The sequence below is a fragment of the Cervus canadensis genome, chromosome 1, assembly GCF_019320065.1.
Source record: "Cervus canadensis isolate Bull #8, Minnesota chromosome 1, ASM1932006v1, whole genome shotgun sequence".
Taxonomy (NCBI): Eukaryota; Metazoa; Chordata; class Mammalia; order Artiodactyla; family Cervidae; genus Cervus; species Cervus canadensis.
Window position 1 is genome coordinate 91,472,719 of NC_057386.1, and position 288,358 is coordinate 91,761,076.

A 288,358-nucleotide genomic window follows, 5' to 3' on the forward strand; every position below is an offset into this window, starting at 1 on the left:
TTATCATTAAAATATGATTATCTTTATCTCTAGTAATCTATTTTTGGTTTCAAATCTATTTGGTGTGATATTAATATAGCATGTCTAATATATTTTTCCATTTGTTTACTTTCAGCCTTCCTGTGTCACTGTTTCGCCATTTCTCACAAAGTACATAAATTTAAATTAAGAAAATCTCTGTGCTTTAACTGGCCATATGATTAATCAGTTTGCATCCATTGAGATGTTTTTATATACTTGAATTACTATACCATTTTGTGCTGTGTCATTTTTGTTGTTGTTTGTTCTCCTTTCCTGGCATCTAATGAATTTATTGAATTATCTTCATTCTCTCTTTACAATATTGGAAGTTCTTTTAGTGGAGACCCCGATGTTTTATTTTGTTTTTAAATTTTGGACATATGAGTTTAATTATCTTCTAGACCATTCACATGGAGGTAACTGAATGGAAACAAGGGGTCATAAACTTAGAAGAGAGGTAAGTATTTTAGAACAGCATTTTTCATTTAAGCCAATTTGGGTTTAGCTGTTTACCAAACTGGTTCACTTTTTAACATTTAAAATAAAACGTCTTTGCCAAGTTTAAAAAAAAAACAATTTATTAAAACTGGTTTACAGAAATAGTCCAAATAATGTTTTGAAGCACGATTTGAGTGTGTTTCCTCCACGCTTCTTTAAATCTCAAGTTTTCTTTGGCAAATGTATCTAAAATGCCACATTTTCATTTTAGAGATTAAAATTTACATTTATATAACAGAGTGCAATAAATTGGTGTTCATAGGATAAACTCCCTCTAAGCCCTAGCGGTTTATACTTCTCCTTTGAAGGCAGCACTAGTGGTAAAGAACCCGCCTGCCAATGCAGGAGACATAAGAGATGCGGGCTCAATGCCTGAGTCAGGAAGATCCCCTGGAGAAGGAAATGGCAACCCACTCCTTATTCTTGCCTGGAGAATCCCATGGACAGAGGAGCCTTGAGGGTTACAGTCCTTGGGGTCGCAAAAGACTTGGACACAACTGAAGTGACTTAGCAGATCGCACATTTAAAATTTATAAATATCTTTTAATTAAGTTGTCATTCTCAAGGCTGTTTGGAGAAAAATTTGTGAATTATGTATCTATAAATTCTTACTCTTTGCTCTCTTTTCCTTTTGTATCAGCTGGATACCTAATTTATAAAGTACTAGGGAAGAAGAAGCCATGCAATAGAAAGACTTCAGTCTCTGACACTGTGTAGAAGACCTTGGTCCCCAATACTAGGATCCTTGATCTGCTCTTATGTAAGCAAGAAGATAACTCCTATTGTGTTAAGTCACTGAAATTGTAAAGGCTATTTGTCACAGCAATGACCATTATCTTCCTGATACATATTTTTTTATTCACTTCAACAATTTACCTTTTTAGTTGATGTATATATGTATTTAAAGTGATTATAAATATTAATTTCTACCATGCTTATCTGTTCTAATCACTGCACTTATTTTTTTCTTCTTATTTCTTTCTTTTTGTGCCTTTCCAGTTTCAGGTGAGCACTTCATGATTCTATTTTTTTTTCTTCTTTTATCATATCAATTATACTTCTTTTAAAAATATTTTTAGTAGTTGACAGAATTCAATTGTGCATTTTAAACCAGTGTAAATCCACTTTCAAATAACTCTATACTGCTTCATGTATATGTAATAGAGCTATTCCCAATTTGTCCCTCCTGTCTCATTTTCACTTATTCATTCACTTCACTTACCCATATCCCATAATAACCTAATGCATTGTTACTATTACTGCTTTAAACAAAGTTATCTTTTAGTGCAATTAAAAATGAGAAAAGTAAAAGCCTTCATTTTACTTTGATTTATTACTTTGCCAACATGTTTCCTTTCTTCATGTAGGTCTGAATTTCTATCCTATATAAAATTTTCTTTCTCCCTGAAGAACATCTTTTCACATTACTTTCAGGGTAGTTCTGTTGGTGATAAAGTACCTCAAGTTTTCTTTGTCTGAGAAAAACAAAAAATTTTTTTCTTTGCTCTTGAAGAATGATTTTACTGGCTATGGAATTATATACTGATGATTTTCCCTCAAAACTTTAAATATTTCCCTCCACTGTCTTATTTCTGATAAGAAGGTCACTATAATTCTTTTCTTTGTTCATCTGTAAGTATGGTATATTTTTCCTTTTAGATTCAAGATTTTTCTCTGTGGCTTTGATTTCCTACAGCTTGAATATGATATGCCTAGGTGTAGTTTCTTGATTTTTTTTTTTTTTTTTTGAAGGAGGACGTGCAGTAATTCTCCTTCTTGGTATTCTCTGAACTTCCTAGATCTGTGGTTTAATGTATGATTAATTTTGGATAGTTTTCAGCCATTATGACTTCATATATTTCTTCTGTTTCTTCTTTATCTGGTATTTCAATTAAGCATATGTTACTTTTTTGCAGTTGTCTCATAGTTCTTGAATGTGCTTGAATCTTTTCTCCTTTCCCTTTCAATTTGGTATTGACATATTTATATTCTATTGACCTATTTATTCTATTGACCTATCTTTGTTCTCACTAAATCTATACTCAGGCATGTCCAATCTACTGTCGAGTGCATCAGAGACGCTCTGCCTTTCTGTCTGATTTCTAATATTTCCTTTTGATTCTTTCCTAGAATCCTCCCCTCTTCACTTTCATTACTCATCTCTTCTTATGTGTTTTCTGCTTGTTCCTTTAATCTTTAACTTATTAATCATTGTTACATTAAATCCTGGTAATTTCAGTATCTGTGTGTACCCTTTTGATTCTGATTCTTGCTTTGTTTCTTTAGACTCCATTTTTCTTGCTTTTTGGCATGCTTCATAATTTTTTTAAAGTCAGATTTTTTGTGCTAATGTTTGCTATAAATGTAGGGTCCAGAGAATTCAATTTCCTCTAGTATACTTGTTTTTATCTTCCCTATTGACTTTGGACTTCCCTAAGTACTCTTCTTCAGAGATAATCTGCATTTTACAGCTCTTTCCATTATAATCCACTAGGCTGCTACTTTGGAGCCTGGTTGGTGTGATAAAGTGTGGTAGAAGGGAGGCATTATGTAGTCTAAGCATTAAATCTCAGGTTTTAGGATGCCTGGGTCCCTGGGCTGTGACCCTCATAAGAGCATCTTCATGGTATAACTTTTTTCCCCCTTAGGTGAGACCAGAAAACTGGTTGGAGTAAGGATGCCCTTCCCTCACCTGGGATAAGGCTCTGATAAGACAGTAAAGGATCTGCCTGCAATGCAGGAGACCTGGGTTTGATCCGTGGGTCAGGAAGACCCTCTGGAGAAGGAAATGGCAGCCCACTCCAGTATTCTTGCCTGGAGAATTCCATGGACTGAGGAGCCTGGTGGGCTACAGCCCATGGGGTCGTGAAGAGTCGGATATGACTGAGCAACTAACACTTTCCTTTTTTTCACAAAGTCTTTTCCCCTCAAGCATATGTCTTTGTTATGGACAACTCTCTGGGAATATTTCACCATGATTACTCTTCCCCTTTCTGTGCCAAAGCCACAAGAGGATTTTCTTGGATCTTCACTGTGAGACAAGCTGGGTTTCAGGAACTTAAAGCTCACTGAAGACCCATAAAGCTGTGGTTCCACACGTTTCTCCCTCTCATCCTGGTTCATATTCGGTCTCCAGTTTTTCCTCAAAATCACCCTTTAAGTGTCCCTATTGGATTACGGCACCAGCAGCTTCCGCTTCAGTTCATGAATAAATCTCAGCTGTGACTCTGTATTTGCCTGCCTCACCAACATTCAGAGTGGGAGTTTGCCCTGCAGTCTCTGTTCTCTGATGGGTCCATGGAAAATCATCAATTTTAAGTGCATTTATCTTCATCAATATAAAGACAGGAATGACCTCCAAGTCCTTTATATATTGGAAATGAAATCAACAGTCCTATTTTAATTTTCTATCCTATAGGTAATTCTTCCCATCACATGAACTAACTGCTCTTATCCATACCTATTGTGTCAGCCTCACATGTTTGCAACGTGCCATGGAGTAAGAATACATGTCAGTCCTTCTCTCCTAATGTGGAACAAAATCACCCACAGAAGTCAAGCCCTTGGAGATTTTCTGAAAAACAAACAAATGCTGTGTCTAGAAAGCAGGGGTGACCATGAATAGAGGACTTGGTCCTGCGAACCAAAGAAAGAGGAACATTGTCTTCTTTTTTTTTTTTTTTTTTTATTTTTCTTTTTCTTCCAGTGGGTTTTGTCATACATTGATATGAATCAGCCATGGATTTACATGTATTCCCAATCCCGATCCCCCCTCCCACCTCCCTCTCCACCCGATTCCTCTGGGTCTTCCCAGTGCACCAGGCCGGAGCACTTGTCTCATGCATCCCACCTGGGCTGGTGATCTGTTTCACCATAGATAGTATACATGCTGTTCTTTTGAAATATCCCACCCTCACCTTCTCCCACAGAGTTCAAAAGTCTGTTCTGTATTTCTGTGTCTCTTTTTCTGTTTTGCATATAGGGTTATCGTTACCATCTTTCTAAATTCCATATATATGTGTTAGTATGCTGTAATGTTCTTTATCTTTCTGGCTTACTTCACTCTGTATAATGGGCTCCAGTTTCATCCATCTCATTTAGGACTGATTCAAATGAATTCTTTTTAATGGCTGAATAATATTCCATGTGTATATGTACCACAGCTTCCTTATCCATTCATCTGCTGATGGGCATCTAGGTTGCTTCCATGTCTGGCTATTATAAACAGTGCTGCGATGAACATTGGGGTGCACGTGTCTCTTTCAGATCTGGTTTCCTCAGTGTGTATGCCCAGAAGTGGGATTGCTGGGTCATATGGCAGTTCTATTTCCAGTTTTTAAGAAATCTCCACACTGTTTTCCATAGTGGCTGTACTAGTTTGCATTCCCACCAACAGTGGAAGAGGGTTCCCTTTTCTCCACACCCTCTCCAGCATTTATTGCTTGTAGACTTTTGGATAGCAGCCATCCTGACTGGCGTGTAATGGTACCTCATTGTGGTTTTGATTTGCATTTCTCTGATAATGAGTGATGTTGAGCATCTTTTCATGTGTTTGTTAGCCATCTGTATGTCTTCTTTGGAGAAATGTCTGTTTAGTTCTTTGGCCCATTTTTTGATTGGGTCATTTATTTTTCTGGAATTGAGCTGCAGGAGTTGCTTGTATATTTTTGAGATTAATCCTTTGTCTGTTGCTTCATTTGCTATTATTTTCTCCCAATCTGAGGGCTGTCTTTTCACCTTACTTATAGTTTCCTTTGTAGTGCAAAAGCTTTTAAGTTTCATTAGGTCCCATTTGTTTAGTTTTGCTTTTATTTCCAATATTCTGGGAGGTGGTCATAGAGGATCTTGCTGTGATTTATGTCGGAGAGTGTTTTGCCTATGTTCTCCTCTAGGAGTTTTATAGTTTCTGGTCTTACATTTAGATCTTTAATCCATTTTGAGTTTATTTTTGTGTATGGTGTTAGAAAGTGTTCTAGTTTCATTCTTTTACAAGTGGTTGACCAGTTTTCCCAGCACCACTTGTTAAAGAGGTTGTCTTTTTTCCATTGTATATCCTTGCCTCCTTTGTCAAAGATAAGGTGTCCATAGGTTCGTGGATTTATCTCTGGGCTTTCTATTCTGTTCCATTGATCTATATTTCTGTCTTTGTGCCAGTACCATACTGTCTTGATGACTGTGGCTTTGTAGTAGAGTCTGAAGTCAGGCAGGTTGATTCCTCCAGTTCCATTCTTCTTTCTCAAGATTATTTTGGCTATTCGAGGTTTTTTGTATTTCCATACAAATTGTGAAATTCTTTGGTCTAGTTCTGTGAAAAAATACCGTTGGTAGCTTGATAGGGATTGCATTGAATCTATAGACTGCTTTGGGTAGAATAGCCATTTTGACAATATTGATTCTTCCAATCCATGAACACGGTATGTTTCTCCATCTGTTTGTGTCCTCTTTGATTTCTTTCATCAGTGTTTTATAGTTTTCTATGTATAGGTCTTTTGTTTCTTTAGGTAGATATACTCCTAAGTATTTTATTCTTTTTGTTGCAATGGTGAATGGTATTGTTTCCTTAATTTCTCTTTCTGTTTTTTCATTGTTAGTATATAGGAATGCAAGGGATTTCTGTGTGTTAATTTTATATCCTGCAACTTTACTATATTCATTGATTAGCTCTAGTAATTTTCTGGTAGAGTCTTTAGGGTTTTCTATGTAGAGGATCATGTCATCTGCAAACAGTGAGAGTTTCACTTCTTCTTTTCCTATCTGGATTCCTTTTACTTCTTTTCTGCTCTGATTGCTGGGCCAGAACTTCCAACACTATGTTGAATAGTAGTGGTGAGAGTGGGCACCCTTGTCTTGTTCCTGATTTCAGGGGAAATGCCTTCAATTTTTCACCATTGAGGGTGATGTTGCTGTGGGTTTGTCATATATAGCTTTTTATGTTGAGGTATGTTCCTTCTATTCCTGCTTTTGGAGAGTTTTAATCATAAATGAGTGTTGAATTTTGTCAAAGGCTTTCTCTGCATCTATTGAGATAATCATATGGTTTTTATCTTTCAATTTGTTAATGTGGTGTATTACATTGATTGATTTGCGGATATTAAAGAATCCTTGCATTCCTGGGATAAAGCCCACTTGGTCATGGTGTATGATTTTTTTAATATGTTGTTGGATTCTGTTTGCTAGAATTTTGTTAAGGATTTTTGCATCTATGTTCATCAGTGATATTGGCCTGTAGTTTTCTTTTTTTGTGGCATCTTTGTCTGGTTTTGGAATTAGGGTGATGGTGGCCTCATAGAATGAGTTTGGAAGCTTACCTTCATCTGCAATTTTCTGGAAGAGTTTGAGTAAGATAGGTGTTAGCTCCTCTCTAAATTTTTGGTAGAATTCAGCTGTGAAGCCATCTGGTCCTGGGCTTTTGTTTGCTGGAAGATTTTTGATGACAGTTTTGATTTCCTTGCTTGTGATGGGTCTGTTAAGATCTTCTATTGGAACATTGTCTTCTTAAAATTTTTTTTTTCTAACTGAGCTTAAGATATTCACCTCGACTGATTTATGAGAGTGTAGGTGGAAGCAAGGGCAGGGGTTGGATTTCCTCAAGCATGTTCTCATGCCCGTATATGTTGCTCTTACTGCACTGATTTGGAGCTAAGGGTGTGTCTTACAAATGCTTAGGGCATGTTCCTGTAATATTTCATTATGTGCCAATGCAGTCATCATCTCCTGCAAAGTAGCAGTGTCTAGAAACAAGTTATCATTAGGAAATAATAAAGGCTATTCATTTTATTGACATCTAAAATGCATGAGAACATTTATGACCAAACTCATATATTTTTCTCATCATGAATATGTGGCATTAATTATCAAGCCTGCTCCAGGGATAGACATATTTATAACATTGTGAAACAGATCTTTCTTCTAAGTTAAGGATGTTGCATTTGGAAGGAAATTACTGTGCTGGTTAATTTGGCCCAGTCTCTGATGACATCTTTCTGCAACCATCAATATTTTTCTCCATGGGTAGCATTTAAAAAATACTTGATATTACATTCTAAACAATGCTGGTAGGAAACTGTGTTTAATATTGTAAATTATTACAATTGAGGCATTACTTAACTAGAAAAAGCTATCTGAGTTATATTTCATTTGAAAAACAATATGACATGTAGTAAAGGAAAAAAATAGTTTATAATAGTTACTACTACCTCATTTAAGATATAATAACCAAGTTACTGCATCAGCTAGCATGCCTAAAAAGACAATATAATATTATATTTCTATACCATTAATATTAATGATAATAAATTGATATTTTTAGCACTACACTGAGAAGAAAGACCTTTGAATCCTCTTATTTTCACAATAGTTTAATTTATTTATTTTTTAATTGAAGGATAATTGCTTTACAGAATTTTGTTGTTTTCTGTCAAACCTCAACATGAATCAGCCATAGGTATACATATGTCCCCTACATCTTGAAACCCTCTCCAACCTCCCTCCCCATTCCACCCCTCTAGGTTAATACAGAGCTTCTATCTGAGTTCACTGAGACATACAGGACATTCCTGTTGCCTATCTATTTTACATTTGGTAATGAAAGTTTCCATGTTACCCTCTCCATACATCTCAAGCTCTCCTCCCCTCTCCCCATGTCCATAAGTCTGTTCTCTATATCTGTTTCTCCATTGCTGCCCTACAAATAAATTATTTGGTGCCATCTTTCTAGATTCTGTATATATGTGTTAATATAGGATATTTGTCTTTCTCGTTCTGACTTACTTCACTCTGTATAATAGGTTCTGGGTTCATACACCTCATTAGAACTGACTCAAAGGCATTCCTTTTTATGACTGAGTAATATTCCATTGTGTATATGTACCACTACTTCTTAATCCATTCATCTGTCGATGGACATCTAGGTTGCTTCTATATTCTAGCTATTGTAAATAGGGCTGCAAAGAACAATGGGATACATGTGTCTTTTTCAGTTTTGTTTTCTTCAGGGTATATGTCTAGGAGTGGGATTGCTGGGTCATATGGTGGTTTTATTCCTAGGTTTTGAAGGAATCTCCATACCATCTTCCATAGTGGTTGTATCAATTTACATTCCCACGAACAGGGCAAGAGCATTCCCTTTTCTCCACACCCTCTCCAGCACTTATTGTTTGTAGACTTTTTTTTTTTTCATTTATTTTTATTAGTTGGAGGCTAATTACTTTACAATATTGTAGTGTTTTTTGCCATACATTGACATGAATCAGCCATGGATTTACATATGTTCCCCATCCCGATCCCCCCTCCCGCCTCCCTCCCCATCCCATCCCTCTGGGTCTTCCCAGTGCACCAGCCCTGAGCACTTGTCTCATGCATCCAACCTGGGCTGGTGGTCTGTTTCACCCTTGATAGTATACTTGTTTCAATGCTATTCTCTCAGAACATCCTACCCTCGCCTTCTCCCACAGAGTCCCAAAGTCTGTTCTGTACATCTGTGTCTCGTTTTCTGTTTTGCATATTGGGTTATCGTTACCATCTTTTTAAAATTCCATATATCACTCATTATTAGAGAAATGCAAATCGAAACTACAATGAGATATCACCTCACACTGGTCAGAATGGCCATCATCAAAAAGTCGTAGAGGTGTGAGGTGATATCTCATTGTAGTTTTGATTTGCATTTCTCTAATAATGAGTGATGTTGAGCATCTTTTCATGTGTTTGTTAGCCATCTGTATGTCATCATTGGAGAAATGTCTGTTTAGGTCTTTTCCCCACTTTTTGACTGGGTTGTTTATTTTTCTGGCATTGAGTTATATGAGCTGCTTGTATATTTTGGAAATTAACCCTATGTCAGTTTTCATTTGCTATTATTTTCCCCCATTCTGAGGGTTGCCTTTTCTCCTTGCTTATAGTTTCCTTTGCTGTGTAAAAGCTTTTAATTTTAATCAGGTCCCACTTGTTTACTTTGGTTTTTATTTCCATTACTCTAGGAGGTGGGTCATAGAGCATCCTGCTTTGATTTATATCATCCAGTGTTCTGCCTATGTTTTCCTCTAAGAGTTTTGTAGTTTCTGGTTTTATATTTAAGTCTTTAATCCATTTTGAATTTATCTTTGTTTATGGTGTTAGGAAGTATTCTAATTTCATTCTTTTACATGTAGCTGTCCAGTTTTCCCAGCACCATTTACTGAAGAGACTGTCTTTGTCCCATTGTATATTCTTGCCTCCTTTGTCAAAAATACAGTACCCATAGGTGCATGGGTTTATTTGTGGGCTCTCTGTCTTGTTCCATTGGACTATATTTCTGTTTTTGTGCCAGTATCATACTGTCTTGATGACTGTAGCTTTGTTGGATAATCTAAAGTCAGGAAGGTTGATTCCTCCAGGTCCATTCTTCTTTCTCAAGACTGCTTTGGCTATTCAGGGTCTTTTGTGTTTATATATGAATTGTGAAGTTTTTTGTTCTGGTTCTGTGAAAAATGCCATTGGTAATTTGATAGGGACTGCATTGAATCTGTAGATTGCGTTTGGTAGTATAGTTGTTTTCACAATATTGATTCTTCCTACCTAGGAACATGGAATATCTCTCCATCTGTTTATATCATCTTTGATTTCTTTCATCAGTGTCTTATAGTTTTCTGTATACAGTTCTTTTGTCTCTTTAGGTAGAGACATCCCTAGATATTTTAAATATTTTATTTATTATATTATATTTCCTATATATTTTATTCTTTTTGTTGTAGTGGTGAATTGGGTTGATTCCTTAATTTCTCTTTCTGATTTTTCATTGTTAATATATAGGAATGCAAGTGATTTCTGTGTATTGATTTTCACAACAGTTTTTAATTGGATATTTTGTGAGAAGCAGAGAAGGCCTATGGCCTTAAAGAATGCATTGATTCCTAGAGTCCTTTCCAGGCTAAAAAGGCAATGGCCCTATATTTTTAGATCAGGTGAGTAAAGAACCCGCTATGTGATCATACATCATAAAATTCTCAAACCATACAGTAGAATCAATGACTGAAACAGAAAATTTCAGCACCAGTCAGAGCTCGGAAAGTTTAAAATAAAAAAGAGGTATGGGACTTCCCTGTGGCTCAGTGGTAAAGAATCTACCTGCCAATACAGGAGACATGGTTTCAATACCTGGTCCAGGAAGATCCCACATGCTGCAGAGCAACTAAGCCCATGCACTAGAACTATTGAACCTGTGTTCTAGAGCCTGGGAACCACAACCACTCAGCCCCCCAGCCACAACTACTCAAGTCTCTTTACCCTAGAGCTCATGCTCCACAACAAGAGAAGCCACTACAATGAGAAATACACACACTGCAAAGAAGAATAGCCCACACTCTCCACAACTAGAGAAAAATCCAAGCAGCAATGAAGACCCACCACAGCCAAAAATAAAAATAAATTAACATTTTAAAAATAAAATTATTTTTAAAAAACTCAAAACTCAATTATCAAAAAAAAAAGAAAAGAGGTTTGAAAGCATTACTTTACATCATTAGAATCAGGCCAGTAGGAAATGGATATTAAGATGTTAGAATCTGCTAAGAAAATGAATGTTTCCTATCACACATTTTTGTGTTCTTATTCCAATGCTTCCACTTACTAATTATGTATCCTAGACCAAGTGTCTGAATTCTCTGAGCCTCATCAGAATAGAACTCTTTATGTCTTTATCTCCAAAATGAATTTAACAGTTTCTCTCCCACACAAACAATGATGAAGATTATATGAGGTAATGTGTAAAAAAAAAAATTCAGTATAATGTTCAGCAAATCTTCAAGACCTATCTAAATGCTCAGACTTATCTCCTTCTTCCTCTCCTGCCTTGTAATCCAAGTAGAAATATTTTCAATTTACTGCTTAAGAAAATCGGTATAAAATTCCCCTTGGTACTATGGTTATTTAGAAATGTTCAGCTATATAACTATTTTGTTTAGTGTTTCAGGGAACACCGTAAAGATTAAACTTGGTCACAGCTACATGATTGTGATTTAATAAGGAAAATGGCACAGACACATATTCTACCTATAAAAAGCGGAGCTGCAGTGATTACAAAAGTGATGAGTAGTTGAGAGGATCCAGAATTATGTTGGTGGTTTGGAGGCCACTGGATTTTACAGAAATTGTCCTGGAAGAAGTGCATCTTAAACTATAATCTGAAAGAGAGAAAGGAAGTGATGAAGCAGAGGAAAGAGTTATCCTGAGCAAATATTTGGATTTACAAGGAGTATCAAGGTCAAGTGAAATATGGCTCTTAACATGGGCAAACACCCACCCAGGCAGGTGCTCAGGACTTTCATTCTTCCTAATAATTACCCATAACTCTCAGTTAGGCTTCCCTGGTGGCTCAGATGGTAAAGAAACTGCCTTCAATGCAGGATACCAGGGTTCAATCCCTGGAGAATTCCATGGAAAAAAGGAGCCTGGTGGCCTACAGTCTATGGGGTCGCAAAGACTCAATACCTGAATCAGCCCTAAGCTGGAGGTCATCTATACTCTAGGCTTTTTCCCCCCATTTCTCTCCATTCCATCAAAGTAGACCTGTCCTACTTTGCAATACTTTTCAGTATTGCATTACCCTCCTCTTTGTTTTTCAAGTAGACTAAGCTCATCTGAACCCACTCCAGTATTCTTGCCTGGAGAATTTCATGGACATAGTAGCCTGGTGGGCTACAGTCCATGGGGTCACAAAGAGTAGGACATGACTGAAGCATCTAACACACACACAAGCTCATCTGACATAATAATATTTACTCATATGAGTGTAGGTATAAAGTACAAAATCCACACTATCCCACAAAAGTACTAATCAAATTTGAATATTTTTCTAGAACTATCCCAGAATCCACTAATCAAAATAAACAGAACCTGTAAACAAAAAATAAAAATTGAAAGCAACAGTTGCCCATTCCAAAGAATGAGCTAACCCATACTTGGGATATATGGTAAATATGGTAAAATAATTTTAAACATTATAAATTGAGTTACAGCATTAGCTAAAGTTATATAAATATTTACTTAATGACAAAATATTTAGCTGTAAAATAATCTTACCTTTGGAGATATTTTATAATTTACAATATGAATGATTTTAATCACAGATGGTATAAAACAAATGCAAGAATATTTTCCCTTGAGTGCTTAGACTGTTTCAAAAACAAAGATAGTTAATTTCTATGCAGAAACATCATGTTTGACACTACAAACATTATCACAAAACACCATTATCTCAAAGCAACATGCATTTAATGAGCTCAGTTATTTCTTATCCAAGAAAACCAAGGATTTTGTAGTCTATTAGGCACCAAAATGTAAAAGATTATCATTGCAAAAAATAAATGTGTGGGGTTTTTTTTTCTCTTTGAAAATGTTCATCTATTAAGAAGTATAATCTTACTTTTAAACTATGAGTGCAAATCTCACTGAATTTAATAGTTTCATTAAACACATCTAGCAGGTTTTAGTAAACCAAGTTTTAAAAATGACTGCTACATATTCTCATGTCAATAAGCAACCACAGGGACTTCCCTAGTGGTCCAGTGGTTAGGACTTTACCTTCCAATGCATGAGGTGCAGGTTCTACCACCCCTGGTTGGGAAGCTAAGATCCCACACGCCTTGCAGTGGAAAATCCAAAACATAAAACAGAACCAACATTACAACAAATTCAATAAAGACTTTTAAAATGGTCCAAATAAAAAGTTCTAAGTAAGAGAATCACAGTGTCCTCTAGGTAGTTACAGTGTTTGCTTTATAGTTAACATCTGAACACTCCCACGTCTCATAGAACCATACATTTAGTTTACATTCCAGATGTACCAAGTGTGAGTCAGAAGACTCTGATAAAGAGGTATGAAGACGTGACAGAAGCCATCTCCTGATGCCATTGCTAAATTTGGAATCATCATCTTCTTGCCTTTGAAAGACAGAGATGAGGAGACCCTTATCTTGAATAATTATCATCAGTCTCTGATTGATATCACCTATTTAATGTATTTCAGGAAATGATAACCCTGCTGCATGAATATTAAGCCAGTGTGACCCAACATATCCCACTGGAAAGGGTTGTTTTGGTTTTTTTTTAAATAAACTTATTTACCCTAGCCAGATTTTAAAGTCCTGCAGCTCTGAATACAAACTGCAAATTTCAGCATCGAAACATGTATATTATCTATAGTGAAACAGATCACCAGCCCAGGTTGGATGCATGAGACAAGTGCTCGGGCCTGGTGCACTGGGAAGACCCAGAGGAATCGGGTGGAGAGGGAGGTGGGAGGAGGGATCGGGATGGGGAATACATGTAACTTCATGGCTGATTCATGTCAATGTATGACAAAACCCACTTGAATATTGTAAAGTAATTAGCCTCCAACTAATAAAAATAAATGAAAAAAAAATTTTTGAAATCAGGAATAAAAAGTGTTGGTGATGGACTCACTGTGTATCAAAAGTCTAGCATGTATGTGTATTCTCTGATCCAGGAAAACTACTTCTGAAAATATAAGGGAAATAATTATGTATAAATGTGCAATTTATGGATCTTCATTACAGAATATTTACAACAACAAAAATGTCCTCAAAGTGTTCAAAAATTGACAATAAGTAAGATGTCCACAATATAAAATGAATGAAACAGACTATTTTGTCATTCCAACAAAAGTGTTATTCTGAACATACTTACTCACATAAAAAATGCTCATGTAATAGTTACATGAAAAAATGAAGTATAAAATAGTAGGTTAAATATGATCCCATTTTTATTGCAAAGAAAAATATATATAAATATATATATTTAGTGGTTTTCTCTAGGAGATTGGGCCTAGTTTTATCATTGAATTTAGTTTTCTCATTTTCCTTATCTTCTAGTTTTATTCAATTACTGGGTATTACTTATATAATGAAAAGTTTCAAATTAGTACTAACAAAAAATGAAAAATTGAAGTGCAAAATAGAGAAGTTTTTCTCTTATTCTCTCTCCTGCAGCTAAAAATATACAACACAGAGAAAACCAGATTAAACACATTAGGATTAAAACAATCAACAATAAGTACTAAACTAAAACAAGTAAAATTCAACTGCATTTGATCTGCTTAAAACAGTATAAATATACATGTCATATCATGAAAAAAAATTACCAGATTTAAAGGAAGGACAAGTATGTTTATATTTGACTTTTCCCCAATGTCTGAGTGATCTTGGGCAAGTCACACTTACAGTTATCATACCCATAGAATAAGATGGGAGGAGTAGATGATTTCTCAAAGAGCTTCAGATCTAATATTCTATCAACCACTAGAAAGTCCTCTTATCCTTGAATATGCCCTTGATGTTCTTCAGTCATAGAAGGTCCCACACCAGTTTTAACAACTGTGCACAAGATCCTTTGAGCAAGGAGTGTGTCCTGCATAAATATTTACACTTTAAATAAGTCTCCTTCACATAATAACAGTTCAACAAATATTTGATAATAAATCATTCTTCTTGGTATAGTCACATGTTCATGACCTCAGGAAACCTGTCCCAAGATACTTACAAAAAAATTGATTGACCTCTCTGCACAAATAGCAATGGCTAATCTGGTCTAAAATCCAATAATAGTGTAAAAGCTAATTATAATAAGATATAGTACACAGGGTCTGAGTAAGCTGTTTTAATCCAGTTCTCATCATGAGAGAAAACATGGCCCCCCAAAGTCACTGAATACCATTGTTCTTATGCTCTGTTAAAGCTCTGAGACATCTTGCACAGTGGCTGCGTTATGATCCATCTTTCTGGTTTTTCCTTCCCTTTGCTCTTCAGAGGAGCATGAAATTGTTTTGGTAATTTCATCAGCTTCAGAAGAAGCCAGCCTAAGTATGCTGGTTAAAATGTTCAGTGAGCACGTCTGTCAGCGTGTTCAATGTGAGAAACAAAAGACTAAGGCTGCAACCGTAGCTTTAGGAACCAGCAAACAGAATGGGTAGCTAGAGCAACCCACAGGCTGGAAACCAACCAACATAGGGCATGGATTCTAAGGACACGGATGCTAAGAGCCTCACAGCCTCTTCAGCTGGGCAGGGATAGGGCAAAGTCAGAATGGAGGGGAAGAGTAGAAAATGAAGTGCTGTCACTGCAGTAAACTGAGGCAAATCATATCCCTGTCATTCTTGCTTCAAAAAATCATATTTGTTTTTTGTTGTTTTTTTAATGGGTAAATGGAAAATATGATATATGGTTTAATAAAATTAATCAAAACTTTCAAGACATCATGTGGTCATCATTTTGCAATATATACAGATATTATTTTTGTATACAACTGATACTGACATAGTTATATGCAAATTAGACCTCAATAAAAAAAAAAAGAGCTTTCAAGTTTCTAGTTACCATGGCACATTCAATGCACTGTAAAATATTTAGCAAAACTAAAGATACTTAAATTACCAGCATTATATGTACTTTTGTAAATAAGGATCAGGAAAGAGATCAACTATTAAAATAAATGCAGTAAATTATTTTAAGTGAAAGATACACTCACAAGGGGAAAAAAAAGTCTTTGGAGGCAACTGTTTTCTGGGACTTTTAATGTAAAAGCCATAGGTTCAGTTCTGGGGTCCCTTCAGTACTCCCTACTATATCATAATGGACTTTGGTTTGCAAACCTTTTGTGTTTCAACCATTCTGTAATCAGTTACATGAGTCAAATCCACAATGTCCATAAAGGGCCTGTTTAATTCTTAACTATATACAGAGACTCTAAATATTTCACATGTGTATGTGTAAGATACAATTTTTTCTCTTAGGAATATATTATCATTCATAAATTGAAGTAAATGCTTATAATTGTGAGTATCAAACAAATACAAAGCAATACCTGCAACAAAAACCTCTTTTTGAGAAATAAACTATTTTGATTGCACTAGGTTGCATATAGATGTGTCTATTAAACAGCACACATGAAAATATAAAATGTCATGAAGTAAAACAGACCTTAAGTAATCAATCAACTTTAAAAATGTGTTTCAGCCAAGATGCATGAAATTTGGAGAATACCACTGAGCCGTGATAATCTACTTAAGATGTTGCCTCTTACATCAACATCCCATTCACTCCCAGAAAGTGATTTTTTTTTCCCTCCTCTAAGCTCCTTCAAATTTTTATCTTCATCTTCACTCTTCATGTTCTAACTATTGTCACTGTTACGTACTGTGGGATGAATTTTTCAGCTAGAGTGTAAACTCCTTGAGGAAAAGGTGTGCCTTTAAAAATATCTGTAAACTCCAGCCACATTGCTTACCATACTGGAAACAGTACATGATATTTTGGAGATGAATTCATACCTTCTTTTCTCCTAGACAGCTCTGGAGCCAGAAGTATGATAACCTTTAAAGCTTTTATTTGTTTTGATTTTCTCCCCAAATGAAATATATTGGCAATCTCAAAAGCCAGGGATGGACTCCAAACAGAGCTGATAAAAGGTGCACAACTTCTCACTTAATGATCAGGAGAGGACCTGCTTTCCTGACCCCTTGTAATCCTCAGCCATCTCTAGACATATCTTGTGACTAAAGTACACTTTATCATTCAAATAAATTCTATCACTGTGAGAAACATGGATGACAACAGTGACCAATCAACCAGAGGTGATGAGAAGTTTGGAGTAAAACACAATGATGAAACAGGACCTGAGTTTTCATCTGGAATGAGGCTTGACCCACTGAAAGGCAAGAGCCATGTTGGTTCCTGAATTAGAAGTCAGTGGGCCACAGAAGAAGGAATGCTGCACTGGGTGTCAAAGGCCTTGATGCCAGATCTTATCTGCCACTGGGTAATTCTTAACTGGTGGAATACCACTTAATATTCCTGGCCTCAGGACATTTTAAGCTCTCTTATAAATTGAAGAGGTTAAACTCAATATACTCTGATGTTTCTATAAACTATTAAATTCTATGATTACAAATCAAATATATCTTAAGCCTCTCAGTAACTGCGCAAACCTGAACAGTATTTTCAGAAGTTTTGAAAAGCATAGTGTCTGAAACAGATGATAATAATAGTGATGATAATAATAACTAATTTATTCAACACATTTGTGAGATGGTATGGGCTGCTGTCCTAGACCATGAGGATACAGAGAACAAAACATACATGGTTCCACGGAGCTTATGTTCTAGTTCAGGGAGCCAATATTTCATAATCCAGTGCATTTGATTGCAGTGAGAACCTTGGAGAAAAACAATGCAAAGATGGTGATAGAATGTGCCAAAAGGCATTTACTGCATACAACTGAATATTTACCACACATTTTACATGTATCCTCTCATTACATCTTAACAACAATCCTACAAGACAACTGCTATTTCCCTGTGCCCTGTTGCACAGATGTGGGGAGAAAAGGGTACAGAGACATCAATCATATTTCCCAAGGTCACAGAAAAAGTAAGTAATGCTAGTCCAGAGCTTGTGTTCTAACCATTATATAGTTCTGTCCTCTGCCAGATGATATCATAGTACAAATCTTTTAAAAGTTCATTAACCAAACTAAGCTTTCATGGTGGCTCAGTGGTAAAGAATCCACCTGCCAATGCACAAGACATGGGTTCTGTCACTGGATTTGGGAAGATTCCCTGGAAGAGGAAATGACAACCCACTCCAGTATCCTTGCCTGGGAAATCCCATGGACAGAGGAGCCTGATGGGCTACAGTCCATGGGGTCTCAAAGAGTCAGACACAACTGAGAGACTAAACAACAGTAATAACAAACCAAATTAAGCACACATTTTGTGCATTTAGAAAACTCTCTTTTTTCAGCTATGCTTATCACCTAAAAACTATGAAAGGGTGTCAAAATTTTTAAAAGAAGGCATCCTGACATGGGGTTGGGCTAAAGTCAGTGCATCTTGGGCAATAAGTTTCAAAAGCAGCATGCAACAATCATAATTAAAAGATCAAAATTGAAAAAATCACGACCGAGTCTTCACACCGTGGTCCTCATCCTTCCACCTGCTATGCTCGTGAAGCATCCTAAATGAATAGGCATGAGAATGCCAATATTATCTTTGTCCCTCAAGCTTGTTCAAGAAGGAACAAGGAGTCACATTTCTGTGGAACATAACACCAGAGGCTGCAACGGAATCAGATTTCCCATAAAGCAAACACACATGAGGGTCATACAGAGGAGTGGTTAAGTGCGTGGGTTCTGTACTCAAACAGACCTGGCTTCACACTCACTCTCAGCAGCTCTATTTTCTTAGGCAAGCCTACTAACATTCATGAACCCTAGTTTCCTTATCTTTAGAAGAGGAATAATAATATCAACACAATATGCTTTTGTGAGAATTAAAAGAGTTAACATACGTTACAGACTGAACCCAATACTGGCATGTAGGAAATCTGCAGTAATAACCTACTGTTATTATTATGAATAAATGTATCAACTTGGGCAAAGGGATCTACATTTCTGGAAGAGTAAAAGGTTTGACATCTAACAGGATATTTAAGGTCATTTTTCAAAGAACTCTGCACATGAATGTTGAAGGAACTTCCCACTCTCCCTTCCCAAATCTCTGCCTCAGGAATATATTTAGGCACTAATAGCTAACGGGGCTTCCCTCATAGCTCAGTTGGTAAAGAATCTGCCTGCAATGTAGGAGACCCCAGTTCAATTCCTGGCTTGGGAAGGTCCGCTGGAGAAGGGATAGGCTACCCACTCCAGTATTCTTGGGCTTCCCTTGTGGCTCAGCTGGTAAAGAATCTGCCTGCAATGTGGGAGACCTAGGTTCAATCGCTGGGTTGGAAAGATCTCCTGGAGAGTGGAAAGGCTGCCCACTCCAGTATTTTGGGCTGGAGAATTCCATGGACTATGGAGTCCATGGGGTCACGAAGAGTCAGACGCGACTGAGCAACTTTCACTTTCACTTTCAATAGTTAACAGTGGGCTTGGCTTCCCTGGTGGCTCAGAGAGTAAAGATTCTGCCTTCAATGCGGGAGACCTGGGTTCGATTCTTGGGTTGGGAAGATCCCCTGGAGGAAGGCATGGCAACCTACTCCAGTATTCTTCCCTGGAGAATCCCCATGGACAGAGGAGCCTGGTGGGCTATGGTCCATGGGGTCACAAAGAGTCGGACACGACTGAGCGACTAAGCACAGCACACAGATAACAGTGGCAGCATTTCCAAATAGAAAAGGGCAATGACATAACTCTGACATTTCTGTACATTTATATAAATAACTAGTTAGTGGCTCACAAGAAGGAAGAATGAAGATGACTCCAGCCGTGTGTAAAAATAGCCAGAGACAGTCAGCCCCCTCAGTCAACGCACAATAGCCACCGATGATCTGCTCATTTCCTCTGTGTTTGGATGACCTGAAGGCACTTCCCAGCAAGTAAATTCATGACACTAAAGCAACGTTCATTCCCAGTTTACACAGATTTCATCCCACCATATCAACAGCCCACATAGCCAAAGAAAGGGCTTTCAAACACGTTGTTTCCATGGTGTTTATGTGTTTCTACCCTAAACAGACAGATGCAGATGAAGCAATGCATGTCAATCCCATTATGAGGCTGTGAAATGGGCAGAAGTTTTGCTCCACACTCATGCAATCACACACTCTGTGAACATCCTGTTTATTTGGCTCGCCTTCTGATGATTGGCCGTGGTGTATCAGCACATTACCGACAGCTGGGAATTTCTCCAGTGGAACATGCCTTTCCTATGACAAACATCCAAATAGCAATGGGAACACGTGTCTGCCCACTGTGTCCATACGAAGCAGCACGGTTTCCCCAAAAGTAGAGCACATTGGGTTTCTGCATTTGGTTGGAACAGCACCGAGGGGGCCCCCGGTGACCCTTACAGGCCGTATGAGATAATACATTCTTGGACCCCTATTTCCGGACTGCTCTGGGCAAGGTCAGGATGGCCAAGATCCCACTTCCACAATATCAGATGTTACGGTAATTCCTTGGAGCTAATGTGTAAGGGCAAAGGAATGCCTTCAAACCTCATCTAGGCCCTGTGGAATCTGTTGAAAATGCATGACAGCTGTGGGCTTTGGCGAGGCTGTCTGTGAATGTATGAGATTTGGAAACAATTCAAAGCTAGAAATAACTGCACAACTCCTAACCCGGTACTGCGCCTTGCTCTCTCCCTCTCTCTTCCCATCACTCATTTCACACACGCTGTAGCTGGGTCACCATCTCGTCCTCATGACTTTTAGGCATTCTCCACGGCTGGGAACAGTGGGTCACATCCTCCCCACACAAACACAGATGCGAAAAGAAGAAAGAAACAAGGGGTGGGGGTCAGAGCACCAGAATGATTTTAATAAGGCACAAGAACAGGATATTGAGAAAGAGCCTTTTTTTAAAGTATCCAATTGGGAGTTGAGAAGCAACAGCAAACTTGCACACTTGTTTAAAAGCCCATCTGCAGTGCGAATCATCATCGAGTTTTCCAGTGATTTATAGAGGCACTCATTTTCCTAAACCTGCATTATTTTTCCAGGCTGTGACTATTTACACTTGGCTCTTCCAAGTCTTCTATATATTCTGTGCCCTTCACCATTTGCTCTCTCACAGCAAGAGTTTGCGTGTAATACAGTTGAAAAGGACCTAAGAGAAACTGGTTCTGCTCAAAGGCTCTCTTTTCTTAAATCAAATGTTCAGTTCAGTCACTCAGTGGTGTCCGACTCTTTGCGAACCCATGGACTGCAGCATGCCAGGCTTCCCTATCCATCACCAACTCCCGGAGTTTACTCAAACTAAATCAAAAGACTGTAATCCAACTGCCTTACTGATTTCGACCTCAAAATTCCTACCCTTGTCATTTGGACTTGTGTCATCTCAAGATGCAAAGACCATCTACAACCTGACTCATAAACAGTATAACATCCTAGGAAACGCTGGCTCTCCTCCTATATCTTCAGCTACTGCTACGTACAGTCCAGTTCCCCCTCAGTATCTGTGTGTGTATGTGTGTGTGTGTGTCTGTGTGTTGGGGTGGGGAGGAGGGCGGGGATTGGTTCCAGGACTTCCATGGATTAAAAATAAAAGAAGATCAAGGATGCTCAAGCCCTTTACATAAAATGGTCTAGTAGAGCGGATATCTGAATCCGCAGGCTCTGGTCGGTTGACTTTGCAGATGCGGAAATTGCGGTTCCAGAGGGCTGACTGTATGTTTAAAATATGACCTCTTGGCACAATCAGGTTATTCTCACACAGCTTTTCCTCTCTAGTTAACTCCCGGCTTTGACACACATGGTCACTGTGTGTCAGTCATTAACAACACAGACTCTTAACTCTTAGCCCAAAACAAACCACACATTACCATTATCCAAAGTTCGGCCAAGGTAACTGGCCAAGATGGAGGCTTTAAAAGTAAGGAATTATTTCTCCAGTGAATATCATCCCGTCGATATCCTAAAATGAAACAAAACCACATATATCATATTTAAAAATAACTTAGGGTCTGGAAAACAATGTAAAGGGGGGAAAAAAAAACACTCCTCCTGAGAACTTGCTGGATGCTGCCAACCACCTCCTTGGCCAGCTGGATCTCTGTGAGTGTTCAGAAGCAGAGAAAAAATTACTCTGGCCGACCACGCACTAAAACTGATTACACCTAACTTGAAGAATAGAGTCCCAAAGAAACTCACTCGGGGGCACAGATGCTTGCTTGGGGGCATTTACTCTTACATTAGGATCAACTCTAACAAGCTGTGTTACTTGGATTCCCAGGCCACAATGGATTAGAAACAGTACATTAAAGAAAGGCAGAGTGCTGGTAAAGGAAAGTGTGTTGGCAACTACCAGCAGCACAGCTGCCTGGCTCTATAGCAAGAGAAGAGAGCCCCACTTCAGCAGTGTGACTGTCCAGGCATTCAGGTGAAAAAGCCCTGGAACATCACACTACAGCACAGAGCAATAACGGACATGCGTAACAGCGACCCGAGTCATCAAGGAAAAGATACAGGCTATACAAGAATTCATGGAAGTGCATATATTAATACATTCACAGCGTAGTCACATCCAGCTTCAGTGTTCTGTGATGACCTAGAGGAGCAGGGTGGGGAGTGATGGGAGGTCCAAGAGGGAGTGGATACATGCATACATATAACTGATACATGTCATTATACAGTAGAAACTAACACAACATTGTAAAGCATCTATACTCCTATTTAAAAATACACACACACGCAAATAAAAAAAAAAAAGAAGAAATAGTGGTCCTTCCAAAGAGCTGACTTCTTTTATGTCCAAAATAAATAAATGTGGAATATTTCCCCAAATAACAGATTTTTTAACTACAGGATTTAAAAACAGAAGACTTCTAAGGATTTAATATCAGTGTCTCTTATTTTTCTTATGCTCATACCCCACAAGATATATGTTACATGCCATCAGCTTCATTTCAGCACTTCTTAAATAACTTCAGGAGTATGCTACCAGAAAAGAGAACCAAAGAGAGAGAGATATTCTGCTTCTGTCACGTAATATCTACAAATGGAAAGCTATGAACCCATCACTCTATACACATACCCAGAGATACACAGCACTCCACACTAATGACAGGAAGGACTAAAAGGAGGAGGGTGCCTTCCATGTTGGTTTCACAGAGAGACACTGATACAGTGGATTAGGCAAGTGAGTGACCCAGGCAAGAGTAAGGACAGGGCCATTTCTAACACATAGCATTTATGGACAGACAGCAAAAGGTAGATCTGCTTAAGGATTAGTGGTTTGGATGGAAGAGTGTGTGTCCTCCTGTCTCATCATCTCTGCCCTCTTGTCTGGATTTCACACGACCTCTTCCCAGCATTGACATAAACAATCATCAACCTGGCTCTCATCCTATATCTGTGACTTGACTTGCTTGTAACTCCTTTTATAAATCCCTCAATGGACAATGGCTCCACACCCCCTTCTTCTGATAACTACCCTTTATACCATTGTATTTATTCCCCAGGGCTGCCATAACAACCACAAACTGGATGGCTTAATACAACAGAAATTTGTTCTTTCATAATTCTAGAAACTAGAGATCACAAGTGAAGGTGTGAGCAGGGCTGTGCACTCTCTGAAGACTCTAGGGGAGAAGGCTACCTTGGCTCTTTCAGCCTCTGGTGACCCCAGGTGTTCACAGCTTGTGAGAGCATAACTCCAGTCTGCCTCCATCTTCACACAGCCTTCTTCTCTGCGTGACCCTGCATCTCTCCTCCACCCACCCTAAATCCATTACGATGCATCCCAAAGTCCTTAACTAATGACATTTGCAGAGAGTCTGCATCCAAATAAGATGACATTTTGAGATTCTAGGTGGACAAATTCTGGAGGCAAACTTTCATCCCACTACCCCAATTCACAGAATTACTATTAAAAACAGTCATGTTTTATAGAATGACTCTATAGCTCTGGACATGCAGAAACATCCCAATAATAGACATTCATGGAAACAAATCAATTCTCATTTAACAGCCAGTCTTCTCCCTATCTTCCCTACTCTTAGATACCCATCTCCAAAGTTAGCTGCTGCAAGTTTCAGACACTCACTTCCCCAAGCTCCTTGTAGCCAGGAGAGATCACATGACTCAATTCAGCCATGGAGACAACAGAGGAAATGCAACAGAGACGATTTACTTGGAAGCTAGACAAACTTCAGCTTAGGGTCTCATACTCTCAATGACCCCAGTCAAGACCTTCTGCCCAATTTTTTATTTTTAATATTGATCTGTTTGAAAGAAGATCTCCAGAATTATGTCCATTCAGGCCTCACTAATGGCTTCGCAGGTGGTGCAGGAGACGTAAGAGACACAGGTTCAATTCTTGGGTCAGGAAGATCCCCTGGAGAAGAGCATGGCAACCCACTTCAATATTCTTGCCTGGAGAATCCCATGGATAGAGGAGCCTGGCGGGCTACTGTCTATAGTGTTGCAAAGAGTCGGACATGACTGAAGAGACTTAGCATGCACACACGCAGGCCCCACCAAAGCTAAATGCAGTAATTTCTCTCCTAACAGAAAGAATGTTTTACAGAGAATCTTCTTTTGTGCCCCCTTTCTTCTGCTTCAGAGGCTGCCATGAGGATATGATTATCATAGTAACAGCAGCCATCTTTCTACCATGAGTGGAATGCTGAAAGAATCCTAGATATTCTAACCCTTGACACCACTTACTGCTGAACCATCCCTAGAGCCAACTCCCTCCAGATCTCTTGTTCCATGAAAAAAATATATACAATAAAGGGGTTTTTAAAGTCATACAGAAAGCAGAGACATCACTTTGCCGACAAAACTTCATATAGTCAAAGTTATAGTTTTTCCAGTAGTTGTGTACAGGTGTACGAGTTGGACCATAAAGAGGGCTGAGCACAGAAGAATTGGTGATTTCAAACTGTGGCACTGGAGAAGCCTCTTGAGAGTCCCTTGGACAGCAAGAAGATCAAACCAGTCAATCCTAAAGGAAATCAGTCCTGAATATTCATTGGAAGGACTGATGCTGAAACTGAAACTCCAATACTTTGGCAATGTGATGCAAAGAGCCAACTCATTAGAAAATACTCTGATGCTGGGGAAGATTGAAGGCCAAAGGAGAAGGGAGCAGCAGAGGATGAAATGGTTAGGTAGCATTACTGACTCAATGAACATGAATTTGAGCAAAACTCTGAGAGATAGTGGAGGACAGAGGAGCCTTGCATGCTGTAGCTCATTGGGTTGCAAAGAGTCAGACACAACTCAGTGACTGAACAGCAACAACAAAGGTTTTCTCAGTCATAGAGCACAAATTTCCTAACTGATATAGCACTTGACCTAGGTTGGGCCAATCAGAGCCTTGCCCTGAATATCTGGACTTCAGTCCCAGAGAACCTTGTCATTGTCCCTCTCTTGGCTAAAATCACAAGCTATGAAATTCTGCGATATACGGCTACCTGAATTCTTACCACATGAATAAAGCCATACAGAAAGAGAGATGAATGAACTTGACACAGAGAAGCACAGCTAAGAGAAAAATAAAGAAGCCTAATGCTCTCGTCCCTGATTCCCAATGTTATGAGAGCTTGTGGCCTTTCTCCAGTCATGCTTGTCCAAATGTTTCACAGCTTATCTTCCCATTAAAATCCTCTCTTTTGTTTAAACCAACTCAGGGGTGATTTCTTTCACTAGTAAGTTAAATAGGCTAATTAGTAAAGCTCCCTTTCCTTCTGCCAGATGTTACCATTCCCTGTGTCATTTTCTTCTCATATTTCTCTTTACCTTCTGCCAAAGAACTGGAATCCAATTCCATGGCTTCAAATGCCCTTGGTGATAAACAGCAAGCTATGACGTCAGAAATACCTGGGTTGACTTCCTCACTCTGTTACTTGCCAGCAGTGAAATGTTGGCAAGTAACCATCTCAAAGCCTCTTTTATATTCTTTCAAAAAAAAGGATCATGGTAATATTAATCTCATTTGGCCTTAAGAAATAAATAAGCTGGTATGCATAGAGCATTAAACAAAACTACTTTACACACAGTAAACACTAAAATATACTGATTATTATTAAAAAGGCAACTATTAGCATTATAATTTCTGAATCACAAGACAAAAATCTTTCACTAACCTCAATCTCTGGCTTACATTTTAGTCCTATATCTCTTATTCCCTTGTGAGCCTTTCATTAATATTTACCAATTTCACCTTCAACTAAACTGATTCCCACTCTTCTTTCCATCTCTCATCTCCCACCCACACTGTAATCAATAGTCACGGTTCAGTTTGTGACACTATTATTACTGTCTCAATGATTCAGCCTCAGACCTCAATTGGTCTAGTGTTGGTTTTGTTAATTACCCCATTACACGCATGTGTAATGCATTCCTAACTAAAAAGCAAAAACAAAAAAATCACAAGGGTTACAGTTTGTTACATTGTTATACAGTGAATTACAGTTTGTTGTATTTTCCTTTATTTACTTAGTTTAGCTATTCAAAATTTTTTAAAGTAAATTTGAGACTCTACAATCTTGACTCTTCATTGATTGATGGCACGAAAGCCTTTGACTACTTGGCTCACAACGAACTGTGGAAAATACTTAAAGAGATGGGAATACCAGACTGCTTTATTTGTCTCCTGAGAAACCTGTATGCAGGTCAAGAAGCAACAGTTAGAACCAGACATGGAACAACAGACTGGTTCAAAATTAGAAAGGAGTACGTCAAGGCTGTATATTGTCACCCTGCTCATTTAACTTATATGCAGGGTATATCATGTGAAATGCCAGGCTGGGTAGTTTTGCACAAGCTGGAATCAAGATTGCTGGGAGAAATATCAATAATCTCAGATATGTAGATGATACCAACCTAATGGCAGAAAGGGAAGAACTAAAGAACCTCTTGATAAAGGTGAAAGAGGAGAGTAAAAAGGCTGGCTTAAAACTCAACTTTCAAAAAACTAAGATCACGGCATCCAGTCCCATCATTTCATGGCAAATAGATGGGGAAACAATGGAAATAGTGACAGACTATTTTCTTGGGCTCCAAAATCACTGCAGATGGTGACTGCAGCCATGAAATTAAAAGATGCTTGCTCCTTGGAAGAAAAGCTATGTCAAACCTAGACAGCATGTTAAAAAGCAGAGACATTACTTTACCAACAAAGGTACCTATAGTCAAAGCTATGGTTTTTCCAGTAGTCATGTATGGATGTGAGAATTAGACCATAAGGAAGACAGCATCAAAGAACTGATACTTTCAAACTGTGGTGCTGGAGAAGACTCCTAAGAGTCCCTTGGACAGCAATGAAATCAAACCAGACAATCCTAAAGGAAATAGGCTCAAGCTCCAATACTTTGGCCACCTGATGTGAAGAGCCAACTCATTTGAAAAGACCCCGATGTTGGGCAAGACTGAGGGCAGGAGGAGAAGAGGGTAACACAGAATGAGATGGTTGGATGGCATTACCGAATCAATGGACACAAGTTTGGGCAAACTCTGGGAGATAGTGAAGGACAGGGAAGTCTGGCGTGCTACCGTCCGTGGGGTGGCAAAGAGTCAGACACACCTGAGCAGCTGAACAAGAACCATCTTGAATCTACTGTACGAGGCACAGGTGGTGATTTAAAAAACAAAGAAGATATCTCTCATTGGCCATAAAGAACCTGTTTTCTCTATGAGGAGATACAACATGTGGACAAATTATTACATCTTTCCAAGCACGAGGAGGAAAAAATACAGTGTTTAGAGATTTCAGAATGATAGATCACTCCTAGACTGAGTACACTTTTCTTTTAGAAACTTTTCCACTTGGGTAAGAAGAATACCTTTCTTTGGGTTCCACTCTTTAGGGAGATCTGCTCAGTATAAACATAGAAACTGAATTTATAAAAGAATACCTGGATACCCTGTCAATTGAATCCAGCAGGCAGAGCTGATCCACCCCAACATGTGATTTTAAATGATGGCTCTTACATCAAACTTCTCTCAGTTCCCAAATGATCATTCCTTTAACTCTCTTGCTGTCTATTCCCAAACAAAAGATGAATGCATCTGCTTGCTACGTTGGACTTCAGAGATGATACTGCTTCATTATATAGGGGATATTTGAGGAGCAGACTCAGTTAAATAAGAGAAAGTACAGAAATGCAGTAACTGGTCCCATCCTTCTTCTCAGTGCAGATGCAATAGATTCGTGCAAAAGAGGGATCTTTCCCCAGTTGTTGATGAGCACCCATTTTTTCTCCCTATGTTCCAGGTGTGGCATCCTGACATAGTCCTCAGTTCAGCTCAGTTCAGTCACTCAGTCATGTCCGCTCTTTGCGACCCCATGAATTGCAGCACGCCAGGCCTCCCTGTCCATCACCAACTCCCGGAGTTTACTCAAACTCACGTCCATTGAGTCGGTGATGCCATCCAACCATCTCATTTTCTGTTGTTCCCTTCTCCTCCTGCCTTCAATCTTTCCTAGCATCAGGGTCTTTTCAAATGAGTCAGCTCTTCGTATCCTACTTTACATAGTCCTACTTTAGCAAATTAGTATATTGGCAATAGGTCTGCATGGAAGCTGAAGAACAATTTGCAATATTAAACATTTCAAATTTTTCTTAAATTTTAGTACATGTAAATGTAGAAGTAGCATATAAATACATTACCTGGTACACTGATTGTTTATATTACCATATGAATTTTGATATTGTTTTAAAAGGTGATCAAAGAAATACATTATTGCTAACACTTTATTCAAGAAAGTTAAAATACCCATAAAATATTTACTGTGATGATGTTGTTTTGTCATGTCTTCTTACTAATATGGTTAAGCATGATATATAATATTTATGGTGATTTAGAATCAAATATTGTTTTAAAAATTCTATTGACAGTTCCAGTTATGCTAGGTTTATTATAATTCTCCAAATTGGAAATTAAAAATACAAAAGTCTAAGAACAATGGTGATTCAATAAATGCTTACTAAATTGGCATCACTGCCAACATAACATAATTATATAAAAAAAAATCATGATCATAACAGCACTACTGATTTTGCTGAAATTAAGGCAAGAAAAATTGCATGAAATAAATGTGTAGTAATTTATTAATTATGTTTATATTTTACTCCTCATCCAAAAAATGTCAGTTGATCAACACAGGATTCCCAGACATTCACAGTAATTGTGAATTTCATAATCTTGGATATTAGCAACACTGTAGCCTTACACATTTTTCAATTTTGACATTATCTGGCAAGCAAGTGTTTCAGGTAAATTTATCTTTTATACTTTCAGACAAATGGTATGTGGCTCTCATTCATACTTCAGTCCTAGGTTTGCAAATATTAACAGCAAGTCTAGTTTTAAAGGCACTTTATAGGTTAAGGACAATCTGAATTTGGCTTTGAAATCCATGTACCAGCTGAAAAAATCCTGAACAAAGTAGAATTTGGACAAACTTGTAAGGAGCACATGAAAAATGAGCAAATGGACAAAGTGGGGGATACCCGGAGATGTTAGAATACAAGGTCCATGAGAGCACAGAGTGCGTCTGTTTTGTTTATTGATATGTCTTTGGAGCCTAGAACATAAATATTTGATGAATGAAGGAATGAATGAATGATAACTAAGAGTCTGATTTAACTAGACTGTAGAGCGTATAAAATACCAATGCAACAGTGAGGGAAAAGGCTTAAAGGAACAAGATAATGGGAGACAGAAAATACTTCAAATGATGTTTTATCTAACTCATCAGAAAACAGGGCATTGTTGGACTTCCCTGGCAGTCCAGTGGTTAGGACTCCACCCTTCCACTGTAGGGGGTACAAGTTTGATCGCCAGTTGGGAAAGATTCCTCATGGTGTGCCATGTGGCAAAAAAAAGAAAATAGGACACTGTTTTATAGTAGATAGTGAGGGACATCACTCCTCTATCCTTTCTTCAAGATGAGGATAATATTGCCCTAGAACATGGAAATCTTCATTGTTAGGATCAAAGAGATTATTGTTGAAAAAGTAAAGAGTAGTCCTTGTTGGTTATCATATAGCATGGGGCACCCTGCTCAATGTTAGTGGCAGCCTAGACGGGAGGGGAGTTTGGGGGAGAATGGATACATGTATGTGTATGGTTGAGTCCCTTCCCGGTTCACATGAAACTATCACAGCATTGTTAATCACCTATACCCCAAAACAAATCAAAAAGTTAAAGAAAAGAGAAGAAAGAAGAGAGAAAAGAAAAGAAAGAAAAAGGGAGAAGGAAAGCTCTCCATGAAGGATGTTTAGGAGGCTTTGGGGATAAGTCTAGGCAGATTTTGGAGGTTTTACTTCTATAAGAGTTCTATACATTCCTGGGAAGAATAGTGAGAAAGTGCCTTGGAAATGATTGTGAGCTTCAAGAGTGAGATATCTAGAAACAGGAGAGGGACAGAGGCCACCTCCTCACTTCTTGGGACCTGCTGCCATTGAACATAAGAAGCTCATGCTTTAGTAGGGACATGTCACCAGGCTGCATCCTGTTCAACGATAGTGATTCCAAATGTTCAAGAGGAAGAAACGATCAGAGTGCACTGTCGCTGGATCCATTCACTGTGTCCTATGAGTCAGTCCACAAACAAATTCTTCTAAGTTCTCTTATGAAAGAAGAGCCTTAAAAAAAGAAAAAAGAAAGAAAGAAAGAGTGATTCAAATTAAAGGTAAAGAAATAAATTAAGAGAAGTTCATCTACAGAACCTATAAAAACAAACAAACAACAATGTAGCACTGCAATGAAGAACTTGTGCAGAATTCTACAGCTAGAACTACATGGGAAAAAAGAGAAAAAAATAAGAGAAACTTTATGAGATGTTCACTTCTCACCCATATTCTAAGTTGGTTGTTTACAATTTAAAGTTTACTATTCAGTCACCAAGTTTCTGTAGAAGTCTCATATTATTCTTTTAGTTCATAAATATTGCATTGCTAAAACTGAGGCTTCACTCTACGCCTCTTGAATCTGGGTTCACATTTTATAGTTGAAAAAAAATAGAAAATCTAAAAAATAACCAAATTGGTTGAATTTTAAGTTCTTTCAGCCTAAAATAAATAAATGCCTAAGTTTGCCTAAAATGTGGCCCTAATTCTCCACTATATATGGGGCCAAATTTTTCAGCTAATCTGGCACAAATATAAGAGTTTTTAGTGATACCTGAGACCAGGTGAATTTGATTTTAATGCTAAAATTTCACAAAACTACAGGAAACAAAAATTTTCCATTGCCAAAATATTTACTTGGTGATTTTTAAAGACAGAAAATAAAGTTTCTTTGAGTAAGTTGTCTATAGTACAATTCTTTTGTATTTTAAACTAGTCGTTTCCCCAAGTAGGCATAAAATAATTTCATGCTCCCATGTGACTGAGGTCTCAGTTAAGACTTTGAAACATGGAATAGAAGTTCAACTAGTTCTTTCTTGTTTAGTGATTTCTTCCATCCAAGCTTCATAAGCCAAGGTCAATAAGAATAAAATGTATGAGTGAATGGAGATTTTGAAGCAATGAATTATTTATACTATGATTGTTATTAAGACATAAGGTGGGGAAGTAAAAGGAAATTCTATAAACTGACTGCATGAAGACTTAACAGTTTAAAAAAAAAAAAAAAACAGAAACTAGAAATTCCAATGGGAACATAATTTATCTTAGTTCTAAAACATTAGTAAATTGCTGAGAAGTACAGTCACATACCTAACCAGGGAAAAATTGTTAAAGATAAGTTTAAGCCAGGCTAGCTTCCTCCCAGGGCTTCCCTGGTGGCTCAGATGGTAAAGAATCTGCTTGCTAATGCAGGAGATATAGGTTTGATCCACGGCTCAGAAAGAGCCCCTGGAGAAGGAAACAGCAACCCACTTCAGTATTCTTGCCTGGAGAAATCCATAGACAGTGGAACCTGACAGGCTAAAGTCCATTGGGTCGCAAAGAACAGGACATGACTGAGTGACTAAACAAAACAACATCTTCCTGCCAAGATACATTTATATTCTAGATATGTGTATATATATATATATATATATATATATATATATATATTCTAGTTTCCACTGAAGATTAAGTGAACAAGTCTTTAGCAAGCTATTTCCATATTACCCATACATATACTACACAAGACAGGAATTCTGTCCTTCAAATTATTTGAGTTAGGTGGACCTAGCAAGCATAGGCAGGATCAATGAAGAGCTTCCAGAAGACTAAATCATCTATAATCCAACTGCTAGACTGTACAGAACAGAACAGAGCTTCAGACAATATTTTTAAAGTTGTTAGCTAAATTTAAAGAACAAATAGGTCTTGAGTTGGATACTCACTGACTGCTAGTCCACCCTTCAGTTCAGTTCAGTTCAGTTCCGTTGCTCAGTCGTGTCCGACTCCTTGTGACCCTATGAGCTGAAGCACACCAGGTCTCCCTGTCCATCGCCAACTCCTGGAGTTCACTCAAACTCATGTCCATTGAGTCAGTGATGCCATCCAACCATCTCATCCTCTGTCATCCCCTTCTCCTCCTGCCTTCAATCTTTCCCAGCATCAGGGTCTTTTCCAATGAGTCAGTTCTTCACATCAGGTGGCCAAAGTATTGGAGTTTCAGCGTCAAACATCAATCCTTCCAGATGAACACCCAGGATTGACTCCTTTAGGATGGACTGGTTGGATCTCCTTGCCAGTCCCAAGCGGCACTCTCCAAGAGTCTTCTCCAACACCACAGTTCAAAAGCATTAATTCTTTGGTGCTCAGCTTTCTTTATAGTCCAATTACCACATCCATACATGACAGAAAAACCATAGCCTTGACTAGACAAACCTTTGTTGGCAAAGTGATGTCTCTGCTTTTTAATATGCTGTCTATGTTGGTCATAACTTTTCTTCCCAGGAGCAAGCATCTTTTCATTTCATGTCTGCAGTCACCATCTGTGGTGATTTTGAAGCCCCCCAAAATAAAGTTTGTCAATGTCACTGTTTCTCATCAGTTCTCAAGAATTGATGGGACCAGATGCCATGACCTTAGTTTTCTGAATGTTGAGTTTCAAGCCAACTTTTTCACTCTCTTTCACTTTCATCAAGAGGCTCTTTAGTTCTTCTTCACTTTCTTTCATAAGGGTGGTGTCATCCACATATCTGAGGTTACTGATATTTCTCCCAGCAATCTCGATTCCAGCTTGTGCTTCCTCCAGCCCAGCGTTTCTCATTATGTACTCTGCATATAAGTTAAATAAGTAGGGTGACAATATACAGCCTTGATGTACTCCTTTCCCGATTTGGAACCAGTCTGTAGTTCCATGTCCAGTTCTAATTATTGCCTCCTGACCTGCATACAGATTTCTCAAGAGGCAGGTCAGGTGTTCTGATATTCCCATCTCTTTCAGAATTTTCCAGAGTTTGTTGTGGTCCACACTATCAAAGGCTCTGGCATAGTCAATAAAGCAGAAGTAGACATTTTTCTGGAACAATTTTGCTTTTTTGATGATCCAGTGGATGTTGGCAATTTGATCTCTGGTTCCTCTGCCTTTTCTAAGTCCAGCTTGAACTTCTGGAAGTTTATGGTTCACGTACTGTTTAAGCCTGGCTTGGAGAATTTTGAGCTTTACTTTACTAGCGTGTGAGATGAGTGAAATTGTGTAGTAGTTTTAGCATTCTTTGGCATTGCCTTTCTTTGGGATTGGAATGAAAACTGACCTTTTCCAGGCCTGTGAATTTTCCACTGCTGAGTTTCCAAATTTGCTGACATATTGAGTGCAGCACTTTCACAGCATCATCTTTCAGGATTTGAAATAGCTCAACTGGAATTCCATCATCTGCACTAGCTTTGTTCATAGTGATGCTTCCTAAGGCCCACTTGACTTTGCATTCCAGGATGTCTGGCTCTAGGTGAGTGATCACACCATCATGATTATCTGGGTCATGAAGATCTTTTTTGTACATGTACACCCATGGCTGATTCATGTCAATGTATGGCAAAAACCACTACAATATTGTAAAATAATTATCCTCCAATTAAAATAAACAAATTAATTTTTTTAAAAGATCTTTTTTGTATAGTTCTTCTGTGTATTCTTGCCACCTCTTCTTAATGTCTTCTGCTTCTGTTAGGTCCATACTAGTTTTGTCCTTTATTGAGCCCATCTTTGCAGGAAATGTTCTTTTGGTATCTCTAATTTTCTTGAAGAGATCTCTAGGCTTTCCCATTCTATTGTTTTCCTCTATTTCTTTGCATTGATCACTGAGGAAGGCTTTCTTATCTCTCCTTGCTATTCTTTGGAACTCTGCATTCAAATGGGTATATCTTTCCTTTCTCCTTTGCCTCTCACTTCTATTCTATTCACAGCTATTTGTAAGGCCTCCTCAGACAACTATTTGGCCTTTTTGCATTTCTTTTTCTAGGGATGATCTTGATCCTTGCCTCCTGTACAATGTCATGAACCTCTGTCCATAGTTCATCAGGCATTCTGCCTATCAGATCTAGTCCCTTAAATCTATTTCTCACTTCCACTGTAAAATTATAAGGGATTTGATTTAGGTCATACCTGAATGGTCTAGCTGTTTTCCCTACTTTCTTCAGTTTAAGTCTGAATTTGGCAGTAAGGAGTTCACAATCTGAGCCACAGTCAGCTCCTGGTCTTGTTTTTGCTGACTGTATAGAGCTTCTCCATCTGTGGCTGCAAAGAATATAATCAATCTGATTTCGGTGTTGACCATCTGGTGATCCCCTGGAGAAGTCCACCCTTAGTGCTAGCTGTTATTGATGTGAACTTGTGGAAAGTCAAAGATGACAGAGTCGATACATTTTACAAAAAAAAAAAAAAAAAATCTGTAGGGGACACAAACATATACAGAGGGACAAAAGGCACTAAAATCCAGTAAGCAATAGATACATATTTACGGTACAATGTGAACACAGAAGGAAGACAGCAGACTCAGTCAGGAATGGGGGTGGGTGGGAAGTTGGCTGGAAGGAAGCTTGCAAAGCAGTCATGTAAAAAAGAAAGGGAAGGCTTCCCTGGTGGCTCAGTGGTAAAGAATCTGCCTGCCAATGCAGGAGGCATGGGTTTGATCCCTAATCCAGGAAGATCCTACCTGCCAAGGAACAACTAAGCCCGGGTACACAACTACTGAAGCCTGTGCTCTGGAATCCAGGAGCCACAACTACTGAAGCCCACATGCCCTAGAGCCTGTGCTCCCACAACAAGAGAAGCCACAGCAACGAGAGGCTGGTGAACCACAACTAAAGAGTAGCCCCCACTCCTCACAACTAGAGAAAAGCCCAGCAGCAAGGAAGACCCAGCCCTGTAAGAAATTAAATAAGTAAATAAATAAATGATTTTTAAAAAAAAAGAAAGAAAGAAAAGGGAGGACATGCTAGGTAGAGAAGCCAAAGAAACAACAAAAACAATGAGTTGCAATGAGCAGAGTTCATGGGCTAGGGGAAGTGGGAGGAATCAAGAAATAGAAATACCGTTGAGAAGCACTGGCAGGTAAGGATGGATAGCTGAGCTGGGGCTGGATACAGATTGTATAAATGGGGTGAATGGCACCCTCCAAAAGATATGTCTATATAGTAAGTCCCAAAACTTGTGAAGGTAACCTGTTGGGTGGGGGCAGGGGGGGGAATCTTGGCAAATGTAATTAAGTTAAGGACCTTGAGATAAGATCATACTGGATGATCTGGGTGAGCCTTACACCCACTGACAAATATCTTTCTAAGGGTGAAGTAGAAAGATATCTGACATAGAGGAGCAGGCTCAGAGAAGAGGCACTAGCAAGACTGATGTGAAAACTGAAATCTTGAATGAGAAACCAAGAAATGCCACCATCTACTAGAAGCTAGATGGGACAACAAACAGATTCTCCACTAAAACTCAAAGAGGGAGCTTGGCTTTACTGACACCTTGATTTTAGACTCCTGTCCTCCAGAACTGTGAAGGAATAAACTTCTGTTGTCTTAATCCACCCAGTTGGTGGTAGTTTGCTGTGACAGCCTTATTAAAGTAACAAAAAGGACCTTGAGGGCCACACTGAGTCTGGGCATGCTCTGATGGCAAGTGATTTTATTTTGTTGTAGAGGTGGCTTAAAAGTGAAATGCAAGATTGATAGGGAGTTACAGCAATGATTACAGGGAAGGAAAACTTTTGGTAATCAATTACAATAACTCACAAAAGAGGTAAGAAGATTGTTGCCAAAGGTATAATCTTCAAAATCTTAAGACAATATAATTCTCATACAGATTCACAAAGTTTTGCTGAACTTATTAATAAGGAAATAGAAGTGAAGTGAAAGTGAAAGTCGCTCAGTGTCTGACTCTTTGCAACCCCATGGACTATGGTCCATGGGATTCTCCAGGCCAGAATATTAGAGTGGGTAGCCTTTCTGTTCTCCAGGGGATCTTCCCAACCCAGGGATTGAACCTAGGTCTCCCGCCTTGTATGTGGATTCTTTACCAGCTGAGCTACAAGGGAAGCCCAAGAATACTGGAGTGGGTAGCCTATCCCTTCTCCAGCAGATCTTCCTGATGCAGGAATCCAACCAGGGTCTCCTGCATCACAGGCAGATTCTTTACCAATTGAGCTGTGAGGGAAGCCCAATAAGGAAATAAGCAGGATACAAAAGGCAGTCTACCTTTCTGGTTCATTATCCTAACACATACTAACAAATGTATGTAGAATTGTAAAGAAAAATCTTGTAAAAGAAAAATCTTGTAAAAGAAAAATCTCTGGAATGAGATTGCTAAATTACAGCAACAACAACAAAATAATTTATTTTGCTTAAAAGCCGGACATCATATACATTGGATTATCTTCTTTCCAGGGCTAAAACTATTGCATTACTATGGGAAAAAAATAAGCGTCCATCTTCTTTATTCTCTACAAGCTAATATTTATGCTTATACCTGTAAAACATTCTCACAGATACAGGTAAACATCAAGTCAAGGAAAATTACATTCTTACAATAGATAACTTTTGGGTGAGTTTGTGAGGCCATGCCATAGCTTAATAATAAAAGTCATGTCGTTATCTTTTTGGCTTACTTTCAATTTTTCTTAATATTTAGAATAAAGTTGAGTTCAAAGTAGAGTGGGAAACATGTATTTTAGAGACCTTGTAAAGAAAATCTTACAAGACTAATACCTACCTCTCTGTTATGAGAATTAAGTAAATTAATACATGAAGAGCCCCTGGAGGAGCACCCCCTCCAATATTCTGTCATAATTTCACATTATCCTGATGTAATTTGTTTAGAAAGTCTTCTAAGAGGATATATTTTTAATAAAATGCACTTGTATTCCTGTACTCAATAATATCGGAGCAGCTACTGTGCATACAAAGTTATATGATACTTTCCTTCAAGGACTTTATCATACTGGTATGGTTTGAAAGTGTTAAAAGTTTTAGCATAAGAAATAATAAAAGCAATAGAAATAGTGTAGTGTTAGTTGTTCAGTCATGCCCAACTCTTTGCCATCCTGTGAACTGTAGCCTGCCAGCCTCCTCAGTCCATGGGATTCTCCAGGCAAGAATACTGGAGTGGGTTGTCATTCCCTCCTCCAGAGGATCTTCCTGACCCAGGGATCAAACCCAGGACTCCTGCATTGCAGGCAGATCCTTTACTGTTTGAGCTACAGGGAAGACCCCACCAATATAAATATCATATGATAAAATGTTAACCATATTTAATCAAATATTAAAATATATGACTCCCTTCTTATTTTGGTCTTAATGTAGAGTTTCGTGGAGAATTTGTGTGTGATGGGGGAAGTTAATGAGACAAGATTAGAAAGCCAACAAGATCCTGAATTTCACTGATGACTAGAAAAGGGAATCCAGATATTGCTTGAATAGAATGTAGAAGGGACAAAATGAGGGCTTAATGAATTCCATTCACATAATTTGTCCTCAAAACAGATTTAGAAACAAGACGAACTTCCTTGGAAACATGATACAAACAGAAGTCTTTGCTGGCAGCTGATAAAAATATATATATAATCATAGTTTTTTGTTAAATAAGACAGTTTGATGATTTTAAAAAGGGCTGCAAGAGTACTAGCAACTTCTGTTTTAGCGGCTACACAGAGGAGAACTTCATGTCAACTTACATGAATAAATTTTGATATTAACTTTGGAATTTGTCTAGTACTGTACATACGATATGACACAGATTTGTTTTCAGGATGCCGTTTCTGATCCATGATTTCAATGAAAATGCTTAAATTTAATTCCCACAGTTCACAGCTGGTTCACAACTACTGCAGCATATATGATACTGTATTATAATTTTTCCTACTGTACCTACAATGGAATGAAGGTCCTCAAAGACAGGAACCATGCTATTTTTCTCACAATATTCATAGCACAGTGCCTGACACACGCTAGATTCTCAATAAATGCTAAATTGTAAAAGAATGTATCCATAAATAAACAAAAGATTTGGGGGTATTCTGCCACAAAACAAGCTTTTAGGGTAAGTTTGCTAAATTATATTATATATAGTTACACCTCTAAAAGTGTTTGACTTCACTTTGTCAGCTTTTTGTATATGATGTACAAAAGTTCTCTCAAAAGGTAATATTATTAGAAGTTTCTAATTCAAAGCATTAAATGATTTACACAGATATAGAGAGATATATTAATATCTTGAGGAAAACCAGGACATGTCACACCAAAAAATGCCACTTTGATACCATTTTTCTTATTCTGAACAAAAAGACACTTAAGAAACAGCAGGTGCAAAGATACTCTGACCCTCGTCTGTTCCTACTGTGTTCATGCCTATTCTCCCTACAGATGATGTACATCAAGTGATCACTCTGGTTCCAAGGCACCGGAGACTGCAATGGTCACCCTCTACCCGAAGAATAGCCGCACAGTGATGGTTGATTAGGGCTCAGATCAAGTTATGTAACCAATAGCCAATAATCAGGGTGAATAAAGTCAAATTTTAGGACCTATGGAAATCAACAAAAAGTAAGAAACTGGAAGAGTCTTGATTAATCAGGCAGATATTAGAGGTCAAATGTGTGTGCTAAGTTGCCTCAGTCCTGTTCAACTCTTTGCAACTCTATGGACTGTAGCCCGCCAGGCTCCACTGTCCATGGGATTCTCCAGGCAAGTATACTGGAGTGGTTTGCCCTTTTCTTCCCCGGGGTATCTTTCTGACCCAGGGATTGAACTCGCGTCTCCTGCTGCTCCTGCATTGCAGGTAGATCCTTTACCGCTGGACCACCAGGGAAACACACTAAAGGTCAAAGCAGAAATATAAATCCTCTGGGATATGCAGGAAGGCCAGAAACAGGAAATATGGCTATCTCGCCATTTTACAAGGAGGCTGTCCTTTTCAATGAAGCTTTCTTAGAATTTGGGGAATCCTGGGAAGCTCAGCTTCCATTCTCCTCAAACAGAAAAAAGGGCAGTGCTTTTGATAATGCATGTCTACACAGGTATACAGGGTTCAGTAAGTGAAACGAAATGAAGTTTACAATTGAAGGTGAAAGCTAAATGCTATTTTTGATTCAAGAATGCCAAGGCAGAGCTCTAAAAACTTAGAATGAATTTTTAAAGCAATTCTTTTGATGAGCTATATATGTCAAAGTCCCAGAAGTATCTGTTAAAAGACACTAGACAAAGAATACAGAGCTAAAGTTTCAACCACACTTAGATTCACCTGAGCTAGATAAATTGGCTTTCCAGGTAGAGGTAAAGAATCTGCCTGCCTCTATAGGAGAGGCAAGAGACGTGGGTTTGATCCCTGGGTGGGGAAGATCCCCTGGAGAAAGAAATGGCACCCCACTCCAGTATTCTTGCCTGGAAGTGTCCATGGACAGAGGAGCCTGGTGGGCTACAGTCCATGGGGCAGCAAAGATTCAGACACGACTGAGCACACACCACTAGATTGTCTAATATGTAAGCTTATGTTGATTTCTCCATTTCATTTTACAAATCAATTCACTCAGTTCTGAAATTCAAGATGGTATAAAGCAGTACAAAATGTTATTCAATCAGAAAAGATCCAGATCTCTTATCTGATCCCTTATCTGATCCCTTGATCAGCATATAGCAGAAACTCTCAAGTGAGGGACTCCTTACAATAAGGTGAAGGTTCTAATGAGATGGATGAAACTGGAGCCCATTATACAGAGTGAAGTAAGCCAGAAAGATAAAGAACATTACAGCATACTAACACATATATATGGAATTTAGAAAGATGGTAATGATAACCCTATATGCAAAACAGAAAAAGAGACACAGAAGTACAGAACAGACTTTTGAACTCTGTGGGTGAAGGTGAGGGTGGGATGTTGCGAAAGAACAGCATGTATATTATCTATGGTGAAACAGGTCACCAGCCCAGGTGGGATGCATGAGACAAGTGCTCGGGCCTGGTGCACTGGGAAGACCCAGAGGAATCGGGTGGAGAGGGAGGTGGGAGGGGGGATCGGGATGGGGAATACGTGTAAATCTATTGCTGATTCATGTCAATGTATGACAAAACCCACTGAAAAAATAAATTAATTAATTAATTAAAAAAAAAACAATAAGGTGAAGGGAAACAGGCAACACAAACTAAAAGGGTTTCAAGGAGTCAGCACAAATTTAAGGAAATTCAATTCTGTTGACTACACGGCAAATATAAAATACTTTGAACGCAGTATTCCCTCCACAAAGGATGTAGCTCTTGACACAGATTTCAGGTCAAGTGCTTTTTTGAGAAGCCTTATCTCTTCTCAAGTAGGTTTCCTTATTTTCCATTCACATACAGCCTTGCTCTTCCCTTTATATCACATTCTTCAATTTTTAAATATAAAATCCCCTATATAATTATTCATTAATTTCTCTATTTTGAAGATAAAGACATAGTCATAGCAGAGACTACATGTATTTTTGTTCACCGTTTTAACTGTGCCACCTAGAATACAGCTTTCCATGTGCTAAGAGTTCAAAAGTGTTTCAAAGTATTTCTTGAGTACATGAATGAATGAATACATAAATGAATATTATCGCTAACAAAAGTCACTACTATAATTTTAACTCCAACCAAAACAAGTAGGGGGCTTCCCAGGTGGCACTAGTAGTAAAGAATCTGCCTTTCAATGAAGGTGGTGTAAGAGATGTCAGTTCGATCCCTGGGTTGGGAAAATCCCCTGGAGGAGGGGGCATGGCACTCACTCCAGTATTCTTGCCTGGAGAATCCCATGGACAGAGGAGTCTGATGGGCTACAGTCCACAGGGTGGCAAAGAGTTGGACATGACTGCAGTAACTTAGCATGCACACAAGTCCACAAAACAAGTAGAATACCATAATTTTGACCATAAGACTGGACAACTAGAAAAATACAAGCTCCCCTTTGCCCAGGCAATGCCTCCCCTAAACCCAGTTACTGAAAGTAGACCATATAAGAAACAAAGGAAGACAATAGAGTGATTTAGCCTTGCCAATGGTGAATGCTTTAAAAGTGGTTTTAGTCATGTTCCCATTACACCCACCGGAGGAGTCTCCCTCTGGAGCTTCCAGTCATAATTGTGATGAGGAAAGTTGGAGGAAAAACTCTGAAAATGATTAAAGAGCCAAAAAAACAGATACCATGATGAAAGCCTAAAGGAATCAGGATTATTTCACCCACAGAAAAAGTTGGCAGATTAAATATTGGAATGTTCTGGATGGTAAGCAGCTGTTGTACATTCCCAGGAGCATAGGTAAGGGAGGAAGGCTTCAAGTTCAGTCTAAGGAAGGACTCATTCTCCCTCCCACTCCAGTTCCCTATATTGATGCACGGCCACAGGTTTCAGCAGGCTTCACACCTCTCAGGACTGACCCTTTTCTATCTCTTTACTCATAGCTCCCCTTAAAAGTCCTTCTTATAAAAAAATCCCTCTGACTACAGAAGTTTCATGAAGACTCTCCCATGCTGCAGCCCTCACCCTCTGGAGCAACTATTTGAATCTATTGTTTCTGAAATCTTTTCAAAGCATGTGCTTAAAACTGGAAGCCTTAAAGGATCTCAGTTTTCCCTAATGTCTTAAGTCAAAAGCAAAAAGGTTTGGTGTAGATAACATGTATTTTTCATAATATTGAGGATATACACTCAGAAGACAACATTTTTAAGGGCACAGATGCCAGCTTGTGTTGTCCCCTGTTGGCTTAAATCTAAATTCCTTTTCCTGTCTTTTTAAGGTCGTCAGCAGTTGCAGTTCTGCTTAAAGGCGGGTGAGCGAAGATGGAGAGAAGGAGATTGCAACATCTCTCAGACTTAGACTAATATATCCTTGAAACAACATAGACTCATTGGTGTTCACTGAACCGCACATGATAATCAACTTACTGCATGAACTTTCTCACCGAACCACAAGCTCTTTTCCCTTTGATGATACTGGAAAGTAAGGAAGCAACTACAGAAAAGCTCAAACAGAATGAAGATGAGTGGCAATTACAGCATCTTATCTGATCTCAGTATTTGTAATCACTGATAAACTTAAATAATATTTTCAAGCAGAACGATTATTTTCCTTTGCTAATTCATCATCTCAAAATTTCCTTAAGGACCAGTGATTTGGGGCTTTATTCACATAGTGTACAAAAGAGTGTTTAGTAAACTTCACAAAGCTCAGGATCTGGCATGAGCTCTTTTTCCTATTAAATAATACTATCAATCTGGTACTCAGTCAAATACAGAATTGCTGTTAAGATTCATTCGAAATCTAAAAGCATGGTGCAACAGTCCATACAAAGCTCAGCAACTTATATTACAAGAACTCAAGTAAATTTATTTTAACATCAATAAATAAACAACATATCAAACTAGCAGAGAATCAAAACTCTCAACTAGGGAATTTCTGGCGGTCCAGTGGTCAGGATTCTGTGCTGTCGCTGCCAAGGGCCCAGATTCAAGCCGAGCAGCCAAAAAAATAAAAGAGAGAGAGAGAGAGAGAAACAGATAAACACCTCTCAACAATACTTTTATCTAGGAAACTTTAAAATGAAACCCTTAGCAGAGTCACAATTCTTTATGAAGACAAGACAGAGTCATTCCATGTCCGAAAAATTCTAAGAATGAGTTATGTTTTGAATTTTAATTGTGTGTGCTTATGTATGTATGTGCATGTGTATTTTAAGTGAAGAGAATAGGTTTTATTCATTTCCATATAAGTCAAATAAATTTTGGAAAATATATAAGAAGATCTATCTTTGCCCTAAAAAATTAGAACCCAAAGTGAAAAATATGAAAAAAAAATCAATTAAGAAGGAATTATAAGACCTGATTTACAATCTTAAATGTACTGTTCAAATATTCTAATAAGCCACATAGATACCGTGTGCAAGTTCATTTTCATCACACCAAAGAGAACAAAAAGTTATGAATAACAAAAGCATTTACCATCAGTCAATTAAAAATAGACACACAGTAAAAAAAACAATTCAAGCAACTTTGGGGCTCAGTGCTAACAAACAATTTTATTTCATGTGACCAAATCTGTAGCATTTTTTTCTAGAACCAATGAATTCAAGCCTGCCACAGTATTTCATCTTTGGTCTGCATTTATAGAACATATTCAGGGGGGAAAAAAATGCCTCTGTCAGAGTCCAATTCTAAAGAATTTGTGCAATGCTTCCAAGTTTCTAATTGTATAAATATTCATGCTTCCAAACTGCACATAATAATTAAAGTAGTGTGTTCTACTTCAAGAAAACCCATATTTCATATTGGACGTTACCCATGGTAACATGGACAGAAGTGCATTTATGTGCTCTGTTACACATGCTTTTCATTTAGTATCTAAAAATGATACAGCCATGTGATAGGCAACCAAAAAACAGCAAGTTGATGGGAAAAGGCCTTGGAAGTATAATATCTTTTTTAATAAATAGTTTTCTATAAAAATAGATTAAACTTTAAATTTAACCAGGTCAGGGCTCCCTCCTCCAAGCAGCATAAGAAAGTTTCACCTAAGCTTATGCTAAAGTGACCCCTTATCCATGCAATAGAGTAATACATGCACAGGAAACATAATTGCCTGTTAAGGCTGAACTAAATGTACTTTCTTAGTGTGAAGAGTCTTAAAAGAATCTGAATTACAAATAAATGGCTATTAATTGGCCACTATCTCACTGGACTTCCATGTTTTTCCTCATCCTTATTATTCTCTTCCCACTCTGCTCCTTCTACACCCACAGTCAAATAAGGTAAATGGGAGATCAAGATCAAAAGGAACTAAAACTGCAAGATTAGAGAATTGAAATGGGAGAAATGGGACTTTTTGCATAACAACTACTGATTACTAGGCTTCCAGCAAATGCCCCAATGGCCCTGGACATATCATGCATTGTCACAAATCCTTCTTGTCACTAACAAGCTTGTGATAGACACAGCAGTGACTTCAAAGCCCATGTTTTTCCCTCCATGCCAAATTTTCTTCCTTTAGGGCACTCTGTCGGAGCTCCAAAAAGATATAGTGTTCCAGCAGAATTAAATGAGCGAGCAAAACAAGTTTGCACAGTCAACAGAACCAAAATCAGAAGACAAGTTCTTGCCTATTTGGTTGCCTATCTCTTAAAGGTCAGTCGTACTCAACACAAGGATGAGCCAATGATTGTACGAAATAGGAGCCCATCCACACAGGTGATAGAAGCTAATTGATTTAAAGGATCATATGGAAAGAGATTGCCTGTGGTTGCAATTATGTACCAAATAGAGAAGCAGAAGCCTAGTCTCAGGATGTATCTGTGTGGAAAGGACACAGAGGGTGCACACACAGCCCCAGAAGTCTTTGCCTGAATCATGTATCCCCATTGGCCAGCCTATGATGAAGGAAGTACATGGGTTACCGTTCTGGGGGATGAAGAATGTCAAAGATGTGAAAGAATGAATGTGAAAGTTGCTGATGTTATGCCATTCCACCTCACAATCAGGTGTGTTTTCAAGGTCAGAGCCACCTTTCCTTTATCATAAACCAAAGGTAGCTCTTTTTAGGGCTCTGTCCCTCCCAGAGAACCAAGATTTCTCCCTGTGCTCCCAGGTGGACAAACTGACCATTTACCTAGCTCAGCAGACCAAGTAAATGACTCTAGTGTTTCAGAAAGTTCTACTCATATACAAAAGGAGAGTTTTCTTATTTCTTACTGAGCAGAACTCAGTTGTATTTTTTATCCCCTTAACACAAGACCATTAGTACAATTTTTGCTAAAACAAATAAAAGAGATGAATGTGAAAAAGAACTCATCAGTTTGATTTATAAGACAGTCTAAGAAAATGAGTAGACTTAATACCACTCTAACCACATGGATTTGTGAATTACAGCAAATTGACCTGGTAGAATTATTGAAGCCTGTTAATGAAATTCCCGAAAAAGGAAGTCTTGTTGTTGTTTAGTCACTAAGTTCTGTCTGACTCTTTGCAACCCCATGGGCTGTAGCCCGCCAGGCTCCTCTGTCCATGGGATTTCCCAGACAAGAATACTACAGTAGGTTGTCATTTCCTTCTCCAGGTGATCTTCCCAACCTAGGGATCTAACCCGTGTCTCCTGCATTGGCAGGCAGATTCTTTACCACTGAGCCACCTGGGAAGCCCTTTGGTATTATGTAATAACACATAAAATAATCTGAAAATAAGGTTATTCTTGATTTATTCCATTGTACATTTTCAAATCATTTACAGTGTTTATTATCAACATGAATACATCCTGAGGACATTCCAGATAAATATACTCATTATTATCAGATAAACATACATTGAGAAAGATTTGGAGCTGACATTCATGTAATGCTGTCACAGCAGACAAAAATCTGTTGTCAATTTTGTATAAGTGACGATAAAAACAATAGTTTATCCATGACTTTGTTCTAGCCACATGTAGTATTGACATCATGAGTAGAAAAAAATCCCTACAAGAGTAAACCAGACAGTAATATATTTAAAACTCTAATATAACACAGGAATATTTTTCTTGGACATTGACTATTACATAAATATTTTCAAACATTTACATTAGGTATATTTCTATTATGCATATTGTTTGAAAGAAATGCTATCTTAAACTCTCTGAGAAAAATTTAAAAGTTCTCAAGTGACTATGAAAACTAATATAACTTCTGCCGTCTCCAACTTCTACAGCCAGATTCACTGGCTTCATCTGATTTTCAACAACCGATTTCCTGGGTTTAAAAAAATAGCTCTTATAATAGCTAAGGTTTCCAATAAGCTGTTCTTTAGAGGTCTGGCTTGATAATTACTCCAAGCTCCACAGGAAATGCAGTATTTTCAACACATTCAGAACAGCACACCTGTGTCCCCCAAGCAGCCAGTCCTCCTGTAACCTCCATGGCGAGTGTTTCTAACGCCTTGTGTCTTTTGGGTCTCCTCCATTCAGACAGGGACACAAATGGGAACGTTTTGATGTATGTTAATTGATGTTTGTCCAAGCATTATGAAGTAATAATCCACAGGAGCCACAGAAACTTTTACAAGGCAAAGTCAAGGGAACAATCAAAGTTTTGAGTGGATTATTGCAAGTCCACACCCAGGCAAAGCTGACTTACAGCTTTTCATCCTTCCACAATGATACTATAAATAAAGCAAAGAAATTTTTGTTCTCGTCTAATCCCCCCTATTATGTGGTCTTGTAGGCCGTCTCACGCGATTGGTGCAGTCTACACCGCGAGCTCGCGGTGTGGCGGGGTGAGGTCACAGAGCCTGTCTGCCGGTCTCTCACCGTAACTCAATGGGACTGTGAGGGACCGGCATGTTCCTGTGAGTGGAATCTCCGAAGGACAGGAAAAGAACTCATAAATCCCAAAAAGAAAATGGTTTGGAAAGTTGAGGTTAAAATGCCCCAAATGCAATCTCAGAGAAAACAAACAAAAAAAAGCCAGAAGCAACTAACCCTGAGCTATTGCTCGGTGGAACACTCCATCACTTGCTTCCATTTAGCAAAGATAAAAATCACTCCTCTGTGTCATAGGTGCCCTTATGCTTCGCCTTCAGTGCTACAAAGAACAAGCAGTAGCTGCCATAATTAAGGAAGGAGCAGACGCCCCCATGGGAACAACTGGTGTAAATTGCTAGATAATCATTTCAGCTGCAGTGATTGGTATATTTGAACACCAAGAAAAGACTGAATTGACTCCCTCCTATGTGATTCCTTGTTTACATAACAGCCCTCAAGGTATTAACAAGTTTGTGGTTCACTTAATTTCTTGGAATTACATAAATATATAGACATTGTAAGAAAAATAAATTAAGCAATACCTCCAAGCTGTGCTTATTTCAACTCCTGTAGTCATTATTATTTTGTCCTTTTAAAAAATCAGACTGTATAGTAAGTATCCAGGCAAGCATGTGTGTGTGTGTGTGTGTGTGTGTGTGTGTGTGTGTGTGTGTGTGTGTGTGTTACATATACCCCTTCCACCTGGCAGAAAGCCCATTATACCATTTATTTGGTCATAATGCAAAGCTAATAATCATGCCTGATTTAAGGCAGACAATACAGAGTCATCATATTAAAAACATGGTGAATATAAATTGATATGGTAAGTGTTTAATCTGTTCTTATGCTACCACCCTGAAAAAAAATGGGTATAGACATCGTATCAAAGTTATTTAGAAATTCTCCACACCATGCTTTAGAGGATTAGGGTTTGTGACAATGAACTCAGTACTATACACACTGGAAATAAAAAACAACCGCTAAATTAATGAATAGACATCAGAAAAACACAGTGGGTGCATGTGTGTGTTCTCAGTTGTCTAAAAGGGCTAGGATAGAGGAAATCTAAGAAAGATTATTCCGACATAAGAGTGGGTGGGAAAAATCAACATCTGCATTACTGTCTACAGATTCAAGTTCTCTTAATTTAAAAAAAAAAATCTAAATAAAAGAGATGTTTGCTTTATCACTGAAGAGCAAAGGAATTGGTTGTCCTTGGGTCAAATGTTCATGCAATAACTGGGAACTCAGTGAAGGTCACAGGGTCCTGTTGCTTTCCCAGGACTATGGTATGACAAGTTTTCCTAAAAAAGGATGTGAGCAAGACAGGCAATAAAATGAATTTATAAAGACACTCTCAAGATAAAATTTGGGAAAAAAAATCACAGAAATGTTTATTCATTCATTCGAAAAGACAATGATCAACCTTTCCAGAAAATGTACCTAAGTTCTGAGCAGGAGCAGTGTTACACTCAGACACTTAATGATTTGGGGAAGCCCAAGGATCATAGTAATGTTTCAAATGCACATGAAACAAACTGCTTTCAAAGGTCACCTAGAGAGGCTCACTTAGAAAAAGGCTTTAGTGAAAAAAAAAAAAATATATATAACTCTCATCTTCACCAAACCAGTATTCCATGTATAGAAGTCATACTGGTTCTGAAAACTGCAGTGTAATTGGTAGAGAAACCGGTCTGGCCTGACAAATGTTACCACAATCACTCCTGGCTTTCTTGGTAGAGGCTGGGAATTTTTCTAATATTGAAAAGTAAGGAAATTCCTGTTTTTTCTTTCCTTGAAATCTGAAACTGCTTTGGCTACTAAGTTGCCCAGCTTTACCACTGAGCAAAAATTAAGGGAAGATCTTGGAGCAGTCAAGGTTATTCGTACAAAGACTGAACCTGGAATAGGGGGTTTCCATGGCCTATAATCTTAAGCCCCGACTCTTTAGCATGGCATTTAAGGCCGATCTATGATCCCTTCTTTCTGTTCTTTTCCATACATTGTGTTTAATGACTTTTAGAAATCAATTTATCTATTTACATTCCCACCAACAGAGCTAAAGGGACTCCTTTTTTCCACACCCTCTCTAGCATTTATCATTTGTAGATTTTTTGATGAAGGTCATTCTGACCTGTGTGAGGTGATACCTCATTGTAGTTCTGACTTGCATTTCTCTAATAATTAGTGATGTTGAGCATCTTTTCACTGTGCCTCTTGGCCATCCCTCTCAGGCTTCCCTGGTGGCTCAGATGGCAAAGAATCTGCCCACGATGCAGGAAACCTGGGTTCGATCCCTGGATTGGGAAGACCCCCTGGAGAAGGAAACAGCTACCCACACCAGTATTCTTGCCTGGAGAATTCCATGGAGAGAGGAGTCTGGAGGGCTACAGTCCATGAGATGGCAAAGAGTAGGACATAACTGAGCGACTAACACTTTCACTTTCACTTGGCCATCTGTATGTCTTATTTGGAGAGATGTCTGTTTAGGTCTTCTGCCCATTTTTTGGTTGTGTTCTTTGTTTTTTTGATATTGAGCACCAAGAAAAGTGGTACAGATGAACCTGTTTCCAGAGCAAGAACAGAGACACAGATGTAGAGAATGGACATTTGGACGCAGCAGGGGAAGGGGAGGGTGGGAAGAACTGGGAGAGCAGCATTGATATACACACACTATCACGTATACAACAGATAGCTAACAGGAGGCTCGGCTCGGTGCTCTGTGATAATCTTGATGAGAGGGACAGGAAAGATGGGTTGGAGGCCCAAGAAAAAGGGGATATATGTACACATATAGCTGATTCACTTCAATGTACAGTAAAAACTACCACAACATTGTAAAGCAATTATACTCTAATTTTTGTAAAAAAAACAGTCAATTTATTCCTCCAATGCACCATGTATGTTTCACAACCCCATGTATCTGCATGTACAGCTCACTTTGCCTAGTTAGCCCTTGGTTCTCTTTTCCAACTAGTGAATTCCTTCTCACTTCCCAAATCCCCAGATTGAATGCTATGCCCTTTATCTAGCTCTTCCTTATTCCCCAGGTACTTTTAACATTCTTTTAGCATTGCATTTTTCACACTGCATCAGTTATTTATTTGTATGCATCTATCTTCTGAGACATTGAACTCACAGAGATCAGGACATTTTCTTATTTATCTTGATGTTGCTAGCATAGTGCCCAGCATCCAGTAGGAGATCAATAGATTTTTTTATAAGGAAAAAGGAAGCTGCAATTTAAAGAATTAGGAAGATACTCATAATAAAAGGCATTAATGGAGAGAAGATTTTGGATAATTTTGAATGTCTACCAAAGCCTTCCACTTCCCAGTAAGGCGTGTCTAAGTTTCTCAACAGAAGAAAAAGGAATATTTATTTTAAAACTCTGTAATAACCTGTGTGTGGTTTAAAAAAGGAAAAGGAAAGGTAAATATCTTAACACTACAGGGGATGACACTGCTTCACACACGTCAGAGTGCTGACCGAAGACAGGAGCCATGAAGACAGGCTTTGTCACTGAATTAAGGGCATCAGGTTAAACAGCATAAAAGAAGAAGTCTCCAGATGAAGATGGGAGTGATAGCAGAAACAGCCTCATACGATTTCCAAGAAGCAGAGAAAATAACAGCAGCAGCAACAGGAAATGACAAAGCGACCAAATCAAGACAGACCCGAGAATGACAGTGTGTTTTTCGTGGCCGCTACATGGACAGGAAACACTGGGAGCGGCGTTCCCATGGCTTCACCACTCTTTCATCAGTAAACAAAATTAAGAGTCAAGAATAGGGAGAAAACTGGGGCTTTGAAACAAAGTAGACTTGGAGTGAAAACCTGGCTCTACCAGTTACTATGTGTAAGAATGAGGAACTTTCCTGGTGGTCCAGTGGCTAAGACTCCACACTGTCAATGCAGGGGCCCTGAGTTCAAACCTTGGTCAGGGAACTAGATCCTACATGCTGCAACTAAGAGTTCGCATGCCACAACTAAAGATTCCGCGTGCTGCAATGAAGATCCAAGAGCCCCAGCACTGCCAAATAAATAAATAAATATTAAAAAAAAATAATGAACCCCGGGAACATCTATAGTCTGGGCCTTCTAAGAGATGCCATTTCTGAGAAATTGACCTTTTAGTCATTGGTTCCACAGCAAGCACTAAATGTGGAGGCGTTATTTTGTACCAGTGACTTGCAGATGGTCAGATGGATTTACAAAAAAAGCAAAGCTTATCTGGCAAAACCATCACACTGCGGAGCACGTACTGGCTGCACCTGTACCTCCATCTGGGAGGGCAGTGTGTTGCCTCCTGCTTTGTGTAATTGGTACCATAAGCTTCCACATCCTTTGTGATGAAAGGAACTTCACATCCTTTCACTTATGTTTGGTGTCTCTCCATCAATCATTTCAGTACACTGTGATTGCACTATTGTGACAACCACATATTATCTATATGACCCTTGACAAATTACTTAAATTTCTAAGTCCCAGTCCCTCATCTGTAGTACCTGTCATGTAGTAGAACTTTGACAAATGATTGCAATGAAATAGCAAAGAGATTTTTTTTTATAATTTCCCAGCTTCAACATCTTTTACCTTTGTTTCATTCCTTCTTACTTCTTGTATTTAATCAGTCACCAAGACACATCAATTTATCTTTCAAGATATTTATTATATGAGCCTTCCATAGGTTTATAAAACACTATGTACAACATCCCTTACTCTCTTGGAAATTTACAATACATATTACTATATAAAGACTAATAATTCCTAAAGAAAAAAACTTTACTCAATATTTGTCCAATGAAATTACCTCTGGAACTGTTTTTGTTTTTTGAATTGAATTATTTTGAAACCCCAAGCTCTTCTGTTACCAACCAAGATGAAACCATAAACCATGAAAAGTTTTGACCTTGGAAAAGATTCAGGATGAATGAAGGTGGTTTTCTACTTTACTTTAAAATGATAAATAAGGATACCAACATTGATGTTGGTGGGGTAGTAACAATATATTCCTAAATGATTTTGTTTCTTGAAATTTGATTAGTTTTATCCTGATTTAAATTATAAAAACATAGTCAAAGTTTATACTTTTATTTACTCTATTTTGTTTTAAAAATCTGTCTTTGTACAATAGAATTATCTCTTACTACCAGAGTCATTCTTGCTTTTCTTACCAAACAAAGCTAAATTCCAGAATTTTAGATCTAGGAAGGAATTCCAACTAAAGATCTTAACCCAAGCCATTTGGTTGCCAAGACAGATACAGTTCTGTGCCTTCATGTTTACTTTCTCACTCCACTGTGTGTGGAAAATCAATACAAGCCTAGGGAAAGCCAAGATAGGATATTGTCTTTATGTGGCTGCATGTTAAAAATAGAGCAGTTCTAGAAGTAGATACTACATGTAGTAAAGTAGACATTATGTGTAGAAAAGGCTAACAAGCCCACAACAGAAATGAAGGTTGTTAACTATTCAGAGATTTGGGAGAAAAGTCCAAGGTGAAAGAGAGAGTAAAGTGGCAGCTAACTATAGATTAAGGGTAAGTATATTTACAGGAAAAGTTAAATAGTCATAGTTTTATATGAAATTAAGAATTGGTTTTTGCTTTGGTTCTGATCAACATTAGCTTATAATTAGGAAGTTTTAGCTGTTATTTTAGCTAAGTTGGTCTTTCCAAATGTGTTACCTCAATTGTATAACTATTTTAAATGTCTCACTAAAAAAAGACAATACAACAGAAGTAAAGAAGCAAAATTCATTCAGTTGGCACTAACAAAGAACGACTGGATATGATTTTTCTTCCAGAAGAACAAAGGTTGAATATTGACCCCAATGAAGCAGAGTACACAAATCTACATGTAGTACTTACATATTTCACACAGTGATTTTCATCTCATACATTTTTGGGTGATTCACTCATATAACAAATTTTTATTGATATATTCTTTATGAGATATACTATTTGGGGGGAATACATGTTCTTAATAAACATGTGGAGAACCTCAGTTTAACAGTAACTTTGGCCAACAGAAAAAGTTGGTTAAAGCAGGGAATCATAAAAAAAAAAAGCATACATACCTTAAATATTTTGTTCTAACTCAAAACATATAAATGAATATTCATTTGCCAATCTATTGATGTTGGGCCAAGATTTTTTTTAGTACAAATCCATTCTTTTTTTCCCCGAATGAATCATAGTCAAAATGCATCATCTAAGATTTCCATTTGCGCTTTTTAAAATGAAAACTCAAATATATTTGAGAAACAATATAAGTACATAACTTTCCTAAGTGTATACATCTTCCAATATTTTATAGCTGTCTCGGTTACAATTATTTTGGCAGCAACTTTTTAGCATCAGTTTTTATAGATTCTTTCAAAACAACAGTTGTTTGTTTCACCTTCCTATGCCATTAGTTCCTTTAATCTCAAATTAAATGTTATAATTCCAAAAGAAAATAAAGCTGAGAAAGGCTGATCTTCAAAGATACTGTCCAAGTTGACTTGTAGACTGGCATTATAGAGCAGACACCAGATCCTGTCCAGTGTCTACAAACCTTTTATGGAAATAGGACAACCATCTCATGCTTTATGTTTTTTTTCCTTCTAACTGTAAAATTTCTGATACACTGGTGAGCATTTAGTAAATAACTGTTGACTGAATGAGGGCACACAAGTAATTATCCAATCTTTACTGTACATGCCTGAAGCTGTGTGTCTGCAGCTAATCCTTTTAGGAGGCAAGATGATTTGTGGCTCAGCTGATAAAGAATCGCCTGCAATGAGGGAGACCTGGGTTCGATCCCTGGGTTGGGAAGATCCCCTGGAGGAGGGCATGGCAACCCACTCCAGTATTCTGGCTTGGAGAATTCCATGGACTGTACAGTCCATGGAGTCACAAAGAGCCAGACACAGCTGAGCAACTTCCATTTTCATTTTTCATGATACACTGAAAAGAGTATGAATAATGTGGTTAAACAGAACAACATGTGGATGCCAAGCATGTGTGACTTCTGGTGAGCTATTTCACCTAGGTCTCACCTTTATAAGAGAGCTAAAAAACCACCCTTGGGGAGTTATTATGAAGATTGACCAACAGAGCATATTGAAAGCGTGTCACAGGTCAATTGTCCCAGAGGCAGACTCTGAGATGGAGTTAGACTCTAGAACATATATTAGAGAGTGCTTTTAGGATCAGCACCTGAAGAGGGAGGATAAAAAAGGAATGGGCAAAGGGAAGTTTGAGCTTTAATGCAGACCTGACAACAGCTCCAGCTGACCCCACAGGGAGCTTTAGAGCGAAAGTGAGCCATTGGAATTTACCCAGGTAAGGCGGAAATGGCTGGATTTTATACCTGATGCTTGATCGCGAGGGTGACCTTCAGGTGACTCTGTGCAGCTGAGGAAACCCTGGAGGGCTGCATGTGAGCAGCTCTCCCAGGGGATGGGCAACAGACTCTCATTTGAAGCTGATCTAGGCATCCATTCTCCATATTCATCACAAAAGGCCTGACCAATGATATTAGCAAACAAAAGGTAGCTCCTTTCCTTCCCGTCAGCAGTCCCCTTTCAGTTTAGACAGAGTCCTCATTCTCTCCAAGTCACAATCCAAGCCAACACGCCCTGGGCTATCAGAGCTGACTCACTTCTCCACATCTTAGCATTGGAAGCACACCCTTCCTCATAGTTCACTACTTTCCCTTCCTCTGCTAAATAAGCACTTTCTTCCTCTGCGCTCACCAACATATTGAAAGCACTCATATCTTTTCTTGGTTACAAGATCAACTACAATTATACCAATGTATGTAGTCTATATTTTTACTCATCTGAATGGTCTGAATCTCTATTTGTGTTATCTGTACAGATCTTAAAGAGCAATATTGCACCTAACACTTGAAAATATTTTAAAATTTTAACGTATGCACCAAGAAGCAGGCATCATTAGTCAGCCCTTATCAAACATCTGGTATCTGCTCCCTGAAGATCTGAAAGCTATCCACTATTGGAGCAACAACTTCTAACCAGAGTTCAGGCCACAATCAATGATGGATATTGGAGAATAAGTTGAGTTCTTCTGAACTAAAACTTTTTTCTAGTAAGTAAATGTCAGAGTTTTATGAGTTCAGAATACATCAGGGATTTTAAAAGCCCTGCAGAAGTTAAGGCTGTGTAGTCCTTAAAGTGTCTTCAGATGTGGGTCAGCTGGTCACCCCGTAATGAGACCCCTTTCACTGAGCTCTCTTCCCCTCTATAAATGGGGTGAAAGTGAAAAGGTAATTCTCCTCTAACTGACCTTGTCCTAACCCTGTAATCTCTTTTATGGTTTAGTTTTGGAGGTTGGGAGGGAGGGATATTTGTTTTGTAATCAAAAATTAACTTAAAAATGAAATGAGGATCATGGAAGTCTTAAGAATAATCAGAGGATAAGAATATTTGCCAACAAAGGTCCGTCTAGTCAAGGCTATGGTTTTTCCAGTGGTCATGTATGGATGTGAGAGTTGGACTGTGAAGAAAGCTGAGCACCGAAGAATTGATGCTTTTGGACTGTGGTGTTGAAGAAGACTCTTGAGAGCCCCTTGGACTGCAAGGAGATCCAACCAGTCCATCCTAAAGGAGATCAGTCCTAGGTGTTCATTGGAAGGACTGACGCTGAAGCTGAAACTCCAGTACTTTGGCCACCTCATGCAAAGCGTTGACTCATTGGAAAAGACCCTGATGCTGGAAGGGATTGAGGGCAGGAGGAGAAGGGGACGACAGAGGATGAGATGGCTGGATGGCATCACCGACTCGATGGACATGAGTTTGAGTAAACTCCAGGAGTTGGTGATGGACAGGGAGGCCTGGCGTGCTGCGATTCATGGGGTCGCAAGGAGTCGGACACGATTGAGAGACTGAACTGAACTGAAGAATATTTCAGGAAACTTGCCTCATTCCCCTAAGATTGAGATTAGGATGCCCTTAGCTATGTGGGAAAATAAAAATAAAAACTTGATCAAGGTTATCAACTACTGTACTGTTTCTGAAAATAGTCCAGCAAGTGGCCATAGAAGGGGTGGTGTGGTAGTAATGACATGACATCCTCTTCCTCTGTTTTTTAACCGTTTTTTAAATTGAAGTATAATTTACAATGCTATGTTAGCTTCAGGTATACAGCAAAGTGATTAAGTTATATATCCTTATATATACATATAAGCTGATATATATATATAATATGTATATAAAGTTACATATCTATAAGCCATATATATATATGGCTTCCCAGGTATTTCAGCTGGTAAAGAATTCACCTCCAATGCAAGAGACCCCAGTTTGATTCCTGGGTTGGGAAGTTCCCTGGAGAAGGAAACGGCTACCCACTCCAACATTCTTGCCTGGAGAATCCCCATGGACAGAGGAGCCTGGTGGGCTACAGTCCATGGGGTTGCAAAGAGTCAGACATAACTGAGTGATATATATATATATATATACACACACATATATATATATATATATATTTTTTTTTTTCCCTTTAGACATCTTCCTCTTTTGAATGACCACTTTGCTTAGAGGGAAGGAGAGTTCTGTTTACTTTTGTGTATCTTACAGTCAGTGGACTGCTCCAGGGCCAAGTTTGCTTCTTATGCAGCATTAGGCAGCTTTTATAGAAAAAGAAAGGTCTGGGATTCTCAACAATGCAATTCAACACTGAGGTTTGATCCTAGTTCCTTTGTACATGTGAACATTCCCCATTGTACCTGTTCTTAAGAAGTCTGAAATCCTTGGGGAGAGAAATGGGAGTAAGAGAGGAGGAGCCCATGGAGGAGGAGAGAATAAAACTGTTGGGAAGGAGAAAGGAGGGGGAAGAGGAAGAAGGAAAAAGGAGAAAAAGAAGTTATTGGCAACGGAGGAGGAAGGAAGTCAGGGGAGGAGGTGAACGAATATGGTCTTAGAGAGGATCAGAAGTGGAATGGAAACTCCATGTGTGGCCAGAGGTTGGGGACACTGGCTATCTGTGCACACACATGTGTTCATGTGCATAGGGAGCCCTTTTGTTCCTCAGTTACACTAGAGAAAGCTTGGAGCGAGTAGGGTGGGTGAACATGTAATCAATTCTCATGGGGTCTTATGTGCTGACTGTGGCACTTAACTCTCACAAGCCCACAAAACGATCCTATAAAATAGACATTATTTTTATCTCCAATTTATATAGCAAGGAATCTGAAGTACAGAGGGATAAGCCACTTGCCCAAGGTCCTAGAGAGAGCAAATGGTAGAGCCAGGATAAAAGTCCAGTTCTTACTGACTCAGAAGCCTTTGTTCACAATTGAAGAATGATCAATGTTAGTTACAGATATCATAACTGCTCTTGTCAGTCATTCTAGTTTATATTTTTTGTATGAATATAAAATTCTACATCATATGAAATAGAGTATGTGACAGTAAAGATTTGATATGTATGGCTGTCATTGGGTGAGTTCCTAACATAGTAGCAGCTGCATCCAGGGCTGCCTGGCTGGAGAACGCCCCCTTCCCCTGTTAACTAGTGATAGTGTTATGGGCGGTTATGTCTGAGTCTTCCTACCTTTGTGTGTCTAGGCACAACTCTCCACAATGTGGAAAGAGATGTCTCTCCCACAGACAAACACCAGTGCTTGGTCTCTCTATACCTGTCACCTGGTATCTTCCATAAAGGCTCCCTCTGGAGTGAGAGATCACCTAGGGGGTGTGCTTTGAAGACCTCAAAATCTCCTCACCAAAATAAATATCTAACTCATCGGTTTGTTAAAATGTGAAGTTCCATAATTATCATCTTGAGCCAAGCAGGAAACACATTTTTTTTTTTGTACGAGAACAAAGTAAAATTGTGAACTCAGTTTACATAGTTCCAAAATCTCCTAACCCCTCAGCATGTACCAGGGATGCAGATGCTGGGAGCACATTACCTAAACCCAGCAATATTGTCAGTTACTAGGGATCACACTGACTAGGGTTCTTCCTCTGCAAGCCATGCTTTCACACATTTATAATATTTTCTAAAATTTTCTCCATATGCAACCCATATCTTTTTATCTGTTACCTGTGTTCAATTCTTTAATATATTTTCTGAGATGTTGGACTATCACACAAAAGAAAACTAGAGTAAGAAATGCCAAGATGTTGCAAATGTTTAACTGACATAATCCAAAGGTAGGGGGAAAAGCTTCATGAGTATTTTCTGTAAAACTATCATTAGATCCATGTAAGCTACTCCTGTATTTAATGAGTGTCCTTGGTGAATATTCTCTCATAATACATGACAGAAAAAATGTGAAATAAAATTCCAAGGATGTTAAAATGTTGTGTTGTGTTCAAAACATATAAGAAAATTTCTTATTTTGAAGGTAGAGAAAAGGCATACAGGGGCTTTCCTGGTGGTTCAATGGTAAAGAATCTACCTACCAATTCAGGAGACATGGATTTCAACCCTGGTCCAGGAAGATTCCACATGAGGCAGAGCAACTAAACCTGTGTGCCACAACTATTGAAACTGTGCTCTAGAGCCGGGGAACTGCAACTACTGAGCCCGAGCGCTGCAGCTACTGAAGCCTACGCATCATAGAGCCCATGCTCTGCAACAAGAGAGGCCACTGCAGTGAGATGCCCAAGTGCTGCAACTAGAGAGTAGACCCCGCTCTCTGCGAGGAAAAGAAACTAGAGAAGCATACAGCAATGAGGACCTAGCACAGTCAAAAAGAAATAAGTAAATAAAAGTACAAAAAGAAGAAAGAAAAGGCATATAATTTAGAGGCTGGAATTTTTTTAATGTTTTATTTTGGAATAATTATAGATGTGCAGATAAATTACAAAGAGAGTAGAGAGAATTCCTTTATAACCTCATCCAGTTTAGCAGAATGTTAACATTGGCAGAACCGTGTTACATTTGTCAGTACTGAAGATGGACATATGTACAATACTATTAACCAAACCACAGACTTTATTCAAATCACCAGTTTCTCCACTAATGCCTGTTTACTATTCCAAGATCTCTAGGATGCCACATAGCATTTCGTATGATTTTTATTAAAGCATAATCTGGTTCTTTTCAACCCGTGAAATAAATGAATGATGGACAGATAGTTGGTTTAAATGGCACCAGATCATAAGCCTACCAGGGTGCTTGCAATTCTTGGTATTATCCTAATGAAAGAAAAATGGTAGGAAAAAAATTGGAAGAGAAGGTTCAGGCATCTCATGAGGACAGAGGTAGCCCATAAGCAATGCCACCCTGCCATTTATGTGTAGAAGGTTAACTCATAAATGGCATAGAAAGTTGAACAGAGTGATTTAATTAAAAAAAATAAAACAAAAAAACCTTTACTCTGGGGGATCCTATCATAAACTGATAATGGGATGGGATACACAGGAGGTAATAAAAAGTATAACTTAGAGTTAAAAAAAAAAAAAAAAGCCAATACGGGTAAAATGCTACTAGAAAACCATCATCTGGTTTAATATATTTTAAAAAATCATTTTAATAAATGAGCAGATGGCCCTAAGGAATTGCTTTGCCAATATGATTACAGGTAATTTTATTAAATTTTCAATAACATATCTACCAGGCCTCCTTATGTGAAACATTCTTCCATTTATCATCTAAATGGTAACCGCATTTGCCTTCAATATTAGGAGAGTTCTTAAAAGCTGGCCAAAGTCAGCATCAAGATAAGCCAACTACCAGAAGATCTAAACCAACATGGCTTAAATTTAAAAAGACAAGATGAAAGAAAAAAGGTATTACAATAGAGAGGGAAACTTAAGTCCATAGGCAGAGCAGACACAGAGAAAATATGGAAGGAAATCCAAACACCTGGTTTGTGGATGAAAATCTTCAGTCCAGCAGCTCCACACGGACACCCCTGTCTCACTCTTCACAGTTGGAATTGGAAAGGAAAAAATGCTCTCTCCACTTTCTCTCCACCCGAGATGCAAAGTTCTGATTCACAGTCAGTATTCTCTATGGGCTTCCCAGATGGCACAGGACTAAAAAAATCCTCCTGCCAATGCAGGAGACACGGGTTCAAACCCTGGATTGGCAAGATAACCTAGAGTAAAAAATGGCAACCCACACCAGTGTTCTTGCCTGGAGAATCCCATGGACAGAGAAGTCTGGCAGACTACAGCCCATGGGGTTGCAAAGAGTCAAACACGACTGAGCACATGCACACACACACTCACATATACACAATCATCTATGAAATCTCAGCAAAATTTTGAATCAGGAAATTAGAATTATCTCATGAAATACTGACTAGATTAATGAAAATACGTAGAGAAAGTGTCATAAAACACTACATACATGTAGGCTATAACCAACGGCCATCATTATCATCATTTTACCAGGAAAAGGTAATCAACAAAGTCTAAATGAGCTAAGATTGTAATGTAGTAATGTACCTAGAGGAGTGCTAACCCTATAGTTTATCTTCAATAAACAGTACCTGTTACTTTGAAATCACTATTTATTAAAACACAGCTACTAAGGATTATCTCTTTGCCTTTTCATACCATCCATGGGGTTCTCAAGGCAAGAATACTGAAGTGGTTTGCCATTCCCTTCTCCAGTGGACCGCATTTTGTCAGAACTCTCCACCATGACCCGTCCGTGTTGGGTGGCCCTACATGGCATGGCTCATAGTTTCATTGAGTTAAACAAGGCTGTGGTCCGTGTGATCAGTTTGGCTAGTTTTCTGTGATTATGGTTTTCATTCTGTGAGCCTTCTGATGGATAAGGATAAGAGGTTTATGGAAGCTTCCTGATGGGAGAGACTGACTGTAGGGGAAACTGGGTCTTGTTCTGATGGGCGGGGCCATGCTCAGTAAATCTTTAATCAAATTTCCTGTTGATGTGTGGGACTGTGTTCCCTCCCTATTGTTTAGCCTGAGGTCACACTGTCGACATACCCCTCCACTGGAGACTCCTGGACACTCACAGGCACCTGACTCAGTCTCTTGTGGGGACACTGCTCCTTTCTTCTGTCTTCTGGTGCACACAAGGTTTTGTTTGTGCCCTCCCAAGAGTCTGTTTCCCCAGACCTGTGGAAGTTCTGTAAACAAATCCCAGTGGCCTCCAAAGTCAAATTCCCTCAGGGTTCTCAGTCCCTTTGCTGGGTCCCCAGGTTGGGAGTTGGCATCACCAACTCCATGGACATGAGTTTGAGCAAGTTCCAGGAGTTAGTGATGGACAGGGAAGCCTGGTGTGCTGCAGTCCATGGGGTTGCAAAGAGTCAGACATGACTGAGCAACTGAACTGAGCTAAGGATTATGGATCATGTTCACCAAGCATTAATTTTTTTTTTAAGCATTAATGTCTTATGACACAGTTGATGTAATTAAATTGTAGAAATTCAAATCCTGTACAGTAAGACCCCTACATACAAACCTTCAAGTTTTAAACTTTCAAAGATGCAAATATGCATTTGCATGTCCAATCACATAAGTCAGTTCATGTATCTGGCATACATTGTCACGTGTGTGCATTCTCTGCAGGTGGCTGTGGTTTTGTGAACTTCACTGTATAGAACTGCAGAGTATAGTACTGTATCCTTATTTCAAGCCCAGGATGTTCAGAGGCGAGCATATAAGCCGTGGTAACGTAGCTGGTATTGCTACTGGCCCCTGTATGCCAGCTATTGTACTGTACTACGGCACTTTTCATGGTACTGCACTGTAATATTTTAAATGTTTGTGTTTCCTTGTTTTTTATGTATCATTTGTGTGAAAAGTATTATCAATCTATTACAGCACAGTACTATATAGCTGATTGTGTTAGTTGGGTACCTAGGCTTACTTTGTTGGGCTTACGAACGCACGCTCAGAAGGGAACTCATTCATGTGTGGGGGACTTACTGTAGTCATCAGGGCCCTGATTTCCTAAATCTTATTCCATTAGATTGCCTAATCTTTGACCCTAAGGGAGTTATGCACTAATGTAATTATAATTATTAAACATAAGTTAAGAGACTCATAGCACCTGTCATTTCCCTACTGTCCCTCCCAAGATTCTCATTCTCACAATTTGTTGTTTAAAGGAAAAAATCAACTTAATCTGAAGTGGAAGATTATGATGCAATTGGAATAATTCCATGCCCACTAAGTACACCAGAGCCACTGAGGCTAAAAATCCCAACCATACAATGGTCAAAATATTTTTAAGTGTTTTTCTTTCAAAAGTTTCTAGAGAACAGCATTCTTTTCAAGCATTCCAGTCACACTGGTACTATTGATATAAAACCAGTATAAATGCACAAATCTGATAACTGACCTTTTGAAATTTGAAAAGAGAATGCTTCACCCCAGAACTGGAAAGAAAACTGGCCTGGACACTGTGAGATTTCTGGAATATCCTGATTTCCTAGCAGGTATAAACTCTGTAAGAAATCTTTTCTTTGTAGCCAAACCTGGAGAAATACATCTGGAAGAAAACAAAACAAAAACAAAAACAAGGTGGAGAATGTTTCCTTCAGAGTTTCTGTTTTGTTTTTTAACCTAGACTGATGCTGGGAAGACTGAAGGCAGGAGGAGAAGAGGATGACACAGGACGAGATGGTTGGATGGCATTACTGACTCAATGGATGTAAGTTTGTGCAAGCTCCAGGAGATGGTGAGGGACAGACAAGTCTGGCATTGCAGTCTGGGGGGTTGCAAAGAGTTGGACACAACTGAGCAACTGAACAACAACAAAGGGGGAAAAAAATACCCAAAATTTGGTGACCGTAAGTATCAGAAGTAAAGTGAAGTCTGGTAGTAAGGTGAAAGTAAAGGAAACAAGGAAACACGGGCTTCCCAGGTGGCACTAGTGGTAAAGACCCCGCCACCAATGCAGGAGACATTAGAGATGTGGGTTCAATCCCTGGGTTGGGAAGATCCCCTGATGAGGAATTTCAACCCACTCCAGTATTCTTGCCTGGAGAATCCCATGGACAGAAGAGCCTGAGAGGCTGCAATCCATAGAGCCACACAGAATCGGACATGAATGAAGCATCGTAGCATCGCCCAGCACTAAGGAAACACACAAGAGTGTTAAAGACCGTACGAATCTTTAAACTTCCATTCTCATCCCAGGTTTCCCTCAGTGACCCATCTCTCCCATCAGCAATTTCCAGCTGGAAATAAACCAGCTAGTGAAACTGATTCATACTGAGATCTAACATTTTAAAGGCACTATTTGTTAACACAAATGACCCTCTAACAAGGAGAGCTTAAGCAATTAGGGGGGAACGGGGGTATGAGGGCTCCCCCAGTATCCTGAGACCATTCCATACACCCTCCAGCCCTAGGTCTGTCATTCTTCAGTCAACACTCAGTTCTCTTCCTGACCAACAGCAAATATTTAAAAGGAGGTTAACTAAGGCCCAGAGTGCAGTCCAATTCATGGATTAGAGATAAATTAACCTGTTGGTATTGCTATCAGACCTGACATCTAGGCCACTTTAGCCTCATGGCCTAGGGCCTTGGTACCCAAGTGTGGTCCACAGACCAGCAGAATTAGCATCTCCTGGGATCTTATTAAATATGAGAAATAGCTGGCACCATTTTAGACCCACAGAATCCCCAAGGATATGCAGACACGTAAAGTCTGAGGAACTGCTGTAATCTAAGAGCTGAACATGGCCAGCAAGTCTTGAACAAGTGATGTGTGGTCACCTATGGTGTGTAAGCAGGACTCCCGCTCTTCTGATTAGCAGGACTCCTGAGGGTATCTGCAGAACACCTTGTTTCCTATCTGGTCCCTGTGAAGTAACGAGACAAGAATGTACTGACAGAAACAGTCAAGGCTGGAAGTAAGTTTTGTTCTGTTACCTTCATCTGTTCTCTGCTGCTTTCAGACTTCGAAACTGAACTTTCTGGTTTCCACATTCACCCCATGGTATAGTCATTATAGCAGAATGAGACCTAGACTCCACATAGCTGCCGTATTGACACCTTGGCTATGCATTTCATTACAAAGCCAAAACTAAAGCAAGGGCCATTCAACATAATCGCTCCAAATGACAAAAAAACACCAAGCCTAATTCTTTAGCAGGCCTTCCCATGGCAAAGATACACAGAGAGAATCTTGTTATCTATAGCCACTAACATATCATTTTATTATGTTCCTTTTATACTTAGGCAGGTAGGAAAATGAGGATGAGAGGTGAAAATGAATGTATTGGCACTACATATAAGTCACCACATCACCTAGAATGAAAAAAATTATCAAGTTATTCCAAAGTAAGGAATAGAACTCAGTCTTGTTTGATTCATGGGACTACAGAAACACATTTCTTTCATTTGTAGGGACTATTTTGGCCATGAAAGCTAGTCATGTGCCAACAGTCAGGGTTCTAGCCTTCAGGCTCACAGAGGGGGCAAAGAAAAAGAATTCCTGTGATCACAACTGCTAAGCCTGGTTGAAGAATTGCATGTCTTCTCCCTGAAATTCTGCAAGCTAGCCTAGAATGAATGCAGAATAGCAGGTAGTGTATAATTCTACATAAGCTTTCAATGAACAAAAAAGGGGCCATAATGGAGAGTGTTTAAGAGAGATCAAGAGATAATTTTTAAAAAGTAAAGCACATTCTATCCCAGCAGAAATAGCAACCTGGTCAAAACCACATCCTGGTAAAATATTTTGCCAGCATCCTGTGTATCAAGTACCTTTGTTCCCTTTGGGTTTTCTCATCTGAAATGCAAATATTATGTGTGGGTTCTCCCCACACACACAACAAAATTTCCTCATTGGCCTTTTCCCACTAACTTTGATGTCCTCATGAAATTAAGAAAAAACAACTGTGGGAAAGGAGTAAGTGCGTATGTCAACTCATGCCTGCAATCCTAAGGTTTACAAAAATATCAGGAAAGGTTTATAGAAAAACACAGGTATTGGAACCCATGAAAAATTGATCTATATAATGTTTGATTCTCATACAACTTGTCTTTGTAATTTCCCTAACTCTAGCTCTACTACAAGTACTCCTCCTCCACATCCTATTCAAGTGTTATGTGTAAGAACACTCAGTGGGCATTCACTGGGCAAGGATAATGTCTTTTAAACTCTTCCTAATATTTATATGGGACTTACCTGGCAGTTCATACACTAAAGAATCTGCCTGTAATGCGGGAGACCAGGTTCAATCCCTGGGTCAGGAAGATCACCTGGAGAAGGGAAAGGCAACCCATTCCAGTATTCTTGCCTGAAGAATTCCATGGACAGAGGAGCCTAGCAGGCTACAGTCCATGGGGCCACAAAGAGTCGGACACAACTGAGTGACTAATACTTTTACTGTCACTCTGCCTTTATCTCACATGCTAGCAATGTAATGATCAAACTTCTCCAAGCCAGGCTTCAACAGTACATAAACCGTGAACTTCCAGATGTTCAAGCTGGATTTAGAAAAGGCAGAGGAACCAGTGATCAAATTGCCAACATCTGCTGGATCATCAAAAAAGCAAGAGAATTCCAGAAAAACATATACTTCTGCCTTATTGATTACATCAAAGCCTTTGTATGTGTAGATCACAACAAATTGTGGAAAATTCTTAGAGATGGGAATACAAGACCACCTTACCTGCCTCCTGAGAAATCTGTATGTAGGTCAAGAAGCAACAGTTAGAACCAGACATGGAACAGACTGGTTCAAAATTGGGAAAGGAGTATGTCAATGTTGTATATTGTCACCCTGCTTATTTAACTTTTATGCAGAGTACATCATTCTAGATGCCAGACTGGATGAAGCACAAGCTGGAATCAAGATTGCCAGGAGAAATATCAATAACCTGAGATATGCAGATGACACCACCCTTATGGCAGAAAGTAATGAGGAACTCAAGAGCCTCTTGATGCAGTTGAAAGAAGAGAGTGAAAAAGCTGGCTTAAAACTCAACATTTAAAAAACGAAGATCATGGCATTTGGTCCCATCACTTCATGGCAAATAGTTGAGGAAACAATGGAAACAGTGACAGACTTTATTTTAGGGGCTCCAAAATCACTGCAGATGGTGACTGCAGCCATGAAATTGAAAGACGCTTGCTCTTTGGAATAAAAGCTATGACCAACTTAGACTGCATATTGAAAAGCAGAGACATTATTGTGCCGACAAAGGTCTGTCTAGTCAAAACTGTGGTTTTTCCAATAGTCATGTATGGATGTGAGAGTTGGACCATAAAGAAAGCTGAGCACTGAAGAATTGATGTTTTTAAACTGTGGTGGTAGAGAATACTCATGAGAGTCCCTTGGACTGCAAGGAGATCCAACCAGTCCATCCTAAAGGCAATCAGTCCTGAATATTCATTGAAAGGACTGATGCTGAAGCTGAAACACCAATGCTTTAGACACCTGATGCAAAGAACTGACTTCTTGGAAAAGACCCTGATGTTGCAAAAGATTGAAGGCAGGAGGAGAAAGGGACGACAGAGGATGAGATGGTTGGATGGCATCACCAACTCAACAGACATGAGTTTGAGCAAGTTCTGGGAGTAGGTGATGGACAGGGAAGACTGGCGTGCTGCAGTCCATGGGGGTTGCAAAAAGTTGGACACGACTGAGCCACTGAACTGAACTAAACTGAAAGTGTATATATATGTGTGTACTTTGCTATACATCTGAAACTAACAAAGCATTGTAAATCAACTATACTTCAATTAAAAAAACAAGAAATAAACTCTTCCTATTGCCACAGCTTCAAGTTTGGTACAATGTACAAAAAAGCACTCAGTTAGTACTCATTTATTAAAATGCATGAAACCCTCCAATCATTTGTAGCAGGAACTGAAAAGGAAGGTTAAACTGTTCTTTGGGTGGAGATGGAGGATAAAGTACGGTGAAGCATAAAAATACTGCTGACAGTGGACAGCAGGGGCCAGCCCACATCATCTAACTACATGCATATGCATGAGCGACACAGACAGGAAATTCTGGGCTGAGCTACCTGAGGCCCTCAACCCTCCAGGCAACCCTTAATAGAGGAGTGGTAGCCTTGGCTGTTACCTCTGTTGGCTTCAACCTAAACGGGAAAGAGGCTGAAAGCTGTACTTGGGTTGGCATCCCTTTCCTTAGACCCCCAGAACCACAGAGCAAGTTTCAGCTCATGTGCATTGTACTCATTTGCCAATAGCCCTGAAAATATGGACAAACACATGCATGGAACAAAAGAAAGCGGCTGGCCTCCATCCCTCCAATGCACACAAATAGCGCAGCCCAGATCTCCCCATTTGGTGTGAGATTTCGCTGACACTGCACCATCTTCATTAATGCCACCAAGAAATTTCAACCTTAAACAGCCTTTATCTTCATGGCTTTTTTTTCTTAACTACAATATCCTGTTACTTTCTTATTTCACATACCAATTCTGTAAGATTTATTCAGTTGTCTCAGGAAAATGCTATGTTACCATACCACAGAAGACATTAAACTTCATGGAAAGTCCTCCAACATTTAGGTCCTTCATTTTTACCATGAAACTTTCTTATTCAACCCTCCCGGAAGCAATGAATAGGGTAACAATTTAACTATTTCTTTGAATTTGTAAAATGATTTTCAATTGTCCCCTGCTTATATTGAGAAAGGATTTTTGTTTCCAAAGTAACTTCACTTGGCAGGGAACTTTCAAAATAAGTGATGGTCACAAAGCCATGACTAACTTCAGATACATGTGTGTTAGTGATTCCCATAAGGTTGACTACCTCTGGCATTGCTAAATCAGGAGGGGTCAGCCCACGAGTCTCCCTTTGGCAACAAGCGCCCACATGTAGTCAGAAGTACATAAAAGGAAAAAGTGAAAGAGCCTCTGCTTTGCCAAAAGTCTGTCTCAGCATTTCCTGTGTGCTGTACCCCCAACACCTCCTAAAGCCTGGACACCATCTATTTTGATATCTCAGGAATGAAAAATTCTTGCTATTGATACTTTTTCTCTGGGTTTGACCTCTGCTCATTCTAATCTATGATATCCAGGAGTATCTTACTCTATGAGTCCCAACTCCTTCCGTATCTGTCTAAAACTCAACCAAGCCCTCCCACCAATTCATGACTCTTCGTCCTGTTCCTCTTCCTACTTGCTGACCTACTGCTGCCTGGAGTGACAATTTGCCACAAATTTGCACACTCTGAGGACCAGCACTCCCTAAACAAGACATGCTTTTCAGAATTCATCACACACAAATTATTTAAAGAGTCCCTATAAATACACACTTAGATTTTAAAGAAAATGCAGTGCCACTGCTAAGATTTCTCCAAAGAAGAATTCATGGTGAAAAAAAGCCTGAAAAGATGGGAATGAAAAGGGCACGGCCTTTCATTCTACAAGGCCTGTGACTTGACCCCACAGAGGTGGACAGTCAGCTGTGACAGCAGCCTTCAGGGTAGCAAAGGCCCCACTTTCTGTTCAGCTCCATATCTGTGACCACCAATGACCAGTGTTATTCCCGCAGAAGGTTGACCCCCACCACCAGCTGAGGCTGGCACAGAGCCCGCCGTCTGGTCTGCTTGCAAATGCCTCCTTAAACCACCTTCTATGAACAGCTCGGTTCTCAGGCTACCCCAGCACAGCTGTGGCCAGCTGCGCTCAGCCTCTGGCCCAGCCACGGATTATGTACCAGATGATTCTTGTCCACAGAAAATACTAGAAACAACCAGGAATACCTTGTATGGCTGAGAAATCAGATCCACCGAGAGAGACCAAAGGAAAGCTATGACATTTGAGGAACAGGCAAATATTTCCCCTGCAAGTGTTCCCTGAGACAGGTATATTATGAGGAAATGTATCCTTTGGATTCCCAGACACCCATTTGTTTTCTGATTCCTTTTTTTTTTTTTTTTTTTCATTTTGTTTCTTTCTGGTGGGAGGAAATGTAGGAGAAGAAGAATTCTCCCATACTTTACCCAATACGTTTTCTTTTCTCCTCGGTCAAAGACCGTAAAAACAACTTTTGCTGGAATGTTGTCACAGTTCTGAATTTGGAAACCGATATAACTCTGGCTGGAAAGGATGAAAAACACAGGCTCCACATGGTATAATGAGCAACACTTTTTAGAGCTCAGAAAACTGACCAACATCCACGAATGAACTTGGTCCATCCAAATATTTCTATGTATTACGAGTAGACAATTAAACTCTGAATCGCCACTTTCAGATAGATAATTTAAACTCCACAGAGTAGTTGGATGACTTCAAGATAAAAGTGTTATTGACATCTAAGCACTATTAACATTTTCAAAATGTCTCTTGGCAGAACTTCCTGATGGCCTTCACTGAGTTTCTATCATGTTTTCCCTCCTTCTGCTCTGTGCTGTCCTGCACTCAATGAGTGGAAGGTTTGGATCATTTTTTAAATAGATGAGGGAAGAGACTGAGAAAGAAAATAATTGAAGAACAGGTTTCCTCTCTAATGGTAACAAATATCTAACTTGAAAGAGGCCTAAGAATAAATCTCCTCTATGCAGATAGCCACATATAAAAATCTTTGAAAAAAATAATCCCAGTATTTAACTCTGCAAACATGAATGCAATTCCATTTGACTCACTTTTTCCTAATGTACCTTAAGTTTACTCGACTTTTCCCTTTCAAAGAGCTAAGTGAACTCCTCTTGTCTCCCTACTCATTAATTATTTAAAGAGAGGATTCAGCGCCGTGTTTGAAAATGTAAGAAGCTTTATTAGTAAGTGTCAATATCCAGAGCATGGCAAAATAGTTTACTTCATGATACTTCTTAAAATTCTTTTCCCACTGACAAATTTGGCCCTTTCACAGAGGCAGGATCAGTGAGCTTCTGGAAGGAGAAAACCTCGAGTTTGCCAAGAGTCTCCCCTGCTGGGCTGATGACACCTATTAAAACTCCAAAAAGGACAATCCTCCAGAGGTCAGGCAGCAGGAGTTTCGGTCCCAGGTCCCCACTGTTTCTCAACCTGAACTGAGTCTGGCAACGGCACACCAGGGTTCCAGGTGCCTGAGGAACATGAATTATTTTGCAACTTTAAAGGCATCCTACTGAAAAAAGGGGTCATGCAGAGATGATGCTACTGTTTCTGAGAAATTTTAGTGGGACCCACCTCATATGTGCTCAGTTATGTCCAACTCTTTGCGACCCCATGAATGATAGCTTGCCAGGCTCCACTCTCCATGGAATTCTCCAGGCAAGAATACTGTAGTGGGTTGCCATTTTCTACTCCAAGAGATCTTCCCAACCCAGGAATTGAACCCATGTCTCCTGCATTGGCAGGCAGATTCTTTACCACTGAGCTACCTGGGAAGCCCAAGTGGAGTCCAGAGCCTGCTGCAAATCCATTTGGCATTCCTTTTCTCCTAATACCAGCCACAGCCCACACTGTATCTCAGGGCATTAAAAGGTGTTTTTCACATGTCAGACTTCCCTAGTGGCTCAGACAGTAAAGCATCTGCCTGCAATGCAGGAGACCTGGGTTCGATCCCTGGGTTGGGAAGAGCCCCTGGAGAAAGAAATGGCAACCCAACTCCACTACTCTTGCCTGGAAAATCCCATGCACAGAGGAGCCTGGTAGGCTACAGTCCATGGGGTCTCAAAGAGTCAGACACGACTGAACGACTTCACTTTTACATTTCAGAAGCAATTGGGAAAGAACAGATTTCATTGAAAACGTGCTCATTGTGAATTTAAAATTATAGCTATGTGGAACCTGGTGCAGAGAAAAGAGAAAAGAGCAAGAGTCATCTTGTGACAGAAATGGGTATAGTTATCCCTTGCTAACCTTTTGTTTTCTGTAGTCATAGAATTCCTGAGCTAGTTGGGCATTTGGCCACCTAGAATAAAGACTCTTTTTCCCAGCCATTTTGCATTTAGGTATAGCCATTTGTTTAAATTCTTGCCTGAGGGATCTTAATAGAAGTAATGTGTGGATCTTATAATAAATATCCCTAAAGGGAGAGGGTGCACTTCCCTTTCTTCTCCTTGTACCTGCTACCTGAAGAGTGGCAAGATGGCTGGAGCTTAAGCAGCATTCTTAGACCATGGGGTGACCTTATGAAGAGAGGTCACAGGTGATGAAACATTAAGCTAGGAGGCAGCTAGATCCCTGAAGGCTTCAGGGAGCACAGCCTTGCTAATAGCATTGAACTTCTTTTCTCCAGACATACAACAGAGACATAAACTATCTCATTTTGAGTTTTAGTGTTACTTTAAACCAACTCTCCTCCCAATATATCATCCAACACATTTTTTACAGTGCCTCAGCTAGAAATGTTTCCAGATGCAGTTTGTTTTTGTTTTTTAAGTATCTCCATAGCTTAAAAAAAAAAAAGCAAAAAAGGGAATCAAAGGCTGCCATTGACATAACAGTTTCCCGCATATTTATTTCCAAGCAGAAGAAAAACTAGGGACTTTTTTTCTTCTCCTTGTCTTGCCAGTTTCTCTCATACCACATCCTATTTCACTTTTCTCACCCAGTCTATACTGTGGAGTTTTTAACCATCCATAAGATGGGTTTTTTTCAGCAAATAATTACAACACACACAAAAACTGAAGTGTTCACAGAGCTTCAGAGAACTTTGAAAACACTTTTTTGAGAACAGCCATTTCTGTACTGCAAGGCCACTGATCAACTATGAGTTCAGAGATCAGCATTGATATCTTCTAGAATCAAATGCTCAGCCTTGGAACTTAGCATTAGAAACTTATTGGAAAAAAAAATGTTCTAAATACACCTAAATATTAATCAGTAATCCCCAAACATGTTCACTCATATCAGCTACTACTTTGAAAAGTGTAAGCTTTATGAGGCTAGAAAGAGGAAGACTATCTGGCACATATATTTACTCAATAACTATTTATAGAATGAATCAGCCAACATTATCTGGTCTGCTTATTTTTATTCATCTGCTTATCTCTTCCATCTCCTCCTAAACCTGGCTTCACAGCAGGGAAGAGAATGAGAAAGACTCTGAGGACAGGCATCAGGGAAGGCACTTAATCAAGCAGGAAATTGTTTCCATTTTCTACTCAAAGGAACGCCAGCAGACATGAATATAGTGTCTTCCCCTCCAGAATCTCACACCCAGTTTAGATTTTTTTTCCACCAAAATTTCTGCATTGATCTTGTCACTCACTTGCTTTAAACCTTCCATACATGGCAACTGGTTTACCATAGCACCATGATTTAATGGTGAAGTGGCTGAAAAGAGACTGGGTCTTGAAGTCAGGGAGACAAGGGTACCAAGCTCTTTCATCGCTCAGTTGAGGAAATGAATTCACCCTCTAACTCTCCTTTTTCTCTCTCTCTTTTCCTATTTAACTGAGATGATAGTATTAAGGACTTTGTTGGATTATTACAAGCATCAAATAAGACACTAGCATGTTGTCTGGTGGGCTTCCCATGTGGCACTAGTGGTAAAGAACCTACCTGTCAATGCATAAGATGTCAGAGACATGGGTTCAATCCCTGGTTGGGGAAAATTCCCTGGAGGAGGGCATGGCACCCCACTCCAGTATTCTTGCCTGGAAAAATCCCATGGACAGAGAAGCTTGCAGAGGGCTACATTCCATGGGGTTGCAGAGTTGGACACAACTGATATGACTGAATCACACATATAGTTACGGCAACATGACAACACCCAGTGCAGAGATTACAGTAGTCGTGGTTATGAGTTCTGGTGATGAGCTGTAACAGGGCTGCTCTGGGACACAAGTAGCTGATGTCCCTGGAAAGATGAGTAGGTCAACTCTCTAGTTCTGATTTTCTCATCTGAAAATGAAAGACTTAAACCAAAGAATTTCTAGAAACTGTCTGTCCAACTTGTCCAACTCATATTCAGTTAGCATGGCATTATGACCCTTTGTTAAAACATTTGCAAAAAAGGGTAAACATGTTTCTTTTTTTCTTAATCAGCATTTAGGGGAAATCATATATTTGTATTGGATATTTCTCACTTGTGACTCACTTGTTGGATGACTTTTGTCAAGTCTCAATATACTCAACTTCATGTTCCACAAACATCAAATAATTGGGAATCTCATGATTCATATAACCAGCGGGAGTATTGAGAAAACCATTTAACAAGTGCAGAAGGAATTCATGCCAAAAAATTGTTGCCTTAATGGTATGATTCTCTGAAACAGTTTTATAAAATAAGCATAAATGCAATTCTCTTTTGTGAAAATTATTTTTAGCTTACCATGTCACTATGTCAAACATTTGAACCCATGAGCTGTATTGAATGTGTGAGATAATAGAAAATATATATAATGGTCTATGTCCCTGGTTCCTGGCACTCAGCTCCTAAAATTTTTGTAATTTCTTAAGTGATAAAGAGGCTGGGAGCACCTTTTGTTCTAATATTTGATCTTTGACCTTGGTTCCTTACAGGGTTCCTGAATTTGCTGGGGGAAGTGTCTTCTGTTTAATGAGGCAACTCTGGGTGGGAGGGGATCTACTGGCCGGCTCCTGGAGGGGGTGGTGCTCACAGAAAGACTAAGCCACGATCAGAAGCTTAGAATTCTCAGCCCTGCCCTCATTCTCTTGAGAAGAGAGAAGGACTGAAAATAGAGTTAATACTCAATCATGCCTTTGTGAAGCATCCAGAAAATTCCAAATACACAGAGTTCAGAGAGTTTCCAGGTCGGTCTACACATCACCCTGGAAGGGCAATGTACCCTAACTCCACAGGGGCAGAAGTGCCTATGCTCAGGACCCTCTGGGACTGCACCCTGTATATCTCTTCATCTGGCTGTTTCTCTGTATCTCTTATCATATCTTTTAATAAACTGGTACGCATGTTTCCCTGAGTTCTGTGAGCCACTCTAGCAAATTCGTCCAACCCAAGGAAGGGGTCATTGGAACCTCCCATCTATAGTGAATTGGTCAGAAGAACAGATGACAACTTGAGTTTGTGACTGGCATCTGATGGAGGGAAGGAGGAAGCAGATCTTGTGGGACTGAGCCCTTGGCTTGCAGAATCTGACAGTCTCCAGATAGATTATATTAGAATCTATTTAAGTTCTAAGACACCCAGCTGGTGTCACAATTGCTCGCTGTGGGGAAAAAACCTCCACACAGTTGGTGAACAGAGGCGTCAGGAGTGAAGTGTTTTGTGAGTGAAAAAAGAGACACACCAGGAATAAGAACATAGGAGGGAAAACAGGGTTTTTCCCTACAGCAGAAGGGAAAAATTGGATCGTTTTTCCATTTCCATAAATTTATAACCTGAGATTTTAATCCCATTTTTCTCTTTGGGAAAACATCGAATATGCTAAAGACTTTCACATTAGAGACAAGATGATTTTTGGAAGCATAGACAATGAACAAGAAGCATTTTGCTTCAACTATAGCATACAGGAGTCTGAGCAACTTTTCTTTCATCAGTGTTAGAAAGTCATCAATGTGGCTCCCCTAAGAATAGGATTGTTGCTGTTGTTTAGTCACTTCATATTTGATCCACGGACTGTAGCCCACCAGGCTCCTCTGTCCATGGGATTTCCAAGGCAAGAATACTGGAGTAGGTTGCCATTTCCTTCTCCAGGGGATCTTCCCAGACCAGGGATCAAACTGAAGTCTTCAGCTTTGCAGGTGGGTTCTTTACCACTGAGCCACCTGCAAAGCTCAAGAGTAGGATACTTTATCCTTTTAAACATCTGGCATCCAACTTGCCACCACTGAAAATGGCTAAAATAGCATGTCATGTTTCTTAACTATAAAACTCATGAGTCAAACCCAGATCCCTGGGGAGCCTGTTGTTCCTGAACTACATGAGGGACTGAATGCTCAGAGTGAGGGCAAAAAAAAGTTCTGAAACTTTTGGACAAATAAGGAGAATCACTCTGAACAGAGACTAAATTGGATTGGAACATATGTTTGGTTTATGCAGCCAAAGTACATAATCAAGTATAACAAAACAAAAGCTTGATACCAAACTTGCCAGGGAAACTTGTTTTGTCATTCTGAAATCTGTTCCACTTTAAGCAAATCCTCCCCAAATCAGAAACAAATCACACACTATGTTATTGGTCTGGGTTCACTGCACTGATTGTAAAGGTAAGAAATCAGTCCATTATTTAGAGAAAATCCTGGTTATTTAAATTTAGTTTTCCAGTTGAGAAGTCACTTTGAATGTATCTTAGCTAAGTACACACCTACTGTGCCCTGTAAGATATACTCACCAAATTGCTATAAATCAATCAAAAGGTCACTTTTCCTATGTGCTTACCACTGAGGCAGCCACACTGAAAGACATAAAAGTCAAACCTCCTGTTTTCATGATTGCTGCCTAATTGGGCAATTATTAATATTTGCAAACCCCAACTCTAAAAGTTTAGTAAGAATGAAATAATTCAGGGACTTCCCTGAAGATCCCATGGTTAAGACTCTGACCTTCCAAGGCAGGGGGAGCAAGTTCAATCCCTGGCTGGGGAACTAAGATCCCACATGCCGTGTAGTATGGCCAAAATAAAATTTTGAATACCATTGATTATCAATTCCAGTTCTCAAGCTCAATTGATTAAAAAAATAGGATTCTAAAATTACTGTATATGCTTATATTGATATACCTTACTGTTACTACTCAAAATTTCTACCTACATGTGGAACCATTTTTTCTGTTCCTAGAACCACTTCTTCCTGAAAGTGGTTCCATTTCCAGTTTAATGCTGGATCTTTATCTTCTGCCCATCTTTTCCAATTCCCCTCTAAATCTAACTTGCTTTTCCTACTTTCCCCACCTTCTAGTCCATTCTTTCAGTCCTTCACCTCTCTCCCCAAAAGGTCAGAAACTACTGTCAAGACCACATTTCTAGTATCTTTCACAGTACTCACCAACATTACAAAGTTTATACACGAATATACCTTATTAAAAATCTATAAAATTCCACATATACTTCTTTTAAGTACACATGCATAAGTCTTCTTTCAAAATGCCAGTCTTAAGAAAATTATCTTTTATATTCATATTGAGAAGAAAAACAGTGAGATGTATGGTATTGTTCTCTCAGCTGGAAAACATTCTAAAGGAACTTTTAGATGTTTCTTTTTTTTTTTTTTTTTAGATGTTTCTTTTTAAAAAAATATCGCTTAGTATTTGTCTACAGGACAGAACATGAAATATATGACTTTCAATGTTCTGGCCCCAACCTGTCTCTCCAGACTTTCTTCTTCACCAACTATGCCCATGTCCACTGTCCGAACCCAAACCTTATAAACTGCTTAAAAAATAAATAGATGTGTTTCAAAGCCAAGCTCAAGGATCACATTTTCATGGATCATAGATAAAAGCTGACTGACTCCCCTGAGTAGAATAAGCCCCATTTTATGTCCTCACTGATATCTGATCAGATTTCTATAACAGCACTTATAATAACCAGGATACATACGGTTTGGCATTCTGGAGCTAACTCTTCTTCCACAATTGTCCTCTCCATCTTAATCCATGTATCTATTTCCAGAGCTGCCACATTTTTACCTGACTCTGTCCCAAAGGCCACACTTGACTGATCTAGAATTGGGCCCATGGTCTAAGTCAGGATGATCAGAGAACTTCTCAATAATTTTTTTTTTGCACCAAAGCTTTGAACTCATTGGAAAAGACCCTGATGCTGGGAAAGATTGCAGGCAGGAGGAGAAGGTGACAACAGAGGATGAGATGGTTGGATGGCATCACCAACTCGGTGGACATGAGTTTGAGCAAGCTCTGGGAGTGGGTGATGGACAGGGAAGCCTGGCGTGCTTTAGTCCATGGGATCACAAAGAGTCAGACACGACTGAGCAACTGAACTGAACTGAAGCTGTGAAAGTTAATTGATCTGTCTTCTTGGAGGAAAGCAGAGAGTGGATGGCCAAGAGTTGCAGAAGTGAGATACCACCATAGGGAATGAATCTGGCCTGCAATGAGGGACAATGAGGGTGTCACTGTGAAGAAAAAGACAGGTAGAAGAGAGAAATCCAGTGCTTGGAGAAGTTACCACTGCCAGTCATCCCCAAAGTCTGGCTGCATCCCTGTCTTTCATGCTTTGTTCAGAACTTCACTGGACTCTGTAGGCCAATGTATAGCCATTTTTATTAAACTAACAAGGTGGGTCTCTGTCACATGTCACCCAGAGAGTTCTAACTCAATAATTGTCATTTTTTTTTCATATGTCTGTTTCCTTGAACAGACTGCAAACTTCTGGAATGCATGGGATATGTGTTGTTTATCCCCAGTGCAAAGCAAGATTCCTGGCACAGAGTAGCCTTTAAATGAATAAATAAATGAGGAAATGAATGAGCTAAGTGAATATAACATGAACCAATTAATCTACACTAATAACTACTTATTCTATTCAGTGGCATCCTATATTTTTACTCTGGCCATTGGTCAACTGTTTTAGGTTCTAAGATAACTAATTTAAGCATATCCAATCAATCTAAAAAGAGAAATGGAATAGAAAACATATGCAAAGATAAACACATAAACATAATTAGCTGTGGAAATAGCTACTTATCTTGTTTATTACTGGTTAAATAACAATTTATATTAGGTAAAAGAAAAATCAACATTCTTCCTAAGCTGACTGTAATTTTAAACTTGGGGACCATCATGATACCAAAACACACATTAAGTTAAAGTTTCTCTTCTTTTCTTGTTTTGACTTTAATAACCTTTATGTCAATCCATTTTGCACACAGATCTTTATAGACACAATAATCATAATACCAATGAAAGCTTTAAAATATGATGTCAATGTCATTGTAAAGATAATTTATGAAATCCTTCCTTTAAAAAAGTAACAAAATGTTTCCTCCATAAGGATACATTTTTAAGAGAAATAAACAGAAGATTGGGTGAAGATAGTGTGGTTGGTTTATATTCTTTTCCCACCAAAAAAAAACATAATTGGCGGTGGGAGTGGCCTGGGTCTCACAGCACTGCAAGATGACTAATAATATATAAACCACACAAACCACCCACAATGAGCTGTCATCCATTCAGCTCCATTTGGGGGGGGGGGCGGGAATGAGGGTTTTAGGCTTCCAAACTTCACGAGGACTTATAGTACTCTGAGATTTCCACTTAGCTCCTACTTTTGTCCAAATTATCTTACATTCCAGAATTCTAGACTCAGCCAACACCAGATGGATGCTTCAAGTTTATAGAGATCTGAACCTGAAGCCCATAGGAAGCACTGTGAGCAGGCTCAGGGCCTGAGATGCTGAGAGGGCTCTCAGGGGGATAACAAATCATTGCTTTGCATCTAGTCAGCTCGACAAAGCTGACAAGAGTCTCACCCTGCAGCTGCAGGGAGGTACATACGAGTCCTCTGGCTACTGGAACCCTCGGCCAACTCTTCTCAGAAATGATTCAATCACAATCACCAATGTTTCTTCCTCAAGGTCTTATTTCAAAACCATTTAACATCAAATTTCTGAGACTTCTAAGAAGAGATATCACTGCAACTTCTCTAACCTGTTGGAACATTTAATCACAATGTCACATCACTGTGATTTCTAAATTAAATTCCTCAGGTTGCAACCAAAGTCCTTTTGCATGTTCTCTCCTCGGGGAGAGAGCATACAAATAATCCCTCTTCTGAATAACAGCACTCCTCCTATTTAAGATAGCTGTCCCACTTAATATTTTCAAGGTCTTATTTTATGACCAAATAACCATCTGTGTGCCTCTCCTCAGAACCATTCCCAAGTTTTTTTTATAAACAGTGAGGTCCTAAGCTGGATATAACATTGACAGGAGCACTTCATAATCTCCTTCTACCCCAGTTTTTGAGACTTATGAGTTATGAGTGTGTGCTCAGTCGTGTCTGGCTCTTTGTGACCCTATGAACTGCAGGAGGCTGCCAGGCTCCTCTGTCCATGGGATTTCCCAGGCAAGAATACTGGAGTGAGTTGCCATTTCCTTCTCCAGGGGATCTTCCTGACCCAGGGATCTAACCCATATCTCCTGCACTGGTAGGTGGATCCTTCACCACTGAGCCATATGGGAAACCCCTACAAAATTTAGCTGTAAAACCTTCAAGAGGTACTCTGCTCACAACATACATATTCTAATACTACATACCCATAGTTCCTATGATCTCGCAAAGGAGTGTCCAGAAAAAGCCATCTATACTCATCATTTCCTTGCCCTACATGCCACCTCAACCCAGGATAATCTGGCTTTTGTTCACACCATTAGAACTGTTCTTGCCATAACCTGAGTTGACAAATCTAATGAACAGTTTTTGGTTCATATCTCAGCAAACTTCTTGGCCTTGTTCAACTACCATGCTTTCTTCTATCTGGTTAACATTACTTATTCTTCCACTTCTCAGGAAGCACCTTCCAGATTTCCTTCAAGGCATCTCCTTGCCTGCCTTTTAAATGTTCATGATCCCCAAGATTCCTGTCCAGGCAGCCCTCTCTTCTCTTCATCCCAGCTCCCTGCCCTCCCTCAGCCAGCCCTCTTCCTCCCATATTATTCAGTTCAGTTCAGTCACCCAGTCGTGTCCGACTCTTTGCAACCCAATGGACTGCAGCACACCAGGCCTCCCTGTTCATCACCAACTCCCGGAGCTTACTCAAACTCATGTCCATCGAGTTGGTGATACCATCCAACCGTCTCATTCTCTGTTGCCCCCTTCTCCTCCTGCCTTCAATCTTTCCCAGCATCAGGGTCTTTTCCAAGGAGTCAGTCCTTCACATCAGGTGGCCAAAGTATTGGAGCTTTAGCTTCAGCATCAGTCCTTCCAATGAATATTCAGGACTGATTTCCTTTAGGATTGACTGGATTTCCTTTAGGATTTCCTTTAGGATTTCCTTTAGGATTGATCTCCTTGTAATCCAAGGGACTCTCAAGAGTTTTCTCCAACACTACAGTTCAAAAGCATCAATTCTTCAGCTTGTACTATTAGCCATGCTCATATCCCAATGGGTATTAGACCAATGTCTTTGGCTTAGCTCTTCCCCATAACTTTCAGTTCCTCTTTTACAATGCCTGCCAGAAGTTGCATCCACTATTAAAACTCAACATGTTCAGAACTTCGTGTCTCATAAGGTTATAAGGCATCCTTTGTAGCAAATGGCCCAGCATTTATCCAGATTCTCAAGCTAGAAATCTGAGAATGCTTGCCTCTTCTTTTATTCATACATTCACTCACTCAAAAACTCTATATTTGCATCTCCCCTATTTTAACACAATGCAACATACTCGGCTAGGATAGTGAGCAAAATGAATAAACTCCTACCACAGTGACAAAACAGAGGTTAAATAAATTCCCACACAAATGTGTTCATGTTATAGATTGTTCTAAATTTACTGAGGTAGAAGTATGCTATGAAGTAAGGAAAACTACCTCAGGCTTTGAAGTCACATTAAGCTAAGTCTGAGGGTGAGTCTTCTTGGTTCTGCTCATCTCCTTCCTCTCCTCTGTAACACACGTGTGTTCCCTTGAAGTCTCATAATTTCACGGTAGCTAAGCAATAGCATAAATATTTATTTCTCACCAATTCCACCATCCAGTCTCCTAAAATGTAAATTGGATTCCGGTCACTCCCACACTAAATATCCCTCACAATCTTCCCTTTGGTCTTCCCCGTCGGCTCGGTGGTGAAGAATCTGTCTTCAATGCAGGAGATGTGGGTTTGATCCCTGGGTCGGGAAGATGCCCTGGAGAGGTAAATGGCAACCCACTCCAGTATTCTTGCCTGCAAAATCCCATGGACAGAGGAGCCTGCTGGGCTAGGTTGATGGAGTTGCAAAAGAGTTGACCTAGACCTAGCAACTAAAGAACAACAACAAAAATCTTCCCTTCACTGTGAGGTCAAATCTAAGCCCATTCAATACCACACATGGGAACCTTCATGCACTGATTAGAGCTTTCTTTGATTCATGGAAACGTGTGCAGTTGCTCATGTAGAATGTCCTTCCCTCCACGCAGTCCCTTACCTGATGATTTTCTATTCATTTTTTAATACTCATTTGGTACCTGTTCTAGATGACTGACAGTCCAGGCCCTCTGATTACCCAACTCCAGAAAGCACCATTCACATGGGCTCTGGGGAGGTGCCACTGGTGGGGAATTCTAGGTCACCAGCGGATGTCCAGAGCTGCACGGGGACTGAGCCCAGCGCCATGGTGTGGACTACCTACAGCAGTGCTTCCACAGGGCCTGGACACGGCTATCAGGGTACTGTCCACACTACATTGTCCTGGCTTGTTTCCCATGACCTCCCCGACTGAACCCCCTTGCAGCCAGGGGGTTCAATGTGTTTGCTTCCACATACAAGCACATGGCAACATGCCTGGCCTTCGGTACATGCTCAAAGACTGTTTTGGGAAATTTGAAATGAAGCGTAATATTGTCAAACAAAAAGGAGAGAAAATAAAATAATGGACAATTTATTTTGCTATTCTTATGCAAGTTTGTATGAGAGATTGTGTCTTTGATGGGTGGTCATTTTCCAAAGAGTGCCTTAGGGTGTCTTCTTTTCATGCTTTTGCCCTGAAGAACCTATCTGGTTAATATATTTGCTTCCAGTGCTACATGGCCCTACCACTCCAGGGAGAGCTCCTTCCAAGACAGTCTTATAATGTAATCAAGCTAAAATATCCCTTTTTTTCATCTAACTTGAAAAGTTGTGTTTCCATGGACATAAAGGGAAGATGTACAATGCAGGAAACACTATTACCACTGAAGTACATCTCCCTTCTCTCTCTATGCATTCTAGGAACCTATCTGCAAATTTTATCACCTCTGAGGAGATTCAATGACTTAGAATAACAAAGTAATATATTATTCATATATATATACATATATATGCAAACACCTATCTATACTATGCAGATATAAATATAAATGTATGTATAAAATCTTGAATTTCCTTCTGATTATGTTAGTTATACATGCCCATTGCAAAAATCCAAATGTTTGAATCACTGAATAAATGTATGTTTCTCCTACTTTCCCCATCCAGAATTTTCGACTTAAAATGTGAATAGTATAAATCCCCTTTATCATTTAAAATCTGCTCTCCAGAGGAAACTAATATGAACAGTGTGATATTTTCCTCCATTTCACCTATGTATATCTTTCATAATTTTACATATACACTCCCTATAGAATTCTGTTTTTAACAAAATGCAATTATGTAATACATATCAGTCTTCAGTATGGTTATTCATATAATATGTCATGAATGTATTTCCAGGTCAGTATTTATAGATTCAACTCATCCTTTTAAGACAGACTAATACATTTCTACAGTATAGATGTATCATAAATTCAAACCAGTCAATCCTAAAGGAAATCAACCCTGAATATTCCTTGGAAGGACTGATGATGAAGCTGAAGCTCCAACACTTTGGCCACCTGATGTAAAGAGCTGACTCACTGGAAAAGACTCTGATGCTGGGAAGGACTCGGGGCAGGAGGAGAAGGGGAGGACAGAGGATGAGATGGTTGGATGGCATCACCGACTTGATGGACATGAGTTTGAACAAACTCCAGGAGATAGTGAAGTAAAGGGAAACCTGGCGTGCTGCAGTCCATGAGGTCACAGAGTCAGACACAACGTACCAACTGAACAACAAATTTAAACATTTCTTACTTATGTCTTTTAGTTTATAAACAACTTTTAATGGAGCTGGAGATGGGAAAGCCAGGGGCCAAATCCTGTGCTGCCATATTACTGCACAGAACTTTAAAGATTCCAAGAATTCTAAATTTCAGTGTACTTACCCAGCCATTATGAAGGTACATTTGTCAAAGTAGGAGGATAGAACATATTTTACTTAACAATCTATTACTTTAACTTACAATTTAAAAATATTTAGACATATGATATGTGGCTCTCCATTCATACTTTCACAATGGGACCCACAAACAGTAGGGAAGTTCTGAAGTGTGAAAATTATTTGGTAATACTAAACAAGACAAAAATGAGAGATAGAAATAGAGAAAGGAGAGAGAGAACCCCATATAAACAACATTAAGAATGAAAAGTGGACAACATTATTGTGTACAGCAGAAAATACATAAAATACTAAGAAAAAAAGCCTGTTACTTAAAATAAACAAATTCACGGAAAAGCCTATTTTACCAGAATTGCTTTATGTTTAAAGAAAAAACCTAAATAGTCCTATCACATTAAATAAATTAAGCAAAAAATAAAAATTAAAAAATAATAGGTAAAAATTTTCCATGAAGGAAAAATAAAATAACTGAGATCTGAGTATTTTATGAGTAAGTTCTTTCAAAACATTCAAGAAACAAATAATTCCAACATCATACAAACTGTTTCAAAAATAATTAAGAAACAAAAATTTTCAACTCATTTTATGAAACTGTTATACTCTTGATTCCAAAATTAAAGGACATACAAAGAAGGAATGTGACATGCTAATCCCAGGTATGAATATTGATACAAAATGCTGAACCAAATATTAGCAAGCCAAATCCAGTAATGAATAAAAATGATATGCTATACTAAGTTTAGTTTACCCTAGAAGTGCTAGAATGATTTGTCATTTGAAATTCTATCAACAAAACTCATTACTTTAATAGATTTAGGGGGAGAAAAGTATGGCCATCTCAAAAAATATTGGAAAGACATTAAATGAAGTTCAAATTTGATTCATAATAGGTACTTATAATGGAAGAACATTTCCTTAAAGGGATATGAGTACCCAGTAAAAAATACAAAAAAAAAAAAATCAGCAAAAGTTATACTGAATGATGAAACATCAGAAGTATTCCCATTAAAATCAGGAACAAGTAAAGGAAAAGACATAAAAAGTTAATTTCTAGAAGTGGAATAACTGAGTGATAGGGAATGAACATTTTTAATAGACACTACAAAAATAACCTCCCAAAAAAGTTCTGCTATTACAACCCGCACCATCAATATATGAGTGACCATTTCCCCACACTTCTATCAACAATGAATGTTATTCTTTTCAATCATTGCCATCTGATTAAAAAGACAAAGTTCATTCTAGCTTTATGAAGTGCCTATTCATGTCCTTTAAGAGCCTTATTTTACTTCAAGCTGTCAGAGCACACCATTGGTACTGAACTGGGGGCTGTGGGTCTAAGAGAGGTTGCTAGGAGTCTTAACCGAGCCTAATGGTTTCAGTCAAAATGGATAAGTATCTTGATAGAAACTTGACCCAAACCTGCCCAGTATAACATTATCTGCATCAGAAATTGAGTGAGGAAATCCTTTTCTTTGTCTGATGCCCTCTTCCAGCCCTTAGAGGCTTCACGGTAGGCAACACAGAGAAACAGTTCTGGGGTTCTCAACCCTGAAACTCCCAAAAGGAATGGTCTTTAAGATCCCAAAGTGGAGATGACGCTGCCCTCAATCAAGGGTCCTCAAGTGAGTGTTCGGGCTACAACCTCAAGCCTAGAGAGGTGACCATCAACACAGGCACTCCCCTTGCTGCCAGGTCTATGAAAACGCAGCGATAAGATGAGGGAGCTAAACTCTCTTAGGTTTTTGGTTTAACTTATTTCTCCCAGCAAAGACCTTTTTTGCAGATGGATGTTTCCACAGAAACCCATTCTGTGACCACAGATTCAGCATCAGAGTTGGTAACCCAAGTGTTGGTTACTCAGTCATGTTTAACTCTTTGTGACCCCATAGACTGTAGCCTACCAGTCTCCTCTGTCCATGGGATTTTCCAGGCAAGAACACTAGAGTGGATTGCCATTTCCTTCTCTAGGGGATCTTCCCCACCCAGGGACTGAACTCAGGTCTCCCGCATTGCAGGCAGACTCTTTACCATCTGAGCCACCAGGAAAGACCAAAAGTGGAGAGAGGTAACTAACCCAAGCCTGTTGCTTAAATCACCAGGAATAGGAGGGCTGACACATTCCAGAGTTGTATGGCTTTTGAAGCCCTTCCCAACAGCCAGCTTGCTGTTATTTGTTGCTCTTCTTCAGCAACAACTGTAGTCCTTCCTTGCTTTACATACCAGGGTTAAGATTTAATATGCAAGCAAAGAAGTCTTTGGATTCACATGAAAGTGTTAGCTGCTCAATTGTGTCCAACTCGTTGCAACCCCATGGAGTGTAGCCCACCAAGTTCCTCTGTCCATGGGATTTTCCAGGCAAGAATACTGAAGTGGGTAACCATGCCCTTCTCCAAGGGATCTTCCTGACCCAGGGATTGAACCCAGGTCTCCTGCATTGTAGGCGAACTCTTTACCATCTGAGCCACCAGGGCAGCCCCTATAGAGTCACAAAAGTTTGGATTAGACACCAGCTCCTCCACAGAAAGTCTGTGTGCCTCTGATCAAGTTCCTCCATTTCCTCATCTGGCCAATGAAGGAAACAATAGAGCCCTTCACTGGGAATTGTGAGGATTCAATCATACCTGCCTCTTAATAAGTGCTCAATAAACAGTAGCTGCTATCGCTATTATTTCTCTTGAAGAATTTTCCATTCTAGGTTCCCTAATCATTCCTGTTCTTCACAGGAATGACTGGGGAATGATTGGAAGTTCCTCAAAGAGCTTCCAAATCCAGCCTTAGATTAAGAATCCCTGTCACACAGTCTGAGCACAACTCATAGCTATGTCCATGCTGCTCCCTCTAGTGGCAGTCCAGGGACTATCAGGCACTTCGGAGGTGTTTGCTTATGGCCTCCAGGGTGACCAGAGGGGTGTAAGTCCCTTTCTCACAATGCCAGGGACACACTTTCCACTCCCAATTTCACCCAGGGCTTAGATGTGGTGGTGCTCACAGGGCACTGATATGCCCTCAAGTCTAAGTGAGACTTGACTCCACAAGGTAGGAAATCACCAAACAGGACTACCAGGCAACCTTCAAGTTCCAGAAACCAGAAGACTTGACTACATCAACACAGTCGTCTTCATATGTCCACCTAGAACCACTGTGTACATAGGTGTAAATCTTATTTCGAGATAGTTCTGAGTATCTCATGTTCTGTAGCACAGATGGCAGATGACTAATAAAACCGTATTAGTCCAACCAGTCAATCCTAAAGGAAATCAGTCCTAAATATTTATTGGGAGTACTGATGATGAAACTCCAATACTTTGGTCACCTGATGTGAAGAACTGACTCATTGGAAAAGACCCTGATACTGGGGAAGATTGAAGGCAGAAGGAGAAGGGGTCCACAGAAGATGATGTCTGGATGGCATCACCGACTTGATGGACATGAGTTTAAGTAAGCACCAAGAGTTGGTATTGGACAGGGAAGCCTGGTGTGCTGCAGTCCATGCGGTTGCAAAGAGTTGGACACGACTGAGTTACTGAACTGAATTGAACTGAATTAACAGCTTGAAATGATATCTGCTCTTGGGCTTGGCTGTTTCAACGTAGTAAAACTAAAACCTTGGTGAAATCATAGAAGAGCCACAACAAATTTGTTGATACAAAATTGCAACATAGCTTTTCAGTTCAACAGGAGAAGGAGAAGCAAGAGGTAATACCTATATAGCAATATGTTTAGGTGCTATGCTAAGGGCACTGCATATATTTGCTCATGTAATCTTCAAAATAGAATGACAAGGCATTTATTTTCCCCATGTCTCAGATGAGAAAATTAAGGCACAAAAGACATTAGTAAATTGCCTGAGGTCAATAGCCACAAAATGGCAGAACTGAGTGACAAACAGTTTAAAGAATCCTGAACTACAACTTTAGAGAGCTTGTCACTGAAAGAAAACACAGACTAAGAAAAGATAGAGACTCATGACATATTCTAACACAAAGCAGACCCCCATCAATGTAACTGGATGATGACAGGAGGATGTTGAAAGGACTCAGTGTGAGGAAAGGAACTTAAAAACTGTTGAAACAATCCAATCACTTCCTTGAAATTCAGATGGTGGTCCAACCTGACTTGAAGAACCATTATGAACTCCTCTTGCTCTGGGTCACACTATCTAAACCCAAGCCACATCTCCTTCCATAACACTCTAAACCATAATTCCTACTATGAAATATAAGAAATGTAGCAGCTCTCCTAAGGGGCTTCTTCACCATAAGGAAGATGAAAACATGGACAAGTCTGTAATTGTCATGCTCTTGAGAAGTTACTATCATGATGCACTTGTTGAGACGTGAATTATACAGACTAAGACTCTAATGCTAAAATGTGTCCTTGATTAGAGCTTATTGCACTCTGCAAGCAACAGTTATCCAGTTCATGTGTCTCCATTTACTTCTTCTTGGGTTGTTATAGGCAGTCATAGTGGAAGACCTTCGGCTCAGGACTAACAGTGTGGTTTTCAGCCCGTGTCCTGAGTCAAGTCTGCATCAATGAAACTTTCCTTGACTTTTACAGCTTCTAGGAAGTGGGTCATGCCTTGACCTTTTTGGAGTATGTATTGTTGTTGTTCAGTCATGAACAACATGACTTAGTTTATGAACAGCTGTTATGTTGTTAGAATTGCTTCTCAAGCTTCCTGAATGGGAAAGAAGCAAGATGCTTGATTAGCACAAAGGACATGCTTTCTTTTGTCCAAGGTGAAGTCATGCCTGACTCTTTGTGACCCCATGAACTGAAGCACACCAGGCTTCCCTGCCCTTCATTATTTCCCTGAGTTTGCTAAAACTCATGTCTATTGAGTCAGTGATGCCATCCAACCATTTTATACTCTGTCCCCCCTTCTCCTCTTGCCTTCAATCTTTCCCAGCATCAGGGTCTTTTCCAATGAGTTGGCTCTATGAATCTGGTGGCCAAAGTATTAGAGGTTCAGTTTTAGCATCAGTCCTTCCAATGAATATTCAGGGTTGATTTCTTTTAGGATTGACTGGTTTGATCTCCTTGCTGTCCAAAGGACTCTCAAGAGTCTTCTCCAGCACCACAGTTCAAAAGCATATAGTGTGTATGATATGTATCATTCTCAGTAATCCTCTTCTCAGAAGTGGAGCTCCTCAAGCACCCCCAATACTCTTCCAGCACACTGCAGAATTCAAGGCCATCAGTGCTTGCCAGCCATTCACACCACCTCACTGTCTCTCCCCAACAGGAGATTCTGTAGCACAGACACTCTTGACCTACTTAAAGAACTCTAAGCTCCTGCAGTTAAAAAAAAAAAAAATACATGCATAAATATGGACCAGATGCACAGATCAAATTTAAGGGGAATAGATTATGGACATGGAGCTGTCAACAGGGCCCTCACAATCACATTCTTTCATCCCTCCATGTGGTATCCACCTGCAGAGCATCGTCAGTGGGTTTGCAGTGGGTTCCCACTTTCAAAGCTGGCTCTGTGCCTATGGGGTTTTTCTCCAGCTTTGTTTTTAGCAATGTGACTGACCATAGAACAAAAAGCCTTTTTTTTTTAACCATTAACAACAGAATAAAAGTATATCATGACAACTACAGGAATCCAGTATTTTACTTTTAAAACTACTCTCCCAAATGAAAATGCTTCCTAAGAAACATGTACCAAACTCCTCTGGATAGAGCCTCATTGTTTTTAACATGGAGAAAACAAAACAGAGAGGTAGAGGTATTGAACTAAATAATAAGCACCTGAGTCAAGTTCACCTTGGACAAAAGAAAGCATGTCCTTTGTGCTAATCAAGCATCTTGCCTCTTTCCCATTCAGGAAGGTTGAGAAGCAATTCTAACAACATAAGAGCTGTTCATAAAAAGAACATAGATGAGAAAGATTCAGAACATCTCTTCCAGATTTAGTGCTTCTCAAAGATGAAATATGATCTTCCATGTAGTCATACAAAGAGCTTCATGCAACAGAATCTAGGCTATCTGAAGTTCTTAAAACTGGACAATCTTCTGGCTGCAATTGACAGGAAATGGGATTATTCCCAAAGGTAGTCAAGTATGTGATAAAAATATTAGACTATCCTACCTCTTCAGTTGCACAGCTAACATTTACTAAAGGGTATGCCAAGATTCATGCTAGGCTCTTTTAGTTTCATCACTGCTTGAGGCGTAGAATGTAAATCTTATGTAACTGACCAAGAATGAAAGAACAGAAACAAAATGGTCACTCTAAACTCATCAAACAAATTGAAATATTCCTTCTGTGGTAGTAATCAGTGACTAGGCTCTCTCTGTTCTACCTAAAAAAAATCTAACATCCATTCTTTTCCCTCTATTCCCGACTACTGCAGCCCTAGTTCAGGCCTTCCTTCAGTACTTCTTATCTAGAAAATTATAGTAGCCTCGTGCTTATTTTTTCTGCCATCATACTTGACCCCTCAACTCCAACCTTCCTATAATAATCTCCACATAGCATAAACTCAATAATGTTACAAGTACTTCACTTGTTCCCATAAACCTGTCAATAACTTTCAAACATGGTATCATAATATCTAGGGACTTTATGAACCACAATGGTGACTATTTCTCCAGCCTTACCTCCTGACTCTCCCTAAGCAGACTGGCTCTTTGAGTCAGGACTTCACTGCTAGGATGGGTAGCAAGTATCAATACATGGAGCCAGAGGCCAAGTAGTAAAACAGATCCAAGAATAAAAAATGTTAAGGGCCAGATACCCCCCAAAGCACTTCAAAACAAAGGATCAATGAGATGGTTAAGGTGCCTATACATGGAACATAGAAGATACTAGGAGGAAAAGAAATGAAGTTAAAAATAGAAAGGAGATACCATGGGGTAATTGGGTGGGGAGGGATAAATTGGGAGACTGGGATTGACATATACACATTACTATATATAAAATATATAACAAATAAGGACCTACTGAATAGTACAGGGAATTCAGTAGGAGAATTCCCATGTAACGCTCTACATGGGAAAAAAAATCTTTTAAAAAAAGGATATATGTACATGTATAACTGATTTACTTTAAAGTGTACCTGAAACTAACATAACATTGTAAATCAACTATATGTCAATAAAAAAATTTTTTAAACAGATAGGAGACTCAATCATGCAGAATGAAGAAATTCTCAAAAACTGATGTACATTACCCCTGTAATTAAAAATACTCTTTTACACACTGAAACTTTTGTTGAGGATAGATCTTACATTAAATGTTCTTATCAAAAGAAAATAAAGTAAAAATAAGAAAATAAACAGAGTGGAAAGGTAGTGAATCTAAGAGACACTGGGCTTTTGACCACCCAAGGCCATGCTGGCTCTTCCAACTAAAGCACTCTGTCCTTCCTCTTTCTCCTCACCTGATTGACTTCAACACAGTGCATTTATCAAAGCCTCTGGGAAAAATTTTTCAGACTCTTAGCTGAGTTGTATCACTTGTTTGTGCTCCTTAATACTCTGCTTCTGTTTATATCAATACACCTTTCCTCCTTGCTGTAATTGTCAACATAACAATTGTCAACATAACACAGTAGGCAACCTGTAAGCATTAGTACATATCTGCATGTCATATCTCTGAGCCATGAGTGACATTAGAGAATTGAAATCAACAATACTGGAGGAAGATTTTCTTTTTCAAAATTTACACACAAACACATGAAAAGATGCTCAACATCACTCATTATCAGAGAAATGCAAATCAAAACCTCAATGACATACTGCTACATGCCAGTCAGGATGGCTGCTATCCAAAAGTCTACAAGCAATACATGCTGGAGAGGGTGTGGAGAAAAGGGAACCCTCTTACACTGTTGGTGGGAATGCAAACTAGTACAGCCACTATGGAGAACAGTGTGGAGATTTCTTAAAAAACTGGAAATAGAACTGCCATATGACCCAGCAATCCCACTCCTGGGCATACACACCGAGGAAACCAGATCTGAAAGAGACACGTGCACCCCAATGTTCATCGCAGCACTGTTTATAATAGCCAGGACATGGAAGCAACCTAGATGCCCATCAGCAGACGAATGGATAAGGAAGCTGTGGTACATATACACCATGGAATATTACTCAGCCATTAAAAAGAATACATTTGAATCATTTCTAATGAGATGGATGAAACTGGAGCCCATTATACAGAGTGAAGTAAGCCAGAAAGATAAACACCAATACAGTATACTAACACATATATATGGAATTTTTAAAAGATGGTAACGATAACCCTATATGCAGGACAGAAAAAGAGACACAGATGTACAGAACATACTTTTGGACTCTGTGGGAGAAGGCAAGTGTGGGATGATCTGAGAGAATAGCATTGAAACATGTATATTATCAAGTGTGAAACAGATCACCAGCCCAGGTTGGATGCATGAGACAAGTGCTCGGGGCTGGTGCACTGGGAAGACCCAGAGGAATGGGATGGGGAGGGAGGTGGGAGGGAGGATCAGGATGGGGAACACATGTAAATCCATGGCTGATTCATGTCAACGTATGGCAAAAACCACTACAATATTGTAAAGTAATTAGCCTCCAACTAATAAAAATAAATGAAAAAAATCATGAAAAAAAAGAAAAATTGCATGAAATAAATGTATAGTAATTTATTAATCATGTTTATATTTTACTCCTCATCCAAAAAATGTCAGTTGATCAACACACGATTCCCAGACATTCACACTAATTGTGAATTTCATAATCTTGGATATTAGCAACACTGTAGTCTTACACATTTTTCATTTTGACACTATCTGGCAGGCAAGGTTTTTAGGTAAATTTATCTTTTATATTTTCAGACAAATGGTATGTGGCTCTCATTCATACTTCAGGTTGGAACTCAAGCAAAGAGAGTTGCAAATGTCAAGGAATTGACAGCAAGAAGAGAGAAAGCTATATTATATACAACCTGAGACAATTATCTAGGAGTATACGTGTAGAAGGAAGTACAGATCAATAACTTTCTATGAATTTTTATAAACATAGTATTTACAAAATCTCCTCTTAAAATGTCTTGTCATTTTTACAGACCTAAATTCTATCCTGTTACACTTCAAGCCAATGAGAGTATACCTTACTGCTTAAATAATCTCGAGTTGCCTAGACAATATTCTATAGCCTGGGTTGTGCACTCAGGAACAGTCAACAAAAAATGCACAAAATGTAGATCTCACTCAGTGACTTGCCCTTCTTTCAGGGGATAAAATTCCCTTTGATTTCTGCTTGCATTGGGTGACTCTTTAGTGTTTTCAAATAATGAGATGTTTTTCTTTTTTCTTTTGTGTAGAGTTTATGATTGTTTTCTGTAGGATGGTAAGTCTGACACAAGCCACTTCACCATCACTGGGGTCAAAGCTCAACTCCATTCTTACCTAAAACACCAAAGAAAATAACTATCAAAGCATGTACATCACAAATAAATGGAAATTTAAAAAATGATACAAGGAAGTGAACACCTTCCCATCTGCCATCTATAAAGTGGATGAAGCAACCCAATATAATCAACATTGTAAGAGATGGGATTAACACTATAACTCAAGCTATACTATTTATTTTACTAGAAATATACATGAGAACAAGAGAAAGGGAAAGATAAAACCCCTGACATTGGAGCTAACTAAATCTCATTTGGAAATCAGCAACACCTAGTCTACCTTGACTCTCTGAATGTTTTTTTATATGCACAATTGTGTGCTTCTTACACGTAAGTGTAAGAATACATAATTCATTCTGGTGGTGAAAGGGAATCTATCCTCATTGTGACTGGAAATTACAGGTGAAAATAAGCTTTTTACATATCATTGATAAGCATTCTATATATCACTCTCCACTTTGTGGGGGCAGAAAACTGAAATATTTGAAGAAAGAAAAAAATCACCTTGGTAAATGGAGTCATTTCCAAAACTGGGTGTATTTAATGCTGAAGAGTAGCCTACTGCCAGTTTTGTTTCCATGAAGGACTTACATGAACCCATAGAAAATGTGCAAATATTCTAAACTCTTTGGACCCCCCTCTTCTACCACAATTGAAGTGAAAGTCCAAGTGTTAGTTGCTCAGTTGTGTTTGACTCTTTGTGATCCCATGGACTGTAGCCCGCCAGGCACCTCTGTCCATGGGATTCTCCAGGCCAGAATACTGAAGTGGGTTGCCATTCCCTTCTCCAGAGGATCTTCCCAAACCAGGGATCAAACCCAGGTCTTCTGCATTGCAGGCAGATTTTTTACTGTCTGAACCTCCAGGGAAACCCATCACAATTGCTTCCACCCAAAAGGGGTCAGGGATATCCACATACCCAAGACATCTGTCTGTGACAGCAACTTCTGTCACAATGACAGTTCCTGAGAGCAATGCTTTTCAAAGTATGACACATATGGGAATTACCAATATCTTCCTAAGATGCAGATTTTTGTTTTGTGAGTTTGAAATGGGGCCCCAGATTCTGTATTTCTAACAAGCTCCCAGGTGGTACTGCTGCTTCACAATCCACACTTTCAGTAGCAAAAGTCTAAGTTCAGACAGTTATTCATGATCAAGGGGCAGGTTAACATCGTCTTGCTTCCCAGGGATTTCACATCTCTAAATAGGGGAGATCATGGCAAGGGAGGTACAGACAGCACAAAATGTAGAGACGCTCAGTCTCAGGTGTTGGCCCTGCATTACCATGCCCCAGAGAAAGGATGCCTCCTTAACTTTTGTACCCTCAGCACCTCTCTAGTCTGGCTCAAGCCCTGACCCTGGGTGATAGCTGAGACAAGAATCATAATGGAATAGGGTATTGAGACTTAAGACCAAAAAAAAAAAGAAATGACAAACAGGAGAAGGGTGATTGGAAATGTGACATAACTTCCATCTAGAAATTATAATGTAATTTTTCCTTAACCTCTGCAGTGGCAGGGAGCATACGAAAGAAGGAAGTCAGTCTGTTCCCCTAGAACACTAGTAGCAGAGTGTTGCAGAAGGCACCCTGTATTTCTTTATTTTTTTTTCTATTAATGGCACAAAATTTATACTCAAGACATTAACTATTTCACATAGATTGAAGAAATTTTTCACAGGGCTTTTGAATGACAACTTCCTATTTTATAAGTAATTGGAATCAATTTATCAAAATTATCAAAATCAAACAAATCCAAGAAAATATTAAGAACCATGTTTAATTCCCTTAAGGGCAATGAGTTCTGCTACTTAAAAATTATATCTGTAAGAGTGTAATAATATGAAAAAGTGTCAGAATACAATATTAAGTGAAAATATAGATGATTTAAAATTGCTTTTGCAATATGATTGCAACTATTTTTTTTGAAAAATTTTACAAAGAATAACTAAAGTAACACTTGGATTTCAATCAATCATTTCAAGTAAAGAAATATGATTGATTCATTTTTCTTCCTTCATGCCTTTTTTAAAAAGTATATGTGACTTTTTAATTAAAAACAAGATCTGCAAGTAGCTTTCAAATCATTACTAGTATCACAAAATCTTCATTAACCCCATGCTTCTCCCCAGTGCCTATTCCTCTCCAAACTATATCACTAGTCTGACTTCTAAGACCATAGATTGGTTTTACCTATTTTCATACTTTATAAATCATTCAACTAAAATTCTTTTATGACTTCATTCAACACCATACAACTCACCTGTATAGCTGTGTATAGTGTATACCACTCATTCTACCTAGTAACCTGTGATTTGAATATAACACAAGTTACTTATTCATGTTACTGGTGATGGACATTGGATTTTTTCTTAAATTTTGCCTGTGACTAGACCGCAATCATTTTTTAGCACATATCTTTTGGTGATCATATGAATGCATTTTTGTTGGGTATATATCTAGGAGGGAATTTACCAGTTCATGAGATAGGCATAAGCTTATCTTTAGTGAACACTGCTCAGCGGTTTATACCAAATTTATTCTTCAGTTTGAAATGGATAAGATGTTGCCAGTTCCCTCATCAAGGCTGGATTTTTTCCATCATTTTCATCTAGCCACTGTAGTGGTAGCCCATCATGGTTTTACTTTAAATCTCCTTATATTTAATACAATTGAACACCTTGTCATATATTTAAGGCTTTCCTGGTGGTTCATCTTGTAAAGAACCCACCTATAATGAGGGAGACCTGGGTTCGATCCCTGGATTGGGAAGGTTCCCCTGGAGAAGGGAACGGATACCCATTCCAGTATTCTGGCCTGGAGAATTCCATGTGACCCATGGGGTCACAAAGATTTGGATACGACTGAGTGACTTTCACATTTCACACATTTTCATATGCTTAGTGTATACTTTGTAGTGCTCAAAATTCTCCAAGCCAGGCTTCAGCAATACGTGGACTGTGAACTTCCAGATGTTCAGGCTGGTTTTAAAAAAGGCAGAGAAACCAGAGATCGAACTGCCAACATCTGCTGGATCATCGAAAAAGCAAGAGAGTTCCAGAAAAACATCTATTTCTGCTTTATTGACTACTCCAAAGCCTCCGACTGTGTAGATCACAATAAACTGTGGAAAATTCTGAAAGAGATGGGAATACCAGACCATCTGACCTGCCTCTTGAGAAACCTATATGCAGGTCAGGAAGCAACAGTTAGAACTAGACATGGAACAACAGACTGGTTCCAAATAGGAAAAGGAGTACGTCAAGGCTGTATATTGTCACCCTGCTTATTTAACTTCTATGCAGAGTACATCATGAGAAACGCTGGGCTGGAGAAGCACAAGCTGGAATCAAGATTGCTGGGAGAAATATCAATAACCTCAGATATGCAGATGATACCACTCTTATGGCAGAAAGTGAGGAGGAACTAAAAAGCCTCTTGATGAAAGTGAAAGAGGAGAGTGAAAAAGTTGGCTTAAAGCTCAACATTCAGAAAACTAAGATCATGGCATCTGGTCCCATCACTTCATGGGAAATAGATGGGGAGACAGTGGAAACAGTGTCAGACTTTATTTTTGAGGACTCCAAAATCACTGCAGATGGTGATTGCAGCCAAGAAATTAAAAGACGCTTACTCCTTGGAAGGAAAGTTATGACCAACCTAGATAGCAAAGACATTACTTTGCCAACAAAGGTCTGTCTGGTCAAGGCTATGGTTTTTCCAGTGGTCATGTATGGATGTGAGAGTTGGATTGTGAGGAAAGCTGAGCACCGAAAAATTGATGCTTTTGAACTGTGGTGTTGGAGAAGACTCTTGAGAGTCCCTTGGACTGCAAGGAGATCTAACCAATCCATCATAAAGGAGATCAGTCCTGGGTGTTCACTGGAAGGACTGATGCTGAAGCTGAAGCTCCAATACTTTGGCCACCTCATGCGAAGAGTTGACTCATTGGAAAAGACCTGATGCTGGGAGGGATTAGGGGTAGGAGGAGAAGGGGACAACAGAGAATGAGATGGCTGGATGGCATCACTGACTCAATGGACATGAGTTTGAGTAAACTCCGGGAGGTGGTGATGGACAGGGAGGCCTGGCGTGCTGCAATTCATGGGGTCGCAATGAGTCGGACATGACTGAGTGACTGAACTGAACTGAACTGACTGAGTGTATGCTTCACTAGTCTTTTTTGTGATGTTTTTGCCCACACTCAAATTGAGTTTTTGAGTGAGTCTTTCTCACTGATTTATGAGATTTCCTATCATATAAGTCCTTTGTCAGATACATGTACTACAAGAACTCTTTCAATCTCTAATCATGTCTTTGAATAAATAGTTCTTATTTGTATTATACTCTCTTGTATACTATTTTCTTCCATGTTAGGGTTTTTGATTCCTGCCTTAATAATTTTGACTGCTGCAAAGTCAGAAAGATGTTCACTTTTTTTTTCTCTAATTTTTTATTATTTTATCTTTTACATTTAGATTTACAGTCCATCTGGAATCAGTTTCTGTATATATTGTGTTTGATACATTTTTGCCATATGGATATCCAATTAAGGCAGCACCATTTATTGAAAAGATCACCCTTTCCCCACTATACTCCAGTGTTACCTATGTCAAAGGCCGTTTGGTGTAGGCCTGTTTCTTCCTAACTTGATATGCAATTGGTGATACAATTAACTCATCCCAACACAGACTGGGAAAATGCTCTAGGTAAGAATGGAATGGTAAGCCATTTTTTCTGTTATTCTTGTCTTCTTATTAACCATTTTGACCATCACTTTACTCTTTCTTTGTAACTTTTTCTTTACAAAAAGACTTGGCTTAATTAATGTATATTAGCTCAGACTCCTTTAATTCTTAAACATCTAAGTAGCTTAAACCAAAAAAGGAAATTTTATTATAAGGAAAATGGTGTCTCATAAAACCATGGGAAAAATTGGGGCTGTGGCTCAGAATGCCCTCAACTCTCTGGCCATTTCCCCCTGTCTCTATAATTTGCTTTCTTCTCTCTCATACTCTACAAAATACTTTTTCTAGTTCTCTGAAGCACACAGCTGAAAATCTGGCCTCAAAACTCTTGAGCTAGAGCTTCAATCATCTGAGGAGCTTTCATTTCCTTGGTCTCCCAAATCAGAAAATATTGTAGATAATATATATTTTCATCTAGCATAGAATTTAACATATAGGTAGATATGATGATGATGATGATGACAGCAGTGATTAGCTATGCATCTACAGCTCATAATTATCTATCATCTCAAGGGTCAAATTTAATTCCTGGCACTCAGATGACCAGTATAGGACCAGATCCAACACTCTCACTGCCCCAGCCATTGATGGGAAAAGAAAATTTTTCACATGATCAAGCGGGGCCCCATTGGTTTAAGAAGGAGCATGGTAGATCCTAGATAAGGGCAGATGTCAAAATCTACACCCCTTGGTGAGTGCTATGTACTGAATTGTATCTCCCCCAAATTCATGTTAGCCCTAAAGTCCTATGTGACTATATTTGGAATAGGACCTTTAGAAGGTAATTAAGGTTAAATAAGATTATAAGGGTGTGGCCCTGATCTGATAAGATTAGCAACTTTATAAGAACAGAAAAAAAAGACCAATTCCCTCCCCGCCAATCCCTGCCCTGCACATATACTACAGAAAGAACATATGAGGGCATAGTGAGAAAGCAGCCATCTGTGAGCCGGGAAGAGAGCTCTCATTGGTAAACAAATCAACCAGAACCTTGACCTTAGACTCTTGACCTCTAGAACTGAGAAAAATAAATTTCTGTCATTGAAGTCTCACCGTCTGTGGAATTTTGTGATGGCAGCCTGAGCTGACTAAGACAGTGGGCATGAACAAAACCCAGCAAACCTTCCTTGTATTTCTGTCTAGCAGGCCTCTACTGACTAGCCCTAATCCAATTTCTAGTCATCACTACTCCCCAGCCTAAGTCTGCTGATTTCCTTAGTGACCCTATAAGAGGACCTATTATTTATTTTATAAGTAAACAATTATTATTTAATTTGAAAAACATAAGGTAAAAAGCATAGGCAATAAGTTTTACTAGTCAATAAAAAGCAGTTCTACTAATCCACTGGTAATATACTAAGCAGAGTTGGAAAGCATTTTACTGAAAGCAAAATGTTCAGAGAAAATAGAGATTTATGCAAAATTATAAAATGCTTGTAATAAGAGTAAGGAAAGCATATTGTGTATTTCATGAAAAGCACAAACATTTTAATTTATAGAGCCAATTACAGCCTTAAAAAATTTAAGTGGAAATTTAAATGTGCAAAAATGTATAAACATTCTACAAAAGATGGTTGTTCTTTTCCTGATTCAGCTGTGATTTAGCCCCCTGAAGCTTATCTTACTCCACCAGCTCATGACTCATTAGCCACTCTGAGAAAATTCATTATCTTTTCACTAACTTTTGTTAGTCATCCCCAGTGTGCTTTCCTTCCCCGAAGTCCTCCCATTTGGAGTATCATTGAATTCCTGAGGCCTCTACCTTTTCTCTAATTTACCATGCTAAGTCCCAGGCCTGCAGCCAAGCACCCACATCTGCTGAAATGCCTCTGCAAGGCCAGTGGAGTCCCAGGTGTGTTAGGGGAAACATACTGACTGAAACTGCCCACACTGGCCAGGCAGGCAGCATGGTAACCATTTGTGTAAGTTATGCTTATCGGGAGGTCCCGGTAAGTAACACGAAACTAATAAGTCACCACCAATGGGAAGAGTTAGGGAAAGGTCAAAAGGAGACACCGTGTGTCCTACCACCTCCCAGAATCCTTTTCACTGGCATCCATCTTGGCTGAGCAAAGCGTGGGCCACCAGGAAGGACCCTGAGTCAGAATGATTGGCCAGAGACAACCCAGAAACTAATCCCATCACCATAAAGCCACATGGCAGAGTAGTTCTCCTGGGTTCCTTCACCCTACTACTCTTTGCCCGGGTGCCCCTTCCCAATGAAGTGTCGGTTGCATTGTCAACACATTTGCCTCTTCAGACAATTCATTTCCGAGTGTTAGACAAAAGCTCCCTTTTGGGCCCTGGAAGGTGTCCACTTCCTGAAACAGGTGTAGACTGGGCTCTTCACAAGAATGGGTCATGAAACGTAGATGGATCACCAGTTCTGCCACCAAAAGCCAAGGGATCCAGAGAGGAGGTAGAAAATCAGTCTCCAGACAAGTCAACCATTACAGGGCCTGGAAAAAGCGAGAGATCCGGCCTGCCACCAGCAGAAGTGAGGAGTTTGTTTTTGTCCCTCTTTATGCCTACCTAAGACTCTTCAACTCCTCACTTTTCACATATCTGGAGGCTAATCCCATGTGAGAAACACTTAGAAAAACAAGTATGACAGCTCTGCTTGAGGCCCAGAGAGAAGACTCTTTCTGAAAGGGGCCCTGTAGTTGTTTTCCCAGGTAAGATGCATAAGAGTTGATCCCTTCTGCCTGAATTCCTTTCTCACCACACCCAAGGTCATTTTAATGAAAATTCCAAAGTCCAAGCCAAGAGGATAGAATTGCTCTTAATCCTTCAGCAGTGCCGTCATTCGATCCCTAGACCCGCTGGGGTGATTATTGCGTGTCTGAGGAGCACAGCTGAGCAGACAGCAGAAGGAAGTGGCCGCTAGTGCAGGAGGCTGGTATCCTGACCCTTATTTCTGCATTGATGTCCTGTTGTTCCTTCCCAAAACCCAGAGGCCTATAGCACCACCCCTACCAACTGTTCTCCCTATTGTTGCAAAATAACACTATCACAGCTTTTCTTCACCTTTCTGAGAACTCCAAGAAGTCACTGATATTTTCTTAATATTATTCATTTTATTGAGAAGGTTGAATCAAAATATAATTCATTTCCTGATTTTCTGCCTGACAAGGGAGGCTAATGTTGGTGTGGAATATGCAATTATACTTCTCGACACCCTCATATCTGTGACTGAGCATTTTATTAGAACATTGAAAGATTGTGTTGAAAAAGCAAATGGGAAATGACAGAAACAACTCAGGTCCTTGGTAAAATGTTTGATTGGTTTTTAATTTCTTTCTAACTTCCTGAGTTGATGGGGGTTTGAAGAGGCTGATGACCAAATGTCTAGGATGTTCTGGGACCTCTCTGGCTCCTGAGCCAGATAAGTGTACATTCTTCAGCACCACAAGGACTAATCAACAACCCCGGCCCTTCCTAATGACCAGACAGAGCAGCAGCCCCCAGCTTCCTGTCAGGCTGAACTCTGGAAGCCAACCTGCCGCCAGCCTCCAGCAAACCTGCCAAAGTCATCTGCTTTGGTATTTTTTTTACCTCTGAGATTAAAGGAGTAGATCCTTCTCCCTACACCCGGCTGAGCGGAAGGGAGCCAGGGGAGGCTGTGCTGTGGGGTGTAAAACAGATTCCTTTCTTTTCAAGCCCTAGAGGCAAACATGTGTAGGGAGTATCCCTCTCACAGATAAAAACAAAACAAAACAAAAAAAAACCCTTCCTTCTATTAAAACACTCAGGCTTAAAAAGACTGACTACTTTAGAAGAGTTTTGGAAACCAAAAATCTAAGATAAAATCTGAAGAATGATCATAATAAATAATGTCTTTAACTTTCTTATTTTTTTTTCCCCCACTAAATACAAAACTACTTAGGGAAGAAGAAAGTGAATCTAGTCGTTTTCTCCCTGAATGATACCATATTGGCTGATATTCCCTAACCGTCTTCTCCTTCCCCACCCCCCACCCCCAGACTTTTCCCCCAAGGGTACTGTTCAGCCAGAATGAAGGCAAGGAGAGATTAGGCAGTAGGAGGCAGTCACGGTGCCAATGGCCTGGGAGCATGCAGCATCCGTGCTTTTCATCATGACTCATTCCACCAAGTGTCCCCTGGACCTTGACCCTTTAAAAACACTGTTGGAAAAATAAATAAATAAAAATAAAAACACTGTTGGAGACTTCCCTGGCGATCCACTGGTTAAGACTATACCTATCAATGGGTTCCCTGCTGGCTCAGATGGTAAACAACATGCCTGCAATGCAGGAGACCCTGGTTCAATCCCTGGATTGCGAAGATCCCCTGGAAAAGGGAATGGCAACCCACTCCAGCATTCTTGCCTAAAGAATCCCATGGACAGAGGATTCAGGTGGGATACAGTTCATGAGGTTGCAAAGAGTTAGACACGACTGAGTGACTAACACTTTGACTTTCCAGTGTGAGGGCGAGGGTCGGGGCAGGCTGGGGATAGTTATAGGGGGTGTGGTTCAATCCCGCCTTGGGGAGCTAAGATCTCGCATCTTTCATGGCCAAAAAACCAAAACATAAAACAGAAGCAATATTGTAACAAATTCCGTAAAGACTAAAGATGTTCCGGAAAAAAAAAAAAAATAAACATAATACATGTTTATGTAGTTTCTATAGATGGTATGATTAAACTTCTTGATTTACTAAGAAGTACTCCTAACTTCCTTCTGAGAATACTTAGATTTAATTCTTGCAGAAAAAAAGAATTTATATATAAATACATATATATATATTATTTAGAAGGTCTACCAAGAAGACAAAAGATCACTATCCCAGAAGGTACCCTATAAATGTCACTGCCTGTCCCCTTGCCTCGATCCACACCTGTGTGTACACTGGGAACAGTGAAGTCATGGCTACAGTTCTCAGACTTTTTCAGGAAAGCCAAGATAATCCTCTCCATATAATTTTGGCACCATACCTAACTTCCTAAAACAAACCAATAAATGTTTTAACATTCTTTTGACAGTTTTCAAATCCTACATAAATGTATCTGGTCCTCCAACTTGACTCTGATTTACAGAGATGTAACTGAGGTTCAAGAAGGTCAGAAAAACAAGGAAATGAAGTAGGAACCAGAACCCAGGGCTTCTGGCCCTGACTCTTCAGTCAGATTGTAGTCCTGCATCTGTGACCGCTCACGTGCCATCTAGCCTTGGGTACATGGATAAGGTGTCTGAGTTTAGATTCCTTTATTGCAAAAAGGGTGAGAAGGAGAAGAAGGTTGAGGAGGGTTCAATCAGTTGATGTTTACAGCCTTAGCTTCAATAGTTCTAGAAATCCTAGAGCCTTCCCAAGATACCTAACTGGCGTGGCCTCTTCTCACGTTTCTTGAGAAGAATCAATAATGACTTTTGCCTTTTCTTTCTGTAAGCAAGAAGTCCGCATAACTTTTGAGATTTCCACCAACTGGCAAATTCACATCGAAGAGGACGGCTATTGACCTTTACATAATCTCTACAGACCTGTGTGTCTTATGCCCTATGGTTTACATCAGTGTTCTTGTTTCCATCAAAATCTCTTCTAACTGCTATTACTTCTATTTTTCCAATGAAGGCTCAGATGTCAGCCACTGTACCATCTCCATGCCTCTCCCCACCAGACACCATTCACTGAAAGTACTGGAATGTATATGTTGAAGAATTTTAATAAAGCTTAAGTTCTAACAAAGAAGGTGGCATCACAGTGCTTTAACTTAATTCCTATTATGACTTACAAGGCTCCTGGGTGGCTCAATGGTAAGGAATCCATCTACCAATGCAGGAGACCCGAGTTTGATCCCTGGATTGGGAAGATCCCCTGGAGAAGGAAATGGCAACCCATTCTAGTATTCTCGCCTGGGAAATCCCATGGACAGAGGAGCCTGGCTGGCCACAGTCCAAGGGGTCGCAAAAGAGTCAGACATGACTTAGTAACTAAACAAGGACAACATGACTTATAAGTACTCCACCACCCATCCACTCCATCCTCAGTGGCTGGCAGATCTCAGCAACCCCTTTCCAGATGCCTTATTGCCCAAACCTCCCAGCACCAGCAGCATCAGGGGAGACAGGGATGGAGGGCTGGCCATGTTCATTCAAAGGACACAACAGGACATTTTCTAGATGAAAAGTCACTGCCTCCTGTCAGTAAGTGCTTCCCTTCTTTAGGGAAGATAGAGCTGTAATCAGCTGTATTTTTAAGTAACATTCTTTTTCTCTTTGCCTCACTGATGTCAACTAACTTGGTGGGGCAGAAAGAGCACTTGGTCTGCTTCCCAGTCCTGCTTTTGCATCTGGATCTGCTTCCTAGTTGAAGAAGAAAGGGCTCAGAAAAGAATGGATTCTGAACTTAGTCATGGGGAGAAGCTTCTTATAGGCTCCCATTGGGCTTCCTTGGTGGCTTAGAGGGTAAAGCGTCCGCATGCAATGTGGGAGACCTGGGTTCAATCCCTGAGTCGGGAAGATCCCCTGGAGAAGGAAATGGCAACCCACTCCAGCACTCTTGCCTGGAAAATCCCATGGATAGAGGAGCCTGGGAGGCTACAGTCCATGGGTCACAAAGAGTCGACAGGATTGAGCGACTTCACTTTCACTTTCACTTTCAAAAGACACAGGGAAAAAAAAAAAACACCTTATGGTTACCAAAGGGGAAAGGGGAGGAGGGAAAAATGAGTTTGAGATGAACAGATACATACTACTACCTATATAATAGGAAAACAAGAAGGACCTACTGTACAGCACAGTGAACTATATTCAATATCTTGTAATAACCTTTAATGGAAAGTGAAAGAAAGTGAAGTCATTCAGTTGTGCCAGACTCTTTGCGACCCCATGGATTATAGCCTACCAGGTTCCTCTGTCCATGGGATTTTCCAGGCAAGAATACTGGAGTGGGTTGCCATTTCCTTCTATAATGAAGAATAGACAGATAATATATATATGGATGGATGAATAATTGAATTACTGTGCTCTACACCTGAAACTAGCACATTATAAATCAACTAAACTTCAATTAAAAAAAAAACAAAAAACCTCCCATCAAATTTGAGACTATTGCACAGAGAAGAGAAGGGCACAGTGCTGGACAGGGGCTGCAGGTAACATCACAGCTACTGAGAACAGGACAGGGGAGGCAGTCAGAGCCCCATCAGCTCAGTGAAAGGTGGCCAGGTACCACAGGGCTCGGGACTGAAGTCTAATAACCTTGTCCGAATCCCAGCTCTACATAACTCCTAGAATGCTGATCTTAGTCAAACTGCCTAGCTCATTTAGTTTTCATTTTACTAATCTGTATAAAAATGGGTAATTTTGGCTCCATCCATCTCACAGGTGATTGCAATGAGGTAATATATGTGAAATCATGTAAAATGGTTATACAAAATATATAACATTTATTATCAGGTGATCCCTCCTACTTTATTGGTCAGCAACATCAAGGAGACATCCAGTGTAAACAGTTCATCTAGTGTAGATTTTACTAAATGGACCACAAATCAATCATACCAGGATTGTCTAACATCAATTTTACGTCAGTTTGCTAAAGCACAAACATCTTGGAAAGTGCAGGTGATCCTATATAATGCCTGTGGATGAGATCTGATCACATTTGTCATTTTGTGTTAAAATATTGGCACAGGTAGCCCAAATCATCATTAGGCTAAATCAACATCATAAAAATTCATGAGAAATATGTTTTTTATGAAACTCACATGGAAGGGTAGAATTAGAAACATAGTAATCCTTTCTTATATTTTGTTCAAAGAACACAAAATTTGGAGTATTTTAGTAGTAGTATTATTGTTATTAATATTATTATGATATATGATATTGTTACTATTTTTATTATCATGCTGATTATTTTTATTGTGATATACAGATTATTTTCCTTTCTGGCCATTAACCTAAATGATCTAAAGCCTCATCCTTTAAGATCAAGGGAAGACTTACAAGACATCAAAATAATTGTCATAATTTATTATATTAGTTTGGGCTACCAGTTGCATCATTCAGAATGCAAATTGTGTCTGCAAATATCATGAACTTGAAAAATCAAGAAACAGTAATTATATTTGAACACAGGGATTTCAGGAGAAATAATGATGAAACTAAGGTTCAAATATGCAGAAAAATTAGGGAAAAAAATTCTCCACACAATAATTTACTTTCTTCAAGTTCAAAGGAATAGAAATATGTTAAATTACTTACAAGGAACTGCATTTTAGCATTATTTGCTTCTCTTTTTAAATACAGATTCTGTGGACTTTTTACCAGAATTATAAATTTCTACATGCTTATTTTCGCTAAGGATAAACAGAGAGAATAAAATCTACCCCTGAGAGGGAACCAGCATGTAACTCTTTGGACAGAAGGAAGGGCCCTTGACCACTTAGAAATCACAGCATTCAAAATGATCTTTTGAGGAAAATGGTTTCAGCCAATTTCATCTCATCCACATTCCTGCATTCCCCTTCAGTTTCTCTGGATTCGAGAACTTGCCTGATGGCATAGGATGGAGTCAGGCACTGCCCTAATCCTAAGGATGGAAGCTGGCCCCAGGGAGCTAACTGAAAGCACAGAGGGAGGAAGCCTGGCCCCCTCCTTCCTGGATGGACCCCCACTGAAAAAATGGGTCTCTCACTCTGACACCAAACCCACCCAGGCAGCTGCTTGCTGCATAAAATATAAATGCAGAGTGAACAAAGAGTGTAAAATCTCTCAGCCTGGAGAACTGCTGCCCCAGCCGCTCTGAGCAGTGCTCATGAAGGCTGCTCTGCATTCCAGAAAACCAAAGAGTGAGAGCCCTGATAAGATAACCAGGTAATTAATGAAGCAATTTCCCCTTCCTGCTCGCATGCTGGATTTATTTTTTAATATAAATTCTCATCATCTTAAGCAATAATACACTCTCTTCCTGTAACCTTTAAGAACTTGCCAAATGAAGCAGTACAAACATATTACTCACATTTTTGTGTGTCTATTTTTTCAGTTTTTAACCTACACACAAAAAAATCTTGTAAATACAGACAGCCTTTTAGCTTTTTCTTTTTCCTTTGTTTTGCTTCACGTTTTTTTTCTCTTTTACAGAAATAATTTTAACTTCTAGTTTTATAATAAGCTTTTTTTTCAGATTATATAAAATGGACACTTTCCATGGTATCAAATATTCATTTACTATAGCAATTTTTTAAACCATTTTGGCAGTAGGATTATTTTTTTCAACCAAAATGTATGTGGACCCTAGAATATAAAAAATTAGTAAGAGCTTGAGTGAGTGAAAGTTGCTCAGTCATGTCTGACTCTTTGCGACCCCATGGGTTATACAGTCCTTGGAATTCTCCAGGCCAGAATACTGGAGTGGGTAGCCTTTTACTTCTCCAGCGGATCTTCCCAACCCAGGGATCGAACCCAGGTCTCCTGTATTGCAGGCAGATTTGTTACCAGCTGAGCCACAAGGGAAGCCCAGTAAGAGCTTAGCCATATTCTAATAACATCATGTGTGTATTTAGTTGCTCAGTTGTCCTACACTTTGCAGCCCCATGGACTGTAGCTCACCAGGCTCCTCCGCCCATGGAATTTTCCAGGCAAGAATACTGGAGTGGGGTGCCATTTCCTACTCCAGGGGATTTTCCCAACCCAGGGATCGAACCCACGTCTCTTGCATCTTCTGCATTGGTAGGCAGATTCTTTACTAGTAGTACCACCTGGGAAGCCCCAATAACATCATGCCTATGTTTTATAATCCCATACATGGGGTCCTGCCCCATCCTTAACTCATATACTGTCCAAGAAAGACAACAGAATATAGGTTAATAAAGAAAAAAAAAACTTTCTGCTGCATCGTTTGTAACAAACATATGGCATTAAATATTGCTTACTGTTCAATTTTAAAATATTCTTGTAAAAAAATTTCTTGCACTTCTTTTTTTAACCTCTTTAGGTAAATTATTCAGATTGTCAAGAGGAAAATCATTAGGCTCAGAATTCCATAGTGAACAAAGTCATTAATGACTAAGTGGCCAGGGTCAGGCGTGATGTGAAAATAGTTGCTCTGCCAACCTGTTTCATGGGGGAGTCTGAGCAAAAATATTTTTACAATTTGAGATCCTGGACCTTGTCAGAGAATTCACATATGCCAAACTGTTATGTAATTATTAAAATAACAAGACTTTAGAAGTACTAGGAAATAATTAGAGCAATTTTTTAAGATACATTTTGAGATTTTCTTTTGTCTGATCAGGGCAATTCATGTTTTGAATTACCTGTGCGACCACCTTGCAGAGCATAATTTCCCAGTGAAATTGTAACTTGGCACATTTGCTCCAATGGCAGCCTGCCCTTCATCCTGGTCATGGTTCCATTTGAAAATAAAGAACATCGTTAAGTAACAATGGCTTTCCTATAGAACATCTTAGTTTAAAAGTCTGAGTAACTGACTAATGACCAAGTTACATCAGTACTGCAAATTGTAAACATGGTGCCATATTCTAAAGAGATTTTTCTGATAGAATATATGTACATCTCTATAAGCTAAGAATTCAGACGATTTCTGCCACAACAGAAGTCAGACTTGACACAAGTTGATGGAAAAGAACATGGAACCCTTTTGTTTTAACAGACAACTTGTGGTATGTAGAATTTGCTGGGCTTCTTTATAATATGACCAAACATGCTGCCCACCCTTTATGGAGAGAACCTCTATGATTTGTTTCCCAAGAAAAACAGGTGTGTGTGTGTGTGTGTGTGTGTGTTTACAGACAAATACTTTGAGCAATAAATGTCTTATTTCTTCATATCTTTCTTGCCCCCTTGAAGGACAAAAATTATGTCAGATTTCAGTTGATATTTACTTAAATTTCTAATCAAACAAAACACATGCACCCAGCATATTCATGTCTACATTAGGCTGTAAAAGTGAAAAAAGCTATCATCTGTACATTTGACTTTGAGTACAATATAAAGGGAAATATTTGGTGAACCATCTGTCAAATGAGAAAATCCATGACAGATCAGGGATGTGTTATGAAACAGTGAAAGGGGACTGAAGAAATCAAGGGAGTAAATTAGATAATTATTTCTAATTACTTGGAGAATTGGGGTCTGATGGAGATGGGATGTTTGAAAATAGTCACTTTGAATTTAAAGTTGGAGATTGTTGGGTTGACATTTCTGTCCTCTTTTTGGAAAGGAAAAAGAAATGAAATCAGATGAAAATTTGTAAAATAAGGACGAAATCAAAATGTCCCTTGAGCAGAAGTTTAACACATAGATAATGAGGCTGATAATGGAAAAAAATGCATAACCTTTGTCCCAATTTCTTCTTCTAAAATGCATCTGACTTATACTATAGAGTCATTCCCAGGAGTAAATGAGAAAATGCAAGTACAGTATTTAGCAAAATAAAGTGAAGTAGATGTTCAATTCAGTTCAGTTCAGTCAGTCGCTCAGTCCTGTCCAACTCTTTGCAACCCCATGGACTGCAACATGCCAGGCTTCCTTGTCCATCACCAACTCCTGAAGCTTGCTCAAACTCATGTCTATTGAGTCAGTGATGCCATCCAACCATCTCATCTTCTGTCGCCCCCTTCTCTTTCTGACTTCAATCTTTTCCCAGCATCAAGGTCTTTTCCAGTGAGTCAGTTCTTCACATCAGGTGACCAAAGTATTGGAGCCTCAGCTTCAGCATCAGTCCTTCCAATGAATATTCAGGACTGATTTCCTTTAGGATGGGCTGGTTTGATCTCCTTGCAGCCCAAAGGACTCTCAAGAGTTTTCTCCAACACCATAGTTCAAAAGCATCAATTCTTCGGCTCTCAGCTTTCATTATGGTCCATCTCTCGCATCCATAGATGAATACTGGAAAAATCATAGCTTTGACTAGACAGAACTTTGTCAGCATATTCTATTAGTATGTATTAGCTATTAGTATGTATCCCCTGGAGAAGGGAATGGCAATCCACTCCAGTATTCTTGCCTGGAGAATCCCATGGACAAAGGAGCCAGCTATAGTCCATAGAATATCAAAGAGTCAGACATGACTGAAAGGCTAACACTTCACACTAAGTAAGTGTTAGTCACTCAGTCGTGTCTGAGTCTTTGTGACCCCAAGGACTGTAGCCCACCAGGCTCCTTTAGGCCATGGAATTCTCCAGGCCAGAATACTGGAGTAGGTACCCATTCCCTTCTCCAGGAGATCTTCCCCACCCAGGGATCAAACCCAGGTCTCTTGCGTTGCAGGTGGATTCTTTACCGTCTAGGGCACCAGGGATGCCCAGCAATTAGCATGAGTTAGGGTATCATGACCATTTGTATTATTCACAGAACTTACATTACTATTTTAGCATGGTTTCATCTTCTAATAATCAATTGTTCTAGGTGTCAAATCTTGCCATTCTTCCCTTTTTTAAAAAAACGTTTAATACTGATCATAAAGTTTATAATGTAAAGAATATTAGAAAAAATTAGTAACAGTCAAATATGTTCCTAAGATATAATAATTATCTTTAGCTAACTTTAAATCAAATTTTCTCTGTATAAATAATGCTGAGGTCAATTTCCTATTTTTTAACCCCCTGCCTAAACGTGATTTGGATGTCCCAGGATTCTAAGAAAAACAACTAAGTCTTCCTCCAAAATATGTTTATACTCTACCCCAACTGACTTTCTTTCCTACTGTTTTGTTTTCAAAAGATCATTCACAAAACTAAAAATCTCACTTTGCACAAGCACTCATCTTACAAGGAGAATAATCTAATCATTCTTTCAGAGGAGTTACCATCTTTAAATTTAAATTTACATCTATATTCTAACATGATTGTTTTTATAAGTGTGAGCTCTGAGGACAGAAGCTTCAGCTTCTTTTATATACTTCTAAGTAGCTATTTCAAACTTGTCCATAGAGCAGATAATCAATACATATGAATTTGAATAATATGTTAGGAATGAGATAGGGACAAGAAGCAGAGGTTAATTGTAAAGGTCATCTGATTTTAGATTTATAACGAGAATTCATTGAGTCTTTTGGGTTTCACCTCTTTCACTATGATTGAAGTGCCAAGTACAAACTAAACAGTCTGCTAACAATCTAAAAAGAAAATATATTACCATGATTGTACAGAGAAACTGGAAGCGATTTTCTCTTGGGTTGGAGGTTTAAACAAACAGGAAGCCCTGTTTAGGATTTGTCTTCATCATCTTTCATCACAAGTCAGCCTCACTTCCTGATGAAGAAATGTGGAACTGCTTTCAGATACTCAACCGAAGGGGACAGAAATGCCAATCCAACAATCTTCAATTTTAAATTCGAAGTGGCTGTTTTCGGACACCCCATCTGTATTAGACACTAACTCTCCAAGTAAAACATCGTCTCTCTTTTTTTAAGCTTTATATTTTGTATTGGGGTGTAGATGATTAACATATTCATATTCAAACATCAAAAAGAGATGAGAAACAAACTATATACTAGAGAATAATAATAATCACAAACCTCTTAAAGTGTTTGCTTCTCAGCATTAGGACAATACGTTTTCTGTAACTACCTGGGAAAAAAAATTATTTATGAAATGAAACAGAGACTTTCTATTAAAATCTTAGTTACTTCAGGATGGAAAAATAACATTTTACAATTTGTCTCTAATCCATGTATTTAAAATTTTACATACATCTACTTTTGGAAGTTAGCACTTCTTTCTTAAACTTCAAATTTCATGAAACTATCGACTAAACTGCCATTACTAAAATAAGAGAGTCAAAACGACTGAGTGAACAACAATAACTAAAATAAAAAATATTACCAGTTTTCAGGGAAAAGTACAACTTAAGGGTTTTTAATTCAAATAATGTTTTTTACAAAAATAATTCTCTTACATGAAGAAGCTAATGTCAAAATTTTAACATGAACTTCCCAGGTATACAAACTACAAAAGAATGACTAATATTTTATCTAATATAAAGTGGAAAATACAAAATCAGGACTCTTAATACTCTAAAAATTATAATGAGTTACCAATTCACACAGTAGATTTTTATCTGCTAGGACTAGATATACCATTATTTCACTTGATGAATTGGTAAGACCTATTACCAATTAGCAATATTACCAATTAATATTAGTCTCACTAATATTTCCAAACATGATTTATTCCAAGGTTCCATTCTTATAATATCCTTGAAAATTTTAGTTTAATATAAGAAAGGAAGAACTATTGTAATACAAAGAGAAAAAAACAAGCGTATATTTATTTGATATTATTTGAACCAGACTAACAACAATAACTTTATGAAATTTAAATATATCCTGAATTAATTAAATTCTAGAAGTCACTGATTAGTGATGAAGGCCAGAAGACAATGCAGGCAACCGCCACATCCCAAACATTCCAGATGTTTCTTGAAGCCACGATTCTCTCCCCACTTATCAAGCCTGTGACAACCACCACACAGTTTTTTGTATTGCCTTTCAAATTGCATACTTCATATTTATTTTTAAAAAACAAAAGAAGCAAAGTAGAAAGACGAAAATAAATTCAAACAAAGACACACGGTATGTCTAGATGAAAGTAAAATGTGCATTTGTTGAGAAACACATGAATGAATTTCCTTACAATGATGCAACCCCTCCAAAAAAAAAATCACAGGATTCATCACCCTGGGTGGTAGGGTGCTGAGTTTCCCACAGGAAGCAGTTCAGGTAATTGCTTGTTTGTGTTTGTACTGAGAGGCATGCCATCATGTGCCTACGGGCTTCTTCTAGGAGAAATTCTACCGCGTGGCTCATTTTCTTTCAGGTATTTCATAGCCAATTGTCTCTTGTGTTTAGAAAGTCCTTCATCTTCATAAGCATCCTGGAAAAGAAATGACTAAATGGGAAATACATGTTGTCGGCAAACAAGCTATGTTACAACATAAAGAAGATAGTCTACAAATAATGTAAAGATATGAATTCGAAGTTAGGAAAATAGTCACTGCTGGAGTAACACCACAGAACAGAGAAGGATTGAGTTATCCAGCCAGTTCGGTTGTTTGGAAGGAATTCCAACGTTGAGGCCACAGTCAGGCAGCCCCATGAAAGGAAGTATGGGTTAGCACATCACTGTCTTCATCCCCCCAGACCCCAGGGAGGTCAGTGTTAAAAGGTCTACGCACATTAATAAGTCTGGCTTGGGTACACTGCACCAAACACTAAGCTACACGGTGGGGAGACAAATGAATATGCTCTGGTTCCAGCGGTCATAGACTTTAGTCCAGCAGAGGAAAGAGACCCACGAACAGATCATTCCAAAGTAAGGGAGGACATAATGGCAGTCATTTCCAGCGTGTGGGGGCATCTGTGCAAAAGGCAGGCACTTGGTCCAGTATGAAGACGGGAAAGGCTGTTCAGGGAGGCTTCCTGGAGGAGACAATCCCTAGACTGAGCTTTGAAAGATGGGCTGGAGATGTGCAGTCAGCAAGGTGAAGAAGAGCAGGGGAACATTACAAGTCACAAAGAGTGTGAAAAAAGATACATACTTTCTAAGTAGGGTGGGATATGTGGGCAACTACAAACCAGGGTACCAGGGTATAAATTTAAAATATAGCAGTATACATTTTAAAAGTTAAGGTTGCAGAGGGTGCAAGGACCCATGCCTCAGAGAACATGTGACCCACACTGAGGAGCTTTGATATTATCCAGTGGGTATTGGGAAGCTGAAGCTCTAACACTTGGGCCAGCTGATGTGGAGAGTCAACTCACTGGAAAAGACCCAGATGCTGGGAAAGATTGAAGGGAGGAGGAGAAGGGGACAACAGAGGATGAGATGATTGGATGGCATCATTGACTCAACGGACATGAGTTTGAGCAAGTTCTGGGAGATGGCGAAGGACAGAGAAGCCTGGGATGCTGCAGTCCATGGGATCGCAAAGAGTCAGACACAATTTAGCGACTGAACAACAATTGGGAAGCACCTGGAAAATAAAACTCCTCCAGTCCCTTCATTGTTTCTCCCCTGTCACCAGCACACAGGACAGTCTTCAATCCATCACCTCAGAAAGTGTGGGCAGGAGGGGAGGGGAGGAGAGGTACCAGTTTGTTCTTTCTCTTCCTGCCGCCATCTCTCAATAATGTTAACTCTCTTCCCTTTGTGCCTCACTGGATTAAAGGGTAATGGGGACACAGAATAAAAATTAATGAGCATCAAAAACAAGCAATATTAGAAGAAATATTAATTCTAATACAATACAAGGAGAAAATATATTAAGAGCTAGAAACCAGAGAAAAAAATGATTAAACAAGAATATATAGGAGCAGGCATGTGTCAAAATGTGCAGGTATGAGATGGTGAATATTCAGGAACACATAGATGAACATTGAAATTATGGTAAGAGAGTTTGTTCCACACATAAAATAAAGTTTTCATGCTTAAATAAGTGATTTATGTACATATTGTAGGAGGTGTAATTATTATGAGATCTATTCCAAAATCATCACGTGAAACCAGCCCCACTATTTTATAGGCTATGCTCTATAGCCATGTATAAAAAAATAAATTAACCAGAAAAGGACAAACAAGTGCACTTGGGAAAGTTGAGTGACAGGCTGATCTGAGAAAAAGAAAAACATAAGAAGAAGGATGACTGAACACAAGAGTAGAAACACAAACTCCAGCTACAATACTCAAGCGTCTCCAGTGAATGTTACAATGGGCTACTCAGGGTACCCTGCTAAGGGTCTTAATTGCATCTCATTAAATCTTCAAACAGCCTTACTGCTATTTGCCCCATTTTATGAATGAGGAGACTGAGGCTCAGAAAGGCTGAGTAGCAGAGTCACTAAATGAAAGTCGTTCTGGAAATAAATGGTAGGACTGAAGTTGGAAACCAGGGGTCAGAATGCAGGCCCCCTAAGTGGAAAGGGGTTGCTCTACCAAGGAGAAAAACTCCAGGTAGAAACCATAGATTCACGGAAGCAATTTGACCCCAAATAATAACCCCCAAAAGGCTTCCCTAAACATGCTATGAAAAAGAAAAATGCTAGTTTTAATTCTTTTCAGAATATCTACGATAAAAAACATTGACATCTGTGCTGTTTTCCACCGTTCCCCAAACCTACGTGCTACCATCAGCTATGAAGTGTAAATAACTTGTTACTAATAACAAACCATCTTGGTTTGTATACAAAAATTCCACAGGGGAAAAAAAATTTTGCATATCTATAAAGAAGCTATACACTTCTTTTTTCTTTATGTTCATAGACACATTCTCTCATCTGAAAAAAAAAATGGCACACATGTGAAATCTGGTACAAAAGAAAAGAATTTGCCTAAAGTTATGACAGAGCAAGTGGAAAAATCACTTTGGAGAAGATCTCTAGTCAGTAAAATAAATACCTAATTAGCTTTATCTGCAATTAGCTAAATAGAGAGAATAACCAATTACCCTGACCAGGAGTTTATTTATTCAATACTCTTCATTCAAAGCTGATAATCTCTACAGCTTCATGTTTCTGAATGTTAATCATATTTGAGCAGAGTTCATCTGGTCTGATTTCTCTATAAAAGGACAATGTCATAAATAGTGCTATATTACACCAACTATAGTTTATTTCAAATATGCAATAATGTTGACCTAAGAAAAGTTCCTAAATTATCATTTTTATACTTCTAATGTCTATAACTGAACTGAACTGAACTGAATGTCTATAACAGTTAGAACTGGACATGGAACAACAGACTGGTTCCGAGTGGGAAAACGAGTACGTCAAGGCTGTATATTGTCACCCTGCTTATTTAACTTACATGCAGAGTACATCATGAAAAATGCTGGGCTGGAGGAAGCACAAGCTGGAATCAAGATTGCCGGGAGAAATATCAATAACCTCAGATATGCAGATGACACCACCCTTATGGCAGAAAGTGAAGAAGAACTAAAGAGCCTCTTGATGAAAGTGAAGAGAAGAGTGAAAAAGTTGGCTTAAAGCTCAACATTCAGAAAACTAAGATCATAGCATCTGGTCCCATTACTTCATGGCAAATAGATGGGAAAACAGTGGAAACAGTGGCTGACTTTATTTTTGGGGGGCTCCAAAATCACTGCAGATGGTGACTGTAGCCATGAAATTAAAAGACGCTTACTCCTTGGAAGGAAAGCTATGACCAACCTAGACAGCATATTAAAAAGCAGAGATATTACTTTGCCAACAAAGGTCTGTCTAGTCAAGGCTATGGTTTTTTTCAGTAACCTTGTATGGATGTAAGAGTTGGACTATAAAGAAAGCTGAGCACCGAAAAATTGATGCTTTTGAACCATGGTGTTGGAGAAGACTCTTGAGAGTCCCTTGGACTACAAGGAGATAAAACCAGTCCATTCTAAAGGAGACCAGTCCTGGGTGTTCATTGGAAGGACTGATGTTGAAGCTGAAACTACAATACTTTGGCCACCTGATGTGAAGAGCTGACTCATTTGAAAAGACCCTGATGCTTGGAAAGATTGAGGGCAGTAGGAGAAGGGGACGACAGAAGATGAGATGGCTGGATGGCATCACTGACTCAATGGACATGGATTTGGGTGGACTCTGGGAGTTGGTGATGGACAGGGAGGGCTGGCGTGCTGAGGTTCGTGGGGTCACAAAGACCCGGACACAACTGAGCGACTGAACTGAACTGAATGTCTGTAATAGCAAGGAGATCAAACTAGTCAATCCTAAAGGAAATCAACCCTGACTATTCATTGGAAGGACTGATGCTGAAGCTGAAGCTGCAATACTTTGGCCACCTGGTGCAAAGAACCAACTCATTGGGAAGGACCCTGATGCTAGGAAAGATTGAGGGCAAGAGGAGAAGAGGGCAACAGAGGATGAGATGGTTGGATGGCATCACTGATTCAGTGGACATTAGTTTGAAGAAACTCAGGGAGATAGTGAAGGACAGGGAAGCCTGGCATGCTACAGTTCATGGGGTCACAAGGATTCAGACACAACTTAGTGATGAACAAGAACAGCAACAATGTCTGTATTAATCCTTTTAATGATAGTGATCCTTTTAATGAATAATACCTTTATTATCACTGTTAGTACTTGTTGGTGGCTGATGATATCATTAAATGATTAATGGATACTTATATTCCAAACTTCTTAAGATTCATTCAAGTCTGTCAAATACCTAATAGGTACAAGAGAGGGTGTTTTAAGTTCAGCCTCAAGTGACTGAACTGCACAGAACATCCTCCTCACCTTACATGGGTGCCAAAGAAAATTGAGTTTTTAGATGATATAATGTTTAAACAACACTACCTCCTCAAATCTTTTCAAACAAAGATATTCCTGAGCAAAGATATTCAACTGAACTGGAAATCAAGGACCTTACCATGTAGTCAGCACTTCTTTTAACCTAACAACTTCCATAATCACAGCATAAATATTTAAATAAACTTGTAGGCTAATCTTTCACAATACCTCTCCCATGGATAACCTTTGTTCTCTTTTTGGTGTATCTCAACCATATTAAGAAATCCAGCCCACATAACAAGATTTCTATTTCTAAAACAGTGGTGAATATGACACCTGATATTTTTACTTTCTATTTCTAAATGCAGCAAAGTTCTAAGTGTTCCCGTGGAGGAAGAAAACCCACGACAGAAATTATTTGCTTTTTTTAATTTCAAATTTCAAGTCATCTTTTCCACAATGAAAACAAGTCCACTTGTTGACATGCTCTATTGTCACTGAAATGACACAATCATTTCAACCCCCTGAATTTAAAACTGACATGTCTTTTTCTTCTTCCAGAAAAGAAAGAACCACCCTATGATTCAAACTTCCCACAGTTGCTTTTAAAGTGCTGGAACTTAAAAAGTCCTCCTCTATTTTTATCAGAAATCACCCTTCCTACACAAACACTGTGGCAGGCTCCGAGTGGCTGGCCAGTTGAGTTCTTTGCCTTCTGCCCACCTCTCCTCCATAGCCCTGTTCTTTCCAGGAGTACAAGTGGGCAACCACATTTGAGGATTTCCTATCTTGTTCCACTGCCCCCTCCAAACACTGGTTCCCTTCCCCTTTCCATCTGTGATTTCCCTCAAGTGGCTAAACCACACAGAAGTCTGTCCTCCTCACCTTACATGGGTGCCATAGGAAATTGAGTCTTTAGAGGATATAATGTCTAAGCAACATTACCTCCTCAAATGTTTCCAAACAAAGATGTTCCTGATTGCTTTTATTTTTTAAGATTTTTTTTTAATTTATATGGAGTATTTGTTTTTAAGGTCTTTACTGAATCTCCTGTAACACTGCTTCTGCTTTTACAGTTTGTTTTTTCAGCCACGAGGCGAGTGGGATCTTAGCTTCCCAACCAGGGATCAAACTCGCACCCCCTGCATTGGAAGGCAAAGTCTTCATCACTGGGCTGCCAGGGAAGTCACTGAATTGTTTTTGAAGTCACTAAGTGTCCACCTACAAAAACTTGATTAGGCCACTGTCATTACTCAATTATATATTTACTCAGTACTTACCGAGCATCTATATTATGCTAGTCACTTTACTAGGCCCTCTGGTAGAAAACTTATGAAATGAGAGCTTGACTGTCCTCTGGGGACTCATAGAGTCTAGAGGAGGTGGATGCAAACCTACACAGACCTACAAGACAAGGAAATACTACTGGAGCACTGACCAGAGGGAAAACAAAAGGCAGAGGGAATGGTGAAGGGGCAGGAAAAGAGTAGGAGTTGTTGACATCATCAAGGAAAGGTTTCACTGATACTTTGAGATCCAGCTAACTGAAAGATCAAAAAGTACTGAATGAAGTAAAACGAGACCACAGTTTCAAACAACTAAAATGCAAATTGGCATTCTTTTTGTTTTTTTAATAACAATACCTGAGTGTTTACAGCTCGGAGGGAAATCCCCGAGAAATAGAATAAAGACTTATATACATCAGGTTTTAAAAAATATTCATTGACAGACATCAACTATGTGTCCCCAGGGACCTGGATGAGACTGGAACTTCTTTCTAGCTTATTTCCACTCATTGTAACAATCTACATTCTCCCTTCTTTTGGCTCAAATTTAATTAAGCTATGAAGAGATCTTTAATATACTCTCTTTTTTAAAATTTTTATTGACTTATAAAAACATTGATTTACAATGATGCGCTTGTTTCAGGAGTACAGTAAAGTGGGTCAGTTATACATACACAGATATCCACTCTTTTTTCAGATTCTTTTCCCATATAGGCCATTACAGAGTATAGAGTAGAGTTCCCTGTGCCAAACAACATGTTCTTATTAGTTACCTATTTTGTATATAGTAACGTGTAATCTCCCAATTTACCCCCTTATCCCTTGGTAACCATAAGCTTGTTCTCTGTATCAATGACTTAACTTCTGTATCTATGACTTTACTTCTGTTTTGTAAATAAGTTCATTTGTAACCCCCCCTTTTTTTTAGATTTCATATAGAAGAGATATCATATGATATTTGTCTTTTTCTGTCTGACTCACTTCACTCAGTATGACAATCTCTAAATCCATCTATGCTGCTGCACGTGGCAATATTTTGTTCTTTTTATGGCTTAGTAATATTCTACTATATATATGTACCACATCTTCTTTATCCATTCCTCTGTTGATGAACATTTATGTTGCTTCCATGTCCTGGCTATTGTAAATAGTGCTGTAATGAATACTGGGGTGCATGTATCTTTTCAAATTATAGACATTTCTCCAAAGAAAACATACAGATGGCTAATAAGCACATGAAAAGATGCTCACATTACTAATCATTATTTAAATACAAATCAAGACTACAATGAGAAGTCACACCAGTCAGAAAGCCCATCATCAAAAAAATCTCCAAACAATAAACACTGAAGAGGGTACGGAGAAAAAGAAAACCTCCTACACTGGTGGTGGAAATGTAAATTAGTATAGCCACTATGCAGAATAGTATGGAGATTCTTTACAAATCTAAAAATACAGCTAGCATATGACCCAGTAATCCCTCTCCTAGGCATATACTCAGAAAAGGCCTTCACCTAATTCTTACAAAGTTCTACCACATTCAACCTTCATTCAACAAACATTTATGAGTACCCAACTCCAGTATTCTTGCCTGGAAAACTCCATGGACAGAGGAGCCTGGCAGGCTACAGTTCATTGGGGCCAAAAAGAGCTGAACACAACTGGGCAAGTGAGCGCACACACACACTATATATAGGCAAGTCTCTGGGCTAACAGAAATAGAGAGAGACAAAATACAGCCCTTCGCTTTAAGGAATGCACTTCTAACAAGTGTAACAAGTGAAACGAGAGAGGCACTGAAGTGGGGAAAGGTGCTGTGGACAAACGAGGGAGAGAGCATTTAAATGGAGGAGGGGGAGAGAGAAATAGTTCAGGGAGGCGTCACAAGAAGGTGATCTCTGAGGAGCATCTGGAAGAATGCTTGCCCTTTTCCTACGGAACAGTAACCAAATTTCTTGGAATGAAGGCAAGAGCCAGAGTTCACAGAGTCAAATTTAAAAGAGTTAAATATGTCCTATAAAGGGATTCATACTTTAACCCCTAGGCATGAGGTGGAATATTGAGCTACTGAAGAAGGTTAAACAAAATGAATCTATATACATATGTATGTTACATTTATTTGTATACATGTAGTAAACAGATGGATATTTATGTTATCTCTATTTAATATTATGTTAGTGCCATAATTAATGTTGAATTAATTACATATATACATAAGTACTCTGGCAAATCAGTGCAAGATGGATGGGAGAAATCAAGCTAAAAGCAGGAAGATGAATTAGGAGACTACTCCAGTATTTCAAGTAAGAGATGTGGGGGACTTGAACTTAGTGAAAATTGAAATTGAAAGAAACAGATTTTAAAAATGCATCAAATGTTTAACTGATAAATCTTGATTATCAATTGCATGTGTGGGCCTTCTTGCTCCCAAGAAGAACTTGGGAGGCTCTCTAGATTTCTGATTTAGAGAAGGGCATACAGAATTGCCAGTAAGGTATATATTAAGCATAATAGAGGTATTATATTTGAGGTGGAAGAAAATGAGTTGATTAAAGCTTGTTAACTATGAGGTATCCATGGGTAGTTCAGATGGATTCATTCAAAAGATACCTGAAAAATTGTATGGTGATATTCTATTTCACACACAAAAGTACATGGGGAAGTAGAGAAAAGAATCCAGATTGGTTATGGCTTATACTAAAAATTTAACAGAAACACAGCTGGAAAATCTCCAAATACTTGGAATTACACAACACACTCCTAAATAGTACAGACATCAAGGAAGAAATATCAAGAAAATTTAAAAATATTTTTAACTAAATGAAAATACAACTTATCAAAACGTGGGATACTGTTAAAACAGTACTTAGAAGGAAATTGAAGAAAAGAATAAAGATCTAAAATCAATAAACTAAGCTTCAACTTTAGGAAACAAGAAAAAGTAAAGCAAATTAAATCTATATTAAGCAGAAAAAAAAATGAAACAATAAAAATTAGAGCTGAAATGAATGAAATTGAAAATAGGAAATCAACAGAGAAAATTAGTGAAACTAAAATCTGGTTCTTTGAAAAGACAAAATTGATAAGCCTCTAATCAGAATAACCAAGAAAAAAGAGAGAAAACAAAAATTATTAATATCAAAAATGAAAGGGGGGCATCATTACAGATCCTATGGATATTAAAAGGCTAGTAAATAAATACCATGAACAACTCTATGCCTATAAATTTGGTAACATAGTTGAAGCGAATCAATTTCTTAAAAGGCACGATCTGCCATACTTACATAAGAAGAAATAGACAATCTGAATAGGTCTATAGCTATTAAATAAATTGAATCAATAATTAATAACCTTACCAAAGAGAAAGCACCAGGCCCAAATACTGTATTCCAATATCAAATGACAGATTTCAACAATGCAAAAACTCACAACATCAACAACACATCTGGTCCAGGAACTGCTATCGAATATACAGAGCAGCAGTGGTTTGAGAAGTTTTGCACGGGAGACAAGACCCTTGAAGATGAGGAGCGCAGTAGTGGGCCACTGGAAGTTGAGAACAATCAATTGAGAAGATCATTGAAGCTGATCCTCTTACAGCTACAGGAGAAGTTGCCGAGTAAAACTTAACGTTGACCATTCTATCGTCATTCGGCATTTGAAGCAAACTAGAAAGGTGAAAAAGCTTGGTAAGTCGGTGCCTCATGAGCTGACCAAAAAAAAAAAAAATCATCATTTTAAAGTGTCTTCTCTTATTCTACACAACAACAATGAACCATTTCTCAATCAGATTATGATGTGCGACAAAAAGTGGATTTTATATGACAACTGGTGACACAGCTGGACTGTGAATAAGCTACAAATCACTTCCCAACACCACACTTGCACGAAAAACAGGTTATGGTCACTGTTTGGTGGTCTGCTGCCTGTCTGATCCACTATAGCTTTCTAAATCTGAGAGAAACCATTACATCTTAGAAGTATGCTCAGCAAATCAATGAGATGCACCAAAAACTGCAATGACTGCAGCTGGCATTGGTCAACAGAAAGGGCCCAATACTTCACCAAGACAAATGTCTAACCGCACATCACACAACTAGCGTTTCAAAAGTTGAACAAATTGGACAATGGAGTTTTGCCTCATCTGCCATATTCACCTGACCTCTCACCAATGGACTACCACTTCTTCAAGCATCTTGACAACTTTTTGCACGGAAAACACTTCCATAAACAGCAAGAGGCAGAAAACGCTTTCCAAGAGATTATTGAATCCCGAAGCACAGATTTTTATGCTACAGGAATAAACAAACTTATTTCTCTTTGGCAAAAATGCATTGATTGTAATGGTTCCTATTTACTCAATAAAGATGTATTTGAGCCTAGTTACAATGATTTAAAATTCACCATCAGAAGCCACAATTACATTTGCACCAACATACCAGTACTCTCGGAGAAGGCAATGGCACCCCGCTCCAGTACTCTTGCCTGGAAAATCCCATGGATGGAGGAGCCTGGTAGGCTCCGAAGAGTCGGACACAACTGAGCGACTTCACTTTCACTTTCACACATTGGAGAAGGAAATGGCAACCCACTCCAGTGTTCTTGCCTGGAGAATCCCAGGGACAGGGGAGCCTGGTGGGCTGCCGTCTATGGGGTCACACAGAGTCGGACACAGCTGAAGTGACTTAGCAGCAGCAGCAACCAGTACTCTATAATCTCTCCCAGGAAACATAAGCAAAGGGAATAATTCCTAACTCATTTTATGAGGTCAGAATTACATTAATACCAAAAACAGACAAAGACATTGCAAGAAAACCACAGATCAATATCTCTTTTGAATATGGATGCAAAACTCCTCATCAAATACTAGCAAGTTGAATTTAATAATGTATAAAAAGAATTACACATTGTGACCAGCTGGGTTTTATCCCAGGTATGCAAAGCTGGTACAACATCCAAAAACCAGTTAATATAAGCAATCACATCAACAAGCTAAAAAAAGCAAGATCACATAATCATATTAACAGATAGTGCAGTTGACAAAATTCAACACCCATTCATGATAAAACCTTCAGTACACTATGGATAGAAGTGAATGTCCTCCAGCCTTCAGGATGGAAGAAAATAATAGCAAATGAAGCAACTGGCAAAGAATTAATCTCAAAAATATACAAGCAGCTCCTGCAGCTCAATTCCAGAAAAATAAATGACCCAATCAAAAAATGGGGCAAAGAACTAAACAGACATTTCTGCAAAGAAGACATACAGATGGCTAACAAACACATGAAAAGATGCTCAACATCACTCATTATCAGAGGAATACAAATCAAAACCACAATGAGGTACCATCTCACAACAGTCAGAACGGCTGTTATCCAAAAATCTACAAACAATAAATGCTAGAGAGGGAGAGGAGAAAAGGGAACCCTCTTACACTGTTGGTGGGAAAGCAAACTAGTACAGCCACTATGGAACAGTGTGGAGATTCCTTAAAAAACTGGACATAGAACTGCCATATGACCCAGCAATCCTACTGCTGAGCATACACACCAAGGAAACCAGAATTGAAAGAGTCACGTGTACCCCAAAGTTCATCACAGCACTGTTTACAATAGCCAGGATACGGAAGCAACCTAGATGTGCATTGGCAGATGAATGGATAAGAAAGCTGTGGTACATATACACAATGGAATATTACTCAGCCATTAAAAAGAATGCATTTGAATCAGTTCTAATGAGATGGATAAAACTGGAGCCTATTATACAGAGTGAAGTAAGTCAGAAAGAAAAGTAATACAGTATATTAACGCATATATATGGAATTTAAAAAGATGGTAACAATGACCCTATATGCAAGACAGCAAAAGAGACATGGAGATAAAGAAGAGACTTTTGGACTCTGTGGGAGAAGGCGAGGGTGAGATGATTTGAGAGAATAGTATTGAAACATGTATATTACCATAAGTGAAATAGATCACCAGTCCAGGTTCGATGCCTGAGAGAGGGTGCTCAGGGCCAGTGCACTGGGACAACCCTGAGGGGTGGGATGGGGAGGGAGGTGGAAGGGGGAAGGGGGGTAAAGGTTGGGGAACACATGTACACCCATGGCTGATTCATGTCAGTGTATGGCAAAAGCCACTACAGTGTTGTAAAGTAATTAGCCTCCAATTAAATAAATTTTTTTAAAAAGGAAAAATAAAGAAGCGAATGTCCTCAAGTTGATATAAAGAACATCTACAAAAAACCTACAGCTAGCATTAAATTTAGCAGGGAAACTGGAAGCTTCCCACTATGATCAGAAATAAGTCATGGAAGACCCTTCTTGCCACTCCTTTCATCTTTATACTGGAAGTTACAGCTAATTAAATAAGACAAGAAGAGGAAATAAAAAATTTGGAAGAAAGAAATTAATTGTCTTTGTCCTCAGATGACATGACTATTAATGCAGAAAGTCTGAAAGAATTGACAGAAAAACTCTTGGAACGAAGAAGAAACTATAGAAAGGCTGAAGGATATAAAGTTAATACACTAAAGTCAATCACTTTCTTGTATAATAGCAGTAAACAATGGGATTTCAATTTTAAAATAAAATTCCATTTACCAACCCCCCTAGAAAATGAAGTGCTTAGGTATAAACCTAACAAAATATGTACAAGATCTAAACACTTAAAGGGTAAAAAGTACTATATTGTCCTATATACAGCTTCCTTATATATGGCTTTCTGCCAAGTTGAGAATCTTTTTGGTTTTAAGAACAAAGTAGTAAAGCATCTTCTTCAGGGTTTTAGTCCATGTAATAAACCAGTTCATTCATATGTATTAATTAATCAGATTCAGTACTTATGTTTAGAAACTACTGTGCTGGAAACTGGGGACAAAAAAGACAGTAAGAGACAGTTCTGACTCATTTGATTAAAGTACCAAAGAGGGGAAGGGAGAGTGAGGTGAAGTCAAACAGCAAAAAAGTTTACAGAGTGACATTTGGGCTTATATTCCCCAGGTCTGACATGCCTTATATTTTATTTGTCTCTTGGAAATATAGAATTAGAAAAGCCACCAAAACCAGTTAACAATTATTTAGAGGTTTCCCATATGAGGCACTGTTAGCCCGATCAAACACTAGACACCCAAGCCCAAGAACCACCTCTCTAATGCAGTTTCTTCCAAAAGTTTCTACCTAAAAAGAGCAAATGTATCTATACCATAAGGTATAGGACATCAAACCAAGGATCTCTAAGACAGGAAAAGTACTTATCTTCCCAGCAGAAGCACACTTTCAAAGGATTAAGCACACACTTCAAAGAGTGTTTACTCTTCTATCTCTTGGACGCCTTGGTCTAGTAGCCAGTACTAACACTTCATTAGCACTTCATTAGCCAGGGCTCAAGAATGCTGGAAAAGAGTCCTGGACCTCGGAAGCATCCCCAGACTAAAATTAAGAGGATTCTTCCATTTTTCTTACCACTTTTATAAATGCTCCAAAGGTCATTTGTGACCCCCAAATAATACAAACCTGAGTCCCAGAGCTGGTGTCAGCTAGAAAAATATAGCAAGGTAAGACAAATTTTAATATCCAGATATCACATATCCAAATCTTAGAAAATACACGAAAATAAACATCAGGCCTAGGACCACTTTGGCTACATATGAATCCAAAATCCTTAACTAACAATGAAACTTTGCCATCCACTTAAGATTTTTACAATAACTTCTTGGTCTTTTCTTTCTACTAGAATTCCTATAGCTTGTACACCACTTAATACAACAGTTCATAGTACACCTTCAACATTGCAGGCACTGAAATTCCAGTACAACAGTTCAAAACATTCTTTCTTCATGAAAAGCAATATCATCTCCCTGAAGATGCTGTTACTAGCACCGGTCATCTGTTTCCATAGGTTTCTGGAGGAGAACCAAACCTCCTTTATAAATATTTCCTGATGCACATAGTACCTATTAGACTGAACAAACACACCAGCCTAAAATGTTAACATAAATGTATAGCTGCCAGATAACTGAGATTCTAAGAAACTTCATGTTATTGAAATGTTAAAGGAAGGTCAAGAATTCTAACTTGTTAAGGGTTAAAAAAAAAAAAAAAGAACAAGACCTCTTGATGCTGTTTTGTTCCAGAGTACAGTACAATAGTTACTTTCTTTAAGTAGTTAAAAAGAAAACTAGAAATATATGATGAAAATTGAATTCTCCATATTCCTTTAAAATAATGAAAATATCTGATAAAGCTGTTAGTGCACTTAAAATCTCATGGCCTGGTTGAAGGATCAAATTTTCCATAGAATATCAAGCAGTGATTCCACTTGGAAATTCCAACTAATAAAGAATGAAAGGAAAAACTTTACTTGATATGCTATGTTGTGAAAACACATTGGTAAAAGTAATGTCATGTTTGCAATTCTAGGCCAGTTGTATAATCTAAGAGGAGTAGCAGAAAAATTTACTGACTATGCAAATTCTAGTTTGTTGTTAAGAATAAGATGAATGATTTAATGAAAGTAATAATGTAAAAATTGTATTCAAAGGGGGATACAATGAAAACTGATAGCTTCTCCCACTCTTAATGTCACTTACCACCATCAACAATTTCTTCATCAAATGTTCCATCAAAAATCTGCACATATTTTATTCAAATGGACATATATTATTTACATTGTTCTGAATCTTCCTTTTTTATCTAATAATATATTTGAAGCTCTTTCCATATCTGCATAAAGATAGCTATACATTCCCTTTTAATGGCTACATAATATTCCAGTGGCATTTAACTTTACTTTGGGTTATTTCCAGTTTAGCAACCAAGATGTGAAATCTCTTTTTCAGGATCTTGTTTCAAAGTGTGGTAGCTTTGCAAAAATAAAACGGTAGCATTTCTCTACTCAGTTCCAAACAGTGTATAGGGAGCTTTGATATCATTTCTCAAGATCAACTGATTCTCCCAGAATGCTTTCATTGAGTTTGCCAAACTTTCACCCAACCCATGGTGGTGACTCATAAACAAGTGTGGTTCAACATGAAAGTTGGATGACATGTCCCCTTATGTTAATAATTCAAATGAAAGTGAAACAGCAAAGACGTGCATCTGGGAACTTCACTCCTTTGTCAAGGACTTGGGCAACTTATTTGTTGAATCAGGTAACAGATTCAAACACTAGAAAAATACATGCTCAATTTTTTTGTGCTAGAGACATAACACTGTTAATGTTAATCAGCATGATTAAAATGTTTTCCATCATTTTAAGACTAAATAATAAATAAGGCTATAAATCAAGGGCTGATCTATAGCATTTGCAGATTTTCATGGTATAATTACTCCCACCATGGCTAATTTCAAACCATCATACCTGTGATATCTCTGGCCACAGGGTTAGGAAGAAATACACAGTAGGACACTTATATAATCCTCTCACCAACCAGCTACAATCAATGTAAACAACCTTATGAACAAATATAATAGTAAATTATAGTAATTAAGGAGTGACAAATTTGGGGTACTTATCACTTTTTAAATCTAATGTATTGTACATTTATAATTTAATTTTTAATAGTGACTATGTATAACAATCTACTTGCAAAATTTCAAAAATTTACTAATTGGCTCTAGAGAGCAGACATGAACTGGCTCCAGCACACCATTCATGTCTTCAGCTGCCTGTAATTTCCTATAAACTTTGTTGGTCTTCTAACATCTTCCCTTTTCCTAGTGGTCAGCCTGCTTCTGATAAAACAGTTGCTGTTGTTGGTCAGTTGCTAAGTCATGTCTGATTCTTTGTGATCCCAAGGACTGTAGCCCACCAGGCTCCACTGTCCATGGGAATATCCAGGCAAAAATACTGGAGTGGGTAGCCGCTCCCTTCTCCAGGGGTTCTTCTTGACCCAGGGATCGAACCCAAGTCTCCTGCATTGGTGCATTCTTTACCTCGGAGCCACCTGGGGAGCTCCATAAAATGGCATGTCTGATAAAATGGTAAATCTGTTTAACCAGGACCCTGCTCCTCTTCAGCTGTGTAAACCTGAATTCACTGACCTTTCTGTAGCCAAACCCCCAAATTCTGGGATTTCAGGGGAAAATCCTTGGTTGGGCCTTTCAGAACTGGGCCCCCAGCTTATAAAGTGCTGTGTTTACCACCAGAGATCAGAGATGTCCATGCCAACTGACTGAAGCCATCTCAGTTCACTCCTAATTTCACTGCTGTTGGCACCTATACTTTGCCGTCTAGTTTGCCTGTGCCTGATTTCATCAAACACGGGATTTCTTATTTGTTTTGCCTTGTTGTTTCTTAATGTTTCAAGGAATAAACTGGGCTACAAACACATTTCCTCTAACATCTTTCGTCAAAAATCTGTATTTGGTCTTAAACATTTTTCCCTTGATAGCCATGTTTCTCTTGACAAACAATGCCCTTGAGACACATAATCTTAAAGAGGTACCATAAGAATATCAAGTATAAAAGTACCAAAATAAATGTCCCTCCCCAAAGAAGGTGCTGAGTATATAGAGAAAGATTACAAAAGTGAAAAAAAAAATCATCTGTGTTAGGACATTTGCTGATTGTATGCAAATGTTCAAAGAATCAGAGGTTTTTTTTAATCTTCAGCTGAAATGCATTATACACATTGTTTAACGATAAGAAAGGAAGAACTCTTTACATATGTTTCCCATATATATGGAAGAGACAACTTTCTAAGGAGGGAAAACAAGGACAGTCAAGTCATTCCAAAGTAGTGAATCCTGTGGTATTTATTCTGTGTGTGGAACATTGACAATTGGGGTGGCGGGGGAAGGGAAGGGACCCATACTATTCCCACAAAGTCTTCTATTTGCTGAAAGGAAATGTCATTCGACAGTGGAGGTATGTAATTAACATTCTCTGGGTTGTTTTTTTTTTTTTTTAATACAGATTCGTTTCAGAACACTTTGAGATCTATCCTAACATTTAACATGGAAACACTTGAACACATGCTCATTTTGGCATGTGTTCATTTCTTCAGAATTCACCTCCAAGTGTTAGAAAAAAGACAATATGACCTAGATCAAGACAGAACATTTTTGGGAGACAGACATGTAAGGATGATGCCCATCCTGACAGCAAGGCCTCATTCAAAGCTAAACTTTTTATCAGGCCAAAAGTTGACTATCTTCCCATAGGAAGTGGTAGGAGGGGAGCACTGGCAAATCTTACCTTCTAAAGGAGACAGACAGTCCCCAGAGTAACGATGACCCAATCAAGTCTGTACTGAAGAGTTTCTAGATAAATAAGGTCTTCCCACAAATAATTTGCTCTCGAAAGGCAGCCCCCAGACACAGGAAGCAGAAGGGGTGGCTGAGGGCTGTGGAATTTTTGAACATGAACAGTAAAGAATGTAAGCCTTTGTAATTGAGAAATAACATCACATTGAGAAAAAAAAAAAAATGTCTAGAACCAGGACTATTGCACAAGGTGGCACGTTTTCAGAGCCTTGGAAAGAAAAAAAAAAAAAATGCAGTCTCGAGATTAATCTTTACTTCTGTTTCCAGGGGCTTCATTCAGAAGTTGACACTTTTGTACAAAGAACACCCTGATGCTGACTGTGACAAGCAGACAGCGCTGCCAGCAAACTCATAAATCTGTGGGATGAGGTGTGCGTACCCCGCAGTCACCCCCACTAAGCCCCTGCAACCTCTCCTTGGCCCCAGAAATGTGGAGGCTTAAAGTGAGAAAATAAAAGCAATATAGAGTGTGAGAAGAAAGTGGCCTAATATGTAAAATAAAAGACAAAAGCCGACTGGATTACGCCAGCCAGCCATCTGCACAGCTGAAGGCTTCTTCAGGAAAAAAAAAAAAAGCTCTACTGTTCTTGAATCAATTGCTTCCTTTTCACAAGCCCTCTGTATAGGGCCAAATTCAAAATGGCTCTCGGGAAATTCTTGCCAATCCTGTGGTCTGATTTTAGGCTCTATTTTTCCTTTTCTTTTTAAGACCCGAGGATGTAAGTATGTATCAGTGTTGTAACCTTGCCAGAATTCGCTGGAATGAGTCAAAGGAACCTGGCATTAAATCACACGGATTTGAGTTGCTAATAAATACAGCAGGCCCCATCCATTGTTGATTAATTCTGACTGAAATCTAAACACCAAACAACAAACACTCTTCTGAACTGCTCTGGTACCCATTAGTTTGATGTGTTTATTAGACAGGGCTGTGTTCTTTCAAGTATATTAACAACAGATCAAAAAACTGCAAACAAATCTAGGTTTCTTTTTATGATTTAAAAGTACGGGTACCATTTACTAATGTTTTTAGGGTTTGACAGTAAATCCAAACAAAATGAAAACATGTCATCATGTCAAATTAGGATCTTGGTACAAAGGACGAATTCTCACTGTCAATGTGCAGCTCCCATGATTCAAACAAATAATCAAATAATCTACTTAATTTTTTAATGTTTAGAATTGTCATGTTATTTAAATCCATTATTGAACAGGGATTTAAGTGACAGTGTAGGATGAGATGTAAAGATCTTTGCAAGTCATATGATTTATTGCATGGTTTTAAAGAGGACAGAGGTTAGTAAGATATGTTCATGGTATTTGATTATATTTATCACATAGCAAGAGTTCCTGCAGGTTAATCTGGACTGGGCCAAGTAACACATGGTCATGAAAATGCCATATATTATTTATTAGCGGTGCCTGGAAGTAAAAAAAAAAAAAGTACAAGTAAACATACAGTGTACAAAGATAATCAGTGGTGGCTCGGTATCAAGGATTCAAGAGATCAAAGACCACGAGTACAAATTTTCACACTTTGGAATGTATTAATCCAATAAACTGTGGAAAATTCTGAAAGAGATGGGTACACCAGACCACGTGACCTGCCTCTTGAGAAACCTGTATGCAGGTCAGGAAGCAACAGTTAGAACTGGACATGGAACAACAGACTGGTTCCAGATAGGAAAAGGAGTATGTCAAGGCTGTATATTGTCACCCTGCTTATTTAACTTCTATGCAGAGTACATCATGAGAAACGCTGGGCTGGAAGAAGCACAAGCTGGAATCAAGATTGCGGGAGAAATATCAATAACCTCAGATATGCAGATGACACCACCCTTATGGCAGAAAGTGAAGAGGAACTAAAAAACCTCTTGATGAAAGTGAAAGAGGAGAGTGAAAAAGTTGGCTTAAAGCTCAACATTCAGAAAACTAAGATCATGGCATCTGGTCCCATCACTTCATGGCAAACGGATGGGGAAACAGTGGAAACAGTGTCAGACTTTATTTTTGGGGGCTCCAAAATCACTGCAGATGGTGATTGCAGCCATGACATTAAAAGATGCTTACTCCTCGGAAGGAAAGCTATGACCAACCTAGATAGCATATTAAAAAGCAGAGACATTACTTTGCCAACAAAGGTCTGTCTAGTCAAGGCTATGGTTTTTCCAGTGGTCATGTATGGATGTGAGAGTTGGACTGTGAAGAAAGCTGAGCGGCAAAGAATTGATGCTTTTGAACTGTGGTGTTGGAGAAGACTCTTGAGAGTCCCTTGGACTGCAAGATCTAACCAGTCCATTCTAAAGGAGATCAGTCCTGGGTGTTCACTGGAAGGACTGATGCTGAAGCTGAAGCTCCAATACTTTGGCCACCTCATGCGAAGAATTGACTCATTGGAAAAGACCCTGATGATGGGAGGGATTGGGGGCAGGAGGAGAAGGGGACGACAGAGGATGAGATGATTGGATGGCATCACCAACTCCATGGACATGAGTTTGAGTAAACTCCAGGAGTTGGTGATGGACAGGGAGGCCTGGCATGCTGCAATTCATGGGGTCGCAAAGAGCCAGACACGACTGAGCAACTGAACTGAACTGAACTGAATCCTAACTACTAACACCTGAGTGAATCCTTGAAAATTTCCAAGTTATGCAGTTTTAACAAACAGGTAGAAGACACAGAAATCTCGAAGAGTCTCAAAAAGGCCCAGTTACTGTTATTTCAAGTTCATCAGTGGAAGCAAAGACAACAGAGACATATATGCCATATTTATAGCCCCAAGAAAATGATTATAAAGGATATTTACCTTAATTCAAGCTGTCTAAAGACAGAATAGATTTTACTGGCTTAAAGACCATACATTTATATCCTGTTTATATTTTTAGCAAACCATGTAATTTTACATGACCCTTTAAATAATGTTGTGAAAGGGAACCATTTTCAAGGTTTGGTTAAACAGAAAACTTCCGGTCAAATCTAGAGCCTTGGGAGAACCATCATGTCCTAAGGTCGCATGAGGCAACATCCTGAAATGAAAAGACTTCCATAAGTGCATCTGCTATTGCAGTCACAAAGTATTCCAACCCAAATCTGTCACCGCAATGTCTGGATTTCCCCCAGAGTTCTCCAGACCACCAGAGCTCAGCTCAGCAACTCCAAAATTAAATCACTACCTCCTTTAATCCTAAATCATGTCCTCTTAATTTTTACAGCATGTAAACTACCAAGCTCTCATTCTCTACTTCTTTCACAAATGCATAAAAGCCATGATAGTGAAGGTCAGAAGACAAGTCTAATAGATTATAAAACTGATTCATCGATTGAACCCAAAGATTACTGTTACTCTTGTGGTATTGGTGATGATTATGATTATATGAGCCAAGAGTGATGTTTGATTTTCTGACATCTGTAAACAAATCTTTTTTACCAAAAGAAAGTATTATAAATATTTCCAAGACCATATGCTATGAAAATATAGCATTGTGCCAAAACTGGTAAAAATTCACACACTTCATTGAAAAAAATAATCATTGCTAGGCTCTGCCCACATGAATAACTGATTAATTGCTAATCAATTGAGCAGAAAAAAGAAAAGAAGAGTGAAAGGGAGTGTAGAGGGAGGAAAGAAAGAAAGAAGAGAGTGTATTAAAGGTTATTATTGTAAAATCAGTCAAGTAATATTTATAATCATTGATAGTTAATCAAGAAAACAGAAAGAATAAGAGAATAAATAACACTGATTGCCAACAATTAAGGGGCCTCCCGGGGACGCTAGTGGTAAAAAACTTGCCTGCCAATGTAGGATACATAATAGCCACAGGTTCAATTCCTTGGCAGCAAAGATCCCCGGAGGAGGGCATGGCAACCCACTCCAGTATTCTTGTCTGGAGAATTCTATGGACAGAGGAGCCTGGCAGGCCACAGACCATAGGATCACAAAGAGTCAGACATGACTGAAGTGAGTTAGCACAGCAGGCAGCAACAATTAACGACTAAATAGTTCACTTCTATCTATTAGAAAGTTAGTACCTCATAAAACTAAACTTCACATTGTCAATTTTTTGGTAAAATTGGTAAAATTTTGTATTGGCAAAATACATTGACATAATTATATGTCATACTCTATCTTTCAAGATAGGTGTAGAAAATGGGGAATTTCAGGGGAAATTTATCTGGTTTTCTTTGATCCTATTTGAAACAGAATTCCTCTATCTAAAAACTAAACGGTATTTTGGTTGGCATCCTAGACGCTTAATAATATAGCCCCACACAACTTTTCCAGACTTATTTCCTTTGGTTCCCTGATTTCTGATTCATGTAGTTTTGACCCTGTCCTTTGTTTTATTTAGAACATTCTTTCCTCTGTATGCATCTGTCAACATCAGACCCGTTCTCCAAAGTCTATCTCAGGGTTAATGAAAAGAATGTCAGCTGTGAGACAGATGACCAAATCTAGCTAAAGAAAGAATGAGCAATGATTATATGAACCAGAATATCTTAATGTGTACAGCTTCCTCCTAAAATTGTACCAAAATCAGGATTTTTAGAGATCCCTGGTCTTCCCATTGAAAAGTAATCTTGTAGATCCGTTAACTATTTCTTGACTACTGACCACATGCTGAGTCCTGAGCCCCTAGCCTCCAGGTGTTGTTATAGACTGACACCCTTTCCTGTTTCCCAAGTTCGTCTAAACCACCGCTTTGAACCTCAGCTTTGACACTTAACATATTCTACCTTTTCTGGTGTGATTTTTTTCCCCCTTCAATCATCGTTAATGTTTATTTCTAGCGCCCCACTATATTAAAAAGTCCTCCAAAACAAGGAATTTGTCTTTAAATCCCCCATGTTCCAGCACCTGGCACATAGTGAATGCTCAGTGACTATCACTGATTAATAGATAAATTAAGCTAAGACACAAAAGTGATTTTTAAAAGAATGATATCCAAAATACAAAATCCATTTTTAGTACCACTTGGAGATAGCTAAAGCCCAAATCACAAAACACGTGTGGTGGTGGAGCAAGAGAAGGTGAGGAGGCATGCTGAGAGGACTCTAGGGTCACAGAAAGAGCCCACTAAGTAGACTTTCCAGTGGTGAGAAGCATATTCATCCATGAAAAACCTAAATTCAGTTTTTTTGACAGGAGTTGGGAGAGTATGTTGTATCTGGTCTCTAGAATTTATCTGTGGTTTGGTTCCAAAAAGCAAAGAAGATGGGGATCAATAAGAGGCCACACAAACAGGCTATATTTGCAAAGAGCAAGAAAAGAAGGGAAACTGAACCGTAGAGGCAAACATACACACACTCCAAGGACCTCCACAAATAGCTTCCTGTCTCTCTAAGAAAAGCAAATGCTAACCACAGTTATACACAAGGACCTGAGTTATAACACAAACTCAGTTGTCCTGAAACCAGCCCTGATCACTCCTCTAGGGGAGCCTCCTATAGATAGCTGGCCCCAGGAAAACTCACTTCATTCCAAAACAGTTTATCAGAAAAAAACATGCACAGTATCGACTCAGACATACTTCACAGAAAAGGAGAAAAGAAGCAGGAAATACAAACGACAGATACAGACCAGTCTCCAGAAAAAATTGGCACTGAGGAGATAAATAGTGTGCTAAACATTTTCACCATTAATCTGGAAACCTCAAGGAGGTCATAGCATCTATGATGCTAGAATACAAAACTGTAGATACAAGATGCATGAACTCAAAAAGCAGTGAGACTGCTAGAGGAAGTGAAGCATGAGCTTAGAGGTCAAGCAAGGGATACAGGAAAAAATAAGATTATCACAAAAATGAAGGTGAAATCAGAAGATGTGCAAAGGAAAACAGACATTGCTAAAGTACACTAGGGACATAGAGGATAAAAAGAGGAAATCAACCGCCAAAAAATGGATCTAGAGAGATAAAGATGATTAGGAAAAAATGATTTAATGGCAAAAATAAATGTTTCACAACCCCAAGAAAAAAAAACTAAAATAATGGAATCACACATATATATATATATAATTCAAGAAACCTTTCTGAAATAAAAGAGAATTTGGATCAAGATGCTAAAGGGTACATACAATATGTCCCAAGAAAAACTGGTCCATTAGGAAATAGCAACTAGTAAAATTTAAAGAAAAAAATAAAAGCAGGCATTGGGAAGCCAGATAAAAATACCATGTGACTTTAAAGGAGAGAATGTCAATCTGGGTGTATTTCTCAAAAGCAAGATACAGCTAAAAGATACTCATTTATAGCTGCTGCTGCTGCTAAGTCACTTCAGTCGTGTCTGACTCTATGCGACCCCATAGACGGCAGCCCACCAGGCTCCCCCGTCCCTGGGATTCTCCAGGCAAGAACACGGAGTGGGTTGCCATTTCCTCCTCCAATGCAGGAAAGTGAAAAGTGAAAGTGAAGTCACTCAGTCGTGTCTGACTCTTAGCTACCCCATGGACTGCAGCCCACCAGGCTCCTCCATCCATGGGATTTTCCAGGCAAGAGTACTGGAGTGGGGTGCCATTGTTTTCTCCCTCATTTACAGCAGAAGATGGTAAAGATGTAGCTATTCCATATCTAGAAGGTAGCTACATCCAGAAAATCATCAAATCACCCTAAGATTTGCCACCCAGACAAACTGTCATTTGATAAAGACAACAAGCAATTTTGCACATACAAAAAAAATCAAGGAATATGCCTCAAGAATATCTGGCTCTCTTTTCGTTTGCAGAGACTCTGAATAAAGTGGTTCGGGGCAGACTATTACAAGTATGGAAATAGGTGAGGAGCTATGACCGTTGATTATGGTGAAGTACTGTTCCCCAAACCTAGGCTACTTGCGGTTATATAATTCAGATTGGACTTCACTATGCTGTTCATCTACTCCAGTACTATAGGTACCAGAATTAGTGATTGCCAAAAACCCTCCAGATCAAACCATCCCATTAGCCATTCCAACCCACACACTGCCTCATAGCCTCTAGCACAATGATTCCTTCCTTCATTCCCATTAAAGTCAAGTGAACCATTTCAATCAGTTGAACCATTTCAATGGCAGCATCTCACACCTTCCTTCCTGGACAGCAGTCACTATAAGGCTGAGGCTTCCACTGCTCCAGTTATGCGCCCTTATCACACTATTTCTCAACTATTTGGTATAGACAATGTACTCTGGGCTCTCCTAGGATATGTAGTCAGGAAGTGAATGAGTAGGTCACACATGATAAACACTCATAAATCTTTGGATTCCTTAATCAATGTTTTACCAAGGACTTTCTGGCATCATGATTTCATTGAGTTTAGGAGGACACTGAGATTTCAGGCCAAACAACTGACACAGTTAGAGCTCCAAATTCTCAAGTTTATGTTGAATTCAGATTTCTGGTAAGTGTACCCAGACAGATGAAATAAACCTGAAATTTATATTCCTTTCTTCCTGGTCAAGCATCATTTTACTGTATTCTATGCCTTTTCTTCAGACTTCTTCTTTCTTTTTTGGTCTAAGAAAAGTGGAAAAGTACAATTTCTAGTCTGCAAGAGATTTCATCCAAGAGTGATATGAGTATCTCTGCACAGATCTTTTTGCTAGTAAAAAAAAGAGAAGAAGGAGAGAAAGAAAGTAAACATGTTGGTGATAGCCTTTAACAAAATAATTTCTTAATGTAGAAGAGAGAGACCTGAATCTAATCCTCAAGAGAAAAGTGTATACATATATATAAATATATCTCAAAATTTACATCTCTAATGCATGTTACCAAGAGGAGTACAAGGTAAAAGGAAAAGTTTAAAATATTTCCCAATATTTTATTTTGTGCATAAAAAAGACTAATTTCTTAGTGGTAAGAACAATGATTTGAGATATACTGGGAACTTTAACCAGATACACTGGTTTTACCTTTTAACTCAATCAGCTAGTCAGTCAGAAGTGCAACTATCCACTTATTGGATGCCTAAAATGTGATGCCATTCAAAATAACAGAAATTCTGGAGAACAAAACCAAAGCAGCCCCTCTCTGATGTAGCCAACAAACAGTTTGAGCGGAGAGAGGTGCACATCAAAAAAACAATATCATCAATGAATATGTGATCAGTAAAACATAGACAAGAGGAAGAGAAAAGGAGGCAGGAAAGGAAGTGATGCTTAATTTGAAACTTGATATGAGGATTTACTTAGGCAAAAAAATAATTATAATAATAAAAATAGACCCTTGGCAATCCCATGGACTATCGCCTGCCTGCCCGGCTCCTCTGCCCATAAAATTCTCCAGGCAATGCTGGAGTGGATAACCATTCCCTTCTCTAGGGGATCTTCCTGACCCAGGGATCAAAACTGGGTCTCCTGCATTACAGGCAGATTCTTTACCATCTGAGCCACCAGGGAAGCCCCTAGCTGGGCAAAGAGTAAGTAAAAAAGAGAGGTGAGTAAAAATGCAGGCAGCAGGAGTTGTATGTACAAGGGTTGTGAGCTTGAAAAGAGGTATGCTTTAAGAATTCAGTGAAGGTATGTGCTATTGAGTCATGGTGAGCCAGAGAGAGGTTGATACAGAGGCATGGAAAGGCGGGGCTGGGGTCATGTGCTAAGGAGTTCAGAGGACATTCAAAGAACATGAATAACAATTGAAGGTTTTTAATGATGCAAAGACTCAGGATGCCTAATGGGCACCTCCTATCGCTCTCCTTAAAAATTCAAAGTCTCCTTAAAATCCAAACTCCTTCCTGTGACTTAGGTAGTACAGCATAATTAGAAAATACTCTAACACAAAAAAAAATGTCCTAGGACCATATGCAGTGGAAGTGAAAATAGTCCATTTTTTCCCCATAGCTGGTATCCTGCCCTTTAATGCAATGTGAGTATCCAGTAAGGGAGGGAGGATGTGCTATTAGTAAACCATCTGGTAGCTATATTCCCCATTAGAAAATGAGAAGATGAAAAACACAAACATCATAATAGAAATGAAACCAAACAAAAGGAGCAAAGAACATAAAGAAAATCCACAGAAAAGGAAATTCAAATAGCAATAAACTTATGAAAAAGGGTTCGACCTCATTAATAATCAAAGAAAAGCCAAATCGAGTGAAATGAGAGGCCTTTGGGCCTCTTAGATTGGCCATTTAGATTGGTCAAACCTTTTCAAATGTTTAAATGCTGCTATATGCGTGGTGGGGCTGGCACTCCCATGCAATGCTGACCTGGGACACAAATTAGTAAAATCTGCCTGGAATGCAAACTGACAATGTATTCATGATCCCTAAAATATTCAGTGATTTTGTTTCTAAGAGTCTATCCAAGAAAATAGTAAAGAGATATGTGACTTTTTTAAATTAAAAGTTTGAAGTAGTATAGTTTATTTTAGTGAGACACAAAGAATCTAAAATTGCAAATGTTTGACTATCAGGGAAGAGTTAATGAAATACTAAAAGGTGGGATATCACACAGACAAAAAAATATCACAAATTAATATGCTTGAATGTCATAATTGAGAAAAAATTGTTTGTAGACTTACCTGTAAAGTATACAACAATAAACAACAGCCATAACATGATATACTTAAAATAAGCAATCAGAGTGTAGAGACAGGACTATTTTTGACAGTATGAAGGGCTAAGAAGAGAGGTCCAAAAGCTTAGTGATCAGAACGTCCCTGGTGGTCCAGGGGTTAAGAATCTGCCTTACAAAATGCAGGGGATGCAAATTCGATCCCTGTTCAGGGAACTAAGGTCCTGCATGCCATGGAGCAACTAAGCCTGAGCACCACATACACTGAGGCTGTGTGCCACAACTAGAAAAGCCAAGCCCTACAACGAAAGACCCCACGTGACACAGTGAAGATGTGATGCAGCCAAATAAATAAATGAATACAATCTTCTTTTAAAAATTCTTAGCGATAAATGGGTATGGATTCCAGTGAACCTCCCTCTTGTTGATTGCACTGTTGAAGGACTACATCTTGAGAATTAGGGTGGATCAGAAGTAAACAGGGCCTCATAGAAAGTAATTTTAGACAATTTTAATTTACAAATTGAGTTGAGGTGATCCTGGAGTGCTACTGGCCACAAATGCTTAGAAGAAGAATAAACACTTTTAGGAGTAAGCTAACATTATCCTAGGCCTAGAAAAATTTAAAGCAAGCAAAGAAAAAATAAAAAACAGTACCTGCAAATAACAATTAGAATGAAAGCTGAATTCTCAACAGAAACAATAGAATAGATTCAAAATTATGAAAGAAAAGACCACCAACCCAGAATTCTGTACACAGAATTCAGAAAGAAAATGAGAAAAAGAGAGTAAAAGAGTGAGAATTATCCCACCTTTTCTCCTAAAAACTTTAATCTACCTGGAATGGATTTTTGTGATGCTGTGAGGTAATATTTCTTTTTTTTTTTTTTTTCATTTTTATAACCAACCATCACAACACAATTATGAAAAAAATAGGGGCCAATCCACTGTTAGCATAAATCAAGAATCCATAGATGTGTGTTTCTGAGCTCTCTTTCTTCCATTGATCTGTTTATTTATGTGGCCAAACTGATTTAACTACTATGGTAAGTTTGGTATATATCAAGGCAGTCACTGCACATTATTCTTCATCAAAAATATCTTGGCTATTCTAGACCTTGACACTTATACAAAAATATTAAAATCAGCCTGTCAAATTCCAAAAACAAAGAAACCTATTGGAAGCTTGATTCTTCCAATCTTGAGCATGATAAATGTCTCAATTTATTGAGAGTTTTTCTCTTATAAAATTTATAATTTTATAAAATTTCATGAAGATATTGCACAAAGACTGTACAGCTTATTTCTAAGTACTTGATACTTTCACATAATTATAAATGACATTTTAAAATTTTATTTATTAAATGCTTATCATTGATTTATTAAAAAGCAGTGTATCTTTAAATTGATTTTATATGCAGCAATCTTGAAATACTTTCATATAAACTTAAATTCAGCTGTGGATTTTTGGGAATTTTCTAAATACACAATTAAATCATTTTCAAATAATAGCAGTTTTCTATTCTCATTCCTATCATTTTAAGTGTGAGTTCATCTCTGAACTGTCTATTCTGTTTCATTGATCTATGTGTCTATTTTAGTGCCAGTATCATTCTGTTTTGATTATCGTAGCTCTGTAATATGGTTTGAAATCAGGGATTGTGATATCTCCAGCCTCATTCTTCTTTTCAAGGCTGTTTTGACTATTTGGAGTCTTTTGTGTTTCCATAGAAATTTTATAAGTCTTTGTTCTAGTTCTATGAAAAATTATCTTGGTGTATTTTGATAAGGATTGCATGGAATCTGTACATTACTATAAGTAACATAGTCATTCTAATAGTAAATTTTCTAATCCTTGAGCACAGTGTAACTTTCCATCTATTTGTGTTCTCTACAATTTCTTTCATCAGTATCTTATAGTTTTCCGAGTACAGGTCGTATATCTCCTAAGATTTATTCCTGGGTATTTTCTTCTTTCTGACATGATTCTAAGTGGGATTATTTCCCTAATTTCTTTCTGATATTTCAGTGTTGTGGATCAATTATACTTCAAAAACGAACAAACTCATTTAAAAAGAGATCAGATTTGTGGTTTCTAGAGGCAAAGGGGAATTGAATTAAAACAGTCAAAAGGCACAAACTTCCATTTATACGTAAATACTAGGGATGTAATGTACAACATGATATATATAATTAACACTGCTGTATGTCATATGTGAAAGTTGTTCAGAATGAAACATGAGTTCTCATCATAAGGAAATTTTTTTTCTATTTCTTTAATTTTGTATCTATATGACATAGACATTCACTAAACTTACTGTGATGATCGCTTCATGATGCATGTAAATCCAATCATTATTCTGTATACCTTAAAACTATAACAATGGTGCCTGTCAATTATATCTCAGTAAAACTGAAAGGAGAAAAAAAGTGTGTCCCTGAGATTCATTTGTAGAAAGATTTTTAGCTACTGGTTTATCTTTAATGGTTATGGTATTATTCCAAGTTTGGTCTCTTATTAAGTCAGTTTTTCAGTTCAGAGATGAACTTACACTTAAAATGATAAGAATGAGAATAGAAAACTGATATCAGTTTAAACAGGTACATCCACAGAACCTAAAAGATCTTGGGGATTATTTTAAAATCTAATAGTCTAAATGAAAATCCCAATAGCTATGTTAGAATATAGAATTGAGAAAATCTCTTAGAAAAACAAATTTTAAAAAATAAGCAAAAGGGGGACTTCCCTGGCAATCCAGTGATCAAGGTTCCACACTCCCAATGATGCAGGGGACAGGGATTCAACCCCTAGTCAGGGAACCCAAATGTCACACGGCGAGGCCCCCAAATTTTAAAACTAAATAAGAAGAGGGGGCAGGTGGGGAGAGAGAGACAGACAGAAATTAAAAAGAGAGATAAGAAAATCACAGGAGCAGTCCAAGAGAACCACCATTCAACTCATAGAGTTTCAGACGTAGAGAACAAAGGAAGTTAATCAAACTAGAAAGGATGTGATTCTTCAGATTGAAATAGTCTTCTGGGTGCCCGGCAAAACATACGAAACAGACACATATAAATACATATGTTATAAAATTTTAGCATACTGAGGACAAAGATTTGGCAGAAGAGAGGGCAAGACATGTCAAAAACAAAGAATTCTGGAGTTATAATAGCTTCAGAATTCTCTACTGTAACATTGGCAGCAAAAAGAAAATGGAACAATGGCATCAAATTTCTGAAACGAGGAGACCCGGGTTCAATTCTTGAGTCAGGAAGATCCCCTGGAGATGGAAATGGCCACCCACTCCAGTATTTTTGCCTGGAGAAGCCCATGAACAGAAGAGTCTGGTGGGCTATAGTTTGTAGGGTCACAAAGAGTCAGACATGACTGACGCAGCTTAGCACATAGCACATAGAGGTCTATACTAAACTCTCACGTATGATGATGGAATAAAAATGTTTTCACACATACAGGGCCTCAAAACATGTACCTTTTGGGCATCCTTTTTGAATAGGTACTGAAAAGAATTTTAACCCAAACAAGAAAGTAAACCAACAAAGAGGAAGATGAGGTTTCCAGGAAACAATAGGTCTAATGTCATAAAGAAGCAGAGAATTCACAGTAGGATGGTGTTTGCTACTAGGATAGCACTTGCTCTGTGCTAAGTCGCTCAGTTGTGTCCCTCTTTACAACCCTATAGACTGTAGCCCACCAGGCTCCTCTGTCCATGGGATTTTTCAGGCAAGAATAATTTCAGGCAAGAATGGAATGGGTTGCCATTTCTTTCTCCAGGGAATCTTGGAAACCCAGGGATCAAACCCGCATCTCCTGTGTCTCCTGCATTGTACGTGGATTCTTCACCCATGGAGCCATCCAGGAAACCCACGGTATGATGGTAAGCAAGTGCAAATAAGTGCAGTGCCATAGGTCCAGAGATGTTGGCCAAGAAGATGAACTCCACAGAATAATTCATATGTCAGATGATACAGAAAGAGGGATTAGAAAAATGTCTCGAGTTTGCAGTTGATAAGAACACAGAAAACCAATCAAGTAGTCAGAAAAACCAACACAATTGTTAACTCCAAAGAAAACAGAAAGTTGTGCAACAGAATGTAATAAAAAAAAATACTACATGACTCAGTTAGAAATAGCATTTACATATTCCTAAGAACATAAACTCCTGACATTGACCAAAGCAAAATTTTCTATAACTGTATTGAAAAAAAAAAAAAAATACAGGACCCAAGTGTGTGTGTGTCTGTGTGTCTGTGTGTGTCTGTGTGTGTGTGTGTGGTGGGGGTTTGCAAGAGAGTGCTAAAGTCTTCTTACTCTTAGACGTAAGTAATAAACAAGATCAAAACCTTCAATATTAAGAAGCAGCATTAGAAACGTATCATTTGAAGATGTGGGAAAAATACGAAGAATCAGTTTACTTTATTGAAAACAATGAACAATGACCTCTGAGGAAAGAAAAACTGGAGGAAAGTCCAGAAGCCAATGGTTTTGTGTAACAAAATTCATAGAAAAATGAACTCTTTAAGCATCATGTGTGTGTCTGGGTTGCTCAGTCATGTCAGACTCTTTGAGACCCTATGGACTGTAGCCCACCAGACTTCTCTGTCCATGGGATTTCCCAGGCAAGAATACTGAAGTGGGTTGCCATTTCCATCTCCAACATTAAACATCATAACTTTGATGAAAAAATAAAACTCAGGAAGATTTTGTCCACTATTCTATTTGGGCCTGTTATACAGGACACCCAAACACTTTAAGATTTAAGTACTTTAATTCTTCTTCTACTTTATAGAATAAAACCAATCAAAGGCAACCCCTATGCCAGGACACCTGTATCACAAGGAGCTTATCACTCTGGAAAAAAGGAGGAAAATGTGAAATGCTGCCACCTTACTCTTTGTCTGAGCAGCCCCCTCCTGCCACACTGCCGTGAAGAATAGGATAATGCATTGCTGGGGCCCTTCTCCTGACACCACAATGCTCCTGAGAAATATACATGGTTTTCCTTTCATTGTGATGTGCCAGACTCTTGCCAAGGAAAGGCACTTTTCGCCCACTTTGGGCATCATCATCTTTCTCACAGTTTATGCCTTTGTATGAAACTTCCCTTCTACCACAGAAGAGGCTATTCCTACACTATTCCTACTGTCCTGAAAATTATGTTTCTCACCCACTCCCTCATTGTGATATGACCACCACAGGGCATTAGTGAAGCTTTATGCATAGTTCAGAGTAAGGAGGGCGACAACGCTCTCTGGTTTTCACTCTCCACAAATCATTTCATATGTTTCATATTTAAGGAGGCTGGACTCAATCACTCATTCAATCTTTCTAAAGCTTTGCTATATTCTGGTGCCAGAGCCCATAATTACCATGAAACAGGTTGATTTCAGGCCGAATTGCACTGGAAAATGACATTTTGCATTTTTATTGGCACTTTGAAGAGAACATATTCTTCTCCAGTTATTGTACTTTTAACACATTAAAACACTGAGAAATCGTCTTTCCATATGTATTATAAGAAAAAATATTCAAAATTTAAGATTTATTCCCGTCTCTTATAATTTTATTAGCACTTAAGCAAGTTCAGTGCCCATCAGACCTAGGTCTAGTTATTTTTATTGATGCCATATAGACAATCCATAATCAAAACCACCAGCAAAACTGCTATGTCTCCTCTGCTTCTGCCAGAAAATTGGCAGAAAATTCTCATTTAAATCTTGCAAGAAAAACCCAGAGGAAGCTTGCAGAAATCCTTTATGCTATATTTCCCAGCAACAGAATATTTTCCTGTCTTTGAAAACTCAATTAAATTTTACTTTGCCAAAAGTGTGAAAACCAGGTGGCACTTAAGAATCCCATCCCCACTCTGGTTGATCCTTATAAAAATAACATCATGATATTTGGCAACAAATCATATAAATCCCTTTTGACCACCCTAGGAAAGCGTTATGTCAGAGACCATGAATATGGAATACTGATTTTCCCCCCAAGCATGAAAAGAAGAAACTTGCCTACAGCATAAATCTCTCTGTTCTGTGTACTTAACCAAGAAAACAGTTATTCTGCTGCCCAGTGTGGTACTATCTTTGCCTTTGTGTTTGAAGCTCTCTTCAGAGTTCTGTTCCTATAAGGGATGCCTTAGTAAGCTCAAGCCACACTTTGAATGAAAATTCCTCAAATGACCACTTAAGCTCCTAGCTGTCGCTAAACTCCACCCAATTTCTGGGCACATCTGGGAGGTACCTTATCCTTCTCTAGAGAAATCCAGTCACTGTTTCTTTTGTGGGCTTAGAAAAGAGAGCTGTTGGGATTCGTTTTTCCTTTATTCATGTTCAATTAATATGGCTTGAACTAGGCTAGCCTCTCAAGGGGCCTGAGTTGAAGAGAAACGTGTTATGAATGTTTCTGGCAGCAGCACCAGCTTTTGTAAATCTGAGAATTATCTCAGTTTTGCTTGGTTCAGCCGGAACCAAAGTTTCATCCACATTTTGTTTTATTACCATGTTGGATTGGTATATAGAACCACAAAGCATGCCAAAATACTAAGCAGGGTTCAGAATTCTTTCAGCAGGTTAGTTAGAACTATGTTTGGGGAGTCTTCTGGGTTTCTCCAGAAAGCCTGCTCAAGTTCCCTTCAAGGGTTAATGGCAGCACCAGCTGGAAAGCCCAGTTCTCTCATCTCCCTTTATCATGTTTATATTACAGTATGACACTTAGGTGCTAAATATGGCAAGTCAGAGTAGATTTCCGGTTGCAATTAGGTATAGGACAGAACTCACATGAAAGGACTGAATTAGAGGTAGAAGTTAAGAGACACACCAAATGAAGTCTGTAGCCACTGACTTCCCCAAAAGAGAAAATGTGACTAGGATATATTTATTGTGAAAAAGACTATACTTAAAATTGTAGTTTTGAGCATCTGTGAATAAATCTGAAGGCCCAAGATACATGGTGATTTCAAATTTTGCCAAGATTGGAAGATTAACTGGTCTGTGAGCCTCACCTCAAGCCTAGCATACATACCTCAGCAGAACTTTATTGTCCTACATTTCTTCTCCACCAAAAGTAAGGTGCATTTTTTTTTTTTAAGAAGAGAAAGTCAACTAAAGGTGTGAATGAGAAAACAAACCAAAAGCAAGTATATCTTTAAAAATGATGTTCCTGGGACTTCCCTGCTGGTCCAGTGGTTAAGACTCTGCACTTCCACTACAGGGGATGCAGGTTTGATCCCTGCTCAGGGAACTAAAATCCCACATGCGCATGGTACAGTCAAAAAAAAAATTATGCTCCCTAGATGAAATATGAGGTAAAGTACATATTGTTGAACTTGAAATGAACAGGCCTATAATCATTCAGTCAATTAACCAACAAAAAGTATTCTTTGAGTTCCTAATACATGACTGGACTAATAAGTCTTAGGGGTTCAGCTGTCAATACTTAAGACATAATTCAATTGTAAGTCAATGAATTACAAATAATCAATTTACCAAAAAGATGCCTTTTCAAAAAGAAGAGTACAAGGTGTCTCAGGACCATTTCACAAAGGAGCCTGCCATTGTCCTGCAGCTCAGAGCAAACCTACCTGAATGGGCGACATTGAAGCCAAGACCTGTACTCCAAATGGAAATAAGAGGCAGTCTTCAACTTGTTTCAGCAAATGCCAGGTCAGTCCCACAGTTATACTTCATGGAGAAAGTAGTGTAGTTTAGAAATCTTTGCAAATTCAAGGATTCTCAAAGTTCTAGAACTATTTATCCCTCAAAAATGTTAATGACAGGGGAATGGCTGAGGGCTGATGACTGAGACCCCTGTTAGGAGGTAAGATGATGAAGCTGATACAGAGAGACAGAAAAATGTGGCTGGAGAGATGGAGGAGGTGAACAAGAGTAAGAAATGCTTCCGGGGGGGTTAAGAAGAATAAGGAAAGAGAAAAAAGAGTGTGTTGGAGATCTTCAAGAGGGTGGAGGGGTGGTGTGATTGCAAGGGCTTATAAAGGGCTCAGGTGGACTGGAAACGGAGGGAGCCAACAAATAGCTTGACTCTTGAAGTTGTTTGCACGTGTTCACCCTGCCACACTTCAATGACCTAAAATCCTACTGTCTTCAAGAAATTATTTTTAATAGGAAGAAGACATGAGGAACACTCTTCTTTACTTTTCCTCAAACATCATCACAAACTCTCACTAAACATCAACATATTCTGAAAATTTAACATCTTGTTTACTCAATATTTATTTCACACAATCAGATGCTTTTATTTTTTGAACTTTTATTGTAGTAGAGTTGCTTTACAATGTTGGAGTAGTTTCTACTGTCCAGCAAAGTGCATCAGCTATATGTATACATACCTCCCCTCTTTTTTGGATTTCCTTCCCATTGAGCCACAGAGCACCGAGTGGAGCTCCCTGTGATATTCAGTAGGTTCCCATTAGTTATCTATTTTATACACTGTAGTGTATATATGTCAATCCCAATCTCCCAGTTCATCCACTTCTTCCCCTTCCCCCTTGGTATCCACGTTTATTCTCTGCTTTCAGTTCAGTTCAGTTGAGTCACGTACGACTCTTTGCAACCCCACGGACTGCAGCATGCCAGGCTTCCCTGTGCATCACTATCTCTGGGAGCTTGCTCAAACTCAGGTCCATCGAGTCAGTGATACCATCCAACCATCTCATCCTCTGTGCCCCACTTCTCCTCTTGCCTTCAATCTTTCCCAGCATCAGGGTCTTTTCCAATAAGTGGGCTCTTCACATCAGGTGGCCAAAGTATTGGAGCTTCAGCTTCATCATCAGTCCTTCCAATGAATATTGAGGACTGATTGCCTTTAGGATTGATTGGTTTAATCTCCTTGCAGTCCAAGGGACTCTCAAGAGTCTTCACCATCACAGTTCAAAAGCATCAATTTCTTTATGCTCCAATTCTCACATCCGTACATGCCTACTGGAAAAACCATAGCTTTGATTATACAGACCTTTATTGGTAAAGTAATGTCTCTGATTTTTAATATGCAATCTAGGTTGGTCATAGCTTTTCTTCCAAGGAACAAGCGTATTTTAATTTCATGGCTGCAGTACCGTCTGCAGTGATTTTGGAGTCCAAGAAAATAAAAAGTCTGTCGCTGTTTCCATTGTTTATCCATCTATTTGCCATGAAGTGACAGGACCAGATGGCATGATCTTAGTTTTTTAATGTTGAGTTTTCAGCCAGCTTTTTCACTCTCCTCTTTCACTTTTATCAAGATTCTCTGCATCCATGTCTCTATTTCCACTTTGTAAATAAGATTGTTTATATCAATTTTCTCAGATACGTTTAGATGGGCAGCAAACTGAGAAAATATGGTTCTGAACCATTGATGATTAAGTCAATAAAATCACTACTATTCGGATCGATCCTGGAAAACTTGGTAACATACAGCCCTAAAAGAATGTCACCTTCACAGCTGAGCCAGCTCTGCCTCTCACTGTTTGATCAAGTGGCCCCACTGTTTTTCATGTTCCATGTGCTCTTTGCTCACAGCTCTTGGTTCGGTCACTCTGCTCAAAAACATTTCAGGTTTCCTTTACCTACATGAAAAAGCAAGCATGCCTTAGCTTATCCTAAAGGGTACTCAATTTAGCCAACTTTCCAAAACTGCCTTTTAAAAATCTTCCACTTCTGTCCAATTGACCTACTCTCTATTTCTTGCACCATTCCCCCGAATAAAAGCCAGTGTCCTCTTGTATGGACATGTTTCTGTCAGATACCTCTGCCTCGTGCCTTCCATTTGACCATAACTGAGAGAATATAATTAAAGTATTTATGACAGTGTCTGGCAATAGTGGGCACTAGATACATTTTCTTGCCTTTTTTCCCTTCAGTAGGCATTTATTAATGAACTGTGAACAACTGATTGTCTAGTTTCTATTGTGTCCTGTATGGTCTTGCATGATTCTTTTTGTCTATTTATTCTTCTTCCGATTTTCTTTTTTTTTTTTTTCAGTTTAAGATTCCTAGAAGTAGAAAGTCTGTCTACTAACTCTGTAAAAGCCAGCGCTGTGAAATTATAGTCACCCCATAAATACTTCTGGATTATGATGATAGCTCATTTTCTTTGAATGAGTTAGTATATACAATGCATGAAATGAACTCAATTATGAATTTATTATCTATAATGGACTGGCAGACGGCTTAAGTCAGAAGATTAATTTTATGCTATCCATATAAATATGATTCCACAAGAAAATACACTATTTATTTATTTTTTAAAAGTCAATGCCATCTCCCAATACCTTTCATGTTTTATTCTATTTCATATAACTATGAAAATTATGCCCCGGCTTCAGAAATATTCTAAACCTTTTAAAGTCACTATTTTTAAAATCTAATATCAAATGTCAATGATTGGCATGCAAAATAGCTACCTCTCCAATAGTTTAAACAAATCCTATTTTCCACACAATAAAATATGCCTCCATACCTTAAAGAATATATATACTTACTTCACTTCATCTAGTTTTCCAATAAGTTCTATTTTCTGCAAATATTGTGGTCTTATTTGTCTAAGTGGCTACATAATAATGACATAAACTTCCTAACCCACATTTATTATGGAGAAGTACCATTTTTCACACTAAAAATAGCTGCTGGTAAATTTCTGCAAAATTCAGTGAATGCTTCCAAAACTTTTTATCAACATTTTTCAATTGCTCTGTTTCATGATCATAAAGCTCGAACCAAAGACATTTGCAAAGAAACTGAAATCATGTGAATCAAAGATGATGGGAACCAGAATAATGAAAGTTGATTGATGTGAAACCCACAAATCTCTCCTGCTGCTGCTGCTGCTGCTAAGTCGCTTCAGTCGTGTCCAACTCTGTACAACCCCATAGACGGTAGCCTACCTGGCTCCCCCATCCCTGGGATTCTCCAGGCAAGAACACTGGAGTGGGTTGCCATTTCCTTCCCCAATGCATGAAAGTGAAAAGTGAAAGTCAAGTCGCTCAGTCATGTCCGACTCTTAGCAACCCCATGGACTGCAGCCTACCAGGCTCCTCCGTTCATGGGATTTTCCAGGCAAGAGTACTGGAGTGGGGTGCCATTGCCTTCTCCAAACTCTCTCCTAGTTTTAACCAAAAAAGTCAAATTAGATGACTGTGCTCTCCTTCCCTCCAGCTCCTCCGTTCCCTGCCCACCAGCACCATGACACCCCTGCTGTTTTATGATTGCTACTAGACTAAAAATTCTTACCTCTTTCTCCCCTTTGGAGAAAATGAGGAAGCACTAACCACCTGGTCTAATAATGACCAGTTCCAAAGCATGATATCCTTTGCAGAGACCATGCAATTATTGATTAATTCTATCAATACCTACTTGATATTACTTTTTCTTGAACATTATCAAATTTTGCCTGTATCTGCACAACACCACAAACCAGTTAACAGGAAAATTCAAACACTTAAAAACGATTTCGAACTGTGGTGTTAAAGGTTCTTGAGAGTCCCTTGGACAGCAAGGGAGTCAAACCAACCAATCCTAAAGGAAATCAACCTTGAATATTCATTGGAAGGACTGATGATGAAGCTGAAGCTACAATCCTTTGGCCACCTGATGTGAAGAGCTGACTCATTGGAAAAGACCCTGATGCTGGGAAAGACTGAGGACAAGAGAAGGGGGTGACAGAGGATGAGATGATTGGATGGCATCATTGACTCAATGGACATGAGTTTGAGCAACTCTGTAGATAGTGAAGGACAGTGAAGCCTCGTGTGCTGCAGTCCACGGGGTCGAAAAGAGTCTGATACGACTGAGCGACTCAACAACAGCAACAATGTCATCCATGTAGTGGCATGCAAATGTTTTTCTGGCTTCAGAAGACAGTTCTTTTCTCTTCATTTATCTTTTCTTCATTCTCTTTTTCACTGAATTGACCCAGAATTGAGTGTTGTGAAGACACAGATTAAGACAATAAAAAGTAAGTATCTTTTTTAAAGTCACACAGATAACTGATAGAAATCATACAGCAAGGCAACAGCAAGTATAGTGGTGAGAGAGACTATTTGCCACATAGAACTATATAATAAACAAGAAATAGGAGTCAAGAATCTTATACTCAAGGAATTTAACTGGAGAGAGAGATTATATAAAACCATGATAGAGCTCAACCCTGTTATCCTTGTCTGACTTTAGTCTTGTCATGTCACCTCTGTGGCCTTCACATTTGCTTTACTTGTAAAAGTAATAGACTGAGATTTAATCAACTCCAAGTCTAGCTCAAAACAGGGACTAGGAGGTAAAATGTAAGTGAGTGCCCCAAAAATGCAATAATCAAGATAAAACAGTTTAATGTGATTTTTTTTTTAATGAACAAACTATGCCCCAGAGAATACTTGCCTATTTTTTAAATAAAGTTTTATTGGAATTGGGGCCAGGATTAGGATGAGGTGAGTGAGGCAGAATTGTTCAAATACAAGATCAAATTCTGTCTTTATTTAAAATTTCCATACAGTCTTTATCAAGGGGTTTTTTTTTTTTTTACTAATTCTGATTTTTTTTTAACATAGCATTTATCTTTTTTACTAAAGTTTTTGCAACTCCCTTAAATTCTGTGCCTGAAATGAATACCTCACTCACTTTACCTTAAATCTAGCCCTTCAAGACTCTAACAATGCCTAAAAATAACAGGAAAAATATCCAATGCATACATGATAAATTATTGAAATCACTGGCCAGCAAGTAGTTTTAATAGGTTATAGATGTACACTTTATTTTAAACAACAAATTCCACAAGCAGCCTAATACTAACAAAGCTCAAGGCAAGAAAATTATCTCTACAGGCAGGGTGGTAATACGTGAAAAAAAATTATTAATAAAATGCTGACAAATCCAGAAGCTAGGGTTTGGTTTTCTTGCCCTTGTGGTGTGACTGGACCATGTTTAGTCTGGCCATTCCATTTCATAGCCAAATCTTTGAGTGTCAGAAAATGCAGACTGAGACACCTCGGTTTCCACCTACTTCTTATAAATAAAGAGACTGTTGATATAGCTCCAGCAAGATGGGTTTATTTGGGATCAGCAGAGAATTGAAATTCAGGGCCTGCAACCATAGCAAGCCACGTGCAAGTCCCCACATGGCAAGGACAGGAGAATACTTTCATGGGGAAGAAAAGGAAGTTGGGAGGGTTATAGTAAAATCGAGTCCATGGCTTTTCATCGGCTGAGTCCTTGCCAAGAAAGAAGAGGAGTCTAGCTTCTTCTTGTTGGGCTCTGCTATCATCACAGGGTGTGAGAGTCCCTTGTTCTGATCTCTCAACTTTATTGAGTTAGGGTTCTTGTTGTTTTATAATTTTTTTCTTACAGTATGCTGAGAATAGAATGCTAAGAAAGGCACAAACTGTTTCAAGTATATCATAAGTTGAATTTCTGGCTTTTCATAAAAGGCAAACTTCCTTGACTTCCTTAGAAATACCTGGTTTCCCTGGTTTTGCTTCTGTCCAGAGCTGGCTTTCCTGCCCTCATAGGCCTATCTCACAGGCCATCCCTGGGAAACTGGGCCCCTTGAAAGCCAGTATGGCATGAACTCTAAGGCCTAACGAGGGAGGGGTCCTGTTGGCACTGGAAAGATGGGGAAGCATGGAGGTTTGTGAGACGTGAGAAATACAGCACTTGAGAACACTGAATATATATATATATGTGATGTGATGTGAATGTGAAAGTCGCTCAGTAGTGTCCGACTCTTTGCAACCCCATGGACTATACAGTCCAGGGAATTTTCTAGGCCAGAATACTGGAGTGGATAGCCTTTCCCTTCTCCAGGGGATCTTCCCAACCCAGGGACTGAGCCCAGGTCTCCCTCATTGCAGGCAGATTCTTTACCAGCTGAGCCACAAGGGAAGCCCAAGAATACTGAGTGGGTAGCCTACCCACTGGCATCTCCTGCTTTTAATTCATCTACCACAGGTGTAGAGCTTCCCTGTTGGCTCATGGCAAAGAATCTGCCTGCAATGCAGGAGACACAGGTTCAACCCCTGGGTCAGGAAGATCTCCTGGAGAAGGGAATGGCTACCCACTCCAGTATTCTTGCCTGGAAAATCTCATGGATAGAGAAGCCTGGTGGGCTACAGTCCATGGGGTCACAAAGAGTCAGACATGATGAAGCAACCAGCACTTCCACTTTCAACTTTTTTTTTCACCATAGGTACAATTGCCCTGATGTACAGTTCAAGTTAAAGAAAGCAGCTTGAATTAGTATTTACTTATTGCATAAACAAAATCAACTCCTGTTGGAATTGCAAGCAGTAAAGCATTATGATCAAAATTATAATAGCTTCTGGTGAACAAACAAGCATGTATCAGAACCTACAGAAACCTTCATCTCTAAATAGACTTGAGGGAGAGCTAAGGGGAACAGTGTTAGAGGAGATAGGATTGAAACCCCACATCTTGTCCCAGCAGAAGAGAAAAAGTGAACATGTCCTAAATAAGACACTGTATCTCTTTATTTATGGATTTATTGATGCTTATTAAGTTGCCATTTGCTTTTTACCTTCTGAGTTATCTGAGTACCTGATGAAAGAGGTAGTTGAATAACAAAGTGGCTGGAGTATATATAATTATTGTCCATAGCTATCTTCCAACCTCTTGTTCAACCACAAATCCAAAGAATGGAATAATAATTATCTGGTATTTCATTACTATAACACAAATTCCCTGCAAAGCTTATAGGTAAAGAGTGGAAGGTAAAACAAAATTTTCTTTGAAAACAATTACCGTTTCACCTCCTAAAAGATGATTCTTCTATCATGCATAGCTCTCAAGTTCAACCCTCCCTACTTTTTCAACCTTACTAAGGTCTGTCCTAAGAAGTCTGAAGATCAAAAAAATAGTCATCAGTCCCCTAAAGAAACAAGAAATTAAAACTAAAATATTTTATTTGGAGATACCTGTAACTTTCTGTAAATTTAACTTAATTTCACCCTGATATTTATCTTAGTTCACAAATATAATTTACTGATGAATGGTTGAATAATTTCATGTTACCCTTTATGAATATCTATAGAGCCTAGTGAATACTGAAAAATTACAGAGAAAGGTAATGCATTTGTTTATGGTCTTGCTGTAATTATTTTAAATGTTCTTTCTTTTTTTTAATTTTCTCTGATACCAAAACCATTTTGCATTGGGGTGTAGCTGATTAACAATATTGTGAAGTTTCAAGTGAACAGTAAAGGGACTCAGCCGTCCATATACATGTATCCATTTTCCCCCAATATTTTAAATGTTCTTAGAAAGCGTTCCACAAACTAAATGTCCATCAACAGAGAACTTACTGAACAGCTATGGACCATCGATTCAAAGAAATACTATGCAGCTACAGAAAGCAATGAAGTTTATCTCTGCATATTATTAGTCAGTGATTTCCGGAATACATTATTAAGTAAAATTTTTAAAAAAGGAGAAAAGTACATACAGTATATTATTGTTTACCTAAGAAAGGGTGGATATAAATATGTTCATATCTATGAAATAATAAGTGAATGTTTCAATTACAATTTTTAAAAAAGAAAAACTGATGCAAGAACCAGAAAGGGAATAGGGTTCAGAAGATGGGGTAAGAAGCTAGATTTTTTTGATCTACTGTGTTTTGTGGCTATGACTCTCTAGGACCACATAAATACTTTACATAATTATAAAATAAAACTATAGTTTTAAAAAAATCCCTAAAAAATAAAGGGAAATAAATAAATAGAAATCTGCATCTATTTTTTCTGGCAAAACCACACAAAGAAACTATCAATATTTCAAACAACCCTGAAACACAATAATATATCATCAATGAGGGAGACTCTAGGGATAAATAAACATGAAAAAATGAACCCAAAGATAAATATACCTTTTCACTATAATAACTTCATTGCTGGTAAGTAGGTATGTTATCCTCAAATTATTATGTGTGTATTGTGGAATAAAGGAAACTGGTAGTTATACTGGTATCATTGAGAAGAAACTAGATTTTCAACATTTCTTAAAAACAAAAAATCAGAGGCAGTATCATAGTACTGATTTTAAATGGCATGCATCACAATGAATTCACAATGTAGTTTTTTTTTTTAAGCTTGATTTCTAACTATTGTTTTTATAAAGGCTAGAAATAATGACAGACCAAATAGCAGTGATCACCCTAGTACCCAGATTATATGATTCCAAAATACCGCTGACCAGTAAATGGAACCAGAGCATCTTGGGAAATGGCAAATTTCAGATAAGAGGCGGGATATTTACACAATGATTACGAAATACCTTATCACACACCAGAAAACCAGAGAACTATCAGAGACTTGTAGAATCAGAGCAAGAGTTCTCAGGAGATAGTTTGAATAAACCCTCTCTGGCCAAGGATGGACCAATTTGAGCCTCAACAAGAATACGATAAACCAAAATGCAAATTATGACTACATGACAACAACAACAAAAAAATGAAGATGAAGATGCATACTTTTGAAGAATGCTAAGGAACTAACTTATTATTTTGATTGCTGACAAACAGAGAATAAGAATTAAGCAATTTTCTTGTCTTTTCTGTATAAACTGAACCTCACAGTAGCAACATAGTTGTTAAGAGGAAGTCTCTCTATAAAAATATTCCAACTAATAAGAAAAATATAGAGTAAGAGCATTTTGCAGCTTTTAATGAATGAATGGGTCTGTAACTATACTATCCAATATGGTAGTCACTAGACATGTGGCTATTCACATTTAAATTTCAGTAATTAAATTTTAAAAAACTAAAAATTCAGTTTCTCCATCACATTATTCATATTTAAGAGCTACACGTGGCTGATGGTTAGCATATTAAGATATAGGACAGCTATGGAACATTTAATGCAGATACAGAATATATACATACTGATACAAAACACTTCTGTCACCACAGGAATTTCTGTTGGCAAATGCTATTGTATAAAGTCTACTCTAGACAATGAACTTCAACTGCCACCAAACACTGAGGGGCGGAAGTACACAACAGCACCTTGCCAAAAAAGAATAAAATGAAACCTCTGGATCTAACTACCAATTTCCTGTATTTACAGGAAATACAAGAGACAGAGGACTATGTTACACAACACTATGGGGATCCAGTCGGCAAATTCCAGATTGTGAAACACTGCTCAGAACAAACAAAGCACTTTTCTTAACAAAAATAACACTCAAAAAACTAATGGAGGACGCAACTTAAATCTCATAAATTCCATGAAATGTAAGGAACATACCAAACAAAATTACAACTCATAGCTCATATTAAAAGCCTGATTCAAACAGGCTGTAAAATAAATAATGACAAATTTTGAAACAATTGTGGAAATTTGAACACTGCCTGGATACTTCCTGATATTAAGGAACTATTTGCTAATTTTGGCCAGGCTTAAAAATAGGGATATTTTAAGCAATCTTACCTTTTAGGTACACCCTGAAGCACTTACAGATGAAGTGATAGAGTGCTTGGACTTTGCTTCAGATGATCTGGATGTGGGACCTGGGGGAAGTGATAACTAAAACAAAATTAGCTGTGACTTTGTTGGAGCTGAACAATGGGTACATAGAAGCTCATTATGCTTTTCTCTCTACCTTTGTATGTTTGAAATTTTCAATAATTCAAATCTTAAATTTTTCATTGTGTCAGCCAATTATAATCCACTGTCATATAAAATTTGTTAATTACATATGAACTAGCAGAAATATTTAACCAATCCCCATCTGTGTTGAGACCATCTATACTCCAATTTGTACCCCAAAGCTTGGTAAAGCTCACTGCAACACAAACCAATGTAGGATGCTTAAATTCTATATAAGGTATAACATTTTTTTCCAAACAACAAATGAAAATTTTCATCTTAATTAAAATGTTTCTACGTTAAAAGAAAAAAAAAATGTAGACATCACTCTTAATATGACACCAGTAGGGGGAGATAGATGCTGTATTTCCTCTGAAATTTTTTTTCAAGAAATAATCTAAATTTAATCTACAGTCTAAATGATTTGGGCATGGCGGGGAGGACATTCTCCAGGGTTTTCAGTAAAATCTCATCTCCACCCTCAATTCTTTGGTCCTTCATTTCCAAGAAAGGAGTTGTTCACTCTGCATTGTTATAATCCATTTTCTAGCCTAAGCACATGTTCAAATTATGGTAACAACACTGTCCAAATTGTTCTTCTGTCACTTATATCTCTTTAATGGACTTTCTAATATTATTTAAGCATTTTTTTTAAGTACATCTTTTGCTCTCCCATAGATAACACATTTTACGTTTGGCTTAAGCAAGTACTCCAATAAATAAAGTCATTTGTTTATAATACAGCTAATTCTTGAATATCTACTATGTACAGGGTACTGTGGTCAGAGCCAGAGTTAGTCTGGAGAATAAGAATTAACTCATACTCTCAAGTAACTTACAGTTTATAGTAGGATACAGTAGGATAAGATACAGTATACAGTAGGATAAGATAGGGGATTACATGACAATGGAAGAGCAGTTAACCCATCTTGGAGAACTTCCCAAATGGAACATGCAACTGGATCTTCATTCACCAATTTGTTTAATTACTCAACATATACCATTTTGTCTACTCAATAAATGCATATTGAGCACATCTTATGAACAAGATATAGTGTCTTCTTGATTCAAACTTCCATAAACTCTTCTTGCTGGGGATATACCATCTTTGACAGAGTGTACCTACCTGTAACAATGAAGAGTTCTAAACAATTTTTCTACACTTTGTGAAGTTGGTGTTTTCAACGCAAGATCTTCCTTTTACTGGCAACCCCCATGGTATTCAAATATTACTTCTGGAAATTCTGACCTAATTTAAAAAAATATTTTTATGTTATATCCTTAGATTAAACTAACCAGATGCACACATTCTCTTTCTTTACTGATTACACAATTTCTTATGCTCTTTAACCAATTCATTTAAAATATTCTTGTTGTCAAGACCTGTGTGTGTATGTGTTTGTGTGCACGTATGCACATACTAAGTCACAGTCCAGCTTTTTGCGGCACCGTGGACTATAGTTCACCAAGCTCCTCTGTCCATGGAACTTTTCAGGCAAGACTACTGGAGTGGGTCACCATTTCCTCCTTCAGGGGATCTTCCTGACCCACGGATCACACCCACTTCTCTTGCATCTCCTGCATTGGCAGGTGAATTCTTTACCACTAGTGCCAACTGGGAAGCCCTCAACTCCATAGAAAAGGCTTCTCTGTTCTTCCTCTGCACTAAATCTGACTTAATTAGCATGGTCATCTCACGGTCAGTAAGGGAAAAATTTCTCTTCCAGGGATTACATCTCCAGGGTTATGGCCTTTTTTATCACTTTCTAGTATTCCTATGTATTATCCCCTCCTCCACCCTAGCCACAGTCCAATAGAGGCAGATAACTAACATGCACATAACCTTTCTATTTTATGAGGAAATCTGAGTTGAAAGATAGTCCCTAGTTGGCAACAGTCTTGAGTATTCAGAAGTTCCACAAGGGGCTCTCATGTACTATTTTATTTGATGTCCCCAACGGCTCTTCTTTGTAGACTTCTAACTTAGTCTCATTTCCCACCTTCCCTAAGTCCAAACTGATATTTCACTCTGAGATTTGACAGGTAGTGAGCCAGGGGTCTTTAGCCATTTGGCCCCAGGGCTACCACTTCACTTAAAGTCAAAACAGTGTCAGAGCAGCTCACCTCCACTGTCTCAACCAGCATCTTCCTGAGTTATCTTTTCAAGGAGGCTTTGATTAGCCTTTCATGTGCTTCTGAACACGAAGCCCTACATTCAGTTTTCCTCTCTCCAAATTCTGTTTCCTTCCCTCCAAATTCTGTTTCCCTCGTGCTCCTTTTCTTGATTTCTGTTTATAATCAACCTTCCATTAGGGATGATCCCCCATCTCTCAAGCATCTTCCTCTAGGTTTCACTGACCTGCCTTCTTGCATGCATGCGTGCTAAGCAGCTTCAGTAGTGTCTGACTCTTTGTGACCCCATGGACTATAGTCCACCAGGCTCCTACGTCCATGGGATTCTCTAAGCAAGAATACTGGAGTGGGTTGTTGCAATGCCCTTCTCCAGGAGATCTCCCCAACACAGGGATCAAACCCACATCTCTTGCATCTCCTGCATTGACAGGTGGGCTCTTTACCACTAGCACCACCTGGGAAGCCCTGACATACCCTCTTTATCTTCCCATAATTCTGTCCCCTGGGCTCTTGAACTGCCAATCTAGCCTGCAGGCAGTCTCCCCTGATAGATGGTTCTCAGATACTCCTTGTCTTGTATAAATTCCAGTCAGCCACCAAACAACATCTGTTTATGGGGGGTAGTTTTCTCCTAGGAAAAAACCATACCTTTTCCCTTTCACTTTGGCCACTCACCACAACCAGCACTTCCACTAGGATCCAGCACGCATAGCCCTTTCAAGTGTGCAACTATTTTTACTACAATAAAAAGGACTGTTAGCATACAAACTATATCCAGATGAGTGAAGTTACAAGCATAGAGTTCCGTGTGACTTGGCTTGGCAGAGACTGACAGCATTAGTCTCTTCCAAGCCCTCCTTGTGTTTCCACCATTTCTTGTCACAGGCAACTCTCCTAAGCCCTGATCCTTGGCCCTCACCATCTCCACTGGTTTCTTCTATGTTCACTCCCTGCTACAGGGCTTGCCATTCCCCTGGAATTGTTGGGTCCTTTTCTGCCTTGAGTTAAAGGTCACTTGCTGCTCAGCCTTAGGTCATAACTGTCCTTCTCAGATCATATACACTTAGGAGCATCCACATTTATTAGTTCACCCCGGCTGCCTTCTGACTTTTGTTCTTCTTTTCAAAAGAGATATATTCACTTTCCATCAGCTCATACTGGCAATTCCTCTCTCTTTCTCACTTTGATTTTTCCTTCTCCCTCAAATTTTTATTTGTCCTAAAACCTTCATGCTTATTTGCTACTCTGATGCCAGACTCCTTAACCTCTTGGGTGAAAGTCATCAGGGTCAAAACAGACACATTAGCATACAGAACTTTCAACCAATCCCACTCCTGAATTCTGAGCAGGAATCTGACTGTACTAATACTGTTTTGACCTTAATTACATGTATTCTTTATGGCTTCCCTGATGGGTCAGTGATAAAGAATCCACCTGTCAACTGCAGGAGACACGAGTTCCATCCCTGGGTGGGGAAGATCCAAGATTCCTCCTGGAGGAAGAAAAGGCAACCCACTCCAGTATTCTCACCTGAAAAATCCCATGGACAGAGGAGCCTGGCAGACTATAGTCCATAGGGGTCCTAAAGAGTCAGACACTACTGAGTGACTGAGTGTGCACACGGGCACACACACACACACACACACACACGTGTTTTTAAAGATCGTATTTCCATTTTATCTCATCTAGTTCAATAAATCCCAGTGTTTTGAAGGAAAGTATATTTGATGCAATTTTTCTTGAGAATCCCTTTGCTATACTTTAATTACTGTGATCTGGGTACTTGGTGTAAATATACTGTAGTCACACATATTTGTCAGGAATAAAGAAAAACAAACCAACCCTGGAACCCTGGACGGAGTTACCTAAAGGGTCAAAGTCTGCTGTCTGGCCTGGCTTGTGCATCAGAACCGCCTGCGGATCATTTGTAAGATGAAAAGGCTCTGCCTCTCCCTCCTCTCAGGGATTCACACTCCGGAGCACCTTGGGGAACCTGGAGCCACTGAAGAAAGTAATGCCTAAGAGAGTGGCATCAGCGGCCACAGTGAAGGTGCTCCATCTCTGTGAACTAACATCGGTGCTAAGATGCACCTCCTGTGATTGCACCTCCTGTGACTACTTTGCCCTTCTGCTGCTGCTCTTCCAAGAAATGCACTTCACATGTTTTTTTCCCACTCCTTTCAAGTCCCATCCTGACGTTCCAAAGTCATTAATGTTTTAGATGTGAGTAAATGACCTACTACCCTTTGCTAAAGGAAAAGAAAGGGTGGAGGGGGGTGTTCATGCTCCACGTTTACACTGTGCTTCGTCACCTGAGTGTATTTCCTGGGATGTGTGAGGATTTCTTTCTGCATCCAGGATGGACCTTGGACTTGTGTGTGCATGTGTTTTTAGTTGCTCAGTCGTGTCTGACTCTTTGCGATCCCATGGACTGTAGCGCGCCGGGCTCCTTTAGTCCGTGGAATTGTCCAGGCAAGAATACTGGAGTGGGTTGTCATTTCCTTCCCCAGGGGATCTTCCCGACTGAGGGATCGAACCCAGGTCTCCTGCATTGCAGGCAGATTCTTTAGTGTCTGAGCCACCAGGAAAGCCTGGACCTTGGACTTATTCCTTGGGATGGCTGAACCATGAATGCATATGTATTGGGGGGAATATGAGTATTCCTCTCTTGTCTCCAGAGAGATTGAAAGAGAAGAAAGTCGCCAAAGACCTAAAGGTCTCACACAACATGGAGCATACAACCACAAACATCAGGGAATGTCAGACACAGGGAGCCCCTGACATTTTCCACAGTCAGACTTACCAGCCCTCATTTTTAGGAACCTGGCTTTATGAGAGAGAAAGCAAAATGGAGACCTGTGTTCTTTGTTTTCATCAGGCCCAGTTTCTCATTATTCTACTCCTTATCACACCCATTTTTATCAATATCTTTCTCCACTGTAAATGTAGAAAGCAAAAGAGGGAGGGCCTTTCTCTTTTAAGAAATAACCAGGGATCTCATTAACAATGCCTGCAATGTGTCAGGTAATCTTGTTTTGTTTTGAGCTTGGCTGTTGGATGGCTGGGGAGTCTGACATTGCTAATGATTTCTAGGTAACTTACATTCCCCACAAGTTGAGCGAGTTACTCCATAAAATATATGGGGTAGGAAGGCTTAGAACAACAAATCTGGTTTAATCCTCGCCTCATCTAATCATCTATGTGACCCAAGGGAAGCCCCATGTGCTTGAGACTCAATTGACCCCTCTATAAAATGCAGGTAAAAGGACTTGCCCAGTGGTCCAGTGGTTAAGACTCTGCTTTCCGATGCAGAGGGGTGTGAGTTTGATCCCTGGCTGGGGAACTAAGATCCCAAATACTGCAGGGTGTGGCCAAAATTTTAAATAAATCAATAAAAGTGATTTTAAAAAATAATAAATTACCCAAAAAAGGGCAGATAAAGACCCACATAAAGAGTGATAAGAATTTTACACAATATCCATGAAGCACCTTAGTGTCCAACAAGTTCCTATCTCAAGGTATTTAATAGATGGCAATATTATTATTATTTTCTACAACCCTGAAGTGTCAGCAAGAGTCTTGGAGACTCCTACAGGACCAGCACCATGTGCCATTCATTATGTTGTAGGAATAAAAGAGTTTTGTGAGGAAATGGATCAATGAACACTTCAAAAATCCTTCACACAACCACATCCCTCCCTATCATGCTGTTAAAGAGCTCTTATCAAGCAAGAGGGTAAGTCATGTAAAAGACATCAGATACACTGAAGCGTCTTACAAGACTACCCTGTTTTATTTTTACACTGAACTGTTCATCAGACTGAATGCTTTGTTTTGTTTTCTGTTATTACTTGCAGCTGGTCCAGGAAAAGGAAGGAAGGAAGCCTCTTCCTTTAAAAGCTGAAACTTTAACTTGCACCTAATTTTGAACAAAAAGTGAGAAGACACCAGTTATCTTCTCAAACTCCAGGTCAGTGCACCCCATCTGAATGACCCCTTGCCACCATCATCCACAGATCATGGACCTACAGTTAGCAGAAAAGAAATCTCCCTAATAGCAGACCCGCCTGGATACGAAAGAAGGAATATTATTAATCCATTTATCTCCAAATAAATAATCCCACAGAAATTGGGAGGAAAAAAGTTAACCTACATTATTTTACTTCACAACATGGTTCCAGATATGGTCTTTGTTTTTATTTTTTTTATAAATAGAATGCTCTTAACTACATATCAGTGACAGCATTCAGCACTCATTTGTATGGTTTAAAATATTGGTGTGTAAGATAAAGTTGATATTTTTAATCATTCTTAACTATTAGTTTATTTCCCCAAGATTTCTCCTAGTTTTAAAATTCTAAACTTCGTGAAGGCCTGAGAAATGACTCTTGCTACGATTTCTCTGTATTACAGAGCATAGTACATCTTCAAAGAGGCTCTTCTGCCTATCCTGAGTGAAACTCATTGGGGTGAGGCCGCTGTGTCTTCCAAGAGGATTACCTACTGGTGTTGATCAGCATAAAAACACCAATGCAAAGGACAGCTATCTGGACCAGGCTAAGCATGTTGTATCTAGTGGTAAATTCACTCGTTCGAATACCCTGTAAAATAGGTTTTCATTTCCACAGATTACAAAAGAGACTTCAAGAGATTCATTAAGCTACTGCAGGTCACAATTTGTAAAATCTGGAACTAGTAAAATCTATACTTCCCTGGCTCCAAACCTGTGTTCTTCTCTTCCTGCCAAACTTCCTAGAATAAAAAGTAAAATGTGTAAATAGGATGCCACCTGACAGTTTTAGAACCTAAGAAGCTGAGAAATGCCAAGCCTACCCACAGTAAATCCTGGGTAAAGCCTGGGTAAAGCCTGGGGTTTGGATCCTAGCAGACCCAAACATTCGAGAGCCATGTTTTTATTGATCTTCACACTGTTTGACTTCAATTCAAATTAAAAATTGCCATCATTTAGGTCCATCCATGTCTCTACAAATAACCACATTTTGTTCCTTTTTAAGGCTGAATAACATTCCATTGCATATATGTACCACATCTTCTTTATGCATTCCTCTGCCGATGGATATTAGGTTACTTCTGTGTCTGAGCTATTGGAAATTGTGCTGCAATAAACACTGACGTGCATGAGTCTTTCTAAATTATGGTTTCTCTACTCAGCGCTCTCTGGTAACCTAAATGGGAAGGAAATCCCAAAAAGAGAGGATATATATATATGCACAGCTGATTCATTTTGCTGTACAGTAGGAACTAACATTAGATTATAAAGCAACTGTACTCCAATAAAAATTAACTTAAAATAAAACCCAAATGATAATATTACAAATAAAAGTTAGGAAAAAAAAAAAAAAAAGCCAACCTTTAAAGCTCTGCAGAATTTACACAAGATCAGGATCTGGGAACTTCCAGTGACAAGTCAGAATATCTGGCAACTCTACACATTCCCACGTGATAACTTTGGGGGCAGCTGAGCAGCGGATGCTGTTTTGAACAGACCACTCCACTCCCTTCCCCGAGACCACAGCCCACTCTTGGCTGACTTAGCTTGTGCGCCAGAGCCCTAGGGCTTTTGAGCTGGTGACACCCCCAGCCCTCCTTTTTTCCAAGGCATTCAACCCAGAGAAATCAGAGTGGTAAAAATGTTCTCAAACTTCATAAACACACAGTATGTCAAAAAACGATAAGAAAGGAGGTAACTTGCACCTTTTCCTCAATGGTTTCCTCTTGGGGATGACCCAGAGATTGTGAGGGTTTGGAGAACCGCCTAAGGCCTTCAATTAAGATAGTTCTGTCTTTGGTTACTACCGGAAAAAACCTGTAAGCAGACAGCTGCTTCATGCCAGTTGAAATTCTAGTCTTGGGTGGGATGGCAGAGGTTTATGACTTCAGATGAGAAACAGGCAGCAACAGATTATATTCTTATGCCAAGTTTCTCTCTTTATTGCCATGGAAGCAAAAAGAGAAATGCAGAAAAGGGAAAGCTCTGCAAGACCTGTGTTTCACTCAGACCTTCTGCTAGGCATCGGGAGCTGCTCAAGATTTTGCAAACACTTTTACAGGAAAATCATAGATGTAGAAAACCTCTGAAATTCAAACAGAGCTGGAAAAGAATAAAGACCATGCATTTTGTCTTTAAACTCAGAAGCAGAACCCCCGGGATTTGGTGTTCTAAAACAAGACTGGAAACATTATTAACGTTAATAAATAAACATCTGGATTGACTTGCAGCCTAAATTTAAGTGTCCTAAATATTTTGGCTCTATTATAACGATGCTGCATTTTCCTAAATTTTCCAATGTTTCTTTGGTCCGTAGCTTACACTTCATTTTCTTGTGACTCTTTTAACTCAGGTCTTGTTTTCCATGAAAATAGACCCCGTTATATAAATGTTTAAACACCAAATGTCCATAAAAAGATACGAAATTGGTTTTGATTTCATCCCTATATTTGCACAGTGTGGGTCCTTAGTATACTCATGTCCTTTTCATTGGAACCATGTCATCAGACCATCTGCTTCTCTTTCATTCTCCTAATACTTTGTGGTACATCTAATTCTAAGAGAGCCAAAATTTACCAACAAAATTTTTGTTGAGCTAAAATTAAAACTCAAGGTCATGATGAAGCTGTTAATTCCATTCTTTAATGTAACATTTAGCCAGTGTTAGCCCAGTTTTGTACAGTACTAGGGAGAAAACACATACACTATGGAGGCATAAACCAGATTAGGCCGTACTCATAGCCAAGTTTCACTTGGAGCCTCTAGAGTGCTCCAAAAAGCATGAGTGCATGCGAAAGGAAAGGTCAGCAACACACATCTCCACCAAGAAAAGTCCAATAAAACCAATGCAAAAGTAAATGAGCCAGCTACAGAGAACTCTCCTCATAACACAGTGCTTACACCTAATCCGTTCCTCACCACCTTCGATTGAGAGTGTTGGTCTCAGGTCCCTAGGCTGTTGCTGTTACTGCCTTGAGCTTTTGACTAGTCGTAAGCCAAGGGGTTGCTATGCAGAGTCCCGATGCATGGAACCAGAGTTAATCATCCACAGGCCCTTTTGCCTGAAATAAGATGCTTTTCATTTCCCCTGGCTTATGAGAATAATGAAAAAAGAAAACAAACAAAGGAGATAACTGCAATATGTTAAAAGATAATCCCTTAGCATAACTATTGTCTAGAAGCCTGAGCACCAGGGCAGGCAAAAATCCAGTCTGCATTCAGGGACTAGCTGACATTTATTTATAAGAGATTATGCCGTGACAGAGCTTCAAGGCATTTAGAATGCTCCTATTCCCCAAGGCCTTCACTATATTTATATGCAGGATCCCATATTATTTTTCCTGCTGTTATGGCAACAGAGATTTCAATGTTTACAGAGCTATCAAGTTCTGACAGGCCGAGCTGGGGACTGTGCATCACTGAAAATAAAGCAAGGGACCCGGGAAGCAGGCACAAACTCCACTGTCTGAACAACTAATACCTGAGCAGAAGGGAGGGAGCAAGCAGGCAAGCCGCAATGATCAGCTCTCAAGGCCACTTGCCCCCAGGGGAATTTGCCCTCTGGATCCTGTGATTTCCGGGATCTATTACAAAGTACGCTGAACCTAGTAAGTCTAGTTAAACCTAAAAGAAAACCAAACCCCAAATTCCTACTACAATTTTATACTCTGAATGAATTTTTTTTTTACTTATTTTTTTCATTGAAGTATAATAGCTTCCCAATGTTGTGTTGGTTTCTAACGTACATCAACGTGAATCAGCTATAAGTATACATGTATCCCCTCCCTCTTGAGCCTCCCTCCTAGCCCACCCCTCACCCCACCCCTCTAGGTCCTGACAGAGCTGGGCTGAGCTCCCTGTGTTATATAGCGGCTTTCCATTAGCTATCAATTTTATACAGGCTAGTGTATATATGGGCTTCCCTGGTAGCTCAGCTGGTAAAGAATCCACCTGCAATGCAGGAGACCCCAGTTCCATTCCTGGGTCAGGAAGATCCCCTGGAGAAGGGAAAAGCTACCCACTCCAGTATTCCGGGGCTTCCCTGGCGGCTCAGATGGTAAAGAATCCACCTGCAATGTGGGAGACCTAAGTTCGATCCCTGGATTGGGAAGATCCCCTGGAGGAGGGCACGGCAACCCACTCCAGTATTCTTGCCTAGAGAATCCCCATGGACAGAGGAGCCTGGTGGGCTACAGTCCATGGGGTCGCAGAGAGTTGGACAGGACTGAGTGACTAAGTGCAGCACAGCGGCACTGTATATATGTCAATCCCACTCTCTCCATTCATTCTCCCCTCTCCTTCCCCCGCTGCGTCCACAAGTCATTCTCTACACCTTTGTCTCTATTCCCGTCCCACAAACAGGTTCATCTGTATCATTCTTCTCAATTCCATATATATGTGCTAATACACAATAGTTGTTTGTCTCTTTCTGACTCACTTCACTCTGTGAGTGAAGACAGACTGTAGGTTCACCATCACATCACTACAAATGAAGCTCTGTTGAGCATGGGAAGATAGAGTCCATCACTAGAGCTCTGGGGTGGAGGAAGAGGAAAAGAAAACGCAGTGGGTGAAGAAAGGGCAGAGCAAGCCCTCTCTCGGTGCCCACTTTTTATTTTTAACTGTACAGTGGATACCAGTCGCACTTTCCTTTACACCAAATTTAATTATCACTTAGTAGTAAACATGGCTTAGTAATTTCTAGAATACTCCAATGCTGAAGCTAATTACTGTATAAGCTGGCTATAAAAACGTCCTAGAAATACTTGTATGTATCTCACAAACAAGATTATCTTAAGAACTTGCCTCCTCTTCCACGGAAATAACTACATATAAATGGGAGCTCATGGTTTGAGGTTCTCAGCCTTGAAGTCACTTTTTGGAGTGGACCCAAACTCCTCCATACTCTGTGACTGAGACACTGGACTAGAAATCATGAAAACATAAGTCCTTTCAAACACACCCTTTGGATATCTTGGTTCTAGAGAAAGTAGGAAATAAAAGTCACAGGCTTAGCCTCTGATGCAATTAGCCACCACTTCCCAGTTCTAGATGTGGACCAGGGAAAACAGTATCAAGTCACAGTGAAATGCAGCGAGAAGTTTTGGGCTGAATTCCTTTCTTTTTTTTCTTGTCTTTGTGTATGAGTGTTCATAAGGGTACTGATGTTTATTTGCTTACAAAAGTGTAGGGCAGACTTCACAAATGTGTCTATATCTTTTTTTAATTCGAGTTTGGTTCTGTTTAAAATTGTAAATAGCAGGAAATATGCATATTTCCTAACGCTCAAGATGAACATGCCAACAAATAACAAACTGAGATTCACCATATAATGCTGGACATGTGAAAAGATTATTTACATGATACAAACTTCAACTTCTATAAAATAAATGTTTAAGTATGCAGGAAAAGGTATTAATGATAATTACAATAAATGTCTCTGTATGTCTTTCTTGATAAGCTAGAGGTAGAAATGAGTATGGATGACATATGGTCTTCCCCTTTGGCAGAGCTACTTTCCAAGGTAGGTCAGTTGTAAAGACAAGTTGGAGAGCCTGGGAGAAGACAGCAGGGCTTTGAGCCTGGAATAGATGCCAATCCATCCAATGGTAGCAACTGTGACCACTGATTGCAATTCCTGTTCCCACTGGTGACTTGGCCTTTCTTTCTTTAAGAACTGACTTTGTGGGACTTCCCTGGTGGTCCAGTAGTTAGCACTTCACATTTCCACTGCAGGTGGCATGGGTTCAATCCCCAGTAAAGAAACAAAGATCCTGCATGCCACATGGTGTGGTCAAAAGAAAAAGAAAAAGAACTGACTTTGCACATAGTTTGCTCCCTTGAGATCCTGGCCCCCAGATAGGATTATCTGTGGCTGGTCTTCCCAGCAGTCATAGATTAAAGGATATTGTTTGAAGCTGCACTTCGCAATGTCTACCCACTGGTCAACCCACTTCAGTTACCCTACAGCAGCAGGAAAAGCATATGATGTTATCATCTCCATCATCACAACAGTCTTCATCATCAAGAAAAGAACTGGTTACAAACACAATTAATGGCCCGGATCTCTTCCTAAGGACTCTCTCAGGATAATTATTTAACCATGAGTCTTACCATGAACCCTGCAAACATAATATTCCTTCATTTAACAAATATTTCTCAGCCCCTAACTTATGTGCAGTTCTGTACGATACCCTGGAGATGCAGTGATACGCAAGGTCTTTGCCTTGACAGAGCTTAAATTCTATGGGGAGACAGTCAATAAACACAAGTAAATCAACCAGCAATACAGCTGTTAGTGTCAAATATGATAAAAAGAAAATTAAGAGGTTATTACAATAGAGATCAAGGAGTATCTTCAGATAATGGGTGTTTAAGAACCCCTCCCCTGAATAACATTTAAGAAGGGATTTGCTCGATAAGGAAACAGTTCTGAAGCTAAACAAACTGGAAGCATTCCATCGATGGTAAACCTCACGCTGTTTGGGGCTCTCAGTGACTACTTAAAAGTCAAATAAAATATTTCTGGTACATGTTAAATATCTCAGTCTTCTGGAAGACTGAATAGGGTGACTTTCGGGGAGGCTTATGTCTTAGTCCAAAGCTTGATCCTACATTGTTAACTAATTTCATCTGTTGCTTTCTCATGTGCATTTTGGCTTCCACAACAAAACCAAGATCCTTCTCTACTGAAGGAAGATATGGAAGAGGGTTTTTAGCATGACAGATAAATGAAGGATTTCCTTTAGAATTCATCCTGGAATTTATATGCAAAATAAACTATCTATGGCTCATCTATACAATTTACTAGTGTGAACATCTAGCACTTTCATCAGATTTTTAAAGGGCTCTGTGACCAAAAAAAGAACATGGCCACTCAGACAGGATGGGTCTAACGTAGTCCACTGATTTGGAATCTTTCAAAAAGCTGAGTTGTTCTACCCAGGCCTTCAGCTGATTGGAGGAGGCCCACCCATGTTATGGAAAGCAATCTGCTTTACTCAAAAAACTACCCATTTAAATTTTCATCTCATTCAAAAACATCCTCATGGAAAAATTCAGGAAAATGTTTGACTAAATATCTGGAACCATGAACTAGGCAAACTGACACATAAAATTAACCATTACAAAGTACATACTGCATCCTGAAAGGCAGAGGTTCAGACTCACAGAGTATCATTTCAAAGCTGATGCCTTAGTTGTATGTATAAGAGACGAGTCCAAAGCTTTATCATGCTACAGCTTGTGGGTGATGGATGGTGTAGTGTGTGGTAGGATGGGGCCCCATGGTCATTTATCCTTTACTACACCTCCTTTGCTGTACGGAGGGGCCCCTTGGTTCAAAGAAATGTCATGCCAGATATCATATTGATAAATCAGATACTCTGTGAGCCCTTAGACAACAGAAAAGCTAAGTAAATTGCAAACAGGAAAGAATATCATACCTGGAAATATACGCAAATCCTAATCATGACAAATCACTGCTCTCTCCATGACACTAAGTGTCCAATGTAAATAACTTGCCAGTAAGGGGTTGGTTGGTCTCCTTGAGGGATAGTATTATATTAGGGGCTCACATCATATTACATTAGAGGTTTCTCCTGCTGACAAGTTGCACATTCCTGCATACAACCAAGAACATACTAAACTCTTCACTAAAAGAAGACATGAAGTTCTTGAGTAATGTTTAGTATTTCCTTGATATCCTGTAACTGAAATGTTATGATGTAAAATGAATACTTACAAATACTGTGATATTAAATTGATACATCTCATGCTATATAATAAAGGCATAAGAGAGGAAAGAAAACAAAGCTTGCAGCTGGTATTTATAACTGCCTTCTTCCACTATCCATTCTGTATTCCTTTTGATTTCAGCAACCACCTGAGCTGATCATAGTTCTTTACCAAGTAGGGTGACTCAAGCCGTCATTCCTGAAGGATCTGGGCTATTGGTAGTCCTGCCTGGGTTGGGTTGCTATAGTTTTCCATTGATCTTGATCACTAGGCATGATGTGATTACTGAGAGAAGTCCTAAGGGACCCCCTGTATCCCAGACACACTCTTCCTCACCTTCACTGTGGAGTGGGCATCCAATTTCTTCTGGTAACCAGGATCGATACCCCCAGCCAGCACAGTAACTCCTTTCTTTGCTGGTTGATTTAGAGGCATCAGGAGCCCAGAGTGGCTGGGCAGCAGTCTTAACTTACAGTTCAGTGGAATCATTGTTGTGTCTTCTGCTAGAATCATTCCTCCCTCAGGGACTAAGCACTCTAGGCCAGCAGAGCATAAAGTTGCAGAAACAGGAAGCAAAAATCTTGCTAGTAGGTCACTAGGTATAATAGGAAGTGGTACCACCCTCATTTCCACTCGTTGATTCCTGGACCCATGAGTCTTGCTACTAGAGAAACAGTAGCATATACTGGACACTGATTCAGAGCTTTATGGCCTTCCAGGGGACCTTGCCCCAGCCCTGAAAAGTATTGTCACCTAGCTCATGCTGGAATAGAGTCTTCAAAAGGCCATTTCATCATTCTTTCAAACCAACTGCTACAAGATGGCAAGGAACATGGTAAGACCAATGAATTCCAGGAACATGGGCCCAATGCTGTAGTTTGTTTGCTGTGAAGTCAAGATCTAGCATGTCCTAGACTAGTGGAGCCTTAAGACTTTCACTGGTATAACAGGCTCCTGAATCTCTGTAGAGTTTCTCTCAGTCTCTGGAGTACATGGGTCTTACCAGGGCATTCAAAGTACTTGCCATTTCTTGCTTACACATGATTAACATGCTGTCACAAATATAGTGGACCAAAGTGATATTAATATTTTGTGGAATGATCAGAAGATCAAGGCCCCTTCAGGCTACATTATAACAGAACAGGAGAATTAACTTGGTCCCAGGGAAAGTCTCTGACTATATCCTGTTATCTACTCTGGTGAACTGCTTCTGATCTTCATTCATAGCAGGTATTGAAAAGAACACACTTGCCTGTTCAATAGCCTCATACGACAAATGAGAAGCCATGGTAATTTGTTCTAGTAAAAGTACCTCATGCAGCAGACTAGCCACATTGGGAATACCACCAAGTTACATTTCTGCTAGTCCATGGTCACCTGCCATGATTCATCTGATTTATGCAAGAAGTAAAATGATGTATTACATGGGAATATAACAGGGTTGACCATCTAGGTGGGTTTGAAGTCTTTAAGGATGGTGCTAATCACTGCCATTCACACAGGAGTTGGGGGACTGAATTATTTTTGATTTAGCATCTTGACCTGAGTGACCTCCACTTGGTCTTTCCTGTTTCAACAGCTCTTACTCCACAGGTTAGGGAGCTAATGTGAGTATTCTGCCAGACGCTAAATATGTCCACCCTGATTATTCAGTCAGGAAATTGGAAAATGACTACCAGGTGAGTTCAGAGGCCCACTGGACCCAATCTGACATGGGTCCAAGCCAGAACTTCATTGACCACCTGACCTCTATTCTCCCACACTCTAACAGAGAAACCATGAGAGTGTTCAGTTTTCCCAAGAACCATGTCATTCAGATCAGGTCCTCTAGCCATCAGCTCATTAAAATGTGTGTATTCTCCAGAACCTGAAACAAACATTCGCGAGCAAATAGCCTAGTAAGAAGGTGCCCTCAGATTCCACTCCTGGGTATGTACATATGAAAAAAACAAAAACACTAATTTAAAAACATACACACAACCCAACATTCAAAGCAGCGCTATTTACAATAGCCAAGACATGAAAACAACCAAAATGTCCATTTCACTTTTCATCTCCTTGCCACAGGCCTTCTCTTTCTTTTTTCTGCTAATGGATTAGCAGTGAAGCAATGGTCTCATCCATAAAATCAGTCCTGAGAAAAAAGAAAGAGAAGGCCTGTGGCAAGGAGATGAAAAGTGAAAATGTAAAAGACACAGAGGGCAGAAAAGAACAGGGGAAATTATGTGACTGAACGAAAAATAATTATGAAGAATAATTACTGGCAAAGTAGTTAATAAAAAGATATACAAGTCAACTGACTACTTGTAATTTGTAATCTCAGAATCAGTCTGCCAGGATGGATAAATGGACGGATGGAGAGATAGGCATAGATATTAAAGACATAACCATTGATTAATAGCTGTTGAAATGAATTATTAAGGGGGAACATATTCCAAATTTCTAAATGGTTATGCACTACAGTTCCCAGATGGAGGCTTTATTTTTCAATGTGTCTTTGTCATTTCCCTCCTCTGTATGACCACCTGGCACCCTTTTGTTCCCCAGCCTGGCCCCATAAGAATGCCAGTTGCTTGGCAACTGATCCATCCACTCGAGTGTCTCAAGGAAATAACCCCTGCTCCTAGGATGGTGCATGATCCAAGTTATTATAGTAAGCTCTAGTGTTTACACCTAAGCCTGAAGAGATAATCCTAGTTCACAGTATTCCCACTTCAGTCTATGAAAATCCATGTACAAACCAAAAAAGGTAAATGAGAGCTACATGACCTGCTCTTTCTTTCAAGAACTATTAATTTGATGATATATGAACAGGTGTTGGTGCAAGTTTATTGAATGCTGAACTACTTCTTGGTCAAATAAAACCAGGAAAATGTCTGACTGTTTATAGGCAACCAACATCACAACAGTGTTTAGGTGTTTGCAGTCTAGTCATTATGGAAACCACTTAATCCATAAAATGTGGTTGAAATGCTGTCTTTTGACTTGGACTCTTCAGTTTTTTCAACCTAAATCTTACAGACACAAACATATATACCTACCACGCTAGCTGAAGCGGCTACTTCTTACACTTTTAGAGAGAACAGCAAATCACAGAGAGGAAAGGGGTAGGTTAGCATCTGCTTCAAAAGTTTGAAAGTTTATACAGCTAGAGACAGAGGACTTCTCTTCATGAGCTACAGGCACAGAAAATGGAAATCGTCTGTTGGTTTATAAGGACACATTTATTAGCCCAAAGTACATAAATCTGCAGAGCAAGACACAAGAGGATGCCTTACAATGCCTCTGTCCCATTACAAAACAAATTATGTTTTTTTTTTACTATCCAGGAAGGAGAGCTCCCACACTCAGCACAAAGGCCAGGCTCACCTCATTATATCCATTACAATTAAAACATTGTCTATAAACTTCTTCTTTCCCTTAAGATCCATGTTACTAGGTGTAGGAACTCTTTATAAGATAATTATTCTCTTTCTCCAAAACTGAAACATTAAGGTGCTCATATACGGAGCTTTCTTACAGTAAAACACATGTATCTTTATTATTTATTAGTTTTTTTTTAAAGCATGAAGGATTAAGTGAATAAAGCTCTACAAAAGCTTTTCGAAAACTCATAGATAAACAGAAGTATAGGATCACTTGGGGGCAATCTCCAGAACTGATGTGGTAAAGTTCTATTTTGGGAGGAGTAATTGTTTTATTTTTATTATCTCTTTAACTAATATGCAATAATGAAGTCCCCCCCTTGTATTTATACTCTGTAGTGAATGATACGATCCCAGTTCACCCAGAATCTAACAACAGATTCAACAGAATTTATTCTGAATTAAGAATACCAAAAATACATCAACCAAAATGAAAATAATCAGATTCTTTTTTTTTTCAAGTAACACATTGGTAAAATTTTGAAAGGGTGCACCCAATATTGCCAAGAAACCAGAAAGATTAGCATTTCCAAATAGTATTAATTTAAGTATAATTTGATGTAAACTTTTTGAAGGAAATTTGTTAATACACATCAATTTTTTTCAATATGCACATATTTTAATTTACCAATTCTTTCTAGGAGTTTACACTTAGCTAAACTGGGTACTAAGAGAAAGCTGCAAAGATATCCACACAAAGTACAATAAAAGAGGAAAAAACTATTAAGTTCAACAATTGAAGATCCATTCAGGAATTCAGTCAACAATTTTTTTGTACATAAACTGTACTTCTGGGGATTCAGGAATAAATTTAAAAGCTATTATATGCTTCCATGGAGCTTACATACAATGAGAATTGTATGAAACAATTAAAATGATATATAATTTATAAAGAAAACTGGAACAATTGTTGTAACTGCTGTGGGGTGGAAGAGAGGAGTCGGAGGTGTGAATCTGAAGATCATAGTCTGAGTCAGTGAGTGAAGAGGACTGGTGAATCTCTAGGACAGAAAACATCGATGCTGTGTGCCCAGGAGAGGGGGGTCATGAAAACCCCAGACAAGTCTTTGGCGGGGTGCAGGGAATCTAAAAAAAGAATAAATGTGTGCCTAACTTCCCAGGGAAGCTGGGGAAACAAGCTCCATAAGGAGGGTCATAAACAAAAGTGCAAAGGAGCCTCTGAGAGGTTATCAGGTGCCGACGGAGCGCAGAAGGCGGCCTCGGATGGAAGTCGACTCCCCACTAGTGTCCTGGTGCAGCTGAGACCACACCCCCACCCCAGGTATTCAACAGGGGAATAAAGATAGAGAGGCGGATACCTTGACCATGCTTGCCCCTGGGATGCCCGAACATCACGGAGCTCATGCCCATCTGAGTCTCTGGGATTTCCCAAGGAGGTGATGTCTAGGCAGTCCTCTGCCTTGGCTATGCCCTCATGACACTCACCCACTGATCTCCTGCCCTTGCCCCATCCAATCCAGTCTAGGGGACAGGGGGCAGTTCTCAGCTGTCCGTATGCTACTGATGAGGCAATGGCTTTTATTCTGTTTGCTTTTTTTTTTTTTGGCTGCACTGCAAGGCATAAGGGATCTTTCCCCATCAGGGATTGAACCCACGCCCCCTATAGTGGAAGCAGGGCAGTCTTAACCACTGGACCACCAGGGAAGTCCCAGGCAGTGTTTTAATAGGAGGAAACTACCATGACTCAATACCTGAAAAACAAAAACACAGACTGTTTCATACGAGGAAACGGTCAACATCCTCAACACTAGCTATAAGGTGTTTCTGCTTCTAGAGGATTTTCCCAACTTCTTCAGGACCCAGAATGTCGATGGTGAGAAGGAGAACATGTAGTCTGTAATAAGGTAACTCCCTCTAAAGACACCCTAATGTTTCTGGCTCTAGCTAAATCCTCGCTTAGTATGAGGTAAGACCTTGCCCCAAGGTCAGATGTGTCTCCACTTACACATTAGAAAAGTCAGATTTTGGTGGGGTTTTTTGTTTTGTTTTGTTTTTTTTTAGTAAATCACTAGTAGAGTTAGCAACAGAGTCCCTGTTTCTGCAGAAACATCTGCAAAGATAACAGCAGAATGACCCATATCTGTCCTTAGCAGTCAGGCTTACTGGTCCTTCACAACATATCCTCAGGAGCTTTTGGGAAGGAAAGGTAAATGGAGCCTGCTGGAATGCCATCTTGAAAACAGCCTTAGAGCAATAAAAGCCTCGGAGGTTATGCCAAGAACAGGCCTAAAGACTAAACACAATTAATCACAGTTTTGAAAGTCACAGACCCCAATTCCCTCACCCAACAGTCAAAGGCTTGGCTTTCCCAACCTTCTAAAAGAAAATGTGAAATTTTCTCAAAAACTTAGTTTCATTTCTGAGTTGATTAAAATTTGATCATCAAAAATACAAAAGGATGAATGCTAGAATAGTATAAATGAGTTGTACCTCTTCCAATAGCCCAGATTCTATATTCACTCATCAGGCATTTACAACTAATAATTTTGTGGCAGGTGATGCCTTTAGAAGAAAATAGATGATTGTATAACCATGAAACCCTTTTCTTCAACCTAGGATAACATGTTCAACCACTTTAAGTTTATTTGGAGTGGGCTGGGGATATTTTCTTGGATTGATATTTGTTTCTGTGTATAGTGTTCTCTAAGCAGAACTTCCCATATATTTATTTCTGAGGTCCTGAAAAAATAGAAAATAAGATTTGAAAAGGGCGTCACAGGATACAGCTCTCAGGAATCCAAAAATCACTTTGTCCATGTGTAGCAGAATTTTTATAAGTGTTTGGTCATACAGTCTGGGTGTTATAAAATTTTGTAAACACAGTACAACCCTCTGAGAGTCATGTGCTGTTTTGTTGTCTTCATCACAGCTGTAATAAGTTACATGTAGGTATTTTTTGTTTGTTTGTTGATTTGTTCTTTTCTATCTCAGTTCTAACTCTTCATTTAGAGCCAAATAAGGACATCGAATTAAAACATGAACTGAAGGGACAGATCAGGCAGGAAATTCCAAAGTTAAGTTTCTCATTGTAATTTTAACTTTCCCATGATAGACATTTTCTGTACTTGTTCGCATCTTGCATGTATATATATACAGCTTTATATAAAGAGTCAGATTCTGACCTCAGTCACACTTGTTTTATTTTTACTGAAAATGTAAGAGGGAGCAATGAAGAATCAAAGAAGGGCCAGAGGTCAGTAGACTGGAAAACAAATGCTAAAGAAGAAGGTTATGGGAGGCAGGCAAATATGGGAGGCTGAAAAAGAAAGACAAGGCACAGATGGAATTGTGTTAGTGGATGCACAAGGGCATTTCAAGATTTCTTAATATGCATGTCTTCACATAGTTCTTTTCAAATATCTGTTAAACAACAATTTAAACCACATTAATTTTTTATTTTTTTATTTAGAGAGAGCTCGAGCGTTTGGTTCCCTTTGATTTCACTTCTTGCTTTATAAATCTTCCGACCAGTCATTAACTGCTTGTAAAGCCCTGGCACCTCATATATTGTCACTTAATTATGTTATGCTACAGTGGGCTTCCTAGGAGGCAAAAATTCTACACAAAAACACTTATAAAGAAAGCCAGGGCAGACAGCCTGACTAAGCCAGTGAGAATAAAAATTGTTGCTGACAAGGGAATAGAATCGACAACTAAAGCTTTCTGAACCAAAGGGGAAAATGAATAGCCAAGACATTTGAATTGTTGAAGGAAAGGATGCTTCAGATCTAGGCGAAGGGGAGGAACAGAGCATAAAACTGGAAATAGGAGATTAACCACTAAGCCTGCTCAGAATGAATCATAAAGAGAGAAAAGGGATTATTAGCCCAAAGGATCTAGGCAGGAAGGGCCCAGGGCAAAGTCTCCTGATGTATCTTGCTTTCAAATCTAAGATGTTAAAAACTGTACCCGGTTGGAAGAAGGGTTTCTTTGCTGTGAGCCTGACCAAGACATGAGGGAATAAGAAGGACTGGAGAAAAAAACAGATTCAAATTGCAGGGCACAATTTAAAAAAAAACAACTATAATCATTTCCATGATAATACTCAATGATGGTGAAGATGTAGTAAAACTAGCACCCACATATTACTGGGGGCAGCATCAGTTGGGACAATTCTTTTGAAAAATAGTTAAATAATATATATCAAGAATCATAAAACTATTACTAGCTTTAATATAGAATTTCCTTTCTTGGTCATGTATCTTAAAGAAATACCTTAGGATTAGAAAAATCTCTATTCATAGAGATAACACAATACTGTAAATAAAGTTCAAAATGAAAACATTAAATATACAATAATAAAAGACAACTTAAGTATAATATTATTGTATATATACTCAATGAAAAAAAAAGTGATCATAAAATCATGGTTATTAAAGTATACAGAACGATGAAGTACTTATGAAGTAAGTATAAAATACTCCTGACCCCCAACCCCAAATTGTTGAACTTTAATCAGGTTTTTAGACAAGATTTCCAATTTACAGGAAATACCCAGCTGAGAAGGCAAACTGTCCATAAGCAGGTAGTTCAAAATTATTGACAACTGACCCAGTTTCTTCAGTAATTCAGTGATCTGGGGGTAGGCAGGTGGTGGTCGTTTAGCTGCTAAGTCATGTTCAACTCTTGCAGCCCCATGCACTGTATCCCACTAGATTCCTCTGTCCACGGGACTTATATTGGGTGGGTTGCCATTTCCTTCTTCAGAGGATCTTCCTCACTCAGGGACTGAAACCGGGTCTCCTGCATTGCAGGTGGATTCTTTACTCACTGAGCTACCAGGGAAGTCTTTGGGTGTAAGCAGAGTCGAGGTTATTCTTCCAGAGCCTGCTGTCCAACAGAGCTTTCTGCAAAGATGGCAATGTTCTTATATAGTAATCACTAGATATGCGTGACTGTTGAACACTGAAAGGTAGCCAGAGGGACTTACGATCTGAATTTCTTAACATCATCTAAAAAGCCACTTGTGGTTGGTGGCTACCATGTTAGACGACACAGCTTTAGATTTGAAAATTTAAGAAACACTCAACCATATGTAATGTATGGATTTTGTTAGATCCTGAAGCCAAGAAACCAATTTAGAATGACCTGAGTATTTGGGGAAAATCTGAATATGGCCTGTATTAGATGTTAGTTTTGTTAATTTTGATGAAGTTGTTGTGGTTACATGAAAAATTGCTTATTTTAGGGACCCATGTTGAAATGTTTTTGGACAGAATGGCAAAATATCAGTGTCTGGGATTTGTTTTAAAATGCTTCCACCTGAGAGAAAGAGAAAATAGAGATGAAGCAAGTGTGACAAAAGTGGATAATTCTTTAATCTGGATGAGAGGTATGCAGGGTTCATTATACGTTCCTCTTTAGTGTGAGTGTGTGTGTGTGTATGCTTGAAACACCTTCAAAACAACAATTTCTAATATAAATAATATTGAAGTGAAAATAAATAAGTGAAAAGACAGAATACAAACTTGCCCATCTGGTTGATACTGACTAGCAAGTAATCAATTAACATGTTAAGATTTACAAATGATTTTATGTCTATTTCAGTGAAGAGGTAGAATACAGTCAACATGTTAGGAAATGCTTATAGAAATATTTTGAGCATGTTTAGGTAAAGTCCGTTAAGTATGGCAGAAAAAATTTGTTTGAGAATCACTGTTACTAACACATATGCATACCCACACACTCCCATACACACAAAGAGTCTGCATGGAAATACACCATATAGTTTATTCCATAGCAGTGGAATATTTTGTTCATGTGATTGAACTGAGTAAAGCACAGACAAATTTTTATAATGTGGTTCTGTAAATTGTAAATGAGATTAAAGCCATATTTAAAATGAACCTTTTAAAAAATGAGATCTATGATTTGCTACATGGAATTATTAATAGCCTGAAAAACTATTTCTGCCAAAAGTCAAATCCATATCTCCACACTCCACTGTCTTTTTAAGTGTTTTCAGTGGCATATAAACAGAATAAAATAAAGACATTCACAAAATTTGCAAATGTACTGTGAAGAGAAAAATTAATGTCATGTTATGAGAAAGGGGCAATTTATTCTACCTTAGAAATGAAATAAATTTCTGCCTTCTTCTGAATTCAATGGCAATATTTAGGATTATTTAATAATTAACAGTCATTTTAATATCTGAATTTATATAACACAAAATATAGTGAACATAGTCCAATACTGTTTTAAGCGCTTCACTTACAGCAAACCTCACAACAACCCTTTGCAATATGGGATTTCACTAGTCTCATTTTGAAGCCAGAGACACAAAATTTTAAAGTCACAGAGAAGTTAAGTAAATCTAAGACCATGTAGCAAGTAACTAGTAGAGCCAAGATTTAAACCCAGGAATTCTGCTGCAGGAGTCCATCCTTTTAAACACCGTGCCGTGTTAGCTCAGGTAATAGCTCTATTGCCTTTGTTCATTTACAAGGAGAATTAAATATCTTTGTCTCTCACTGCAACACACTCCACCTCACCCCTTTCCTGCAGGCCAGGGAGCTAAGGAACTTCTGGCATCTTGTGAAAAGAAAAGGTGACTGAGCCAAAGAGACATTAGCTTGCTATTATCCAGCTTCCATCTAAATCAAATTCCCACTGAGCCCTTGGAACTAAACTTCCCCTTCATGGGTGATGAATCATCCTCCTATTTTCACTCTTGATTAGCCCAAGCTGTCCTTGATGGCAGGTCAGTTCAGGTGATGCCATAGTGCAGACCAGTTTCTTGAATATGCTATTACAGTGGTTTGTTCAGAAATGAAGTGCTAATTTTAAACCTGGTCATGAAATAGTTGTTTTGCATGTGGTGATTTTATTGTTGCTATTGTCTCAATCCCTAAGTCATGTCCAACTCTTTTGTGACCTGTAGACTGTAGCCCACCAGGCCCCTCTGTCCATGGGATTTCCCAGGCAAGAATATTGGAATGGGTTGACATTTCCTTCTCCAGGGGACTCAGGGATCAAACCCACATCTTCTGCATTGGCAGGCAGATTCTTTACCAGTGAGCCACCTGGGAAACCCTGGTAATTTCTTAAGAACACCTTAATTCAACCCACTGAGAAGAAAAGGTTTTTGGCTGAGTTAATTTTCTCAACTGAAATTTGGTCCTTGAAAGAGACCCAGTTTTTTTAGGTACATTTTTCTAATGGCAGTGTTACTGCCTTTAGAACACTGCCTTATTAGACAAAGTATGTGGAATATAATGTAATCTTATCTTATTAATGATGTCACTTTTTAACAACATGTGCAGAATTGAAACTATTACCAATTATTGGATTAGAGAGACACATGGGTTATTCCAGCCCTTTCTAGCACAGTCTTGGGGAGCTATGTTTTTGAGTTCCCACACTTGTCTCTTCTGACAGTTTCCTCGTGTCCTCAACAGATTATCAGTTGACATTTCTACTGTCCTTTCTCTAGCAATCATCCCTCACCTCCTAATTTCCAGCTTCTAATTTGCTGTCATTTGGGAAACCATATAACCATGAATTTGTGAATATATGAATCTAAGAATTTATGAATGTGTATATGTATATCCCTTTCTACAAAAGATTTGTGGCTTTGCATAACTTGGGGGGTGAAAAAGATAATGACTGTTGTATGAATTTGAACAAAAGGAAAATAAGAATAGGCAAATAATAAAGCCAAGAGTCATGCACTCACAGACTGCATACTCTGCTGCCCTTTAATGGCTGGGACTAGGTAGCAAGTAGACCTCTAAGCTTCCTGGAAACCAAAGCGTGGATGGAAAGGTGATCAGTTAGTTACAGGTTCACAATGATCAGAAAGTAAAAACAAGCCAGCTATTTAAAAAAAAAAAATACTACCACTCTTGACATGAAGACCAAAGACACTTGCTTCCATGATGTTGATAATAAGGATGATGTAAGATACAACAGATAATGTCTTCAATGGTGCTCTGAAAATCACTAGTGTAATATATTTTGAATAGTGTTTCTTTTAAAAGTCCCTTGAAAGTGAAAGTCTCTTAGTCGTGTTCGATTCTTTGTGACCTCATGGACTAAACAGTCCATGGACTTCTCCAGGCCAGAATACTGGAGTGGGTAGCCTTTCCCTTCTCCAGGGGATCTTCCCAACCCAGGGATTGAACCCAGTCTCCTGCATTGCAGGCAGATTCTTTACCAGCTGAGCCACAAGGGAAGCCCCAAATTCCCTTAATATAAGCCAAAAGCAAATACCCAAGACAAAACAACATGCCAAGTAAGAGTGAAAGCAATTGGACTGACAACTGTGAGATTCTCAGTAAGGAGCATGCACACATTTGTGTATGTGGACTTTACAGTAACTCTTTTCCTTGATCCAAGGTTGCTGGTACCCACTTTTAATTGATGGCCATGCTCCAGGTACGTAGGTTTATAAACATTTATACATTTCTATGGGGAAATCTATTTCTTTTAGGTACTATCTCGTTAGAAACCATTAAAAACCCCCAGCCATTAGATTTAGTTAATTCTCAATGCCAGCCTTGCTGCTATCTTCATTCTCTGAAAAGGGACAAACAGTTCTTATTATTTGAGCTCTCTTTATAATCGTCAGCTTCCAAACCTTCAATAAAAAGATAAGATTGCCAGATTTTCAAAGAGAATTTCTAAATGTGTAAATTAGCAAGGTGAATGGAATAAAGACATACTCTCGCACACTAACTAAAAAGACAGTCTTTCATTTTGAGTCCTTCTCTGAAGTGAATTTAATCAAAGTTTATTCAGTGAATTTCAAAGCAAATCCACCAGCCCACTTTACTTTCCATTTAGGTCCCTAACAACAGGATCTGAAGACTGTTTCTTACTTTTAATTCTTTACTTGCGCGGTGCCTACTATATGTAGGGAATGTTTGCCAGTTTGGATTCTCCGAACAACACAATGAATTCCCCATACCATGCTACCACACAATTGCTCAGCTATCAAGTAAAGCTTTTTTATCCTGCTGAGTTCAAAGTTCAAAATTTATTTCTTAGCTTAATGCGAGGCTAGTGCAAGTGTGTTTAATATATTCATTCTAAATGCCATCAGAGGACGGTGGTGTCAACATTTTGGCTTTGTTTGGACAGCTTTTGTGCAAGTGCAAACACTGAGTGTATGAAATCTAATGAGATTAGGCGCTTACTGCAAAATTAAAGGCAGGCGACCAGACTTCAAAGATTATTACCGCAGCACAAATCCCCTTGCTATGTTTCTTGGGCCATTTCAGTGAACTAAAGTTTGAGAATCACCTTTACCGAAAGATTTTCTTCATAGCAACCCTTTAATGGAATACTTGATATTAAATACTTCCTAAAGAGTACATAATTTTTTAAACATTTTTTTTAACCATCAGTAAAAAGCACTATAGTTAAGGAGGGTGAAATTGAATCAAGACAAGTAAGAATGAACCAAAAACTTTATTACAGACCCAGAATTAAACATGATTCCTTAAAAAGCTGTGGATTCTCAGTGTGATTTGGCTTTGGTTTAACAAAAATAAAGAAAACAACAAAAGAACTTTGACCCCATCACATGATAATGAATCTTCTCAGTTTTGTTTTTTTTTTTCAGCATAATTAACCTTTAATAAGGGCTTACTACATCCCCGGTACTGTTCTAAGCCATCTATATGTATTAAGTTCCTTTCAACAACTGCCTTATGAGACTATTAATATTATTAGTCCCAATTTACAGGTGAGAAAATCAAAGCTTACTGAAATTTAACTGTGGTTTATTAAACTAAAATAACAGACCCAGGGAAGAGTAGGAGCTATATGATGAAAAATTGTGCAAGAAAGAACCTTGTATCTAATCACAAGTATTTTTTTAAGTTCAAACAAGAGATAGAAAAGACCCTCCAAAGAAGTGATGATAAACAAACACAAGCATGCCTGCATGCTAAGTCACTTCAGTCATGTCCGATTCTGTGCAACCCTATGAACTGGAGCCTGCCAGGTTTATCTGTCCATGGGATTCTCCAGGCAAGAATACTGGAGTGGGTTGTCATGCCCTCCTCCAGGGCATCTTCCCGACCAAGGGGTCGAACCTGGGACTCTCACGTCTCCTGCATTGGCAGGCAAACTCTTTCCCACTAGAGCCAAACAAACCCATGTTACCTAAGAATCAGTGCTCCTGGACATAGATCAGATTCTACAAAGGGATATGCAAGCATTGGCAGGCAAACTCTTTCCCACTAGAGCCCAAACAAACCCATGTTACCTAAGAATCAGTGCTCCTGGACATAGATCAGATTCTACAAAGGGATATGCAAGCTTCCTTATGGCACTCCAGAGCTAACATGGTTAGCAAGAAAACACAAGAGAATAGCTATAAGGGGAAATGGAGGAGAAACAAGAGAGGCAGAGAAAAGAGGATGTAGCTACTCTTGTCTCCAACGTAACTAACTTGGCAACCAACCATCCAGAACTTGGAGTAAGAGGCTGGCTGGAGAAAATGAAGGTTTGGAGAAAGCAGTAACTTCAGTCTGGGGACGGAACTACTGTGTGTGTGCTCAGTGACTTCAGTCATGTCTGGTTCTTTGCAACCCCACGGACTGTAGCCCGCCAGGCTCCTCTGTCCATGGGATTCTTCAGGTAGGAATACTGGAGTGAGTTGCCATGCCCTCCTCCAGAGGATCCTCCTGACCCAGGGATTAAACTTGCATCTCCTGCATTACAGCTGGATTCTTCACCCTCTGAGCCACCTGGGAAGCCCGGGGACATAACTATTAGGTTGACTCATATGACATAGTTATTTGACCATTTTTTTATCTACTTTGGTTGCATCATTGCAACCAAAAGTTTTGAGATATCAAAATAGTGAGGTTTCTCATAACGGTGTGTTTCTTTGGACTTGTGTCTGTTACAGTAAGAGCTGCATGTATGGACTTACAAGTCACCTAGGCATGGCAGAAAACTTGAAGAAACATCAGAGGTTGCATTTCATAGGGCTGCCGGGGAGCCTCATGGTGAGAAGAGAGAAAGAAATCAGCAACATGTGAGGGTAAATAAGAAACTCAGCTACCACCAATGTTGGCTCAGATGTGATTAATATTTTGAAAGACAAAATCAGAACCAAAAAAACACTTTGGGTACAGACAAAAGATGGCCATGCTACAAGGGATTCCTGCCAAATGGCAGATAGTAAGGGCTGGGTGTGTGGAGGGTGAACAGTAAAGAAATGTTTGGGTACAAAATGTATACATGCATTCCATGAGCTTACTCTTGAGAGGGAAATAAAGGTGCCTTTTTCTTTCTTAGTGAGATGACATTATAAATTTAAAATATGAGAAGACTACTCGGTACTTGAAAACAAAAGAGACATGGGTATTCTTAACAGCAAGAAAAAGAAAATATAGGGAACAGAACATGAGACAGTACTCAAGGTAAAAGGGTAAATACTCAGTATGTATTTACATAACCCCCAACTAATGAGAAATCACAGCCCTAGAATGGGTGGAAATACTGGTAGACGAACAAAGATGCCACAGAAGGAGGGATATTTCTGCTCTTTGTAACTCTGTGGTAGAGAACCTTTAAGAAAAAAATTTGATGTAAGTTTTCAGTAAGAAAAATCTGCCCTTATCCCCAGACAATCATGTTCTCAGAAATATTATAAACATTAAAGTCCACTAGAGAATCTTGCTCTTACGTGCATGTAAAAAGAAAACAGCAGACTGTTCCAACGGGAGTAGGAAGGGGGGGCAGCTAATGGTCTTAGCAGTTTTCCTGAATGTAGTGAAATTAACCTCTTTTAGAGGGAGACCAGGAGTTTAAGAAATCATTGGAAGTTGTAAAAATAAAGTGAAGTTGCTGGGAGACAAACTCATAAATAGAAATGATGTGCCAGTAACAGGAAGAATAGACACACAGCAAGATATATCATATCACCAAACTTTACTTCTACCATTTTTTAACCCCCATTTCATGTTACTTACATTCTGCCAAATACATATACACACATATACACACAGACACTTAGAGGGAAAGGATTATTTATTTATATTTATATAAATATACTTCTATTTACAAAAGACAGCACTGTTTTGCACACAGCAGACATTTAATAAGCATATTACATGAATGGGGTGAATTTATAATAGTTTACTAGTTTTGAAAGGTAGACTTTATAACACAATGGTTTGAAAGTATTTTAAAGATTCATGAAATTGATCCTAATAATAATAATAACTAACATTCATAGTTACTCATGACTGCAGCCATGAAACTAAAAGATGCTTGCTCCTTGGAAAGAAAGCTATGATAAACCTAGATAGCATATTAAAAAGCAGAGACATCTCTTTGACAACAAAGGTCCATCTAATCAAAACTATGGTTTTTCCAATAGTCATGTACAGATATGAGATTTGGACCATAAAGATGGCAGAGCATTGAAAAATTGATGCTTTTGAGTTGTGGTGCAGGAGAAGACCCTTGACAATCCCTTGAACAACGAGATCAAACCAGTCAATCTTAAAGGAAATGAACCCTGAATATTCACTGGAAGGACTGAGGCTGAAGCTGAAGCTCCAATCCTTTGGCCACCTGATGTGAGGAGCGGACTCACTAGAAAAGACCCTGATGCTGGGAAAGATTGAGGGCAGGAAGAGAAGGGGGTGACAGAGGATGAGATAGTTAGATATCATCACCAACTCAATGAATATGAGTTTGAGCAGACTCTGGGAGATAGTGAAAGACAGGAAAGCCTGGTGTGCTACAGTCCATGAAGTCGCAAAGAGTCAGACACATCTTAGTGACTGAACGACAACATTCATAGGGTACTTAGTGAAATGAAGTTGCTCAGTCGGGTCCGACTCTTTGTGACCCCATGGACTGTAGCCTACCAGGCTCCTCCGTCCATGGGATTTTCCAGGCAAGAGTACTGGAGTGGGTTGCCATTTCCTTCTCCAGGGGATCGTCCCAACCCAGGGATCAAACCCGGGCCTCCTGCACTGCAGACAGAGGTGCTTTACCATCTGACCCACCGGGGAAGCCCCTCATAGGGTACTTACTATGGGCTAAATTTTTACATAGGTTATCTGATTTAATCTTTGTAAGAAATAGAGACTAATATTATCATCATTTTATAACTAAAAAAAAAAAAATTTTGGTTTGAGGAGGTCAGTGTTAGTACAAGGATTCCAGCTTGTACTCTCTCAAAGCCCATATGTATATAAAACACCTGGCCAGGTGCCATGAGTCTGTACAGGAAGCAGTCACCATGGTACAAACATGCCCCAATATGACACCTAGCCTGCAACCAGGCACTCAGAGCAACCATGTGGCTTTATCTGAGGTACTTCACTTTCCTAGCCCCCCATCTCTACAATAAGAAATTGGACAAGACCTTTAAAGTAATGTCAAAGCCTGGAGTTCTGCGACTTTAGACCTATTTCCGAAAATGAAAATAATGGCAGTTAAAATTCTTACGTCATCTTATTCAACAAACACCCTAAAGCACTGATCATCATAGTTGTAAAACTGAAAGGGGTCTGTAAAGTGTGAGGCTTTGGAGAACTGGATGCTGGTCTTAGAATGATGTGTTGCCAGCCTCAGACAACTTATAAGGTTACCAACAGACAATAAAGCAAAATTTCTATAAAATTTTCCTCGTCGTTTGTCTTAATCATCAGCCTAGGAAGAAGTAGCCAGATAGAAAGTACACAAAGTCATTCTTACCCTACTCTGAAGAGTGAGGTAATCGCAGAGGAAACAAAACTGGAAACTCCAATATAAGTATGATGCCCTGTCCCCAATCATACAAATTCAGTGATGCAACTTCACAATTTCTTTTATGAAAAAGCAGACATTTTCAAAACAGGAGGGACTCAAATGACAGTGGTATTTTAAAACATAATACCAGATGCCTAATAAACTACGTCTCTTGACCCTAGAAGGCAGAGGCACAATATCCTGTCACCTCCATATAAAACAATCATCTTCCTACCAGGACAGGAAAACACATTCTTCACCCCTAGGCTCATCAAAACACCAAATACTTAATGATTTCACGGCTCTCTATTGCAGCTTCTCAGATGATGTTCAGATATCTCCTAAGACTGAAATAGCAGCTGGCAGACATAATTGAAGAAGCAATGGCCCTCCAGACTGGAGACTAGAATAATCAAGCTCAAGTTGACAGGGTCTCTAGGTGTGTACTCAGTTACAGGTTCCAAGCTCATTTAAAAAGGACCCTTGCATTTTAATTTGAAAAAAAAAAAAAAATAGTTGACACGGGTTCTGCCCAGTTTGCCTGAAGACAAAGTGCCTCCCCCAAATGCAGAAGTACCCCAAGATAAAGTTCTGTTTTCCTCCAGTGAGAGAGAACAGAGTTGTAACTCATCATATTTTTTGGCATCTCTTGATAGCAACATTATATGTAAGTGTGACTTTGTTACACCTGAAGAGTGTTAAATGTTGATTGTCATCAACTAAAAAACTAACATTATTCTCTTCCCTTCTCCCCTTTAGCCACCTCTACCCTAGCCCCAAATACCTTAGTCTGGCCAAAATGTTCAGGATTGCAACCATTTCTGTTTCAGGAATTCCAAAGCCTTTTTAAAACCCAAGATGACTTCTTCTCATTAGTAGAAGAGGAAACTCTGTCCTTTAGTCAAAGCCACAGAAAAGTATTTGGTGGATCACCATAAAACATGAGAAAAAACGTAATGATTTCTCATCTTCAGGAATTACTTACTATCGTGCTCACAGTTCAATAATCTTTGCAGAAGAGAATAACGACAAGAGGTATGTTTTCAGATTGACAGATGGAGGGGTGAGGGGATGCATTTGTGTGTGTGTGGGTGGGTGAGTGTGCGTGTGTGCATGCGCACACTGCTTTAAAGGAAGTCTCACTTTCACAGGAAAACCACCCGTGGTACTAAACTTGATGACTCTCACCCACCAGGTTGGCAGCTGGATGCAGATTCTTGGGAAACCAGCCTCTGTGGTTCACCTCACTCCCTGATAATGACAGGCCTTTGCCTTACCCTCAACCCTGAGAAAGGAAAAAAAAAAAAAAAATCAACACTCTAAAAATAAGAAGAAAGAACAGGGGAGTGAAGTTCTTGCCAGTGCTAGTAACCAGGAGGCCTAGAAAGAGGCCACTGCATACCCTGCTATTTATTGCCCATTTCCACCCATAGGAAGCTGGCCTGAGAGCTTGCCAAAGGGAAAGAAAAAATCAAAATGTTCTCCATCCTTCCTGTTTACATTAATAGAACAGAGTCACGTACAGCATTCCAACTCTATTATGTTCCCCCTCCACGCAGAGTAGCTTTTTTAGGTCAAAGTTTTCAAGAAAAAGAATTTTAAATTATATCTTCAAGTTTTAAACTCCTCCCTTTCCTATATGCCATACATCCATTACTCAATTAAATTGATAGAAATAAAAATTTGCTTTCATCACCTTATCTAAGGGGCCATGTTTTCTTATTTTAATGAATGTAAGTTAAACAATCGGAAGTTCCCTGAGATCACTGTTCCAGCGTGAACCATCTATTTAATGAAATGGAGTTTACACTTTTAAAGAAACTTCTTCCCACAGGAAAAATAAGGTCAAATTCCTAGGATAAGAAACCATAATAGATGTAACTTTACTGCTGAAATCAGTGGTTTGAGGAAAGCTCAAACCACTCCCCAATACCCTAAATCACTGTATCTTTAAAACAAAGAAACGCTGCTATTAATGCACAATTATTTGTGTGCTTTTCTAAGTAGAAATTTTACCACAGAGTAGGATTCCCCTTAAAACAAAAGAAATTTGACTTTCTATAGACTGTAAAGTCTACAAAGAAATAGGGTGCTGTCCCGGGGGGCTTCCCAAAACTTTCTGTATATACAGTATACAGTATAATAGATACAACATACTGTATTTTGTATACAGGGAATAATGTCCCTCGAGTCTCAGGGCACAGCCTTCTAGACTTTTCGCAGGGGCTGCAAAACCTCTAGATGCTTGCTTCTCCAGGCTTTCCCCACTCCGTTCCCTCAGCCGGGAGAGACCCTCCCTCCACCCTTACCGCTCCCTTGGTTTCTCCAAGCCCTCCTGTCACGTCCTCAGGGAACTCTCCTCTGCCTCTCAGTATATTCAGCCCCAGACTGTCCTGCCCTCACCTCCATTCCCTCCCATTCTTTGCTGTCCTGCTCTCACACTTAGGTTTCAGAGGCCTTAAAACATTTGTGATAAATTGGTTCCTTGTGTAATCATGTATTTAATGGCTATGTAATTTTTATGTAACACCTGCCTCCTATACTTAATAAGCTCCCACACAGCAGGGACTATAGCTTTCTTGGCTACTGCTTGAGCATAACAGAAATACTCAACGAAATGTTCTGAATGAGTGACTGAAGTCTTGCACAAAATACTCATTACAATTCTATCAGCTCCCATAACCTTTTCAATTTTCCAGAAGCCCTAGAGAATAGGATTGGGAATACTTCATCAGAAATCATCCTGTGGGGACTTCCCTGATGGCATAGTGGTGGGGAATCTGCCTGCCAATGCAGCAGACACAGGTTCGATCTCTGGTCCGGGAGGATCCCACAATGCCCGAGAGCAACAGGGCCCAGATGCTGTGGCTACTAAGCCTGTGCTCTAGAACCCAGGAGCCCCAACTACTGAGCACACACACTGCAATCGCTGAAGCCCCCACGCCCTGGAGCCCAGCTCCGCAACAAGAGAAGCCACGGCAATGAGAAGCACAGCCGTCATCAAGAGAGAGTAGCCCCCAGTGGCCACAACTAGAGAAAGCCCATTTGCAGCAGTGAACACTCCGTGCAACCAAAAATTAACTAATTAATTTTAATAAAAGACATCTTCCTATATAAAGCAATAACATGAATAAAGGTAAACAGTCCATGAATCTCTGATTGGGGGGGGGGAGGTGGGAGAGAATGATGGCAAGTAAAGTAAACCTCAACAGAAGAGAGAGTTTCTAGTGATTGAAATGGATGATAAAGGTGAGTTGGGGGTGAGAAGGTCTATGGAGAATTAAACTCAGTCCCAAATATCAATAAGCAGAAAAGTCTGCATAATAACATGACATGATAAAGCTGTGAGATTTATCCAAAGGTCATATAAAATATTGACTCAAGGGATAGAGGTTAAAGGCAGCAACTAATTAGGAAACTAAAATAGTCTTAAGTTTGAAGTAAATAAGAGGGCTTCCCCGATGGCTCAGCAGGTCAAAAATCCGCCTGCAATGCAGGAGACACAGGAGACGTGGGTTCAGTCCTTGGCTTGGGAAGGTCCCCTGGAGAAGGGAATGGCTACCCACTCCAGTATTTTTGCCTGAAAAATCCCATGGACAGAGGAGCCTGGTGGGCTAAAGTCCATGGGGTTGCAAACAGTAGGACACAGCGATCAAATAACAAACAAAAAGAGGTAAATAAAAACCTCAGTTATTGTGGCAGGAGTGAAAATGGGAAATAAAGACCAGATTATGAGAGATCATGAGAGAAGGATTGCTAAAACCTGGTGAGCATTATTGTTGTTCAGTCACTCAGTAGCATATGACTCTTTGCAACCCTATGAACTGCAGCATGCCAGACTTTCCTGTCCTTTAACCATCTCCCAGAGCTTGATTATGACAGATCATGAGAGAAGGATTGCTAAAACCTGGTGAGGAAGGAGGGTTCAAAATTCCTGGAGACATCAAGCCTGGGTGGAAGGGAGTAGCGGTCCAGCAGAGAGAGCTCTTCCCTCTGTTCTCAACTCTCTGGATGACCTTGAACAAACCACCTAACCTCTTCAGCCTCATCTGCTTCACCTAATTATGGAAAGCCTGGAGCAGATGATCGCAACCTTTCCCATTCTCTGAAATCAGCTCTTCACCGAAACCAGGAGGACAGCAAGGGTCCATGGTTGGGGAACAAAAGCCTTGTGTCTCATGTTAGCTATGTTGAGCTTGAGGTAAAGTGAGACAAGCAGAAAAAGATCTCCATCAGGCAGCTGGGAATACAAGACAGATGAGCCCGGAAGGAAAGCAGGCTAGAGACAGCGATTTAAGAGCCAGAGGCCTCACGTTTTAGTTGAAATGATGGGAGTGAATTAAACTGCAGAGGAAGACAGTGAAAAGACAGGAAACTGTGGCCAGCTCAGATCCTCTCGAGTCCTAGGAACCCCAATCTCAGGTCACTTGTGGCCATAAATCACTCCCAGGAGTCAAAGGGTTCATTCCTCCTCCAGGAATAGAAAGACCAGGATAGATTTTCTGATCCCACTGTATACTTGCACCTTCTGTAATTCAGACTAGTGGTCCGCTGTAATCCATATGTAAGATCTGGGGTGAGGGAGGGGGGAACGAAGAGCTTGCATACCCTACTAGTTCTGTAGAAATTAAAGAATTCCTGCAGTCACACTGTAAATGCAAAAAGCCTCTGTGGCCCTCAATTGTTGTGAAGTCACTAAGTTGTGTCTGACTCTTTTCTGACCCCATGGACTGTAGCCCACCAGGCTCCACTGTCCATGGAATTCTCCAGGCCAGAATACTGGAGTGGGTTGCCGTTTCCTTCTCCAGCGGATCTTCCTGACCCAGGGATCAAACTCATGTCTCCTCCATTAACAGGCAGGCTCTTTACCCCTGAGCCATCTGAGAAGCCCTATGGCCCTTGGTGGTCTCCAATAAAAAGTCAGATGGCTATTGTGCTTTCCCTCTCCTGAGGCACCCCCGCTCCCCTGGGACCCAGTGGCAGGCATATCCAACCCCGGCAGGACAGCAGTGTGCGTGGGATCCACACAAGGCTGCACTGGCCCCTCTGGGAAGAGAACCCTGGTCCTCTGCCTTTCAATCCAATTCTCTTTTCCAATAGTCATCCTGCCTATTAAAAGCATATGTGCTACACCTTTAAAATTCCCATTGCCCTTCCCTGTGAATAGTGTTTCATTGTCCACTGCCATCCTACCAGAGAGGGAGCATTGTGCACTTCAACAAAACTTGCACCCTTGAGCAGCTGAGAGCTCAGTTTCCTCCAGTGATCTGCAGGAGGGCAATCATTGCCAAGGGCGTGATTGTGTATCAGCTCTCCTTAAATTGCATATAGGAATATTGTTGCTATGTGGCCTGAGCCAAACAATCCGAGTCACCTGACATCCTCCATCGAACATTTAGGAGTCATCAAACTTAATTTCCCCTTTGTGCAATAAAACACCAAGAGGAAGCTTTAATGGATTGTATTATGTAACGGTTCTATAAAAATAGCAGGCCAGCTCCGAAGCACTTCCTTCCTGGGGCCCTGTAACCTATGCTGAAAGGATACACACTGGTTGCTCCGGCAACCATGAGAGATGACACTAGGGAAAAAAACAGCAACAAAAGGACCATTTTTTGGCTCAGTCAAATGAGGTCTGGCTTCAAGCTTGTGATATAGTGAATACAGACAGCCCAGCACAGAGAGAGGGAACCAGTTAGCAATTCTACTCAGGCACTAGCAGCCTTGCAAAGCTGCCTCTGCTTTCATTCTTTCTTTTTTTCTTTCTTCTTGTTTCTTTAAAGAGGAAAAAAGCCTTCCCCTAGTAATTTTATTTTTAATTTTAAAAAGCAAATATTACTGCAGCAATCAGTAAACAATGATTATCCTTTTTTTTTTTCTTTCTCTTCCCAGGAGCTCAAAAAATAATCTCTCTGACATGAAATTGTCTTTTCTTTTCTCCTAGATTCTTGGGGATTTGATCACACAGGAAGCAACTAGTTTAGTGACAATAAGCCTTAGACCCAACCTCTAAATTAAAAAAATAAATAAATCAAGGACACTTGAGGAATAATGCATTTTAAAAGTGAGACCCATTTCTGGGATCGCTCTTCACAGCAGACATCAAAGGACTTTAATCTCCTCTCTTGTGCTGTCTTGAATCAGAACTCCTACATTTTATTAGCATTATCATTATTACTGCCTCGTTTTAATTTCAGAAAATTGATTTTCCCAATATACTGAGAATCATGGTAGAAGGTTCATAACTGCTGACAGACACCTAAACGTTTTTCCTCTTACAAGGAGGAAATGGACCCTGAGGGATTTACAAACACGATTTAGAACCTCTGGAAAATAAAATCAAGAATGAATCAAGTGGGATTAAGTTTAGATTTCTAATATAAAGCAACAGCAACAGTTTTTTCAAAACAATTCTTGAAATCAGTGCTCAAAAATAAGTAATGCATTTTTTTCATCCAAAAGGCCTGCTTTAATCCTCATCTAGTAAATGATTTATTTCAAGATAAGGCTCTCAGAGCAAAGCAGGCACCCTCTGATCAAGCAGGAATAAAAATCTGTGAAAGCAGGTGGTAAAGTATTATGTTAATATAAAGGGCTGTGACGATGGTTATCTTGTGAACTGGTGTGTCTGCAGGAAGAAGGCCAGAAAACCCCAGCTATGTATGCTTTTCAGGCTCTGTTTCTCCCTCCTGCTGCCCTTCATCCATGAATTCAAATTCTCGCAGCACCTTTTAATCATCTACCTGCTGGCAATTAACTAACATTAAGACTGTTGCAAGGAGTTGGACGAAACTGAGCAACTGAGCTCACACATGCGCACGGGCGCACACACACGCACAAGGCTGTCTTTACAAACCAAAGGGAAATGGAGATTTCAAAATTATTCACTTATTTTTTTATCAATGTATGTTGCCAAACTAGAGCTTCTTGTCTCCAAAGGGTAGGATTTGAGGCAAAATTCCAATCCTTCCCCATAAAGTTGGTTGAATCATCTCTATTTACCACATCTGGGCTCTCCTCAGGATGGATTTAGAGACAGATTAATCTTTAAACATCAGATGCTGTTGAAACACAAAACAGCCTTTATTATCAAAGTTGCAAACTTCAAGCTTAAGCCCTTTAAGACCCAAGACCCTGTATCTTTGGAGAAAACATATGCAGAATGCATGTGCCTTAAAGTTATTGGGCCTTATTTTCCTTTTGTGCTAAGGGTTTTGAAATCAACAGGATTAAGTTACAGATAGTTGGGTTTTATCCAGATCTTTATTTTTGACTCTAAAAAGAGATTGAAGAAGGCTTTGATGAAATGGACATAGAATTACTATTCAATAGGAGCTCAACTCCGGGGGAGAAGACTGATTTCGAGGAAATAGAACAGTGTATGTTGCTTGGTTTTCTGGCCCATGATACCAATTCACTGATGTTTCTGCACATGGCACAAAATAAAGGATATAGGAATTTATAAGACTTATTGCATGTGTGTGTGCTCAGTCGTGTCCAACTCTTTGTGACCCCATGGACTGTAGCCCTTCAGGCTCCTCTGTCCATGAAATTCTCCAGGCAAGAATACTGGAGTGGGATGCCATGCTCTTCTCCAGGAGATCTTCCCAACCCAGGAATCAAACCTGGGTCTCCTGCATTGCAGGCAGATTATTTGCCTGTGACCTGAACAGGTTTACTTATTGTCTGTGTGACCTTTGGCAGGTCACTTAATATATGAGACTCAGTTTCCTTAAATATAAAATGCGTCGTGGTATGGAACTATCCCCATCTGACTTGCCATGGGCAAGCTTCTTTTCTTCTTTATGGCTCAGTTCCCAAAGTTGTAACATGGAGATAATGAGTAACTCACAGAATTGGTGTGATGATTAACTGTGTATTAATCAGGATGAGTTAGGTTTTGTTGGTGGAAAAACCAAACCCAAGTCTTTCTGTTTTAAAAGCTGCCACAGCTTATTTCTTGCTCACCCTCCATGTCCATCTGAGCTTCTAGGGAAGCCCTTCTAAAACTTGGTATATGCCACTGAATTCATAAATCCTTTACAGTTATTAAATAAATACTAAATAACATGAAGTTAGGATAAATATTTCCCAAGCTTCAGGTTTTCAGTTTAGCATCTCCTCTGGTTGCTTCCTGCATGGACTATGTCAATATGAATAATAACGTTAGTCATTTGGCCATTCCTCTTGGAGGTTATGGAATCTACAGTATACTACACGTATTTATAGAGAAGGAAAAGTACATCATAAAGTATGAGATAAAGCACTAGTGTTTACAGAAGCTTACTATACGCAAGGTTATTCTGCCTTGTAGGAATTTACAGTGCAGACTGGGGTTTAACACATAAACTTACACAAAGATAACTTCCACTACTAGGCATTCAGTAAGCCCTAAAGAAGAACTATAGCTAACAAATGCCAGAGGCGTTTTTCATGTAGCAGAGATCTCTCTGGATGAGATGGACCAGGGAGGGCTAATAAAAAGAGAATTTAAGCAAATAAAGAGGAGTGAGAATTAGAAAGGAGAAGATATTAACAAAAGGGCCCAGATACTAACACTTATGGTTTATTCACAGGACAATGGGGAGACAGTCGACGTGGAGGTGAAAATACAAGCCTTGGAGAAGAGAAAGGCAGGAAATAGCATTATTTGGATTTATAGGAAAAAAAATGTAGGTCATTCACCATGTAATATTGAGCTTCAAGGAAACTTAGACATCATTTTCATGTCATTTAGGGTAAGAGTCTTAACCTGTACTTGCCTCAATTTCCTGGTATATAAGATGGAGTTAATAATAATAATAATAACACCATCTGCTAATGCATTAAACCAGTGGCCCCCAATCATTTTGGCACCAGGGACTGGTTTTATGGAAGACAATTTTTCCACGGACCAGGGTCGGCTGGGGGCAGGATGACTCAAGCACATTACATTTATTGTACACTTTATTTCTATTATTATTACATCAGCCCCACCTCATCATCAGGCATTAGATCCCAGAGGGTGGGGACCCCTGCATTAAACAAATATTGGTTGTCCTCTCTGCCAGGTCCCTCAGCTTACATTTCATTTCATATATCGTTTCTGTGTTGACTTCATCAGTCTCAAGGTGTGATGTCTATGTAGTGAGAGTAATACCCCCAAACCAGCCCCCAACCATGGCCTCTTGAAGAGATAAAGGGAGAAACTGGAGGCACCTCCCCACTGGCCTGGAGTGGGGAAGAGGCCCTGAGAAGCAGGCAGGCAGTCCACCAAAGACATCACACCATTTACCCACTTGCGGAGAAGGCAATGGCGACCCACTCCGGTACTCTTGCCTGGAAAATCCCATGGACAGAGGAGCCTGGTAGGCTGTAGTCCATGGGGTTGCAAAGAGTTGGACACAACTGAGCAACTTCACTTTCACTTTTCACTTTCATGCATTGGAGAAGGAAATGGCAACCCACTCCAGTGTTCTTCCCTGGAGAATCCCAGGGACGGCGGAGCCTGGTGGGCTGCCATCTATGGGGTCACACAGAGTCGGACACGACTGAAGCGACTTAGCAGCAGCAGCAGCAGTCCTCAACTAAGGGTGGCCACAGGAGGAGAGCATCACAGGGTCAGATCGGAGGAAATGCCCACCAGCACGTCCTTCTCCCTGCAGCCAGCCAGCTCTTGGACAGTTTGAGGTTCCTGATCAAATAGACCAAAGGCAGCGGATGCTTAGAACACAGACTCCCATTTCTCAGCCTTCTCCATGGCTCTGGCAGCAGTAAAATTACTCTCATTTTCCAACCTTGGCACCCTGTCAAGGGCCCCAACAAGAGAGAAGACTCCCCTTTGCCCATTTCTTTCAGAGCATCTTGATTTTTCATGAGGCCTCATTCTTCCCCAATGCACGTCAAGTCACATACTCATGGGACTGCTTCCTTGTGGCCCACTTCATTTTGTTTACTTAAAGATTGTTTTTGTGACTTTCTAAAAGCCATGCTTGCATCTGGGATGTGTAATTCTAAGTCAGAGAAAGACAGTTGTTATGTATTGTTTAAAATTTGTTTAATAAAAAGGAATTTCTTTGAAAACATCAGGCCAAGCTTATGATGTAAATTTACTGTCTGTAAATTTACAGTGTAGTGACAGAAACTATAACACAGTATGTTAATTGATCAGTGTTGCAAGAAACATCCACTACAGCAATGAAAGAGTATATGGTGTTTTGTTTAAACGATATTAACTCAAGATGAGAAATAAAATGTTTTCTTTGGGGTAATTTTCCCTTTTATGGTGATTTTTTTCCATGGTCTGTCTATATTTGCTAACTTTTCCATAACAAATATAAACATCTCACATAATTACAAAAGAAAGCAAGTAAGATATTGATAATATGACTTCAGACAATCCAGCAGGTGATCGTTGCCTGAAAATTTCATCTCTCAACATCAAAGCTCTTGTCCAGCCCTTCCTGCAGATTTAAAGAAGCTGAATTCAGGTGTGTTTCTGAGGCTGAACAAGCCCAAGTTCGGACACAATAGACTTACCTCTTCCTAATCCATTTAACATATTATTGCTTAAGACTAATCCAAAATGAATCCTGGCCTTTAACTGTGCTCCTTTAGAAAAAGAAGGAGAAGCTTTGATGCACCAAGTCCACAGCCTGGATTTCCATATGGGCTCAGGAAGAAAGCTAGCAGGAGGCCATGAGGTTTTGCAGTAGGCTCAGATCTCAGGATACCAGGATTCGATCCCTGGGTTGGGAAGAGCCCCTGGAGAAGGAAATGGCAACCCACCCCAGTATTCTTGCCTGGAAAATTCCATGGATAGGAGCCTGGCATGCTACAGTCCTTGGGGTCGCAAAGAGTCAGACACAACTGAGTGACAATTTTACTTTTTTTTCCTTTACTTTCCAATGCTCCCTAAGACTTTGCTTCATACAAAAGCAAATCCTGGGACTTGAGACCTAAGCTTCCCCCCAGCACTGGGGAAAACCCACCTGGGTTTTCCTCCAATCACCTCTTCAGTGACACATGTCCTCAGAATCTATGCTGACCATTGTAGGGAAAGTGAAATTGCTCAGTCGTGTCCGACTCTGTGAGACCCCATGGACTGTAGCCTACCAGGCTCCTCCGTCCATGGGATTTTCCAGGCAAGAGTACTGGAGTGGGTTGCCATTTCCTTCTCCAGGGGATCTTCCCAACCCAGGGATCGAAGCCAGGTCTCCCGCATTGCAGGCAGAAGCTTTACCATCTGAACCCCCAGGGAAGCCCATTGTAGGGAAAGGAGGGCAACAAACTCAGACATCATTCTGAAGCCAAGGAATCTACGTCATAGAAGGGCAGGTACAACATGAAATGGACCATAAGAAAACAGCCCCATGACACACGGCCAGACCATCATCAGTACCATTCCCTGGTGATGCCGGGCCTTGTTCTTCTATGCGCTCGGTGGGATTGCTCCTCCCTTTAAAGTTTCCCGCGACATGCGAGTGGCTCTGGCTAATGAAATGCACATCACTTGGAAGTAGCAGCTTTAAGAACCAATGCACAACTGACTCTACCCTCTCCCCCCTGCCACAGTGACTGCGTTATTCCAGTTAGTGGAGGCTCTCACAGCCAAGGTCGCAGAATATGAACCCTGGAGAGCAGAGTTCCTGCCAACCTGAGATGGACATGGAGGGTGAGCAAGAAATAAGCTGTGGCGGCTTTTAAAACAGAAAGACTTGGGTTTGGTTTTTCCACCAACAAAACCTAACTCATCCTGATTAATACACAGTTAATCATCACACCAATTCTGTGAGTTACTCATTATCTCCATGTTACAACTTTGGGAACTGAGCCATAAAGAAGAAAAGAAGCTTGCCCATGGCAAGTCAGATGGGGATAGTTCCATACCACGACGCATTTTATATTTAAGGAAACTGAGTCTCATGTATTAAGTGACCTGCCAAAGGTCACACAGACAATAAGTAAAACCTGTTCACGTCACAGGCAAACCTGTTCTCTTCACCATGCCTTATAGTAAATGATTATGGCCAAACAATGGGTTTAACAAGAGGTGGCCTAAGCAGGAATGATCTCCTGATCTCAGAGCTAATAGGGGTACCTCTAAAAAATAACCAGAATCTGAACTGGACTCAGAACGATCAAGTTTATGAAGCAGTGAAAAGGCAGGAGAAACAGCTTGAGGCCCAGGTAGAGATGTAGGAAGACCATTTGACAACACTGGATCCAGGTCCAGATAAAGGAGAGCTGGAGAGGGGATTCTGAAAAAGCAGTCTGGGGACAGATTATACAAGTCCTTCCATGCCATCCTTAGGAGTTCTGACTTATCTGCAGTCAACTGGGAGATGCCAGATGACTTAACAGAAGTAGTGGTTCAGTATATTAACGTAGTATTTTTCAGCCATCAGTTGACACCAAGGTGAATAGTTTTGCTAATAAACATTATTTTATAACACAAATTCCCCTGCCAGAGAAAATAAAACAAAAAAAATACATCAAATATATTCCCATGCCCAAAGTTTAAAAAGGCAACCAGCAGCTACAGTGCCTGCTCTCAGAGATTGACTGTGTGCATCTTGGATCTTGGAACTGAGCGGGCAACTTCATCTCTCCTAAACACAACAACCTTTTCTTCCCTAGACTCTGACATGTTCAAGAATGAAGAATCAGGTCACCATTTCCTTTGAATACCAAAATTTCACAGCCTGACCATTCTTGTTCACTGTGGTCCACAGCACAGTTAGAAATAGGCGGTAAATTTTATCATCATTTCACTCAGACATCTGTCTCCTTACTACTTAAAAAAAATTAAACTTAACCTGGAATTTAAATGATAGGAAAAATAAAATCGTTCTGTATTGCCAAGCAAGTTACCCAATATCCTTATTTTAAAATAACAACAGCAGCAGCCAGGGGATCTAGTTAATTGGGGTAAAAGCATATTCTTTAAATTGTAAGATTCTTTTGAATACATCAATTGCAGTTTAATGAGGTTTCCCTGTAATTCATTTTCACTGAGTTTATTATAAAAGAACATCTGCAATATTCCTACTTTTTAAGAGTCCCATTGTTCTTATCTCTATCATGTTGTTTGTTATTGTAAGCTTACCATATTTTTTATTAAAGATAATTGCATTAGAATTGGTTACTGAGAAAGAGAATAGGAAAATCTTAAATTCTAGGAGGAAAAAAGATTCTATCTAATAGCATTATTATTAATAAAGCATGCAACAAGGAAACCATAAAATATCCTGTTAATTAGAATTGCTCCCCAGGAAGAATTTTCCAAAGGATGTCATAGGCCTCGGTCATGACTGGTTCTTAAATTATATATGTTTACATGCACTGCGGTATTTTTTAAAGTTTACCAATAACCCAAATGCTCCGGGCACATGTACAAAAAAATAATTTTTAAAATACCACAATCAAATCAGATTCTGTGGTTAAAAAAAGAAAAGCTAAACCTTAAACAACCCCATAAAAGAGGAGGAAAGAAAAAAATAACCCAGCTGGATAGTCATAGAATGCCAAACCAAAACTATATACTTTTGTCCCATGCCCCAAATGTCAAAGAACCTGAGATGAAAACAACCACAAGGAAACCTCATGCCACCTTCTACCTTACACAGCCACACTGTTGGCATACAAACCCCGCAGTTTTTTCAGCGGTAACCATATGTGTACATCTGGTCAACCACTTTTCAAACATAGGAATGACCTATAGGTTTTATCTCATCTTTTCTGATGAGAGAGGCAACGTTCAGCTCTGAAACCACACCCCAGCCACTTCCTAGCCTCAAACCCTGCTGGCCAGCAAAACCTTTGGGAAATGGGCCAAACGGCTATGGAAACTGTACAACTTCAATTTTCTTCTCCTTTGGTCCAGTCATTTACCAGAACTATAACCAAGTAGCAAAATGCAATGGCTTGAGTTTCAGCATTTTTTGCTTTGCCTCTCCCACCCTCTGAACCCTAAAGAACAGTAAAATCTCCAGATAATAACCTTGTTGCTTAGATAATCAAGAAATAATTGGGTCTTCTAGGGGCAACCCAGAAGCCACCCAGGTGGCTCAGACAGTAAAAAATCTGCCCACAACACAGGAGATGCAGCTTCAATCCCTGGGTCAGGAAGATTCCCCTGGAGAAGGAAATGGCAACTCACTCCAGCATTCTTGCCTGGAGAATCCCATGGACAGAGGAGCCTGCAGTCCATGGAGTCGCAAAGAGTTGGACACGACGGAGCAACTTACACTTTCTGTCTGGGAGCCACCAAGAACATCATCCCACAGGATCCTACAAGAACCACTGAGCTACAGCTAAGGCAGGATGTGAGACCTCGTGTGGAGGAGAACACACTCTGGTACTGGATACTGAAGGAATAGAATGCACGCATTCTAAATGCCTACAGTCCTTTCAAATATCAGGTCGTGGTGTGTGTGGCATGTCATCAGAGTACCCTAGGGTTGAGGATACAGGGAAGCAGAGGCTGGGAGAAACAGTAAAGAAACCAGGTAATGGACAGCCTTCTTGTGTCTACTTTTTCAAAGTCTAGGAAGAAAATGGCTACTTGACATGCATCTGATTCATATCATAATAAATACAATCATGTATTGTATTTGGCATATGTCATGGCATAGCCTCTGACTTGGGAAGGTGAAGTTGATTCATTCACTTCAAAACTCTGACTGGGCACCTACTACCTACTGGGCAGTCTGTAGATTACCAGGATTACACCTGGGTTAGAGAATAAACAACCTATTTCTTGCCTTCAGGGGCCTCCTCAGCTTTGTGACGATAAAGCTCTTCCAGAACAAAACCAGAAACTAGAGAAGGGGTGTAGAATATGCAACCATTCTACCAACCAAGAGTTCACCATCCCCCAGCATGAATCCTCAACAACCTCAAAGAGAGTCTTGGCCAAGCTCCAAGGTTCTGTGAAATTCAATAAGAAGATGTTACTGAACGGAACAAAGGAGAGACCATCACAGCACCATCTGACAGGTGCATGTCTCAGCAGGCAAAAACCATGTCTTTGTTGATTAACTAACACTCCTGAGAGTGGATTGTAAATATTTGTTTTCATATTTCACGATACTATACAACTTCAGAACCAGGAGAAACCTAGGAATATTAAATCCTTATTTTAGAAATGAGGCTCAGAGAAGTGAACATACAACCGCAAGTACGTGTTGCATGCGTGTGTGCTCAGACCATTCACTCATGTCTGACTCTCTGCGACTCCATGGACTGTAGCCCACTAGGCTCCTCTGTCCATGAAATTCTCCAGTCAAGAATACTGGAGTGGGGTGCCCATTTCCCTTCTCCAGGGGATCTTCCCAACCCAGGGATCAAATCTGTGTCTCCTGTGTCTCCTGCATTGCAAGCAGATTATTTACCTGCTGAGTGATCAGGGAAGCCATCAAGTATGTATGAAGCAAGTGCAAAATAAGGATAGCAGGGAAGGGAGATAGGAAGGGAAACAAATGGGGTTTGCTGAGCTCTGAGCTCTCAGATCTTCTTATACTATAAACATCTACTGCTCACAACCAAATACCACAAAGTAGGTATTAGTATCTCTATTTTACAGATGAGGACATTGAGGCTCAAAGAGGTTAAGAAACTTGCCCAAAATCACCGAGCCAATCAGTGGGAAAACGTTCATTCAAAAACTCATGGCGCTATCATGGACCGCCTTGATCAAGGCTGATCTTTTTAACAGCTGCCTCTTTGGAGTAGGAATCAGCTTACCATCCTTGGTAAATAAATTCCCCACTGTGACTGACCCTGAATCTTGAGGACTGGTGTGATGGAAAAAAATGAAAACCCATTCACTAAAGTTTAGTGATCTTTCCTAATCTAGAAAAGCTGACATTGTTCAGAAAACCCATCTCCCCTATAGGCTATTCTTCACAAGGTTTTCTATATAGGTCTAATTTTCATCTTCACAGTCAACCTTGAAACTCACCACATGCAAGTATTCAGCTTCTCAAGTACAAAATAATCAATCTCTATAACATTATTGTTCTTCAGCTGCCAAAAATCTCTTCAGAGGCCTTATCAGAAATTTTGGTAATCCTTCAAAACACCACCTGGCATCTTTTTCAAACCATTTTGTAATATCATCTCCAGTAACATCCTCCACGAATACCTCCATCAATACTTTACTGAAAACCTTCACTACACATATGGGACTAGCTACAGATGAGTGGCTGTAATATATTTAAGAGGTCCCCATAAATGCAGAATGGAAATTGCTGCCTATTCTATTCCCTGAAGACAAAGTCTGTTTATAGGAATTACAGATTAAAAAGAGTAAAACAATTTGTGCATCACAGAGTACCTTCCTTTCAGTGATAACAGTCACCAAAAAAAAAAAAAATTGCTGGTTAAAATCTACCTTAAAATATGTACCACGTTTAGATTTGAAAATACTTTCAGCAAAGCAGGAAATGTTGAATTATATTGAGGGGCATTAGAAAGAAAAACCAATAGAGGCTAGCATAGATTTCATAACTTTGCTACTATAAATGAGACTGCATCTCCAGAATCTTTTTTTTTCCTTAATTTACAAAAGTGTAGAGAGAATGAAGAAACTAGGACTCATTTGCCTAGATTCTTAGCCTGTGCTGCAGACACAGCTAACTGTTTAAAAGCCCACTTCCTCTTGTCTGTGTGTTGTTGGGTTGGGAGGGAGAAGGGAAAGAGAAAGGGAACACACAGAAAACAGATGTGTAAAGAAGTATTTATTAACAGAAAATCTTGGCAAACCTTGATCTTTCTAGCGCCCTTGCACTGTATTTTCCAAGTTCCCTAGTTTCCCTGATCCCCCAAGAATTCACAGCCAGAAAGGAAGATAAAAACCTTTTATATTACAGGTTTTCCACAGTGTGAGGAAAGCTTCTTTTGGAGAGTTCTGATGCCTCTCCCTTAATCTAATATTAATAAATGTTTTTGACCCAAGGAATTCCTGCCAGAGAATGGGAGGAATAAAAGGTTCATTTAGCGGGTTTGTCCTGTCCTTGGACTTCCAGGCAGAATAAACAGCACCTTGGGACAAAGGCGGACCACAGGCTGGCGGAGCTCCAGGCAGACACTGGGGGATGCAGTCTGTTTATCAGACAGCACATTGTCTTAACCAGGATGTGGTCGGCCTTTGTGACAAGAAGTATGCAAATGAGCTTCCCCGAGCCTCAGCACCCTGCCCCCTCCACTTGTTCCCTTGGTAGGCAGGAGCCCACGGTGGCTGTCCTGAGAACAGAACACAGTCATAGAAAGACGGGGGAAGAGGAAGCAGCCAGAATTAACCAGATTAGCCCCACAGAACTTTTCAAGAAACACACCACAAAGAATGTAACTCCAAACCGCCCTGCTTCCAAAAAAACAAAAAACAAATTTTACAACAGGATGGTTTGGGTTTTTTTAATGCTCAAGAAACTAAAAGAATTCTGAAGCCAGTTCATTTATTCCCAGTGCAGGGGAAGGCAATGAGGCTTTAAAACACTCCATTTTCCGGCAGGACAATTGCATCACCAGACTCCTCGGAAAATAGCGGCTGAGAGTCTCTCTCTCACCTTCAGTGGCTTCATATATAAAATGGTATAAAATGAGGCTAATAAGAGTACTTGTGATATCTGGTTGCTGGGAGGACTGAAGGAGGTAATTAAAGGAAAACTATTTTTGACTACAATGCTCAGCACCTAATCTGGACTCAGAAAACGTTGGCAGGCTTCATATTGTGCATGTTGTTGAACTGTGTGTCATAATAGCACAAAGAATGCAAGAAAAGTACCTGGGGTAGTGACGAGAACGATGAAGAAAGAAACAGTACTTCACCTTGGGGTTTACAGTTGGGGCAGACTTTGGAGTCACACGGGCCTGGTTTTACATCACCTTGGGAAAACTCCCTAATCGTACGAGTCTCAGTCTCTTTACCTGTCATATGAGCACAACACTCCATTCGTTCAAAGGGTTAATCGCATGAAAGTGCCTAGCACAACACTAGGCCAACAGTAACCAACTCATGGCAGTAATCATCTGCTTGTTTTAGTCACACAACTCTATGGTTGGGTTCAGATTCACACTTTGTCGCTGTGTGATTTTAGGCAAATGGCTTAACCTCTCTGGGCCTCAATTTCCTCATCACAAACCAGGGATAATAATAATACCTACCTCACCAGGTCTGCATGCCAAGTGGGACTTCCTAGGTAGCCCTCTCAATAACATAAACTTCATTAGACTTTGTTGTGATTTTTCTTTCACTTGCCTATATTTCCAGCTATTGAATATTCAAGAGGAGTGTCTCTGCCTTATTCAAATCTTCAGCTCCTGTGACTAGTACATAGCAGTGTTCAAATCCCAACTTAATCATTTAATAACCGTGTGACCTTGGATCAGTCACTGAAGTTCTTTGTGCCTCAGTTCTTTCAACTATAAAGTGAGGATAACAACAGTACCAACCTAAGAGATTATAATGACAATTAAAGGGATAAAGAACGCATCTACCAGAGAGGAGACATAAGAGACCTGAGTTCAATCCCTGGGTTGGCTAATAATACCTACCTCACCAGGTTTGTGGTGAGGCTAAAATAAACTGCAAGGCCCTCAACCTTGCTCCTGGCATGAAATGAAGGCTGGCCATTATTGGTGGTAATCGTAGTCTAATTTATTGCTTGATCTGTATAGTTAATCTTATTTTACCACTAAACCCAGTGAGGCATGGGATAGCTACTTGGCATACCTGTGATCAAACTGTCATTTCTAGCCATTAGCATTGCACCAGGTTATCTTGGCAAAACTTTCACATACTCCCAAGCACTGACATTAATTATGTTTCATTATTTCAAAAGGATTTCTTCAAAGCAAGCAGATAATGGTTTCTCCTGATGGTTGGGCTCACCTTCTTCCAGTTCCCTAAAATCACCTTTCATCTTTGAAAACACCTCTCTCTTAGCCAGGGTAAGGGAATAGGAAACCACTGTATCAAAACCACTAATCACTTTGGAAAAAGAATCCAGTCTAACAGACTTCTGTTTCAGAGGAAGTTTTGTATTGGAAATGGTTTCATTTTGCTACCTACCCGTTTCTACTTTCTACAGTAACGATTCTGTCTGTGCTGTGTGCTCAGCTGTGTCCTACTCTTTGTGACCCCATGGACTGTAGCACTCCAGGCTCTTCTGTCCATGGGATTTTCCAGACAAGAATACTGGAGTGCGTTGCCATCTCCTACTCCAGCGGATCTTCCTGACCCAAGGCTCAAACGTCATCTCCTGCGTTGGTAGGTGGATTCTTTACCACTAGCACCATCTGGGAAGCCCATAACAATGCCATACACCTATGGAAGCAACTGTAAATGGCCCACAAACATACTAATGAAGGTGTTTCAGATTTTTCTAATGTATTTTTGTAAAACAAGTTTAATATAAATAAGATGCCCCACTTTTATGCTTTCCTAGCCTCACCTTTGATGCCTGGAATATAAACTTCATTAGACTTTGTTGTGATTTTTCTTTCACTTGCCTATATTTCCAGCTGTTGAATATTCAAGAGGAGTGCCTCTGCCTTATTGGAATCTTCAGCTCCTGTGACTAGTTACATAGGAGTGTTCAAATTCCAACTTAATCATTTAATAGCCATGTGACCTTGGATCAGTCACTAAAATTCTCTGTGCCTCTGTTCTTTCAACTACAAAGTGAGGATAACAACAGTACCAACCTAAGAGATTATAATGACAATTAAAGCCCTAATAACATGGAAAGAGCTCAGGACAGGACTAAACGGAAGAATCATAATAAACACTATATTACTTTGCTGACATTATTATTATTACCAGTGATAACTGACAGATAGATTCCTACTCTTATGCAGCCTGCAACTCACTGCTTGAGACTGATAAAGAAATATATCAATAAAAGTCATCAGATAGTAAATACACAGTGAAGAACACAAAAAGGGAAGAAGGATAAAATGCCATTGGAAGATTACTTCTGTTAGATGGTCAAAGGACACTCTAAGAATGTGACAATTGAAAGCAAGACCAGGAAGGAGCCAGCCTTAAGAAGTCATGGAGGAAGAACATTCCACAGACAGGGAAAACTAGCCCTAGAGCCTGAGGCAGGAAGGAGCTTGTCTAATTTCAGAGCAGAAGAATGTCAGTGTGGTTTGGCTGGAGTATGATCAGCAAGGGGGAACAGGGTAGGAGAGGATGCTGCAGAGGCAGGTGTTGGCTGGAGAATAGAGCCCACGTAGAATCAGGGAGAGAAGTGGAATTTGATTTCAAGTGGGAAGAGTTGCCTGTGTTGTCTTGCAAACTCACATGATCTCATTCATATTTTTAAATAATCACTCTGGCTGCGATGTAGATTAGAATCAGGAAGATAAATTTGGAGGCTCTTGCTTCAGACCCAAACAAAACAAACAGAAAGGAAGATAACTTATATTAGGATGGTAGTGGTGGAGACAACGTAGATGGAGCTGGGATAGGTTTTGAAGATAAAATCAACAGGATGTGCTGATGGTTCAACAACACAGGTCATTGAGGTAAATATACTTATTTAAAGATGTTCAAATAACACTGGACTTTTTTTAAACTGTGCTTGAGATTTATTTCTGAGTTAAAGCACAAAGCAACTCTGAACAGTCCCACTGGACTTTTTTTAAACTGTGCTTGAGATTTATTTCTGAGTTAAAGCACAAAGCAACTCTGAACAGTCAAAATTTCTGAAATGGACAGAAAAAGGGGATAAGGCTATAAAAAGCATGCTAACAAGTACGAGGAAAGAAGTAAACATCAGGGCCAGAGCCACCTTCCCCTGCCAGGATCTACAGAAGGCTGCAGGCCTCTAGGAGAACCCTCCTCACCGCTTAATGCCATGCCAACATGACATGGGAACCCACTCCAGGATTCTTGCCTGGAGAATCCCATGGACAGAGGAGCCTGGCGGGCTACAGTCCATGGGGTCACAAAAAAATCGGACACGACTGAGCTACTACACATAATGCACAGCTTGCAAAGACCCCAGTAGGGCACACAGAAGAACAGACAGGCTGGTGGAGCAACAAGGATGGAATAATAGGGATGGAGTATCAGAAAAAGTAGAAGCCAAGGAATGTGAAAATTTCTCAACCCAATGCCAGCACACCCAAAAGCCCAGAGAGGACCAGTCCTAGGCTCAACAGACCCCTGCAACAGAGACCATTAAAGATCCAGAGACCGCTGATAGATCCTGCCACACTACATAAAACAGCCTTTTATACCTAGATGCCAGCTCAAGAAGATGCAGGGAGAGGAGAGGGGCATCTGAGAAACCTGAGCATTTACCCAAAAGAGCATGAATAAACAAGGAGACAGGATACAATTAATTAGCAAAGTTTCAATTTTCTTCCTTTCTAGCAGGTAAATGGCTTATGAAGTAAAATCACTCAGATGTGAAAAATAAAAGAGCTATAGCTTTCTTTGTTCATCTAATTTATAACTATTGCATTTGTAATACAATCATAAATGTTGGTCACTGTACCAATGTTAGGTACGATTAAATGCAAGCAAATGTGTTAAGCAAAATGAAGAGGGAACTTTATGATAAAGAATATAGACTGCAAAAATAAAAAAAGAATACAGACTACAATGAGAGTGTAACAGTTCAGATGCACAAAATAATTATTTTAAATTCATAATATACAGACCATAAGAAATGCAATGAAACATAGACTAACATAAGATTGCGGGGCTTGAAATCATAATTGTAGTCCATGGAAAATCAATAAGACAAAAAATAATTAAGCATGTTGTATGTCAATTAGATAATGGATGAACATGAACATAATAGACATAGAAATTACTATCCTGATTTTTTTTTAATACACCTACTTTACTAGAAGTTAATGGGATATTTATAAAATTCTGACCATAAAGCAAACCAAAAAGAAAACTAGAAATGGCAAAGAACACATTATCTGACTGTGACCTCCAGTGATATTAAACCATAAACAAAGAGGAAGAAGAGGAGAAAAAGAAGAGAAGGATAGAAAGAAGAATGAAAATTAAGAAATTTACTGAATCAATACTTGGGTCAAAGAAAAAAGCAAAACTAAAATTTTGAAATATCTACAAAATAATAATGAAATACATTATGTATTTAAAAATACTTAACAACCTAAAAGAGTTAGGGCCTAAGCCACAATCATAAACACACTGTTAAATAAGAAAGAAGGAAAACAAATTAAGCATTCAAGTCAATACCTTAGAAAAAGAACAACAAAATAAAATTAGGAAGTATAAAAAGGAAGAAAAAATGAATTATGAAAACTAAATTGCTTAATATTACAATACTAAAAGAAAAAGACCATTAGTTATTGGATAAATAAATCCAATAACTGATTCTTTGAAATAATTTATGAAGTCACAAACCAGTAGCTGGCCTAACTCCAAAAAAAAGAAAGTTAACAATATTAGAAAGAAGAAATAGCCACAAATATGGAGAAGTTTAAAACCATCATGAGACATTCAGATGAATGAATATGTATTTATTCATACTTTCTGGAGTTGGTCTAAACCATTTCTCACATATTGTATTTCTTTTTGGTGTTCCTATTATCAATGTCAAAAAATGTCACAGCAAAGCAAAAGAATTGTTACATTATTAAATCAAAAAAATCTTCAAGGTTGTTTAGATAAAATTTCTGTGGATTTTTGGTTTCTGCTGTTGTCAGTGGCATTTTTTTCCCACAGAGCATCTCTCACTGACTGGACTGATTACTTCATGGTCATGACAATCAGTGGGCTACATTTCTTAAATGATTTTATCCTAAATATAGAATTCTCTGATAGAGGCTAAATCAGCATCAGCAGGAAATAATATGCTAAGTATATTCCCAGCCTCCAACCATCCCCAAAACTACCAGTCAAATAAATTCCACCAATTTACTCTAATTAAAGCTAAAAAGTGTCATGTGTGCTTTAAATGTCGGTCAATTTTGAAGTAATTATACCTGAAGGCAGGAATCCATCAGGGTCTCTTTTTTTAGAATTAAATTCAGATGGGAAGTAAAGGAGTCAAGGGATGTTTGCACATAATTAGTTCCATTCCTATCTTTCTGTGGCTGTTTATTGACAGGACAAGAACTGGTACATTTTTGGAAAGATATATAAAGATTTTTTTTCTCATCTCCATCCCATTTCCTTCAGTTGGGTCAATTTCACTGTGAATTTATATGAAATTGACATTTCAATTTGAGGAGAAAAAAATGCATCTTAAAATACAGGAATAAACCCTTACATTTGTCCAATGTTATACAGTTCTCAAAATGCGTTCAGAGAGACTATCTCATTCAATTCTCACAATAGTTCTTAAGGTGACATCATCTTTATTTCAGATAAAGAAATTAAAGAGGATCAGAATATGCCACCCATCATAGCTCCCTTTCCATAAGGATTATTTTGAGCTGAACACAAGAAACAACAGACAAGGAACTCTCCACCTTCCCCCTTACTTCCTAAAAGAAGAGCATCAGTTTCCCTTTGTAAAGGTGTCCTCCTTCCCCTCCCCTGTGCCAGGAAGTAGAGAATGACTTAATCACTGGGGACAGTACCCTTTGAGTCTGCATGACAAACCTTATTAAAATAAACCTTATCTTCCATTAGTTTCCCCCAGATATTTACCATCTTACAATTTACCACCCTTAGAAGTCCAAATCCCATTTCCTATATCTTATTAAGTTCAGTTCAGTTCAGTCATTCAGTCATGTCCGACTGTTCATGACCCCATGGACTGCATCATGCCAGGCATCCGTGTCCATCACCAACTCCCAGAGTTCACTCAAACTCATATCCATTGAGTCAGTGATGCCATCCAACCATCTCATCCTCTGTCATCCCCTTCTCCTCCCACCTTCAATCTTTCCCAGCATCAGGGTCTTTTCAAATGAGTCAGCTCTGCACATCAGGTGGCCAAAGTATTGGAGCTTCAGCTTCAACATCAGTCCTTCCAGTGAATATTCAGGACTGGTTTCCTTTAGGATGGACTGGTTGGATCTCCTTGGTGTCCAAGGGACTCTCAAGAGTCTTCTCCAATACCACAGTTCAAAAGCATCAATTCTTTGGTGCTCAGCTTTCTTTATAGTCCAACTCTTACATCCATACATGACCACTGGAAAAACCAAAGTTTTGACTAGATACACCTTTATTGGCAAAGTAATGTCTCTACTTTTTAATATCCTGTCTAGGTCGGTCATAACTTTTCTTCCAAGGAACAAGCGTCTTTGAATTTCATGGCTGCGGTCACCATCTGCAGTGATCTTGGAGCCCAACAAAATAAAGTCTGTCCCTGTTTTCACTGTTTCCCCATCTATTTGCCATGAAGTGGTGGGGCCAGATGCCATGATCTTAGTTTTCTGAATGTTAAGTTTTAAGCCAACTTTTTCACTCTCCTCTTTCATTTTCATCAAGAGGCTCTTTAGTTCTTCGCTTTCTGCCATAAGGGTGGTGTCATCTGCATATCTGAGGTTATTGATACTTCTCTCAGCAATCTTGATTCCAGCTTGTGCTTCATCCAGTCCAGTGTTTCTCATGATGTACTCTGCATATAAGTTAAATAAGCAGACTGACAATACACAGCTTTGACGTACTCCTTTCCCAATTTGGAACCAGACTGTTGTCCCATGTACAGTTCTAACTGTTGGTTCTTGACCTGCATACAGATTTCTCAGGAGGCAGGTCAGGTGGTCTGGTATTCCCATCTCTTTCAGAATTTTCCATAGTTTGTTGTGATACACACAGTCAAAGGCTCTGGCATAGTCAATAAAGCAGAAGTAAATGTCGTCTTACTACTTCTCCACAACTTATTCCCCTTTCTTAAATGATATATGAGCTCTCAAGCCTAACCACTTCTTCGGTTTTCACTTCTTTTCTGTGAAGCTCCCATGTGCATGCAAAATAGAACTTTCCTCCTGTTAACTGGTCTTCTGTCAGTTTAATTCACATGCCCCATTCCCTAAATTTAAAAGGGTAAAGGAAAGAATTTTTTCCCCATCTACAAGATCAAAATGCTTGCCACAAGACTGTACCTCAAGCAAATTTACTGTGTGTACAATTATTTCCTCCTCGCACACCCACAGCAGACATCACTCACTAATTCACCAAACTGCTCTTTACTGATGAGGCCAAACATTCCCAGAATCCTTGGCACAGTTTCCATGAAACCACTTTGCTCGATCTGCACTACAACTTCCATATAATGTTCACAGAATATTGGTAGTTCTCTACCTTGCTCTAGGAGAACCCTCCTTGACAATAGAAAAGCATCTCTGAGTCTCCTTCCTCGAGAATCTTTATCTGTATCACTTTGTTCTAAAGAATTTTCTGAAATTAAAAAAAAAAAAAAAAGCTTCCTACAAACCTACAAACTTGATGATACCTCCTAAAATCTTTCACCCAAAATCTAGTAGACCCTTTCCCACAGAATTTGACATAGGCAAATTTTGGGGCTTTCTCTTCAAAGAATCAACGTTTTGCTTGGTTGACTATATTCGGGGTTCCCCCGGGGCCATTCTCTTGACTTTCGGGGAAAGTTAATGTGGTCTGGTTAAGACTCTTCATATGGGAATCCTCCCTTGAGAACACCAGTTTATACATGTCCCAAGGTTTGCCAGTATAACAATTTCAATTTCTTCCTCTTAGTTGTCATATCAATTTCCTCAGTACAGAAAAGCTTAAGAGCTAAGAGACAAACAGGTGAATCAGACCTCAAAACTACTGACAGGATCTCTTACTGTAAAACTGTTTAATCTTTAAATGAGATACATCAAAAAGTCTAAGAAAATTCATATACCCTTTCCAAACATTTCTACTGTTTAGTACATTCTGATCAGCCATAAGAAAGAACTTTTATCCAATGAATGCAAGTAACTCAGTGATTCTCATTACTGAAGTTTCTTTGGCATCAAGATTACACAGAAAATGAGGCAGGTTTTTTGGTTTTTTTTTTGCAATTGCTCAGCATATTCTAGAGATTATACATTGAATTTACTGCAGATTCCAAAAGAGGACTGTATTTGCAGTGTTACTGAATTGGAGTGATTATATAGTACATTAAGATATAAGGTTATAGATTAATTAAATTAAGATATAAGATTATATTGTAAAAGAGGGAATAAAGCACCACTCTCCTTCTTTTGAAAAGCACCTCTCTGGGGCTTCATTCCCTTAGGACTCACTCCATACACCATAATACAAACACATTTATGATGAGACATTAATAGCCAGTAATATCCCTGTAGCACATACAATACATGTATTTTAATAAGTCCAAAGTCAAAGAAAGTGAGTTTTCAAATACTAAAAAAAGAGATAATATTGTACAATAGGTTCTTTCATGATCCCTAGAATCTTACCCTATGTGTTAGTCTATCACTCCTAAAATTAGAGCTTCACTAGCAGCCAAAATGCTGAAAATAATCAAATCCATGACTTCTATTATGAAGGACAACTGGAGTCAAAAGCAAAGATAAAAATAAGCAGTTATACTAGGATGACGGGTCCACCCATCTCCTGAATTGTCTAAAACAATGAGAGGTTTATTTCATCTATGATCACCAGGAAAACTTGATGCTCAGACTTGAAGGCAGAAACATGAAAAATGGATCTGATAAAATTAATCTTACCTTATCTTGGGTTGGGTCAATCCCATAATACTAGAGGAAAAAAGTTAATATACATATCTTCATTTTTTACAAACATTTGCTCATTTCAACACATCAACCATAAGAGTTGTGGCTTAGCTTGGCATGTTTGTCACTTGACATCTTCAATTTCTAAACATTCTATAGGACCAACTGCGTAACTCCAAAAGAGCTTGAATATTCGGAAGTACTTAGGAGTTTGATTTTAATGCCACAATTTTGGATAGGCATAGAGTAATAAACGAAAGGAAGAGATGCATAGTAATTTTAAAAGTATCAATCCCTACAGATACTTAAAAATGTTAGGTATAACTGAAGGTACGCCTGCAGAATCGAAAGAGAATCTGTTTTGATCTTCATTACTACATATTATTAGTTTTCTCTTTTAAAAACTGTTTTTTTTCTGATGCGCGAATTGATACTAAGCTGTGGTCCACAGGTGCTCAGGTTCCTTCTCAACTTCTACGCTGACCCTAACTCAACAATAAATTGCATAATAAAGGCACAAAAATCTTGGTTATTGATGTTGATAATGGTGCAGATGATCCCAATAATTTAGACCAGCATTCAGAAAATGATAGCTCCAAACTGAGCCCACCATCTGTTTTTCTAAATAAAATTTTGTTGGAACACAGTACACATATTCACTCACCTTAACTAAACTGTCCCAGTCAATGAATGATAACTGATAGTGAAATAATCAGAACAACATAAAACAAACAAAAACATATTGCTTAGAATATCAAAGTCAAGTGAGACAAGGTCAAGGATATGGGCTTAATAGAAGGTTTTCTTCTTTTCCTCTGCAGTTGTACCATTTAACGTTCAATGAATGGTGAATGGTGAAAATTCTCTTCCTTTTCTCAAAAGAGTTGGGAATATCAGAATTTTGAACTAAAAGAATCTTCATCCAACCCTCTGAATCTGTCATATTAAAGCCCAAACCACATAAGTAGCTAGAGCCAGAAACTGAACTAAAATTCATATCTTCTGTCTCTGGTCAAAAACTCTTTTCTCTGCATCACATTGGGTTACTTTAGCTTCACCTCTTGGATGGGTCAGTAGATATTAATAAGTTTCTTGGTGAAGAAACGCAGAGAGGAAGACGTTTTGCTACATATGCTTCCTCTGTGGTGATATAAGGTAAATTCTGGGCCCCCAAGTGAAACTTTTAGAAAAGGTCCCATCACTCTTGATTAATTGCAGAAGAACTAAAGAGTACATCTGTGTCAGGAGAAGTCCGTCCCCCCGCCCACACCCCACACGGCTGGCCTCACTAAAAACGCCGGCACTGTTCAGGCAGTAGTTATGGCCATCTGTCTTTGGAAAAACTTCTAGTTCCTTTTTTGGTTATGGCCACAGCCCCTCCTGTTCCCTAGAGTGCATAGTAAAGACTAGATGCCTTCTGTATAATGACTGTGGTCAGCTATAAATACAAGGAAAATGAACACGCACCATCTTGATGTCAAGCTAATTTTAGCTTAACAGTTTCATTTAAAGTATGCCCAGCCTAGACTGGGCACATCATGGCTCAGGCTAAGAAGTTTTTAAAATGGAAATTACAAAACCACAGCGCAGAACCAAAATTGTTCAGATGGTAGGAACAGTGATTGAGATGCTCTTCGCGATAGGTTGCCAAGAAGAGGTTTTTCAATGCACAGCGGTGGGCTCTTAAACCACACGGATAAATAGATTCGGTCACTGCTATGAGGTGAACAATAGGTCCTATGTTGTGGCTTTGGCTTTGCCGTAATGAATGGGAACAGCTTCTCACCATTCAGATGTGGACAATGCTCTGTGTGTTCTAGAACACACGCTGTGGGCAGGTGTGATAAGGGCTTCTTATCAGGTCCTACGTACTGTCTTCTCCATATTTTACCTTATCTTTAAGTGTCAGCAGTGTCTGACTACTGTTTTCAATCCACAGAACAGCTACAGAAGATGTCTGAAGATTTCCAGCCTGTTATTTTTCTTCAAATCTGGGTTTCAATCTTGGTTAATGTTTGCCCAGAAATATGTAATTGCGGACTTCCTCCTCGTAAACCCTTCCAGAGTGTAGGCTGCCAGCGTGCATACTATTATTATCTCTCTGCCTGGGGGCTAACGTAGGGTGTGTCCTCATAGTTACAGGATGCATAACCTGCTCTCTGCCGGGAAAGCCTGTATGCTTAGCAGCTGCAGCCCAGAGACAACACAGCTTGCATGTTTCCAATAATGTTTGTTTTTCTTCTCCTTTGCATAAACAAAATATAACTGGTTTCTGTGTTAAAAACTCACCCTTGCCTTTCCCTTTATTTTTTGGATCACTCCTCATATACCCTGTTTACATTAGTCACTGTGATTCGGATGTACCTGACCTCGCTCCCTCTTCCTCATTCAACCCGTCTCAATGGGAAAACTTTTCCCCATCTGTCACATATGGCTTCCTCTGGGAGACCTTCCCCGCTTGCAAACTCTCATCCTCAAAGATGAGCGCACACAGAGACACTATTAGAGTTTACGACAATCTTCTGCGTACTACCTTGGCACTCTGTTACACTTCTGTTTTAAAAATCATCGTCTACTTGTCTTCTATTTAGCTGTGCCCATCCAATCTCCTTTGGCCAGACTGATCTTGCCAATCTCTTCATCTCAGTCCTGGGATGAACCTAAATAATTTTTCAGTTCTGAATTCAGGTATAATTTACATATGTAAATCCTAAAGGAAATCAACCCTGAATATTCATTGGAAGGACTGATGCTGAAGCTCCAATACTTCGGCTACCTGATGAGAAGAGCCAGCTCTCGGGAAAAGACCCTGATGCTGGGAAAGATTGAGGGCAAGAGGAGAAGGGGGCAGCAGAGGATGAGATGGTTGGATGGCATCACCAACTCGAAGGACATGAGTTTGAGCAGGCTCTGGGAGATAGTAAAGGACAAGGAAGTGCTGCAGGCTTAATGGGGTCACAAAGAGTCAGATACAACTTAGCGCCTGAACAACAATATATGCAAACGTCATGCTTTCTGGTGGATGGTTCTGTGAGTTTTGACAAATGCAGTCATGTACCCACCACAACCAAAGTACAGAGTAGCTCCACTGCCCCCAAAACTCTCCTGTTCCTCATACAGTCAACCCCTCCCCTCACTCCCAGCTCCTGGAAACCACTGTTTTCTGTCTTTACAGAGGTCCTGCACATCAACAAATGCAACCATACTGAACACAGCCTTCTGAGTATGGCTTCTCTCACTTAGCATAGTGCATTTGAGACTCTGCCATGTTATTATGGTGGCAGTTCATTCCTTTTATTGCTGAAGAGGATTCCACTGACGGAAATTCTACAGATTTTTTACCTATCCATCAGCTGAGGGACATTGGGTTGTTTCTTGCTTGAGGCAACTATAAATATAGCAGCTATAAGCATTCACATTAAGGTTGTTGCATGAACATACTTTTATTTCATTTGGATAAATAATTAGAAATAGCGTTGTTGGGTTGTATAGGAAGTGTCTATTTTACTTTATAAGAAACTGCCTGGCTATTTGTCAAAGTGGCAATTTCATTTCACACTCCCACCAGCTATATAGGAATTCCAGTTTCTCCACATTCCCACCAACACTTGATACCGTTTCTTTTGATTTTCACCATATAGGTATGCAGAAGTATCTTGTTGTGGTCTTAACCTGCATTCCCCTAGAGACTAATGGGCTCCCCTGGTGGTTCAGACGGTAAAGAAACCGCTTGCAATGCAGGAGACCTGGTTTTGATCCCTGGGTCTCTGGGTCAGGAAGATCCCCTGAAGAAGGAAATGGCAACCCATTCCAGTATTCTTGCCTGGGAAATCCCATGGACAGAGGAGCCTGGCAGGCTACAGTCCAAGGGGTCACAAAGAGTTAGACAGGACTTAGCAACTAAACAAGAAGAAACAAATAACACTGATATCTTTTAATGTGTTTATGTGCTATCCATACATCTTTGGTAAATGTCTATTAAAATACTGTTCATTTTTGGAGGGTTGTTTGTTTTCTTATTATTGAGTTTTGAGAGTCTTTTTTATAGTCTGGATATTAGCCTCTCATCAGATATGTGAGTTGCAAATATTTTCCCCATAACTCTTTAATATTTCTAAATACATTGAAATCTCATATAGAAAAAAAAAGTTCTCTTGATAAGAACTTATGAGATTTAAATCTACAAATGATACAGGTTGTACCTTTCCCTCTCTAGACAGGTCAACAAGATGCTTAGAATAATGTAATAGAAAAGCTGGTAGTGGCGAATCTAAATTTCTACTTGGAAATTACTTAAGTAGAGCATACAGGGAGATAAGATCTAAGGGATAACCACACCCTCCAAATCACTTAAAAAAATTATTTGCCATTAAAGGACTAAAGAATATAATAGAAAATATACATTATGCATAGTTTTGCTGAGCAATTGGGTATTAGTTTTTCAAATAACTTCTCTCATAGAAATCAGTTCCTAGAATATCTATATCTCTACCAAGACAAGCCTGAAGGGTAAGCCACTCAGTACTGAAAGCTCGCTCCTCATTCCGTTGAAACCAGACTGTTGAAAAGCAATAGTAAAGGACTATGCACTCAACTTTTCTGTGCAGACACATACAGGGAAGTCTTTACATAAGGGCCATGGACTTGTTGTTCTAAAAGGATCTTCAACCCTGTAATAAAATATTCCACTGTCAATCCCTAGTTGAAGGGAAAGTTTTACAGGAAGGGGAAGAAATTTTACTACTATTTCTAGAAATGAGGTATTCTGACATAGAGTGAATACCTGCTGGATCAAAAGACCCACATATGCTATAAAATGTTGCATTTTTCAAGCATATTTCTTGCCAACCAATCAATGAGTGCATACTGCTTGCACTATCTTTTGGACATCACAGAGGAATTACTAGATACAGTTGCTACCCTCAGTGGGAATGCCTCCTAGTTAAGGAGACAAGAAAATAACACAAAATATTCACAAAAACATCAAACAGTGTTGATTATTAAAGACCAAAAACAGAACAAGGGGAGTAAGTTGGGTAGAAGGAGAGGAGGCTATCTACACAGATTAGCTATTTCTCTACTAATGATTCAAAGGGGCCATCAAATACTGTCCTACTTACAACAATTCACTGGGACAATGAGGTTCAGGTCTAGTGATAGGAAGTTAACTTTTCATATTAGGTTTTCACAGCTCATTCTGGCTGTAACTAATGCAGAGGTTCAGAAGATGAATAAAACCAAAACTAGAGGAGTCAGAGAAAATTTCATAGAGGAAGTGGGATAAAAGCTGAACCTTAAAGCATGGATAGATTCTGCTTAACCAAAGAGAGACAAGAGAACAATATGAAGGAAACAGAAGAGCAACTGTGGGATTTGTCATTCTTGGGTCTCCCAACATCTGATGTCCCTTGCTCATCATAGAAGGTAAAAGTGCAATGTATTTGCTTTCTGAGTCTCCCCAGAAAGAACATCATGTCATTGTTTGTTGTTTAGTCGTGAACTCATGTTCGACTCTTTGTAATCCCATGGACTGTAGCCCACCAGGCTCCTCTGTCCATTGGATTCTTCAGGCAAGAATACTAGAGTGGGTTGCAATTTCCTTCTCCAGGGGATCTTTCCAACCCAGGGATCTAACCTGCATCTCCTGCAATTTCAGGTGGATTCTTTACCACTGTGCTACCTGGGAAGCCCACATCATAACATAGGCTCTGCCAGTTGAATCGCCTGTCCTGACTTGGAATCGCCATCGAGTACTATGTCAGGAAGAAGCAGGTAGCATGCAGCATGCATATGGACCGTGCATGGCTGCCCCAGCCAGAGGCAGCCAGAGTAGGGGCTCAAATAACAGGACCCACCTCAGTGGGGCCAGTGGTGTGGCCAGCAGTAAAGGAGTGTCTTCATTGGGTCCGTTTCACACTATGATTTGGGGCGTTGTTCCTGGATATATGCCCTCCAAGCCTAGGGTCCTTTTGGAAAATCTGTGAGCCATTCAGTATCTTTTTTAAGAAATTGCTTTCCTACTTAAATCAGTTAAAATCACTTTTTGATACTTAGAGTCATAATGGGCATTATATTCTAAGAACCTCTTTACCAATTCTCATGTCCCTGTATAAAGCATTCATTAGTAGTCTATCCTCGTTGTTTTAGCAGGCAGCATAGCATAGGAGTCAAGGGCACAGCTCTGGACTCCAATGGCCCTTGGCTCAAACCATAGCAATGTGTTAAAACAAATCTACAGGGAGTTCTGGGGCCCTTAGCAACCTGTAAGACCACATCATATACTTTCACACCTTCCTCACTCATTCCCAATAAACATGTGTGCTGAATAAGCATTCAAGGGTCCAAGATCCTTTTCATTCACAAGTCTCATTAGAACCAATATGGATTTTCTGCCCATGCCTAACAGACTTAAAAGATAATAAGATCAAACTCAGTGACCCTTGGTATAACCCACCCTCCTAAGCTCATTAAAACATGGCCCAGGTTTAGCCCGCATTAGCACATTGCATTTCTTCTAATGGTATTTAACTTCCTGTTTGCTATTTAACTTCTCACCGATTGCCTCACAAGTAAGCTTGTCTCCTGGAGGACAAAGACTGTCTGTGTCTTTGGATTTTACCGCTACACCTAACACAGAGCTGGGCATGTAGAAGTTACTCAATACATATTTCCTGAATGAAATACAGCCCGTGGAAGCACCTCAGTCACCACGAATTAAATGGAGCTGTATTCACACGCTGGAAAAAGTATCTAGTCCTATATTTGTGCTACTTAAGATATATTTCTTGGCCTAAATACGCAGCAATAGAGGACTTGTTCTATGTACTGAGGTAGCCACACAATGGCATGTTTTGTACTCATATGCAATTACCCTTTTAAAGACTAAGGAGCCACGTAGAAAGTGGTAAGGATACACTACGATTAAAAACCAGAATTTCACAATGTATGTGGATATAGATGAACACTGCCAGACAACACAGTGAGATGAAAACTTCTTATTGTTAAGGTAAAATGACGATGTGATATTTTCTTTTAAGGCCTGAAAAACATACCAGTACCCTAAGAATAAGAACTTGGGGTGTATTTCCTTTAATTCTGTAATAATAGTTGGTCCAATAAATAAAAATTAAGAGGAAAATGTATTTCTGAGGAACCTTTCCGAGATACAGGCAAGCATAGGGCAGCAGTTACTATTGGAACCCCAGCCACCTGCTTCCACCCTCATCCTGGCTGTCTGCTGATCACCAGCGCCTGCATTTCTTCCCCTAAGAGCTTTCAGTCATCACCTAAGCCCACGTAGTTTGGCTCCTCAGAAACACCAGGGAATTGCATCTCCAGAAGGAGGCCTCTATGGATAACTATAGACACCCCAACTCCCTCATTGTTCAGGTGGAATAACCCTAAGATATTATATGTTCTAAACATTTCCTAGAGCTCCTCAGGGATTAAGATCCAGTCATCCAGAGTCGTAACTGGCTCAGTAATGAACCCCTCTCACTTCTTCCCTCTTGTCTCACTTTCCCACTTCTGGGCAAGCGGCTCCTGGGATCACCTTCCAAGTAAGCCATGTCTGAACCCTTGGGCTTGACTGTGTCCATGCTTTGGAAACAGAGAGGCCTGGGTTCCACTCCTGTCACTTTCACTCACTAGCTGTGTAGCTTTAAGTAAGGTCCCTTGAAGTCTCTAATCCTTGGCTTCCGCTTGTATGTAATAGGGAGGTTAATATCTATGTTGCATTGTTATTCTGAGAATAAAATTATGTGCCACAGTGTACATAAATTGCTTGTCCATGGTGCAAAAAGTGGCTGTCCTCCTTTGGGTTTTAGTGGCAGTGATATTAACAGATGCGGTAGCGATAGTAAGCAGTACAGCTTAGATTCATCTTCCTCCAACTTTAATGTTCACAGGAATTGCCTGGGATCTTGCTAAATGCAGATTCTGATTGAGAATCTAGGGCAGAGCCTTAGAGTCTGCATTTCTAACAAACTTCCAAGTAATACCAAGACTCAGACCATACTATGAGTAGCAAGAATTTAGAAAATCATCTTCTATAGGGCAAGGAATGAGGAAGATGATTCATTTATATAATGATTCACTCTGGGATTGGTCTTAAATACTATATAGCTACACACACACACACATACATATTCTTTCAGGTGATTTCAGGCCAGCATGTAAATTTCCCATTTTGCCTGGGCAGCACAGATAAAACTATTTAACCACTTAATCCCTAGACTTCTTTAGGCAGGTAGACGTTCTCTAGATTCCTCTCACTTCTGATACCAAATTCTGCTCCATTTATTCATTTCTGCATAACAAACTACCTTGGAACTTAGCACTCATCATCATATCACAAATTTTTTTCTAGTGGTATTTAACTTCTTATTTACTGTTTAACTCGTCACCAATTGCCTCACAAGCAAGCTTGTTTCCTGGAAGACAAAGACTGTCTGTATCTTTGTATCCTACATCTGTACCCAACACAGAGTTGGGCATGTAGAAGTTATTCAGTATGTATTTCCTGGATGAAATAAAGCCTGTGAAATAAAATAGAACAACCATTTTATTCTTTTTCCACCATTTTGTGGGTCTATAATTTGGGCAGGGCTCAGCTGGGTGATTCTTCTGTTACATGTATATCATTGTAGGTAATTATTTGGTGCCCGACTAGCAGCTGGGCTTGTCTGAAGGTTCACAACAGATTCACTTCTATGACTTGCATCTTAACAGCGATGGCTGAAAGGCTGAACTTAGCAGTAACTCTCGAACAGAACACTTATGAGAAGCAACTCCAGGATGATAGTGGCAGAGTGGTCACCTGTTGCCTGGCCATCCAGGGTTCCAGAGCAAGTGTTGCAGTGAACAAAGCCAAAGCTGCCTCCTCTTAAATCATGGCAGTCTCATAGCATCACTTCTTTCTCAAAGCAGTTAAGTCCATCCAGATACAAAGACAGGGGACAAGCCCCCTCCTCTTAGTGAATTTGCAGACATGTTTTAAAAGTGTCACAGTCCCTCTGGTCACAAATCCTAACATAACTCCCACGTTAAAAGCACTCCTTCCCCAAACCCTCCATGATGGCATCAGACACTGGCCTAGGCTCAGAATAGATGTCCAGAATCTCATCATCAAAATCAAGTACTTATCAGATGTTTCCTACAGGCAGCACATCGATAAACCTCATGCCTTGTTTCTATAAATTCAGTTGAAAGTCGGGAATTAATCTGAAAAGTCAACTGAGAATTATATTTTGTGTAAAGAGATGGAAGAGACTAGAAAGAAGCATTTCAAGGAATGCTTTCAATTTACTTCAAATAATATATCAAATATTACCAACAATAAAACTCAAGAAGCTAAGGTCTCCCCCGGGGCCTGGCTATAAATGAGGCACTTAGAAAAACACAGTGAATCTGGAGTCACTAGGGGATCATTTAACGTTCCATTTAAGGCACATTCCTAAGCATCTTTCTTATTCCCAGGAACGTTGCTCATCAACAACATTTATTCAGTGCTTAAAGGTTTTGACCTGTCGCTGGAAGTGCTATGGGGGTTCATTCAAAAATGTTTAATCCAAACATGCCTACATTCTCTCCTTCACTCAGTGCCAAGGGCCATGAACACATGATTCATGATGAAATTCTCACACTGCCCTTAGAAGCTGAAGTAGACAACAAAGAAGTCTGGGGGCTTTTTGACACTATTTTGATAAAAATAATAAATGGCCCACATTCACAAACAAATTCATTAAGTTGCAAATTGATGGGTCATCAATGACTGCTGCTGAGGCAGAAGAAAAAAATGGTGGGAAATGGACATTCCTGGGAACATGGATTCACAGTCTGGTTTCTGCCTCCTGTATTTTCTGAGCAAAGCATTTATCCTCTTTATAGCTAAGTTTCTTTAAAATGAAGAGCCTAGGAAGAAATGAAGGCCCTACCAAACTATCTTAAATATGCAATGAAACTAAAGAGGGAAATAACGTTTAAAACTGTGAAGTGCTGAAATGCAGTGTCATTAGGTTTTGACTGACTTCAATAATCACCTTTCAGTTTAATCTCCACCCAGGTATGTAAATTTGTGATGGCAACCTCTCCTCCCAGCAACCTAACACACATGGATATTTATTGAACATATTTATTGCTAATTTAACCTTAGACTTAATGTCAGGCTTCCATCATTTCTATTAACAGGCACAAAGTTAGTTTCATTTAGTGACGTATGCACCCCCATGTTACATGTGCGTTAAGTGTAATGTGGCAGAATTAAGGCAATCTGTCTCCTTGTGTTTACTGTCATCACGTCCACCCAGCTCAAACCTCATCACCTCTCCTCTAGATCACTGGCCTCCTTAGGAGTTTTCCAACATGTGTTTCATCAGAGTAAAACTGATCCACATTGCCAAAAATTATGTAAATGAAGCACCAATTCCTTATTCTGGCACTCAAAGCCTTCCAAATATGTCCCCCAAAATACCTTTCCAGTATTCTTTCTCAGAAACCCCCTAGAGATCACCTATACTCCAATTAAACAGATCACCTAACTATTCGTAGGACATGCTCTGCCTCATTCTCTTGCCTGTGCTATTTGCTTCACGTGAAAACCTCAGCACCCATCTCCTGTTAAAATCTGACCACTACTTAAGGCAAGTTACAACTTGGAAAAAATAAAATGAAACCACGTCAATAATGATAATATCAATACAGAAAGTCACAGGAACTAGTCTGGTGTGCCAGGCAAGACTACAACTCATAGATAGCTGTAGAACTGGGAAGATAATGTCAGGCTGTTACAGCCGAAGTTTGCATAGTCCCTGGCATAAGAATTTTGGAAAAGCTCCTCACCCCTGGGAGTTTACTATACTGAACAAGTAGACGGTACCCAAAAATCTGTCAACTATGACAATAACTGGCTGTCTTTTATGTACAGTTCTCATCACATAAGTCCAACCTAAATGGTGCCAAAACAATCCATCATTTTGTTTTATTTGGTATTTTAATGCAAAACAGGTCTCCCAAAAATCTATCCAAAAGTTGTATTTTCCAGATCTTTGACAAAGAAACTTCTTGGTTGTTCTGTTTTGTTTTTATTTCTTCTGAAACCTTGGTAAAACAATTGCAAGCACATATTATCTTGCATTTTTTATCTTCACAGAGGCTTTAAAAAATTTTTTTAACTTCTTAGCTTTTTAAAGTTTGAGCAAAGAATCCAAAGGTAAGTAAAAGTAAACTTAATCAAATTTTCAACCACCTATTACTCAAAGAGAAGTTGCCATATAGTGCACAAGCCAGATTTATTTCAAAAAGAGTTCATTGGCTCCAACCATTTAAAAGTATGCTAGCAACTGGAGAGAATGCTTGCAAATCATACATCTGATAAAGAGATAGTATACAGAACATATATTTTTAAAAAAATTTCTTAAAACTCAAAAATATAAAAAACAAACAAATAATAAATGTATGCTGGCACTGAGTGGTGAGCTCAATGCATAAAGTACTAACAAGCCCATAAAATAACCCTCGTATGAAAACTACTTGACAAAGGGCCATCCTCTGATGTAAAGTAACCAAAATCCACATGAGATGGTTGGCATTAGTGATCCACTGCTGAGCCACTCAACTGCTGAGTGGGCAGAGGGAGCCCTAGCAAGGACCACTATAACTTTTAAGCTCACAAAGCTTGCCAACAATGACAATATAACAATTACAGCTCTTCTCAGAAAAATAAATGAGCTTTTTTTCTTCCCCATGGTAGCTACTACATACAAAATATTAACAGGCTGACTTCCCCCAAGGCAACCCATTCTACAATATGATGTCGGGATAATCTGCCACCAACTAAGGGATAACATGCTACATCATCAAGGAAAGGGCCCCTCTAAAATGCAATCAATTACCCACTGTGTCCTGAGGGCTTGTTATATGTGATGCCTTACAAAGAAGATGAAGACAAGACAAAGCAAAGAGGTCAATATTTTGGTTTTGCATTTGTTTCTTTCTTCATTTAATTGAAGTATAACTGCTTTACAATGTTTCACATTGTTGTGTTAGCTTCCGCTATAGAGTAACGTGAATCAGCTCTATATATACATATACCCCCTCCCTCTTGAGTCCCCCTCCCACGTAACTCCCATCCCACCCCTCTAGGTCATCACGGAGCATCGAGCTGAGCTGCTTCTGCTACGCAGCAGCCTCCCACTAGCTATTTTACACACAGAGGTGTAGATACGTCAATTCTACCCTCCCAATTCGTCCCACCCTCACCTTCTCCCCCTGGGTCCATAGTCCATTCTCTACATCTGCGTCTCTGTTCCTGCCCTGCCTGTAGGTTCATCTGTACCATTTTTCTAGATTAATATATATGTATCCATTAATATACGATAATTGCTTTCTCGTGGCACAAGATATTCAGCCCAAAGTTCTTTTGTAGCTACATCACTCAATCCCCATGAAACCCTGGAGTTATGTATTAATATTATTACTCATATGTTTACAGATTAAGAAACTGAGGGTCAGAGTAATTAAACAACTCTCCCAGGTCACATACGCACAAATTATGGTTGAAAGTAGCCACAGTTTGAATCCAGACCTCTCTTCCTCAAAATGCAAGCCTCTTCCAGGGCACGCCTGCTTTCCTGAAGCAAAACCTTTGCCCTCAAGGAATTTACCATCTGGTAAATCTGAAACCTTTGAGAATCATAACATGTATAGTATGTTGGAATGAAGCAGTTTGGTGGTCAAACAATATAAGAAGAGGAGTGCCTTAAATATAAAGGGGGGAGAAAATAAAGAAATGTAGTGGTGTTTTGTTGACACTGTGTGTGAAAGTGGCCTTAAATTCACTCGGGGGGGTAATTAAATTAGACTGTCTACTTGACGAGTATTTGTTTTTAGTGGAGAAAACTGATCCCAGAGAATAGTGTAGCTGGAAGAAAATAACACTTTTAAAACCATCCAATGAACCTTCAACTGTATGTATCATATTGCTAAGTCAGATCTTTGTCCACCTCATGGGAAGAGTTGACTCACTGGGAAAGACCCTGATGCTGGGAGGGGTTGGGGGCAGGAGAAGGGGACGACAGAGGATGAGATGGCTGGATGGCATCACTGACTCGATGGACATGAGTTTGAGTAAACTCCGGGAGTTGGTGATGGACAGGCAGACCTGGCGTGCCGCGATTCATAGGGTCGCAAAGAGTCGGACACGACTGAGCGACTGAACTGAACTGACTGAAGTCAGATCCTCAAACAGGAAAGCATTGGTCAGCTGATTCAAACATCCAACTCATTAAGAAGTTAGATTTTTGTGTATGGTGTTAGAAAGTGTTCTAGTTTCATTCTTTTACAAGTGGTTGACCAGTTATCCCAGCACCACTTGTTAAAGAGGTTGTCTTTTTTCCATTGTATATCCTTGCCTCCTTTATCAAAGATAAGGTGCCCATAGGTCCGTGGATTTATCTCTGGGCTTTCTATTCTGTTCCATTGATCTATATTTCTGTCTTTGTGCCAGTACCATACTGTCTTGATGACTGTGGCTTTGTAGTAGAGTCTGAAGTCAGGCAGGTTGATTCCTCCAGTTCCATTCTTCTTCCTCAAGATTACTTTGGCTATTCGAGGTTTTTTGTATTTCCATACAAATTGTGAAATTATTTGTTCTAGTTCTGTGAAAAATACCGTTGGTAACTTGATAGGGATTGCATTGAATCTATAGATTGCTTTAGGTAGAATAGCCATTTTGACAATATTGATTCTTCCAATCCATGAACACGGTATGTTTCTCCATCTGTTTGTGTCCTCTTTGATTTCTTTCATCAGTGTTTTATAGTTTTCTATGTATAGGTCTTTTGTTTCTTTAGGTAGATATACTCCTAAGTATTTTATTCTTTTTGTTGCAATGGTGAATGGTATTGTTTCCTTAATTTCTCTTTCTGTTTTTTCATTGTTAGTATATAGGAATGCAAGGGATTTCTGTGTGTTAATTTTATATCCTGCAACTTTACTATATTCACTGATTAGCTCTAGTAATTTTCTGGTAGAGTCTTTAGGGTTTTCTATGTAGAGGATCATGTCATCTGCAAACAGTGAGAGTTTCACTTCTTCTTTCCTATCTGGATTCCTTTTACTTCTTTTTCTGCTCTGTAAGACCAGAAACCTATAAAACTCCTAGAGGAGAACATAGGCAAAACACTCTCCGACATAAATCACAGCAAGATCCTCTATGACCCACCTCCCAGAATATTGGAAATAAAAGCAAAACTAAACAAATGGGACCTAATGAAACTTAACAAGCTTTTGCACTACAAAGGAAACTATAAGTAAGGTGAAAAGACAGCCCTCAGATGGGAGAAAATAATAGCAAATGAAGAAACAGACAAAGGATTAATCTCAAAAATATACAAGCAACTCCTGCAGCTCAATTCCAGAAAAATAAATGACCCAATCAAAAAATGGGCCAAAGAACTAAACAGACATTTCTCCAAAGAAGACATACAGATGGCTAACAAACACATGAAAAGATGCTCAACATCACTCATTATTAGAGAAATGCAAATCAAAACCACAATGAGGTACCATTACACGCCAGTCAGGATGGCTGCTATCCAAAAGTCTACAAGCAATAAATGCTGGAGAGGGTGTGGAGAAAAGGGAACCCTCTTACACTGTTGGTGGGAATGCAAACTAGTACAGCCCGCTATGGAGAACAGTGTGGAGATTTCTTAAAAAACTGGAAATAGAACTGCCATATGACCCAGCAATCCCACTTTCTGGGCATACACACTGAGGAAACCAGATCTGAAAGAGACACGTGCACCCCAATGTTCATCGCAGCACTGTTTATAATAGCCAGGACATGGAAGCAACCTAGATGCCCATCAGCAGATGAATGGATAAGGAAGTTGTGGTACATATACACCATGGAATATTACTCAGCCATTAAAAAGAATTCATTTGAATCAGTCCTAATGAGATGGATGAAACTGGAGCCCCTTATACAGAGTGAAGTAAGCCAGAAAGATAAAGAACATTACAGCATACTAACACATATATATGGAATTTAGAAAGATGGTAACGATAACCCTATATGCAAAACGGAAAAAGAGACACAGAAATACAGAACAGACTTTTGAACTCTGTGGGAGAAGGTGAGGGTGGGATATTTCAAAAGAACAGCATGTATACTATCTATGGTGAAACAGATCACCAGCCCAGGTGGGATGCATGAGACAAGTGTTCGGGCCTGGTGCACTGGGAAGACCCAGAGGAATCGGGTGGAGAGGGAGGTGGGAGGGGGGATCGGGATGGGGAATACGTGTAAATCTATGGCTGATTCATATCAATGTATGACAAAAATAAATAAATAAATAAAACCACATTTGTTAATTTATTATTAAAAAAAAATTAAAAAATAAAAATAAAAATTAGAGAACATGCAAAAAAAAAAAAAAGAAGTTAGATTTTGCATCATAAATTGGTCTTTTAAAAAATAATACCTAGTCTCTTAAAATTATGTAAGATTCATGTGCCCCTGCCTTCATTTCTCTGAAAAAAATAATAAAACCACATACCCAAGTCTGCTCAGTAGTGACCCTGACCCAGGCTCAAAATTCTAAGCACCACCACCAGGCAGAGAACCAGCCTCAATTTTACTGCTTCCTTCGGCACTGTCAAGGTACTCTGTGGAATCAACTCTTCTCCTGGTTGCACGGAAATATTCAAGCACAAAGGGACAAGTCACCTCCCAATTAATATCCTGAGAAACTTAAGGAACCTGTGTCCAGTACAACACTCTCAGTGAGGGAGTATTAGAAGACCATACATAGGATTGTGATTTAAATTAGGATATTCTAATTTTCTTTCCCAGTAGAGTGTATTTCCTCACCCAGTTGAGGAACAAGTTTTACTTAACTCCACTCCCTCTTAATTTCACATTCATAAGAGCCTGTATCCATTAATGCCAAGGATGGTTGCTGAACTAGCTTTAAATTAGAGAGGTTGAACCATTTGAAACAGCCAATAACCATTTTTATATACAAGAAAAAAAAGCAGTATCATACGTACAAACTAATAGAATGAAAAATCCCAAGAGTTTCTGGTGTGCAAAACTGTCTTTGGGCTTCCCTGGTGGCTTTAAGCAGAATTTTTTCTTTCTCTGGAGTATTTCAATGTTTCCCTAAAAGACAGCTCTAGGTTTCTTCCATCCCCCATAATACCTGTATGTCAAAAGTCAGTCCCTCTAACTGCCTCGGGAAGTTCTGTTTCGGAGAAACCATAAAGCAGCAAAATCCAGCCTTCTTTCAGAGGATAACTCCAAAACCATAGGAAATAATCTGAAAAAAAAATACAGGACCTTTTAACTTGTGAAGGCAATAAAAATGCTTTCCAAAGTGTAAACAGTTTAAGACTCTATAATACCTGGTTCTTCCACCTCAGCAAAGGAGGTTGTTCCATCTCGGCTGAGGAAAATCTCTGTCAAGACATTACAGGTGATTTAGCTCCCAAACTAGTTTAGTCCTGTATGATCTCCACCAAATTGTATTTATGGACTTCCATAAAGTGAGAGCATCAAAGACGCTTCACCTAGGTCCCCAGGCTGGGCTGGCACCAGGGCCAATGAAAGCAAATGCCTTCATTTAAGATCCCTTAATTCTGGGCCCTAGATGCTCCCCAATCCCCTTTTCGGCTGCCCTGCACCCCTCCCAACCCTGCTTTGCCAGGAAGTTTAAATGGAAGGATTTGGTTTTATCCCCCAGCAGGCACGGTACAAAAACACAGAATGAAAATAAAGCATACAGGAAAGTAAGCTGATTCTCCCGGTGGTGAATGTTTACGCTGCACTTGATTATTGCAGATCCTGCACTTCCCCTTACCTGCCCTCCTCAGGCCAGCATCCAACGGTGCTAAGATGTTCACCCAGGCCTTCTCAGGCAACAGCACAGAAATGACTCCTCTTGACAAGGATAGGGGTGTGGGGATGCAGGCGTAGGTAGACCTAACAACGCATGTACAAAATCCTTTTTCTCTAGGCTATGCCTGTTCTGACCAGAATTGTGATGGTTTGGTTACTGTGTATGGAAGAGGAAACACTAAGAGAGTAGGAGATCTGGCTTTCCCCAAAGGAAGGGCTGATCATGGGTGACCGCTAACATCACAACAGAGAGATAACACTGTGCCCCAGACACAGCTTCTGAATTATTCTTGCTAAAAAAAAAAAAAAATGGTAGTATATAACTGGAATGAGATCAACGTCTAAATCTAACTAACAGTTCACAGAAAACGGAGAGGGAGGAGGAACAAAAAGTACAGAGCACAGATCAGAACCCGCCTGTCAATGCAGGAGGTGCAGAAGATGTGGGTTCAAATCTTGGGCCGGGAAGATCCCTGGAGGAGGAAATAGCTACCCGCTCCAGTGTTCTTGCCTGGAGAATCTCATGGATAAAGGAGTCTGGTGGGCTTCAATCCACAGGGTCACACAGAGTCGGACACAACTGAGCATGCGTGACACACACATCCGCTGTAGGTGAGTGGGTAGATGTGATGTGATGGTGACATGTGGCGTGCTCATTAACCACCAGAAAAACCACACTCACAGCACGTAGATCCTTCCACGGTGCCCTTCGGCTTGGGCATTTCCACACTGTCTCTAGACGGATCCCACACTTGGACAGATTTTAAATCATCCCTGTATTTCTTTCTCTCATTGAGCAAACACCTACCTCTATTGTGCTGAGAAGGCCATGGTCAACCTGGTTGGATTGGCAGCTACACTTGCCCGGATTCCCTTCCCGCCAGGGTTCTGGGTTGAAGTCACCCAAAGAATCCCGCAGGCGGATCTGAGAGACACAAATGCAGCCTTCAATGGTGACAGAAGGGCACCCGGGAGACTGGCAGGTTCCTGGGGTCCTCACTCCCCTCTACACCACATTTAGTTCTTTTTCCCAATCATGAGACCCACCAGCCACCAGCGTCCCATTACCGACGACCCTCTGCAGCTAACCCGAGGCAGCAGCTTCCCAAGGAAGCTTTCCACTGGCTCCCCCTCACAGACCCACTTGAGCAGCACATGGCTTCTCTCCCCGTCTCCCCACAAGCTCTGACTTGCCCCCTGGGCCAGTGCTTCTCTCATTTCTTAAGGGAGTGACTCCTTCTCTGATCCTCCAACTCCTCTTTCTGGACCTCCCTTTCCCAGATCCTCCCACAATTGAGTAAGGTTTAATTCCTACAGTAAATCCCTCAGTGCACACTCAAGGCAAAGCTTCCCCCTGGAACCCCGTATGACACACATCTATCATCTCCAGGACCTGGAAATGCTCCCCAGAGGCTCCCCAGACGGACAGTCTAATCCTTCTCAGGAGAGCCTGTGGGGGCCCGGAGGGTCGCCATGACTTCTCATGTGGACCTCACTCCTTCTGGTGGTCACACCGAACACCTCAGGGTTTCTGCTGGGATGTGGTTTCAACTCCTCTTAGCTCAGGTCACTCTCTGTCCTAAGACCAGGCATGGCATTTAATCAGTCTCCTTTGTTTAATCAAAGCTCTTCACTTCAGTTTTTAGAACCATTTTTCCAAGCGCTGTATTCCACACATTCAGTGTTTTTTCTAGATAGTCACATTTGACTGCTACCTGTTCACAGGTTTATCTAACCCACTGATCCATGGGAAAGTGCCAGGGACAAATCGCTGCTGTTACAGATTCCTCTCAAGGATTTCTCTTTTGTTTGTTTCTTTTGGCCAAATATACAGGGCTCTTAGTTCCCTAACCAGGGATAGAACCTGCATCCCCTGTACTGGAAGCTCAGCATCTTAACCACTGGACTGCCAGAGAAGACCCTCAAGGAGTCTCTTTTGGAGTCGACTGTCATGTCCAGGTTTCCACAGGATCCCAGGTAAATCAACATCTAATCTAAGTGATTTGTCAAATTAGGTAGTATAGGTACTTCCTTGATGGTACAGAGGTTAGGAATTCACCTTCCAATGCAGGGGGAGGTGGGTTTCAATCCCTGGTCAGGGAACAAAGATCCCACCTGCCGAGGGGTAACTAAGGCCATGCCGTGACTAGAGAAGTCCCCGCATGCCACAGTGAAGACCTAGTGCACCCAAAAAATAAACAGAATTGGAAGCATTTCATTTTACAAAATAATTAGGTGGTATAAAGTTTAAATAGAGATATACAACCAGTGGCATTAAATCTGGAAAAAATACTACATCATTGAAAACAGCAAGAGACAATAGAGCAGATGTTTTCACATCCTATGCAAGATATCCAAGAGGATATATTTAATTTTAGACTCCTTAGGTTGGAAGTCTGTGGAGAAATACTTGAGCTGAAATGGACACTTGCATAGAAGTGATATTTGAATACACAAGGGTAGATTTATTCTTTAAAAGACAAAGACAGAAAAAAATGGGGAGGCCAAAAACAGCACATTAGTAAAGTCTATGTCCTGTGTGCATATGATCTCCCAAAAGTCAGTAGCTGCTCCAATCATATTTATGATTTACATATGTAAATATGTAGAAATATGTAAAGTTAACAGAAAAGAACTGCACCAATTTGGATCTCCAGGACTAGGAACCACATGGAGCGTTAAGAAACCACGTGACCCTGATTCTACCATCACTTCCCTAAGTGCAGTGTTCTTGAACAAGGAAGATTCTCTTACCTGATACCTATGTGATACCAGGAGAGTGAAGCAAGTCATAGAACACATTTTATCTACATTTGCCCCCTTGCTGGAATGGGACATTTTCCCCCATTTAAATATCTTTAGACTTTGACCCACATATGGACAGACCTGTAAGTGAGACTGTCCATCACTTGGGAAACGGCTGAATAAACTATGCAGTTCTCAACGGATGAGAAGTGTCTGCACAAATGCTGAGTGACTGTTGAGATAAATGGTATAAAGAAATAAAGACCAAGATGGAGGAAACTGTGTATCTCAAGCTGGCGTTTATCTAGGAAAGTGAAGATGGAGGAGATACCAACATCTACATATACTGGCTCCTATAAAAAAAAATAAAATAAAATGATAGACAGTGAAGTTTTTAAAAAATTACTTATGGTGGAGAAGAAAACAAAAATGCAAGCCAGACTTCTCCGAATAGATCTTGTTTTAGGTGACTTTAAAACATTAAGTGAAATTCAGCATAACTACAGCTCTAAAGCAGAATGAAACAAACAGCCACTAAGCAAGCTTTTAAATTGTACAGAGAACAAGTCAAGTGACTTTCAAAGACAACAATTTGCCTGTATATCCCTAGTGTTATACCCTCTAAAGATGAAAAGAATCACACAATAAATTCAAACTGGTTTTGGTAATTATATTTCAATAATATTTTTATTGTTATTCTGAAATAGTATTCATTATAGTTACATATAAATTTATAAAGAAAGAGAAAACAATTAATTATTGGTAAGAACTCATTATTTAGTTTCTCTTTGAAAAGAAAGAAAAGAAAGAAAGGTGGGAGGGAGAGAGAGGAAGGAAGGAAGGACAGAAAGAACGAAGGGAAGCAATAAGCACCCCTCATAATCAGGGTGTGGTCTCTAAATATAACTGTTTGCCATAAAGGAATGCCAGCTCCAGACTCAGGGCAAGAAATACACACAAGATAAGTCTAGAACATCGTCATACCAGAAAACAATGGAGCGGCTGAAGATGACTGAAGGACTCATAAGCCAAACTTGAAGAGGCTCCCACTGACCCAAATTGGACAATTTTCAGAACTGATAAGAAAAATACATCAGTATTTTGCATAAGTACCAAATATGTTCAAACATCCATAAGTTCACTAAGATAATTTAAACAAATTAAGTGATCAACTCTGGCTGATGTTAAAAACCAACTCACAGAAACTAGTTTAAAAAAAGAGAGAGAGACAGAGAAATATATATAGAAAGAGGGTGTTTGTGAATTTAGCATCTATCTGGTCTTTGTCGTGCAAACTATACACCAGACTAATCAAATTGCTGGTATAGGGAAAATATTACAGTAAATAAGTGAAGAAGAAATTAAAGAATATCACAGATCTAGACAATCATTTTCCAGACTGTTAACATCACAGAAATAGAGATAATGTGCATCTTATGAAAAAGAGGGTGGCTTTTTAAGCTATTATTTTTTTAGCAGTACTTACTAAGGTATTTGTGGATGACAGGATATCTGTGTTTTCTTGAAAATAATCCAGAAAGGGGGCTGGGAGACCACTAAGAATGCTGAGACATAGATAGAACAAAACTGGCCATGAGTTAATGGTTGCCACAGCTGGGAGACGGTAAACAGAAGTTCATTGCATAGTTCTACTTTTGTGTATAACTGAAATTTTCCATAATCAATTTTTTTTTAATTGATGAGGCTTTGAAGCCACACTGCCTGGGTTTGAATCCCAATGCAGCTACTTAATAGAGATGTAATCTTGGGCAAATTACAGCAAGTTGTGGAGCCTCTCTGTAACTCACCTTCCCCATTTGTAAATTATGGATGATATTGGGTTGGCCAATAAGTTCATTTGGGTTTTTCCAGAAGATCTTGCAGACAAACCCAGCCAAACTTTTTGACCAATCCAATACAAAGGGCCTGTTACGAGGACCAAGTGATATAATGCATATAAAGCATCTAGAATAATTCCTGATATACAGTAAACACCTGTTAGCTATTACCATTTTTAGGATCCTCAAAACTAAATGAAACCTTGGCTTATTAGAGTTTCTGGGCCACTAAACGGTTAAGTTAGATAAGCAGGGTGACAATATACAGCCTTGACGTATACCTTTTCCTATTTGGAACCAGTCTGTTGTTCCCTGTCCAGTTCTAACTGTTGCTTCCTGACCTGCATACAGGCTTCTCAAGAGGCAGGTCAGGTGGTCTGGTATTCCCATCTCTTTCAGAATTTTCCACAGTGCTGAAGCTGAAACTCCAATACTTTGGCCACCTCACACGAAGAGTTGACTCATGGAAAAGACCCTGATGCTGGGAAGGATTGGGAGCAGGAGGAGACGGGGACGACAGAGGGTGAGATGGCTGTATGGCATCACCAACTCGATGGACATGGGTTTGAGTAAACTCCAGGAGTGGTGATGGACAGGGAGGCCTGGCGTGCTGCGATTCATGGGGTCGCAAAGAGTCGGACACGACTGAGCGACTGAACTGAACTGAACTGAACTGAAACGGTTAAGACTGGCTCATGAGAAACTGTTATTTCTTCTTCTTACTGAGGAGCATAACATACATCCAACAATCTCCTTTCCTCCACATAACCACTAGACAGACTACAAAGACTGGCCAGTCTTTCAGTTTTCACCATTCTGACACTCTATCTGCTGCTCCCAAAGAAGAAGAAGAGGTCTCAGGCCAATGCTACTCTCCACTCCCACCTTTATCTCCTAGCACCATGCCCAGGGCCAGCCCACAGTCCCGCGCTGAGCCCTCTAGTGGTGGGTGGTTTAGCAGAAAACCAGTAGTCTAGTCAAAAGCCCTGGATCTTCATCTCGCCTCTGTCCCTGAATAGCTGTGTAACTGTGGATAGTGGTTTGATGGTCCCAGAACTGGGTAACAAGATGTCGCCAGCATTTCTGGAACTCTTGCCTTGAAGCTCCCTTTGGAGACTATTAGAAAATTCTTGTGAGTCCCTTTTGTTGTTGTTGGTCAATCGCTCAGTCGTGTCCAACTTGCAACCCCGTGGGCTGCAGCACGCCAGTCTTCCCTGTCCTTCACAATCTCCTGGAGTTTGCTCAAATTCATGTGCTTTGAATCGGTGATTCCATCCAACCATCTCGTCCTCTGTCGTCCCCTTCTCCTCCTGCCTTCAGTCTTTCCCAGCATCAGGGTCTTTTCCAATGAGTCGGCTCTTCATATCAGATGGCCAAAGTACTGGATCTTCAGCTTCAACATCAGTCCTTCCAATTCAGGGTTGATTTCCTTTAGGATTGAGTCCCTTCACTGACACAGAAAATCTTCAACCTCTGAGAGTAAAATCATAATAAGACACAGCCAAGAAGATTTCAATGAGGTAGATAATAAGGCTGTCTTTGGTTGAAAACCACTTGCAACTATTAAAGGGAGATTGCATCTCCGTTAGGAAGCACACACTGACTTTTAAAAACAGTCCTAAAGAAAAGCAGTGACCAAATTCTCAGATAAAATGTAAACAGCTACTTTAGAAGATGTCTGTTTCACAAAACTCTCCCTGGGGTAGAGTTACTCCCTGGGGTACGGTTACTAATTTTTCTTTAAACCAACTTTTAAATCTCTCCTTAAGAAGAATCATAGTCATGTCATCTACAAAGTATTTGAGTGTGTGGGCTTTCTCCTTTGTACAGATGTAGTCACATAAGTAAATTTACAAGTCAAAAATCATAAAGCTATTTATATTTCAATTAAACAGCTTAAAGAAACTCAGTACAAGTGGGAGCTTGATTAATTGTGTTTCATCCTCTGTAAAATGGGGCTCCAAGTAATGTGCCTAACTCGCAGAGTTGTTTTAAGGATTAAATGAGTAAATATATGAAAAGTATTTAGACAAACTAGCTCATAATAAAAGCCGCATAAGTGTCAGCTATTATCCTTATGAACGTTCCACTGTTTTCAGTTCTCAAAAATGAAACATCCCTTATTCAGTTTCATTTTTCAGTTATCCTGTTTATGGCAAATATAGACTCAAATCACTGATGCACACACATTTCTGAAGATTTGAAAGGCTCTTAAAATTTTGTCCTATGTTTAAGCCAGTATTCTTGTCCAGATAGATAAAATAAATAAGATTTGCTTATATGCAAACACATGGGTTTCTACATAAGGGTCCACCACAAACATTAATTATAGGATGACTACATACCTTTTGTTTTCAGAAAATACCTATATATATATATCAGCAAATATTCATTGTATGCAACTATACCCAAGTTAACACGGTAGGAACTATGGAAATACATGGAAGAAAAAGGCACAAGCCTCATCCTTGGGAAGTTTCCCAGTTGAAGAAGAAGAAACATTTGCATATGAGGCTGGCTAATGAGTTATGGTTACAGGTCACCTGTGAGCAGTAAGTGACTGGGGCAGAAGGTAACAACACCTGCAGTGGAAAAACAGGGGTGGGGAAAAGCAGAGACGTCTCTAGCAACCAAGATAATTCAAAACCTTTGGCTTAGAGAAGATGGACCTGAGCCCAGGCTTAAGGGATGAGTGAGATTCAGAAAAGGGAAAAGAAGCAAGAGGGTATGAACAAAGGGAAGGACAGATTCTGAGTGGACCCTGGGATGACCACATGGACTCAATCAGGGAGCGGGAGTAAAGAAATATTTGGCAGACAGATAGCCAGACTCTTTGAGACCAGCCTAAAGAATTTCTCCTTTATAAGTGATACAAAGGTAACAAGGGTTTTGAACAAAGCTTTGACATGATGAAAGCAGTAGTTTAAGAAAATTTCTAGATTTGGGGTCCAAAGGGCCTCCTATAGATGAATTAGTTGCAGATACGGGCATTTGTGATTCCCTTCTCTCTCATTTTCAAGAATTTTGTGGTGCATTTGCCAGTGTTTACAACACCTTCGGTTCATATAATCCCTCAGATTTGCTTTCACCTTTCCAAAACAGGAGAGGACTGAGGTAGCAGGCATGTGATTTGCTGAAAACTGAACCCATCTTGTACTCAGATGGCATGGCCACCTGCTCCTTCTAAATTGGATACTGACAATTTCTTAGGCTCTGAAACATCTAGAAGAGTCATCCACTCAAATGCCATCTCTCTTTCTTTAATAGAGAGTTATGAAAATAGAAAAGCATTGCTTTTTTTCTTTTTCTGTATGGTAAAGATATTTTCTTGTTTTTCCTTGTATTTCCTTGTATATCCTGGTGATATAAATAATACACACTTATTGTCAAAAATTGAAATAAATCAAAGAATAAGAAAGAAATCACCCAGAGTCCCAATCCTTCTGAGACAACCATCATTAATATTTAGAGACTCACTTTTTAAGCATCTCAACTACAAATACATAAACACACATATTTTGTAATTTAATCATGATTATCTATAGTGTGTTGTTTATGTACCTATTTAGTCATTTTGTTATCTTTCAATTTTCCTTCTTCTCTCTCCTTTCTCTCAATCCTGTCCTTCTGACACCTAGCTTCATATACCTAGTATATATTTTCCATAATTTTATTCTCTTATACACATATTACATAAATTATATAGGTATCACTGATAAATTTATAAAAGTAGCAGCCATCAAAAATATTTCTCTGCATCATACTTTTCCCACTAAACAGTGCATTATGAAATTTCCTCTGTTAAGTGATATTTAACTCACTCTTTTTAATATATCATGAGATAAGAATAATGGTTATTGAATACTTACTATGTGCCAGGGACTATTTCCATATTATGTTGCCAATTTTATTTTAATTCTCACAAAAATCTTCTGAGATTGGTATCACTGTTGTCCTCATTTTATGAATGAGAAAAGGGAGACAGAGAAGCTTAGCACCATTCCTGAGGCTGTTCATCATACATTTAAGATGAAAATAGGGATTAAAGCCCAGGCAGCCTGACGCTATAGCCATGCTATTAACATGAACCCCACACCATATGACTGAGCCAGGCATGGTGACGCCCCCAACCAGCCCATCCCTAATGGGCACTCTCTTGATTCCAGTTTTTTGCCATTATAATAATACTTGAATAAATATCCTTGGACATATATCCTGATCCATGAGTATTTTATTTCTTTATCCAACGAATATGTAATGAGGATCTACCCTGTGCGAGAGACTATTCCAGATGTTACAGTTCCAGTGGTGAGGGAGATGGACACAGTTCTAGTTTTCATAGAGCTCACATTCTTGTGGGAGAAGACGATGAATGAATGCATGAACAAAGGAACAAGAAAAAAATAGGAGATAATATCTGTGAGTCATATGCATAGAATTAAAAGAGGGGAATGTGATAGAGAGCCACTTGGTGATAATTACAGGTATTGCTTACATGAAACAGATAACCAAATGTAAGATTGGTGGGTTGAAAGATCTATGCTTTTTTTAACTTTAATAATCATTGCTACTCTGCTAAAAGGCTTATTCCTAATAAGTTTCATTTCTAACAACAGAAATATAGAGTTAAAAAAAAAAAAGAAAGAAACTTTTCTTGTCTTCCTTTTTGACTCACTAGGGTCTTAAACTAAAGTTTAAGAACTTTCTTAAAGATTTTTCTTTTTCTGCCAAAGTATGCGAATCAAATTCAACAGAAATAAATTCAACAGAAATAAATGTATATCCGCTACAAGGGAAACATCACAAATGATTTTATATCACTTTATGTACTTTTTAAAACTTGTGCACTTTTATATCAGTTTGTGCAGACTTTGAGTACATATATATGGCTATTCCTATGAAAGAAATAATGCACATCTCTCAGGGAACACTCTCAAAGGAAACACGTGGGTTTGCTGGTGAGGCAAGGGTGGAAGATAGCAAGAGTAAACATTTTTAAGCTAGTTAAACACAAGTGGGCTCTAAAAAATAGCAAGGAAAGAAGTCTAGTAGGTTGAAAACAGACTCCTATAAAGAAAAATTTTGATAAACATTAAAAAGCATGATGGTAAATTCATGTTGATGTATGGCAGAAATCAAACCATTATGGTAAAGCAATTGTCCTTCAATTAAAAATAAATAAATTGGGGGTGGGGGGAAGCAACCTTAAGGGGCTGAAGTACTTCAGAAGTAGCCATCAAAAAAATACCACTGAATGCACTATCCATAGCCTGGCAAGCTAGACTTTCTCACCACATCTCCTTTCCTCATTTGTAGGCCTATCTGGTTATCGTAAGTTCTAGGGCACTGCTATTATTTAAAGGACTCATAAATATGCAACAGGTATTTCATGGAAGAAACTGCAACTGAACAACTTCCAACCAGAAGGAAGATGATTTCCAATCAGAGATGCGGAAAGGAGGAGAGCGTGGCATAGTGGTTCTCAGCGGTCCCCAACGTCTCCACCATTCCACGGAGGAGCTAGCAGCACTCAGACTTCAGACTTATCCTTTCTGCAAAACACCCTGACAAATCAGAGAGAGGGCATGGCAGCCTCCATACCTAAATCCAGCCCCTCGTTTTAAAGGGCTACGAGCTCTATGTGTGCAGAAAAGCAGGGTTTTATTTTAACCATGTTCCACAAGCAAAAGAAATGGAAAGAATTCCAAGCCTAATCTTTTTTCTTCTTCCTTGAAATTTGATCATATTCCTAACTTTAGTCATAGTGCCTGGTTTCCTTTCCTTAATGGAGTGAAATTTATGTCTGTGATTAGAGAATTGGCTTGGGAAAACCATTTGAGTTTTAAAAGTTATATGTTTCAACAATAATAGATATGGGAACCCTGGAACAAAATCAGTATGTTTTGGATGTTAATTCAGACATCATAATGACTTGCTATTTCAATCTGCAGTTAGTAGGTAATGGTGGTATTAGACATATTCAAGGTGGAAAAAAATTGAGTTGAAAGTTTTCCCAAGGATAGCATAGTGATAAATTTAAAATTATAGCCTCAATGTATAGCTTTGGGGCTAAAATGTCCAGGATTATTTTGAAAATAAAGAGTAAGGTGGCATGCATTAAAAGAGTAGCTTTTCTGAAAGTGCATTTACTACAAGTGTGACACAAATTCTAACATTCATAGACATAGGGAAAAAAAGAAATCTATTGCCATAGGCAATAGATATGTTCCTTAAGTCAACCCTATCTTTCAGTGTATCAGGGAAACTCACTAGAAATGGAATGAGGTGATGAGACCTTTAGGGGAAGAGGGGCAAGGCCATGAAATGGTCTGGCTCAGTCGTGTCCGACTCTTTGTGACACCATGGACTATAGCCCCCCAGGCTCCTCTGTCCATGGGATTCTTCAGACAAGAATCCTGGAGTGGGTTGCCATGCCCTTCTCCAGCGAATCTTCTCAACCCAGGGATCAAACCTGGGTCTCTCACATTGCAGGCAGATTCTTTACTATCTGAGCCATCAGGGAAGCCCCTCTATCCAAAACAAGCAAGCTAAATTCCTGCTGGTTGGAGGCTACTACTGGGGGGGGTCAAGGAGTTCTATCCTTGGAACTGCACAAGCTTACTTGGAAATCCTTTGACCTTCTTGCTGCGTGACTTTGAGCAAGTTGTTTAACACTTCTGAGCCTCATCTACAAAACGGGGTGTTAGTAATACTTCATTTCAAAGGATGTTATGAGAATTAAATGAGATAATGTACTGACATACGTAAAACAAAGAAGACATGAATGACATTTTAGTTCCTTCCTCCTTTCTACGCAGTTATTATATTGGCTCTGCAAGAACTGAATTGGAAGAAATGAATTTTGAAGGAAAAAAAAAGAGGCGGATATAGGAGTGAAAAGAAAGAGCTGCCTAGGAGTGGCCTAGACTTAACCTGGCAGAACAATCTCAATGAAAGAGCCAAAGAAACACCACCCATATCCAATGCATCACTATAGCCGCCCCTCTCTTGCAGCACAGAATGCTTTTTCTACATGAATTTCTAAGTCTTTCTAATCAAGGCATACTTACTCATTTATATATAATTTATGTCACTCATTTCAATACTGTTCATTTAAATGTTATGGGCCTAGGACAGTGCTTGTCCCAAAACAAGTAATAAAACATTTATTAACTCTAATGGCATGATAACCTAAAAAGATATAGTCCAAGACATCATAAGCACAGCACAAATGAAAAACCAAATCTACAATCGCAAGCAGTTAACATACCAATTCTTAATTATTAAATATCACCATGGCATACAGCATTCTCCGTAACGTGTAGGAAAGTCCATTTGAGAAGTCTTAAGAGATTAATGATGTTAAAAATACAGGACCAAAAATTGTATTAAACCATTTTCTGGCTAAGAACTTTTATTTTTGTAGCTGATCTCTTGTCATTACCATCAGTCTTTCAGGTGATTTGTGTGCAGGTCTATTTTTTTCACAGGGAACCAAATGTTGATCACTTAACAAGAATTACAGGCTGTGTCCATCACGACGTGTGAAGAACCACAGAATCACCCTGAGGTGCTGGGCACTTTATTTGCGGCAGAGGCCAATTGTCCCCACACACAAGATGGAATTTCAGAGCTTTGGGCCTGGCCAGGATGATCATGGGACCGTCATGGGCTTTCAGGATACCTCGTGAGTAGGTGAAACTGCCAATATTATCTCCATAAATGCTACAGACAGAGGAGGCATGATACACTTAATCACATCCCTCAAACTCCAGCACACACAGCAACTGACAGGAAGTAAGATATGCTTCAATTCAACTTTAAAGCTAGTGTCTTCTGCATGTATCTCTCTGTTTTTGAACAGAGATGGGTAATAGATACCTGTTGGGTAATCCATGCCCTGCCTTAAGAAGCTGTCTGATGATAAGAAAGTTAAATTACCCAATCTCCCTACATGGTGAGAGAAGCCATTTGGCAAGGGGAATTTTTAAGCTTATTTTGTTGTTGGTTCTCCATTTCCCTCAGACCTGGTTTTCTAGACAATTTGCCACAAGTTTGTGGTTTTTTTTTAATTATAGTCAAAGACAACTGAAATATTTGAGGCTCTTTTTATTCCACATACAAAAAACAAATAATCATTCATGTAAGTTAAAAATATCAATTCAGTAAATAGGGGGACTACTACACAAACTCATTATTTGCAAAATACAAGTCCACACAACTAAACTACCTCCCATCTTTTTTTAAATATATATCTTTAATTGGAGGAAAACTGCTTTACAATGTTGTGTTGGTTTCTGCCATACAACAATGCAAATGAGCCATATATATATATATATATATTTCCCCTCTCTCTCCTGAACCTCCTTCCCCTCTTCCCATCCCACTTCCACTTTCTTTTAAACTTTTAACTAGTTCTTTTAGCATCACATGGATGGATATTTAGATGGTTTTACCTAGCACCAATGCTCTAATTAAAATACTTAAATAAGATGTCACACTAACATGGCTTTATATTAATGTTTCTTAAACGAATACAGAAAAAATTCCATGACAGTCAATTCTCAGCTCCCCATATCCACCAACATTCACTCCATCATCACTGCTGGCCCCAAATTGCTTTACTGCAGTGGAATTATGTTATAACGTTAAATTGCTATAATTCAAGTTTCCAGACCAGAGGAAAAGCAGCCCATAGAGTTAGGTTTTCTGAGGCGAATTAGCAAATAAAAAGAAGTATGATGTAGGAGAACTAAGAGGGTGGGGAGTGAACTTTGTGGGGAAAGAAGGAAGTAATCCCCACAGGCGATTTCTAAGCCCTTTTGTCCCCCTCACCCCCAAGTGTATTCCTGGGGTTTTGTTGTTGCCGATTTAAGGGTGTTTGAAGTACTGGGAGGATGGCTGAAAGGTGATGATCACTTGGTGCAAGGCCTAAATAATCTTTTTTTTTTTAAGTCTTTATTGAATGTTACAATATTGCTTCTGTTTTATGCTTTGGTGTTTTGGCTGGAGGCATGTGGGATCTCAGCTCCCTGACCAGGTATCAAACCCGCGCCCATTCACACTGGAAAGCGAAGTATTAAGCACTGGACCGCCAGGGAAATCCCTAAAGAATCTTGAAGAGTTCAACTCAGACTCCCACTACTGCCCACTCAGTCTCTCTCCTCTGCTCCTAACAAACTCCATGCTCGGCTGGGTCCTTTCCAAATAAACAGTGACTGAAACAGGGACCAGAGCAAACGTTTCTGGAAGACAATTGCTTGTTGTAGAAAATGAGTTGTAATCAAATCAATAAAACATCAATCCTATGAGCCTCTACCTGACACAGAAATTACATTGTCCTACTGAACACTTCTTTGAAATGAGATTCCACTGCTCCCCACACCCTGCTCCACACACCCCTTCATTGAATAAAGATTCATTCAGAATTATGACGTGCCAAGTCCTCTGCCAGACACAGGCGGGAGACACAAAGATGAAATGACAGAAAGATGGGTCCCCGCCCTCAACGTGCCGAGAAGGGGGTGGTAGAGGGAAGGAGTGTAAAGTCTAACTTCTCTTTGTAGCTCTTTCTCCCCTTTAATCAAGCCCACATGTTTAACGCAGGGGAACTCAATGTAGTGAGGAGGGGAGGATTATAAAAACGTTCACTTTCATCCGACAGATATGAGAAAACAAGAACATGTTGCCATTACGCGACAACTTTATGGCTCCTAACAACGCCAGCAGGCAGTAAATCAAGGGAGGGTTGCACCGAATAGGCACCTCATGTTTGCTTGAGGAGGGAGCCCCAGGGATGCCAGCCCAGTGCCAAGCTGCCCAGGGCCCCAGACAAGACGGGGAGAAAGGCCGGTGAAGACAGGAGGCAGCCAAGGCCCCATCTACGCTCAATAAAAGCCCGCCAAGCCCCAGTCCCTCCGCAAACCTTCCTTCTCTTCTTAAGAAATGACAGAAATCAGGAAATATTACTTCGGCTTGCAGGCTTCTGTCCTGGCCTATCAAACCCACAGAGAAGTCCCAGCAAATTACTGGAAACTGCACTTTGAACTTCGCCCCTGGCAAGGAGCCCAGTCAAACAGAAATGTAAAAGTTCCTTTCCTCCGAGGGGCCCCTGCACCAGGGTGTCCCTACAGACACTCAGGAGAGCTGATTGAAACAGGTTGGAATGAGGCCCCGAGCCAGGAAAACAAGCCCTGACCAGTATGATTTCCTACTGCCTGTGTTGTTTCTCAAAAAAGTTTTTTTTGGCTTGTTCGCTTTCGTTTTGTTGGACTGCGTTACAGGCTCAGGTCCCATCGAGGAAAAGACTGGCACCGTTTTTCACAAAATGCTTAATCCTTGTTTAGTTCCAAAACAGCTCCATCAGCCCCACCAGTAAGTCTGGTAATGTGGGGGGGCAGGTAGCAAGATTGGGTGGTGGGGAAGGGGTACTGACCGGCCAGACCAGTTGCTAAGCAAATTCTCTGGGCTCCCAGGGCATCAAGAAGTAATGTGCTGGTAAACCCTGCAGGTATTTCCACCTCCGACAAGGGAGACATCTTTCACTGCCCTCTAGACTTCACAGCGGGGGCTGTCAGAGCACAAGAAGCTTCTGGAGTGCCCGGTCCCCGACTGCTGCTTCTTTAGAGAAAACCACCAAAACACTGGCCTCTTTCTAGCTCTGTTCTATTTCTAAGAAAACCAAATTTTGCACCAGCAAAGAAACTGACTCATTACAAAACTAAGAGGTCAACAAGACAGATAAAGCTGAAGGTTAAACAGCTGGAGAAACAAGCCTCTATTCCGGCTGCAGTGGGAGCTCCTTGGAGGAAGTGGTAAATTCCCCGGGGACCCATCAGCAACCTTCGAGGCGGAGGAGGGGCCACCTCTAAGGCCACTTTCTGTCAGATCAAACATTCCTCTCTCAAGCACCAAAATGGATGCAAATCACCACCAGTTAGGCCAGCACTGACCTAACTCTCCTCACGTGCAGTAATTCCAACTGCTTTCTCACAATGGGGCTTTCTCCTATGACACTTGCATTGTTTCATATGCAGAGTCTGAAGAGTGCAGTCATCTACTCTTCTGATAATGTTGTAAAGAAAACTCCCCGCAATGTGTTTTCTGAAGTCCTGTGTTCTCTCAAAAGATCTCGCAGGGATGGGTAGGACTGCTTGCTCCATCTCTAAGCCTACAGCGTCCCCTTCCCTGGCTCCCTGACCTCTGACTGACCCAGTTCTGCAATAACCAACAGTCAATGAACACTGCACTGTCCCCCCGCACCCCCCACCCACCCCCGGCGCACATGCTGCTGGTAAAATCTCCTTTATAGGGCACTCCTGGCTGGCCCTGGCATAGCCCAGGGAGGTTCCCACAGCTTCTGGACTGGGATTGTTAAAGCTGAACACTACCATTAGTTCCCACTCCTTCTACCTCCCAGGGGTTCTAGAAGTAATTTGAGAAGAACAACACACCCAGACCTCACAGAAAGCCTATAAAGATGGTGTGTACTGGTGACCTGTTCTCTCATCCATGCATTCAACACGCATTTATGATGATTCACTCTAACAAAGCGCATCTCACCATGTAGATGGCCCTCGGGCTCTGTGTCATCCTCTACAAAATGACCTGGGAGAAAAATACCTTGCACTTGGGGAAGTCGGGCCCACAGATGGCCTGACCAGTCACACCCAGCACAGGGGAGAGCCCCATGAATAAGTGGAAACAGAAGACTTGAGGTGAGATAAGAGGTCACACCTAGAGAGGAGCCCCTGGGGCCTCACAGGAGGGTGAAGCCTGCCAGTGTATGAACCCTTCATGAGAACAGGCCACAGAGGGAAAGCAGTGTCAGGAACTGAGTCTGGTGGGCATCGGGAATTAGAGCAGCCTGTCTTGAACTCAGGTATACACGAAAAGCCCCAGGAACACTTGACCAACCAGCAGACCCCTCAGCCATCCCCAGCTTACCCTCAGCAGTTCTGATCCATTTGGTCTTGTCAGATCCCAGGTGATTCTGGTGCTGCAGCTTCATAAACCACACTTTGCAAACCACCAACTTAGAGAATGACAGGAAGAAGAGTTGCGAAAGGTGAAAACAGGCATGGAAGGTAGCAAGAGACAGTCTGGAAAATGGAAGAACCAAGATGGTGGAACAGTAGTTCAGAATCTAAAGAGAAGAGAGTTTCCTAAGGCGCTGAGGGTGGGGAAAGGACATTTCATTTCAAGCTCCAGCAAGACCTGAGTATCTGTAAGACAAAGTCTCTATAAGACAAAAATAAGAACTAGGTCATTTGGGCTTACTCTGTTAAATGCTCAAATTCTGCTCAAAAATTCAATAAACAATAAGCATCCTTAAAATTGTATTATGCCAATATGATGTTTGAGTGAAAATATTCTAAAACTCAAGTTAATCCAAACTTCTTTCAGAAAAGCAGTTTCATTCAAGCAACATGGATAGTTGGCTGCCTGGAGTCATACAACTCAATCCTCAGAACCTGCATTCCATGTATACTAATAGCAAGAGGTGACCCACTTGTGACCATACACTTCTTCACGTGTTACATCAAGGACCAAAAGCATGAACATTGGTTCTAAGCCACAGAGACACAACAAGCTAGAAGAACTGAGTCTGCAAAGAAGGCCTTCATTTCCATTCAGAAATCCAAGGAACCAACGAATTTCAGTTGTGCCAAATAACATGGAAGACTAGAGCCATGTGGGTGATGACTAGCAGCTAGGGAGAGGAAAATTCAGAGCACTTCCTCACTAGATAAAGTCCCAGTGCCAAAAAGCCTTCCCTTCACTGGACCATGACTGCCTTTTGATGACGATAGAAAAAAACAACTGCCCTAGAAAGAAGGCAGTGCAAAGATCCACAAAATATAAAACGAAGGGATGAAAAACAGGAGAGAAGAGATGTCCAGGAGATCCATCTTGTGACTAATAGGATTTCCAGAAAGAGAGAACAGAGAATGTATCACAAAGAAAGTATCAAATAAATACTGCAAGAAAATGCCCCATATCCGAAGGACGCACATGAGGGCCCATTAGGGAAGCAGCACACTCAATAATATGGACTTCCCAGATGGCTCAGCGGTAAAGAATCTACCTGCCAATGCAGGAGACACAGAAGACGTGGGCTGGATCTCTGGGTCAGGAAGATCCCTGGAGGAGAAAATAGCAACCCACTCCAGTATTCTTTCCTGGGAAATCCCTTGAACAGAGGAGCCTGGTGGGCTACAGTTCACAGGGTCGAAAAGAGTCAGACATGACTGAGCACACAAAAATAAAAAGTAAGTACACTGAATAAAAGACTTACAGCAAAGCATTTCAGTGTCAAATTGAGACGATCCTAAAAGCTTCTGTAAAGAAAGAAAGGTCACAAATAAAGGACTGGTGGTCAAAATTGCTATCACACTCCTCACAACCCTAACCCAGAAGACAACACAACAATGCCTCCAAAATTGTGAAGGGAGTGATATCCAAAGTCTAGGCTTATATAACCAAGCATACTAGTAACTAACACTCTATATGACAGGCAGGCTGGGTGGATTACCCTCTCTTCTCTCATTGAGCATGCCTTTCTTAAGGCCACTAGAGACTTTGAGCAAACTCCAGGAGAAAGTGAAGGACAGGGAAGCTTGATGTGCTGCAGTTCACGGGGTTGCAAAGAGTCGGACGAAACCAAGCTATGTAAGGACAACTAGGGATCATCTGTCTCTCTTAAGAAGTTGCTTTTACCTAGGCAAGACCCACTAAGAGCTATCCCCATAAATATACCCATATTTATCCATAAATAGCCCCATATTTCTCCAGCGGATTTAAATTCTGCTGCCTGAGCTCACAACCCCTTGTCTTCATTGTTAGTTTCTCGATCACCTTTACTATTTTTTTAAATATTTACTTGATTTATTTATTTGGCTGTGCCAGATCTTAATTGCAGCATGCAATCTGCAGTTGTGGTATACGATGAATCTCTGGTTGTGGTATACAAACTCTAAGTTGTAAGATCTAGTTCCCTGACCAGGGATCCAACCTGGTCCCCCTGCATTGGGAGCACAGAGTCCTAGTCACTGGACCACTGGGGAAGTCCCACCACCTAACCTTGCTGTCTGTTCCCACTCCGCATCCCATTTGGGCCCTCATCCTCTACATTTTCAGTGTAAGCTTTTTTCCAAGACTCAGAGACGCTGCATATGGCTCTTTCCATATATTCTTCCTAAAATTCAAGGGCAGCCCCCACTGAGCCTGTGCCACCTAACAGGGGGCCTGAAACAGGGAAGGTCAGGTGGGGTCGGGTGGAGGCTCAGAACAAAAAGGCAATAAAGGCATCAACTACTAAGACATGCTTCTAGATGACAATGAAAGTTTTGTGTTTTGTCCATATATGTGCTCCCTAGGGTGGAAGAACACACGGGGATTCTAGGAGAAGCTCTTCTAAGGAGTGTGCATTTGCCCCAAACATCATTCTTGTCCTAAATCTCAGGATCCTTAGTTGTTATTTAGTCACTCTGCAACCCCAAGGACTATAGCCCACCAGGCTCCTCTGTCCATGGGCTCTCCTAGGCAAGAATACTGCTATGAATTGCCATTTCCTTCTCCAGGGGATCTTCCCGACCCAGGGGTCAAACCTGCGTCTCCTGCCTTAGCAGGCAGATTCTTTACCATCTGAGCCACTAGGGAAGCCCTTGGGATCCTTAAACCTAATGGAAAAGAACCTCTATGGAGCTCAGGTTCAGCAGAGAAGTAACCCCATTGCCTTACTCCATCATGATTAACAGAACATCCCTAAATAACAACATGTGAAGCTTAAGAAAGCATCTGAGATATTAGGATGTCTTATCTATTAGGATTTTAAAAAGCAGGTGGTCTTCATATTTACTTGGCAATGTACAATACAAATTCGCTCAAGCTCCAGACCTGGTGTACCACCAGCACCACACTCAACCTGTCCAAAATCTAATCCATGGCCTCCTTCCCTAAAACCCCCCTTCCGACTTCCTTATTCTAGTCACTGGTATCGCCAGCATCTGTTTCACATGGTTCTCACACTGGGTGTGTTCTTTGCATCCTTCCAGGTCCTCACACCCAGCTGATGAAATCCTATGAAACCTGGAGAGTCCTGTTGGCCCTCCCCTGCGTGAGCTTCTCCTTGCTCCCCATCCCACCTTCCCAGGGTCACTCCAGTTCACAGCCTCATTCCCTCCAGCTAGCTCACAGCTTCCCAGCTACTGCCCAGCTACTCTGAATCCAGGGCACAGCTCTGATCATTCTGTAGCAAGACCACACATCGGCTGCCTTCTGATATCCATTTTCCCTTCTCTCTTCATAACAGAACCCAAGCTTTCAGCTAATCACCTCCCTGTCCAGAATACAGTGTACATTTCTTAGCCTCCATGAAACCAGGTGTGGCAATGAAATTCAGTTCTGGCCAATGAGATGTAAAAAAACAGGTCATGAGGGACTGCTGAGAGGGCTGATTAAAGTGAGCTGAGAGCTGGGATGCATGCCCCTTTCCCCTTTTACTGCTCTTTCTAGCCTGCAACGCAAGCATGGTGGGTGGAGTCCAGAAGCCATCCTGGGCCATGAGGTAACTGTAAGCATGAAAACCTGCTTCACTAAAACAGAAAATCAAAACATTAGGAGAGGTCTAGGACCCTGATGCTGCATGGAGCTTGCATGCCTGCCCCAAACTGTCCATCTCCAAAGCCTCTTATATAAGGAAGTAACTCTTCTGTGCTTGTGTATCAGTCGTTCAGTCATGTCTGACTCTTTGAGACCCCATGGACTGTAGCCCACCAGGCTCCTCTGTCCATGGGATTCTCCAGGCAAGAATACTGGAGTGGAGCAGCCATTCCCTTCTCCAGGGGATTGTCCCAACCAGGGATCAAACCCCAATCTCCTACACTGCAGGCAGATTCTTTACCGTCTGAGCCACCAGGGAAGTCCAGCTACTATTTTTCAGGCCTCTGTTACTCAAGCTCCATGCAAAACAAAACTGACAAAATTTTGCTCTGAAAAATCATTGGTGGCCCCCAAATTCTAATGAAGCAACATCCAGCCTCCTTGGCCAAGCACCCATGGAAATCCCAAATCTGAAGTGAAACTTCATTTCCAATCTTGTCTTCCAACTTCTTTCCTTCATGCAGCTTATAATCTAGCGAAACTAAACAGCTGTGATTCCCAAGGAGCATGGCCTTTACCAAGGGCCTTCAAGAGAATCGTAGAACATTAGAGCTGAAGACCTCAGCAAATCTCCAGAGCAGTGGGTTCATAACAGCTGTTATCCATGAGTCTCTATTTGCATTTTCCTTTCACACAACTCCAATAATATATAAGAAAAAAGCAGAGCTGCTCTGATTTGAAAACCACTGGCCTGGTCCAAGCTTTTATGTTTTTAAAGGTGAGGAAACTGAGGCGCATATGGATGGGAGTGGGTATGACGGGTCCCAGGCTGGCTAGTCACTAGTCCAAAACTAGAACCCAGATTTCCGGACATGTACTCTGCTCTTTTCATTGTTGTTGTTTAGTCACTAAGTCATGTCTGACTCTTTGCAACCCCATGGATTGCAGCCCACCAGGCTCTTCTGTCCATGGTATTTCCCAGGCAAGAATACTGGAGTGGGTAGCCATTCCCTTCTCCAGGGGATCTTCCCCACCCAGGGATCGAACCTGAGTCTCCTAAATTGGCAGACGAGTTCTTTACCACTGAGCCACCGGGTAGGCCCAAGATCCTCAATAAAAGCAAAACTAAGTGTACCAAGTTTTCAGATACCTATTATTTCTGGTTAAAGGAAGAAGGAATTATACTAACCAAGGATTTCCGGGCCTTCTCAATCCCCATTGACTGGGCTGGAGGATCAATCTGGAATTTTCTGAACATCATGTTTCCACTCAGACCCATGCCCAAGGGAGCTACTGTAATGAACCCAGTGCCCAGAGATGTGGGATTACATACCAGGCCAAAGGATGTGGCTCCCCATGATACTCATAAAATCCCATTGGCCAGGGTTTTATACTATTAAAAATTATCAGGATGTTGGCTTTCCTGAGAAAACCACATTCTGTTCAGTCCTTTACTCATCATGAGTGGCAAATTGAGTTGAATATGCTATACTGAGTCTACCTGACGGTGTTTAAGGAAGGTCACTGCTCCACATAAAACAGAGAGGGAAGGAATCATTCAAAGTCAGAGGAAGGAACCCAAGACATCACCAAGTCCCACCGCACTGAGGTGAAGTTCTGCTTCGCATGCTTTGTACATTTATTTGTTTTGAATTAGGTCCCTTCTCTCTATTTGGATAATATAATCACAGGGGACTCAGACATATGTATAAGGTTAATGTTACCTAGGGGAAAATGAACCGGACTGTGATTGTTGAGCAGGAAAAGATAGAGGAAAGAGAAGAAACACAAGAGTGTGAAAGGTCCCAAAGGGCACTGGTGGCTAAAAAGTTACCTCGGGGCACATTTCCTGCTCTCCAGAGAGAGAGGGCAAGGACAGCCTCCGAACCAGAGGGGAGAGGATGAGGTCAAAGACACTGACCGCTCATCATCACTGGAGGTTCAACAGACTTGGCCTGCACAAGTAGCTCCCTCCCCTGAAGCAGGCCAGACCTGATGCACACAGCCTGACTGCGCATGCCCTGTGACCTGGGCTCTGGATAAAACCTCTGTAAAATGGGGATGATATTACAGTACCTATTGGATGGGGTGTTTTGAGGAATAAAAGAAAGGCCACACAGAAACTGGTACCTGGTTAGTACTCAGTAAGTGTTAGCTATTGTCACGTTTTACACTCAGGTATATCCCCAGCTCCCCAGCGAAACCATAAATACCTTAAAAGCAGAGACCATGCCCTTACTTCCGGGCTGCACACAGAATCCACACTTAGACGCACTCAGTGTTGGTTGATTGATTAATGGGCACTGGAAGAAGAGGCCAAGCTCATTAGATTACATGTGACAGCACGTTCCTTCCAGAAACTCTCCAGCAGCCCTTCATTTGGGGAGAAAGCAGCAAATCCCAGGGCCTTTTAAAAAATATCAAAGTATCCCCTATTCCCTCCTGTTTTGCAGATCAAAGAGAGCTGTCAAGGGCAAGCTGGGGACGGCGGAGGCAGGGGAAATGACGGAGGGACGCTTCCCAGCCGAGGCCTGCAGCTCGGGCTCCTGCCAGGGCGCGCAGCCCTGCTCCCGCGCGCACCTCTGCGTCCAGACTTGTGCGGCGGCTCCTGTGCAGCCTGTCCGGGCTCTCCTCCCGGAGATCGCGCTGCTTTTGTCTGCAGCTCGGTTCACGCCAGAAAACACCACAGCCGGCCGGGCCTGTTCAGGGGTCACGATCAAAGGGCAGGCTGTCGGAGGCAAGAAGCAAGTACCCCTTTTTAGGATGCCTACGTCCTTGAGATTCAGGTTCAAATCAGCACTCGGGGCTCACCTGTCCCCTAGTTTGGGGCACCCGGGCGCCTTCCCCAGGCGGCAGGCGCGGTCACGTGGCCGCCTTCCCAGCAGTGGGGGGGGGGGGGGGGCCGCCCCCCCCCCTGCCGTCTGGGGAATCGGGTTACCTGGAATGTCAGGCCCGCTTCTCCCGGTCTGGGCGGAGGCCGGAAGGGCTGGGGTGCGGGGAGTGGAGGACGGTGGGGAGACTGGGTGGAGAAACCAGAAACCTGGGAGGAGGGAACACGTCTCCTTTTATTTTTTAGGGCACCCGTGATGCAGGCGCCTGTGGCTGGGGAAGAAAGATGACAGTTACCTTTGTTTGTCTTGAGACAAAGAGAGAAAGGGGGTGCCCCCCCGCCCCACGTGCTCCTGCAAATACAAGTGAGATGCTTACCCGAAGTTGTACTGGATGGGGACCGAAGACGATGGCAACCACGCCGGGATGGAGAAAATCACACGGGTAATTGTGTAAGCGATGGCTAGTGAGGATGCCTGTGTCATAGGCAGATTATGGAAAGCACACCTGGGTGCTGCAAAGCCCGGGAGTGAAAAATTGGTTTTATGGAGCCATTGAGTGAGCAATAGGACGACGGTTTTCTGTTGTGTCAGCACAACAGAATACCATTCCAGGTATTGTGCGACGTCTTCGCGGAGTCCCACGTTCACACCAGAGTATGTGCCAACCATACGGGTCTTATGAATACCCCCGCGATTTTTTCCTTAAGAGGATGCCATTTCCCTCTAGTCTGCAGTATTTGAGGAAATCAGACTCTCCCCGACCAGTGCCTCCATCACTATCTTCTGAGCTTCCGGTCAGCAATCTGGAAGTTTACCCTCTAGGAAGGCAGACACCTCCACAGGGAAAATGAGACACCTTCAAGATTAAAACAACTAGAAAAGGGAGGGAAAAAATCAGATACTGTCCTCTCTGCCATGGCCTCATACCTTGAGGAGTTCAAAGGTTTTCCAAGCCTGCGGCACTTGACAATTATAATTACACAGTAAAATACCTAAGGTTAATGAATAACCTCTAAAGGAAGTTACTTCACATAATGACAGCAATTTCTCTGAACTAAATGTTAATAATAAGGCCTGTAATACTGTGAGAAGGAAATGGTGGCAATTGGCAAATGGGACTCTGTTGCTTGGTAACAAGACCTGAGGTATGAACATTCTCTTTACCTCACGGGAAAGCGGTGGGTGGAAAGCCTGCAGCCTCAGCCTGAACAGTTGGAAAGGCAGGCAGCTTTATGAAGCCACCGGCTGTCCAGCGGTCCATAAAGTGGAAGCATGTGTGGCTGATCACTGTTAGCAGAGAGAAGTTTGATGAGGAATAATTCCCTAAGAATTACTTAGCAGCGCGGTAAAGGAAATGGGGTGTAATCTGTAAAGAGACTTGAGGGCAACCTAGTTCACATTACCTGGTACAAATCACTGCTCACAAATAGAACATTTCAGCAAAATCCACCCAAGAGCTAAATCTTCTCCCCTGCCTTTCTGCTTCTGTTTCTTCCAGCAGAGACATACACTTTGATCCTCTTGTTTTATTTTGTTTTGCTTTGTTTGTTTTGGTTTTTTCCCTGTTTTGGAGCAACTCTGGCATTTGAGAGATGAATTAGGAAAGGAATGCAATTAAGTCAACCCAAGAGTGCAAGGTTCCTCGTGGAAGAAAACTTTACACATTTGAACTGCAGGCGTACCTTTCCTTGGGTAATTATTGGCAGTCTGAATTGAAAGATCCTAGAGACAACTTCTTCCAGCTGGTCATTAATCAACAGGAAATGGCCTCCAACAAGGTCATTATTACCTTAAACCATTACATGCAGTGTATGCAGCATGAGCTATGCAGTGCGGCTGAGATAAGACTAGAAGGTTTAAACCTCTGTTTGTTTTATGACTTCCTGGACAACTTTTAAAAATAACAGCGTTCTGGGGTCCCACATCTGGATGTTGCTAGAGTAGGTCTAGGATAGTACCTGAGAATTTATACTAAATTCTCCATGGTACTCAGAACAACTGCCAAGTGTGAGAACCACTGTTTTATGTTAGGAGTAGTTTCTGGCTGGACAAAAGATAAAAAGTGAGACTGAACACTTTTTGCACTAGGAATTTAATACAGTTCAGTTATTTCCCTAAGAGAAATTGATCTACATGTTTTTTTTTTATTTTTAAGAAAACTAAAGGCATTCATTCTATTCAATAAATGCATGGTTTCATCATTTCATTTTTTAGTATTAAAAACATTTTAGAACAGATTATGTGTGTGTGTATGTGTGTGTGTGTGTGTTAGTTGCTCAGTCATGTCTGACTCTTTGCGACCCCATGGACTGTAGCCTACCAGGCTCCTCTGTCCATGAAATTCTCTAAGCAAGAATACTGGAGTGAGTAACCAGCCATTCCCTTCTCCAGGGGATCTTCTCAACCCAGGGATTGAATCCAGGTCTACTGCCTTGCAGGTGGATTCTTTACCATCTGAGCCAGAATGGATGGTAATACTCCTCAAAAAATTTACTTTCTGACTATCCCAGCATTTAATTTGGGGCTCTTTATTGTAACTTTAGGACCTTGCTCAGTAGCCAAATAAAATCATCTTCCCTAGGAGCCTTAAAAGGCTCACCTGAGGCAAAATCATAAAACAGGCAAAGTTTGCCCCCTAGGCTTGGTTCCTTATCAAGAGTTGGCCAATGCTTTCTAGAAGCGCTCAGTAGATTTCCTTTTCCTGGTTTTTCCTTCACCACATGTTCCTTCTGACTTCTCTCTTTGGTTCTATGATTTTTTTTTTTAAAAAAGCAATTATAATCCTATGTTGTTTAGCTACGGATCTTAATGAAACTAATGTTATTTGCCCAAATTACACAAACATTTATTTACAAAGTGGTTTTTCTAGTAGTCATGTATGGATGTGAGAGCTAGACCATAAAAAAGGCTAAGCACCAAAGAATTGATGCTTTCGAATTGTGGTGCTGGAGAAACTCTTGAGAGCCTCTTGGACTGCAAGGGGATCGAACCAGTCAATCCTAAAGGAAGTCAACCCTGATTATTCACTGGAAGGACTGATGCTGAAGCTGCAGCACCAATATTTTGGTCACCTGATGGGAAGAGCCAACTCATTGGACAAGACCCTGATGCTGGGAAAGATTGAGGGCAGGAGGAAAAGGGGGTGGCAGAGGATGACAAAGTTAGATGGCATCACCAACTCGACAGACAAGAGTTTGTGCAAACTTCAGGAGATAGTGAAGGACAGGGAAGCCTGGCATGCTGCAGTCCACGGGTTGCAAAGAATCAGACATGACTGACCAACTGAACAACAACAATATTTACCAAAATTTGGGGAGAAGAGAGGACTTAACTCAAAGGAAAGACCCTTGGATAGTTACAAGATGTTTGATGCAGATCTGGCTCCTGGCCCTGAAAATGACAAAATCTGACACTTGAATTGAGCCCTGAATCCTTAGAATCTCTGCACAATGCAAGAAATTACATACTAATAAGACTTTCTAACTATGTTCAAAGAAATTAAAAGCCGTCTACTAAATAATGAAGGAAAACACCATCAAAATAATTAAAACTAAATAAACACCTTCAGAAGGTGTGGACACTGTGGACTGCAATAAATGTTCCCTCACAAACGGTGGAATTGACAACTTGACAAAAGTCATTTTCACATCCCCCAAATTCCACAGGGGTCATTAACATGACTGTTCTGAAGCCAGAAGCGGTTTCACCTTAACCTCAAATCCTAATTTATTGGAGAGTTCCTTGTAAAGAAACCACTACGACCATCACATCCATATTCTGGGATGCGTAGGGACCTCTGGAAACCTCCACTCCGGTGCTCATGATTCTCTTGATGTTTACAAGAACAACACCATCCCCATCCTGCACACAGGGACATGTGCCTCAAAGATCACACGGACACACCGATTCACCAGCCTGCTTGCATTGAGGTTGCCTAATGTAGCTGAATGGCTCAGCAGGAAAGAACCTGCCTACCAATACAGGAGACATGGGTTCAATCCCTAGGTCAGGAAGATCCCCTGGAGGAGGAAATGGCACACCCCGCCAGTGTTCTTGCCTGGGAAATCCCATGGACAGAGAAGCCTGGCAGGCTACAGTCCATGAGATCACAAGAGTCGGACACAATTTAGCAACTCAATAACGCAGCTGAAAGCTCTGAGAGCTATTTACCCTCACATCTTATGGTTTAAGGGCTTCCCAGGTGGCACTAGTGATAAAGAACCTGCTGGCCAATGCAGGAGGCATAAGAGACATAGGTTAGATCCCTGGGTTGGGAAGATTCCCTGGAGGAGGGCATGGCAGCCCACTCCAGTATTCTTGCCTGGAGAATCCCATGGACAGAGGAGCCTGGTGGGCTACAGTCCATAGCGTTGCAAAGAGTCGGACACGACTGAAGCAACTTAGCACACACACTCGGGGTTTAAATAACGCGTCTTCTAGAAACGTGATGGCTAGACAAAAGGAAGTTACGCCTTCCCTGTAACACCGCTGCCGGCCCCCACCCCCCCACCAGCATCCCTGCCACCTCCATCTGCATTCTGGGCACTGGGCGTGACTCCAGTGATGCCTCTGCCAAGCTCATGTTCACCCGTCTGTATCCAGTGATGGAAACAGGCTCCCTGAGGCCAGGAAGTGGATTTTACTCAGTCTCACTAGGTAGGGTTAAGCATAGGCTGTGTGTGTGTGTGTGTGTGTGTGTGTGTGTGTGTGTGTGTGTGTGTGTGTGTGTGTGTGTGTGTGTGTGTGTGTGTGTGTGTGTGTGTGTGTGTGTTTTGTGTGTGTGTTGTGTGTGTTGTGTGTGTGTGTGTTGTGTGTGTGTGTGTGTGTTGTGGCCAGGGTGGGGTGGGGTGGGGTGGGGGAGTGTTGAAGGGGGAGAAGTAGGGATTTTACTCCTACCCTCTTTCAGTCCCTGCCTGGGCCTGAGAATTAAATCGACATAAGATACATTAACCAGAGAAAAGCATACAGATTTATTTAATACAAGTTTTGCAGGACACAGGAGGCTTCATAACGAAATGAAGACCCTAAGAAGTGGCAAAACCAAAGTGCATATAGGCTTTGCCTATATGTTCAGCACTAGGCTGAACAAAGAGGCAATTGTGGAAAAATAACTAACAAAAATGGGGAGACCGAAGGAAGATCAGAGTTATTTTAACAGGGTCTGTTTGTACAGAGTTCTCTCGCCTCCACTCCCTGTCTCTGGTGATAAGAACGTTCCTCTCCCCCTGGTACCCTCAGCGTGGGCCTTTTAGCTCCTGCTCTGGGGAAGAAAAAGGAAGACCAGAGAGCCCTGGCTGCACCTGCTGTTTTTTAGTTCTTTAACCTCAAAATAATCCACATGCCCAAATGACACATAGAAGCACATTCTACCATCCATCCATAGTACCAAGTACATTAAAGAATTAGATACTGATGACTAACGAATGCTTAAAGACCTGTGCTGCTGGGACTTCTCTGGTGGTCCAATAGTTGGGACTCAGAGCTCCCAATGCAGCAGGACTGGGTTTGTTCCCCTGGTCGGGGAACTAGATCCCACATGCTGCAACTAAGAGTTCTCATGCCACAACTAAGACCTGGTGCAGCCAAATAAATAAATGAGTATTAAAAAAAAGAAAAATATCTGTGATGCTAAAGGCTGCTCTTTCTGGGTTAGCCTTTGTCTTCTCTTATTTTTTCTTTTGAAAAGAAAAAGTGTTTAGTGATGCTCTTAGCACTAAAATCTTGGTATGAATTTTTACAATTGGTGATTCTTGTCCACATTGGAAGCACTGATAGACTTGAACATAGAGAAGAAGGAAATAAAAGTCAGAGTGAAAAACCACAACTCTTAGAGGAAACATTTTTCTAACATTTCACACTGTCCACAGGTGGATTCTGAAGAGCGTTCCCATTCCAGTACCTTCCCAGCCCAAAGCATGGATGGTAATAGGGTGGCCTGTTGATTAGCTGAAATGAACTTGTCCTGTGAGCTACCACTGGGATAATGAAGATACAGTAAGCATGCTAATGGAGGCCTGAGATGGACAGTGATAGTTTCTTGGTGAATTACTTGTCCTTGCAGAAATGCACATTCCTCAGGGCCTTCCCTGCTGGCTCAGTGGTAAAGAATCCCCCTGCCAACGCAGGACATGCAAGTTCGATCCCTGATCCAGGATGATTCCATGTGCCTCAGAGCAGCTAAGCCCATGCACCACCACTATTGGGCCTGCATTCTAGAGCTCTGGAGCCTCAACTACGGAAGCCAGAGGACCTGGGGCCTACGCTCCACAACAAGAGAGCTTACCACAATGAGAAGCCCATGCACTGCAATTAGAGAGGGGCTCCATCTCGCTGCAGCCAAAAACAGATACATAAATAAAATTATTCTTTAAAAATGCTCTCCTCATAATCATGCTGTGGGAGTCTCAGCACTCACTGGTAATAGATTCACACGGCGAGAGAGAGATATGTGGTTTGATCACGGAATCTGGATACAGATTTGTTAAACTTGTTCAGTCATTTGCCACTTGGATGACCTTAGACAGGTTATCTAAGCCCCAGATTTTTTCATTTGTGAAATGGTAATAGCGACACCCTGACCTTCTTGCAGAGCTGTTGAAAGTAAGGATCACATGTATAGAACACCAGGCACACACGCCCATAACAATCGTAGGCATGATATGATTATCGTGTGCTTCATGAACGTTCCTGAAATGGAATGGAATGTTCTAACATACTTTGGAATCCCTGTGGCCCAGACACCATAACTGATGGCTTTTACTTCTAGGATACACAACCCACTATATATTCCCCATTCTTAATGCACAAAAGAATGTTAGCTTTTGCTAAAAGATTCGTCTTCATAACACAGAATAAGAGATTCAGATATTTTCCAGTCAATTTGATCAGTAAACATAGTTAGACCACATAATTTAAACTCTTTCCTGCTGTGACTGAATATGCTCAAAGCTGTAAAACTGCATCTGCTGGTGAGAATCAGGGACATAGTACTAAGAAACTTTATTCTTCAAAAATCATGGCCCTTGAGAATCCTGGCTTTTTGAAATCCTATCAGGGATTATATGACCAAAATGAAACAGCTTTAAATTGAGTAGGTTACAGCAGCCCAGCTTTGGTCCAACAGCCAATCGACATTACTCCCTGATTCTGTTAGAGTTAATAAAAAGGTTTCTCTCTTCTCTTAGGACTAATCAAAACCCTCTGTACTCACTCAGAAATGTATATGCAAGTCCTGCTCAAGCAATCTTCAACTAAACTGTGTTCCAGTGTTCCATGTCCCTTGCTCAACCAGGTAAATTTAGCTTTCTTCCCGCCCTCCCCTGCCCCACCCCTGGAATTGACAGTTTTATTATCTGAACAATAGAACCTATAGCATAGTTCTCAAAGCCTCTATGAGGAAGCCCTGATCTTCTGAACGTCCACTTTTACATAACTTTATGTCATTATTGGGCTTCCTTCCCTGGTGGCTCAGTGGTAAAGAATCTGCCTGACAATGCAGGAGACCCAGGTTCAATCCCTGGGTTGGGAAGATCAACTGGAGAATACATGGCAACCCACTTCAGTGTTCTTGCCTGGGAAATCCCATGGACAGAGGAGCCTGGCAGACTAGAGTCCAAAGGGTCTCGAAGAGTCAAACACAACTAAGCATAGCACACACACACGATATTAAACAGGGCTTCCCAGGTGGCTCAATGGTAAACAATTTGCCTACCAATGCAGGAGAGACAGGTTCAGTCCCTGGGTTGGGAAGATCCCCTGGAGAAAGAAATGGCAACCCACTCCAGTGTTCTTGCCTGGGAAATCCCAGGGAAAGAGGAACCTGGTGCATTATAGTCCATGGGGTCGCAAAAGAATTGGACAGGACTAAGTGACTAAGCACACATGCACTCTTTATTTATGAAAAATTGTACCCTTACCCAAAATGAGATTTTAGACATATATTATCCATTAGGTCACAAAAGAGTTGGATACGACTTAGCCACTGAACAACAACAATGCCATTATTACCTACAAGAACTGAAGGCTTCTCCTCCATATATCATACTCCTCAGATATTCTTATTCCTATAGTACCTGATGCTGGGAAAGACTGAGGGCAGAAGGAGAAGGGGAAGACAGAGGATGAGATGGTTGGATGGCATCACTGACTCGATGGACATGGGTTTGGGTGAACCCCGGGAGTTGGTGATGGACAGGGAGGCCTGGCGTGAGGCGGTTCATGGGGTCACAAAGAGTCAGACACGACTGAGCAACTGAACTGAACTGAACTGAACTTATAACACATATGATCACTACTTAGAGAAAATTCTGAACACTGAGGTGACCTCACAGGACACAAACTGGATAATTTCCAGGACTTAGATGGACACAAATCAGGATAGTAATGACTCGAGTTCACTTTCAAAAATCTATTTCCCAAGGACTGAGGCTGGTTCTCTCCATCCTCATGGCCTCTGGAGGGGATTGGGAGTGAGGGGTAACTCTTTGTACCTCAATTCCAGGCCTACCCCTTGATATCAATTGAAACCACCCAAAGCAAAGCACCCAGAGGGTAAGGGGGAGAGGGATAGACTGGAACTGACATAGACACACTGCTATGTATAAAATATATAAGCAACTATACAGCACAGGGAACCTTATTCAATACTCTGTAATGACCTATATTGGAAAAGAAGCTAAAAAAGAGTGAATATATATATATGTGTATAACTGATTCACTTTGTTGTACACTTGAAGCTAACACAACATTGTAAATCAACTATATGCCAATAAAATTTTTCTAAAAAAACCTCTGTGGCTTCCCTGGGTCCCATTCATTTTTCCATTTTTCAGGAAAAGAGTTCCAGTTTTATTACCAGTGCTGCCCCCGCTCCATGGCTTCTGTACACTGTCTCCAAGCTCAGGTTCTTTTCAAGCTCCAAGTGCCCCCTCCCCGCTCTGAGTTCCAGTCACTTTCCCACCATTACCTACCTCCAACCCCTTATCTAATGTTTTGATCTCACTCATTTTCTTAACTTTTGGGAAGCACCTCTTTTGATTACCAATATAAATATAAACATTTCTAAAACCCACTCACAATGTTAGCGTGAAAGTGAAAGTCGCTCAGTCGTGTCCAACTCTTTGTGACGCCATGGACTGTTATCTATCTGCCAGGCTCCTCTGTCCATGAAATTCTCCAGGTAGGAATACTGGAGTGGGTTGCCATGCCCTTTTCCAGGGTATTTTCCCAATCCAGGGACTGAACCTGGGTCTCCTGCATTGCAGACAGATTCCTTACCATTTGAGCCACCAGTGAAGCCCAGTGTTTGCATAGACATAACTAAAGCTAATCACATTTCACTACTCATAAAGGATGGGTGATTCTCTATCTCGTGATTTTTTTATTGAAGTATAATTGCTTTACAATGCTGTGTTGGTTTCTGTTGTACACTGAAGTGAATTGACTATATGTATACATGTATCCATCCTCTCCTTCTTGGACCTCCCGCTACCCTCCCGTCCCACCCCCTAGGTCATCACAGAGCACCGAGATGGACGTCCTGTTCTTTAGAGCAGGTTCCCACTAGCTATCTATTTATATATGGTAGGGTGCATGTCAATCCAATGTCCCACCCTCCCCTTCCCCACACTGTGTCCACATGCCCATTCTCTACATCTGCATCTATATTCCAGCCCTGGAAATAGGCTCATCTGTATCATTTTTCTAGACTCCACATACTGGCATTAATATACAATATTTGTTTTTCTCTTTCTGACTTAGTTCTCTCTGTATGACAGACTCTAGGTCCATCTACATCTCTACAAATGACCCAATTTCATTCCTTGAGTAAAGCCAAGACCCCGCTTTCCTGAATTGCCTATGAGTACTGATGGTCTTGCTTGGAAAATCCCATGGACAGAGGAGCCTGGTAGGCTGCAGTCCACAGGGTCGCGAAGAGTCAGACATGACTGAACGACTTCACTTTCACTTTTCACTTTCATGCACTGGAGAAGGAATTGGCAAACCCACTCCAGCGTTCTTGCCTGGAGAATTCCAGGGACGGCAGAGCCTGGTGGGCTGCTGTCTATGGGGTCGCACAGAGTCGGACACGACTGAAGTGACTTAGCAGCAGCAGCAGCAGCAGCAACTGATAGTTTCAGCTAGTGTCCCAGATATGGCAACAAAATTTCAAAACCTAATTCACTTGCAGTGTCTGAATCATCTAACTTGACTATTGTTTGCTAAAATCAACATAAGAGGTTGCAGATTTCCACTTAGAGTTGTGGAGACATAGCTGGTATTAACATTGAGTGAAACACATTTTATCTCTTTAAAAATAATACATTGGGCATCTGCTACATGTAGAACACTGCAAACTGTGTATGGAGAAGAAAACAAAATCCTTTCCGATACTCACTCAGGTTCAATGACTGGAGTCTGAGAAGTAAACTCACTAAAGACATATTCATGGGAGAAGAAGGTTTATTTCATGTACACACAGGGGCCTCACAGAAAAGAAGTGAAAACCCCAAAGAGTTAGTTACACCCAGGGTCTTATATATACCATTTTAACAAAGGGTGATAAAGTGGGATAAAGGGGCCAGACAGAAAAAAAGGAGAAGTTGGTTGATTTGGGCTTCTGGCCTTTCTATGTTTTAGAAAGAAGATGAGGAAATATGTGACAAATAAGTGTTGTTTTAAAAGGTTTGTTAAGCAGACTCAAGTTATCTGAAGTGATAAGGGTTATTTCCAGAGATTTATGAAGGAGGAAAATACAAATGAGATTTTCTTTAAAAATGGAAATTATTTTCACAAAAGTGAAATTATGCGCTGCTTTTAGTCAGAGAGAGGGAGGCCAGAGAGCTATTCCTACCTTTGCTGTTTCTTAATTGCCTCAAGCTCAAAAGAGTCCTTCTGCCTAAATGGCATATTTTAGAGTGGTATTTTCTGACTCCCTTCACGTGCAAAGATGAATAGCATGTTGGCTTTACCCTCAAATAATTTATTTAAAAATGAAATCATTAAATTCCTTTGGATTAGATACTACATGAGAAAGAATGATGGGGTGTGAGGGCACATGCCATATGCACTATACTTCAGTTACAAGGCATTTGCTGTGGGTTTATCCAAATAATATCCAATTTTAATTAGTTTAGACAGGAATGCCTCATTAGCCAACTCTGAAAAATATGTTGCAGAGTAAGGTTAATCCTTTCCCCAAAATGGGCGAGCTAATTTTTGGATGACCAAGACTATAAATCCATTATTTTTAATGTGAAAAATAATATGTTCCCAGTGTCTCTGAAAATCCCAACTAATTTTCCCAAACATCACTGAAACACTCTGAGACATCTACATAACAATGCATCAAGGATTCCTGCATGCTGCAGAACATTTAAAAACATCAATTATCTAATTATTTAACACTTAATGAACTCATTAGTGGGTATATATGTATGCAGTACTTAATGATACTGTACAGAATCAGATATGAGTTATGTTTTTCCTTCTGGGCTGCCACAAACATGCACTGTAAGCTAAATAAACAATGAGGTCACATGTTAAAGATACATAAAAGTTCAACTAAGACTCAGCAAAATAAACAAGATAACTATTTTGAAATGGCTACTGCTTGAAGGTTTGCGGCAAGTGGCAGGAGTCAGTCTGTGGTTGCCAGTGCTTTTTTGGACTCAGGAGAAGGTGAGGAGTCTATAAGGCAGTCGTCATGACATGCAGCCTCTTCTCTAAGATATAACTTTTTTTAGATAGCATCACTAACTTAATGGACATGAATTTGAGCAAACTCAGGGAGGTAGTAGAGGACAGAGTCTAGTGTGATGCAGTTCAGTCAGTTCAGTCGCTCAGTCGTGTCCGACTCCTTGCAACCCCACGAACCGCAGCACGCCAGGCCTCCCTGTCCATCATGGGGTCACAAAGAATCAGACACAACTTAGGCACTGAACAACAACAACAGATTTTTTTGTTTTCTGGGTCTTACCCAATTGCCTCATAGACTTTTGCACTATCTTCAAAGAGATTTCACTTAATAATGTGGTTAAGATGACAGCAAGCAATGCACAATACATTTCATCAACACACAACTTGGTTCTCTTGAGAGAACAAATGAAACGAGTTTTGCTCAGACTCCAGGACAACTTAAAGTGTTACTGGCTTGTATGTGCAATGGTTATAGCAAGTTGTAATTCAGATAATGAACTTCTTAATGCAGCAAGTTCTTATTCAGGAAACAAGATTTGGTGAAATTGAAACCAATGTATTAAAGAAAAGGAAAAGTGCATATAGCCAAGTACTTGGAAGCTAGAACACTCAGTATTAAGGTCTGAAACAGAATAGCTTGGGCACTAGAGTTCTTCAGTTTTCATACTATACTATCAATCTAATACTGGCAAACCACTTCAGTATTCTCGCCTTAAGAACCCCATGAACAGTATGAAAAGGCAAAAAGATAGGACACTGAAAGGTGAACTTCCCAGGTCGGTAGGTGCCCAACATGCTACTGGAGATCAGTGGAGAAATAACCCCAGAAAGAATGAAGAGACAGAGCCAAAGCAACAACAGTTGTGGATGTGACAGGTGATGGAAGTAAAGTCCGATGCTATGAAGAACAACACTGCATAGGAACCTGGAATGCTAGGTCCATGAATCAAGGTAAATTTGAAGTGGTCAAACAGGAGATGGCAAGAGTGAACATTGACATTTTAGAAATCAGCCAACTAAAATGGACTGGAATGGGTGAATTTAACTCAGATGACCATTATATCCACTATGGTGGGCAAGAATCCCTTAGAAGAAATGGAGTAGCCATCATAATCAATAAAAGAATCTGAAATGCAGTACTTGGATCCGATCTCAAAAACGACAAAATGATCTCCGTTCGTTTCCAAGGCAAACCATTCAATATCACAGTAATCCAAGTCTATGCCCCAACCAGTAATGCTGAAGAAGTTGAAGTTGAATGGTTCTATGAAGACCTACAAGACCTTCTAGAACTAACACCCCAAAAAGATGTCCTTTTCATTATAGGAGACTGGAATGCAAAAGTAGGAAGTCAAGAAATACCTGGAGTAACAGGCAAATTTGGCCTTGGAGTACAGAATGAAGGAAGGCAAGGGTAATAGACTTTTGCCAAGAGAACACACTGGTCAGAGCAAACACCCTCTTCTAACAACACAAGAGAAGACTCTACACATGGACATCACCAGATGGTCAATACTAAAATCAGATTGACTATGTTCTTTGCAGCCAAAGATGGAGAAGCTCTATACAGTCAGCAAAAACAAGACTGGGAACTGACTGTGGCTCAGATCATGAACTCCTTATTGCCAAATTCAGACTTAAATTGAAGAAAGTAGGGAAAACCACTAGACCATTCACATATGACCTAAATCAAATCCCTTATGATTATATAGTAGAAGTGACAAACAGGGATTAGATCTGATAGACAGAGTGCCTGAAGAACTATGGATGGAAGTTCATGACATTGTACAGAAGGCACTGATCAAGACCATCCCCAAGAAAAAGAAATGCAAAAAGGCAAAACGGTTGTCTGAGGAGGCCTTACAAATAGCTGTGAAAAGAAGAGAATCTAAAGGCAAAGGAGAAAAGGAATGCAGGGTTATATGGAATGCAGGGTATACTCATTTGAATGCAGGGTTCCAAAGAATAGCAAGAAGAGATAAGAAAGCCCTCCTCAGTGATCAATGCAAAGAAATAGAGGAAAACAACAGAATGGGAAAGACTAGAGATCTCTTCAAGAAAATTAGAGATACCAAGGCAACATTTCATGCAAAGATGGGCATGATAAAAGACAGAAATGGTATGGACCTAACAGTAGCAGAAGATGTTAAGAAGAGGTGGCAAGAATACACAGAAGAACCGTACAAAAAAGATGTTCATGACCCAGATAACCATGATGGTGTCATCACTCACCTAGAACCAGACATACTGGAACATGAAGTCACAGAGGCCTTAGGAAGCATCACTATAAACAAAGCTAGTGGAGGTGATGAAATTCCAGTTGAGCTATTTCAAATCCTAAAAGTGCTGCACTCAATATGCCAGCAATTTTGGAAAACCCAGCAGTGGCCACAGGACTGGAAAAGGTTAGTTTTCATTCCAATCCCAAAGAATAGCAATGCCAAAGAATGCTCATACTACCATACAATTGCACTCATCTTACACGCTAGCAAAGTAATGCTCAAAATTCTTCAAGACAGGCTTCAACAGTACATGAACCATGAACTTCCAGATGTTCAAGCTGGATTTAGAAAAGGCAGAGGAATCAGAGATCAAATTGCCAACATCCGTTGGATCATCAAAAAGCAAGAGAGTTCCAGAAAAACATCTACTTCTGCTTCATTGACTATGCCAGAGCCTTTGACTGTATGGATCACAACAAACTGTGGAAAATTCTTGAAGAGATGGGAATACCAGACCACTTGATCTGACTCCTAAGAAATCTATATGCAGGTCAAGAACCAACAGTTAGAAGTGGACATGGAACAACATACTGGTTCCAAATTGGGAAAGGAGTACTTCAAGTCTGTATATTGTCAACCTGCTTATTTAACTTATATGCAGAGTACATCATGAGAAATTCTGGACCGGATGAAGCATAAGCTGGAATCAAGATTGCTGGGAGAAATGTCAATAACCTCAGATATGCAGATGACACCACCCTTATGACAGAAAGTGAAGAACTAAAGAGCCTCTTAATGAAAGTGAAAGAGGAGAGAGAAAAAGTTGGCTTAAAACTCAACATTCAGAAAACTAAGATCATGGCATCTGGTCCCATCACTTCATGGCAAATAGACGAGGAAACAATGGAAACAGGGACAGACTTTATTTTGGGGGCCTCTAAAATCACTGCAGATGCTTACTGCAGCCATGAAATTCAAAGATGCTTGCTCCTTGGAAGAAAAGTTCTGACCAACCTAGACAGCATATTAAAAAGTAGAGACATTACTTTGCTAACATAGGTCTGTCTAGTCAAAGCTATGGTTTTTCCAATAGTCATGTATGGATGTGAGAGTTGGACTATAAAGAAAGCTGAGCACCAAAGAATTGATGCTTTTGAATTGTGGTATTGGACAAGACTCTTAAGAGTCCCTTGGACAGTAAGGAGATTCAACCAGTCCATCCTAAAGGAGATCAGTCCTGGCTGTTCACCGGAAGGACTGATGCTGAAGCTGAAGCTCCACTACTTTGGCCACCTGATGCAAAGAACTGACTCATTTGAAAAGACACTGATACTGGGAAAGATTGAAGGCAGGAGGAGAAGGGGACAACAGAGGATGAGATGGTTGGATGGCATCACCGACTCAGTGGGTATGAATTTGAGTAAGCTCCAGGAGTTGGTGATGGACAAGGAAGCCTGGCATTCTGCAGTCCATGGGATCACAAAGAGTTGGACATGACTGAGCAACTGAACTGAACTGAATTGATCAATCTAATAATCTGTTCTAATCCTCTGAAGCTGTTGAGAAAAATGCAACAGAGATCTGAAGAAACCAACTTGACCTGTATTTTTAAACTTTCGCTTAATATTTAGCTAAAACACAAGCATTTAATTGCATGAACTGGTAACAGCCTACATAATGGAAAGTGAAAGTGTTAGTTGCTTAACAGTAGTCCAACTCTTTACAACCCCATGGACTGTAACCCACCAGGCTCCTCTCTCCATGGGATTATCCAGGCAAGAATATTGGAGTAAGTAGTCATTCCCTTCTCCAGCAGGATAAAAAGAACGAACTCAATTTTTTTCCCTAGGAGGATGGAGAACGGTGCAGTGGCCACCCTTCACCACTGCCCTTGCTCACCACAGGTTTAATTGAAATGAGTGATCTGTGACAGAGTGCATGTGGACCTTATCTCAGTAGTGTTGATCTGTGTCTCTAGAGGCATGAGTTCAATTGCTTATAATAGATACCTCAGCACACACTAGGGATATATAGTGCTTATATTTATCCTGATAGCACCATATCTTTCTGTCTCCTGGGATCAACCTCCCCAAACTTCATATGAGGAAACACTGTACCTTCCCCATTTGAATAGGTCTATAAATCCCACCTGTCCCATTGACCACAAGGAGGTCCATATGACCAAGGGCCAGGCGACTGGAGAGATGCCTGCTAGCTCTAACAATTGGTCCAGGAGTGAGCACTTGCCCAAAGGGGAGCCTTTCTTTTCCAGAGACTCCCCAACCTTTCTCTCCCCAATCAGAGAGAAAGAGCTCTTTCTCCTTTGGCATTGCTAAGCCTTCCCCAGGGACTGTCCTGTAACTCTGGAGCTACTAATGGTCATCTCCACTCAAGGGGCCATCTGAAGTGACAGAGAATGCGTGACTATATCAAAGAAGCCAAGACTTGAGGCAGAAAAATGGAAAGACAGTCCTTACACTTCCAGTTCTGGACCCAAGGACTCTGAGGACAATCCCACCCCTTTTTTCCGTATACCAAGAGATGGCAAATTCCCCTTATCCAAATAATTCCCCTATCCAAATATCCTCTTGGATAAACATTTTTGATATCAGTTTCTGTCACTGCTACCCAAGGCATTCTGGCCAATGCACCTATAAGTCCAACAGGATGGGTTAAGCAAACCATAGTCTCAAAATTGTGTGACCATTAAAATTGTCTTGCCAAAGTGTAACTCTATAAAAATTAAATGAATAAATGGCATGCAAAGATGATCTGGTATATTAAATGAAAAAACTAGTTATAAAACAATATTGATAAAATAAACAACAAGGACCTACTGTGGAGCACAGGGAACTATATTCAATCTTTTAATAACCTATAATGAGAATATATTTACATGTATATAAAACTAAATCACTTTTCTGTATACCTGAAACATTGCTAATCAACAACCTGTCAATTAAAAAAAAAATTCACAATATCAGCTAATTATTTTCAAAATAGGTCGATAAATAAAGATAACATTTTAATAGTGGCTTTTTTCCCCTGAATATTAGGATATATGATTTTTTAAAATCACTTTCCTTATTTTATAATTTTTACTTTAGAATAAGAAATATTACACTAAAAAGCAAGCCTTTGGGTCCCCTTTTTTTACAGGTCTATGTACAAATTAAACCAGTCACCCACAGATTCACTGTGAGTTTGACCATGTCCCTTTATTTCTAGATGAGTTTCCTTTAACATGGTGACACATTGTCCCGTTTCTTTTTCAAACACTGGGACTTTAAAAGATGACATTTATAAGGATGGTAAATAATCAGTACCTTCCACTAGCATAGTTTATGGCTTTGGGGCTAGGACAGCAGTGCACAATGGAAACATTTTGATCTAAATGAAATACTCAATAACTTTCTAATTATTTTTCTCCATAGTAACACATATAAAATATGAAAAATATGTTTACTCAAGCTTTCTTCTCCTATTTCATAACTATTTCAAAAGGCCATAAGTGTGTTTTATACCTCCTTAAAAATTTCACCCTGTAGATGGGGTTCTGTCTGGGGCTTTGCACCAATAACTTGACTCTGTTACGGCATTCCTGATGAAAAGTACTAATAGCTTAAAATGTTTCTTTATTGAATTTTTTTTCTCATCAAAATGACTCTGAAAGGTTTTGGAAGGCATTTCTAAAACAGTATCATATATGAAAAATCAACCTTTTATTAGATTTCAGACCATTGCAGAATCCCGTGAACTTCTTCTCTAGTATAATTTAACCTCTTCGTTCAAGAACTGAAGAGCTGGAGTGTAGTTTAATAGGTAGATTTAGAGACTTCTGTGCCTCTAGTAATCCTCATTGCATCAAAACAGTGGCTATAATTAATATTTATGATTTTGCCTTTCACCTCAAAGGACTTCACAAATTTTTACCACAGCACTCATGATACTCACTAATGATAAACTGCTCAGTCCAGTAGAGAAATTTACCATCACCTCAAGGGTACGCTATAATGATGTGGCTGCAAAGAAGGGGTGGTGGTGACTTAACCAATTCAACTCCCCATCAGCAAAAGAATGACTCAAGAAGAGGACATCAATCAGTCTGATTCCCCAAAGCCTACGAGATCACATGTTTTCAGGATGTCCTACTTTGATGTCATGCAGGAAAAAGATAGGCATGTAACAGCCTGGGGGCCTCTGGCCTCAGTCTTATACACGACTTCTCACCTGACACCTCCCTACTCCCCACCCCCCGTGAATGATTTTTACATATTTGAAGCATTGTTTTTTACAAAAGAAAGAAGGAAGCAAGGAAGAGCAGGTCGAAGGGAGGGAGGAAGGAAGGAAGGAGAGAGGGAGGGAAGAAAGAATATGTGACAGAAATGGTACGTAGTTCACAAAGTCCGAAGTATTTACTACCCAGTCCTTTACAGAAAAAGTTTATGCTTCCCTGGGAGTCTAAGGCACATGAAAAAATGTCCATCTGTGAAACTTCTGCATTTCAAGCTATAAACATGGTCTAACATTCATGAGCACATCACTCAGGACCCTGGGCTTACTGCACACATAAATATACTCTGCTGGAGCCCGTTTCAGGTATCACTGGCCTTTTTTTAGGAGTCAGCACATTGCTCTGAATGAGGGGATACAGACGTAATAAAGACTAAGTTCACGTACCAACATGCACATTTGCACACTACACACACACATAGGAGATTCATCAACCCTGGGATTGTCAAATACCCCTGCCTGATTACAAGGCCACATAACAACAGCACTGAAAGGGAGGAATAAAATGGCATAGAAACCCAGCTGCTGGTGCACATCTGGGAGACCTACAAGCAAGAATAAGCCCACTGAGGTCACCCTTGGACCAAAGAGAGTGCCAGCGAAACAACAGCATGGCTGTCCAGCTGCACGTCCTCTGTCTAGCTTTTAAACGAGTTTTATCAGCTATTTATCTAAGAGTTATTTCACAAGTCCTGCCTACCCTTACCAATAGTGAAGATATATTATTAGGTTCCAAATATATTAGTAACAAATGTTTTTCGTTTGAGGCCTTGTGCTAAGTGTTCTACATACATTATACGTCCTTTAAGCCTCCAATAAGACAGACACCGCTATCCTCATTTTACAAGGGCTGTTAGTGGCACACCCCACATAATGGAAACCATCTGAAGTAAGTTTAGTGAGTCTCAAGGGAACAGTTGCTAATTCATGTCAATCTTCCTGCCAAGTTCATTGGACATAGATCCCATGCGACAAATTTTCCATCAAGAATCCCGAACAGTATTGGAAATTGAATGTGATAAAATTTAGAAATCGTTCTTTGCTATCCCTATCTTTGAAAAAGAGAGTTAAAAAAAAAAAAAAAAAAAACCTACCTAACCACAAAAATACGGTGAAAATGCTACCTGCATCCTGATTTAAAAGCCCATGCGCCTCTAATCCCCCCAGTGGTGACATGAGCAGATGGCTAAAGGTGAATGGAAGCCAGAAGAAACTGAATTAAAACAGGACCAGAACTAAAATACTGAAATTTCTTCCATACTTTAAAAGGACATAAGAGCAATAGTCTGAGAGTCTGAGTAAACACCCGCTGACACACCCAGTTTCTGCTGTTTCTCCTACACAGACATACATCCACATTCACTAGCATGTTGGTCACACAGCTTTCTTTATTATTTATTTATTGGAGGATAATTACTTAACATTACTTTATTGTGATGGTTTTTGCCAGACATCAACATGAATCAGCCACAGGTATACATGTATCCCCCTCATACTGAACACCACCCGCCGCCCCATCATCCATCTGGACAGCACTCCGCATTCTGAAAGTGTGGTCCATTTCTGACTCTGGCATATCAAGTGAGTCTGTGCATCTCCATGTACAGGGTGTGCTGCCCTAACATGATATCAACCATGGTGTTTGACCTGTTTTGAACTGTTGAATAACTTTTTGGTTTTCATGGGGAATTCAGACAGAGATAAGAGCTTCTTTAGTGACATGGGAGCTCCCAAATTCTTATATAATTCGTAATTTAGGTGTTCAAGGAAACTCAGAGCAATAGGAATTCTCAACTTGTAGAATCAATGCTGCACTCTGCTCAGTCACTTCAGTCGTGTCCGACTCTGTACAACCCCACGGATCATAGCCCACCAGCCTCCTTTGTCCATGGAATTCTCCAGGCAAGAATATTGAAGTGGGTTGCATGCCCTCCTCCAGGGTATCTTTCCAACCCAGGGATCGAACCCAGGTTTCCTGCATCTCCTGTGTTGCAGGTGAATTCTTTACTATCTGAGCCATTGGGAAAGCCCTTGTGAATTAATGCTACACAACTCAAGAAAAATTTCCTTTTGAAAAGGAAAAGAGAAAAGAGATTCCCCCCACTTTCTTGCTCACTCCAGTTCAAGCTTACCACTGAAACCACCAAGCATACAGGGTCTTCCTTCCCAAGACACAGGGTCTTCCTTCCCAAGACACAGGGTCTTCCTTCACAAGACCAGGAGAGGGAACTGTTTTGCCTAATTCATAGAAACAAACACAAAATCAGACAAAATGAGAAGACAGAGGAATCTGCTCCAAACAAAAGAAGATAAAACTCCAGGAAAAAAAAAAAATACTCTAATGAAACAAAGTAATTTATCTGATAAAAATTTTAAACCAATGATCATAAAGATGCTCACTGAACTTGGGAGAAGAATGGAAGTACAAAGAGGAAACATTTTTAAAAATCAGAGTTGAAGGATACAATATGTAAAATAGAAACACACAAATCGAGGGAATTAACAGCAAATTAGATGACACAAAAGAACGCATAAGTGACCTGGAAGACAAAATAGTGGAAATCACCTAATTAAAAGAGCAAAAAGAAAAATGAATTTTTAAAACTGAAGATGGTTTAAGAGACCTCGGAGACAATATCAGAATGTACGAATGTTTACATTATAGGGGTCCCAGAAGGAGGAGGGGTAGAAAACATATTTTATGAAAGAGTAGCTAAAAAACTCCCTAACCTTGGAAAAGAAACATGATAATCCAGAACCTATGTGAGGCAGCAAAGCAGTTTTAAGAGGAAAGTTTATAGTGACACCAGCTTCCCTCTGGAAATGAAAAATTTCAAATAAGCAACCTAACTTTACACCTAAAGGAACTAGAGAAAAAAGAAAAACAAAAGCAAAATTGCAAAATTAGTAGAGGAATGGAAATAATACAGATCAGAGAAGAAATAAACAGGAAAGACCAATGAAACTAAGAGTTAATTCTTTAAAAAGGTAAACAAAATTGACAAAATGTAAACAAAAATAGGCAGACTCATCAATTTAAAAAGATAGAGGGCTCAAATAAAATTAGAAATGAAAGTTTCAACTGATATCACAGAAATGCAAACTATCATAAGAGACTACCTAGAATATGCCAGCAAATTGGACATCCTAGAAGAAATAAATTTCTAGAAAAAATAAATTTTTCAAGACTGAATCAGAAAAAAAATAGAAAGCTGAACATACTGATTACTAGTAGTTACACTGAATTAGTGGTCAAAAAACTCCCAAAAATCAAAAGTCCAAAATCAGACAGCTTCACAGGGAAATTATATCAAATATTTAATGTAGAGTAATACCTATCCTTCTCAAACCTTTTCAAACAACTGAAGAGGAGTGAACACACATTTAATCAGATATTATTTTACAAAAAGAGGGGAAAAGAGAAAACCTTGTTTGTATATAACTGATTAAATCTGAGATATTTCATATGTTCCCATTACCACACTAAATTTGCATTAGTTTTAAGTGTATTATACAAATGTGAATTATTTTTAAGACAGGGAAAGAAACAAGTACAACAAAAATGGATACTATCTCTTATAGAGAAAGTTTTCATCTGGATTTAGTGCTGTATTTTAATCTTACATTTTCTGGTGGGGAATCTGCCCATTGAATTATTGAAGTTCCTAATGATAAGTATAATATTCAACTTAAGAAGATGAAAATAAAAGGCACAGAGCAATAGTCTTTTCAATGTGACAGATTTAAAGGTACTTTCAAATGACTCATGAGAAGAAGTTAAGCCTAAATTAAGTTATGTCATTTTTATATCTACAATTCCTTAAGCCTTAAAAGTTATTTTTAAAGGCCAATAGCTGAATACTATTAACAGGCTATATTTCAGGTCAGAAATATTAATACTACATCTTAACCATTTGTTCAGTTCAGTCACTCAGTCATGTCTGATTCTTTGTGATCCCATGGACTGCAGCATGCCAGGCTTCCCTGTCCATCACCAACTCCTGAAGCCTACTCAAACTCATGTCCATCGAGTCAGTGATGCCACTCAACCATCTCATCCTCTATCATCCCCTTCTCCTCCCACTTTCAATCTTTCCCAGTATCAGGGTTTTTTCCAAGAAGTCAGTTCTTTGCATCAGGTGGCCAAAGTATTGGAGTTTCAGTTTCAGCATCAGTTCTTCCAATGAATATTCAGGACTGATTTCCTTTAGGATGGACTGGTTGGATCTCCTTGCAGTCCAAGGGACTAAGAGTCTTTTCCAACATCACAGTTCAAAAGCATCAATTCTTCAGCACTCAGCTTTCTTTATAGTCCAACTCTCACATCCATACATAACTACTGGAAAGACCACAGTTTTGACTAGATGGACCTCTGTTGGTAAAGTAATGTCTCTGCTTTTTAACATACTGTCTAGGTTGGTCATAACGTTTCTTCCAAGGAGCAAGCGTCTTTGAATTTCATGGCTGCGGTCACCATCTGCAGTGGTTTTGGAGCCCCCCAAAATAAAATCTGTCCCTGTTTCCATTATTTCCCCATCTATTTGCCATGAAGTGATGGGACCAGATGCCATAATCTTAGTTTTCTGAATGTTGAATTTTAAGCCAACTTTTTCAGTCCTCTTTCATTTTCATCAAGAGGCTCTTTAGTTCTTCTTCACTTTCTGCCATAAGCGTGGTGTCATCTGTATATCTGAGGTAACCACTTGTAGTCACTCTTTAATTTTTTTCTAGTATATCCAATATTGCTTTATTAGATTGCACATATACCTTAATAAGTAAAGTCTGCTTGGTCTAGGCCACAGCCAAACGGATTAAAATTACAAACCAATGAAGAAAAATAAATCCACTTCAGTCAGAATATAGTATGATTATGTCAAGCCTCAATTAACATCAGTATACCAATTTGATGGCTGCTCTGATCATCAGAAAAGTATATTTTTGTTTCGGGTACTTGTGAGATTTTTCCACCTACACTTTTTTCCATAACGCTTTTTCAAAAATAAGTCTACATTGTTTTTCCAAAAAGGTGTAAGAAAGATATTCTTCCAATATATTAGTCAGAACAAAGCCAAAGTATATGAAGTATACTTCATATGGTAAAATCACCTATTTCAAATTTAAAAATATGGTCAAATTGATCTTTCACAATTGTAATTCAGTGGTAAAATTTATACAATAACTTGAGCAAAATTGTTATTAGAAGCATGGGAGTGAAATAGTGTGTGAGTACGTCTAAATTTTTTTAAAACTTTTATCATCCTGGCTTTACAAAAGAGGAAGAATTCTCAGGTGAGTAAAATCACTCATTATCAGATAACCTCTATGTGGTGGAAACAGATTTGAACTCATGTTAAGTCAGGAAAAAAATATCCCTTTTTGTCTACATGCTGACGATGCCCCAACCGTCCAAGAGCCAGCTGCTTCCTTAAAATATAATGTTTTCCAGTCTAAATAAATCTCTAACTTGGTGGATCTACTTTCTTTTCCCAGGTCAGTTCCTTTAACACCATCCTAATTCTGAATTCGTAAATTTTCCAGGGACTCCAGGTTTTTCACAAAGAACAGCAACTGCAGCTGGATTGGAGCACCCGGGCAGTCTGCAGCGGTGTCCACCCATGTGACTGTTCCCTGCACCGACACAGTGCCATAGGCAGGAAGGCAAAAACCCTCATTAAACAGCTATAACTAAAGAGAATCAAAGTCACACGATTCACAATCAAAACTATACATTAAGTAAGTCATCAAAGCTGAAATCACTGGAAGAGAAAAATTCATCACAAAGGAAGTACTATCTTTCAAAAAGTAGATTTATCTATGTATCTAATCTGAAGTCTATTACCTCCCAGCATCTGCTCCACAGTTTCACCATGAATCCTCAACTGGCTCAAAAGCCTCAAATTGGTAACAATCCAAATCCATTAACAGTAGAATGGATTAAAATTTATGGCATATTTATACTGTGGAATATTATGCAACTACTGACAATAAAACAGATGACTCTTACATAATGTTGAGCAAAGACAGAAAATCAGAAGAATAATTCATTGTGATATTCTTGATACAAAGTTAAAAGCAGGCAAACTAAACAATGGAAGAGCAGGAAAAAAGAAAGAAAGGAAATGATTACCATGGAGTTAAAATGGTGGTTGCCCTTTGGTTGCAGGAAGAGGATTGCAATTCCACAAGGACACATAGGAGGGGTGGGATGGGGGTTCAGGTGTTGGCAATGCTCTATTTCTTGAGTTGTTTGGTGGTTACACAGAAATTCAATCTTTCACCTTTTGTTAACACATACATAGGTACTATAGGTACTATGCTCTTTCATGAAAGTTATTTTATATTTCACACTGTAAATTGCTTAATTTTCCAAACTGCAGGACTCTCTTCCCATAATTTGATTCTATAAAGCTATGGAAAGGAAAGAAAAAGAAATACATTACTAAAAATATTCCCAAGGCAAAGATAATGAACTGTGTATCTGTTCTCTCACCTAGATTCTAAGTTGCACCCAGGCTCATGGTTGCAATTCTTAACCCGCGGTGGAAGTTAAATAAATATTTGATGATGTTGAGTGCTTAAGTAATGATTTATGTAAATATCACGACTGCCGCACAGCACATATTCTCCTGGCATAGTTTTAAACTGACCAGAGGTATCTCACTCTGGTGTGTCTGAGATGAAGTGTAGAATATAAGAAAGTCCCATTAACTTAAGTTGACAGAGTTTGGGAGCTTATTTTGCTGTGACAAAGCCACTGTTTGCAAAATGAACATCCTCATATATGGTCAGTGGGTCTGCAAATTAGCACATTTAAGAAGGGAACTTGGAAATATTCATCAAAAGCCTTCACAATAATATCTTTTGATATTATGTTTCTAAGAATCTTTAAAAAGTGGCCATGGAGTTTGTATGCCAACATTTAACTACAAGGATGTTTGGGTTAGTGCTATTTGCCAAAGTAAAAAATAGGAAGCAACAGAAGTGTCCAGTGATATGGAAGTTGCTAAACAGATTGTGGTTGCCCCCTCAATGGAATTCCATGCAGCCATTAAAACTGACGTCACAGAGAACAATTTTAAAACATGGAAATATTCACAATATACTGTTATTTTTAAAATCCTGTTACAGAGCTCTGTGAATAATTTTAGATAGATGATAGAAGGATAGATAAATAGAACCAAACCACTCCAAAATTTAGTAGCCAAAACAACTAGTTTATTCTGTTTCTTTTTCATTGGTTGTCTGAGATGACAGGACTAACCAAGCAATTCTTGTGTTACTCTCAATTTGGAGAATACTATATCCCCTGGAGGAGGAAATGGCACCCACTCCAGTATTCTTACCTAGAAAATTCCATGGACAGAGGAGCCTGGCAGGCTACAGTTCATAGGGTCTCAAAGAGCTGGACACGACTGAGCAACCAAACACGCACACGCACACACACACACACACAGGCAACCAACTCATCTTGCTATGCTCAGGACTTTCTCAGTCTTAGCTCAAGACATCCCATATCCAGGATACTCTCCTGAGTCCTGGACAAACTGGGACAGTTAGTCTCAGACTAGCTGCCAAAGATGTACACCCAAAATGACTACAATGACTCTAGGTGATGAGATTATGGGTGAAATGTATTTTCTTTTATATCACTTTTCTACATTTTCTACACTATATGATATGCACATGTATGCTTTGAAAACAAAAATGAAATTTTAAACTGAAACTCCATTACCTATAATTGCAAGCATTTATAACCATTTCAATTCAGCAGCCAGTTGAGGTTTTCTTTTGTACCACAGTAGAAAGAAAGTGAATGGTACAAATAAGACTGTCTGGAAGATGTTTAAGACCTTCCAGTCTGGGTCAGTAGTTCCAAGTTTTGTTTCCTGCCCCACCCAAGTGCAGGTATGACACACTCCCATCAGTAATCCACTCACCTGGCAGGTGCAGGAGGGTGGAGGCCTGTCTGGGTCAAAAAGCCCCCAGATTAAGTCCAATGTGTTCTGGCTCATGTCTGCTTGGCAATAATTAAAGCATTTTATAGTCAGTTTTATCTATTTTTTATATTAAAAGTTTTAAAGTAGGTCTTACTATTCATATCAAAGTTCTTCTTTCTTAAATTTATGAAATTTTACTCTACTTAATGCACCAGCACATTCATTCTAAGACTCATGTCCCATAATACAAGAATAAAGAAAAAGGTAATGTTTTAGGTAGACTGGAGTGAGAACTTCCCATGTTTCTTTCATATGGTCTAGCATCCTTATTATATACAATCTTCTTTCACCAGTTTGAAATTATCCTGTTTGCGTTATTCATGAGCTAAGCAGCCACAGGCTAGACTTGTTTCCTTTCTATAATGAATGTTCTTTTAAGTCGAATCACTACAACTTGTTGATGACATGGGTGCAGAAATAAAGATGATAAACTTAGCCTAGCATAATCCTCTCTTAGCAACAACCTTCAGCCTCATTCCTCTCTCCTTCTCTCTGAATTATGTTCACGCACACATATACACACATGATTTTGTTTTCTGGAAACTTGACTTTCCACATAAAGACTTCTAAGACTTCTGCTATAAGAGATTCCCTAACATCTTAAGATGAATGCAGTAAGAAGTGAATGATAAGCTGTGATGAGGAGGAATTAGAACCAAGTATAATATTGTGAAATTCTACCAGTGAAACCAGGGAACTAATCATTTTACAGGATGTGAGCAATGTGATGCTAAGTGGGATCTGTTCAGAATCAGCTGTTTCTCATCCTCTGCCAGCAAGTCCACCTACAATTACCGCATGTCAATAATTTAAAAACTAACAGCAATGTTGTTCCTTACTAGCAAGGCTATGCAAGTCTTACCTCTGTGGCAAAGACATAGTCAACATTTAAAAATGGAAGGTTCTCTTCTCCAAGGTTCATGAAAGAATTTCACTCCAGATGCACTGTTGGTTTCACTGGGGTTATATCCTTATTGCCCAGGCAATAAAAGGTTAAATTAGAAAATGGGTATTATTTTAAGTTGACCCTCCCTCCCGGAGTTTTATTTCACACTGCCCTGTCTTATGGATTTAATTTCCACTAATATGGAAAACAGGTTCTAGCGCTCTGGAGAGAAGCAAATGGAGGAAAGTTATCTCCCTCCATGTGGGCTTTGACAGAATAGTCTGGGCTTGCTCAGGCCTAGCCCTTTAGCCTCCTAAGGTCTCTGATTTGAATCCCCTGCAGTTTGCTATGACCATAGCAAGGTCTTAAGCATGGGGAAAACAACACTTTCAAAAGCAAGGAGCACTTTTGCTTTGTTTCACAAAAACCTTCTGAACAGCTCTCAGTGGATTAGCCTTATCCCTTTCCAGGTGGTGGTGGTGGCTCAGATGATAGAGAATTCGCCTGCAATGCAGGAGACCGGGGTTCGATCCTTGGGTGGGGAAGATCCCCTGGAGAAGGGAACGGCAACCCACTCCAGTATTCCTGCCTGGAGAATTCCACAGAGGAGCCTAGCAGGCTACAGTCCACAGAGTTGTGACGAGTCAGGCATGACGGAGCAACTAACACTAACACTTCCCAGGTGGTGGGTTGACACATTGGAGGGGAGGGCGGTTGAGCCCTAAACTGATCCATTTTATGAAGTTTACCCTATATGCCCTTAAACTTCGGGTCATGTGAATTACATGAAAGTAGGACTCAAAACTGTGAAAGGTGACACCAAGTCAGTAGAGAGGAGAAGGGCAAAATGTTGGTTTCCTGTATAAGAGACTTTCAAAATAAGTGTTATTTTCTTGGATTGAGCTTCTATATCTCAAGATATTTCAAGGCACATACAGCTGGGCACCCCTCCACACACACCCCCAGCCCCAGCCATGGCCCACCATATTCGTAGATTCCACATCCTTGGATTCAACCAACCATGGATGATCCTGTAGATGCTGAACCCTGATGCAGAGGGCCAACTGTTCTAGGGCATTTTATAAAAGGGACAAGAGCACCTGGGAATTTTTTTTGGTGGGGGGCAGGATTAGCAGGGAGGGAGCTAGGGAGTGGTCCTGGTACCAATTCCCCTGACTCCATCCCCTGCTGCGATACTGAGGGATCATTTTATTTGCTGTTTTGCAAGACCATATGACTTTAGAGTTGAAAAAGATCTTATAGATCGCCTATATTAGTAATTCACAACAGATGCACGAAGGAATCCTTTAGGTGAGCTTGGTCAAAATACAGATGCTGTGGGGCCAGGACATCTATGTTTTGAACAAGCTCCACCCCAACATTTGAGACTGGATCATCTAGCCTCAGGTCCTGTCTCCCGCAGGAAACTTCATACATTTACTGAGAGACCATTCCTTACTGGCTCTCCAGAACAACTTCAAGAAACATGAAATAATATTGGACAGCTGGTAAATAATGGAAGTTCACAAAGTAATTTAATGTGCAGGATATGGCTTTCTTCCTATGTGTGTATATGCCTAACGAGATCTTCTTGATATGACTAAACAAATAGAAAATTATTCTCTAAGTAAACAGGAAATGTATGAATTGCTTTATGGTTTACTTTTATTTTTGTTACACGAGAACTTGTTCCCCGATCGGGGTTTGCTAAGCATGCCATACTTGGATAAATAGCAAGATTTGTAAAATTCATCCAGGCTTTCTTTTATGTACTACACACTTTTAATCAACTTGGATATTCTAACTTATGTAAATCAGGAGAATCCTAAACATTTTGATAATTGTCCACTTATCCTTTCCACCTATGGATATGATTAGCATTTGATATTTAATTTTAATAAAGATATATGTTACTCAACTGACTATAGTTCTTGACTATGTTCAGCCTTGTATCAATTCTGAAAAATATGAGCATTAAATTTTTGTTATGTAAATTAGCAATTATTTAACTTAATAAATGTGAATTTAAACACACAGAACATGTGTTTTGTGGTTACTACTTGCTGATCTGACAAGAGCTGTTAGTCATTTCAGCAGAAAGCCCATCTGCACATCTCTGAGCTGAAAGTTTTCATTGCCATTTATGATCTGGCCTCCACTCACTCATTCCAAAACAACAAACTCCCCCTCCACCCCCTCCTTGTAACGCTGCCTTTCCAGTGTTCAAACGCCACATACATACTTTGAGAAGAATGTGATTATACAATGCTGACACTTGACTAGCTCTTCTTTTGACAATCTATAAAAGTCATATGAATTTTTGTTGCTTTTATTTGGAATAAATATAGTAAAAGTCCATATGAGAACCACAACTGACTTTTCCAGGGATTCAGTAATATTGCAGATTAAATCACATCCCCAGGGGCTGCAGGAGTGTAAAGTGAGCTCTCTCATTGTGACGCTGGAACCCAGTAACATGGGTGTTTTCTCATCTCCGGACAATAGGTCACAATGGAATTCTACTGTCTCAGCACTGGTTGCCTTATACTACAAGTCCTGGTTAAGCACAGGCTTAGAGCTGAGCCTGATTTTCCTGACCATTAGCTCTTTAGGTTTGCCTTTAGAGCTGTGGACCAGGAGACCATAGAAGCCTGCAAAAGAGCACTGTAATTTATATATATATATATGACATCCATACAGGATACAAAGTCTGTTAGCACAAATCTCCTCAGATTTCTGCTCCTCTTGTCCTTCAAAGTAACCTAAATAATGACAGCCAAGTGTGAGCAACTAAGCTCTGCTAATAACCAAGGAACAGCCCCAAAAGAATGTGCTTTCCTACTGGTGGTGTGGTTTTCTAACTGTGACCTTCGAGAGATGTTGCCTCAGCTTCTGGTGTCCCACATATGGAGTCCTGACATTAAACCTGGGTTCATGGGCCAAAGAGTAGGGAGGGAAGCGCCATATGAGGTGAGTTACAGAATGTTCTGCAATATCCCTCAATCATAACTCCTACCCTGGTGTTACAAATTGTCCTCCTTAGTGAGAGAATCTGGAGAAATTCTTTAAAAAATGCTATCACTGATTAGAGCCCAGTGGAAAAAAGTATGGAGATTTCTCAAAAATTAGAATTACCATACGATCCAGCTAACCCACTTCTGGGCATTTTTATCCAATGAATTTGTTGTTGCTCGGTCGCTAAGTTGTGTTTGACTCTTTGCACCCCTGTGGACTGTGGCCTACCAGGCTCCTCTGTCCATGGGGTTCTGTTGGCAAGAATACTAGAGTGGGTTGCATTTCCTTCTCCCGGGGATCTTCCTGGACCAGGGTTTGAACCTGCATCTCCCGCACCGGCAGACAGACATCTTTACCATTGAGCCACCACGGAAGCGCATTCAAAGAATACAAAAACACTAATTTGAAAAGATACATGCACCCCTATGTCTATTGCAGCATCATTAGCATAATAGACAATAGCCAAGATACGGAAACAACCTAACAATGGATGAATGGATAAAGAAGATGTGCATATATGTATGTGTGTATATACATATGTATATATATATATATACTCACATATATAAAATCTTGAAGCAGTTAATTATTAAGAAGTCAACAGGAAGAGAAGAATAACATAAAACAATTCTAAGCCAAGGCAGTAATATAAATAATTAAGCTATTAAAATGCATAGAGGTAGGAGGTCAAGACAACTTAATAGAAGAATTGTCTGTTCAACAAATGGTCTAAAACAACTGAAAATCCACAAGCAAAATATGAATTTGGACTCCTAACTTTACATCACACACAATAACTAACTCAAAGTGAATCATAGACTTAAATGAAAGTTCTAAAATTACAAAATTCTTGGAAGAAAATTCAGCAATAAATTTATGTGATATTGGGTTAGGCAATGATTTCTTAGATATGATACCAAAAGCACAAACTGTCAAAGAGAAGATTGTTAAGTCAGACTAACCCAAAATGAAAAGCATCTGAATTTTAAAGGACACCATCAAGAAAATGAAAAGGCAACCCACAGAGCAAAAAAAAATATTTGCAAATCATATATCTGATAAGCGACTTAGACTACATAAAGAATTCTTACAACACAATAATTATGAGACCATGAAGCCTGTAGCCCACCAGGCTCCTCTGTTTGTGGAATTCTCCAGGCAAGAATACTAGAGTGGGTAGCCATTCCCTTCTCCAGGGGATCTTCCTGACCAAGAGATCAAACCCAGTTCTCCCTGCATTGCAGGCAGATTCTTTACCTCTGAGCCACCAGGGAAGCCCCAATTAAAAGACAAATGACCAAATTTAAAAATAGGCAAAAAATGTGAATAAACATTTCTCTAAAGAAAGTAAACGTATGTCTAATGAGCATATAAAGAGATACTCAACATCATTACTTTTTAAGGAAATGTAAATCAAAATCACAGTGAGGTATCACTTCACATGTAAGATGGCTACAATAAAAAAGACACAACAACAAATGTCAGGGAGGATGTGGAGAAATTGGAATCTTCACACATTACTGGTGGGAATGTAAAATGGAGCAACAGACACTTTGAAAAAGTTTGGCAATTCCTCAAACTGCTATACATATAGATAGCATATGACCAAGCAATTCCAATCCTAGGTATATACTCAAGAGAAATTAAAACATATATCCAACCAAAGCTTGTACACTAATGTTCATAGCAGCATTATTCATAGTAACCAAAAACTGGAAACAACCCAAATGTCCTTCAAATAATAAATGGACAAATAAAGTGTCATACAGCATATTCAGTGAAACAATATTTGGTTATAGAAATGAATGAAATACTGACACTTGCTACATACTACACCAAAAACATTATGCTAAGTGAAGGAAATCTGCCACATACACACACAAAACACATATTGTAAAATACTATGTATGTTAAATATTCAGAATAGGCAAATGTGTAGAAGGAAAAAGTAGACTAGTGGTTGCCTAAGGCTGGGAGGTGAGATGGGGAGAATGGGGGTAAGATGAGAAATCACTGCTAATGGGTTCAACGTTTCTTTTGGAGGTGATAAAAATATTCTAAAATTGCATCAAAGTAATGGTCTCACAACTCTGTACGTGTACATCAAATTGTACACTTTAGCAGGTAAACTTAATGGTATGTAATTATGTCTCAATAAATTTGTTTAAAAAGACAAAGGAATGACCATATAATTTGTTATCCAAACCAGGACACCTTTGAAAGTGCTAAAAAGGTTAAATGAGACAGGACCCCAGGACAGATGTAAACCTAGACTGTGCCAGGCAAATGTAGATACAAGGTCAGTCTAAATTTTAATAACTGGCTGGGAATAAGATTTGTGGAGGGGACGGAGAGAAGAAGAGGCTAGAAAAGTAGAACATGACCAGATTGTGGAAAGCCTTGAATGTCATGACATGCTAAAGGATATGGTCGGGGGAAAAAAAGATAATTTTAGCAACCATACAAAAATTAATTTTAGAAGTATAATAACTGGGCATAGAACTAGTGAGAAAATGTTTCCCTAGTCAAGATGAAGAGACAGTAAGGACATTTAGGACACAGGGTGCAGGGCTGACAATAAATGGGCAGACTGGGGAAACACATGGGGTTAGATAGTAAAAGCATTTCCTAAAGGAGCGCTCCAAAAACAAAGCACAAGAATCTTCAGTAATAGCAGCATCCCTGAAATAAGACTAGAGCTCTCCAAAGTCATTTCTGCAGAAGACAAACACATTATGTTACCTTTTGTGTCCTACAAATTCTGCACGTGTGCTGGACTGGACCTCAGCAGGCCAGGGCGTGCACCCTGAGTGCATTTGTTGTTTCAAAAAAGTTGTTTTCTGTTCAAAAACTGACCTGCTCTGTTCATGTTTCTGCATAGGAGGCTGTTTTCTCCTGCCAGAGAAATGGAGGAAAAGCAAGAGAACCATGGTCCAACTGCGTGAGTTGGGCTTGTTTGTTGTTTGTTTTTGATTGACAGCGGCTTGAAACTCAGCTATCCCCAGCAGTTTAAAAAAATGCACGGAGGTCGGCTGGAGTCAGAATAAACTTCCATAGCTATGGTTCTAGGTAACCTTTTAAAAACATATCGATTTTTATAAAATTTACCAGCTTTAAAAACTAAATAATTTCATGATGATGTAAAACAAGTTTTGTCATCCTTATACACTATTAATGACTTTACCTGAAATATACTGTAGCTAAGGGCTCCTGGAAGTGGCTAAACAACCTTAACGCATGCCTTAAATCAGATCACCTGAGTACTTATTAATTGAAAGCCAGAGGATAGAAGTAAAAATTATTAACTACTCCCCCAGCAGATAGGGATCAGGGGCTAGAGAACTGGAAAGAAACAGAAGAGAAATCAATGAACCAAATCATCTCCCTGCTTCCAACTTCAGGGCTATGGAATGAAATCTTTGCCCCAGGGGCTCATAAACCCCTTCGCTTAAATTAGAAAGTTTAGACTCTATTGCCAGTAAAAAAGGGGAAAAAAAGACACTAGAGACTTGAACAAGGCCAAAAACAAAATGACGATGATTTTAATCCCATAATACAAACATGGGGATGAGAAAGGCTGATGACACAGTGAACGCTAAGCCCAGACTCCCCCAAGGTTATGGCCCTCTCTTTATAATCAGAGATCGGGGTAGTGTGCAGCATCCCACATTAGATAAACAACAGAAGATTAATCATGCAAAATGCTCGAATGGTTTGTGTAAAATTTATGGATGTTTAGAAGGTCCCACAAAATAAATTTTCAGACAAACTGAGCTAAAGATATATTTCCCTGTTACCAGTTGAAAGTATAAGGAAAGTCTGTGGAAATGGTATAGTAGCCAGCTGTTTCTCACGAAAATAGGATGAATTTGTTTTCAAATACTAGGATCAGACAAAGGGGAAAATATTCCACTCATAATATTCCATCTAACACTGAAATGGTATATGAAAGATACTGCCTATCTCCATGAGGGAGCTTTAAAAGACAAGTAAGTTAGCTTGTTGGACAGACCATCTTTTACTGGGAAAGGAAGGGCACATAATGAAATGAGAAACATGAGTTCCTGAATTCTGTCATGAGGAAGTAGAGTGATCAGCTTAAAAATGTGGCTATACCTTGACACTAGTTTTTGACATGATGTTTTTCTTATCTGGTTACTTTTTGTTGTTATTATCTGATTACTCTTAAACTAGCAACTAACCAACTTCATGATGAGAATATAATGAGGAAGAGTTCTGTTTTTTCAAAATGAATTTTCAGATAACTACTCCAATTAAAACTCTCACTGGATTTTTGTATTAAAAAATCAATAAAACACTCAATACCAAAATGTACATAGGAAAATAGAAAAATACACAGAAAAATTCATTTTGAAAAAACAGAACTCTTCCTCATTATATTCTCATCAAGAAGTTGGTTAGTTGCTAGTTTAAGAGTAATCAGATAATAATAACAAAAAGTAACCAGATAAGAAAAACATCATGTCAAAAACTAGTGTCAAGGTATAGCCACATTTTTAAGCTGATCACTCTACTTCCTCATGACAGAATTCAGGGACAAAACACTGAGAATATTCTGGTAAATGAAGGAGGAAATGGCAACCCACTCCAGTATTCTTGCCTAGAAAATTCCATGGACAGAGGAGCCTGGTGAATTATAGTCCATGGGACTGCAAACACCTGGACACAACTGAGTGCACACACACACACACACACACACACACACACATTCTGGTAAAAAAAAAGTGGCTGAAGAAGTCTAAGCTGGTGTGTTACTGATGCAGGAATGGATGCGTAAATCAAGATGACAACAATGGAAAACTGAAATTACATCCAACTATTTGTAAGAATGTAATATAGACAAAGTAACCTCCTCACACAAGGGAGTAAGGAAGGATTTTTTGAAAATAATGTTGGAATAAACAGATATCAAGTAAAGGAAGAGTCATTGTGACCTATACCTTACCCCACATCACAAAATAATCTTTAAGTGAATTGATAGAGGAAATGGCAACCCACTCCAGTATTCTTGGGAAAATTCCATGGATGGAGGAGCCTGGTGGAGCTACAGTCCATGGGGTCAAAAAGAGTCGGACTCAACTTGGCGATTGAATACACACACACACATTCATTCAACAAACAGCATGAAGGGCCAACTCTATGCTGGGTGTGCAAAAATGAAAGACCCAGTTCCAGCCCTTAAGGTGCGCACAGTAGGATGGGGAGCAGGGTAAGCAAACAGAAAATTACAAAATAACCTGACAGACAGAGGGAAGTTCGAATTGCCCGTTCCACCTAGG

General features: G+C 39.6%; 5 long non-coding RNA genes and 1 other non-coding gene across 8 annotated transcripts in view; 2 read left to right on the forward strand and 4 right to left on the reverse strand.

Moving 5' to 3' along the window:
- Window positions 1-4,183, forward strand: part of LOC122453042 — a 5,877-nt gene extending 1,694 nt beyond the window's left edge. Inside the window, exons 2-4 of the long non-coding RNA XR_006272929.1 lie at window positions 423-478; window positions 1,160-1,279; window positions 3,437-4,183. This is a non-coding gene — a long non-coding RNA (uncharacterized LOC122453042). The remainder of the gene's footprint in view (window positions 1-422; window positions 479-1,159; window positions 1,280-3,436) is intronic.
- The window catches only part of LOC122453035, a 283,162-nt gene extending 268,334 nt beyond the window's left edge, over window positions 1-14,828 (reverse strand). The window contains exon 1 of the long non-coding RNA XR_006272928.1: window positions 14,736-14,828. This is a non-coding gene — a long non-coding RNA (uncharacterized LOC122453035). The remainder of the gene's footprint in view (window positions 1-14,735) is intronic.
- A 76,771-nt stretch (window positions 14,829-91,599) lies between these two features.
- LOC122453068 lies at window positions 91,600-156,607 on the reverse strand. 2 transcript variants are annotated; one of them, XR_006272937.1, is made up of 3 exons: window positions 156,489-156,607; window positions 155,204-155,299; window positions 91,600-91,756 (listed from the first exon to the last, which is right to left on the reverse strand). It is a non-coding gene; the product is annotated as an uncharacterized LOC122453068 (long non-coding RNA). The 2 variants fall into 2 exon arrangements; XR_006272935.1 differs by lacking the exon at window positions 91,600-91,756 and adding an exon at window positions 146,910-147,337.
- On the forward strand, window positions 144,945-145,017 carry TRNAG-UCC. The gene has a single exon. It is a non-coding gene; the product is annotated as a tRNA-Gly (tRNA).
- A 14,729-nt stretch (window positions 156,608-171,336) lies between the features above and the next one.
- LOC122453064 lies at window positions 171,337-242,175 on the reverse strand. Its single transcript, XR_006272933.1, has 4 exons — window positions 241,785-242,175; window positions 229,439-229,492; window positions 229,237-229,353; window positions 171,337-171,375 (listed from the first exon to the last, which is right to left on the reverse strand). It is a non-coding gene; the product is annotated as an uncharacterized LOC122453064 (long non-coding RNA).
- A 10,296-nt stretch (window positions 242,176-252,471) lies between these two features.
- LOC122453056 lies at window positions 252,472-254,563 on the reverse strand. 2 transcript variants are annotated; one of them, XR_006272932.1, is made up of 3 exons: window positions 253,325-254,563; window positions 253,056-253,157; window positions 252,472-252,845 (listed from the first exon to the last, which is right to left on the reverse strand). It is a non-coding gene; the product is annotated as an uncharacterized LOC122453056 (long non-coding RNA). The 2 variants fall into 2 exon arrangements; XR_006272931.1 differs by having other exon boundaries at window positions 253,056-253,219.
- Window positions 254,564-288,358: the final 33,795 nt, after the last annotated feature.